Consider the following 288,358-nt stretch of genomic DNA (forward strand, 5'->3'; position numbering starts at 1 on the left):
TTTTACCTTAAGGCCAATCTCTCACTGCTGCTCCCTAGCTATCATTTCCCTTAGGGAACACTTTGCTCCAACCAGTGATCACTCTACTTATTCAATATGTCTACAGAAAAGTTCATTAGTAACTATGATACATAGTTAGTATTCATATTTCCATGGGTCCTATTCCTTTGGGTCTATGGAAAGGGTATTAATTATAAGTAAATCTTCAAAACAAAGTAGAAGACTTAGTAAAATCAGTCAATTTGTTGTAGGTGTAGGAACAATCATGTAAGATGACTCTCAAATCATTCAAAACATGTGATTTATTTTTCCAATGTCTTATTGAATCCTCTAAACAATTCAATCAAAAAAAATCTTCATGGAAAATGTAAAGAATCTTCAAGGAAATCAATGCATTTTGCTGTCACAGTCTAGATTACACTAGTCAAAATATATAGAACTGTGAGTTAAATTGAATCACAATGCATTCAACTAGTGAATGATTGCTTGTAAATTTCTTATTATTCCAACATGAAAGTAGAACCAAAATAAAAGTATTGAAACCCTTCAACAATGCATAAGAATAGTAGATTTTCAGATTTAAGCTTCTATTTTATTGATTCCCTCTCCCTAGCGTACACTTCCAGACATTATATCCATACAAAAGGAGTTGTCCACAATATAATAAATCAAAAATCAACTTCCCTAACCTCTTCCAACTAATTATAGGGATTTGTTGAAGTTTTTAAACATTAAAATACTACTTTCTCCCCCCTAAACTAGGTACTAACTGTTAACTTTGAATATTTAAACTTTTAAACTTTTAAAAATGCTTAAAACCTTGTTAGATTGGATTTTAAGAACTCCAAAGTTTTTCCATAACCTAGGAGACTTAATAGCATCACTCTTATAACTTGAACCTATCTTAAAACATCTATTGAACACTAATGGTCAAAATTACATTTATTTAATGCTTTTAAGGATATAAATTTATTACAGTTAAGAAGTTGTTGTTGTTGGGTTTGTGGGAGAAGATGGGGTCTATTTAGAAGTTCTTCCATGTGATTAGGAGGGAGAGATGATCCATTATGATAAAATATGTAATGGAACAAAAGATGGAAGTTTTATGAATAGAATTCAAATTTTCAGCATTTTATGAAGCTTATTGTCTCATGGGTATAATCCCAATAACAATTTTTTTTTTAATATATAAATGTGAACTTGGTTGAAACTTGGTGTAAATACATTTTCTTTTATTTTCCTTACATCTTTCTCACAAACCCAAAGCTTTCTAGGGTCTTCTTAGGTATTCTAGCTAATAAAATAGGGCTTATTTCACACCCTATGCCTCTAAGGGTTCTATCAAAGAGACCCCACTTCTTCAACTGGTGCACATCAATAGGTTAGTACAAGATTTCTCAAACTTCCAAAATCACACAAATAACCCCAATGCTCCTTGAACCTTTCCCTTTGGTCAAATGAATATCTAGGCATGCCTTAGGTTACTCATCAACATACTACACCCAAAACAAGTGCAAAACCCTATGCAAATTGAAATCCACAAGTCAATTTGTACTTAGTTGCTTGGAAAAAGGCTACAAGAATTAGCCCTCCAAATGCACTAAAACTGAAATATTTAGAAAAATCCCTTAACAAAGGCTAAAAAAATTCACATTTCTAGATACCCTTTTTGGAATACTTGAAGATTTTGTAACTTTTAAGCCCCCAACTTGTCTATACAACCCAAGCACAATTTTAGGCTTAATTTGAAGGTTTCAAGGATTTTGGTGTTGTTTAGGATTTAAACCTCCTTAAAATCCTTACCAAGACTCTTCCTTTAGATTGGAGCTAGAACTCACCATATAATTACTCACCACATTGTTGGATTTAAGAATCAGACCTTTCAATCCACTCCAAATGCTCTTTTTCAGATTTGTGATCCCTAACCAAACATGGTTTGCTTGCCTAGGGCATCACGCTAAAAATGCTTGATGTGCTTTCCATGGGCTCTCCTTTTCTGTACATAATTTAAAAGGAGTCTAGTTCCAAATCCCAAGAGGCCATACATTTTATACAGTGGGAAGTGGCCGTAAGACTCCATTTTTTGCTAGTTGCCCAATTTAGAACAACGACCTGCTAACTTTCAAAATATTTTATTTGAACACACCAACCTCTCTGAAACAACACAAAAACTAAAAAAATAAATGAAGGAAAAAATACACTAAAAATTCCAACTCAAAAAACCCTAAGTCTGATCTTTACAAAGCATGAAAAAAACACAAAGCAAGTGATTGTTGTAATAAACAAAATGCTGATTACAATTTGTACATTGTCATTTTTCCTTCTTCCAACCCCTTGAAAAGGTTGAGTTCAACCTTATATAGGATTAGAATGGAAATTTACAACTAATTTAAGTGGTTGAAGGGCTCCCATGAAGAAGTTTCTCTTTTTGCATAAAAGTTGCAAAAGTTGTCAATGACAACTTTGCAAGAAACGAGAAATTTTTGCAATTTTATAAATTTTTTACCCAAATTTTCTCTACTTGCTACCAAAATTTTCAAAAGGCCTAAGATGGATTCAAGACACCTAATAATTAACCTAAAACAATTGATTACCTTATTTGGCCATCAAAACTCAAAAATGCTCTATTGAGCCAAATGAGCAATTTTGAGCACTTAGAAGCAATATTGCAGTGCGGGGATCTTCTAACCTATCTAACCTTACATTAGGACCAATTTGATCCTATTATTACTCTAGTTATAGGGCTAGCATCACTACAAGCCAAAAACACCAAAGAAGCCCTAGGTCTACCCTTTAGCCTACAATGGAAGCCAACAAATAAGACAAATCTTACACAACCTTCAAATTTGCTCCAAGGGTTGAACTAATGTTATGTTCTACTATCACAAGTGTATATCCCTCCTAGGAATCATTGAGGAAATTTTCAAGTGTCACCACTCCAAGCAAGACACAAAGCTAATCTGAACCCAACTTGAGCAAATAGAGCCAACTCCCTTAAAATGGGCAAAATAGGGATCTTGTTATTCTAGGCTTTACAACTTCCAGAAAAGGCTTGGAACAACTTAGAATAAACCTAAATAAGGTAAATCCACTATTGGTTGCACTCCCAACAACCCTCAACAGGATTTGCAAGATTAGGCCTAGAAGCCTATTAGGTCTCCTAATGTTGATTTTGACCAATAACTCTAAAACTCACCAAAGGACTTGAGGAATAAATTATAGATTTAAGCACCCTTTTCCTAGTTCATACTAACTCCAAAGTTGCAAGGACGAACTCACTCCAACATATCCTAACCACAACCAAGTGCACAAACCTAATTAACTACTTTAGGCTTGGTTTTCAAGGCAAGTGGTCAAAAATGGGTGCATGGAATCTAGTATCCACTTCTAATTTGTTCTTCAGGCTAAAACAAGGGCACTTTGTTCAAACATCAGGTCCTCAAACCCTTTCCATCACTCTATCCACTCAAATTTCTCCAAAACAAAGGTCAAATACATGAGAATATTTGACCTAGGGCCCATCCCCAAAAATCACCAAAACAAATTCCTACTCCCAAACTACCAAAATATAATAGAGTACATCCCTAACTTGATCCATACCAGGGAAGAAGGAAATCCGCTAGTAGGAACTCAAGTTAGGGTCATTTTTATGACCAAACCCTGAAATTAAGGGTTTCACAGACCAACACCCTTAAAAATTTGATAACTTTTGCAAAGTAAATGATGAAAAATCCAAACCAAAACCATAATCTTCTAAAATATAGCTTCAACTTCTCAGAGTCCAAAGATCATCTTGCAGTCCTTATATTCCGTATTGTACAAAAAAAACCAATAAATTGCATAGGAAATCAACAAATTTTATTGATTTTGGGAGCAAAATACAATTGAATCTTCACACCCTCACCATCCTCAAATTATCTAAGCCTAAATAGGTCATTTCCAATAGGTTTAACCAAACCTTGACAATTTTGAACCATTGGAAGTTATATTTCAAAAAGTTGTCAACAAAAATGCAAAAGTTGCTAAGCAACTTTTTAGCAATTTTGCGCTTATGACAAGTTTTATTGCAAGAATGTTTTCAAATGGACTTTACTCACTCCTAGGAACCTTATTAATGTTCTAAACACCTAGAAATACCTAGAAAACATAAAAATGACCAAAAATCCACTTATTGGACCAATTGATGCCCAAGGCTTATAGTTGCACCATGGGGTCTTGTGTCCATTACAAGGTGGATGGGTCATAGGGAGATCCTTATTACATCATGAAAAGAAAGAGGGTTAGGTGCTCCGCACCATGGTGAAGATTTGGATCATGGTACATAGGCCTTGAAAAGGTTATCCAAGGTGTTAGGGTCAATGTGGGAAGCTTGATTGGATATTTGGTATGTTGGAGGCACTGGGTACACTAGGTGCACTAGGTAACCTAGGAGAGTATTGGAGTTTTAATAGATTGGATTGAGACAATGAGATGATGAACTCATGAGCATGGTTGAGGAAGTTGCCTTTAGTTGAGCACATTTCTTACAATAAATTTTAGATTTTGCCTTTAGTTGGGTTCATTGATCAACAAGAACACTAATCAACACTAATCAACAAGAACACTAAAATATTTGACTCAATCATAACAAAAGATAGATTATATACACTCTAACTCATGAAAAACACTAGCTAAGGAAACAATGATAATTCCAATACAAAAACTACCATAAAATTCTGTCCTCTTTCATTTTTCTCCACATTTTTCCATAACATAAAGAAAATAAATTGAATATTATGATACCCATTTCACTCCTCTATAATATATCAAAAGATTAGGTATGGTTGTTTTGGACCAAGTCTCTATTGTTACACTATGGGCCAATTTTTAGGCATAAAAATGAGCAATATAGGTTATTTTTCAAGGAAAAAAGAATTTTTATGTTTCTTAGAACTTTATAAAGGTCCTTAGGGTCATTAGGTTAAGTTTTAGGCATCTAGGAGTTAAGATGTCAAAAATTGCAAAAGTTGTCAAAGCAAAGTTGCAAAAATGCTGACAACTTTGTAGGAGTTTGGAAATTGGTGAAGGGATGAGAATTTGAAAATAATTTATTTTAGTGTTGCCGAACCTTTTCCAAGTCATAGAATTGGAATCAAGTGAAAAATGTAAAAATTGCACTTTTTGTGCAAAGTTGCATTGTTAAAAGTTGTAAAAGTTGCTCAAATTTGCAACTTAGTGGAAAAAGGGTCATGGGATCGAACTGTCTATTCCATTAGGTTTGGGTGGCCAAGTAATACCCTATCACCAACCTCATGCCATCCTATTATGTGCTAAAAAATTCTCAGGCACACCGAATCGAAATGTCCCTAAGGGTCACTAAATGCTGTAGGGAAACAATATTTGACAAGGCATATCTCAGAGCTCGTGCGAGGTATGGATGTGATTTCAATTCCTATAGGACCATGTTGTGGAGACCTACAGTAACCTCTCTCACTTTTTGGAGATCTTACTTTTTTTTGATTTTGCGATGCCATCTCAGGTGATGTTGAAACTTGTAGTGTTGGCCAGTACAAAGTTGCCAACTGCCAAATCTCTCTCACTTTTTGTCGTGGGATCAAATTGTCTAATCCATTAGGTCTAGGTGGCTAGGTAAAACCTATCCCCAACCTCATCCTATCTCATTAAGCCCTTGAACATTCTCAGGCACGCGGAACCAAAACATCCCTAAGGGTCACTAAATGCCATAGGGCAACGATCTTTGACAAGGCATATCTCGGAGCTCATGTGAGATATGGATGCAATTCTAGTTCCTATAGGACCATGTTGCAGAGACCTATAGTAACCTTTCTCACTTTTTGGAGATCTTACTCCATTTTGATTTTGTGACACCATCTCGGGTGTTGTTGAAACTTGTAGTGTTAGTAAACCTTATCCCTAATCTCGTCTTGTCCTATTGAGCGCTCAAACATTGTCGGGCATGCCAAACCAAAACATCCCTAAGGGTCACTAAATGCCATAAGACAATGATATTTGATGGGTCATATCTTGGAGCTCGTGTGAGGTATGTATGTGATTCCAGTTCTTATAGGACTATGTTGCAGAGACCTATAGTAACCTCTCTTGCTTTTTGGAGATCTTACTTCATTTTGAGTTTGTGATGCCATCTCGGGTGATGCTGAAACTTGTAGTGCTGGCCAGTACAAAGTTGCCAATTGCCAAATCTCTCTCACCTTTCATCGTGGGATTAAACTGTCTATTCTGTTAGCTCTGGGTGGCTGGGTAAACTCTATCCTTGACCTCATCCCATCTTGTTGACCACTCAAATGTTCTCGGGCATGCCAAATTGAAACATCCCTAAGGGTCACTAAATGCCATAGGGTAGCGATCTTTGACGGGGCATATCTTGGAGCTCGTGCAAGGTATGGATGTGATTCCAATTCCTATAGGATTGTGTTGTGGAGACCTATAGTAACTTTTCTTTATTTTTGGAGATCATACTCTATTTTGATTTTGCGATGCCATCTCGGGTGATGTTGAAACTTGTAGTGTTGGCTAGTACAAAGTTACCAACTACCAAATCTCTCTCACCCTTTGTCTTAGGATCAAATTGTCTATTCCATTAGCTTTGGGTGGGTGGCTAAACCCTATCCCCAACCTCATCCCATCTTGTTGAGTTCTCAGACATTCTTGGGCATGTTGAGCCGAATCTTTGGAATTTAACATGGTATCAGAGCCAAACTGCAAATGTAAACAACTATTTGAATAATGGAAGCTTGCAAACATGGTGTGAAATTAGGTCAAAATAGAGAGGAGGACAGTGACTGATTTGGAAAAATATGTAAACACATGTGCAAAACATGGAGGGAATTATATACTAAGCAAATAGAATGAGAATAATGGAAGAACAAAACGAAGTCCCAGTCATAGAAATGATGATCAACCGACATCTTTTATCAAACATTGCCCTTCCCTTCTCAGCGTATGTTGACATAATGGATTGGTGGGTAAATTATGGCAAAAATCAATAGTGATTCAGCAATAGCTATTCATCATGGGGCAGATAGATCCTTTGTTAAGGAGATGTATCATGGCCAATACTAATTGCTCACAGCTTGCAAATTTTGTTAGATAAGAGAAAAACAACTATAGTTTTTACCAATGAATATGGACTTGTGAAACTTATGTTGTTGAGTTGCTAACAAAGTCAAAGTACCATCATCTCTAATCAATCCCCCATGTTTTTGAGACAGCCCCACATGGCAATTTGGTCATTGGTAGGCACAAAGTTGATCTACTTCCTTCGGTAAAAGGATTAATATTGCCCCTTCTTCAAATGTACTACTTCAAGAAGCACACATGGAATGGAAGCCTACTTTTCATTAAGCATAAATATGGAAAAGGTCTTCCCAACTCTACAAATCACAACCCTTCCCATGTTACTCTGATTTCAACTTCTATAATTGAATGACAATGCTTATCCCATGCTACTATCCTTAGCATCAATTACTCTATCTTAAGACGAAGTTGACAAAGCCGTCAAATTCATCAAAAAAATTTAAAAAATACAACAATATATGCAAACCATTCCGTAGAACATAACTACCAAGTACAAGTAGCACCAAAAGCTTGTCCACTGCATTGTGAGCCCTATAACATCACCAAGTAAGTAGGATTAGACACCACCTTTGAGCTCAATCTTCCTGCCTAGCTTGTTATGCACCTTATTTTCAATTCAAAACTCTCATGCCATTACTAGGCACCTCTATTGAAATCTATGATGCTACAAAGGCTCTATTTTCAATTGAACTCAATCCTCTATGTGCCACCCCAATCAATAGTAACCAGATCATCAACAATCAACATCTAAGTTTTCCAACAAGAGACACCCTCTTCCTAACGATGGAAGCACAACAAGTGCCTTCCAAAGGACAAGGTAAGACAAAATTGCAAATTTCTCATAAATGTCCACATCTCATTATGAAATTGGACACAATGGGTATTAATGCTTCTCAAGGGTTTGGGGGACTCAAGGATACATAACTTTTTCTATACTAAGATAAGCCCTTTGTTGCTTTGTCTACAACACAATCATCACGTACAAAACACATCAAAGAAACACAATAAATTAAGTCTTCTAAAAACTTGCTACACACATCTAGTGGAACCTATCCTAACATATTTGTTAAATACAAACAACTGCAATGACATATCTGGCCTTGCCATTCTCTAGGAACCAACTTAGTGGTAGATTAGGGGAATATATTAGGCACCAATATGTACAACATCTCAAATTGTACCTCTTGGATAATAATATTGTGCATTGTAGTTAAAGTTTAACATCTAACTTATTCTATTATTTGTTTTCCCCTCATCTTCTCCAGCTTGGTATGGTTCTCAGCCTCTGCCATTCATAATAACGCTTCTACTAACATTTAGTCCACTCAATGTGCATGTCCTCTAGGCACTATCCTTTAATCCAAATAAAATAGGGGTATGAAAAATTTGCAGCATTTGTTCAAATGTTTGAAGAGTTTTTCCCCATACAGTAACTTTGGTGCAGTAATGTTTTCCAAATAGAATTTAATTGATGATTTTGGTTGCAAAAACTTGAAAAGTTTTTGCAGGAGGCTTGATTGTTGTGTGGAGAGATTAAGAAACCTAAACTAAGCATTTTTCCCATGCAAGAGGGTGCACAATAATTTTCACAATGGGTGGTGCTGAAAATAAAATTACTTGGATTCATTGAAGGGTCCTCATGAAACATAAAACTTCTATCTGACAACTACAATGTCCCAGATCTCGTATTCATTAAAAATTAACACACATAAAGCTTCCATTTGAGGAGGTTGGGCAAGCTCAGTGGATGTTCTAAGTAGCAAGAGATCCTATAGACCACATAGGTGTATAGAAAACACCAAGAACCACATATAATATACAAGGTTGCACGGGGATGAGGGTACTTGGGGTACTTAGGGTACAGGTCTGAGTACAACTATTTTTTATAATAGGGGAAGGGCTTACTTGGGTATGTAAAACTTTATTTTTAATTATACTTTTATATTTATAGAAAACCTAAATTTATGAGTCATGACAATGATTTTTCAAATCAAGAATGTTGATAAAGTTTGCAAATGTAATGTATTGTTTTTAGTTTCAGATTTGTTATATGTTTGTAATAATAATTTATGATAAATTTTTAGATGCATAGCACAGAAGGTAGGCTATAAACATGAACAAGAAGATCATAAATCATATGACAATGACATATTGCAAATGATAAATTTCTGGCTTTAACACTGATAAAGTTTATTGCTGATCAATATTGTATCAAAAATTCAAACTGATTGCGTATTGAATTAAGCTTGATAAACAAATAACAGAGAAGGAAAACTTTAAACATGAACAAGATCAGAAATCATATGATGATGACATGTTAGAAATGATAAACTTATGCTTAAAAAATGATAAAGTTTATTGTTAATCAATATTCTATCAAAGTTTCGAACTGATTAGGTATTGAATTAAGCTCGATAAGCAACGAGCTGATACACAAACAAAAAACCAAAAAGGAATCCAAAATCTCAATCAAGGTCCTTAGCTATGATGCTCTCCACCGAGTACCTAATACTTGGGTACATGGGTATGAGTACCAGGGGTGTGGGTATGAGTACCCATGCAACGTCATAATATATTATGATAACCAATAATGTCATACATGAACAAACATATAATATATTATGATAACCAATAATGTCATACATGAAAGAACATATAATATGTTATGTTAACCAATAATTTCATACATGAAGGAACATATAATATATTATGATAATGGTGTAAGGGCACCAAGTGGACACATGAAACTACAGGGTAAACCAGGACCTATGAAGGAGATCGTGAAGGTACCAAAGGCAATCAATGCCTAATGAAGATATGTAAAGTCATTTGATTATGAACCATGGCTATTGAAGCCATCAAAATGTAAGGGAAGCATAAAATTGTCAAATTTGTAATACATTGCCAAGAATGGACAAACTTAGGCCAAAATGGCACAAGTGAGGTTTAAGGAGTTAAAAGTCATTTAATGTTAATGTCATAGTCAAATGTAATGTATTTGGTTCATCAAAGTCATAGTATGGAGGAGTAGTAGGTCATTCAAGGTTAATATAGAAAATATGCATAAATGTTCCACAAAAAGATGCAAATTGCAAAATGGACAAAATATTGTCAATATAGCCACAAATGGCTAAAGGATGGGGATTAGGGAGTAGAAGTAATAAGTTCATAAAGGTTGTCTTTAAAAATTTTTTAGAGTCTTTAGACTAGTTTAGAAATGTGTAGTTGTCGATTTGACAACTTTGTTGTCAACTTGAAAACATTTTCATATGTTTTGTTAGTGAACAATCAGTTATGATTGTTGGGGGTAGTTAGAAGTAGTTAGTAGTTATTCTCAGTTGGGTTTGGAGTTTTATGTCTATTTTGGATGGAATCCATGGGGTGGTGTGGAGATTAATATGATTCATAATGTATGAGACTAAAAATGAAGTTTATGAGCAATAAAACTTAATTCTCTACAATTCTAGAGGTCTCTACTAGGGTATAGTCAGCATAAAAAGACTACAGACATACTTGGAAATGTGATATTGAGTAGATCTCAATGTGGACATTATTATTTTGGTTTCATATAAAAGTTATTGTAATTCTTTGAGTTTTTTTGGTTGGTGACAAGACTGAGGAATTCACTGTTAAACGTGACTGTGTCTATATTGTGATTGTAGAGAGTTATTAGTGCAAGGTTTTCATAAAATTCTTTGAATCACCCACCAATGTGTCTTTTGTGATTGGTGTGGTGAGTCAAATGTTAAATAAATCCTTTTGATACAATGAAAATGTGTAGGGATTAAAGAATAAGTGTTTGAAACACCAAAAACGGTGGAAATTACTGAGTAATGGAAACCAGTCCCACACCAGTCATAGCTGGGAATGACTTGATGGATGGAGAAGGTAAAGGATGGTTCAAATAATCTATTGGGGTGCATTTTGTGGTGATAGAACCAGTGTTGAGATGGTGTAAATTATAGGGAAGAGTGTGTTCTCTAAAACCCTCGGTTAATGACCCTAGAAACAAGGGTTTGTTAGGAAATGAGTTTGATGATTGGTGGGACCTTGGAAGTTTGATAATACTGAGTCTTAAAAAGGTCTAGAGAGACTATTTTGGTTGGGGAGTCCTAGAAGTAAAGGGATATAGGAGTTTCTTTGTTAGGTAAGGGCTAATTAGGCCTAATTGAAGAGGTAGTGGGTGATGAAAGTGTTCACGAGTCACATGGTGGGAACCTAAGGTTGTTAGCCATTCAATAACTTCAAAAAGGGTATCTAAAAGTTTCAAAACATTGATAGATTAATTGGGAATTTGGGAATTAAATACTAATTTCAGGTTGAGAAGGGCTACCAAGCAGGTCTAGAAAGGTTGTAATAGAAGAATGATGAAATATGAGAGGATGGAAGTTTATGGGGAGTTGTAACATGGAAAATATACTATGTTAAGATGGTCTAAGGTGTTAAGATCAATGTATGAGGTCTAGATTGAGTTTTGGTATGTTGGAGGTACTAGGTACACTAGGTGGCCTATAATAGTATTACTACTTGAGAGTTTGGAATAAGGAAGTGGGAAGGTGAACTTGATTGGTATGGTTGTGGGAGTGATTTACAAAGTTAGAGAACTTCGTTTGACCTTTGAGTAGGACTAATTCCTTGACTTGATTCCAAGTTTCTTGTTGAATCCTCAAGTTGAGTTAGCCTACTTATGGTGATAATGGAGGGCTCTACATCAGATAACCTATAATGTCATACATGAACAAACATATAATATAAAATGATAACCAATAATGTCATACATTAACAAACACATAATATATTATGATAACCAATAATGTCATACATGAACAAACATATCATATATTAACCAATAATGTCATAAGTCTAATAATGTCATGCATCAAATAAATGTCATACATCAAATATAAAATGTCATATATACATCAAATGTATATCGAATATGTCCACTGACATAAAATCCAACATATATGTCCATTGATGCCTATACATGTATGTCTATCAACTATATCTTCTCCTTCCCACAAGGAGAAGGAAACAAATCTCTAGAGGTCTTTGGTCATCGTGTAGAGGGAGATGATGGCGGTGACGGGGTCTTCCTCACACACTCGCTTGTCCTCTTGTTGAGGTTCTTCTCTAACTTGAGCTGATACAAACAAAATATATATTAATCAATAATTACTATACATTGAAATCAAATATATGTACACACAAAATTAATTATTTTCTTACCACCATCATATAGTCACTCTGCAAGTCCACCTCGAAGGCTCGTGGATGATTGGGTTTGACAAGACTCTACAACAATTGAATAAATCTAATCACTTATAAATAACATTAGAAATTTCAATACTAACTATTATAAACAACAACTAAAACCAATAAAATTCTTTCATACCTCAGCCAATGGCTGTGAGCTAGCCATAGTTGTAGCCACTCCACAATCGTCAGACTGTCGAAGATGAGGAGGAGTCTCATATGTCAAGAGTTGCATGTCATACAATACAAATTAAATGTAACATGAAACATGAAACAAATATAATCAAATGAATTAAATTAACATAAAACAAATGTACCTCTACGAAGCTCCTATTACGTTACAGCTTAGAGTCTGTAGTGAATGTTGACGGTCCTATAGAGAACTGATGCACATGCATAATTTTTTTTGCCAATCCTTCATATGATTACTTAATAAATATATGTATTCATATAAATGATTAAATCGATACATACCTCTGGACTCATCGACGAGACAAAAAATAGGGTCAGGGGATTGCTACTAAGGCCGCCAACACTCTAACCCTGAATTTTGAACAATGTCAATACATGCTAATTAATTAGTCATTCACTATACATATGAAATGTGATCAAATTAGTTTATTATAATTGTAATTTACCTGTGTGTCAATGCCAAATGTCTCATTCAAGAATTGATCAGTCACTAGCCCATCATCCACACCATCTACAACATGACTACCAAATGTGCATAAGGATCTACATGATGCGCACATGTGACTGTTGTACACTAAAAATTGTGTCACACTCTAAACCCTTCTATCCAAATGATTCCATGAGTTTGAAATACTTGGATTCCGGCTTAGAGCTCCCTATTCACAGAGTGCAAGAGAGTATATTTCAAGAATAAGAAGGCTCTCAGATGAGCCTTAGAGATACTCTTCTTGCTAGTAAACCATGCAATGGGAGGTTCCAAAGACAAGATGCAAGAATACAAATGTCCCAAGGAGTTTCTCAAGGATGCAATGCAAATAAAGATTAAACTAGAATGAATATAAAAAGTGCAGCTATTCTAAGCATGGATGAGAGTGTTACAATCCAAATATTAAGCTATGTGAGATAGATTATTGCAAAATAGAAGCTAAACTAACATGCAACATGAATCTAAGCTAAAATGCTATGGTATGAGAGAATGTAGACAAGAAATAGAAGTTCTCCACAAAGCTCGAAAGAAACCTGTTAGAAAACCTACAGCATAATAGTGTTCAATAGATGGATTGATTGAGGGGGAAAGCTCTCTCCCTTTTAAAGATGTACGAACGGTGGAGATCAAGATGAAGATGGTGGATGATCAATGGTGTAATTTGAAAAGAGGAGTTATCCATGTGCACACACAAATCAACCAATAGAATATAAGTTGACTTGTCATATAAGACAAAAGTCACAAAGCCTTTTCTTTTAATTGCAAAATAGAAAAAGGACTTTATGTGTGCACTTTAAGCGGGTTAGAAGAATGGGGTCTTTTATTTAATTAAAAGGGGACATGTTCTTTTAATCAAATAATGAACTTAGGATAACATAGTCAAACTATAGGTTATAATAAAATAAATTGATTATTAGCAATTTGGTCTAGATAAATGATTAAATTAATTTAGCCAAAATGTTGAAAAGGGGGCTAATAGTCTAGATGACCATTTTTAGGTGATTACATTTGCCCCTCTTTGACTAATGTGTGATCGATCTGGGAACACATTATGTCAAAGAAAATCGAAGCCAAGTAGGCGATGATAGATATAGATTTCTAATTCCGAAGAGTGAAATGCAGAAATAGATAGCAAGTCCTGAATGCACAGCCTGATAGTAGTAGTACTGAACACTAGGAAGAGATGATGTCAGAATTCAAGAAGAATACTAACACTTAGAAAAGGAGATAGAGTGAGAGCAAGTGAGAAGATCAAACAAATGCTCCTAAGCAGTGATAGAGTATTTCTGCCCCCTCGGGATCGAAATTGAAATGAGGTAAGGGGATGCAAAAACTAGCTAAAAATGAGAAAATTAGAATATAGCAATGTCCAAGATGACAGATAGATGATTAGAACCCAAGAATGACTATATAAAAAAATTGATAAAATGCCCCAGTTTGACTAGAGTTGACCTTGAAGGATATAGCATAAAAATAAGGTTGAAATGAGTAGAAAGGTGATTTTAGACATGAAATAGTGAATTTAAGTAGATATGAAGTATGAAAATGATGAAGACATGAAGAAATGAAGATGCCCCAGTGATGATTCAAAGATTAGACCTCAAAAGGTCATCTAATTTCTCAGAAGAAAGTAGAATTTTAAAAGATAATTTTGACCATCAAGATGAACTCGAATTTGGATTTCGATTTCGAAAATAAATCTAGGACGTCAAAATTATTTAAGAGGTCAAAACTTTATATAATGTGATGACAAGATAGAAAAGAGATGAAGCGAAAGATTAAGAAGGTGAAAAGACATGAACAAGAAGAAAGTAAAGAAATATATGAAAGGAGTTAGCTGATATGTCCACAAAAAGATGAAGAAAGAGAGCTCTCCCCATATGCAAGAATGCAAGACTAAGCTACAAAATGAACCTGAAATGCAAGCTAATATGCAAAGTGGTTTACCAGCAAGAAGTGCATAACATTTAGACTCTTAATTTCATCATTAAGAATTTATTAGGGACATCATGAAATCATACAACCATCACTAGTATAACTATGAGGATATGAATATGATCAATATCAGATAGGTATGTGGAAATCCAATCTAAGCATCAGAGACATGTAAGTCAAGATAACTATGTGATTAGATTCCTTAAGTTTAATTTAGCAAGATTACACTTGTATCAAGGCATAAGTGCCAGGATAAACCCTGAGTGTGATCTTGCAAAACAGTCAAGGATGATACATTTGTAAGTCAACGTGTTGAATAGGACCAGCATAAATGCTTACAACACTATAGACAAACAAAGTATACCCACAAGCAGAAATCAAGAAGACATGCCCCATGCCCCCAGTCTTCTAGTCAATGACATCCTCAAAAGACTATTAGGGAGGGAACACATGGCAAAGAAATCATCATAGATAGCACACAAAGTAGATAAATGTTAGCATAGATTAGTCCTTTAAGTGTTAAAGTGCGTGTGTGTAAGTCACTTGGCCATTTCTTCCAGACTTGATTCTGATAGTGAGAAATATCGCGACATCGGAGACCATAGGTAAACTATCTGTAAAGTGTTAAAAAACACTTGATGTCAAAGTGGGGGAAGTGTTGAGAAACATTGTTTTGTGAGTTGTCAAAGAAACCCTAATGCACAAGAATACCTCAATAGGCTAAGCAGTTGTGCCCCCAAGATGAGGACAAGAAACAATTCCAAGCTAGGAAATGTGTAGTAGAGTGTGTGATTGAGATTGATAGACATAGGTGCAAGGGTCTCAAGTAGCACATGTTTCCAGATTTTCACCACTTGACAGATTTTTTTAGGATTTTTTTTGATTTTTTGTATTTTTGTATTTTTGATTTTTTTGGTGATACATCAAAGTGCCTATTGCTAGGTTTTCACTAAGAAGATCTTTTTTTTTTCAAGACATTTTTTTCTAGTTTTTAGGATTTTTTCAGCATCATATATGATTTTTTGGATTTTTTAGAATAATTTAGAGATCACTAGTTCTCAAGCAAGATCACATGATTTTCTCCCAATGTCTAGCAAGGTATAGGACACAATGGAGAAACAAGCCAGTGGATAAGCAGAGATGGATAAGAAAGGAGTATGAAGCAAGTAAAAGTGATCCTCAAGGACTGACTCCTCAAGAGTACCCAAGCTAGGGAAAGAGGTGAAATAGTCATATGAAGCATGTTTTGGATAAGCAATGAAACCAAAAAGTGCGATAGCATATAAGATAAGAAATGGAAGCCAATGAGTAAGATAGCATGTAGGATAAGCAATGAAGCCAACAAGTGAGATAGCATGAAGTTTGTAGTCCAAAAGAGTAGCAATGTCAAGAGACCTATGAGAACCATGTTTCATTTATTATGATCAAGACCGAGGGGTCTTAGATAGGATAGCAATGGGATAGAGCAGTAAAAATAAAGCTCAAGATGGAGGCTATGAGGAAATGAGAAAGCACAAATAGAGAATCTCATGGATAAGATAGCCAATATGAAAAGATAGCTTAACACTGTGAAGATCAAAGAGAGAAGAGGGGATAGATGGATGATGAAAGAATTACGCATGATGCCTGTTTGCTAGGTTTTCATCATGGTACTTATCCAAGGTGCCACAAGAAGTAGTTTTCACCATAGGATAAATTTATTTCTCTTTACTTTTGCTACCAAGGTGCCACAAGAAGTGGTTTTCACCAAGGCACATTTTTTTCTTTTCTTTTACTTTTCCTTTTTTTGAATTTTTAGAAAGAGCTCAAGTTATTTGAATGTAGATAGTGCTCTTATAGAAAAGATAAGTCATGATATGCCAAGACCATAGAAAGGTATGCTCAAAGATGTTGATAGGGTGATGAAAGAGAAATGGTAGTAGGAAGAGTATATGGAGAATAAGAGTTCATGTATAGAAAGGAGGTGTAAGCTTTAGAGGATTTCATGAGGGTAGCTGAAATATTAGACAAGATCAACATTGACACACACCTTGAAGGGTATTGGAATGATGGAGGAATCATGGATGAAGTAGCTTGAGGTTTAGATGTATGAGGTGGTAGAAGAGATTTGGAAAAAAGTGGAGTGGAAGGCTTTGGAATATTTTTAGAAATATTTTTGGAAGAAGATGGAATGGAAGCCTTTGGAAGCTTGAATGTCAACTTTGAAGTATTTTCAATATATAAATCTTTTAAAAGAGACATGGGAATCCATATAGCTTTAAATTTTCCTTTGGATACTTCAAAACACATTTCTTCAATAATGGGTTTAGGAACCCATATTTTCTTTGATTTATCTTTTTTAATAGTGGACCTTTGCAGTCTCTTTTGTGCTTTCTCCTTCTTAGAATTCACATGTCGATTAGATGGGACATAGTGATCTTTCTTTTTCAATGGATTCTTATGTTTATTCTCACTTCCAAAGGACTTGGGATTTGTGGATGAATAAGGATGATATGACTGGTTTAGATGTATAGATGGGTGAAAATTCACCAAGGATGAGTGTCTTTGTTGATCTTGAGGTATTATAGGAGAGCTAGGGAATGAGCTAGGAGTGAATGTAGGAGATGAAGGAACATAAGGCCCCAATATGGATGGAAGGTTTGAATGCTTTAGCTTAGATGGATAAGGACCAAGGATAGATTTAGAAGATGCAAAGGGATAGTGGGAAGGGATATCAACATCTTTAGAATGAGCCACACGGTCAAAGCCATCAATAGACTCATGAGTACCTTTGATAGGAACAACATTTTTAATAGAAGCACTTGAAGCTTGAGCACAATTTTGAAGTGGATGTGGAGAAGTAGAAAATGAGGAGATTCTTTGATCTTGACAAGTAGCTTTGGATAGCATATGAAGAGAACTTTTCTCATAATTTTCAGTAAGCTCAAGGGAGATAGTGGAAGTGATATCTTCATCATACTTAGAAGGTGGAAAAGACATAGGATATAAAGGGGAAAAATCTTGAAAGAGATGAAAGGGTGCTTGATCTTGATCTTTCTTGACATTTATAGCTTTTTCTTTTTGAGAGTCCTCTTGACATGGAGCCACTTCTAAGGACAAGGGAGAATGAAGAGTGAATGGAGTAGTGTTTGGATTAGGCACAGTAGTGCATGAAGGTTGAGGATGTTTAGGATTAGTAGCATGGAAAAGGTTTGCAGCCAAGTGAAGGTTAGCTTGAGTTTCTTTTAGAGGTAGCCCTTGAGGATACACGTAGTCAATGTGGAAAGCATTAGGTTCTTTATTTGATGGAGGCCATTTGGAGAGCTTTGAAGTGTTGGGAGATGCATGAGTGTTGGAAGAAGTGGAAGATGTAATGGAGCCACTACTAGACATAGGTTCATCAACGTAATCTTGCTCAAGAGAAGTATCTTCACCACATGAGTCACTAGAGGTTCCAAGATCAACAATCTCATCATCAATGAGATCTTGGATTTTATGTTTCAGCTCTATACAATCAAAAGTAGCATGGTCATTAGATTGATGATAAGCACAATAATCATCCAAGAAAGGATTTCCATAGGAGCTAGACTTAGGAAACATGATGAGCTTAGTTTCAAGAAGTGTTTGCAAAATGTCATCATAAGAGTGTTCCAAGGGAGTAAAAGTCCTCTCAAAAATGTGTCTAGGATCTTCTTGTTGTTTCTCAGGTGAATAGCATTCATTCATGTCTTCGTCATTATCTTCGTCAAAGATAGGTCCATCATGAAATTTTAGCATAGGCTCAAAGGAGGTATCACTTGCTTGTTCTCTAAAGAGGTCTTTAGATCTAGAAGATGAAGACATTTGATGTCTTGAAGTAGAGCATGTAGACCTAGAAGAAGAGGATGACATCAAAGAAGGTGACTCACATGCATGTAAAGACCTTAAGGAAGATTCATGTAATGATGCAATCTTCTCCTCCAACCTTTTCTCAAGTTTAGACTTCATTTTTGTCATGCACTTAGAGAGATGAAGGTAAGAAAGATCATTTGTCTCTTCTAGTTCTTTGTATTGTGCATATAGATCTTGAAACTCTTTAGTGACATGGAGGATATCATGATCATCTAGATTCAGTTGAAGTTTGGTAGCACAAGGTTTAGATCCCATAGTTTTAGATGCAAAGCCAAGCATAAAAGAGCCTACAAGATAACTTGATGTTGAAACTATAGGAGGTAGACTATTCACTTGCCAAGATAGTAGATAGAGATTAAAGTGATTTTTCAAACAATACGTCCAAGAAACTTATGACATGAATGACTCAAGTCAATAGCTAGGCAAGATGCCCAAATAGCCAAATAGATAGAGCAAGCAGGGTGACAAGTGAACAACTTTCCCAAACCAAGAGTGTAGTCAAGAAATCAAGGTAACCATTTTAGCAAAAGGATAACTAGAAAGCATGCATAGACCATGAAGACAAAAAAAATCAAGAGCACTAAGACCAAAGAGCCACTTTAAGCATGTTTAAGCACTAGAGACATAACAAATCACAGCCAAATGATCAAACTCCCCTTAGCAAGCAACACAAGAAAAATGTTAAGACATGATGCTTTGACTTGGTTGACAAAGTTTGACAATAATTGATAGCATAGCAAGTTTGATGTTCAAAAGCAATTTCTTTCCAAGCAGGATAGTGACACATGAAGTAGTCTTCAAACAATCAAGCAAGGGACAAAGAAACCTTGCATGATAAGGGCATATGTAATGTCTCAAAAGAATTCCCTAGAATTATCGTCATGTATATGTTCAAAACATTTTCACTGGTATAGCACATTCGAGAACACATCAAGCAATATCTACCTAGAAGTCATGGTTCATTACTCAACAACTTGGCCCATGCTTGATGCTCCTTTGCCTCACACAAAGTGGTTTCCCACAAGAGATATTGGCTTTGTCATGGAAGTGCCATAAGCACAACCAAGGGAACACATATGGTGAGTGTAAATCTTGGGGTGATTCAGGTAGTCCACTAGGATCGATCCTTACACCAAGAAGTTGAGCGGCTAAAAGAAAAGTAGTTACTAACTTAGAGTTTTTAGATCAGGCTTCTGTTCATAGTGTTCCTCTTGCTCCCAATTACGGGACACCTCACCTTGCGATGAGTAACCGATCTCGCGATCACAAGAGTACCTTAAGCATTCTTGCCTAGTGATCTCCCTATGGTCGAAATCCCATAAGCAATCACACTAGGTGAAGACAAACATTACGTCTACCAAAGTTTTGTGTCCTTGGTAGCCTTGAGTTTATAGTGGGTTGGAAGAGCTAGGTAATCAGCTTGTCCCCACTTGGGTCGTTCCTCTCAAGTTGTCTGAGAGCAGACCCTCTAAAAGATTCTAACTACACAAAGTGGATCAAATTTTGAAAGTTAAGATTTCTGGTTCACCACAAGGGTGAAGAGCATACTCTCCTATTCCAATCATTTTCTCCCAAACATGCCAAGAAGATTCAGTTACCCCTTGCTTTTGAAACCAAATGGCAAGTCAAGATTTTTGATTCACCACAAGGGTGAAGAGCATACTCTCCTATTACCAAAAGACTTCAATCACAAGTTTTATGTGCCTATAAAAAATGAACAATTATTGAATGCCGCACATAAAAACAAAAATCAAGCAAGTTTGAGTTTTTATTCTTTGGGCAGCCCTACAAACAATGTTAGTAGCCCTTGCGCATTTGAAGCTTTGACATGCGTTCTTTTTATACAATGTTTCAAAAAAAAAAATTCATAAGGATGGCAACCTGTAATCACAACTTGTTAGCACCCAAAGTTAGTGTAAAATAACATAAAAATCTGTAATAAAAAGTGGTGCGTTGCCTATAAAAAATGAACAATTATTGAATGCCGCACATAAAAACAAAAATCAAGCAAGTTTGAGTTTTTATTCTTTGGGCAGCCCTACAAACAATGTTAGTAGCCCTTGCGCATTTGAAGCTTTGACATGCGTTCTTTTTATACAATGTTTCAAAAAAAAAAATTCATAAGGATGGCAACCTGTAATCACAACTTGTTAGCACCCAAAGTTAGTGTAAAATAACATAAAAATCTGTAATAAAAAGTGGTGCGTTGCCTCAAAAATTCAATTTATCTTCCAACCAAGTGCATCCAAAGAAAGTGCAAGTTAATCACAAATGCTCTCATTTTTACTCTTTGATTTTGACCTAGTCAACAAGATTGGACTTGTTTACTATGATTTTGTATCCAAAAATGAAAATGAAAAAAAAAACCCCTATTAAAAATCAGAGAGCTTTTCAAAAATGCAAGAAATTTTAAAAAACCTCTTCATTTGCGCTTTAGAGATCAATTTTGTCAAAACAGATGAAATTTATCAAATTGAGTTTTTGATCTTTAATACGATTTCAAAATTCAAAACACAAAGAAAGAACCCCCATTAGAATTGAAAACCCTTTCTGAAAATGTAAGTTTTTTAAAAAAATCACTGATTTGCAATCAGAAATGACTTTTTATGAAAAATAAAGAAAAAGTCATAACTCTCTAAAATTACGTCAAAATGGTCTACAAATCGGACTAAGACATTTTGAGCATATACAAAACTTGCAAAAAAAATTTCAGAACCAAACTTCAAGCGGTTTAAAAGATATGATCAAATCTTTAAACCAACTAAGTTTTTGGCCTTCAAACCAATTTACTTATGGGTTGGCCTTAAAACCAAAGTGATAATTCTACAAAAGCATTTGATTAGATCCAATATACTACTGTAAAAAACCAAAGATGAAAAATAAAAGAAAATGGAGCTAGAAACTTGATTCAAGCCCCACGGTGGGCGCCAAAAATGTACACTAAAAATTGTGTCACACTCTAAACCCTTCTATCCAAACGATTCCGTGAGTTTGGAATGCTTGGATGCCGGCTTAGAGCTCCCTATCCACGAAGTGCAAGAGAGTATATTTCAAGAATAAGAAGGCTCTCAAATGAGCCTTAGAGATACTCTTCTTGCTAGTAAACCATGCAATGGGAGGTTCCAAAGATAAGATGCAAGAATGCAAATGTCCCAAGGAGTTCCTCAAGGATGCAATGCAAATAAACATTAAACTAGAATGAATATGAAAAGTGCAGCTATTCTAAGCATTATTAAGCTATGTGAGATAGATTATTGCAAAATAGAAGCTAAACTAACATGCAACATGAATCTAAGCTAAAATGCTATGGTATGAGAGAATGTAGACAAGAAATAGAAATTCTCCACAAAGCTCCAAAGAAACCTGTTAGAAAACCTACAGCATAATAGTGTTCAAAAGATGGATTGATTGAGGGGGAAAGCTCTCTCTCTTTTAAAGATGCACGGATGGTGGAGATCAAGATGAAGATGGTGGATGATCAACGGTGTAATTTGAAAAGAGGAGTGATCCATGTGCACACACAAATCAACCAATAGAATATAAGTTGACTTGTCATATAAGACAAAAGTCACAAAGCCTTTTCTTTTAATTGCAAAATAGAAAAAGGACTTTATGTGTGCACTTTAAGTGGGTTAGAAGAATGGGGTCTTTTATTTAATTAAAAGGGGACATGTTCTTTTAATCAAATAATGAACTTAGGATAACATAGTCAAACTATAGGTTATAATAAAATAAATTGATTATTAGCAATTTGGTCTAGATAAATGATTAAATTAATTTAGCCAAAATGTTGAAAAGGGGGCTAATAGTCTAGATGACCATTTTTAGGTGATTACAACCGTGACATGTAGAAAGCTCCTCCTCAACTAATGGACTAGTGCAATGAATGAGGGTCTGTGTCAAAGCACTAATAGTCCCTAGAGCGTTGGCCTCTACATGTTCCTTCACGACTGAAGGAATAGTCACATGCTCACCCTGTGGCTCGACCACAGGTGCCCTAACTACACTAGGGTCATGACGTGCCCCCGACCTCTCAAATGATGACCCCCCATCTCTACCCTGAGAGTCTAATATATAAAAATAATTAGGGATCTCCACAAGGAAAAACTCACAATACAATTTCCTTAAGAAATATATTGGGACCTGGTGATTATTGCAAGGAAGGGCATCAAAAACCATCCACCATCTATCCCAAAAATTATTTCTAATACCATCATGTATGCACCAATGGATGGGGAACCGTTTAGTACTCTCTCTAACAATATCTTGTTCACCAGGCTTTCTAAATAATGCACAAATCCTACCTTTTGGTATATCTTTTTTTTTAACATCTTGATATGATAATTTATTTGCATAATATCTTTTTCGTTCATCCCTCTTAACCTGCCAAACATCTAACTAACCACTAATAGAAGCTATGTGGGTCTTAATGGACTCGAGGGAGGATGCCAATTGAGCTCTCATTGGGTTGGTTTGTCCATAATCTTTCAACATACCAATGAGTGCTTCTAATTCAGTTTTGCCTCTTTCTATTTCATTTAAAATGTTTTCTTGCGTGCTAGGAGGAGGTCTTGCAATTGGTTTAGGTTGCGGAATTTGTTGTTCTTGTTGTGGAGGGTTTTGGTTTTGATCTTGTTGAGAGTTTTGGTTTGGATATTGTTGAGGGTTTTGGCTTTGACCTTCTTAGGGATTTGCTGGTTCATTATTCATATTTCCTAATAAGAAATCAATTGAAATCTAAATAAATAAACAAATTTAAAGAAAAATTGAAAAAAACCTACAAAAAAAATTAAAAACATATAAAGAAAGTTAGATAACATACAACGTGCTCGTGATCTCAAACTTCGACGAGGAGGAGGCATATTGGCAAGACGGGTGGCGAAAAACTTGTATTGTTGCAATTTGCATACGTGTTGTAGCGAGGATAAGTAGTAAAAAAGAATTAAAATGAATGGGTTGCAGGTATGTAGTCCATTTATAAAAATTAGGTTTTTTTTAAAGCGCATATTGAAAATTAGAAAAAATGAAAATGGTGTCACCCTTGTGGCACCACAACTTGGTGCACTTACCTGAATAGACCACCCATCTCCACTATCCTTTTCTTAAATTAATTTACTTTTTTCTTGGCATATGTTTATATCAATTCATATTTGTATTTGCAAAATAGGGTGCACTCAAAATCTATTGAAGTGATTCAAAATTGAAAAGCGCATAGAAATGAAAAAACTATCAATATTTGGTTATATTTATATAAAAAAATTTAATTGTACTTTTTCATGGTATCTTGCATCCTTTCACGAGCCTTTAATATAAATATACCCTTCTAATTTCTAGTTTGTGATTGTAGTTTAGTATTTGCATTATGGTGTTAAACAATGTTTTGGTAGAATATGTATTAATGTACAAATGAGTGTAGAATGGTGGGTCAGCTCAACATCATTGTAAGCTAGAGCTTACCTAAAAATACTATGAGAAATATTGGACATAGCTAACCAATGCAACTCCCTATCAAAAAATTTAAAATATGTAAATCAACATGTCATAAATGGGTTGGTTTTATGAAGGTGGAAGCACAAAACTACATGGATTGAACAAACATTAACACAACAAAATCATTTATGAAGGTAATATATTTTGTTTTATCAAAATCGTAGAGTTCACACCAAAAAATTATAGAATCATAGAGTTCAAAATATATATCCCATTAAGTCACGAGCATTGGCTGCCTTTATAAACTCAATCATCTCTATCTCTATTGCATACTTCTTTCTATTGAAAATACTATCTTGAATGCTTCTTGCAAAGAGTGAAAGCTCCTAGTCAACTATGCACATGTATGTTGTCTAAGACTCCTCATATTTAAAAAACCCAAGACTAATCCATGATTTATTTATGAGGTTCCTCTTGAGTCTTTTCATACAAATCCATAATTCTCTCTTGTGAAGAGAAGGCTATAATATCCCTATGCTTGCCTAGGACCCCTAATCTTGGGCTTTCACAATCCTTTCAAACATATGAGTAAGAATGACCTTTCTTGTGTATTATTTTTCTACCATGACTAGTTGTAGGGTTTGTACAATTAGAGTGAGCCAATCCTCCACAAGAGACCTCAATTGCATATACTTATTCACCACCACCCCCTTAGTATATAGTGTGCCCTAAAATTGGTTTGGAGATTTTTAAAAAAAAGAGTTTAAATCATTGAGGTTTCCTACACGCAATTAATTATAAATGAAAAACTTATAGGTGTGATAGATTCTATGAACAAATACATTATAGTATGGTAGTTTTTAGCACTTAGGTCTCTTAAAATGTCAAAAAACTATAGTTAGTAAGATTATGCTAGCAGTTGTTGTGTGAAAAATGTGGCTACCTAGGATTCAACCATCCAACTCAATATGTTAACACATCTTGTTTGGCCATAAGATACATGAATATCCATTAAGTTAGTCATAGTAAAATGCTTAGGAAGGTAAAAGTATTAGAATTTTTTAATGTATTATATTTTCTTTATTTCAAAATAGATATTCTTAAGACTATCTTTTGGGTTATGGCATGAGTGTGGATCTTGTGTTATTTATTAATTTTCTTGTGCCTCATTATATAAATTAATGGCCACTACCACCTTGTAATGCAATGAGACAAGTACGAACTATTCTCCCTTTTCTCCACTAAATGAAAATGACAATCATAATAAATCTTCTAAAATTGAACACAACTATTATATCTGCATCATAAATATTACATAAGTGATGAGCTAAGACTACACTAGTTCCTCCTACCATTACTCTACTTAGTGCATTTTGTACCATTTTTTAATCATCCAATCCACTAGTGATCTCCTATAGAAATAATATGGTTAGACTCTTTATTATTTCACTTGTTATTGTAGTTCTTTACTTTTGTATTCTTGACAATGAAACTCCTGTATCCCCATTTTACATATTATGTTTGTCCTTAAAAATTTACTTTAAAAATATTAAAGATAACAAATTTCCACAATCCATAGATAATTGATATAATTTTTTTGAGTAGATTGTGCGATAGTTTTTTTCATCAGCATTGATGAAAAAAACTATAATTGTTATAAAGTTTCTAGGTAGATTGTGTAATATTTTTTTTCATTAGCATTGATGAAAAAAACTATTACACAATCTACCTGGAAAAGTTATATGAATTAAAAACATGTTAGTACTAAAATATATGAGTATATTAGGGTCACAAATTTAAAATATGACTTGCAAATGGGGTCGCAAGAGTAGTTGTTTAAACCATGGAGGACACTTTGTAGATAGGCAGACTTAAGAAGAAGTAGTACTAGGATGGGTGACCTTCCGAGAAGTCTCGGTGCTGATGAAGCCCTAAAATGTGACCTCCATTTGTGATAAAACATTTTTTAGAGACTTGATAAAGTTTTCATTGTTGTCAGTAAAATTCATAGTGTTTCTTATTGTGAAGAATCCTAGATTGAGTTTCAAGAATGAAGCGACACCTATTAGTATATAAGGTTGAGATAAAGTTACCAGTCATAATGAATTGGACTAATGAAATTATTTTTCACAAATTTGTGACCCCTATAGAAGGGGAGAGTGGGCAATGGAAGCTCGAGAGAGGAGAAAATTTTGTGTCTAAAAATGGTGGCCCGATTACAGACGAGGATCAGAACAACATGTCTTCCCTCGGTGTATATTTCACAGAATAGTGAAGTTAGGGGACTGTTACCAACTGCTTCCATAATCCCTCCAGCTGTTACAACCCCATCTATCAAGAAGGTACAGTCTCTTTTTTTTGAAGATGTTACATCTGAAGTGTTGGAATCCCACAGTATGCTAGGGCCTCAAACTAATGAAAGAGAAGATCCTGTAGTAGTTCCAACATCTTCTATCAATTTGTGAACATCTTGCTTTGGAGTCGATCAAATCACATGACAAATCTGTTCCTCAAACTTGGGAATCTAATGACAATGCGTCCCTCGTCCATCAAGAAAGCCCTTGCTATTTTTTGGGAAGTCATCAAAAACAGATTTGCACAAGTCAGACACTGGATCCACTCCATAGAAAGAAAGGAAATTTTACATTAATCAGCACCAACCGTTAATATATCTAATATTTCATTTCCAAATATCAACCTCAGATCCAAATATCAACCTCAGATCACTCAATAAAACCTCGACAATGAAGTTTCCATCACTTTTGCACTGCTCTTCTCAACTTTGCATTTCGCTTTTGCTGCTGCTTATCATCAAATATATAGCCATATCATTCCATAAAATGATAAAGGAAATGTCCTTCCTTTATACCGAGTCCTTAAAACAATTCCTTGAGTCGGCTGTTAGACCTTCTCAATTAATTATTATAGGACCACATTGAAAACACGTTACACTTAGTCATAACATAAATCTCCCACCTTGCAACTTGGATAACTCTTCGTACATGCAATATTATGACGAGCGAGCTTAGCCATGTCATCATTAACATGTCTTCTTCATGTCCTTGACCTTGATTCTCAGAATAACAACTCTGCTAAGAGGTATAACAAGTTTACCAGAACATGCCTCTGTAAACTCTATCTCAAAACAAACATCACCAAAACTTACATAACCTCTTCTATACTTATCCTTTCTTCTTCTAATGTCAATTGCATATACTAGATACTCATAAGTATCTCCCATAACCTCAGATAGTGTAAACACTCAACCAGCCATCTGTACCAACTTGATCTTTTCGTTGTTCTTCTATCAGATACTACAGAAAACTGCTATGTTGACATCAATGACAAATTCAGTCATGAATGTAACATATCATCATAGTAACATATCTGCAATACTCCCCCATAGGAATATCATCAGCATTCATGCTTCAAAGGTCAATCTTCTAACAACCATCACATCATTCTCCTTCTAATCAAACCTTTGTTAGATAAGTTCCTCTGTTAGATAAGTGATCTTTTCTGATATAGAAAGGGCTTCAAAATTTTTCTCACTAGTTGGCACGTTGATCTTATTAATCTTATCTTCAATAAAGCCAAAATCTTGAAATGGAGATGTCATATTAGAATCTTGAATTGAGAAAACCAAAGAATTGTGATGCCCAAAGAACTGACCTTGCAACCAAAGGATACTTAATGGCTTTTCTATAAAGAAAAGGCTGTAATGGTCTTGTGAAATCCCCAATCCTCAATGGATATTGTGTGTTTACGCAACTAAATCCTTATCTAGAACTATCAATGTTGCAAAAATGTTATTAGGACATTGTTTCTCCTACTAACAATTTACTAGGTAGTGATGTCCACTTGATCATAATCATATTAGCATATTAGATTTGTAGGTTTATGAGATCAATCAATGCATATAATAAGCTTTAAAATCAATGAATTACTATCATTAAACTTTATGAAATTCCAAACCATTTACTTTTCCCAATCTATTATGTTAATAAGAAACTTGTAGAGAGAACATGGAATATCTACTTAGTTCAGACTTGGACCTCAAAATTGGCTAATGAGAAACCCCAACTAATCTTATCAAAAGTTTATTTGTAACTAGCTCAAGTATGCACATATCTAATTTTGTTGGCACACAAATTTCTCTCTTATGATGGATAACTTATATTTAGGTAAAAGAGGTGCTATGCCTAATGCACATTTGTTCATAGATAAATTATGTTTATTTGGTATGTCTTTGCAAGTTACTTATCTTTATGACCCATTAACTACAAAATTAAAATAGCAAGACTAATAACAGTGGAGTAGGATAAACATGATCTTGTTCATCATCGAATCCCTCCAAAATCAGCAACAATTTCAACTAAAAATGAGAATGTATGCATGCCCATTGTAAAAATGTGTTGACGAAAGATGAGATTAGATACTTGTTTATAAAAAGAACAGTTTGACTTTGCTGCCTTCTGGAGCCGATTTGATTTTTTGACTGGCATTAATTTTTGCTGCTTCTTATCATTATCCTGCAACATACAAACATAAAATTTTCTTAGAAATTTCCCATGAGAAAAATCATGAAGATGATGATTTGCTACAATAGACGAAGATTACAATAGATCATTGTGCAGCAGAGATGACTATCAAGGGCATATGTTATAAAATAAATAGCCCAATGGACAAAGAAGCCATTGAATGACATAAAAAAATAGTACAATGAAAAACTAGAGTGTATATCATACCATATGCTTAGTCAATGGAGGAATAACTCTTATGAAAAATTGCTTCAAATATATTGAAATGAGCAGTAAAGATAAGAATACAAAATAAAAGAAACACTTATTAGATTCTTCTACACTCTCAAGGGAAATAGAATCACCTTTGCCACTGATGTGAGACCTATAGAAGAAGAATTTTTCATATATATTCCTCCAGTTATTATACTTTCTTGGTTTGTGGTAGAAGCTAAATTGTGCTTCCGAGCTTTCACATTGGAAATGTGAATTGCATTTCCTTTTATACTTGAATCATTCCACTTGCTATCTTTCTTTTTTCCAGAAGAGCTCACTGCCTGTGTTGGACAATACTCATTTAGAAAAAGCATGCTAGGCACAGACAAAACCTTCTTCTGCATTTTCGAAAATTGCATTAGAGGATATTGTGGCATATTATTGTTCATCCTTGCCTAAATTCCTTCAACTGATTCTAGGCAAGTCTTAGAAGAACAATATATTGCCCTTCTTTTATACCAATTAAGCACTAGTGCTACTGCACACAAAAATCCACCCATAATTCTGTAAAGAAAGGGACTTCCACAAGATTTAATTGAAGTGCTAGATAATATTGCTCCCAAACATTTGGAATCTTTTGCAGTTGCAAGAACATCCACTACTCCCAAATGCTCGGATTCTTCTTCAATTGCAATAACATCCAATAGCCATTTCTTGGCCTTCTTTACCTCTGACATACCATCTTCCATGGGATTAGGCCTCTCCATATTTACCTCTAATATTGCATATTCCATGTGATTGGGGCTCTCCAATGCTACTGTTTTGGACAGGCCAACTAAAATGCTACTAGGGACTCTAAAATTGTACATCCTCTCAAATTCAGGAGTGCCAAACTGCTAGAGTACTAAAAGACCATGTGCTCCATATCCATCAATTGACATGTCGATATGCTTTGTACTATCATTGATTTGCAGATCAAAGTCATCTGAATATTTGTTAATTAATAGGGCCAGTTCGTTAGCATATTTATTTGTTGGCAGGTCCAACTCCTTTGAACTTTCACTAATTGGCATATGGGCTCCAAATTTATATATGCTCTCAAATTCAGGTGTGCCAAACTGTTTAAATAGTGAAAGACCTTGTGTTTCATACCCATCAATTGACAAGTTTATATGCTCCATATTTTCATTGATTTGAAGGCCAGATTCTTCTGGATCTTTGTTAATTAATAGGTCCATTTCATCTGCAATTTCAATAATTAGCATGTCCATTTCCTCTAAACATTAACTGATTGGAAGACAAAAATCATCACTGCGAGCATGCAATTTGTTAATTAACTCATTTGTAGTTCCATTGGTTGGAAGGACCATTTCTTCTAAACTTTCACTAATTAAAAAGTCATATCCATCTGCATATGCTCTACCAATTAACATGTTGATATGCTCTGTAATTTCATTGATTTGTAGACCAAAGTCATCCGAATATTTGTTAATTAATATAGCCTATTCAGTAGCATATTCCTTTGTTGGCAGGTCCAACTCATTGGGTGTAAAGAAGCTTTTCTTGCCCATTCTTTCCATTGGATAATTCTCTTCATCATAGTCTTCTCTGTTGGGTTGGTACCACAAGAATTTTGGCCTCACAGATGTATACGTGGATGGAACCAATGGGTCATATGGTGGGAGCTCAAGTTGTCCTCCCAAACAGTATAGATCATGTCTGCTAGGTTTGTAGCGCAAGAATTGTGGCCTAACAGATTTATAGGTAGATACGACCATTGGGTCGTATGGTGGAAGTTCTCGGTCTCTAAAATCAGAAACATCTTACTTCTTGAACATATCATGTGGCTTCTTTATCAAAATTTATAATCTCCTCTGCAACTCGTCATCCTCTTTTAAAATGGATACACAGAATCTCTTCTTGCCCATTCTTTGCAGTTGGACAACAATGCACAATGTTACAAACAAAAAAAGAATTGTAATTGCACAAGGTTGACGATGCAAACAGGAAAACAATGCACAAAGACAGTAAACAGAGAAACACAATAACAATTCAAATTGACTTGCCTCAGAAATTATATCCTATTTATCAATTCAAATGGCAATATAGATTCCAATAGTCATATTTTCAAATAATTTGTGATTCCAACCAATTGACTGTTTCCTATGTCCTGCCTTAGTATATTCTCCCAACAGATCCTCAGATTCCAACGGTCATATTTTCAAATAATTGGTGATTCCAACCAATTAACTATTTCCTATGTCTTGCCTTAGTATATTCTCCCAATAGATCCTCTTTATTATCGTAATGTTTGTGGACAATAATATCCAAAACTTTTGGGAAATTCTTCAAGTTGGATATATTGATCTTTCAGATTAGAATGCATTGACAATAATGATTTAAATCTAAAAGATTTTAGATGTTAGCAATGTTGATGCAATGGATCTTATTTTAGGAAGTTTCCTAAATTAATCACAGAGCTGGAATTTGAAATCAATCACAAGCAAGGTAATAGAGGGAGAAAATTGAAGAACCTGCAACAGTTTATATCTACATATATAAAGATGCCAAGTGTTGAGTACATGTCTTTGGCATTGTTGTCAAAGAGGGAGAAAGTAAAAGAAATTGATCAAGTGGTTTCTAATCAAGATGAAGATGATCAAAGAAAAAAATCAAGTTAGAGGGAGAAAATACATTTGGGAGAAAGTACACTATAAAAGAATAACAATGAAGTAAAGGTACATCATCGAAAGATTAGAAGACTGGAAGCAATAAAGAGGGAGTTAGCAGAAAAATAAAAGAGGGAGATATTCTAACATTTTTCTAACCAATGAAAAAAGAGAATCAGATAAGTGAGATTTTGTAACCTAAGAAGGAGTTGTTGACAGAGGGAGAAGTATTATACACAAGCTTTCTTTTTGGTATTGCCTTATTGTTTTAACCTATATAGTTCATCATTTGTTTGACTGGTTAATCAGTTTGATCTGTCATCAATGCTAAGGAGAGAGATTGTTGATATATGATTGAAAAAATCATTTGAGTTAGAAAATTGTTGTAAGAAGTGTTTTCAATCATTGTTTTGTCACTGATGTCAAACCTACTATATGTTGGTAAGACAATTTCTTATATGTTTCAAGCACTATCACTTAGTTGATTGATGAAGAGGATTTGGTCAACAAGATGTAACAAAAGTACCTAGAGGAAAGGTTGAGTTATGATTATGTATTGAAGTGCAAGAATTAGTTAAGATAGTGACAACATAATGTATTGATGATCTACTTTGGGTTACAAAATGTTTGGCTACACTTAGAAAGTTCAGAAGAAAAAGGTTGGACAAAGTTCATTTGTCAAACTTGACCAAGTTGATAGAAGGTGCCGAGTAAAGTTAGTGCAAGTTGAGCAAAAAGTTAGTTGGAGTTGAGTGAAAGCAATTTCTAGTGCAAACCAAGCAATCCAATAGGTGCCGAGCAAGTTAGTAGATGTCGAGTGATTTCTAGTATATACCAAGCACTAGTAAAATCTAGTAGATCCCAAGTAACACAATATGTGCCGAGCATCAGTAAAATGATAATGCCGAGCTGTTGCTTTATGAATAAGATCAAATATTCACCAAATGAAAGGTGACAAGTTTTTTTTCTTGGAACTTGTGAATCAAGAGAAATATGAGATTGATGAGCTGGAGGCACAAAATCTTATGTAAATCATTTTAGAGGTGAATTAAAATGGATTCTAGGAGAAGTTTCTAGAGAAGACAAGATATGGGGTAGATCATTGTATCCTAACTAATCCATTGAAAACCCTAATTTTTGAGATGGATAATGAGCAGGAAAAAGAGTTCTAATTCCCTATATCTAGGGATGCCTAGTCATGAAGAAAAGGTTAAGAGGTTAGAGAGGTTTTGGATGTGAAAATCTGACAAGGTGAATGAAGAGGGTTTGCTTCATCAAGTGACCCAAGAAAAGAAGTCTATAATGGTGAGCTAAGCAAGAAGGCTAGAGAAGGTTGAATGCTTGAAGGGTAAACAAGCTGTTAGAATTGCAAAGATTGGAAGCCAAGTAGAGTTGAGGACTAAATCGTGATGTGTAATCTACAAGTAAGGTTGTAAGTTGTATCAAATCAAACTCTACTATTACTCTCTAACAATTGTATCAAATTAGGGTAAATCCTTTGGAGAAAGGTTGACTTAACAGTCATTGGAAAATCCTTTAATAGGGTGGCATTCCAAGTGAATAACTGAAAGTCCTCTAACAAGGCTCACTTTTAATAGGGTGATTGAAATCCCTTAATCAGGTCATGTTTAACAGTGTGTGTTGTAACATTCAATAGGGTTGGCCTTTAATAGGGCATCACTTTAGAAGAGTGAAAAAGGAGTAGCGTGTTACTGGTGGTTTTTCCCAAATTGGGTTTCCACATTAAATCATTGTGTCAATTGTGCTAATGGATATGTTATGTTTTATGTTTTACATTTCTACATATTAGTTAAGTAATAACATATCAGTTTCGGTTTACATAATGAATGCATGCATGGTTAAGAATGTTATATGGGTTCACTGAATTGTGAAATTTTTTTTTCAGACATCTTGACCTTGATTAATTGATTCACCCCACCCTCTCAGTTAATCTAAAATTATTCCAACAAGAGCTTCCATCCTTTTTTTAAAATATATTAGAAGTATTGATCCCCATTTTGGTCTAAAGCTTTTAACATCAGTTTTTGAGTGAGCTCATCTTGTTGAAATCTTACAACGTCCTCATTATTGATTTCCTCCTCACTTTCATGATGTGATTGTGACTATCTAGGTGGTGATGGACATGCTCTTGTGTTGACTCTAGGATTCCTTGGAGTTGAGTGATTACCATGATTTCCCCTTATAGGAATGTGTTCAAAAGGATTATGAAAATGGTCTCTTCTAGTTTCCTCATTGTGTCTATGGCAATTAGCTTTAACTTGTTGATCCACTCCTTCCCTAGCATGATAATTTCCAAAAGTCTTTCATTTTCATGTGCTTGTTCTTCCAACCAGCATTTGATTTCATCAAGATGCATGTTGGTTAAAGTGTTTCCACCCATGGGTGTGTCAAAGGGTGTTCCAAATGGGTTCTCAAAACTGTAAAGAAAATTGTGTCAAATGTTGGTTGTCTACCTTTGACAAGAATCAAGATCTTCCACATAGAGTTGTCTGCAAGGATGCCTAGGTGGAGTTTCTAACCATGTGAAAATGAAAGGGGAATGACTATCGTTACCAACTTGGAACTTGCTTATGATCGGTATGTAAAGATGTGACTTTTCTTTACAGGATGAGAGAAGTGTTTCAAATTTGAAGCTCTTACAATCAAGAATAATCACTTTTCAAGGTAGAATAGATGGCTTATCAAAGGTGCTCAAGAATTTACATCACTAGTGACTCAAGCCAAGCAAGTGAGCAAGAAGCTCAATAGTGAAAAGCTAGCATAGAATAGTAACTAGATTTTGAAAAGTAATCATAAATGACATTTCAAGACTTACATTTTATAGACCAAACATATCTTTTCAACTTTGGACAACACCTAACATATAGATGTGTGATCAAGACTAGGAACGACCCAAGTGACAAGAACCTAGATCAGATAAAGCTGAGCATAGACCCTGTTTTGGCAGAAAAAAGTCTCAGGTGATATTCTTTTAGAAACCAGGCGATAGTAAGACAACACAATATCTCGTACGATATAGTTTACAATACTTTAGTGAAACTTTTCTATTGGGGAATAGTTCAAACAAGGTGGGATAATATACTTTGGTATAATAGGGGACAAAATCTATAATAGTAACATGACACAATGTTTCAAAAAACTATTGCATGATATTTCTCCAAAGAAGGTGCGATAAAGTGGTAGTTTTGTGTAAAAAGAAAAGTTTTGACTCCAACTTTATTGTGTTTTAGTTTGATAGTCAGATAGCTTTAGCACTAGACATTTTTAGATTTTAGTTTGTGTTGAGTAATAGTGAGGTTTGAAAATAGTAGGGGTTTTTAACATGTCTGAAACAATTGAACAAGGGTAAAAACAACCTTTCTAGTATGCATTTGTGATATCAGAACAACCTTCCTACCAATTTTATCAAGATGTTGGATAGTAAGAATGTTAACATGGGTCAACACATTTAAAAACATTAGCCAAGCAATCTACCTTAAAGTCACAGTTCATTACTCAACAACTTGGCCCACACTTGATGCTCCTTTGCCTCACACCAAGTGGTTGCACACTAGAGATATTGGCTTTTTCATGGAAGTTCTATCAGCACAACTAAGCGAACACACATGGTGAGTGTACAATCTTGGGGTGATCTAGGTAATCCACTAGGACCGATCCTTGCATCAAGAAGTTGAGTGGCAAAATAAGATAGCTACTAACCTAGGGTATTTAGAAAGGGCTTATGTTTGTAATGTTCCTCTTTTACCCAATTAAGAGACACCCCACCTTGTGGTGCATAATAGATGTTGCAGGTAGAAGAGTACCTTAAGAATTCTTGCCTAGTGATCTCCTCATGGTCACAATCCCACAAGCAATCATAGTAAGCAAAGAAAAACAATACATCTACCAAAGTTTTGTGTCCTTGATAGCCTTGAGTTTATAGTGGGTTGGAAGAGTTGAATATTATCTTGTCCCCACTTGGTTCGTTCCTCTTAGGTTGTCCAAGAGCAGGCCCTCTAAACGATTCTAGACTAAACAAGAAGTGGATCAACTTTTGAAGTCATGATTTCTAATTCACAACAAGGGTGAAGAGCATACTCTCCTATTCCAATCATTTCATCCAAATGCACCAAGAAGTTTCAATTATCCTCTTACTTTAAAAATTCAAAGGGAAATCAAGATTTTTTATTCACCACAAGGGTGAAGAGCATACTCTTCTATCACCAAGGAATCCCAATCAAAAGTTTAATGTGCATACGAAAATGAAACAACTAGTAGATGTCACACATGAAAAAAAAAGGGAAAAAAAAAAGTGAGCGAGTTTCGGTTTTTATGCATTGGGCAGCCTTGCAAACAATTGTGAGTAGCCCTTGTGCATTTGAAGCTTTGAGATGCATTCTTTTTTATTAAGCAATTAGGAAATCTTTCCATGGTAACAATCTACAAACATAATCCTTAGTCCCACAAGATAGCTTCAAAATAGCATGTAATCTACAAATAAACCTTTGTGAAACCACTATAGATCTACAAAAAATCAACAAACAACAAGTACAACTAAGAAACTAATCTAATCACTCAATCAACAAGCAAGTTTAGACCAAGCAAAATTTTTTTCTAGAAGTATGTCATGTGATATTTCTTATTAGACACATGCAACAATTTCCTTCTATGTGATATTCCTTCTTGAGTTGAGTGACTGAACATACTATGAAAGGGCGATAGAGTTTAGTGCTGTTGTACGACACTTTTACCCAAAAAATTATTGCACTACACTTATAAAAAATGTCATACAAAACTGGAAAAATATTGTTTGAAAGATGTGGCTTGAAAAAAAAAGTGCAAACAACATGTAAAAAAGATAATAAAAATAGCGAGATGAAGGACAAAACCTAGCATTTTGCACCACAGTGGGTGCCAAAAATGTACACTAAGAAAGTGTCACACTCTAAACCATTCTATCTAAGTGATTCCATAAGTTTTGAATGTTTGGATGTTGACTTAGAGCTCCCTATCCATGGAGTGCAAGAGAGTATGATTTGAATACAAGGGCTCTCAGCTAAGCCTTAGGAATGCTCTTCTTGCTAGTAAACCATGCAATGAGAGGTTTTATTAGGGATGAGATGTAAGAATGTAAATATCTACAAAAGATGCCTCAATAATGCAATGCAAATATGAAGTAAGCTAAATGAAATAAAAAATGTAACTATGTTAACAAGAATGAGAGTGTTACAAATCCAACTATTATGCTATGTGAGTTAGATTATAGTAAAGGAAACTAAGCTATCATGAACCTATGCTAAAATGTCATGGATGAGAGAATGTAGACAAGAAAATAGAAGTTCTCCACAAAACCTCTCAAGAACTCAAATTATAAACCTAGAGCATAATAGTACTCAAGAGCATGGATCCTTTGTGAGGGAGAGCTCTCTCTCTTTTAAAGTTGTACAGAAGGTAGAGATAAAAGTCAAGACGATGGAAGATCAATAGTGGAGTTCAAAAATAAGAGTTGACCCATGTGTACACACAAGTCAACCAATAAAATAGAAGTTGACTTCCCATATAAGACAAAAGTCAAACATCCATTTCTTTTAATTTGTAAATTAAAAATAAGACTATTTGTGCACCTTAAGTGGGTTAGAAGAATGGGGTCTTTTATTTAATTAAAAGGGGACGTGTTCCTTTTAATCAAATAATGAACTTAGGATAGCATAGTCAAACTATAGGTTATAACCAAATTAATTGATTATTAGCAATTTGGTCTAGGTAAATGATTAATTAATCTATCCAAAATGCTGAGAAGGGGGCTAATGGTCTAGATGACCATTTTTAGGTGAATACAATAGCAACAACAACAACAAAATTCAATTAGGTATTTTTGGAACCTAAATTTTTTTCACCTATGTTGCCATCAATGCGAAAGGGGGAGATTATTAGCATGAATGTTGACAATACTACATTGGGGGAGTATCCTAAGCATTGGAAAATAGAGTTGTGATGATCTATCACTATCTTTCATCTAAGATGTAATGAAGAGATGTGAAGTTACATATTTATCAAGGATAGTCATACGATGATGCCATTATGTGCAGAAAATGTGGTTTCACACATGTGAAGTTTTGTATAGACTATGAGCCAACAATGCTATTGAAATTCAGAATTAATTAATTATCTTATATTAATGAATTGGGAAAACCTCAAGGCCAACTCAAGGAATTATTATGAAGATATGGTATAAAGGAAAGTTGTTTTCCTTGCTGATAATGTGAACTTGAATTAAGAGGATCAAGTGGAATGGAAAGTATTAGTGCGTAGTGCAACACAAAGCAGAATGCTTATTGAATGCATGTAAGTGATCCAAGGGATCATTGGATTTGTAGTATGAGATCTAGTTACAAGATCTGAAGGAGAAAAATTTTGGTTGATAAGACATAGATAAAGGAAGGAAGTGCATTTCAGTTCTATTATTCTACAAGGGATAATATAGAGATCATTTGGATAGTGAGTTCTTTGATCTTAACCTTGAAACTATTTGGGAAGTGGATCTAGCTATCTTCCACAACTCCTAACAGGGTTGGAATCTCCTAATAGGAATTCAAAGCCTCCTAACAGGGACTCATATGTACTAAATGTTGTAAAAAACTTCTAATACGGTCTATCCTTTAACAAGATATTAGTACATCATCTTGTGGGTGTACACTCGAAAGTGTCCCACTCTAAACCCTTCTATCCAAACAATTCCATGAGTTCAAAATGTTTGAATGTTGGCTTAGGACTCCCTATCCATAGAGTGCAATAAGGTATATTTCAAGTTTGAAGGCTCTCAGTCGAGCCTTAGAGATACACTTCTTGCTAGTAAACCATGCAATAGGAGGTTCTTTAAGACAACAACAAGAATGCAAATGTCTCAATTAGTTCCTCAAGGATGCAATGCAAATGAAGATTAAGCTAGAATGAGATGCAAAGTGTAGCTATGCTAAGCATGTATGAGAGTGTTACAATCCAATTATTAGACTATATGATTTAAGCTACATGTAAAAATGAAAGCTAAGCTAAGCTAGAATGCCATGGATGAGAGAATGTAGACAAGAAAGAGAAGTTCTCCACAAAGCTCCAAAGAAACCTGTTAGAAAACTTGCAGCATAACAATACTCAAAAGATGGATGGATCCTTTGAAGGAGAAAGCTCTCTCAATTTTAAAGTCATACAGATGGTAGAGATCAAGATGAAGATGGTCTAGATGACCATTTTTAGTTGATTACAGTGGGTACCATCCTCACTGGGGTTTTCCCTCTGATTAAGCATTTTCCTAGTTAACATATATGGTGTTCATTGTGTATGAGTATCTTGTTGTGGTTTTAGTTAACATTAATCATATCTTTAAGATAGTTTAAAGTGAATGATTGTGACAATAGTTGTATAACTTATTCACAACCCCCCCCCCCTCTTAGTTATATTAGTGGACTATATATTCTAACAAAATCTACCATTTATTTTTAAGGTGTCATCTTATCATATTTAGTTTCATAGTCATCATTGACTTGCTGGATGACTGATCGAAAATCACCATATACTTGTAAATGTTGCATGGTCCATTGGATGGCTAGCTTCAATCTTGTTACCATTGCTTCATATTCTTCTATGCTTTTTGTATAGTTAAATGCTATTTGATATGACTTAGGGATTATATCCCCTTGAAGTGTGACAAACATGATGCCATTTCCTAAACCATTTCTTGCATGTGAGCCATCAAAGTAAAGCTTTCATTCATTGGCTATATCCATGTTAAACATGTCTTCATGTGGAAAATCTATCTACATGGGGTAATCATTTGCTATGGGTACTTCTTCTAATTGGTCAACTATTACTTGTCTTTTGATATATTTTCTATCCACATATTCTATGTCAAGTTCACTAAGGATCATAACCCATTTTTCTATGCACCCTATGAGAGTGACTTTATTTAGGACATACTTTAATGGGTCAATCTTAGAGACATGCATGGTTTTTTTGATATAGCACGTAATGTTTCATCTTTTTGGTAGAAAAGATGACAACAAGGCATGCTCATTCATACCCCATAAGTATTTTGTTGATGTAATAAATGGCTCTCTCTCTCTCTCTCTCTCACTTGTTCATAATTTCATTCTAATAAAGATCCTAATTCTATTTCTGTAGCTGATATATATATATATATATATATATATATACATATATATACATATATATATATATATATATACATATACATATATATACATATATATATATATATACATATACATATATATACATATATATATATATATACATATACATATATATACATATATATATATATACATATATATATATATATACATATACATATATATACATATACATATATATATATATATACATATACATATATATATATACATATATATATATATACATATATATATATATATATGTATATGTATATATATATATATGTGTGTATATATATATATATATATATGTATATGTATATATATATATATATATATGTATATATATATATATATAAAACCCATTTTTCTATGCACCCTATGAGAGTGACTTTATTTAGGACATACTTTAATGGGTCAATCTTAGAGACACGCATGGTTTTTTGATATAGCACGTAATGTTTCATCTTTTTGGTAGCAAAGATGACAACAAGGCATGCTCATTCTATGACTGAATAATTCAACTTATACCCCATAAGTGTTTTGTTGATGTAATAAATGGCTCTCTCTCTCTCTCTCTCACACACACACACACACACACACACACACACACTTGTTCATAATTTCATTCTAATAAAGATCCTAATTCTATTTCTGTGACTGATATATATATATATATATATATATATATATATATATATATATATATAAAATAAATGGTTTTCCTAGAATAGGAAACATTTAAACTAGTGGATTCAAAAGATAATCTTTGAGCTATTGAAAAGACTCATCGCATTTGTTATTCTACTAGAAAGATACTCCCTTACATAGTAAATGTTGAAAGGATCGACATTTATTTACTAGCTATGCAATGAATCTATGGGTAGACTGTAGTTTTCCTTGTATGCTTCTTAATGTTCTTAGATTTGTTGGAGAAGGCATTTCAAGTATTGCTTTTACATTTTCAGGGTCAACCTTGACACCTTGTTGAGAAATAATATACCCTAGGAGCTTTCTAGAAACAAACCTAAATACACACTTTTTAGGATTCAAGCAGAGCTTATAGCCTTCCATTGTATTGAATATTTGGTCTAAGATACCCAAGTGATTACTTCTTCTAGGGGATTTTCAAAGCAGGTCATCTACATAGTCTTCCATTAGGATGTCCATGTAATCATAGAAGATAGTAGTCGTAGCTCTCTGATATTTTTGCCTTATAGTTTTAAGGTCAACAGAAATAACATTCCAACAATATGTTCCCCAAGGACATGTAAAATTTATTTTCTGTTGATCCTCAAGAGCTATTTTAGTGGGATTGTATCTACAGAAGCTATCCATTAGTGATAACATCTCATATCTAGCTATCATTTCTACGATGATATCTATATTAGGAAATGGAATGTTATGTTTAGGACATGCTTTGTTAATAACATGACACGCCAAAACAACTTGGGATACTAAATAAGAGTGTCATGAAGGGATCTGCCCTGTGAAGCAATAAATAATCATTTTTTATGGCAAAGAAAGTATTTGTAAGAGAGTCATAAATTGGTGAAAGCAGGGGAATGAGTATCAAAAGCCAAGTGCAAGGAGTAGTGGAAAGTTTTATAGGCATCATCAAAACATTGGTTCATGGGATAAGTATTTTTTTGAAATGATCTAGGAGTGCTGGGAATGGAGAGGTGGGGGATAGAGAGGAGAGCCAACTCCCAACTCATGGTAGCTAGTGAATGAAACATGGCAAACACCTGACTATGACCTGTAGAGCTAGTGGTGTAGAGGAATCTACTCAAATGAAAAATGAAGAGGTCTTGATCACTATCCTCAAAATAGAAATGGGTAATGGGGGCAGATTTAGGTAGGGTGACTAGAGGATATAATCAACCATGCTCACACACCCACTATGAGGCCAACACATAAAAAGCTTAGAACCTAGAAAGCAAGAGAGGCCATTTAGAATAAATCGGTTAGAGGATTCATAGAGCTGGAGAAGGTGATGACCAGAGCTACTTTGTTTTAGTCAAGAGAGATGTTTGTTTATAAACAATCTCAATTTTCATGTCCTTGAGGTTTCTAATATCTCTGAAGTCTTCAATAATGGAGCTGATATCTTTTGTGATGCTTGTTGTTTGTGTGGTAAAAGTTTCAGAGAGGTCTTCAATGCGTGAAGAATTAGCCACAACCTACTAGGTTAAGTCATTTAATGATTCAGGTAGGGAGTGAATAGTGCCCTAGAGAGGTTGGTTCATTGATTTGAACTTCTGTAACTATAGTAAGAGACCTTAGGAAACTGCCAAGAGAGAAAGAGTTGTGACTTTAAGAGCTACATTATCCTTCTCTAATAATTTCAAGTGGTTAACTATTTGTTGTAATGTTGTTGGATAGGGTGGGGGGTCCATGATTCAAAAATAAATAGTAAATGAATGAAACACTAATCTATATTTGAATATACCAAAGCAGATATGATACTAGACATTCTGTGAAATAGTTCTCATATAATCTAGTCTTGATATCAGGGTACTATGGATAATGAAGTATATTGTCAAACACTTGGTTTGGCATACTAGCACCCCCACAGTATAACAACGTCTAATCATGGTATTGGATCACAACAGAGACTCCTCTGCGACTCCATGCCTTGCTTGCATATGGTACATGCTTCTTGTCTATTTATTTAACTATGTAGTATCAACTTCAGTCATGGCACTTGTAGTGGCTTCAATCACAACACCTCCACATCCTTTAACTCAAAAAATTCTATGTGCGCCAAGCAAGAGTTGCCAAATGTCTCACAGTATCCACTTGCTCCACATAGTAGAGCACCTCTGAAACTATAAATTATAGAAGACCAAGTGCTTAGCTCATGGCAGTTCATAGCACCCAACACTCATCTATTCATAACACTAGGCACTCAGTAGTTCATGGTATCTTACAGTTCATAGCAGTACATGAAAACTCACGATAGAATGACGTATCTAGCCATCGACACACATGAGGTCATGACATCCAAGTGTTGTCACAAAACTTATATATTAACTTCAATTCTCCAATATTTTTAATTAGAATCTTGGTTGGTTTTCTTTTGGGTAATCTTTCCTTTATAAGATAGGCCATTATCAAGTCACCTACCTTGAATTTTACTTCTCTCCTTACTTAATAGTTTGGGTTTTGTATTTATCTGTACTTTTCTACAAGGTCTTCTTAAATTTCTCATGAACTTCTTCGATATTCTCTACAAATGTTTCTCCCAATGCGCTCCTCTTCTCCATTTTTATTAAGTCTCTTAACACCATAATACCCCTAGGGTAATACTCCTTCACCATCTCAAAAGGAATTTTCCCTATACATCTATTTCGTGAATCATTTTATGCATATTTAGCTTGTCAATCACTAGATCCCATGCTTGATCATGTTGTTTGGTTAGTGTTCTCAATGGATTTCTCAATGATCTATTCACTATGTATGTTTAACCATCTAAATGAAATATGGTAGGCTAAAGAAAATTCCAAATTAGTACCTAACTTCTTCTAGAGATTTCTATTAAAGTGGCCAAAAAATTGGAGTCTTTGTCATTCACTGTGCTTAAGGGAAACCCATGTATTCTCACAATTTATTTAAAGAACAATCCAATGATATAGGAAGCATCATTTGTGCTCTTACAAGGAATCAAGTGAGTCATTTTTCTGAAATTGTCCACAACTACATTTATACTATCATAGTCCCTTGCTATTTTACTCAAACCCAACACAAAGTCCATGCAAAGGCATTCCCAAGGCCTAGTAGGTATAGTTTAGGGTTGATACAATCCTTCTTTGGATAAAGTTCTTTTTTCCCTCGAATATTAGGTTTTACCTTCCCAAGGTGTATTCCCAACCAATCTAACTTGTTCTTCCTAGTTCCCATCTAGAAAATCTCTTTCCCCAAACACATTTATCTGACTGGGGTATCAACCAACAAGACCACCCTCCTAATTAGGCCTTTGGAGTCTCTTTCCATCTCTTATTCATGCTTGGAATAGTGGAGTTATGGGTTTGCATTAGTTTGGCAAGATATAACATGCTATGCAAAATAGGCCTAATTTGATCTACTATAATTAGGCCTCCATTCTTGGGTTTTCCAACCTTTTTCTAAACTTGTTCAATAAGGGCACAAAATTTTGACCATTTTAGACACCCATTTGGATGCTTTGGACAATATTAGAATTTGGCTTTTAGGTTCTTCCAATTCACCACCTTTTCAAAAAACCCTCCTTTTTAGGCTTTTATGCCTTATTGAACAAGAACAAGAACAAGAACATTGTCTTCATACAAAATATAAGGGATTAAAACCATCAAAAATATAATTTATTTGAGTCTATTAGCATCAAAGACCATCAGTCCATGAGTGGATCAACTTGTCCAATCTGTATAACCCATTTGCTTGGGGTGTTTGCACTAGCTTCTTGGGCTCACCAATAGACGATGATCAACCTAGTGATTCACATTAAAAATAGAAAATCGGCCCAAACCTTCCTAACTCTAAAAATAATTAAATATATATAACTTTTCCTAACATTCCACCAATTTAGAGATTTTCAACTATGGAATTGTTAGGTAAAATACTATTATTCAATTCGAACATTAGTTTGTGAGGGTTTCAAATCTACTTGCACAAAAACTCATGACAATTCTACCAATGAGCTCTTAGAAACCTCAAACTAGATGAAAAATAAAGATACTTAAAAAATCTAACTACTACCAAATTGCCAATAAAGCACAATATAGAAATATATAGACAAATACAAGAGAAATAGTAAATTCTTGTTGAATATTAGTTTAGATTTCTTGCCAACCAGCCAAATTCAATTTAAGGCTCTTATAATCTCTTCTGATAGTTAAAGATATCTCTAACTGATTTTTGGACCATAGGTGACAATCAATTGAAGTTGTGAAAAAGTTGGATGTATTATCAAGTTACAACTTTGCAACTTTTGAGCAACACTAACAATAAAGGTATTTTTGGAAACTTACAATTGAAATAATTGTTGTTTATCATTGATGTCAAATCTATGGATAGGACATATTGCTACCTAGTCTAAATGTCATATCTATTTGATTGATGAAGAGGATTTGGGATGAGACATATTGTTACCTAGTCTAAATGTCATATCTATTTGATTGATGAAGAGGATTTGAAAAAGTACTCATAACTATAGCACCTAGAGGAAATTTTGAAGTTATGAAAAGGAAGTTACAATGGACATTTGATTAGATAGATGTTGATAAATAAAAGTAATTGTTTATGTCAATAAAGTTAATGAAGCTAAGAAAAAGAGTAAAATACTAAAGAGTTTCGAGTAATGCTAGTGTCAACTAAGCTTCAGTTAGTGTCGAGAAAATATAGTATTGACCGAGCAAGTTAGTTGATGCCAAGCCAAAAAGATTTACAATGACCCATATTTCAGTGTTGATCAAGTATCAGATTTTAGAGATTACCTAGTGACAATAAGAGAAAAAATTCAAAAAAATTGTAAGATCAAGCCAACTCTATTGATTTATTGGGAGATGTAAAATGTGTTGGAGATAAGATTGATGAATTAGATCATTAAATTCAAGAAGGTGATTAGGTAATGACATAATAGACAAATTCTAGATAAGTTTCTAGAGGATGATCAAGAAGATGGATAGATACATTGAATCAAGTTGAATCTAATCATAAACCCCAAGATCTATGGTGGATGTAGAAAATAATAGAGTATGAATTTCCCATTTAAAGAGATACATAATTGAACATTTGGTGTTGTGTCTAGTCAAGCCCAGTTGAACCCAACTAGTTTGTATGTGAAGAGAGGCATATAGAGAAATGTTGATCAAAAACACACAAGTGAGTGAATGGAAGCTAAAGGAGAAAGCTTGCAGATATGATGTTGTTATTGATAAGTGAATTATTGAAGAAGGCTTATGTGTTGATGAAAAGAGTGGATTGATTACTTGAAGGGTGACCAAGCAGATCAAAATCAAAGATGAAAATGGAAAGTTTATCACTGAACCAATATAAGGAACAAATAGAGATTTGAACCTACAAAAGTGATTTGTAATCACATAGATCAAACCTACTATTTTCTTTCTTATCATTGTAAATAGTTTGTATTGAAATCCTTTTAACAAAGGTTGACCTAACAGTCATTTGAGGAGTTAACAGTCTGTGTAAATCCTTTAACTTCTCTCTTAGCTTAGATTTGGCTGCCTTGGCCTTTTTTGCTTCAGTGGCCCCTTCACACTCAAAGTGGTTTTCCATTCCCTTAATCCATTCCATCAAAAGTTCAGTGTCCATGTTTCCACTAAACAAAGGGATTCTTTCTAGGGCCTTAACACCCAATGCCTTGATCGCTTTTAGGAATGGTTCCTCAGTTAATGGAGGGTCTAGTTCAAGAATGACATCTTCCTCATCAACCTTTCTTGTACCTTTATTAGTAGTTTCTCCTTCTTGATCTGTCTTCTTGGTTGCTTTAACAACTTCAATTTTGTTTTCATCTCCTCTAATGCTTCCTCTAGGAGCATATTCCTCTCCTTTTTTCCTTCATCCCCTTGGAAAGTTCTTTACTGGTCACTATGTGTGCATGTCCTATTAACTCTTTCATATACAAAGACATGCCACTAGCCCCAAATCTTTGGTGGCTCTTATACCAATCTAATGTAATCAAGATTCCTTTTAGACCTTTCTTCTCTAAGGACTCACCTAGTCTTCTCTTCTAGCCTACTAGTGTATCTATTTTTCTACCCTAACCTCAAGGGGATTTGCTATCTTATTCTCCAATATTCCCTATCTAGTTACACCAATATTTGTACAACTTGCTCCCTTCTTAGAGACACATCTTCCCTTGTCCTTCAAACTCTCAATTTCATCAAACTTAGTCATTCTACCTTCAAAATGGAGTAAGAAATTAAACTTGAGGGATTTTAGACAATCCCTATCATGTTGGATTCAAAATCAATACATTTCATTATCGATTCTTTCAAACTTGGGAAAACTATCCTAATTAGGCCTAGTAGAATTAGGCCTCCAAACTTAGTTTTTTGGGCCTAAACTCCAAATTTCCCTTAACAAGGTGGAAAAATAACTACCAAGATGAATACCCTTCTAGGAAAACTTCAAGATTTTATGGGTTTCACATCCTCAACCTTTCTATATACCCCTTTGCTACTTTTATGCTTAAAAATGAGGGTTTCAAGAAATTCATATTAACACTTGCTAGAGCTTAATGAAATGCATAGAAAGTATTATCTTGAAAAATTCTCATAACATACACACATTACTCATACATCCCTCCTCCTTCTACAACTCTTATATTGAATTTTGACAAATTCAATCCATTAAAATCAACTTGCTAGCATTGTTATCATCTTGCCATGCATTAAAAGCATGCCTAGAGCATCACATGAAAAATAGAAAACTAGTTTTTCTAGACTCCTTTTCTATATACACTATATAGAGACTCCACCTCCATTTCCCTCAAGACCATGATGATTCCATGTTGAGCATTCATGGGGGAGCCATTTCCCACAAAACTGCCAAAATTAGATCAACAAACTGTCTATTCACAAAATATTTTCTAACTATGAATGAATGAACTCTTTAAAATTTGAAATCTAAAACAAAATGTACTCTAAGAAAATGAACTTCAAATATTGAATGAAAATATAAGTCCTTAAAGCCATCAAAATACTCATGCAATAAAAAAAACACACAAAACTGTCTAATTTGGAACAACAATTTGTGGATTTTAGTTTTCAAACTCCACTTATTACAATTCCAACACTTGGAATGGGTCTCCTTCTTGGTTTCATAGGGTTTTTCAAAGATTTTAGATAGTTATCCTAACCATCATTTCCATCTCCAAGATATACAACTTTCTTGTGACAATGTTATCAAGCAATTTTCCAAAATTGTTGACAACTTTTTACATCTCCTAGCATTTTTTACATTTAACCCTTGGAAACTTCCAAATAGGTCTACTATGACATATTTATGATTTGTAAGTATGATTTAGCCTTCAAACCATCAAATCACATTCTTTGGGGCCAATTTTACATAATTGACAACTTTTGCAACAAATTGACGACTTTGCAATAAATTGACATCTTTCCCCAACTTTGTACCAAATGAAAATATATGACCTCCAACGTATGAAAATAAAATGTGAAAATACCATAGAGGATAAATTGAACTCAAAACCAAAATTTCCACAAACTTCTAGGGTATAAGACCCATACCCCTAATTTTTCTTACTAACAACCTAAACACAAGGTTAGAAAAAACAACTAGAATGGATTGAGCCTAGTCAAGTCCACCTAAGAGAAAAGACACATGACCCTCTAAGGTCCAAACACAACCAAATGACTTGGCTAAGGTGAGTACAAGCCAAAAATAAAATTATGGGACCATGACTTGAGGTCAGCCTAGGTTCTCTTGCACTAGGTGCATTGTCTTGGTTTTTGGTTGTCGGTTAGACTTTGGCTCTAATTTGCATTCATGTTCTCTATGTGCATACTTTTCAAAATTGTAGAAATATCCTTCAAATCTAGGTGAAATAGATTTATTTCTAACCTTCGATCTAAATTCATGTGCTTGATGACCTTACTTCTTATAATAAAAACAAGTACTAGTAAAATTAGGTTCAGGGTATTTCTTACCATTCTTGCTTCTATAAATATTTGTTACTTTGCCAATTTTTCCACAATAAAAGCATGTAGGTTTTCCTTTTGGTTTTGCATTTCTTTTCTCTCCACTTTTGGATGACTCTCCTTCTTTAGTAGGTGAATGGTGCTTGATATTCCCTAATCTAGAGGTGTCATTAGATGACCTAGGGAGATGATGAACAAATTCATAGATCCTTGGATATCTTGCATGCAAATAACTATTACAAGGAAGAAAGAAAGACACAGAGAGAGACAGAGAGAGAAGGGTTTTCTTGATAAACAAAAAGATTGAATTTACTTATGCTATACAAAATAAATAATTTACAATCGATGAATCCTTATGAAGGAGATCAAAACCCTAAAAGAGAAACCCTAAGAGGTAAATGACATTTAATAATTACTAATTTTAATTATTAAATGGAAAAAAAAGGTGCATAAAGTGAAATATGGAAAAGGGAGTAAAGGTAATTTAAGAAATAAAATGAAATGAACCTTTTACTCTAACACCCCCCTTAAGATTAAAAAATAATGTAGATACAATGACAAAAGAAAACTTGGGTTCTAGCAATAAGGCCTGATGAGGTACCTAATCACAATCAAATCTCTATGAAACAAAGATATAGAGAAAACCTAATGGGAAAAACCCTTCTTCAAAAAGAGATAGAAAAGAATGCACAAATGAAACATCTAAAGATATTCTCTCAAGACCATAAGTATAATGAAAGCCCCCATGATAGGAGCTTGAGATTCCATAGTCCCCTAGAATGGTAGAACTCCTATGTTGATGAGCATACCAATGTGGCTCCAATATAAAATAAAAAAAGGTAGTGAACAAGTGAAACCACTAAATGTAAGGTGCAACTAGAAATCCTAGCTGATGCTCAAAGGAGAAAGCATGAGAATCTTGAAATAGAATCTCCAATAGAGGTGCAATAGCAGGTGTGCTAAATCTATTATCTGAGAGGAGATGTGTATCCTCTGATATATCCTCAACAATTGTAGTAGGTGGGTCGATGACTAGAACTACAATAGTAGGAAATTCTAAAGAATAATATTGTGTGATAGATGGAATCTGAATAAGATGTGGAGGTGTAGAAGTCATAATACTCATCTCAAGAATAATACATAAGCTCAAGCAACCTAAATTCACCTCAACAGTCTCTCATGAAGATAGAGATTGAGTCTCTGATAGTGGAGATGGTGGACCAAAATAAGAGGACTATAGGTAGGAAGAATGACCAACAATCCCTATAGAAAAAATATCTCCCATCTCACTATCTCTGATGTGTACTGAATCTTGTACAAACTCAATTATCTTCCCTATCCCACTATGTGTAATCTAATTAATAGAGAGAAGGTTAGAGGTCAAACATGGAACACAAAGTACATCATGAAATATACCATCATAAATGCCAATAGAAATTTTCCCAGCTATAATCATAATATTTTTGTTCCCCATCAAAATGTGTAGACTAGGAGAAGCCTTAAAAGAAGAGAATAAATGTTGAGAAGATTCCATATGGTGTGCAACACCTGAATCTAGTAACCATCTAGAAGAGGGTGGAGTAGAATTTTCACATAGTTCATAAACCCTTCCTATATCTTTTTCATTTGACTAAAATGATGATGATGAAGATAATTTGTGAGAAGTAGAAGGAATATGATTGTTGCTCTTCTTAAGGAGAGTTGTCAAATATGAAACTTTTTTGGCATAGACATCTGACTTCTTCTCATAGCAATGTGAACCATCATGATTAGGCTTATTATACTAAGCACACTTTGGTCTTTTTGGCTTTGGTTTAGCTACCTTAGGAGGAGGTGGCCCTAATGACTTTTGAGTACTATAATCAATCTAAGACTTTATAGAATGAGATTTTTGTGTCTTCTCCTTCATCGTTGAAGATGATTGAGCTACTAATGCATAATTATGTGAGCTTGTGACATAATTCAACTGAGAGAGCTTAGCTTTCTCTCAAGTCAAAAAATCATAAAAACCTCAAATGATGGCATGGTAAAAGTAATACCCAAAGAATATTTGGCAGAATAGAAGATAGAAGCAAAAACCTAAAAGTTTTCATGAAGCTTAGAAAGAATCAGGTAGATGCACTTAGTGTAAGTCATTATTTTCCCACAACCCTACAATAAAGATCTCTATTGATTGAACTTCATCAAGAAGCCCTTAATGGAAGGAAAAGAATATGGTATAAGAGAGGTAAGCTTTGCCTCAACCTAAAGTTCTCTTAACTCATTTAGTATACCAAACAAGCCATCAAGCTTGGTCCACATAGCTAGCAGGGCATTGCACCCATTAAGATGAAACTAAAGATTGTTAGATACCTATAAAGAAATCAATCCCATTGCCTCATCCATCTTTTTACTATGTTTTATGACTCCAAAAGTCCTCTATAAAATTGGTTGCACTGCATCTAAACAAAATCACAACTCTTTTGACTAGGGAAACTGTGTCATCAAGGTCTTTCATGTGCGATAGTTACGAGGGGTCAAAAGTTATAGACAAGAAGAGGTCTCGACCATAGTTTTACAAAGTGTTGGATTTTTTTTGAATTTCTTTTAGTTTACTAGTGTAAATAATAGAAAATATAATACAAAACACCCACCAAAATAAAAAAAATTGAACCCTAACTGCTAGAAGGAATGTGTAAACAAGAGAGAAAAAAGACTTCTGTTTGAGAATTACATGTACCTTTGAGAAATATTGATGAAAATATAAGAGAATATAGATAGAGATTGAGAAGAGATTTTTGACACTTTTTCTAGATTGAAAAACAAAGCTATAACAAACAAGTTACCCCCCTTAGAAGATTGAAGAACTCATCAGATTTAAAGCTAAAAAAAAGATATCAAACTAGAAAAAATACCAAAAAATACCTGCACCATCATCTCTTTCTCTAAATCAGCTTTCTAGTGCTTCTTTCAAATCAAAGAAAGACCTTTGGATGCTCAAGTTATAGCCCAAAAATTGATAGGGCCCTTGGAAGGGCAAAATAAAATGTTTAAACCCCAAAATATTGGCAAGGGGCTAAAATTTTGGCCCTCGGGCCTCCCATGTGACCTTGAGCTAGGCATGGAGGGGTAAAGATGGTTTGGTGGTGGTGCTTGGGTGGAGGAGAGATGGTGGCAAAAAATTCCACAAAGTAGTGGTGACAGCTTGGTGGAACCCCGACAAAGCTGGAGTGGCCAATAAGATGAAGTTCGTAGTAGTGAGGCTGATTGTCTGTGGTCATCATGGTGGTTTTTTAGGATTGCTAGTGATTTTGGTAACCACTAAATTTTTTTATATTGTTACCAATCCAAAAAACATTGATAATGATTTGTTTTTGTGATTTTGTGTCTCGATTTGCATGCTAGAGGCCGAACAACCTTGGTACACAAAAAAAATTGCGTCCCAGACCAATGTTGTCCAAAATTAACAAAATTTATATGAAAATGGGGGTTTTGATGTTTTCTAAATTCAACCATGAGGTTTTTTTGGCCTTAAGTTGCTCCAAAAATCAAAGACACTCATATTTTCATAGAAAAAGCCCAAAAATGTGAGATCTATTTTGTTAAACCCTCATTCTTATTTTTCTTCAAACAAGAATAGGTAGCCATAGGAAAGGCTTTGATACCATGTAGAATTTGATGATGAACAAATTCATAGATTCTTGGATATCCTACATGCAAATAACCTGTTACAAGGAAGAAAGAAAGGTAGACAGAGAAGGGTTTGCTCGATAAACAAGAATAATGAATCTACTTGTGCAAGATAGAATAAATAAATTTACAACTAATCAATCCTTATGAAGGAGATAAAAAACTCTAAAAGGGAAACCTTAAGAGGTAAATGATATTTAATAATTAATAATTAGTTGTTAAATAGAAATGCAAGCTGAATAAAGTGAAATATTAAGAAGGGAGTAAAGGTAATTCAATAAATTAAATTAAATTAACCTTTTACTCTAGGAATATAGAGGTATAACTAGATGACCCAAGGTAATCTCATCAATTCTTCAAAATGTTTATTGCTTCATTGGGCTTGTTCATCCTTTCCATGATTTCCTTCTTAGATCTTAACTCATTCTTCAGTTGGTTACTTTGTGATCATATATTTTCTATCTCTGTGTCTTTCCTATTTAGTTCTTGATTTGCAAGTATCAGTTGATTCATCATGTCTACCTAACTATTTGTAATATTTTGTACATCAGATAACCTTTCTTGAAGTCTAGGAAGCATTTGTCGTTTGTCTTCTTCAACTGAAACTTTATCTTCTTCATTTTTCTTCTTTTGTTTGGTCACTTCACATAGCCTTATTGACTAGATTTCATGTTCTCTATTTAGTCCTATGACTTCTTCATTCATAAAAATGTCATTTTCTAATATTTCTACAATAATTGCATCACTTTCATTATAATTTCCATTGTCAAGCAATCCTTGAGTATCAACTTCTTGATAGAGTGTGTCATTATGCTAAATAGCCATATCCTTTCTTTTCCTTAGAGATTTATTTAGTTCCTCTCTTACTATTTCAAGTTGTTGCAGTATGAGCCGAATGTCAATTATTTGATTGTTAATGATATTTTCTAATTTGCAAGCCTCCATCTCCAAGATCTTCAACTCTTAAGTGGTTAAACTCCTTATAAGAGAATAGAGCTCTGTGTAGACACTAAAAAATGGTTCATGTCTACTATTTAATCACATTTTCATACTAACATGTCCCATTTCTCATTTCACCAATTCTAATATTTTGGCCAAGTTGATTATCATTCAAAAATATTTTGACAATATCCTTCATCATTCACCCCCCATTTCAAATCAACTATAGATCAGTTTGAAATTGGTTCCCATTTTATCTAAACTTTTTGGAATTAACTCTAAACCTTTTCAACATCATCAAAATCATTTCTAATCAACCCAAAACCTATATGAATCAACATTAAATGATCCAAAACATGTCAAATATGCCTAATCAATCATTAATTATTCAATCATAGGCATTGTCGTGTCCCTTAGTGCCTTGTCAATCTATCAGACCTATCAAATCTAAACTTAGCACTGTCATGTCCCTCAATGGTAGGTTAATTTGTCATTTTTATGATTTGATCATCGACATTGTTGAATCCCTCAATGTTAGATCATGAGATATTATAATCAATTTAATAACATTGACGATGTCCATCAATACTATTATGATAAATTTTGTCAATCAATTGCAATCTTGTGGCCTTTACAATATCTGTTAAATATCACATGCCCTTAATCCATGTCATATGTCCTTGACATGCATTAATCCTAATCATTTGATCAATTTTATCATGGCTTTGATCTACTTACCATCATCCTAGTGGATCTCCATAATCATTGCATTTCATCAAAAGGTTGATCCCACATTTATTTCATCAAATTGGCCAATCATTTACTAATTTGTCCTATAGGATTAGTTAACCCATAATCTATACCTATATCATTTCTATTATTTTGAATCTGCCTTACTAATTATTTCTATTAACCAACATTCTCAATTTATTAATATTAATTAATTAATTGGTTTATCTTTACAAACTATGTGAATCCTCAATTTCTTAAAGTTATATTTTCCCATTTCTAATTCCTAATTTACGAATTTCCATTTGTGTGAAATTATGAATTTTTAATTCAAATTTTTCACCTAATCTTGACACATGGCTAATATGCATCATAGATCCTCTCTCTACACTTGGCTAATATGTGTCATATTTGGCATATATTATTCCTTATGCACGACTATAATAAGCCACATTCATCATAGATTCTTGTCTGCAAGTGGCTTTGATGTGTCATATGCATGTCATAGATTCACTTCCAATTTTAGCCATGTTGAATTTTATGTGTCATATAATCCTACATTTGGCATATTGCATCATATTTTTCATAGATATCCTAATAAATATCATTCCAAGTTGCACACTCAAATTGACAAATCTCCATCTCATCATTCATGTATCACCTCTTACGTTTTGGCTATTTATTGGGTAATCTTGCACTCATTTTCAATCCTTAGAACCTCTTATGAACTCATTATGCTCAAATAATGCTTCTAGTATTCTCAATAGCATTCATCATAACATTTTGTCACTTTCTTTAAATTGTGTGTGCAATATAGGCAATTGGAGCTACATCAATAATGAAGAAGAAATAAGGACATGGGAACTACAATTGAAGAGGGGGTTTTACTTGTTTTAATTTATTTTCTTTGATTGATTTTCATGGTAGATCAGGTTATTTTAGAATATGTTAATTGATTTTGTGGTTTCTCATAGTATGCTAGATTTTAACCTATTTTCTAGTCCTACAAATGGTGAACCCAATGTGAATCATGTTTACTAACTTGGGTTTTCTTTGTTTATGCTTGTAGGTGCAAGGAGGGAGCTCATTTGAAGGAGTCTAATTTTTTATTATTTTGATCAAACCCAATATAATTAGGAGGTCTAGTAATAATTTTTTATCTAGTGATTGTGCATTATTTTATCTCTCTATCCCAGGTGTGCACTTGGTACCATTAGGGTGCACTTGGGTGCCTTAGGTAGCAGTTTTAGGTGCTTAGGACCTAGAACTATCTCTTTCTTTTATTATAATTTGATTAAATATTTCATTTTGGGCCCCAAGTGCACCAAGGGTGCACTTGGTATGTCAAAGTACATTTGGTAGCCTTACTTTTAATCTTGCATGTTATAGGTGCCATTTTAATGTCGTATCACCCTATTTAGTTCATGGCTTCCTCACTATGCCCTTTTAGGCCCCAACCACACCATGGTCATTGTTGGCACTATATAGGAACACTTGGGAGCTTTATGAGGGTTTCTAGCCTTCTATGGCATAGTTGGTATTGTCACTACACACTTGGTTCACAAAAGGGTCAAGTTTTAGTCATAATCTGCATCTAGGGTTTCATTTTGATTCTAGAACCTAGAATAGAGATTTTTTGTGTTACTAGTAGTTTCTTTGCAACACATGACACTCATTGGGAGAAGAATAACCACTTGAAATATACTAATATGTTTGGTGTAGGACATTGAGGAAGACTTGTATGTTTGTCCAAACTATGTGTGTGGTTTTCTTTAGATTAGCTAATGCTAGTTTGGTGCTTTTAAATGAAATTTCTTTTCTAATTGGTGTCTCTACATTGTTTATAACCCAAAGAGTTGCATGGACATATCCTCTCCCCTCATCATTCATGAATCTTTGGTGTAAGATAAATTCATGGAATTTATTTGAGAGAGGCCTACCTTGGAACCAAGATTCACCACTTGGTGAGTCATAGGAGTCAACCTCAAAGAGGTAATAGACCAACGCTTGGCCTACACTCCTACAACTATAGTAGAATCAATATGGTTAATGCCTTATTGGTAGTATTAATAAGTGATTTCTCTCTTCCAATACCTTTATGGTGCATCAAACCCTGGTTCTTGTGGTTGGGAGACCTTCTGAGGAAGTTTATCATTCACTTGTTCAATGAAGTGCTTGAACTAAACACCATATCTTAGTGGCCAAAATAATTTCTATCCACTGGCTCAAGGGATCACCCATCCCCATGAATATATCCCACAATATTATAGTCCTTAGTAGAGGCAATAGTCACTTGGGAAGTGATGACTCTTGGGAGGTCATGACACTTGGGAAGTGGATCTTGGTAGCCTTGAGAAAGGAGTGCACTACAAGGGGAAACTTTTCATGCCAAGGTCCTAGGTTGTTCACTTTGGATAAGTGTAGATGAGCTTTAGTTCAAGTGGGAATTCACTAGATACAATCTTAAAACCTAGGTTGTGATGTGTCTTTTAAGTTTAGCAAAAACTATTGTTGGCTGTTGTATCTTGTGTGTGTGCATAAAATTAATCAAGATAATTGCCAATTTACAAACTCACACCAAACAAATTTGAACCTTTGACACTTCCATATAATTACATTCTAAAAACATTACAAATCTCTTGTCATAATATTGCAAAACTTTTTTCAAACCCTTGAGGAATTTGTAAACATGAAGAATTGTAGCCTTACGAGTCCTTGGCATGATTTAGACTATATATTTTCATAGCATACCCTTTCATTTTCCATCTTTTGATCCTCATACTTGCATGTTTCAATCCTTATTTTGCATCTTTTTGTCCTCATAAATAATCCTTTAGCCTTCATATTGTGTCCCTTAGTCTTCATTGTGCATCTCCTAGTCTTCACCTTTTAGCCCTTAGTCTTCATCTTGCATCCCTTAACTACATTCTTGTATGTCCTAGCTCTCATTTTGTGCACCCTAGTCTTCATTTCCAAGCTCCTATTCCTCATTTTGTATCCATATTATAATCATAATATCATCCTTAGTGAACCCACTTTTTGGCATAACAATCAAAAACTCACTCAGTACAAAATCACCAAAGTTTTATCCCTCTTTACCAACTATGCCCCTAAACTACTAACTGTGCCCTTTTGCGCCCCAACTACAACCCATTTTGAATTCCAGATTTCATTTTGAGACCCTATAATTTCCCCTAGATGCCTACATAGGACCTAATTTTGATCATGTCAAAAACATCATTTTAAACCTTAGGATCCTTGCATCTTGTATACCCAATTTGCATAGCCCTCATTTTGATCCCTCTTTAAACTTCATTTTGAACCTAAAATTGATTTGAAATTAGTAAAAAATTAGAACAAAGTATGAATCTTCAAGTATCTCCTTATGTTGATGGATGAAGGATCTCAACCTTAGTCTTTTTGTTATTTTTTTATCATATTTCTTGGGTCAAAGTCTATCTATGTCTTGACGGATTTGACCTATTCCTTATTATCAACTTGTTCTTTTAAAATTTTTGTCTCTTTTGGACAAGATCCAAAGTCCATCTTCATAAGGTTAAACTCTTAGATTGATACTTTCCAAATATTTTCTCCTAAGTTCAAAACCTTACATACACCTGTCATAGAATTACCATGTCCTTAGTCTCCCTAAATGTGATTTTTCTTAACCCTAATTACATAATAATTTCACCTTGCATAGTCCAAAACCCTAGCATTTTCTCCAAGTATCTAAATCATCCTAAGTCCCATAAAAATTTCCAATAATCAACTTGTTTAAATCATTTGTCAAACTGAACAGTTTACATGATCAAACATCCATATCTCACATATCCTAAACATCATTATCAACCCTAGTATAACCTCTTTCATAATCCAATATTAATTTCATACATAAGCCCTTACTTTCATTGTCACAATCCAAAGTCTAAAGTCCAATATATTATGCATTTTGCATTACTTGGAATCATCTTCATATCACTTAATCAAAAGTCCAAAATGCCAAACACATTTGCATTTGTGTATCATCCCCTTAGGTCATTTACATCTTGTATATCATAGCCCTAGGTCATTTTACACTTTCAATAATTGGATCACACACCTAAACTCCTAAAAATATTTTTAAAAAGTTATATCTTGCATATCCTCTTTCAAAATATCAAGTTTAAATCTATTTTACCAACTGCACCTCTATGTGCACACCTCAGGGGTACACTTGATAGTTTTAGGGCACACTTGGTAACTAGGAAGTCTACCCTAGGTTCTAGACTCCCAAACTCCATTCTCACAACTTCTATTGCATGCAAAAACCATAAAAAAAACCCTAAAAATACTTAGAGCATAAATACTATGCGCTTTGGTCCCCCAAACACCTTATTTACCAACTGCACCCTTCTGGATTCCAAGTGCACACCCTAGTGGTGCACTTGGTACTGTTTGGGCATAATTGGTAGTTTAGGTGCCCACTTGGGAGGCAAAGATTTGATTTCGAAATTCCCCACTACATCTACATAATTAGTTATCATGCTAGCTCTCACAAGAACACAATCAACTCAAAGACTAGAAGACCTATATCAACCCTTGTTTAGCAAATTGGAAACCAACCAAAGGCTCATCCAAGACCAAAGAAAACTAAGAAACCTCTAAAAACCTTTCACATATATCAAACTGAAATTTCACAACCATTACTCATGGAACCACTAAGCATGTATCTACCAAATAGTAACCCTCAAGACACAATTCAACAAACAATCAACAATATGTACACCATAAAATTACCTCTTAAGACATCCCCTACACATGGGATGGTTCAATGGAGTCTTGGTTTCAAACCTATATTCATACCAATACCACTCGGATGTGGAAGTGTACCTAAAACACTTGACGATGAACAAAACCATTTGTTTGAATTCAACCAACCTGACACAACGACCTTTAATCCTTCAAACATACAATAAGGTACTTTACACCGAAGTGATGATTCCAACATGGAATATGGGATCCTTGACAAAGAAATGGCTAGAGAATGTCAAGGAAAAACCTTTCAAAATAACTTCAAACTCTTGGAAACCCAAGCAATAATCAAGTTGAACTTTGACTTGGAAGGACCTAAGTCTAAATATCAAGACAGCCCCACATTTGAAAACATACAACCTATTATTAACTTAGACTTGGATAAGGGGAAACAACTTTTGGAATTTTTGATTACAAAGGTAACACCTAAGAGACCTCACCAATAATCAACCATTGAGATTCTCCAAGGTACCTTTGAACACATCAATGCCAACCCCTTATTCAATGAACCCCCATCAATCAATGACAACATGACTCTTTTAGAGTATCCCAAAAGGACATTAAGGATTGATATTAATCAAATGATTTAGCAACAAGAAATGCCTAAGGGTACTTGCACCATAGGGATGCAATACATACCTCCTTTAGAAGAAAATAAACAAAGGTCACCCTTACTCCTAACTCTACCAACTATTATGAAATAAAATACTATGCATCCCCCTATGAGGACATCATGTGAAGCATCACCATTTATTGCAAAAACACCTATCAAAATGCAAAGAAAGATTTTTATTGACATTTCACTAATCCCATAGAAGACTGTAACCCATTGTCAAATAAATAAGGTGTCCCAAGGTGAAACATCAAACCTTTAAATGTATCAAATCAAAGATCCAAAATTGATTCTCACATCTAAAGGACAGAATCAACAACCAAAACAACAACAATAACAACAACAACAAGTGATGCAAGGACCCAAATATTCCTAATACACAACCTAAACAAAACCCACTTAACATACTTGTGACATACCAACATCCACAATAGAAACAACAAAGACATCAAGTGGTACATGAACCCAACATTCCTAACATACAACCTAGTCTAAATCCACTCAACTTATACATAATTTATCAACAATAATTCTAACAAATATAAGCAATATTTGCAAAGAAATAAGAACAATTAAAACAACAGTTGGAATATCAACAACAATTGGTATAAAAAATTTCCTATCAACAACAATTAATGAAAAAAAACATGTCCACAACAAACTCAAAAAATACCATTCCAATGACAATCTTATATATGGCCATACAATCAAAAAATAGAGGTACCTCAATAACAACTGCAACCAATGACATAACAATCACAATTGATGACACAACAATTGCCACAAGGACCTTTCCATCTTTGAGATACCAAAATTCCTCCACCCCCTAGTGATTCATCATGCAAGTCTTTAGATACATATATGTTAGAATTGAGTAGATATAGTTCTCACCATAGAAATAGATCTAATAAAAGACATAAAAGACTCAAAGAAAGGACTGACACTCAAAATCCTAATGAGGGATTTCTATACTAGTTCAAATAATTGGCTAAACAAGTTGAGGCATTAGGAGTCCAAAAGAAACAAGTTCTATACTTAGAAAGAGATTTATGTCCTTATCCCTTTGACAAGAGTCTTTATATGCTTCCATCTCCAAGATATTTTGAAGCACCAAGATTTGAAAAATATCAAGGAAAAGGTAACCCACTAGACCATATCAAATTTTTTTTTGCCTCTTGTACTAAACTCAATGATGAGCCCACATATCTTATGAGACTATTCCCTCATTCTCTTGGTGATCCAACACTTGAATGGTACTCTAAATTATCGAGTAATATAAAATCTTGGTTAAAAATCACAAATTTTTTTATATCCTACATTTCTTTTTACATAAAAATGAGGTGACACTATCTGATTTGTGCTCAACAAATAAAAAGATAGGAGAACCATTCACAACATTCTTATTATTTTAGAGAAATCTTGTTAGTCAATGCTCACTGGATATTCCCAAAGAACAAGTCAATTTATGCATTGAAAACCTAGTCCCTGATCTAATGTATGAACTTAAGATTAAAATTTTGGAAACTATTGCAAATTAATGAAAAATGGAGCTAGAATTGAAGATGCCCTTATTCTTAAAAATGCATCCTAAAGATAAACAAAGAAAATACCAATACAAACTCGTCTAATCACAAGATGAAGTTCTTCTCCAAGAATAAGAATGTCACTAATTATGGTATTATCGATAAAAAATATTCAACACAACACAACCTTAGATGAACCTTAAATGTGAAAATCCTACAAATTCACAAACTCCTAACCAAGCACCACCTCAATAACAAAAATTTGATACCTTGACATAGGACATACCTTGAAGATGTCCCAAAATAAAGATAGAAAATTTACACCCTTGGAGATACCTCTTGAGACTGCACTTCAAGAAGTGCTTAGCAAAAACTTCTTATAATTACCCTTGGTCAAGGATGTACCAGAAACTAAACCCTCTTGGTGGGATGACAACAAGTTCTATGACTACCATCATACCACAAGACACAAGACCACTTCATGTTTCCAACTTAAACATGAAATCCAAGACCTTATCAATGACGTTGTGATTACTATAGACCCTTACTATTGTACTAAAATTTTGTTCATACTATTTTCAAGGATCCTTTCGGAAACCATGACAAAGGGAAAGCCTCTAGTTCAAATTAAAACTTGCAAGCTAATGTCAATTGCACATGCACTAGATATGAATACACCATCAATTTCTTTACTACGTCTAACTCACATGCATCCACATTCCCCTAAAAGGCTAAAGATCCTCATTGTGTTTTCACCATGCATCACACCAAGATCAGCTTACCTAGATCCCCTACTAGACCTACAACCCCTGGTAGATCTAATGCTCCCACTTCTTCTGATTACAACCTTGCTGACCAACTTGGAAAAACCCCTATACAAATATCCATCTTGGATTTGTTGCATGCATCCCCACAACATTAGAAGATCCTTGACCAAGCCCTAAAAGAGTAAGTAGTAATTGATAACATCGATGTTGCCCAATTTTAGGTCATGATTTGGAACTTATTCACATCACAACATATCACATTTTTTCCTTTGGATTTCCCTAAAGATATACCTACTCACAATGATTCCATTCATCTTGAGGTTTTTATCCATAATGCTAAAGTCAAACATGTCTTCATAGATGGTAGAGCAGGACTGAAAATCTATACCTTAAAAGTCATCAAGGTTCTTGGTTACTCTAAAGAAGATGTGGATCCCTCCTATTGAATCAGAATAAAAGCCTATGATGATAGTGAACATTTCTCCAAGGGTGATATCATATTACTAGTTAGAGTTAGTCCAACCATAGAGAACACATTGTTCTAGGTCCTAGATATTGAAATAAACTGCAACATGATACTGTGACATCCTTAGATACATGTCATGAAAGTAATGCCTTCTATATATCACCAATTTTTGAATTTTTTCTATAACAATATAGAGGTTACCATTCCTTGTAATCTAGATCCCTTCTAGTTTTGTGCTAGCTAAAGAGGAACCACTACATACCAAGTCTTGGTAAAAAGTGAAGCAAAACCACATGATTCCTCTAAATATGTCAATCCTACCAAGCTCACAATTGAGTTTAAAGGAATGATCAAAATTGAAGACCAATGTTTTGGTGAGTATTCCATACCACAAGCCTTTCACATTGGGAAATTACCACTTTCCCCCAAGTCATATGAAAACCACAACTTATGCATGTCAGACCCAAATTCACATTATTAAAGAAACCTTACATGACTTTCACTAGTGAGGGTGGCTTGCATGAAGAACATGTTTATGAGAACACATCTACATGGATTGAAAAGGCTAAGGCTAGACAAGAACCTACTCCTATATCACAAAAAAAGTATGGGCCTTGATTTAGTATCATGCAAAAAAAGTGATATGATGGATGCAGTGGCAACCAAGGATTGGAAGATTGGACATACACCCACTGAAAGAAAGATCAACCTTTCTTGTTGAAATGATAGAGGAAATAAATATGGACCTTAAGATCATACATTTTGTAGCCTCATTATCAAAAGAAGAAAAGGATGAGTTTCTTAGATTCTTTCTAGAATTAGATCTTAAACTATCCCTTCATCACTTGCCATTAAAACTAGGAGCAAAACTAGTTAAGAAAAAGTTGAGAAAGATGCATCCCCAAGTAGCTCTCCTTGTCAAAGTAAAATTTAAGGAACTTTTAGATGTAGGATTCATAAGACCCATTGATTATGTAGAGTGGATATCCAATTTGGTACTCATAATAAAATAGTCTAGGTGTATCCAAATATGCACAAACTTCTGTGATATCAACAAAGCATGTCCTAAAGATGACATTCCATTTCCTAATATAGACATCATCATAGACACGATAGCTAGATATGAGATGTTATCACTAATGGATGGCTTTTGTAGATACAATCCCACTAAAATAGCTCCTGAGGATCAATAGAAAATAAATTTTACATGTATTTGGGGAACATATTGCTGGAATGTTATGCCTATCAACCTTAAAAATGCAAGGGCAAAATATCAGATAACAATGAATACTATCTTCCATGATTACATGGACATCCTAATGGAAGACTATGTAGGTGGCCTACTTTGAAAATCCATTAGAAGCGATCACTTGGGTATCTTAAATTAAATATTCAATAGAATGGAAGGTTATAAGCTCTGGTTGAATCCTAAAAAGTGTGTATTTAGAGTTGTTTCTAGAAAACTCCTAGGGTATATTATTTCTCAATGAGGCATCAAGGTTGACCCTGAAAATGTAAAAGCAATACTTGAAATGTCTTCTCCAACAAATCTAAGAACATTAAGAAGCATACAAGGAAAACTACAGTCTATCCATAGATTCATTGCATAGCTAGTAGATAAATGTCAATCCTTTCAACATATACTTTGTAAGTGAGTATCCTTCTAGTAGAATAACCAATGTGATTAATCTTTTGAACAACTCAAATATTATCTTTTTAATCCACTAGTTTAAATGGTTCCTATTCAAGGAAAACCATTTATTTTATATATATCAGCTATAGAAATAGAATTAGGATCTTTATTAGAATGAAGTTATGAACAAGGGAGAGAGAGAGCCATTTATTACATCAACAAAACACTTATGGGGTATGAGCTGAATTATTCACTCATAGAATGAGCATGCCTTGATGTCATCTTTGTTGCCAAAAAGATGAGACATTACATGCTATATCAAAAAACCATGCATGTTTCTATGATTGACCTATTCAAGTATGTCCTAAATAAAGTCACTCTCATAGGGTGCATAGAAAAATGGGTGATGATCCTTAGTGAACTCAAAATAGAATATGTGGATAGAAAATAAATCAAAAGGCAAGTAATAGTTGACTAGTTAGAAGAAGTACCCATAGAAGATGATTACCCCATGTAGATAGATTTTACACATGAAGAGATCTTTAACATGGATATAGCTAATGAATGAAAGCTTTACTTTGATGGTCACATAAAAGAAATGGTTTAGGAAATGGCATCATGTTTGTTACACTTCAAGGGGATATAATCCCTAAGTCATATCAGATGGCATTTAACTATACACATAGCATAGAAGAATATGAGGAAATGATAATAAGATTGAAGCTAGCCATCCAATGGAACATGCAACATTTACAAGTATATGGTGATTCTCGATCAATTATGAAACAAGTCAATGCTGACTATGAAACTAAATATGATAAGATGACACCTTAAAAATAAATGGTAGATTTTTTTAAAATATATAGTCCACTGATATAACTGAGAGGGGGGTTGGTGTGAATAAGTTATACAACTATTGTCACAATCATTCACTTTAAACAATCTTAACCATATGATTAATGTTAACTGAAACCACAACAAGATACTCATACACAATTTAACACTAGATATGTTAACTAGGGAAACCCTTGATCACAAGAAAAATCCTGGTGGGGATGGTACACACAAGATGATGTACTAATATCATGTTAGAGGATAGACCTTGTTAGGATTTTGTTACAACATTTAGTACATATGAGTCCCTATTAGGAAGCTTTGAATTCCTATTAAGAGATTCCAACCCTGTTAGGAATTGTGCTAACCTTGTTAGGAGTTATGGAAGATAGCTAGATCCACTTCCCAAACAACTTCAAGGTTAAGATCAAAGAACTCATTGTCCAAATGATATCTATATTATCCTTTCTAGAATAATAGAACTAAAATGCACTTCCTTCTTTTATCTATGTCCTATTAACTAGAATTTTGCTCCTTCAGATCTTGTAACTAGATCTCATACTACAAATCCAATGATCTCTTGGATCACTTACATGCATTCAATAATCATTCTGCTTCTTGTTGCACTATGCACTAATACTTTCCATTCCACTTGATCCTCTTAATTCAAGTTCACATCACAAGCAAGGAAAAAAACTTTCCTTTATACTGTATCTTCATAATAATTACTTGAGTTGGCCTTGAGGCTTTCCCAATTCATTAAAATAAGATAATTAATTAGTTCTGAATTACAATAGCACTATCAACTCACAGTCTATACAAAACTTAACATGTGTGAAACCACATCTTGCGCACATAATGGCATCATGATATGACTATCCTTGATGACTATGTAACTGCACATATCTTCATTAGATCTCAAATGAAAGATAGTGATAGATCATCACAACTCTATTTTCCAATGCTTTGTTTCTATACTGCTTCCAGTAAATCAAGTGTAACTTCCATATACCATTGACTCAGATGTAGTCCTCTTAACCACATCATCAAGACAATCTCAGGAATATGTCCTGCACTACACATAATCTAAAACATCCTCAACTTTTGTGGATGATAAGATTATTGACTGCTATTCTTCCAACCTTAACAAAATTACTGCTATGTTGACATCAATGACAAATATAGTCATGATATCAATACTCTCCCATGCTTAGAATACTCCCCCAATGTAGTGTTATCAACATTCATGCTAACAATCTCCCCTTTTGGCATTGATGGAAAAATAGGTGAAAAATATTTAGGTTCCAAAAATACCAAATTATATTTCATTGTTGTTGTTGTTGTTGCTGTAATCACCTAAAAATTGTCATCTAGACCATTAGCCCCCTTCTCAGCATTTCCGATAAATTAATTAATCATTTACCTAGACCAAATTGTTAATATTCAATTAATTTGATTATAACGTATAGTTTGACTATGCTATCCTGAGTTCATTATTTGATTAAAAGGAACATGTCCCCTTTTAATTAAATAAAAGACTCCATTCTTCTAACCCACTTCAAGTGCTCACATAAAGTCCTATTTTTAATTTACACATTAAAAGAAATGACTTTTGATTTTTGTCTTATATGGGAAGTCAACTTCTATTTTATTGGTTGACATGTGTGTACAGATGGATCAACTGTTATTTTTGAACTCCACGGTTGATCTTCCATTGTCTTGACTTTGATCTCTACCTTTTGTACAACTTTAGAAGAGAAAGAGCTCTCCCTCTCAAAGGATCCACACTCTTTACTATTATGCTATAGGTTTATAATTCAAGTTCTTGAGAGGTTTTGTGGAGAACTTCTATTTTCTTGTCTACATTCTCTCATCCATGACATTTTAGCATAGTTGCATGATAGCTTAGTTTCCTTTAGTATAATCTAGCTCACAAAGCATATTAGTTGGATTTGTAACACTCTCATTCTTGTTAACATACCTGCATTTTTCATTTCATTTAGCTTACTTCATATTTGCATTGTGTTATTGAGGAATCTTTTGTAGACATTTACATTCTTGCATCTCAGCTCTAATAGAACCTCCCATTGCATGGTTTACTAGCAAGAAGAGCATTCTTAAGGCTTAGTTGAGAACCCTTGTATTCAAATCATACTCTCTTGCACTCCATGGATAGGGAGCTCTAAGTCAACATCCAAACATTCCAAACTCATGGAATCACTTGGATAGAATGCTTTAGAGTGTGATACTTTCTTAGTGTACATTTTTGGCACCCACTGTGTGGTAGAATGCTAGGTTTTGTCCTTCATCTCATTGTTTTTATTATCTTTTTTACATGCTCTTTGTACTTTTTTTTAAAAAATCACATCTTTCAAATGATATTTTTCCAATTTTGAATGACATTTCTTATAACTGTAGTGCAATAATTTTTGGGTAAAAGTGGCATACAACAACATAGAACTCTATCACCCTTTCATAGTATGTTCTATTGCTCGGCTTAGGAAGGAATATCACACATAAGGAAATTGTTGCACATGTATAATAAGAAATATCACATGACATACTTCCAACAAAATTTTTTTCTTGGTTTAAACTTGCTTGCTGATTGAGTGATTAGATTAGTTTCTCAGTTGTACTTGTTGTTTTTTGGATTTTTGTAGATCTGTAGTGGTTTCGTAGAGGTTTATTTGTAGATTACAAAGCATAATAATTGGATTTGTAACACTCTCATTCTTGTTACATTTTTTATTTCATTTAGCTTACTTCATATTTGCATTGCATAATTGAGGCATCTTTTGTAGACATTTACATTCTTGCATCTCGTCTCTAATAGAACCTCCCATTGCATAGTTTACTAGCAAGAAGAGCATTCCTAAGGCTTAGCTAAGAGCCCTTGTATTCAAATCATACTCTCTTGCACTACATGGATAAGGAGCTCTAAGTCAGCATCCAAGCATTCCAAACTCATGGAATCACTTGGATAGAATAGTTTAGAGTGTGACACTTTCTTAGTGTACATTTTTGGTGCCCACTGTGGGGAAAAATGCTAGTTTTTTTCCTCCATCTCGTTCTTTTTATTATCTTTTTTTTTAATGCTGCTTGCACTTTTTTTTTTTAAGCCACATCTTTCAGACAATATATTTTCAATTTTGTACGAAATTTCTTATAACTGTAGTGCAATAATTTTTGGGTAAAAGTGTCATATAACTACACTGAACTCTATCACCCTTCTATAATATGTTCTATTGCTCGACATAGGAAGGAATATCACACATAAGGAAATTGATGCACATGTATAATAAGAAATATTGCATGACATACTTCCAGCAGAAATTGTTGCTTGGTCTAAACTTACTTGCTGATTGAGTGATTAGATTAGTTTCTCAGCTATATTTATTGTTTGTTGGAATTTTGTAGATCTATAGTGGTTTCATAGAGGTTTATTTGTAGATTACATTTTGTTTTGAATCTAACTCATGGGACTAACAATTATGTTTGTAGGTTGTTACCTAAAATGATTTCCTAATCGCCTAATAAAAAACAATGCATGTCAAAGCTTCAAATGCACAAGGGCTTCTAACGATTGTTTGCAAGGCTACCCAATGCATAAAAACCCAAACTTTCTTGCTTTTTTTTTTCTTTTATTTAATGTGCAACATCTACTAGTTGTTTCATTTTTGTAGGCACATTAAACTTGCAATTAGGGTTCCTTGGTGATAGGAGAGTATGCTCTTCACCCTTGTGGTGAATCAAAAATCTTGAGTTGCCTTTGAATTTCAAAAGTAAGGGGATAATTGAAACTTCTTGGTGTGTTTGGGTGAAATGATTGGAATAGGAAAGTATGTTCTTCACCCTTGTGGTGAATCAGAAAAATGTTCTTCACCCTTGTGGTGAAACATAAATCTTGACTTTCAAAAGTTGATCCACTTCTTGTTTAGTCTAGAATCCTTTAGAGGGCCTGCTCTTGGATAACCTAAGAGGAATAAACCAAGTGGGGACAAGATAATACTCGACTCTGCCAACCCACTATAAACTTAAGGCTATCAAGGATACAAAACCTTGGTAGACATATTGTTTGTCTTCACTTACTATGATTTTTTGTAGGATTACGACCATGAGGAGATCACTAGACAAGAATGCTTAAGGTGCTCTTGTACCTGCAAGGTCTTTTACCCACTGCATGGTGGGGTGTCTCTTAATTGGGTACAAGAGGAACATTACAATTGTAATCCCTTTCTAAATACCCTAGGTTAGTAGCTACCTTATTTTTCCTCTCAACTTCCTGGTGCAAGGATCAGTCCTAGTGGATTACCCAAATTACCCCAAGATTTTACACTCACCATGTGTGTTCCCTTAGTTGTGCTTATGGAACTTCCATGAAAAAGCCAATATCTCTTGTGGGAAACCACTTGGTGTGAGGTAAAGGAACATCAAGCATGGGCCAAGTTGTTGAGTAATAAACTATGACTCTAAGGTAGATTGCTTGGCTAATGTTTTTAAATGTGTTGACCCATTTTAACATTCTTACAATCCAACATCTTTATAAAAATTGGTAGGAAGGTTGTTCTGATATCACAAATGCATACTAGAAAGGTTGTTTTTACCCTTGTCCAATTGTTTGGGACATACTAAAAACCCCTACTATTATCAAACCTTGCTATGACTTGACACAAACTACAATTTGAAAATGTCTGGTGCAAAAACTATCTGACTATCAAACTAAAACATAATAAAGTTGGAGTCAAAACTTCTCTTTTTACAAAAAACTAGCACTTTATCACACCTTCTTTGGAAAAATATTTCGCGATAGTTTTTTTCTAACATTGTTTCACCTTACTGTTATAGATTTTGTCCCCTACTATACTAAAGTATATCGTCCTGCCTTGTGTTAATTTTTTGCCAATAGAAAAGTGTCACTGAAGTATTGTAAATTGTATTGTACAACATATTGTGTTTTCTTACTATTGCCTAGGTTCTGAAAGAATATCACCTGAGACTTTTTGGTTCCAAAAAAGGGTCTATGCTTAGCTTTATCTGATCTAGGTTCTTGTCGCTTAGGTCCTTCCTAGTCTTGGTCACACATCTATATGTTAGGTGTTTTCCAAAGTTGAAAAGATAAGTTTAGTCTGACAAATTTAAGTTTTGAAATGTCATTGATGATCACTTGTCAAAATTTGGTTACTATTCTATGTTAGCTATTCACTATTGAGCTTCTTGCTTACTTTCTTGGCTCGAGTCACTAGTGCTATAAATTCTTGAGCACCCTTGACAAGCCATCTATTCTACCTTGACAAGTGATTATTCTTGATTTTAAGAGCTTCAAATTTGAAACACTTCTCTCACTGTGTAAAGAAAAGTCGCGTCTTTACATTTTGGTCACAACTAGGTTACAAGCTGGTAATGCTAGTCATTCCCTTTCATTTGCAAATAGTTAGAAAATCCACCTAGGCATCCTTACAGGCAACGCTATGTGGAAGACCTTGATTCTAGTCAAAGGGAGACAATGAACATTTGACACAATCTTCTTTACAATTTTGAGAACCCATTTGGAACACCCTTTAACACACCCATGGGTGAAAACACTTTAACCAACATGCATCTTGATGAAATCAAATGCACATGAAAATGAAAAACTTTTGGAAATTATCATGCTAGGGAAGGAGTGGATCAACAAGTTAAAGCAAATTGCCATACACACAATGAGGAAACTAGAAGAGACCATTTTCATTATCCTTTTGAACACATTCTTATCAGGGGAAATCATGGCAATCACTCACCTCCAAGGACTTCTAGAGTCAACACAAGAGCATGTCCATCACCACCTAGATAGTCACAATCACATCATGAAAGTAAGGAGGAAATAACTAGTGAGGACGCTGTAAGATTTCAACAAGATGAGCTTGCTCAAAAACTTATTTTAAAATCTTTAGCGCAAAATGGGGGTCAATACTTCTAATAAATGACAAAAAAAGGATGGAAGCTCCTATTGTAATACTTTTAGATTAATTGAGAGAGGGGGTAAATCAGTTGATCAAGGTCTAGATTCTTGAAAAAAAAACCTTTTCACAATTTAGTGAACCCATATAACGTTCTTAACCATGCATGCATTCATTGTGTAAACCAAAACTGATATTTTACTATTTAACTAATATGAAAAAATGTAAAACATAAAACATAACACATCCATCAACACATTTGACATAATGATTTAATGTGGAAACCCGATTTGGGAAAAACCACCAGTAACATTCTACTCCTTTCTCTCTCTTTTGAAGTGATGTCTTGTTAAAGGCCAACCTTGTTAAAGGTTACAACACACACTATTAAATGTGACCTAGTTAAGGAATTTCAATCACCCTATTAAAAGTGAGCCTTGTTAGAGGACTTTAGGTCATTCACTTGGAATGCTACCCTATTAAAGGATTTTCCAATGACTGTTAAGTCAACCTTTTTCCAAAAGATTTACCCTAATATGATACGATTGTTAGAGAGTAATAGTAGAGTTTGATCTGATACAACTTACAACCTTACTTATAGATTACAGATCACTATTTAGTCCTCAACTCTACTTGGCTTCCAATCTTTGCAGTTCTGACAACTTGTTCACCCTTCAAGCATTCAACCTTCTCTAGGCTTCTTACTTAGCATGCCATTGTAGACTTCTCTTCTTGGGTCATTAGATGAAGCAAACCCTCTTCCTTCACCTTGCCAAATTTTTGCATCCAAAAACTCTCTAACCTCTCAACCTTTGCTTAATGACCAAGCCTCCCTAGAAATAGGGAATTAGAACTCTTTTTCCTACTCATTATCCATCTCAAAAATTAGGGTTTTCTATGGATTAGGTAGGATACAATGTATTTACCCCATATCTTGTCTTCTCTAGAAAATTCTTCTAAAATACATTTTAATTCACCTCCAAAATGGTTTACATAAGATTCTGTGCCTCCAGCTCATCAATGTCATCTTTCTCCTGATTCACAACTTCCAAGAAAACAAAATTGTCGACTTTCATTTTGTCAATCTTTGATCTTATTCATAATGCAGTAGCTGAACATTATCAAGTTACTGATGCTCAACACATACTATGTTACTTGAAATCTACTAGATTTTACTCATGCTTGACACATACTAAAAATTACTTGGCATCTACTAACTTGCTCGACACCTATTGTTTTTCTCGACTTGCACTAGAAATTGCTTTCACTTGGCTCCTACTAACTTTTTTCTCAGCTTGCAATAACTTTACTTGGCACCTTCTATCAACTTGGTCAAGCTTGACAAATGAACTTTGTCCAACCTTTTTCTTCTGAACTTACTAAGTGTAGCCAAACATTTTGTAAGCCTAAGTAGATAATCAATACATTATGTTATCACTGTCTTAACTAATTCTTACACTCAATACATAATCATAACTCAACCTTTCCTCTAGGTACTTTTGTTACATCTTGTTGATCAAATCCTCTTCATCAATGAATTAAATGATAGTGCTTGAAACATATAAGCAATTATCTTACCAACATATAGTAGGTTTGACATTAGTGACAAAAGATTGATTGGAAACACTTTTTACAACAATTTTATGAATCAAATGACCTTTTCAATCATATATCAACAATCTCCCTCTTTGGCATTGATGACAAACCAAACTAATGAACTAGTCAAACAAATGATGAACTAACTAAGTTAAAACAATAAGGCAATACCAAAAAGAAATCTTGGGAATAATACTTCTCCCTCTATCAACAACTCCTTCTTAGGTTACAAAATCTCACTTATCTGATTTTCTTTTGTTATTGATCAACAAAATATAAGAATATCTCCCTCTTTTATTTTTTTGCTTTCTCCATCTTTATTGCTTCCAGTCTTCTGATCTTCTGATGATGTACCTTTGATTCATTTTTCTTCTTTTACACTATACTTTCTTCCAAATGTATTTTCTCCCTCTAACTTGATATTCTACTTTGATCATCTTCATCTTGATTAGAAAGCACTTGATCTATTTCTTGTACTTTCTCCCTCTTTGACAACAATGCCAAAGACATGTACTCAACACTTGATATCTTTATATATAAAAATATAAACTTTTGTAGGCTCTTCAATTTTCTCCCTCTGTCATCTTGCTTGTGACTGATTTGAAATTCTAGCTCTGTTATTACTTTAGGCAACTTCTTAAAGTAAGATCCACTGTATCAATTTGTATGAAATGAATGTTAGCTTGTTTGATGTAGGGTACTCCCTCTGTCTTTTACATAGCCTTTGATAGGGGTATCACCCCTAATTTACCTCTTAGATATTCATAAGCATCCTTAGGTAATGTTTTGGTGAAGATATTAGAAATTTGCTCCTTTGTGTTGATATATTCCATCTTCACCTCTTTGTCTTGAACCAACCCCCTTACATAATGATACTTTATTGCAATGTGCTTTGTCTTTGTATGCATTATAGGATTCTTTGATATATTTATAGCACTTGTATTATCACAATAAAGTGTCACTGGTTTAGTGATTTCTTTCTTCATTCCTTTTAGCAACTATTTGATCCATACAATGTTTGTGCAATTGATAGCAGCAACAACATACTCTACTTTAGTAGTGGATTGGGAAGTACAGCTCTGCTTCTTGCTTGTCCATGTAACAAGTCTTCTGCCTAAGAAAAATACTCCTCCATTGGCGCTCTTTCTATCATCAATATTTCCAGCTCAATCAACATCAGTGTAGGCTTTCAGCTCAAACTTTTCATTCTTCTTATAGTATAAACCATACTCTTCTATTCCTTTCAAGTATCTCATTATCCTTTTCACACTATCAGGTGATTCTCTCTAGGTTTAGTAGAGAATCTAACAACCATTCCCATAGCTAATGTAATATCAGGTCTGCTACGTACTATGTATTGCAATTTTCCAATCATGGATATGTACAATGTTTTATTGACCTCAGTTGATTCATCATTCTTTGATAGCTTGAGTGTTGTTATCATAGGTGTACTTACTAGTTTTGAGTCCTCAAGTCCAAAAGTATTCAATATCTCCTTGATATATTTTGACTGAGTGATATATACACCATACTTCATTTGATATACTTATAGTCCCAAAAAGAACTTGATCTCATCAAACATTGACATCTCAAACTCTTGCTTCATCTGATTTGCAAAATCTTTACATAGAGCATCTTGTCCTCAAAATATTATGTCATCAAAAAAAAATTCAAATAATAGTATCCCTTTTTCTTCATCTGTCTTCATATGCAAATTGTTGTTATTATTTGTTCTTTCAAATCCAATCTTAACAAGATAAGCATGAAGACTTTCATACCATGCTCTTGGTGCTTTGTTTCAATGCATATAGGGCTTTGTGCAATCTACATACCATGTTCTTATTGTTTTTATCTACAAATCCTTTTATTTGTTCTATGTAGACCTCCTCTTCCAATATTAAATTTGGAAATGCATACTTGACATCCATTTGGTAAACTTTGAAACCTTTATATGGAGGATAAGCAAGCAGAATTCTTAATCCTTCCATTCTTGAAATAGGGGCAAATGTTTCACCATAGTCAATTCCTTCTTCTTGTGCATACCTTTTGCAAACTAGTCTTGCTTTATTTCTTGTTACTTCACCATTCTCATCTAGTTTTTTCCTAAATACTCATTTTGTGTCAATTACATTCTTGTCCTCTGGTATGGGAAATACGCTCCAATTCTTGTTCTTTTCTATTTGCTACATTTCTTCTTCCATAGCCTTGTACCAATCATCATCTTCCAATGAATCTTTTACTATCTTAGGTTCGTTCATACTTAGTAAATATGATTCACCTCTCAACCTATTTCTTGTCATTGGCCTTGCATCCTTGTATCCAATGATTTGATCTACCGAATGGTGTCTTTTAACATATTTGGAAAATCTAGGCTTAGTTCTTGTGGCTACATTCTGTCTTTCAGCTTCAGTATCACTATGTGCATCACTGTTGGGTATTTTAGCATCTCTTTCATGTGTGCCAATCTCAGAGTTAGATTGTGCATTTTCTTCATTTTGCAACACGGCATCTAAATGTAACTTGGCATTCAAAGGATATGAATCGACAGTTGTTGAAACTTGTTGTTGATTTGCTGCATGATTTGTAGCATCTTCTTTAGTAGGCATTCCTTCATAGTAGTATGAAAATGTCTTGTAGTCTTTTGATTCTTTCATAGGTTCAGCTTCATGTGCTTCTGTAAACTCATCAATATTCACATTTGCACTTTCCACAATTTTGTAAGTGTTAGTAATTAAACACTTGTAAGCTTTACTTCTTATGGAGTAACCAAGGAATATACCTCCTTCGCTCTTTGCATCAAAATTTCCAATCCTAACATCTTTGAGAATATAGAATTTTCTTTCAAATACCTTAAAATATTTCACATTAGGTGGATGACCATACCATATTTCAAAAGGTGTTGAGTGAGTGCCTTTCTTTACTTGCACATGGGTCAAAGTGTATATTGTAGTACTTACAACTTTTTTCCAGTATTTTAGGGCAACATTTTTCTCCATCATGAGTGTTTAGGCATAGTCCATTATTGACCTATTTCTTCTTTAAATAATTCCATTTTGTGATGGGGTGTCCTTGGTACTAATGTCTATCTTTTAATTCCTTTGTCATTCTAGAACACTTCAAATTCATGTGAAGTGAACTCACCTCCTTTGTCTGATCTCAAACATTTCAAGCTCTTACCTATTTCTTTCTCAATGCTTGCCAAGTACCATTTAAATATTTGAAAAGCATCTGATTTCTATTTTAGAAACATGAGAGCCATCATCCTAGAGTAATAACCAATAAGAAAAATTATATACCTATCTCCTTTGTAGCTTTACACCTCAATAGGTCCACACAAATTAGTATGAACAATTTCAAGTATTTCCTTGGAGGTATGAGCTTTACTTTTAAAGCTTGACTTTGTCATCTTACCTAGCTGACATTGTTTGCACATTATGTTTTTTGGTTTCTTCAACTTAGGAAAACCTCTAACTCTTTTCATGTTACTTATACTAATCAGATTATCAAAGTTAACATGACATAATCTCTTGTTCCAAAGCCATACATCATCAAATTTTGCAATAAGACAAGTAGCATCTTTTATATCCAAATAAAACAAATTACTCCTAGTTTAATCACCTTTTCAAATCAAATTTCTATTTGTATCATGTATCTTGGTTGACTTATTTTCAAACTCAACTTTGCACCCCAAATTGTTCAATTGTGACACACTTAACAAGTTATAATTCAATCCTTCAACATAATAAGCATTGTCACATGAAATATTGTCTATAAGCTTGATAGACTCTTTTCCTTTTATTGAACATGGTGCATCATTAACAAGTCTTACACTATTTCCATCATAATAGGATAAGGTAATGAACTTACTTTTGTCTCTAGTCATGTGATGTGAGCATCCACTATCAATGATCCACTTGTCATTCTTGTTCACACAAGTCATAAGTGCAGTAGCCTCATCCTCATCTAATTCATCTTTCATTGCAACATATACGACTTTATCATCATTTTCATCAGAGTTATTATCATCAGCAATGTAGCATAACTTCTTGCATTTATCTCTGTAGTCTTTTCCAACATCTTCTCTTCTATTTTTGTACTTGTTTCCTTCTTTGAAATTATTATTTTGTGTACATCTTGCTGCAATATGGCCAACTTCATTGCAATTAAAATAAATGATAGGTATCTTACCTTTTAATTTACCTTTTCCTTTGTGGAATCTTTTGGCTAGTAGTGCTTGCAATTGTTCAATGTCTTCCTCATCTATACTGCTATGACTGGATGCATACTTTATCTTTTTTTTCTTCTTCTCTAGCTTTACCTCCTCAAAATCCTTTAGTAACAATTTTTCTTTGAAGGCTGATTCAATGCTTTTCGGATGGTAGTTGTCAAAATTAAATAATTCAAATGTAGTGAGTCTTCCCACAAGACCTTCAAGGGTAAGATCATTTCCTAGTATATAATGGCATACACAGGCAATAGTGTTCTCAAGACTTTACTTAGCACAGTATCATCATCTATTTTACCAGTTGCAACTTTTATAGCACTAACTTCTTTTATTCTAGCAACATATTGAGCAATGTTTTCACATTCTTCCATTCTCATTTCATCAAACTTACCTCTAAGGCTCTCTGACTTGGCTCTTCGAACATTTTTGTCTCAACTATAGATAGTTTTTAGGGCATCCCACATCTGTTTTGCATTTTTGAGGTCTTTGATATCATCAAACTCAACATAGCTTAGGGTAGAGGCAATCTCCAACATCGCCTGATTATGCTCTTTCTTTTTCTTCAAATCTTCAATAGTTAGGGCTCCTACTAGATCAACATGTTCTGTTGTAATGAAAGTTTGTGCATAATCTCCAAGTCCTCCAAGGTGTAGTTTCATCAAACTTTTCCATGTAGGAAATTTATCTCTATTTAGCTTGGGTACCTCTCTCTTTGACATCTTGATCTTTATGCATTTAGTACCTTGAAACTAATCCTCTTAAGAAACTAAACTAATCCTCTTAAGAAACTAAACTCTGATACCAATTATTGGAATACTTTTAGATTGATTGAGAAGGGGGTGAATTAGTTAATAAAGGTCTAGATGTCTAAATAAAACTTTTTCACAATTTAGTGAACCCATACAACATTCTTAACCATGCATGCATTCACTTTGTGTAAACCAAAATTGATATGTTACTATTTAAATAATATGTAGAAATGTAAAACATAAAACATAACACATCCATTAGAACATTTGACACAATGATTTAACATAGAAATCCAATTTGGGAAAAACCATTAGTACCATGCTACTCCTTTCTCACTCTTCTAAAGTGATGCCTTGTTAAAGGCCAACCCTATTAAAAGTTACAACACACACTATTAAATGTGAGCCAGTTAAGGGATTTTAATCACCCTATTAAAAGTGAGCCTTGTTAGAGGACTTTAGGTCATTCACTTGGAATGCCACCCTATTAAAGGATTTTCCAATGACTGTTAAGTCAACCTTTCTCCAAAGAATTTACCCTTATCTGATACAATTGTTAAAGAGTAATAGTAGAGTTTGATCTGATACAACTTACAACCTTACTTGCAGATTACAGATCACTATTCATTCCTTAACTCTGCTTGGCTTCCAATCTTTGTAGTTCTAACAGCTTGTTCACCCTTTAAGCATTCAACCTTCTCTAGCCTTCTTGCTTAGGTCACCATTGCATACTTCTTTTCTTGGGTCACTAGATGAGGCAAACCCTCTTCCTTCATCTTGTCATATTTTTGCATCCAAAAACTCTCTGACCTCTCAACATTTGCTTTATGATCAGGCATCCCTAGATATAGGGAATTAGAACTCTTTTTCTAACTCATTATCCATCTCAAAAATTAGGTTTTTTGATGGATTAGGTAGGATACAATGTATCTACCCCATATCTTGTCTTCTCTAGAAACTTCTCTTAGAATCCATTTGAATTCACCTCCAAAATGGTTTACATAAGATTCTGTGCCTCTAGGTCATCAATCTTTTCTTCCTCCTAAATCAAAAGTCTTAAGAAAATAAACTTGTTGACTTTCATTTGGTGAATCTTTGATCTTATTCGTAATGCAATAGCTCAACATTATCAATTTATTGATGCTTGGAACATACTGTGTTACTCAAAATCTACTGGATTTTACTGGTGCTTAACACATACTAAAAATCACTCAGCATCTACTAACTTGCTTGGCACCTATTTGTTTGTTTGGCTTGCACTAGAAATTACTTTCACTTAGCTCCAATTGACTTTTTCTTTGGCTTACACTAACTTTACTTGGCACCTTCTATCAACTTGGTCAAGCTTGGTAAATGAACTTTGTCCAACTTTTTTCTTTTGAACTTTCTAAGTGTAGCCAAATGTTTTGTAACCCCAAGTAGATCATCAATACATTATGTTATCAATATCTTAATTGATTCTTGCACTTCAATACATAGTCATAACTCAACCTTTCCTCTAGGTACTTTTGTCACATCTTTTTGATCAAATCCTCTTCATCAATCAACTAAGTGATATAGCTTGAAACATAATCTTACCAACATATAGTAGGTTTGACATTAGTGACAAAACAATGATTGAAAATACTTCTTACAAAAATTTTCTAACTCAAATGATCTTTTCAATCATATATCAATAGCTCCCCCAAAATTTCAATGTGCAATAAATAATTCAAAAATGAGAACCTACCAAGGCTGAAATATTAAGAGGACAAATTGAAGAACTAAGAAAACAACTTGCACAATTGCAAACTACCAAAGATCCACCTAAAATGTCATTTCTTAAATCAATCTGTGCTCTTCCATTTGATACGCGTTTATACATGTCTCCATTTCCTAAGGATATAGAGGTTCCTAATTATAACAAAGTATGATGGAAATGGTGACTCTCATGATCATGTGAGACATTTCTATGCTATTAGTATGGATTTTACGCATGAAGACTTATATCTTATGTGTTTGTTTCCTAGAAGTCTAAGAGGGCAAGCAATGGTGTGGTTCACAAAATTGACTACCCCTCTCAAAAAATTTGATGAGCTTGCAAAATACTTTATGCAAAAATACTCTTACAACATTCAACATCCTATAACTATGTTGGACTTATGCCAAAGTAAGAAAAAGTAGGGGTAACTCTTTGCAACATACCTTCAACGATGGATATCCCTATACTATAGGTACCATCGACAAGTTCCTAAAGCTAAGAAAATCAACCTTTTTGTCAACACACTTGTACCTGAGCTATGCTTTGACCTAAGAAAGTAGTTGTTCACATCTTTTAATGGGATGGTTGAGAGTTCATATCACATTGAGGATCTTGCTATCAAGAAAGGTGACATTGTTGTGAACAAAGACAAAAATAACAATGGAAATAGCAAAGACAAAGGCAAACCTTGGAATAAAAAAAAATATGTTGTCAATGACGAAGTAGTGGACACTCCTAAGACCAAGGAACCTATATTTAACCTTTCTAATGCTATCTATGCTACAAAACAACAAGAAGTTTCAAAACCACAAAAATTTGACAAGATCTCTAAGTTTACCAAAAAATGATGTGTTTATACACCAATGGTTGAGCCTTACGAAGTGGTCTAAAAAACCTTAATTGCAAACAAGATGGTTACTCTACCAGATAATTCCCATCCCTATGACCAACCCGTCAGACCATCATGGTGGAGAGAAGATCACATTTGTAGCTTACTGAAGCAAGGGTCACAATACTAAAAAAAATTTCAAGTTCAAAGATGTAATTCAAGATCTCATTGAGGCTAGTAAGGTTGTCACTAATGGCCTCATTAAAAAATCTGACCACAAAGCTTTTAAACAACCCTTTGTAGAAAATGAGAAAGGTGAAACCTCCAAAGCTGGTAAGAAGAATCAGCTATGCCTATGCTGATGTAGACAACCTTATAGGCATGCTTGAGCCTATTGAGTATTTATGTATGGCAAGTTCTAATGAAAAAAATTGACCTAAAGATGAAAGACCCAAAGTTGTCCTAAAAATGTGAAATTATCCTCAACACCATAATGACACTAGACCTAAGGTGGTACTCCAAGTGGCTGAATCTTCCTCTTCATAGTGTGCACCACTCAACACCGTCACTAGGGGGAAATCAAAGGTTGTCCTAAAATTTTCTCATGATCCTAAGAATGCTCCATCTTCTAAACAACCAAGTACTTCTAGGATCTCCAACTATGACCTTGTCAACCAACTAAAATATACACTAGCTCGAATTTCCATTTTTGAGTTATTAGAGTTATCCCATTTGCACAAGGATATCCTTGAAAAAACTCTACATTCTACAAACATTCCCACAAATATTGATGTGAAATGATTCCAAGCTATGGTGAACCATATCTCTTCACCTCAATACCTTACCTTTTTCAAAGAAGATGATCGAGCTCTTAGTCATCCCCACAACCTTGCCCTCTATGTCAAAGTCCAGATATTTAGTACACGTCTTTGCCGAGTCTTGATAGAAAATGGTGTAGGGTTGAACATAATTTCCTTCAATGTGATCCAATAGTTAGGCATGTCTAAATTTTCCATTGATCCTAGGTGCAAGATCACTATAAAAGCCTATGATGAGGTCAAAAGACCTTCCAAAGGTGTAACTGTGCTTCCAATTAGAGTTGGTCCAATTCCAAAGGATGTCATTTTCCAAGTCCTAGACATACCACTTGTATACAATTTGTTGTTGGTATGACTATGGATTCATGATATGCAAGAAATACCTTCTACATACCATTAGTGCATCAAGTTCCCTTTTAACAATATTGATATAGTTATCCCTGATGACAACTCAATGTCCATCAATACACTATCTACTATAGAAACACTGGTTGCACATAATCGCTCTTCTCATGAGCCAATGCCGTACTTTATAGAGTGTGAACAACAATTGAAAATGATGAGCCTTGGTATGGGCAAATACACTCTAGACTCTATTGCTGCTCTAGTTGTTTCCCCTCAGTCTTATGGGAAAACTTCTACCAAAAAGAAGCCTTCTTCTTTTGCCATGACTTTTTTTTTGGCACTTACATGCAATCCTCAGTTGCCTTAGAAGCAAGAAAAGAAGAACAAGTAGTCAAAGATTGGATCTATAAGGAAGAGTAAGATGAGGAGGTAGGCACAGTCACCACTTCCATTTCTCCTAAATGCTATGTCAAAGGATATAAATTTCTCACAAATATGGGCTATCAAGTCCATGGGTCTTTAAATAGTAACACAAAATCTCTAGTTGAACCTTTAAGTCATACTCAAGGTCATGACACTTGAGATACCACTGGCCTAGGTTTTGGGCTAGAAAATGATATACCAACATTTGATCGAAGAGCACCCATGTCTAGTGAATTAGAGGATGATGATCCTCCCTTTGTTGTTGCCACTTCACAATATGAGGACTTTATGCCTCTAACTTCCCTCCTTTGGGGAGAAGAAACACCAACTACCAATAATGATGTTGAATATTCTACTTCTTGATAGCTGGAACAAGATGAGTTTGACCATGAAATGAATAGAGGATGAATTAGACAAAACATTGCTTGTCTAATTGCTAGAGATCAGAGTATAGACTCTCACAAGTATGAATGAGAAAGCCTTTTGGATGCATATTGTGAGCTATGAATGGATTTCATTCACACCTATGACACCCCACTGAATGTACTTGAAGAGTCTAATATAGGGTTAGATAAGGTTGGCTCACAAAATGTTTTAGTGTATCACAATTGTCCCTGTAGGTCTATTCCTGATCTAGACTCCTTTGTAATGTTCACTATAGGCTCAACTTTGCATGTCACCAGATATGACTCTTTTTGTATTAACAACCTTGAAGCTTCCACATCACTCTTGTTGATTCACCTTGATCTCATAGATTGGTCGATTCAAAATTAAAGACCTGAAATACCATCCTTTCAAAATGACTATAAGATTGCTTGTTACATATATGTCATTGAACACATCACTTCTTCCACCAGCAAAATTAATTTAACATGATGAAATTAGATATCAAGTACCTTAGTCATAAAAAAAAAAAAAAAAAAAAAAAACAAGTGGTCAAATGGGAAAAACCACATTGTGGTGGTATCTTAAGCTAAAAATAGTAAAAAAAAGATGTATCTAATAGTGAAAACCTACTTGAGGCACCTACGGATGAGGTACTTTGTAGTCTACCAAGCTATTTTCAAGAGATATATTTGGTTCTAATTGAACCTACATAGTCTATCAACTTGGGGATAAAGAAATATCCTAAAATTATCTATGTGGCTTAATCACTATCAACTGAGGAAAAGGAGAATTTTGCCAAATTATTTCAAAACAAGAAGATCAATTTTGCATGGATGTACTTAGATATGTTAGGACTTGATACAAATCTTATCATGTATCATTTATCTATCTCTCCTATTGTAAAACCTGATAAACAAAAACTAACAAAGATGCATCCACATGTAGCCCTATTAGTTAGGGTAGAGTTGGAAAAACTCCTGAGTGCAAACTTTATCAAAGTTATTGACTATGTGGAGTGGATTTCCAACATTGTACCTATGGCTAAACATGATAAATCCATTCAAGTTTGTACTGATTTTAGAGATCTAAACAAAGCATTCCCCAAGGATGATTTTCCACTACCAAACATAGACATGATAGTGGACATGACGATAGGTTATTAAATGTACTCCCTCATGGATGACTTTTTCGAGTGTAAAAAAATTAAGATTTCTCTAGCCAATGAAGAGAAGACAAATTTTACATGTGCTTTGGATACTTCCTATTGGAATGTCACACCCTTCAAGCTCAAAAATGCTAGTCCTAGCTATCAAAGAGTAATGACCACTATCTTCCACGATATGGTGCATAAAAATATGGAAGACTATGTTGATGACACATTGGTTAAATCTAGAAAATGAGACAGACATCTTGAAGACCTTAGTTTGATATTGGACTGTATGGAACAATTTCAACTTAGGTTGAACCCAAAAAAGTGTGTCTTTGGTGTCACTTTTTGAAAATTTCTAGGCTACATTATCTCAGCAAAAGGTATTGAGGTTGATCCCAAAAAAGTCCAAGCTATCATAGAAATGCCTCCCCAAAGAAATATCAGTCAACTTAGAAGTTTGCAAGGACATTTGCAATCCATAAGAAGATTCATTTCTTGGTTGATAAAGCCCAATCTTCCAACAAGAATTTGCATAAAGGCTCTACTCATATTTGGAATGATGAATGTCAAAAAAGCCTAGACCAAGTCAAAGGGTACTTTGCTAAACCTCCAATTTTGATGCCACCCATTATGAGAAAAACTTTGATCTTGTATATATTAGTTACAACTCATTCTCTAGGAGCATTATTAGCCCAAAGTGATGAGCCTAGTAAAGAATAGGCTATTTATTACATCAGTCAAACTTTAGTGGCTTATGAAATGAACTACACCAGAATTGAGAAAGCCTATCTTGCCGTGGTCTTTGCTTCTCAAAAAAATTGACATTACATGTTGGCACATATAGTTCACTTGATCGCTAAAATTGATCCTTTAAAATATTTATTGAGCAAAGCTGCACTTACCAATCATCTAGCTAAATGGATGATGATTCTTTTAGAATTTGACATTCAGTATGTTGAATGTAAAGCCATCAAGGGGTAGGCCATAGTTGATCAATTGGCTGCTTTTCCACTAGCAGATACAACACCAATGCAAATTGAAATTCTAGATGCCTCATTTATGTACATCACTGAGAGAACTTGGAAAATTTTCTTTGACAATTCTCATACATAGAATGGACTGGAGAAATTGTCTTGTTTATTTCCCCTCATGGATATATGATCCCAAAATCCTATAAACTCTTATTCCCTCACATAAACAAAATTGCAGAATATGAGACATTAAAAAATGGGATCAAAATGCCCTTGAATGGAGAATCACTAAATTGCACATCAATGGAGATTCTCAACTCGTTATTGCTAGAGTAAATAATTGTTTATTAATTATTTATTCTTTTACTTAAGTTTACTTAGGTTAATGCATTTATTTATTAGTTGTAGTCTAGGAGTTGTTGACAACATGGGATTGTGTTCCTATCTAAGTCATACTTACCCTCTCACCTTGATCAAGGATATCCCACCTTTTTTGGATGTATGCTTACTTTTCATTCTTATCTCCTAGCACTTTCTAGGACTTTCTAAGCTTATTCTACAAGCTTCCTAGAGGCCTTTATAAATAGGCTGTCCCTTTGCATTTTTGTAGAACAATTTACTTTTTATCTGAGAATACAATTTTCTTATTTTTAGACTAAACCCTTGCTTCTTCTTATCTTTTTCTTCTCTGTGACATGTTTTCTACATGCAAGTGATTCGAGGGCTTGTGGATTTGATTTGCGTATTTGCTCAAATCCAACTCATTAGGTTCTTCTCACCATATGATGTCTTCTCAAGGTGTCTTCTCCACTATTGAGGCTTCTCCCATTCCTCATATTCTCATGGGGAATTACACTGCCCTACCATTCTATGGGAAAGGTTTAGTTTGCATCTAGGATGGTATCTTCAATGGTGTATTGTTTGTTCCATCTCTGTTTGCGAACCTTCTCTTGGTTTCTCAAATTACATGTAGTGGATCAGGGAAGACAGTTGAGTTCACTATTGATTTAGTCTTCATTCGAGATCATGCAATAGGAGGTCTTATTGCTATAGGGGTAGTTGATCCTTCCACTTGTCTCTAAACCTTCTTGCACTTTGGTCCACCATCTACATTGTCAAAGAACACTACTTCTCTTTCGCAAGAGCATCATGTGGTGCAGTTAGGATACTTGAACCTTTGTATTGTTCCTAAGATCCTTATTTTGACTACTCTTCTTCTGCTCTGCCTGATCCTCTAGCTCCATTCATAAAGCCTCTAGGTGGACCTATTGCAGATTCTACAATGGACATTCATGACAATATCATCACACTTGCCTTGGGAATTCCCTTTCAGGATCCTCATATTTTCTCCTTTGAGCATCAACTAGGCCTTCTAGTTTTCCCTCTCATTCAGGGTTCCCTTGTTTTGTTCTCTTGTTTACTCTGCATTGGAGTTTCATTGGTTCGATTATTTCTCCAGGGGCTCCATTATTCTAGGGGGCTTTGGCATCTTTTCTATCTCTTATGGAGGGGCTGGTTGTACTTATGGTTTTGAGAGAGTCTCTTGAAACATTTTTGGTGGAAGTTGTCCTTTGGGGGTCTTATTGAGGCCTTCCTTCCTTCCTTCATTTCTTCAGCATGTTTGTACTTACCTCTTTTTGGGGGAGGGTTTTTCCCATGAGGTTTTCCCTCTTTCCCCATTTTAAGAGGTTACATTTCTTTGCATTGTATATGGGTACCTAACTTGGCCTCATTACCAAGACCCATTCTCTATTTCATCTTAGTTTTTGTGAGCTTAAGGCATTCCCCTAAGTTGCACTTAAGGGGGGGTGTTAGAGTAAATAATTATTTATTCTTTTACTTAAGTTTACTTAGGTTAATGAATTTATTTATTAGTTGTAGTCTAGGAGTTGTTGACAATTCGGGAGTTTGTTCCTATCTAAGTCATACTTATCCTCTCACCTTGATCGAGGATATCCCACCTTTTCTGGATGTATGCTTAGTTGTCATTCGTATCTCCTAGCACTTTCAAGGAATTTCTAAGCCTGTTCTACAAGCTTCCTAGAGACCTTTATAAATAGGCTCTCCCTTTGTATTTTTGTACAACAATTTACTTTTTATCTAAGAATACAATCTTCTTATTTTCAGACTGAACCCTTGCCTCTTCTTGCCTTTTTCTTCTCTGTGACATGTTTTCTACATGCAAGTGATTTGAGGGCTTGTGCATTTGATTTGTGTATTTGCTCAAATCCAATAGTTATAAACCAAGTGAACAAAAAATATCAAAAAAAGATGACAAGTTGATCCCTTATAAGAAATTGATAGACACCCTAAGGAACTATTTCACTTTTGTGACATTTCAGCAAATTCCTAGAGTACAAAACAAGGCTACCAATGCTATGGCCAATTTAGCATCTATTCTCCAACTATATGAACATGAATCACGATTTGAGTTCCTAGTGGAAGAATTATGTCATCCTGCCTATGATTCCCTAGATAACTAGGTGATCTGCACTATTGTAGGACATGATTCCTCCTATTATGTAGCTATCTTCTCTTACCAATGTGATCAAGTTATTCCTGAAACACTCATGGAAAACCAAAAACACCAACTCCTCTGCAATGCTTCACATTACACTTTGATCTTTGGTGACTTGTATAGGAAGAGTCTAGATGGAACATTGCTTAGGTGTTTAGAGCTAGAAGAGTTTGAAAAGGCAACATCAAGAGATGAATTATTGAGAATGTTAGCTATTGGTTGTTTCTAGAGCAACAAGTTGAAACAATTATTGTAGTTCCTACAAAATATTTATTTAATGTATGGAAACTTTCTGGTGATGGAGATCATTATAACTCATGATTGGATGAATAAAACATCAAAGCTTGAGTTGGACCTTTACCTTTCCTAAAAAATTAAGAGATAGTTTTCATGCATTTTTGGTTTAAATGGGCATTAAGATTTGATAACATCAGTAGAATCAAATCAAGATCATGCTTAAAGTTCATCTCATCTTGATTGTTTTATGATAAAAGAGTGATGTACAACAAGGTATGAGTCATCAAAGTAATGGATAAATTACTTAGACGGTAACTCTTGTAACAACAATTGTGACAACAAAGTAGATGTAGCAAGTTGGATTAAAATGTGAGACTAGTTTTCGCATAGATTAATTTTATAATTAATTTTGATGATCGAGTTTTTTGTTGATAGTTTCATGTTCATATTTCATCATTCAAGATGATAGAAGATCAAATAATATTCAGAAAGTGATTAGATCAATCAAATGACCAAACTAGATGAAAATTTCTCTTTATTTTGGAATTTTTTTGTAGGTTCATATGGAAAAATGCTTTCCCAAATTATAGTTTGTTTCTCTCATACAACAATATGCATGGGCCATAAATTAGTTTGTAATTTATAGTCAAGTTTCAGCAATAAAAAAGGATATGTTGATATGATAGTGTATAGGTTACTAGAGAATGGAGTATAGGTCACCAAATGACAATTTCTAAGTAGTAGGCCCTTAAATTCTAATTTGTACAAGATTATTCATCAGTCCAGATGACAATTTACTAGTTTTTTCAATTTCATGTAGTTTTAACTACATATCAACTATTACACTATAATATTGCCTAAATTAATCAATTTCCTAAATGACTTCATCTATCTTGATCATTGTGGACACACTAGTCGTATAAAAATCTCCTTATTAATCAATCAACATATTATCAATCAATCAATATAATATCCAAAAAATGATGAAACTTATCTTATTTAAAACAAATATATTTGGCAAGGCATTCTAGATGGTCATTAACTTCTTTGGTCAATGATCCTTTCATTTTGTGTGATTGTCTTATGCTATCTACCTATGCTACTTGATGACACCTAAATTTCATTAGATGACGAAGGATGAGAAATGGAATTATTTTGTATCTTGTATTTGTACGATGTTTTCATGGGGTTATGGGGTAATTGGGCTCTTATTATTCTACCAACATATTCTATTAGCATCATATTATATCCTAGGCTAATAAAAGGTTTTCCAATGTCTTTTCCATAAAGATAATCACCTTTTGTGATTGCTGCACATAGCTTGATTGACAACACTCCTAAATAAAATGGATAAGATTATCCCTTGTTTGTAGTGTTATTATTCATGCAAAGTGACATCAATTTCATCTTTATCTTTCCATCCCTTGGCGTACACGTGTGTGTGAAATAATTAAAAATTCACTATGATGCTAAAAAAGGCACTTTTATCATTAAATCTCAAATTTTTGCATCTATTTCATATACTTCATATCTATCCATATTCTCTTTTATTATTCCAATTTTTCTCATCCCATTGATCCATTTTTTTCTTTGATAAATATAACTTTATTCTCTTCTCTCTAACCATTCATCTAGCTTTCTTAATTATATCATGATACACCCAAAAAAGAACATCATGAATTTTTCAATCCTACATTCACAATCATATTAAGACATGATACACATGCATATAAGCATCATAGGCATAATATTTATTGCACATTCTATAAATACATCATTAAATCATAATCAAAACATGGATCATAATCCATGCATTACACCACATTCCATAGCATTAGAATCATATGAGCATCATAAATTCATATAAGCATTATGTTATCATTATATTCATATCACCACAATTGGCATATATAAAAATATTAATAGATTCTTACACCCCATAAATACATTCATAAATAGATTATTTATGAATTCCTACATATTAGCACTACATCATAACATAATCATTCATCAACAAATACTCCCGATGTAGTAGATATTTTCATTTACAAACACCATAATGAGATTGATGCATTGTGCATAAGGAGTGCCAAAATTGATTCTTGTATACATATTTAGAATAATGTGTCATTGTCCATAACAAATTAAATATCTAAAAAATCCAAAAATCATAATGAGCTACAAAGATCAAGCACTCTTTGACTATATTTTCTCCTAAATTGTGGAGGAACCCACATCTCCTTGTCTCTAATTGCATGTGTGTGGTGGTCATTGGGGGCACATTGACCCCTTACTTCCCTTTCCCATTGTCTTGTGTAACCTTTCCTTGATATATTTATATGAAGATTGGTTTCCTTGAGTTGTTATGTGGTGTCATACTCTCATACAAATTTATGTAGTACCGTCTCTCTTGGGTATACCTGAAAAATCTCCATGTCTATCACCTTTGATTGGCCCTATACTATACATTCACTTTGATTAGTGGATTGTTTTCTCTATATTTCTTGCTCACAAAGGTATCACTTAGCTTTCAAATCAGCCATTGTGTCTTATAAACTAGTGGCCTATTCTAGTCTTGTATCTCTCTCATGTTTACTCTCATCGCTCCTGATAATTTGTACATATCTTTTACGAGTATATTTGTTATCTAATCATATATTTCATCATTAGCATCTCATCCCACTTATAGTCCACTACACCCATAAACTAATCCTCAAGTTTGTATCATCTTTATACCTATGTTGACACCCTCTATCATCTAAGGTTTTGCACTATACAACCTATGATGCACTCCTTAAACTCCCTCTCCTCATCTTGGGTCTCAAAAAAGACATGGTCCTCATAAAAACATGTCCTCATCTCTAGCCTCATCTATCTATCACACCACTTCCTTTACACCAATCATCTCCACATGCACCCACTAGTAGTATTGTATCCTCGACAACTAATAGTCATTGCAACTGTTAAAATCTGCAATCACTAAATATGTATCATTGGTAGGCCCCTTAGAATCATCTATGATTGTAAGAAAATATAGTGTATCCCCACAACAATCCATACTCTCTACCCAATTGCCTCTACACATGACTTAATAAAAATCACTCAATAATGTATATAGTGTGGCCAATAAATATTGTTGTGATCAACAATAAGGGAGATGTCCTTTATACTCCTCACAATCTAAACATGGCCTCTAGAGATGTATCAAAGTCATTGACATTCTTCTCTAGCACAACATATTCCCCATGCTATGCTAGGAAACAATACTACTATACATGTACATCTAGGATTGTCTTGTGGAACTCCCCTTATGTAATATCATTTGAGTCATTACAAAAAGCTCTTGTGCCTATATGTGGAACAACATCACCACAGACACCATGGTAGTAAACCTATGATATGTTACAACATATATGTATATGTACTACAAGGGATAGTGTATACTCTCCTAAATAATTCTCTCTACCACCTAACCACATTTAATTGAAAAGAAACATATTCCTCATAGAAACCAATGGATAAATTAAACCATAAATTGGTACCAACCACCTTGAGCTCGTCATCCTTCATTACTCCCTCCATGGGTGGCAATCTTGTTCCTAGGTCTTACACAACCCTCTCACCAAGAATTTGTATGGAGAAAATTTGGTACAAATTCTTGAGTATGATGGTCATCTCTCCATTGGAAGGCATATGTTATAATCATACTAAAATTAGCTTAGATGTAAGGAATTTGTGCCATGCACCATAAACTAATTGCATTGAAAGTGATGTACTTAGATCCTCTAGCATCTGTCATATCAAGACCTATGTCGGAAGATTCTACTTCCTCAACATCAATGTATCAAAATCCTTCTACATACTAGAGGCCAAAATAATCAAACTTCTAATCTTGAACAAGATCAACATTTTAACTATTGTAAATATGCGATTATACTTAATAAAATCGGAAGACACATTTAATTATGCAATAACAATATTCAATTATATGCTTCTCAAATAATTGCACACATACAAGGAACAATTATGTATAAAAATCATAAATTGAATCCAACTGATAATTTTCAACATCATCAACGCATGAGTTTAATGCAAATGGACAACATTGTAATAGACAATTAAAAAGTAATCTAGCCTAAAGTGATTCATTTAACCAAACACTTGCAAAAATCTGCAAAGTTTGACTAGACATCACCCAAATTTGACAAAAAGGAATTGAATCTCACTAGTAGACCATGATCCTCTAGTTGCTCATGTAGCTTGATCCTCTCTACATGACCACATCTCAAGTTCTCTCCTCCATTACAACTAAAATTTGTCCTTTTATTTTGTATTAACTTCCTCTCAAAAAATTACCAAATCCTCTTACGCAAGATAATATTCACCTCTTTCTCTTACATATTCTTAGATATTTTTAGTGACACTATGTTCTCTAATATTAACCTTATTTGAATCTTATAATTATTATTTTTTAATGTAAACTTTATGAAATCCTATTCATTCTATTTTCTTGAGATAATAGTGATTCCATAAGTTGGTCTGGCTTTAGTGTCATTATACAACAATTGAGTTCCTATTTATTTATAAGAATTTAGGATGTTTTCCCAAATTACTTATCATTTGAAAATATTATCCTCTTTAAATTTAATATTCCCAAATTTTCTTCATACATTTTACAAAATTTTCTTGATTTTTTTGGGTCTATTATTCAATTTTAAAAACATTGCTGACATCTAATATCTTTTAGATTTAAATCGTTGTTGTCAATGCATTCTAATCTGAAAGATCAATATATCTAACTTGAAGAATTTCCAAAAAGTTCTGTATATTATTGTCCACAAACATTACGATCGGCTCTAGAAGGCAGCAAAGTCAAACTGTTCTTTCTATAAACAAGTACGTAATCTCATCTTTCGTCAGCATGTTTTTACAATGGGCATGCATACATTCTCATTTTTAGTTGAAATTTTTACTGATTTTGGAGGGATTCCATGATGAACAAGATCATGTTTATCCTACTCCACTATTATTAGTCTTGCTATTTTTATTTTGTAGCTGATTTCCTTCTAGGAGCATATCTTAAGAATAGTTTGTATATGTATAATGCAGGAAGTAGATAAAAATAGTAGAAAGGAATACCTTTGATAAGATTAGAACGGATAAAAAATTCAACAAAAATCTGATTGTGGTCATGAACAACATATTTTAATTGTTTATGCATGAAGGGCCCTACTAATACTAGTACGGCTCTACATGGTTCCTCTTTACTACTCCATAAGTTGTCATAATGGACAAGTGGCTATTTTTAGTTAATTAAAATTCAAATGGAAGTTGTAACCACTGGAGATAATAGATAGTTATGTAAATACCTTGTGTTAGAACAAGGAAGGACTGGATGTGATTTGGATGGCAAAAGCAATAAAACTACCTCTGATTTCCTACATTTTTCTAATTTTCTCACTAAGGTAGAGCTCTGTATGGTCATGTATGACCCCTAACTAGTGTAAAACCTATTTTTTTGGATGATCCTCATAATCCAATATCACTTTCAACTAGTTAGTTCATTTTTCATTTATATTTGTGGAAGTTAGAGTGATTTTACTAAATTTAGTCCTGAAACCCTGGGTGTGGCAATTTGAATCACAAAATAATGCTTTGAGACCCATTTCACCATTGATAAATTATATGAACTGGTGGAATGGAATGAATCAGTGGAAGAAGGATTTTTTGGATTTCTTTTATGCTACATAAGTTTCCAAAAACAGGGTAGTGTGCTAGATGCCATTTCGATGATGCCCTAGCCTAATATCTTCATGCATTAGGCTTGTTTTGCATAGGTAGACTAAGGGTTTGATAAAAGGGTGAGTTGATGAGAGTTCCAAGTGTTGAAAATTGTGGATTTATACCATATGTAACATTTCCAAGGCCCAAAAATTGAGTGTAGAAGTCTAGAGTGGAGGAATACAATAGGTAATTTGTAAAAGTGGCCTAAATAGGCCAAGTTTCATACTACCAATCAATTATTGAGTCATTTTATCCTAAAACACCCTACCTCTATTTTGGATATGTAGACGAAGGCTGCAAATAGGTATCCTAATATGCTTTTACATTTGAATCATGACCTAGGAATGGAAATTTATGCTCAAAATATCTTATTGGAGGTCTACTAGCAGGCAAGCCTAATTGTACATAAAGTATGACTTGATAAGGTCCTTGGTGTAAGTTGGCAGGTTTATTTTTGTAGAACCCATTTTTATGAAATATGGTATCAATTTTATTCTCATATTTTAACAACCTCTTATAGTGATTTTCCTTCACTACTGAGGCCTCTTAGTCCTCCTAGATTTCCTGCCATTCTAAATTTAAGAATAATGGACACACATTCGGGTGTATGTAATGGTCTTGTGATCTTTTAACCATTCATTTATTGTTGGTAATGGACTAAAGACACGATCAAAACCTTAGAAATGTTTTCGTTGGAGATTTATTGTGGCTATTTTCGTGGTTTTGCTTCAATTTATTGTAATTCTTTTCCATTTTACATGTTTAGTTATTATTTATTCTTGAGGTAATAGGTCATAAAGATAAGTAACTTGCAAAGACATACCAAATTAACATAATTTATCTATGAACAAATATGCATTAGGCATAGCACTACTTTTACCTAAATATAAGTTATCCATCATAAGAGAGAAATTTGTGTGCCAATGAAATTAGATAGGTGCATACCTGAGCTAGTTACAAATAAACTTTTGATAAGATTAGTTGGGGTTTCTCATTAGCCAATTCTGAGGTCCAAGGTCTGAACTAAGTAGATATTCCATGTTCTCTCTATAGGTTTCTTATTAACATAATAGATTGGGAAAAGTAAATGGTTTGGCATTTCATAAATTTTAATGATAGCAATTCATTGATTTTAAAGCTTGTTATATGCATTGATTGATCTCATAAACCTGCAAATCTAATATGCTAATATGATTATGATCAAGTGGACATAACTACCCAATAAATTGTTACTAGGAGAAATAATGTACTAATAACATTTTTGCAACATTGATAGTTCTAGATATAAATTTAGTTGTGTAAAAGCACAATATCCATTGAGGACTGGGGATTTTGCAAAGCCATTACAAGCTTTTGTTTACAGAGAAGTCATTAAGTATCCTTTGGTTGCAGGGCTAGTTCTTTGGGCATCACAATTCCTTGGTTTTCTCAATTCAAGATTCTAATATGACATATCCATTTCAAGATTTTGGCTTCATTGAAGATAGGATTAATAAGGTCAATGTGCCAACTAGTGAGAGAAATTTTGAAGCCCTTTCTATATCAGAAAAGATCACTTATCTAACAAAGGTTTGATTAGAAGGAGAATGATGTGAAGGTTGTTGGAAGATTGACCTTTGAAGCATGAATTCTGATGATATTCCTATGGGGGAGTATTGTAGATATGTTACTATGATGATATGTTACATTTACGACTGAGTTTGTCATTGATGTCAACATAGCAGTTTCCTATGGTATCTGATAGAAGAACGGAAAGATCAAGTTGGTACGAATGGCTAGTTGAGTGTTTACACTATCCGAGGTTATAGAAGATACTTATGAGTATCTAGTATATGCAATTAATTGTTGGAAGAAGAAAGGATAAGTATAGAAGAAGTTATGTAAGTTTTGGTGATGTTTGTTATGAGATAGAGTTTACAGAGGCATGCTCTTATAAACTTGTTATACCTCTTAGTGGAATTGTTATTCTGAGAATCAAGATTGAGGACATGAAGAAGACATGTTGATGATGATGTTGCTAAGCTCTCTCATCATAATATTGCGTGTACAAAGAGTTATTCAAGTTGCAAGGTGGGAGATTTATGTTATCACTAAGTGTAACGTGTTCTTAATGTGGTCCTATAATAATTAATTGAGAAGGTCTAACAGTCGACTCAAGGAATTGTTTTGAGAACTCGATATAAAGGAAGGACATTTTCCTTTATCATGGTATGGAATGATATGGCTATATATTTGATGATAAACAACAGCAAGAGTGAAATGCAAAGTTCAGTAGAGCAGTGCGAAAGTGAAGGAAACTTCATTGTCAAGGTTTTATTGAGTGATTTGAGGTTTGTGACCTAGTCTACAAGGTCTAACAGTGATTGGCTCAGTTGATAGAACAAAGGAAAGAAGAATATAATAGTAAATTACATGTTTGTGCAGTGGGCTCTTCTTGTAGTTGAAACTGCATGTTTGGGAAGTGGGCTCATCTTTCCTACATTGTACCACAACTCCTACCAGGGTTGGAATCTCCTAACAAGGACTCTATGTACTAAATGTTGTAATAGACTCCTAATAGGGTCTAGGGTCCATTCTCTAACAATGAATATTTATATTAGTACATCATCTTGTGGGTATCATTCCCACCAGGGTTTTCCCTCTGATCAAGGGTTTCCCTAGTCAACATATCTAGTGTAATTGTCTATGCACATTTTATTATGGTTGTTGTTTACTTTGGTTGAATGGTTAAGTTTGTTTAAAGAAGATAAATGTTTTAATTGTTGGATAACTGATTCACCCCCCCTCTCAGTAATCTTGGTGGACTATTGTTTCTAACAAAGGTCTTGTGCATTTTCCTATTTTGTTTTGTCAGTTTTTGTTTTACTATTACAAGAGAGATAGGAGAATATATGCTTGGACAGAGTAGTTAGACCTTGAAAGCATATAGCAAAGTACCTTAAAGAGCATTGTCAACAAAGGGAATAAGTGACGGAGAAAATTTTTTATCATGAAAGGGCAGTCATAACTTGAGTGTAAGAGGGATCCTACACTATCAACCATGAAAGCATCCTAAAGAAGGAACAAGAAGAGACAATGCTAGATCACGTACTTTCAAGAGGACAATCATGCTTGAACATGAAATCAATGCAATGATAGTCAAAAAGGACTTTCAATGCATAGTATATTAGCTCGTGTGACACTTTAAGGAGGAGGTATCTATGGGAGCAAAGACAAGGAAGAAAAATTATCTTCCAATAGTTTTTAAGAGTGTCCATGCAAACAATAATTCTTGAAAAGGAATGTGAAATATTGTTGAAGGAATGAATAAAAGGACAATGATGGAATTTCATCACGATTGGTTACATTAAGTTTCAAGAGAAGTGATAATAGGTAGAGCCTCATAGAAAATGGGACAATCATGAATATATAGTCCCTAAGAGAACTATGATGACAAGTGAAAAATGACTAGCGTTAAAACCTTACCAACACTTTCAATAGTCCAAGACAACAATATAAGGTATTTTTGATGATTGAACAACAAATAGGCTGTGTTATGGATATACTATCATGACTGAAGCATGGAATGCAAACACATACCTAATAGCCATCTTTCCATTAGAGCCAATTACAAAATTGGCAAGGTTAATGGAAGAACTAGTGTTTCTATAGCAAGATCTAAGGATTCTATCATGACGCCTGCATTTCAAAATTTTCACATAATAGATTGGGAAAGGAAATGGTTTGGCATTTAATAAATTTAAATGGTTGCAAATCCTATTACCTAAATTGGATGATGTAATAAACTCCCAAATCTAAGATGCTAATATGATTATGGTCAAATGGACCTCAGTACCTACTATGGGGGATAATTTGTTGATAACATTATTTATACAACATTATTAGCTATGGATACACACTTAGTTTTGCACATGCACAATAACACTTTAAAGATTGGGGATTTCAAAGTGTTGTTGTTGGCATTTAATCCTTAAGTTTTGAAGAGTAGTATTACTCATTTATTCATCATTCATTTCAATGGAAGTGGAGTTTCATTATTTTTCTTGGCCTTTGTGACTTGACCACCAATAGTTTCTAGTTTCTGAACCCTTTAAATCCTTATTTTGCTCACCTTCCTTTCATAGAGGATGAAAAGCCAAGGATTCCACTCCATATCCAGATGTTTTATTCATATAAATGCATAATGTAAAATGCAGCATCATTCTTACTTGTTTGTTGTCTATCCAAACACTTGCAGCTGCTTATGAAGGTGAATTGAGGATTTCTTGTAGCTTCTTATGAAGGTGAATTGAGGATTATGAAGGTGAATTGAGGATTTCTTCTTTTCTCTACATCCGTAATTCTTTTATCCTAATATACATGGAATGAACGGTCTACGTCAATCTAGGAGAATCATGTATTTGCAAAGAAAATAATATGTGCCACGAATTTCACAAATTCAACAATCAAACCTATTCCAATTCATAATTATAATGGAAAGAAAATAGATTGAATCTGAGGCATAATTTATTAATATTATCGGCAATATTGGAACAATACCATCTTTCTTAATAGAAAATGTTCATTACTAGTTATCTGTCTCTCTATGATATCAACAAAGAAAATTGTTAGTCATTTTTCAAATATATAAAATAAAATTGCCATTACCAATTAAATAAAATTTTATATAATCCATCTCATTAAAGTCCCTGTCTTGGTAGAGGCTATCATATGCACCACTTCTGAATAACTTTTATAAAAACCATGCAAAGCTATAAATGACTATTCATCTTTTTGTTGTTCTGGAAGTTCAAAAAAGTGTATTGATTTCTAATTTATTTCCAGGTACATTTCAAGAAAAATGAGGAAAATTAATTTCTCTCCCTTGTAATTTTTAGTAATTGCGGTAAACTGATTGATTAGAAGGGCTTACTATTTTTATATTATTGAGCTTTTGCTCATTATGATTCAAATTTTTTAATCCTAATCAATTCCCAACCCGTTTGATATTCTTATCTCTGACACTTGAGGAAAAATATTAATATTGAAATAATTATGCTGTCTATTCGTAATATATATTCATTTTCCAATTTGAATATTCTATTATCCAATCATGTTCAATGATATTTCCTATTGCCTCTCTAGTGATGTCTAGGTTTAAGAGATGTCTTGGTTTAATGCTTATCTCTAGTTATGTCTAGGTTTAATGTATAAGCATGTGAGCCTTTAAAACAAGGTTTGCAAGGTAGCATAGTTTCTGCCAAAAGATAGTAGGATAGTTTTAGGTAATATGATAGTTGTTACTGATCAATTTCTAAGGAGATCAAAGGAGATCAAATTAGTACGAAAATAGACAGTTGAATTGTGATAAACTAGTTGATAATCTAGAATCTATTCGTAAAACCAATTTAAATATTCACAATTAGAATCTACCTACTAATTGTACTCAACTATGTACAATTTCTGGATCCTCAATAGTATTAGGCATTGACAAATGAAAAACATGAGCACAACCATTAATGGCCACTTTGATCTGAAACAACTTTAGCCTTTTCTTTCGCCCCTTCAATTGGGTTCTTGATCATAAAATAGAGGATAAGAGAGCTAAAGGATGGTAAAGGTGAGCTGGAATTTTTTTGGTTAGTTGATCTTTGAACAAACATTGTGAACATGCTCAGATCTTTGATATTTGATAGCTTTCATTTAGAGTCGATATTCCTTCATTCCAAGAGAGGCTGATTAATATCTACTGAAAAATTATCACTAATGCCTTTGGATCCACTTCTACCATGATATTAAACAACATTTTTGTATCCCTAAGTCTTGGAAACATCCCCTACCGGGGACACGCCTACATGGAACATTGTAGAAAAATCCAAACTTTGGTTTGAGATACCAATTGAATATACAATGTTGGGAAGCTCCATATCCCACTTTGGCTTCCATGCAGACGCATCAATCTCAAAAAGCAAGAAAAGCATAGGTACTCTGGATAGCCTCTAAGAGCGGCATCATTACTGTCAATGATTTTTTAGTTGGATACTTCTTCAAAACTGGTGATAGCCTCTAAGAGCGGCATCATTACACATTTCATACTTCTGACATCAAATTGTTCCAATCTTAAAATAACTTCAATTCAGATTAATTTAAACCCATTTTATATTTCTGATGTCAACCTTTTTAATAAAAAAAAGAGCAGTTTAGAATCATTTTTTTAATGTAAAAAGCAATTGTAATAGAAGTTAAAGAAACTAGCATTGGCAAATAATGGAGCGCCACATCAATCTGAAATCCTCTCCAGACATCCACAAGTCTATGAAATCTAATTTAAAAGGTGTTTGCATTTTAACTTACTAATTTACATAAATGTTTGCACAAAACTCTTCTATTGATTGCTGTAATCACCTAAAAATGGTCATCTAGACTATTAGCCCCCTTTTCAACATTTTGGCTAAATTAATTTAATCACTTACCTAAGCCAAATTGCTTATAATCAATTTATTTGATTATAACCTATAGTTTGACTATGCTATCCTAAGTTCATTATTTGATTAAAAGAACATGTCCCCTTTTAATTAAATAAAAGACCCCATTCTTCTAACCCACTTAAAGTACACACATAAAGTCCTTTTTCTATTTTGCAATTAAAAGAAAAGGCTTTGTGACTTTTGTCTTATATGACAAGTCAACTTATATTCTATTGGTTGACTTGTGTGTGCACATGGATCACTCCTCTTTTTGAATTCCACCGTTGATCATCCACCATCTTCATCTTGATCTCTACCATCCATACATCTTTAAAAGGGAGAGAGATTTCCCCCTCAATCCATTGTCATTTGAATATTGTTATGATGAAGGTTTTCTAACAGGTTTCTTTGGAGCTTTGTGGAGAACTTCTCATTTCTTGTCTCATTCTCTCATTCCATCACATTAGCATAAGATCATATGGCATTCTTAGCATAGTTGCATTTTTTAGTTTAACTTTGATTTCTTGCAATAATCTCACATAGTTTAAATATTTGATTTTGTAACAATCTCATACATGCTTAGTATAGCTCCACTTTGCATCTCATTCTAGCTTAATTTTCATTTGCATTGCATTCTTGAGGAACTCCTTGGAACATTTGCATTCTTGCATCTTGTCTTTGGAACCTCCCATTGCATGGTTTACTAGCAAGAAGAGTATCTCTAAGGCTCATCTGAGAGCCCTTGAATTTGAAATATACTCTCTTGGACTCCATGGATAGGGAGCTCTAAGTCGGCATCCAAGCATTCCAAACTCATGAAATCGTTTGGATAGAAGAGTTTAGAGTGGGACACTTTTGAGTGTACATTTTTGGTGCCCACCGTGGGGCTTGAATCAAATTTCTAGCTCCATTTGCTTTTATTTTTCATCTCTGATTTTTTACAGCAGCATATTGGATCTAATCAAATACTTTTGTAAAATTATCACTTTGGTTTTAAGGCCAACCCATAAGTAGATTGGTTTGAAGGCCAAAAACTTAGTTGGTTTAAAGATTTGATCATATCTTTTAAACCGCTTGGAATTTGGTTTTGAATTTTTTTTTTCAAGTTGGTTATGTTTTCAAAATGTTTTAGTCCAATTTTTAGAGCATTTTGACATGATTTGCGAAAGTTATGATATTTTCTTTTTTTTTCATAAAAAGTCATTTTTGATCGCACATCAGCGTGTTTTTTTAGAAAAACTTACATTTTCACAAAGAGTTTTCAATTCTAATGGGGGTTCTTTTTTTGTGTTTTGAATTTTGAGGTCGTATTAAGGATTAAAAACTCGATTTAAGAAATTTCTTGTCTCATTCTCTCATTCCATCACATTAGCATAAGATCATATGGCATTCTTAGCATAGTTGCATTTTTTACTTTAACTTTGATTTCTTGCAATAATCTCACATAGTTTAAATATTTGATTTTGTAACAATCTCATACATGCTTATTATAGCTCCACTTTGCATCTCATTCTAGCTTAATTTTCATTTGCATTGCATTCTTGAGGAACTCCTTGGAACATTTGCATTCTTGCATCTTGTCTTTGGAACCTCCCATTGCATGGTTTACTAGCAAGAAGAGTATCTCTAAGGCTCATATGAGAGCTCTTGAATTTTAAATATACTCTCTTGCACTCCATGGATAGGGAGCTCTAAGCCGGCATCCAAGCATTGCAAACTCATGAAATCGTTTGGATAGAAGAGTTTAGAGTGGGACACTTTTGAGTGTACATTTTTGGTGCCCACCGTGGGGCTTGAATCAAATTTCTAGCTCCATTTTCTTTTATTTTTCATCTCTGATTTTTTACAGCAGCATATTGGATCTAATCAAATACTTTTGTAAAATTATCACTTTGGTTTTAAGGCCAACCCATAAGTAGATTGGTTTGAAGGCCAAAAACTTAGTTGGTTTAAAGATTTGATCATATCTTTTAAACCTCTTGGAATTTGGTTTTGAATTTTATTTTGCAAGTTGGTTATGTTTTCAAAATGTTTTAGTCCAATTTTTAGAGCATTTTGACATGATTGGCGAAAGTTATGATATTTTCTTGTTTTTTCATAAAAAGTCATTTTTTATCGCACATTAGTGTGTTTTTTAGAAAAACTTACATTTTCAAAAATAGTTTTCAATTCTAATGGGGGTTCTTTTTTTTTGTTTTGAATTTTGAGGTCATATTAAGGATTAAAAACTCAATTTAAGAAATTTGGCCTGTTTTGACAAAATAAATCTCTACAACACAAATGAAGAGATTTTTTTAAATTTCTTGCATTTTTGGAAAGCTCTCTGAATTTTAATAGGGGTATTTTCTTTTAATTTTCATTTTTGGATACAAAATCATAGTAAAAAAGTACAATCTTGTTGACTAGGTCAAAACCAAAGAGTAAAAATGAGAGCATTTGTGATTAACTTGCACTTTCTTTGCATGTACTTGGTTGGAAGATAGATTGGATTTTTGAGGCAACTCACCACTTTTTATTGTAGATATTTATGTTATTTCACACTAAACTTTGGTGCTAACAAGTTGTGATTACAGATTTCCATTGTTATGAAAAAAATTGAAACATTGCATAAAAAGAACACATGTCAAAGCTTCAAATGCGCAAGGGCTACTAACATTGTTTGCAGGGCTTCCCAAAGTATAAAAACCAAAAATTTTTTGCTTTTTTTTTTTTTCATGTGTGGCATTGATTAATTCTTCATTTTTCATAAGCACATAAAACTTGTGATTGGAGTCTTTTGGTAATAGAAGAGTATGCTCTTCACCCTTGTGGTGAATCAGAAATCTTGACTTGCCATTTGGTTTCAAAAGCAAGGGGTAACTGAATCTTCTTGGTGTGTTTGGGAGAAAATTATTAGAATAGGAGAGTATGCTCTTCACCCTTGTGGTGAATCAGAAATCTTGACTTCCAAAATTTGATCCACTCTTTGTGTAGTTTAGAATCCTTTAGAGGGCCTGCTCTCAGACAACTTGAGAGGAATGACCCAAGTGGGGACAAGCTGATTACCTAGCTCTTCCAACCCACTATAAACTCAAGGCTATCAAGGACACAAAACTTTGGTAGACATAGTGTTTATCTTCGCCTAGTGTGATCGCTTATGGGATTTCGACCATAGGGAGATCACTAGGCAAGAATGCTTAAGGTACTCTTGTGATCGCGAGATCAATTACTCATCGCAAGGTGAGGTGTCCCGTAATTGGGAGCAAGAGGAACACTATGAACGGAAGCCCGATCTAAAAACTCTAAGTTAGTAACTACTTTTTTTTAGCTGCTCAACTTCTTAGTGCAAGGACCGATCCTAGTGGATTACCCGGATCACCCCGAGATTTACACTCACCATATGTGTTCCCTTGGTTGTGCTTATGGCACTTCCATGACAAAGTCAATATCTCTTGTGGGCAACCACTTGGTGTGAGGAAAAGGAGCATCAAGCGTGGGCCAAGTTGTTGAGTAATGAACCATGTCCATTAGGTAGATATTGCTTGATGTGTTCTCGAATGTGGTATACCTATGAAAATATTTCGAACATACACATGATGATAATTCTAGGGATTTATTTTGAGACCTCACATATGCTTGTATCATGCAAGTTTTCTTTGTCCCTTGCTTGATTTTTTGAAGACTACTCCATGTGTCACTATCTTGCTTGGAAAGAAATTGCTTTTGAACATCAAATTTTCTATGCTATCAATTATTGTCAAAATTTGTCAACCAAGTCAAAATATCAAGTCTTAACATTTTTCTTGTGTTGCTTGTTAAGAGGAGTCTCATCATTTGACTTTTCTTTTATATGTCTCTAGTGCTTGAACATGCTTAAAGTGGCTCTTTGGTCTTAGTGCTCTTGGTCTTTTTGTCTTCATGGTCTATGCATGCTTGCTAGTTATCCTTTTGCTAAAATGGTTACCTTGATTTCTTGACTACACTCTTGGGTTGGGAAAGTTGTTCACTTGTCACCCCACTTGCTCTATCTATTTGGCTATTTGGGCATCTTGCCTAGCTATTAACTTGAGTCATTCATGTCGTAAGTTTCTTGGACATATTGTTTGACAAGTCACTTTAATCTCTCTCTACTATCTTGGCAAGTGAACACTCTACCTCCTATAGTTTCAACATCAAGTTATCTTCTAGGATCTTTTATGCTTGGCTTTGCATCTAAAACTATGGGATCTAAACCTTGTGCTACCAAACTTCAACCGAATCTAGATGATCATGATATCCTCCATGTCACTAAAGAGTTTCAAGATCTATATGCACAATACAAAGAACTAGAAGAGACAAATGATCTTTCTTACCTTCATCTCTCTAAGCACATGACAAAAATGAAGTCTAAACTTGAGAAAAGGTTGGAGGAGAAGATTGCATCATTACATGAATCTTCCTTAATGTCTTTACATGCATTTGAGTCACCTTCTTTGAGGTCATCCTCTTCTTCTAGGTCTACATGCTTTACTTCAAGACATCAAATGTCTTCATCTTCTAGATCTAAAGACCTCTTTAGAGGACAATAAAGTGATACCTACTTTGAGCCTATTCCAAAATATCATGATAAACCTATCTTTGACCAAGAAAATGATGAAGAAATGAATGCATTATATTCACTTGAGAAACAAAAAGAAGATCCTAGACATGTTTCTAATAGAACTTTTTCTCCCTTGGAAGATTCTTATGATGACACTTTGCAAAAACTTCTTGGCAATAAGATCATCATGTTACCTAAGTCTAGCTCATATGGAAACCCATTCTTGGATATCTATTGTGCTTATCATCAACATAATGAGCATAGTACTTCAGATTGCATTGAGCTAAAACATAAAATCCAAGATCTTATTGATAATGGAATTATTGGAACCTCTAATGATTCATGTGATGAGGATACTTTTCTTGAGCAAGATTACATTAATGAACCTATGTCTAGTAGTGGCTCCATTACATCTTCCACTTCTTCCAACACTCATGCATCTCCCAACACTTCAAAGCTTTCCAACATGCCTCCATCAAATAAAGAACCTATTGCTTTCCACATTGACTACGTGTATCCTTAAAGGCTACCTCTAAAAGAAACTCAAGCTAACCTTCACTTGGCTGCAAACTTTTTCCATGCTACTAATCCTAAACATCCTCAACCTTCATGCACTACTATGCCTAATCCAAACACTACTCCATTCACTCTTCGTTCTCCCTTGTCCTTAGAAGTGGCTCCATGTCAAGAGGACTCTCAAAAAGAAAAAGCTATAAATGTCAAGAAAGATCAAGATCAAGCACCCTTTCATCTCTTTCAAGATTTTTCCCCTCCATATCCTATAACTTGTCCACCTCCTAAGTATGATGAAGATACCACTTCCATTATCTCCCTTGAGCTTAATGAAAATTATGAGAAAAGTTCTCTTCATATGCTATCCAAGGCTACTTGTCAAGATCAAAGCATCCCCTCATGTTCTACTTCTTCATATCCACTTCAAAATTGTGCTCAAGCTTCAAGTGCTACTATTAAAAATGTTGTTCCTATCAAAGATACTCATGAGTCTATTGATTACTTTGACCATGTTTCTCATTCTAAAGATGTTGATATCCCTTCCCACTATCCCTTTGCATCTTCTAAATCTATCCTTGGTCCTTATCCATCTAAGCTAAAGCATTCAAACTTGCCATCCATATTGGGGCCTTATGTTCCTCCATCTCCTACATCCACTCCTAGCTCATTCCCTAGCTCTCCCATCATACCTCAAGATCAACAAAGACACTCATCCTTGATGAACTTTCACCCATCTATCCATCTAAACTAGTCATATCATCCTTATTCATCCACAAATCCCAAGTCCTTTGGAAATGAGAATAAACATAAGAATCCATTGAAAAATGAAGATCACTATGTCCCATCTAATCAACATGTGAATGCTAAGAAGGAAAATGCACAAAAGAGACCGCAAAGGTCCAGTATTAAAAAAGCTAAATCAAAGAAAATATGGGTTCCTAAACCCATTATTGAAGAAATGTGTTTTGAAGTATCCAAAGGAAAATCTAAAGCTATATGGATTCCCAAATCTCTTTTAAAAGACTTGAATATTGAAAATACTTCAAAGTTGACATTCAAGCTTCCAAAGGCTTCCATTCCATCTTCTTCCAAAAATCTTTCTAAAAATATTCCAAAGCCTTCCACTCCACTTTTTTCCAAATCTATTCTACCACCTCATACATCTAAATCTCAAGCTATTTCATCCATGATTCCTCCATTGTTCCAATACCCTTCAAGCTGTGTGTCATTGTTGATCTTGTCCAATATTTTAGCTACCCACATGAAATCCTCTAAAGCTTACACCTTCTTTCTATACATGAACTCTTATCCTCCATATATTCTTCCTACTACCATTTCCCTTTCATCACCCTATCAACATCTTTGAGCATACCTTTCTATGGTCTTGGCTTATCATGACTTATCTTTCCTATAGGAGCACTATCTACATTCAAAAAGCTTGAGCTCTTTTCTAAAAATTCAAAAAAACATGAAAAAAAAATGAAAATGTGCCTTGGTGAAAACCACTTCTTGTGGCACCTTGGTAGCAAAAGTAAAGAGAAATAAATTTATCCTATGGTGAAAACTACTTCTTGTGGCACCTTGGATAAGTACCATGATGAAAACATGGCAAACAGGCATCATGCGTAATTCTTCCATCATCCATCTATTCCTTTCTTCTCTCTTTGATCTTGACAATACTGAGCTATCTTTGCATATTGGCTATCTTATCCACGAGATTTTCTATTGTGCTCTCCCATTCACTCATAGCCTCTATCTTGAGCTTTATTCTTATTTCTCTATCCCATTGCTATACTATCTCGTTGACCCCTTGGTCTTGATCATAATAAATGAAACATGGTTCTCATAGGTCTCTTGACATGGCTACTCTTTTGGACTACACACTTCATGCTATCTCACTTGTTGGCTTCATTTCTTATCCTACATGCTATCTTTCTCATTACTTCCATTGCTTATCCAAAATATGCTTCATATGACTATTTCACCTCTTTCCCTAGCTTGGGTACTCTTGAGGAGTCAGTCCTTGAGGATCACTTTTACTTGCTTCATACTTTTTTTCTTATCCATCTTTGCTTATCCACTGGCTTGTTTCTCCATCATGTCCTAAACCTTGCTAGACATTAGGATAAAATTATGTGATCTTGCTTGAGAACTAGTGATCTCTAAAACCTTCTTAAAAATCCAAAAAAACATAAATGATGCTGAAAAAAATCCTAAAAAAATTTTGAAGTCCTGAAAAAATCTGTCAAGTGGTGAAAATCTGGAAATAGGTGCTACTTGAGACCCTTTCACCTCTGTCTATCAGTCTCAATCACCTATTTTGCTACACATTTCCTAGCTTGGAATTGTTTCTTGTCTTCGTCTTGGGGGCACAACTGCTTAGCCTATTGAGGTATTCTTGTGCATTAGGGTTTCTTTGAAAACTCACAAAATAGTGTTTCTCAACACTTCCCCCACCTTCAAGTGTTTTGTCAACACTTTTCAAATAGTTTACCTATGGTCTTCAATGTCACAATATTTCTCACTATCAGAATCAAGTCTTGAAGAAATGGCCAAGTAACTTACACACACACACACTTTAAACACTTAAATGATTGAGTTATGCTGACCTTTATCTACTTTGTGTGCTGTCTATGATGATTTCTTTGCCATATGTTCCCTCCCTAATAGTCTTTCAAGGATGTCATTGACTAGAAGACTGGGGGCATGGGACATATTTTCTTGATTTCTGCTTGTGGGTATACTTTTGTTTTTTTATAGTGTTTTAAGCATTTATGTTGGTCCTATTCAACACGTTGACTTACAAATGTATCATCCTTGACTGTTTTGCAAGACCGCAGTCAGGGTTTATCCTGGCGCTTATGCCTTGATACAGGTGTAATCTTGCTAAATTAAACTTAGGGAATCTAATCGTGTAGTTATCTTGACTTACATGTCTCTGATTCTTAGATTAGATTTCCACATACCTATCTAATATCGATCATATTCATATCCTCATAGTTATACTAGTGATGGTTGTATGATCTCATGATGTCCCTAATAAATACCCAATGATGAAATTAAGAGTCTAAATGTTATGCGCTTCTTGCTGGTAAACCACTTTGCATATTAGCTTGCATTTTAGGTTCATTTTCTAACTTAGTCTTGCATTCTTGCATATGGGGAGAGCTCTCTCTTCATCTTTTTGTGGACATATCGGCTAACTCCTTTCATATATTTCTTTAATTTCTTCTTGTTCATGTCTTTTCACCTTCTTAATCTTTCACTTCATCTCATTTCTATCTTATCATCACATTATATAAAGTTTTGACATCTTAAATAATTTCAACGTCCTAGATTCATTTTCGGGATTGAAATCCAAATTCAAGTTCATCTTGATGGTCAAAATTGTCTTTTAAAATTTTACTTTCTTCTGAGCAGTTAGCTGACTTTTTGAGGTCTAATCTTTGAATCATCACTGGGGCATCTTCATTTCTTCATGTCTTCATCATTTCCATACTTCATATCTACTTCAATTCACTGTTTCATGTCTAAAATCGTCTTTCTACTAGATTTGACCTAATTTTTATCCTATATCCTTCAAGGTCAACTCTAAGTCAAACTCGGGCATTTCATCACTTTCTTATAGTCATTCTTGGGTTCTAATCATCTATCTGTCATCTTGGACATTGCTATATTCTAATTTTCTCATGTCTAGCTAGTTTTTGCATCCCCTTACCTCATTTCAATTTTGATCTCGAGGGGGCAGAAATACTCTATTGCTGATTGTTACAGCTATCTATTTCTTAGGAGCATTTGTTTAACTTTATCACTTTCTCTCGATCTATTCACTTTGCTAGGTGTTAGAATTCTTTTCGGATCCTAACATCATCTTCCTAGTGTTCAGTACTACTGCTATCAGGCTGTGCATTCAGGACTTGCTATCTATTTCTGCATTTCATTCTTTGGAATCAAATATCTATATCTATCACTGCCTACTTGGCTTTCTATTTTTCTTTGACATAATGTGTTCCCAGATCAATCACGCATTAGTCAAAGAGGGGCAAATGTAATCACCTAAAAATGGTCATCTAGACTATTAGCCCCCTTTTCAACATTTTGGATAAATTAATTTAATCACTTACCTAAGCCAAATTGCTAATAATCAATTTATTTGATTATAACCTATAGTTTGACTATGCTATCCTAAGTTCATTATTTGATTAAAAGAACATGTCCCCTTTTAATTAAATAAAAGACCCCATTCTTCTAACCCACTTAAAGTGCACACATAAAGTCATTTTTCTATTTTGCAATTAAAAGAAAAGGCTTTGTGACTTTTTTCTTATATGACAAGTCAACTTATATTCTATTGGTTGACTTGTGTGTGCACATGGATCACTCCTCTTTTTGAATTCCACCGTTGATCATCCACCATCTTCATCTTGATCTCTACCATCCATACATCTTTAAAAGGGAGAGAGCTTTCCCCCTCAATCCATCCTCATTTGAATATTATTATGCTGCAGGTTTTCTAACAGGTTTCTTTGGAGCTTTGTGGAGAACTTCTCATTTCTTGTCTCATTCTCTCATTCCATCACATTAGCATAAGATCATATGGCATTCTTAGCATAGTTGCATTTTTTAGTTTAACTTTGATTTCTTGCAATAATCTCACATAGTTTAAATATTTGGTTTTGTAACAATCTCATACATGCTTAGTATAGCTCCACTTTGCATCTCATTCTAGCTTAATTTTCATTTGCATTGCATTCTTGAAGAACTCCTTGGGACATTTGCATTCTTGCATCTTGTCTTTGGAACCTCCCATTGCATGGTTTACTAGCAAGAAGAGTATCTCTAAGGCTCATCTGAGAGCCCTTGAATTTGAAATATACTCTCTTGCACTCCATGGATAGGGAGCTCTAAGCCGACATCCAAGCATTCCAAACTCATGAAATCATTTGGATAGAAGGGTTTAGAGTGGGACACTATTGAGTGTACAATTGTCACCTACAAACCCTAATTACCAAGTCTTCTTGTTTTACTATCATGTGCATAGTGGGATAGGTGGATGGCCATTGTAGTGTAAAAGACTGGAGGAACTAAAATCCTAGAGTTTCTGGAGGAACTAAAATCGGAGGCAGAAAAAATATGCAACTTCTAAGTTGCATATAATAGAAATGACATTTATAAGAAAACTTCTTACAAGTTGATTGGTCAAATTTAAAAAGCCAATGCACCACACACTCATCTCGCCAGAACTAATTTCCACCATGTACTATGGCTTTGGAAAGATATTTAAGTTAATTTTGCATTGTTATTGTGTCCATTGAGAAGATGTTTCAATTACTGTTCGTGTCTCTATTCCATACTCAATACATTTCCTGTGGGTAATGTTCTGTGATCTTTTAAAAAAATGAGATAATCAAAACTATGTTCTAAAATGATTGTAATGGATCAATAAATATGGGGCTGTCGGATTGCTGCATATGCAATTGTCTTTGAAAAGCTTGTACGGGTAGAGAAAATGGCTTAAATGAGGTTGGATTGCAACCCAAATGGAGATATGGTAGAGGTAGAAAATGAGTGTTGGGAAGATAAATACCATTGGGAGCCGTGAATACAGGTTCACTTGAATTGCGGAGCCTTCTTCACACCAGAATGTTTAGTTAGAATGATTGTTAATATAATAATAACTGCCAAGTCTCCACCTTTTTTACTATCCTAGACCATAGATCTATGCCCTGGACGGATGCATATAGAATGCATGCAACATTTGGGACTTTTGATAATCTGTAGGTTTGATTGTATTTGTGACATGTCAGTTAGCATGCAACATTTGGGCCTTCTCTTGCATCAAAATGTGTGTTAGATCCTCTAAAAAACCTAAACATCTACAATGCCTCTAATGTGGCCAAGGAGAACCTGCCAGCACTCCACAACTGATAAAATTCAATAAGTCTCTATTGTAAATGTTGATAAAATCTGATAAGCAATGTTGAATTATAGTATAGCAAAAGAGAAATTAAATGAGGCTATTGGTTGTTTGAGATTTTTCAATCACCATTTAATAGTTTATCCTTTAGCAATACATTGAATTGAGTAATAGGTTGATGTATCTTAAGAAAAGGATGAAGTGAGCATAGAACTAGGGAGGAAGAGAAAGTGTGTAGTGTGCACTTTTTCCTATTATGCATTGAAATCTATATTGATCACTGATGATAAAGTAAATGAAGTAATATAAATATTTATAAAATGACCATTTAAAAGATGATTCTTTATTTTAAATTTTGTCCCAATATATATACATATATATATACCTAACTTATTTCAAGAATAATTATGAACATCCTCAAGGAATTAGCGGAGGATTAATAGTAAGGTGATTCCTAATCCATCTAAATAGTGACTATTGGATGATGACCCATCAATTATTTGTAGTCAATCATTCAAAATAACAAACAACTTACTTGTAACTTATAACTATCAAATATTGAACACACTATAAATTATTGTACTCAAAGATTGTGATGTTGCTACTAGGATTCAGCTGTGTAGCCTTTTTAGCAGAACACATTGACCTATGTTTCATGATTAGTGGTTCGCATGAACTCATCTCTCATGAAAATGAATAGAACACTTAGCACTCATTGAATATAGGTGATGCTCACATAGGCGGAGCACTTGTTGGTTCACAAAACCGCAGATTGGAATCCTACGAGCCTTGTCTGCTCGATGTTGGGATATACAAAAGGTTAAGGCCAACTTGACGGGATTGATCGATGTGATCTTAATCCTCTATGCTTCTAGCTCTGCAAAATTGAAGTGGTTGTACCTAATCCTGGACTACAACCTTAAGTCCAAGATGCTTATAGTAGATAAATTAGAATGTGAATGCAACAAAAGCTTTTCAAAATGGCAAGAATTATAAAAAGCTTTAATCTTGCAAATTATGAACTGAGAATAAAAGTAAATGATTGTAGAAATGTGATAATGTTTTAAATAAAGAATAATTATAGATTACTACAACAAATGAATATATTAACTCTTCAAAGTAAAGAAATGAAACAGTTGCTAGCATATGGATTATGAATTAAGAATAAAAGACCAATGCTTGATTAAATTGGCAATTAGAGTCAATATTATTAGTTGAAATGTACAACTTTATAAAATTCAATGTATTTAAACTATAAAGAATTTTAACAATTCAGATGTGACAGATCAATTATATAACACGATTTTAAGCTAGTCTAAGATGTACTTTAACTCCTGTGGAGACAAATTAGACATAAATACAAAAACAATAAAATATTTCACAATATCTATGTTCATCAAATTTAAAATGCAATAATGACCCAGTTCATTTGTCACAATTTTAAAATATTTATAGAAAATAAATAAAATATTTATAAATGACACAACTTAATAATAATTTAAAACTCTAATGCAAATAAATTAAAATAAATATTTCTTACTGATTCAAAAATAAAATTATACTAGAGATACTCCTTACGAATGATCCATCCAATATAGTTTGACTCCAGAATCGCACAAGAATTCATTTATTCCTATGAATGTTTCTCTATGTAATCTTCTATCCACTAAACAACTTCTTTCTCCAAATCATAATCTATAATTTTTCACTTTCTTTTCCACACAATATTCAAATCATATAGGGCTCGTTTGGCAACGGGAATACCCTTGGAATAGGGATTTGTGAATCCCGATTCTTTGTTTGGGTGCAAAACTTTGGAATGGGAACAGGAATACGATTGGAATAAGTATTCCAATTTTACCTAAAAAATGGGCTTATACAAATCCACCAAAATAGATGGAACATGAATACTTATTCCTATTCCATACATTACTATGTTACAAAATATAAAATTTCTGGTCCGTGTCCTCAACTTTTTGTTTCATGCATTTTCCACTTGCCGCTCATTTTTCCAACTTGTTGATGTCGATGTTGTTAATGCTCCACAAGCAGTGTTCCATTTTTTGTCTTCATTCTTTTGTCGATGCTCCAATTGTCAAGCAGTGTTTTTTTTTCTATGTTTTGGTTTTTGTTTTTATTATTCCATGCTGAATATATGTGTTCGAATGGTTGTGTAGGGTTTTAGGGCAAGAAGCTTCTACAGAGGGTTTGGTCTCACAGCATTGGTGGATTTGGTCTCACGCATCGACGATTGTTCACAAGTATTTATTTTATGCCCTAAAAAGGAAGAAACTAGATGCTTCACATGATTTAAAATTCCAATCACGGACATGAAAGTTAATTTAATAACAGTTTTTAGCACTTGATCATTGACCTCTAGTTTAGCTATATCCCCATTGGCTTATTCATTTGAAATTATCCATCAGTCAAAACTATGTTCACAAGAATGTTGTCATGGACCTCTAGGCACATTTCTTCTACATTTACTTTGTTCCTCTTTGTCAATTTGATTTTCGGTTCTTATATCTGAGAAGGGTGATTTTGCTAATGTATGTGATACTTGTGTCTTTAGCTGGATGATTGGATTGAAGATAACTAATTGAATGTTGAACAATACACCAGACTTTAGAGTTTTTGAAAAACCAATTGAATGTTTAACAACGCACTTGAATTCATAATTTTGAAATAAAATAGTACCATGATCGTATCTAATTTTTAATGTGAATACATTTTCTATGTTGTTTTACAATGCTATTTTTCCACTGTTTTGTTGTGCTTTTGCTTACATTAGCTAAATATTTCTACAAATGTAAGCGTTACATTTAATCTTAAAATAAAAATGAATTATCCGAACTAGACAAATATGAAAAGTTACAAAGGTAGTGATTTCAAACCTCGAGATCCATTGGAAATTTCGCTGCCAAATGCAACGCTATATTGTTAGAATTGTCACGATCCCCGCTAACCATTTTTTAAAAGAAATCATTATTTGTCTTTCAGAAGATTCTTTACTACTTCAAGTTGATTATACTAGACAAAAAAGTGCAAAACAGATTTATGGTCTGAACTGCGAATTTCAACAGAGTCTGGTCTTTTGGAAATAAACTTTGTGATTATGTCCCAACGGCCATGCATAGCTGCTACATGAATTGCACACCTTTCGGACTTATCTTTCTTTGCCATTAAATCATCATGCCAGGTGCCATGATCTAGTATCTTCCCTACAATGTCAACAGATCCTCCCTGAACAGCTGCATACAAAAGGGAGGTCTCACCTGTAATATTCAATTCAACCCACCTTATTCCATGCAAGGCAAAATCTTATCAAATAATTCAATTTTAATTTAATAAATAAAATGAGTAAATTTGTTTACCTCCCCTGTTACTTGTTTGGCTTTTAGACTGGTAGATGTGGGAATTAGAGGTTGAAAATGTAATCAATTCAGTCCAAAATTATTCGATCCAATGTGAAAAGCTACTAAATTGTTTTAACTTATAAAAAATGAGCACAATTTCTTACCTCTCTCATAAGATTCCTGGGTTTCTGTCATATGCTAAGGCAACTAATTATATTCTAGTCTGTACTTATACTCAATAATTTGATAATGTATATAATACTTTGAGTTTGTTAAGGCCAACCATGATCATGTTTAATCGGCAGCATTTTCATGTCCTATCTATGACGAGAAATAGCCTATTCATTCTATTCAACTCTATTTTTAGGATTTCCTTGGCTTCTTTCGAACCCTTCAAAATCATGGGTTCAGTACAATTTGTTTTTAACTACTAGTCAACCAGAATAAAAATTATAATAAAAATTAAGCCAAGTTAAAACTTGTCCATTCTTGATGGTGTACGTCTTCGAAAGCTACAGTTGTGTAAGTCCTCCTCACAAGATGAGAAGGTGAATACGTGTTACTACTACCATGACTTTGTGAACGCAACATATTTGAATCTAGAGCACCTAATTGAATTGCAAGAACATTGTTTTCTTGAGGTATGGGCTGAATTCTCCTCGCCTTTTTTCTACCTTTACAAAACTTATTAGCCAAATAGACAGATAGTAATGTGAAATATGTAGCTATCGAGATAACGAATAAACCCCAAAAGTTCTTTGGGCTCAATTTCCCACTGTCATTGCCACCTTGCCCTTAAGAAGCATTAATCTTATCATAGTTACAAGATTCTGAACCAAACCACCTCTTTCGAATTGAATTTAGCTCTATTTTGTTCTAAGTAATATTTAGGATTGCAGATTTCATTTTCGGAATGATTGGAGACCCTTTTGCAAATACCTACAAGACATCATACTTGGGGTTAGTGTGCATTTCAATCCAAGAGAAATAAAAATGCACAATCTCTTGGAATACATACTTACAAATCCAAATCCTCCCCTATAGAATGGTCATCTTACAATCTCAAACTCATCACAATTTTTTGACATGAGCATGTTAATGTATGGAATTTCATCAACAACAACACCAATAGAACCATTCTTGAGAGAATCAACATAGTATTTTTCCTTGGAAAAAGCTCTTAATCTCCTCTCATCGATTTTTAGTTCATCCATTAGGTAATTTTTAACAAACGAGCTATCCATATGGCCTATGAAGATATTGCTTACTCTAAATCAGAATGACTAGCAATTGGGCTATGATTAATTGTTGTTAAGCAATGAAACTAGATCTTATTAATCTTATCTTCAATGAAGCCAAAAACTTGAAATGGAGATGTCATATTAGAATCTTGAATTGAGAAAACCAAAGAATTGTGATGCCCAAAGAACTGGCCCTACAACCAAAGGATACTTAATGGCTTCTTTGTAATGAAAAGGCTATAATGGTCTTGTGAAATCCCCAATCCTCAATGGATATTGTACATTTACACAACTAAATATATATCTAGAACTATCAATGTTGCAAAAATGTTATTAGGACATTGTTTCTCCTACTAACAATTTACTAGGTAGTGATGTCCACTTGATCATAATCATATTAGCATATTAGATTTGTAGGTTTATGAGATCAATCAATGCGTATAACAAGCTTTAAAATCAATGAATTGCTATCATTAAACTTTATGAAATGCCAAACCATTTACTTTTCCCAATCTATTATGTTAATAAGAAACCTGTAGAGAGAACATGGAATATCTACTTAGTTCAGACCTTGGACCTCAGAATTGGCTAATGAGAAACCCCAACTAATCTTATCAAAATTTTATTTGTAACTAGCTCAAGTATACACATATCTAATTTCGTTGGCACAAAAATTTCTCTCTTATGATGGATAACTTATATTTAGGTAAAAGCGGTGCTACACCTAATGCACATTTCTTCATAGATAAATTATGTTTATTTGGTATGTCTTTGCAAGTTAGTTATCTTTATGACCCATTAACTTATGAATAAATAATAACCAAACATGTAAAATGGAAAAGAATTACAATACATTGAAGCAAAACCACAAAAATACCCACAATAAATCTCCAATGAAAACATTTCTAAGGTTCTGATCGTGCCTTTAGTCCATTACCAACAATAAATGAATGGTTAAAAGATCACAAGACCATTACATACACCCAAATATGTGTCCATTATTCTTAAATTTAGAATGGAAGGAAATCTAGGAGGACTAAGAGGCCTCAGTAGTGAAAGAAAATCAGTATAAGAGGTTGTTAAAATATGAGAATAAAATTGATGCAGATGGAAGGTAGCTATTAGACTATTGATACCATATTTCACAAAAATGGGTTCTACGAAAATAAAACTTCCAACTTACACCAAGGACCTTATCAAGTCATACTTTATGTACGATTAGGCTTTCCTGCTAGTAGACCTCCAACAAGATATTTTGAGCATAAATTTCCATTCCTAGGTCATGAGTCAAATGTAAAAGCATATTGGGATACCTATTTGTAGCCTTCCTCTACATATCCAAAATAGAGGTAGGGTGTTTCAGGATAAAATGACTCAATAATTGATTGGTAGTCTAAAACTTGGCCTATTTAGGCCACTTTTACAAATTACCTATTGGATTCCTCCACTCTAGACTTCTAAACTCAATTTTTGAGCCTTGGACATGTTACATATCGTATAAATCCATAATTTTCAACACTTGGAACCCTCATCAACTCACCCTTTTATCAAACCCTTAGTCTACCTATGTAAAACAAGCCTAATGAATGAAGATATTAGGCTAGGGCATCATCGAAATGGCATCTAGCACACTACCCTATTCTTGGAAACTTATGTAGCATAAAAGAAATCCAAAAAATCCTTCTTCTACTAATTCATTCCATTCCACCAATTCATATAATTTTTCAATGGTGAAATGGGTCTCAAAGCATTATTTTGTGATTCAAATTGCCACAGCCAGGGTTTCAGGACTAAATTTAGTAAAATCACTCTAACTTCCACAAATATAAATGAAAAATGAACTAAATAGTTGAAAGTGATATTGGATTAAGAGGATCATCCAAAAAAATAGGTTTTACACAAGTTAGGGGTCATACATGACCATATAGAGCTCCGCCTTAGCGAGAAAATCAGAAAAATGTAGGAAATCAGAGGTAGTTTTATTGCTTTTTCCATCAATCACATCCAATCCTTCCTTGTTCTAACACAAGGTATTTACATAACTATCTATTATCTCTAGTGGTTACAACTTCCATTTGAATTTTAATTAACTAAAAACAGCCAGTTGTCCATTATGACAACTTAATATGGAGTAGTAAAGAGGAACCATGTAGAGCCCTACTGGTGTTAGTAGGGTCCTTCATGCATAAAAAATTAAAATATGTTGTTCATGACCATAATCAATTTTTTTTTGAATTTTGTATCTGTTCTGATCTTCTCAAAGGTATTCCTTTCTGCTGTTTTTTAGCTACTTCCTGCATTATACATATACAAACTATTCTTAAGATATGCTCCTAGAAGGAAATTAGCTACAAAATTAAAATAGCAAGACTAATAACAATGGAGTAGGATAAACATGATCTTGTTCATCATGCAATCCCTCCAAAATTAGTAACAATTTCAACTAAAAATGAGAATGTATGCATGCCCATTGTAAAAACGTGTTGACGAAAGATGAGATTACATACTTGTTTATAAAAAGAATAGTTCAACTTTGCTGCCTTCTGGAGCTGATCTGATTTTCTGACTGGCATTAATTTTTGCTGCTTCTTATCATTATCCTGCACCATACAAACATAAACCTTTCTTAGAAGTTTCCCATGAGAAAAATCATGAAGATGATGATTTGCTGCAACAGATGAAGATTACAACAGATTATTGTGCAGCAGAGATGACTATCAAGGGCATATGTTATAAAATAAATAGCCCAATGGACAAAGAAGCCATTGAATGACATAAAAATATAGTACAATGAAAAACTAGAGTGTATATCATACCATATGCTTAGTCAATGGAGGAATAACTCTTATGAAAAATTGCTTCAAATATATTGAAATGAGCAGTAAAGATAAGAATACAAAATAAAAGAAACACTTATTAGATTCTTCTACACTCTCAAGGGAAATAGAATCACCTTTGCCACTGATGTGAGACCTATAGAAGAAGAATTTTTCATATATATTCTTCCAGTTATTATACTTTCTTGGTTTGTGGTAGAAGCTGAATTGTGCTTCTGAGCTTTCACATTGGAAATGTGAATTGCATTTCCTTTTATACTTGAATCATTCCACTTGCTATCTTTCTTTTTTCCAGAAGATCTGACTGCCTGTGTTGGACAATACTCATTTAGAAAAATCATGCTAGGCATAGATGAAACTTTCTTCTGCATTTTTGAAAATTGCATTAGAGGATATTGTGGCATAGTATTGTTCATCCTTGCCTGAATTCCTTCAACTGATTCTAGGCAAGTCTTAGAAGAATAATATATTGCCCTTCTTTTATACCAATTAAGCACTAGTGCTACTGCACACAAAAATCCACCCATAATTCTGTAAAGAAAGGGACTTCCACAAGATTTAATTGAAGTGCTAGATAATATTGCTCCCAAACATTTGGAATCTTTTGCAATTGCAAGAACATCCAATACTCCCAAATGCTCAGATTCTTCTTCAATTGCAATAACATCCAATAGCCATTCCTTGGCCTTCTTTACCTCTGACATACCATCTTCCATGGGATTAGGCCTCTCCATATTTACCTCTGATATTGCATATTCCATGTGATTAGGGCTCTCCAATGCTACTATTTTGGACAGGCCAACTAAAATGCTACTAGGGACTCTAAAATTGTACATCCTCTCAAATTCAGAAGTACCAAACTGCTCAAGTACTGAAAGACCATGTGGTTCATATCCATCAATTGACATGTCGATATGCTCTATAGTATCATTGATTTGCAAACCAAAGTCATCTGAATATTTTTTAATTAATAGGGCTAGTTCATTAGCATATTTATTTGTTGGCAGGTCCAACTCCTTTGAACTTTCACTAATTGGCATATGGGCTCCAAATTTATATATGTTCTCAAATTCAAGTGTGCCAAACTATTTAAATAGTGAAAGACCCTGTGTTTCATACCCATCAATTGACAAGTTTATATGCTCCATATTTTCATTGATTTGAAGGCCAGATTCTTCTAGATCTTTGTTAATTAACAGGGCCATTTCATCTACAATTTCAATAATTAGCATGTCCATTTCCTCTAAACATTCACTGATTGGAAGACCAAAATCATCACTGAGAGCTTGCAATTTGTTAATTAACTCATTTGTAGTTCCATTGGTTGGAAGGACCATTTCTTCTGAACTTTAACTAATTAAAAAGTCATATCCATCTGCATATGTTCTACCAATTGACATGTTGATATGCTCTGTAATTTCATTGATTTGCAGACCAAATTCATCAAAATATTTTTTAATTAATACAGCCAATTTAGTAGCATATTTATTTGTTGGTAGGTCCAACTCCTTTGAAATTTCCCTAATTGGCATATGGGCTCCAAATTTATATGTGCTCTCAAATTTTGGTGTGCCCGAATGCTTAGATGGTGCAAGATTCTGGGACTCATACCCATCAATTGACATGCTGATGTGCTCTTTATTTTCATTGATTTGCAGGCCAGATTCTTCTAGATCTTTGTTAATTAACTGGCCCATTTCTCTGCAATTTCACTATTTAGTAGGTCCATTTCCTCTAAACATTCACTGATTGGCAAACCAAAATCATCACTGAAAGCTTACAATTTGGTAATTAACTCATCTTTAGTCCCATTGATTGGAAGGTCCATTTCTTCTGGACTTTCACTAATTGAAAACTCAAATCCATCTACATATTGATGACAAGCTTGCAGATTAGAATCAATGGACAACTTGGTGGAATGCCCTGCATACCTACAAACAATTGAAACTGAAAGCACCGCCAGTAATATGAGAATAATAATTTGGAAATAAGGTGATATACCACTTGGCGCCATTCTTTGAAATTTCTCCTGGTACAACATCTTTCTCATTTTTTCAAATCTCGTCCTCTGCAACTCGTTGGGAGTAAAGAAGCTTTTCTTGCCCATACTTTCCATTGGATGATTCTCTTCATCGTAGTCTTCTTTGTTGGGCCAGTACCACAAGAATTTTAGCCTGGCAGATGTATACGTGGATGGCATCAATGGGTCATACAGTGGGAGCTCAGGTTGTCCTCCCAAACAGTAGAGATCATGTCTGCTAGGTTTTTAGTGCAAGAATTGTGGCCTAATAGATGTATAGGTAGATACGACCATTGGGTCGTACGATGGAAGTTCTCGATCTCTGAAATCAGCAAAATGTTCCTTCTTGAACATATCATGTGGCTTCTTTATCAAAATTTCTAATCTCCTCTGCAACTCTTCATCCTCTTTTAAAATGGATGCACAGAATCTCTTCTTGCCCATTCTTTGCAGTTGGATCCAACTTTGGGATACTAAAAATCCTATCAAAACATGTCAAAATGACTTGAAATATGAAACATAGGTTCTTTAGTATGCATACTAAACATTACCAAAGTGGTAGGTCCTAAAATTTCACTGGGTACAAGATATTCAAATGCAAACCTATTCGCTAAACATTGTTTAACTCTTAAGAAAAAATGTAGATTTCTCAAATGCTCCAAATGACATCTCATGAAATGATTCATAATTTTAACTTAAGGACTTGAGATGAATGCATATACTAAATAAAAGGTAATGAGGACTTGAAACATATTATAGCCCTCAAAAAAATAGTTGGGTACATATGCATGAAATGCATTTATAGGGGCTCATTTTCACAAAGTTTCCAAATATGTTACTCAAAATCCTTGTGGATTTTTGAGTCCCAACACACTCTAACTATATTGGTTTGGGCATAGGGATTTCTGCTTCCAAATCTACATCTTGTTGTAACCATGTATGATTTGCATTTGGAGTGGGTCCTCTATATGGATATAGATCATTGACACTAAATTTAGGGGATATTCCTAAATCTGGAGGTAATTCAACCTCATAAGATAAGATAATTTTATTAATGTCCAACAGAAGACCACAACGTGGGTCTATGGGACTGGAAGCTTACACCAAGAAGAAAGAAGACAAATAGAGCACCAAACAATGTCCAAAAAATAACAAGTACAACAAAAGAAGAATAAAGCAAGAGACATCATGAAAAAGAATAGGTATTTTTCCTAATAGGGAAAAAAATCCAACAATGACTGATCTGTGCAGCTACCAGAGGTCCTGTGATGAAGCTGAGTGCTACAAGAGGAGTGTTTCTAGTGAAGAGATCCCCTATGGGGTCTCACAGATCTAGAATGGCCCATGTTAGGAAAACCATACATTATTTCACTCCTCAAGTTAGAGCTAAGGGTGAGAAGAAGGTTGTAATAAGTTGTGCCTGGGTCTAACTCCTAAGAAATGATAGTTGTAAAGTATGGTCACAAAGTTTTAAGAACTCACAGAGATAGAGGGCAATGCAATGTTGATCTATGTGCCTAAAAAAATCCAAGAGGGATCTACAATCTCTAAATAGACAATAAAATCTCCCTCTGATCTCATAGTATATGGGGCATCTAAAAAGGAAATGGATCTTAGATTCTACCTTTGCTAAGGTAAAAAGTCTACAAAACTTATTCTCTAGCAATATGGTGATCGACCTAGATTCAGAGTCTGTGTGAGCCCACTCTAAAGGAGCCAAGGGAGATACACAGGGCATGTGTCTAGTATCTATATAAGTACCCAGGGTGTAGAATAATCCCATCCCTAATATCTAAGAAGTGCTCATCATAGAAAGCCATCCTCAGATGTAGTTCCCTTGGAGAATCCACCCAAGTCCATATGATATACTACCTGTAAATGTCAAGTTTAACATGTCCATTCAACTCCTGTCGAGAGGGGAGTAGATGACCAGGAGCATCCAATAAGAACTAGTAGGGAGGGAGATGGTCAATATCAATCCCAACTTAACTCAACAAGATAAGAGCCTAAGCATACCAACAATGGGCTCTAGTGGCTTGATCAAAGTCAACAATAGCAACTAAGGAGTAGTAGGCTAAGTAAGGGTATCTATGTTGGCCTTCAGTCAAGTCTAAAAAGCCATGAAGATAGTGGAGAAACTAGATTAGGTAAAAAATGGCTACAAGCCTAAATGGATGAGCTCCAAACTTAGCAAAAATAATACTGTGGGGGGTAGATCTATTGTTGGAAATATAGGAGGAGTAACTGAGAGGGGAGGAGTGAATCAGTTACTCCAAAAATAAATCTCAGATCCCTTAAATGTCAATACAAAATGCAAACAGATAATTGAATATTGCTAAAGTTTGGTAAACACATAGAATTCTATAACTTAGTAATAACTGGATTAGCTCCGTAAATTATTAATATATAAACCTTTAGATGTTGTTTGTAAGTACCATTACTTTAACTTAGTTGCAAACACATAAAAGAAAATAGCATGAACACATTTGACACCAAGATTTAACATGGAAACCCAATTTGGAAAAACCACCAATAGTAACTAGTTACTAATTTTCACTCTTCTAAAGTTAGCCCTATTAGGAGCCAACCCTATTAAAGGTTACAAAACACACTGTTAGGTGTGACCCTATTAAATGATTTAATCACCCTATTAGGAGTGGCCTTGTAGAGGTCTTGAGAACACTTCAATGGAATTGCCACCTTGTTAGAGGATTTGCAAATAGTTGTTAAACCAACTCTATTAGGAGATTTAGATCACTGCTAGAATGGTTAGAGAGTAACAATGAGAAGACTTTATTTGAATGCAACTGAATTGCTGATTAAAAATCTCTGTTTTGGCTTGTACTTTATCCTTCTTGATCAAATATGACTTTGCTACTCCACAAGGATATTTTTCTTATCCTTCAAATTCACTTCCTTTTCTCATCATTAAATCTTCAATCACATCATCATCTCTTACACTCGAACACTTTGAAATCACAACTTGACCTTATACATATATCTTCCATTTTGTCAAGTCAGCTTAAATACAACTTAGAATAATCAATATTCATCACCTTAGTTTACTTGAATGAATAGATAAATCAATTAAGCTTAGCTCAACAAAATAAGAAAATCCTTTTTTAGTCGACCCAACTTAGTAGAAACTAACCCAAAAATGATTTCTTTTGTTAACCAACAGAAGCTCGGTTAACACTACAAACTTACAAAAATCCTTTTGCAATCGAGTGAGCTCGATTAGCATTGGTTCCATCCAAATTTTTATCTTTACCTAAGTGTTCTCGATTAACACATGCCTTCTGCAACTTTTCCTTCAATGCCAGAGTGAATTCGGTAGACATTGCCTTCTAAACTAGACAAACACAGAAATGCTTGGTAGACATTGAGAACTGTCTTCACTACCCGAGTGATCTTAACCTATATTGACTAATAGTAATATGACATTTGTGTAACATCAAAGACAACACACAATTAACCAGTTGTATCCAACAATCTCCCTCTTTGGCAATTGATGGCAACACAACATATCATAGCATGATGAAATTTTAGATTAGTATTAGTAAATACTTTCAAGTCCAAATTGCCTCCAAGTTTGTACCATAAACCATTGTCTTCAGTATCTTTCAGATATCTCATGATTCTCTTGATTGCCATCATGTAATTTTATTTAGGATTTGCTAAGAATCTTGCCACTATTCTAAATGCTAAAGCAATATTAGGCCTTGTGTGTACTACATACTACAATTTTCCAATCATTGATCTGTAAGTGGTCTTATCTACTTCTTTGGAATCATCATTTTTGGAAAGCTTAGGTCTAGTAGACATAGGTGTTCCAACTGGTCTTGAATCTTCCATTCCAAATTTCTTCAATATCTCCTTGATATACTTAGATTGAGTGATGTAGATACCATTCTTATTCTGCTATATTTGCAATCCAACAAAGAATTTTATTTCACCAAACATGAACATCTCAAATTCTTTACTCATTTCTTCTGAGAATGCTTTGCAGAAGTCATCATTTCTTGTAAATAGAGTATCATCATTGATATATTTCTGCTAACACAATCTTCTTATATGGTCCTTCCTTGATATACAGACTCCTATTATCATTAGCCCTTTGAAAACCAATATGTACTAGATAATTATGGAGTCTTTCATACCAAGCTATGGAAGCTTGCTTGAGACCATATAATGCTTTGTTTAGTTTGCAAACCATGTCTCTTTTGCTAGGATCTACAAAATCTTTTGGTTGTTTAATGTAGACTTCCTCATCAAAAATTCAATTCAAGAATGCAGATTTAACATGCATTTGATATACTTTAAATCTTCTATGTGCTGCATATGCTAGTAAAGTTCTAACACCTTCTAGTCTAGCTATAGGAGAAAAATTCTCACCATAGTCAATACCTTCTTGAGAATAACCTTTGCATGCCAATCTTTCTTTGTTTCTTGATACTTTTCCATCTTCATTCAACTTATTTCTAAGTACCCATTTTGTTCCTATTACATTTTTATTCTTGGGTCTAGGAACAAGAGTCCAAGTTTTGTTCTTTTCTATCTGTTCTATCTCTTCATTCATTTCTTCAATCCAACTTTCATTTTCTAGAACTTCTTTAACACTTCTAGGTTCAAATTCAACAAGTAAACATGTACCTTTTAATTTACCTCTTGTCATTGTTCCATCAGATTTGTCTTCGATAATCTGATCAGGTGCATGATGCCTTCTAACATATCTTGCTAACACAAGCTCTTTGGTCTTTGAATGAGTTCCACCATCTTCTTCTTGAATTTTAGTTTCAAGCTCGGGTCCTTCTATCTATGACTCAGGTCCATCAGGCTCAATTTGAACTAGCTTGGTAGCCTCTAATTGTCACTCGGGTCCTTGCAGCTCGAGTTGCACTATTTGCAACTCGGTAACTATTGAAGTTTCTAGGCATTCTGGAGATGAAGCTTCTTTTCTCTCAGATAGATTTGGTAGAGTATCAAGTTCATAGTAAATAAATCTTTTGTAGCCTTTAGTTTCCTTGTTTCTTTCTTCTTCACTCTTTTCTACCAATTCATCAATTCTGACATGTACACTTTCTACAATTTTGTGAGTAGACAAATTCAAACATCTGTGTGGTTTACTTCTCTAGGAGTATCCTAGAAATATGCCTTCATCACCTTTTACATCAATTTTTCCTTTCTTAGATTCTTTCAATGTATAACATTTTCTGCCAAATACTTTCAAATAACTTACATTACGTTTGTAGTCATACCATAGTTGATAAGGTTTCTTGTTTGAATTTTTCTTTAACTGAACTTTGTTCAAGGTATGAATTGTAGTGCTAATAGCTTCCTTCCACTATTTGAGAGTTGAACTATAGTGTTGATAGCTTCCTTCCAGTATTTGAGAACAACATTCCTTTCAATCATTAGTGTTCTTACATAGTCCTTGATAAATCTATTTTTTCTTTTTGCTATACCATTCTACTCTGGTGTACTAGGGGTTGATACTTGTCTTTTGATTCCTCTTTCAGTGCAAAAATTATTGAATTCATGGGAGATGAATTCACCACCTCTATCTGATTTTAAGCATTTCAACTTCTTTCTAGGTTCCTTTTCTACTCTTGCCAGATACCACTTGAATTTTTGAAAGGCTTCTAATTTTTCTTTTAGGTACATTACTGTCATCATTCTAAAGTAGCCATCAACAAAAAAGAATGAAAAAATTTTCTCCACTATAACTCTCTATTCCAATTAGTCCACATAAGTCTGTATGAACAATTTCAAAGACTTTTTCTGACTAATAGGCTTTGCTCTTGAAGCTAGTCTTACCCATCTTACCAATTTGGCAATTCTTGCATAGACCCATATCAGGTTTCTTCAAACTAGGAATATCTCTTACTCTTTTATGTTTTCTTATTTTGACCATATTATCAAAATTCACATGACATAGCATTTTATTCCATAACCAACTTTCCTCTACTTGAGCAATAAAACATGAACAATCACTAAGATTAAGATAAAATAGATTACTTTTTGTTTGCTTGCTAGATCCAACCTAATTTCCTTTCCCATCCAACAGTTTGACCTGTCCATTCATAAATTCTACCTTGAACCCAATGTTATTCAGCTGTGCCACACTCAGTAGATTATGCTTTAGTCCTTCAACCCAATAAGAATTTTCATATACTTAGTCAACAAGATACATCCTTTTCCTTTTATATTACAATGTTCATTGTTTCCAAATCTTACACTACCTCCATCATAATATTCCATATGCTCAAATTTTTTTTTGTCACCAGTCATATGATGTGAGCAACCACTATCAATAATCCATATATCATTTTTGCTAACATTAGAGATAAGTGCTATCTTATCTCCTTCATCATCAAATTCATCTTTCACAACAATATATACCAATTCATCTTCACTATTGTTAGAATATGTGGGATTAACCTCACAACACCACCAAGATCCATAACTATCACTAGCGATTGCAACTCACCACCAATGACCTAAGTCTTCCTCTGCTAGTACGGTGACAAAATTCCCCACTAGGTTTTTTAAAATGTTAGCCAACAATTCACAATCTAGCCATTGTGCATTTTCTGACATCCGTTGACACACACCCATGAAAAATATAGCAAGATTTTAGATAGGGAAACATCATTAAATGGCTAGCTCAACCCCCATGTCAACAAAGAGATGTGGCACTACCATGTTATTCCTGCCATACGCCACATGTAAAATCCATATGTTGACATCATTTGCCACATCATCAGGATGATTTTTTTACTAATGTCATCTAGTCACTATGTTAAATTTTATAGTCATTTGATTATCATCAGTAGGCCAGATTGTACTGTTGTGACAACCATTTGGATGTCAAATTTAACCTTGCATTTGCTAATCAAACTCCTCTCTAGATTTAATTTTGATTTGATAGTTTGACTTTGGGAGGCCACATCTCAATTAATAGGACTCCAAATCAAGTGCAATTTTTTAAATTTTGGTTAGAATTTCCTAAACTTTATATTGGTGCTATTATTTTTTGGTTTTGGTGCATGAATTTTTTAGAATTTGCAATTTTCGGTGACTATACCTGTCTAATCCTATATTTTGCAACTTCAATTGATCTGTACGAGCTCGTCTAGACACATAATTAGGTTTTTTTTTTTTTTTTTTTAGTGAATAATTTTTCATCTACTTTCTAGATCTGCAATTAGATTATAGGCTTGTGTGGAAAAAAATACCACTTTCAAAAATAGGTCCTTTCTTTGCATTGTCTAGCTTCAAAATTGTTGTATTTTTGAGCTACATTTAAAGTTCTAGATTTGAACTATAAAAGGAGGTTGTAAACAGAAAAATCAGAATTCCACTAAGGCCTAAATTGGCAAAATGCCTATTGTAATCACACTACATATAAAGTGCCAAATCATGCATTATGGGTGTTGATTAATTATTTTTTGCATTTTAGAGGGTGCATACAATTATTTCTCTCATGGAGTTATTACCAATTTCCTCAAATATCATATCTTCTGAGAATTCTTCCTACCAGTTGGGGAGCATTCTCTACTACACCTATGGCACCATTTCTTCCTATAAGGAGGAATATTATTCAACTTTCATGGTGCAGCTTCTTCAATCATCAAGGAGTCTCTTTCATGGGTGTACATACATCATTGAGGGGAGGCGACATTGCTTCTCTTCTTGCATCTTCCTATCAGGATGCTTCATCATCTTTGGAGGTTGTTTCAATTCCCTAAATGGATATGTTACCTTGTTTGTCACTCATCATCACAAGATCCTTCACTAAGGGGTGGATTTCATGGAGGGATTCTCTATTATATATGCATGATGTATGTCTTAATGGGGGGTTCTTGATTACTCCATCCATACATGCACCTTCCTTATTGTACTTATCTCTCTTTTTGGGGGAGGGTTTTTCCCATGAGATTTTCCTTCTTTCTCCATTTTTTAGAGAAATTGCATTGCATTTCATTCATTGCATTACATTGCATTTTTACTTGGGTACCTAACATGGCCTAGTAGCCAAGCCCCATTATGCATTTCATCATAGATTTTGTGAGCTTAAATGCATTCTCCTAAGTTGCATTTAAGGGGGGTGTTAGTGTAAATTATTATTATTTATGCTTTACTTAAGTTTACTTAAGGTAAATGTATTATTTTATTATTTATTAGGTTAGACACCTAGGAGTTTGCATACCCATATGAGTTGTCATGTAGACAACATAGTTGTTCATACTCTTAATTAAGCACACAGTGTCTACAACATAATTTTACATGACACAACTTTGTAGGCTTATCCTCTTGTCATCACAGTAACTCCTGTGCTTAATGGAGGATAATCCACTCTTGATGGACATGTGCTTAATTGTGAGGCTTATCATATTGCTAACTCATAGACATTCTAGAAGCATTCTAGAGGCCTTTATATACAAGCTCTCCTAGTGTACTTGTACATCAATACAACATCAATTGAATATCATATTGTTATTCTAATCATACTATATTGGTCTATTTTTGTGCTAGTTGTTGAGCTTCTTGGTCTTGGGTGATTTTTCCCTAAGAAAAATTCTTACATGGCAAATTTTTTCAAGACTTTAAAAAAAAAAAAATTAACTTTTTTTTTTTTGTATTTTGTATTTTTGTATTTTTAAATTTTTTTGGTGATACATCAAAGTGCTCATTGCTAGGTTTTCACTAGGATGGTCTTTTTTAAGGATATTTTTTAATTTTTAGGATTTTTTCAAGATCAATAAGTATGTACAAGATAGCTAAGTTGCAAGCCTCTAAGAATAGAACTTCAAATGTAGAACATTGATAGGCTCTGCAAGTTCTTTCCCTTTAGGAGTAGATGGTTGATAACTCTAATAACTCAAAAATGGAAATTTGAGCTAGCATATATTGTAGTTGGTTGAAAAGGTCATAGTTGGAGATCCTAGAAGTACTTGGTTGTTTAGAAGATGAAGCATTCTTAGGATCGTGAGAAACTTTTAGGACAACCTTTGATTGTTCCCTAGTGACGGCGTTGAGTGGTGCACACTGTGAAGAGGAAGATTCAACCACTTAGAGTACCACCCTAGGTCTAGTGTCATTATGGTGTTGAGGAGCATTTCACATTTTTAGGACAACTTTGGGTCTTTTATCTTTATGTCATTTTTTGTCATTAGAACTTGCCATACATAAATACTCAATAGGCTCAAGCATGCCTATATGGTTGTCTATGTTAGCATAGGAATAGCTAATTTTGGCATAATTATTCTTCTTAGTAGCTTTAGAGGTTTCACCTTACTCATATTCTACAAAGGGTTTTTTAAAAGCTTTGTAGTCATATTTTTTAACGAGGCCATTGATGACAAACTTACTAGCCTCAATGAGATCTTGAATTACATCTTTGAGCTTGAAACAATTTTCAGTATTGTGACCCTTGATTCGGTGATAGATGCAAATGTGATCTTCTCTCCACCATGATGATCTACCAGTGGGTCATAGGGATGGGAATTATTTGGTAGAGTAACCATCTTGTTTGCAATTACGCTTTTTAAGACCACTTTGTAAGTCTCAACCATTGGTGTATAAACAGGTCATTTTCTAGTAAACTTAGAGATCTTGTTAGATGTTTGTGGTTTTGAACCTTCTTATTATTTTGTAGCATTAGAAAGGTTAAACATAGGATCCTTGGTGTTAGGAGTGTCCACTACTTTGTCATTGACAACATATTTTTTTTTATTCCAAGGTTTGCCTTTATCTTTGCCATTTCCATTGTTATTTTTGTCTTTGTTCACAACAATGTCACCTTTCTTGATAGCAACATCCTCAATGTGATATGCACTCTCAACCATTCCATTAAAGGATGTGAACAACTACTTTCTTAGGTCAAACTATAGCTTAGGTACAAGCGTGTTGACAAAAATATCGATTTTCTCAGCTTCAAGAACTTGTCAATGGCACCTATAGTATAGGGATCTCTATCATTAAAGGTATGTTCCAAAGAGTTACCCCTATTTTTGCTTAGTTTGGCATAAGTCCAAAATAGTTATAGGATGTTGAATGTTCTGAGAGTATTGTTGGATAAAGTATTTTGCAAGCTCATCAAATGGTTTGAGAGTCGTAGACAATTTTGTTAACCACTCCATAGCTTTCCCTCTTAGACTTCTAGGAAAAAAACACATAAGATAAGAGTCTTCATGCATAAAATCCATACTAATAGCATAGAAATGTGTCACATGATCATGAGGGTCACCATTTCCATCGTATTTGTTATACTTAGGAACCTCTATATCGTTAGGAAATGGAGTCATGTATAAACTCCTATCAAATGGAAGAGCATAGATTGATTATGTATTGAAGTGCAAGAATCAATTAAGACAGTGATAACGTAATGTATTGATAATCTACTTGGGGTTAAAAAATGTTTGGCTACACTTAGAAAGTTTAGAAGAAAAAGGATGGAAGTTCATTTATCAAGCTTGACCAAGTTGATAGAAGGTGTCGAGTAAAGTTAGTACAGGCTGAGCAAAAAGTTAGTTGGAGCTGACTCAAAGCACTTTCTAGTGCAAGTCGAGCAAACCAATAGGTGTCAAGCAAGTTAGTAGATACTGAGTGATTTTTAGTATGTGTTGATCACCAGTATAATCTAGTAGATGTCAAGTAACATAGTATGTGCAAAGCATCAATAAATTGATAATGTCGAGCTGTTGCATTATGAATAATATCAAAGATTCACCAAATGAAAGTCAACAAGTTTGTTTTCTTGGAACTTATGAATTAGGAGGAAGATAAGATTGATGAACTGGAGGCACAGAATCTTATGTAAACCATTTTGGAGGCAAATTCAAATGGATTCTAGGAGAAGTTTCTAGAGAAGACAAGATATGGGGTAGATACATTGTATCCTATCTAATCCATCGAAAACCCTAATTTTTGAGATGGATAATGAGTGAGAAAAAGAGTTCTAATTCCCTATATCTAGGGATGCCTAGTCATGAAGCAAAGCTTGAGAGGTCAGAGAGTTTTTGGATGTAAAATTATAACAAGGTGAAGGAAGAGGGTTTGCTTCATCCAGTGGCCCAAGAAGAGAAGTCTGCAATGGTGAGCTAAGAAAGAAGGCTAGAGAAGGTTGAATGCTAAAAGGGTGAACAAGTTGTTAGAACTGCAAAGATTGGAAGCCAAGTAGAGTTGAGGAGTGAATAGTGATCTATAATCTACAAGTAAGGTTGTAAGTTGTATTAGATCAAACTCTACTATTACTCTCTAAAAATTATATTAGATTAGGGTAAATCCTTTGGAGAAGGGTTGACTTAATAGTCATTAGAAAATCCTTTAACAAGGTGGTATTCCAAGTGAATGACCTAAAGTCCTCTAACAAGGCTCACTTTTAATAGGGTAATTGAAATCCCTTAACTGGGTCGCATTTAATAGTGTGTGTTGTAACCTTTAATAGGGCATCACTTCAGAAGAGTGAGAAAGGAGTAGCATGTTACTGGTGGTAGTGAAAAGGATAATGAGATACTTGAAAGGAACAAAAGATTATGGTTTATACTATAAGAAGAATGAAAAGTCTGAGCTAAAAGCCTACATTGATGCTGATTGGGCAAGAAATATTGATGATATAAAGAGCATCAGTGGAGGAGGATTTTTCTTAGGTAGAAGACTTGTTACATGGACAAGCAAGAAGCAGAGCTATACTTCCTAATCCACTGCTGAAGCAGAGTATGGTGTCGTTGCTATCAATTGCACAAACATTGTATAGATCAAATAGTTACTAAAGGGAATGAAGGAAGAAATCACTAAACTAGTAACACTTTATTGTGATAATACAAGTGCTATAAATATATCAAAGAATCCTATAATGCATACAAAAACAAAGCACATTGCAATAAAGTATCATTATGTAAAGGAGTTGGTTCAAAACAAAGAAGTGAAGATGGAATATATCAACACAAAGGAGAAAATTCCTAATATCTTCACCAAAAAATTACCTAAGGATGCTTATGAATATTTGAGAGGTAAATTAGGGGTGATACCCCTATCAAAGGCTATGTAAAAGACAGAGGGAGTACCTTGCATCAAACAAGCTAACATTCATTTCATAAAAATTGATGCAATGGATCTTGCTTTAGGAAGTTGCCTAAATTAATCACAGAGCTGGAATTTGAAATCAGTCACAAGCAAGGTAATAGAGGGAGAAAATTGAAGAACCTGCAAAAGTTTATATCTACATATATAAAGATGCCAAGTGTTGAGTACATGTCTTTGGCATTGTTGTCAAAGAGGGAGAAAGTACAAGAAATTGATCAAGTGGTTTCTAATCAAGATGAAGATGATCAAAGCAGAAAAACAAGTCAGAGGGAGAAAATACATTTGGGAGAAAGTAAACTATAAAAGAATAACAATGAAGTAAAGGTACATCATCAAAAGATTAGAAGACTGGAAGTAATAAAGAGGGAGTTAGCAAAAAAATAAAAGAGGGAGATATTCTAATATTTTTCTAACCAATGACAAAAGAGAATCAGATAAGTGAGATTTTGTAACCTAAGAAGGAGTTGTTGATAGAGGGAGAAGTATTATACACAAGCTTTCTTTTTGGTATTGCCTTATTGTTTTAACCTATATAGTTCATCATTTGTTTGACTGGTTAATTAGTTTGATTTGTCATCAATGCTAAGGAGAGAGATTGTTTATATATGATTGAGAAAATCATTTGAGTTAGAAAATTGTTGTAAGAAGTGTTTTCAATCATTGTTTTGTCATTGATGTCAAACTTGCTATATGTTGGTAAGAAAATTTCTTATATGTTTCAAGCACTATCACTTAGTTGATTGATGAAGAGGATTTGATCAACAAGATGTAACAAAAGTACCTAGAGGAAAGGTTGAGTTATGATTATGTACTGAAGTGCAAGAATCAGTTAAGACAGTGATAACATAATGTATTGATGATCTACTTGGGGTTACAAAATGTTTGGCTACACTTAGAAAGTTCAGAAGAAAAAGGTTGGACAAATTTCATTTGTTAAACTTGACCAAGTTGATAAAAGGTACCGAGTAAAGTTAGTGTAAGTTAAGCAAAAAGTTAGTTGGAGTTGAGTGAAAGCAATTTCTAGTGCAAACCAAGCAATCCAATAGGTGCCAAGAAAGTTAGTAGATGTTGAGTGATTTTTAGTATGTACCAAGCACCAATAAAATCTAGTAGATCCCAAGTAACACAATATGTGCCGAGCATCAGTAAAATGATAATGCCGAGCTATTGCTTTATTAATAAGATCAAATATTCACCAAATGAAAGCCGACAAGTTTTTTTTCTTGGAACTTGTGAATTAGGAGAAATATGAGATTGATGAGCTGGAGGCATAGAATCTTATGTAAATCATTTTAGAGGTGAATTAAAATGGATTCTAGGAGAAGTTTCTAGAGAAGACAAGATATAGGGTAGATACATTGTATCGTACCTAATCCATTGAAAACCCTAATTTTTGAGATGGATAATGAGCAAGAAAAAGAGTTCTAATTCCCTATATCTAGGGATGCCTAGTCATGAAGAAAAGGTTGAGAGGTTAGAGAGGTTTTGGATGTGAAAATCTGACAAGGTGAATGAAGAGAGTTTGCTTCATCAAGTGACCCAAGAAAAGAAGTCTACAATGGTGAGCTAAGAAAGAAGGCTAGAGAAGGTTGAATGCTTGAAGGGTGAACAAGCTGTTAGAATTGCAAAGATTGGAAGCCAAGTAGAGTTGAGGACTAAATAGTGATGTGTAATCTACAAGTGAGGTTGTAAGTTGTATCAAATCAAACTCTACTATTACTCTCTAACAATTGTATCAAATTAGGGTAAATCCTTTAGAGAAAGGTTGACTTAACAGTCATTGGAAAATCCTTTAATAGGGTGGCATTCCAAGTGAATAACTGAAAGTCCTCTAACAAGGCTCACTTTTAATAGGGTGATTGAAATCCCTTAATCAAGTCATTTTTAACAGTGTGTGTTGTAATGTTTAATAGGGTTGGCCTTTAATAGGGCATCACTTCAGAAGAGCGAGAAAGGAGTAGCATGTTACTGGTGGTTTTTCCCAAATTGGGTTTCCACATTAAATCATTGTGTCAATTATGCTGATGGATATGTTATGTTTTATGTTTTACATTTCTACATATTAGTTAAACAATAACATATCATTTTTGGTTTACACAATGAATGTATGCATGGTTAAGAATGTTATATGGGTTCACTGAATTGGGAAAAGTTTTTTTCAGACATCCTTACCTTGATTAACTGATTCACCCCACCCTCTTAGTTAATCTAAAATTATTCCAACAGGAGCTTCCATCCTTTTTTTGCCATATATTAGAAGTATTGATCTCCATTTTGGTCTAAAGCTTTTAACATCAATTTTTGAGTGAGCTCATCTTGTTGAAATCTTACAACGTCCTCATTATTGATTTCCTCCTCACTTTCATGATGTGATTGTGACTATCTAGGTGGTGATGGACATGCTCTTGTGTTGACTCTAGGAGTCCTTGGAGGTGAGTGATTACCATGATTTCCCCTGATAGGAATGTGTTCAAAAGGATTATGAAAATGGTCTCTTCTAGTTTCCTCATTGTGTCTATGGCAATTAGCTTTAACTTGTTGATCCACTCCTTCCCTAGCATGATAATTTCCAAAAGTTTTTCATTTTCATGTGCTTGTTCTTCCAAGCGGCATTTGATTTCATCAAGATGCATGTTGATTAAAGTGTTTTCACCCATGGGTGTGTCAAAGGGTGTCCCAAATGGGTTCTCAAAACTGTAAAGCAAATTGTGTCAAATGTTGGTTGTCTACCTTTGACAAGAATCAAGGTCTTCCACATAGGGTTGTTTGCAAGGATGCCTAGGTGGAGTTTCTAACCATGTGAAAATAAAATGGGAATGACTATCATTACCAACTTGGAACTTTCTTGTGATCGGCATGTAAAGATGTGACTTTTCTTTACAGGATGAGAGAAGTGTTTCAAATTTGAAGCTCTTACAATCAAGAATAATCACTTGTCAAGGTAGAATAGATGGCTTGTCAAAGGTGCTCAAGAATTTACAACACTAGTAACTCAAGCCAAGCAAGTGAGCAAGAAGCTCAATAGTGAAAAGCTAGCGTAGAATAGTAAGCAGATTTTGAAAAGTAATCATAAATGACATTTCAAGACTTACATTTGATAGACCAAACCTATCTTTTCAACTTTGGACAACACCTAACATATAGATGTGTGATCAAGACTAGGAACGACCCAAGTGACAAGAACCTAGATCAGATAAAGCTGAGCATAGACCCTATTTTGGCAGAAAAAAGTCTCAGGTGATATTCTTTCAGAACCTAGGCGATAGTAAGACAACACAATATTTTGTACAATATAGTTTACAATACTTCAGTGAAACTTTTCTATTGGGGAATAGTTTGAACAAGGTGGGATGATAGACTTTGGTATAACAGGGGACAAAATCTATAATAGTAACGTGACACAATGTTTCAAAAAACTATTGCATGATATTTCTCCAAAGAAGGTGCGATAAAGTGCTAGTTTTGTGTAAAAAGAAAAGTTTTGGCTCCAACTTTATTGTGTTTTAGTTTGACAGTCAGATAGCTTTAGCACCAGACATTTTTAGATTTTAGTTTGCGTCGAGTAATAAGAAGGTTTGAAAATAGTAGGGGTTTTTAACATGTCTGAAACAATTAAACAAGGGTAAAAAAAACCTTTCTAGTATGCATTTGTGATATCAGAACAACTTTCCTACCAATTTTATCAAGATGTTGGATAGTAAGAATGTTAGCATGGGTCAACACATTTAAAAACATTAGCCAAGAAATCTACCTTAGAGTCACAGTTCATTACTCAACAACTTGGCCCACACTTGATGCTCCTTTGCCTCACACCAAGTGCTTGCGCACCAGAGATATTGGCTTTGTCATGGAAGTTCTATCAGCACAACTAAGGGAACACACATGGTGAGTGTACAATCTTGGGGTGATCTAGGTAATCCACTAGGACTGATCCTTGCACCAAGAAGTTGAGTGGCAAAATAAGGTAGCTACTAACCTAGGGTATTTAGAAAGGGCTTATGTTTGTAATGTTCCTCTTTTACCCAATTAAGAGACACCCCACCTTGTGATGGGTAATAGACGTTGTAGGTAGAAGAGCACCTTAAGAATTCTTGCCTAGTGATCTCCTCATGGTCGCAATCCCAAGAGCAATCATAGTAAGCAAAGAAAAACAATACATCTACCAGGGTTTTGTGTCCTTGATAGCCTTGAGTTTATAGTGGGTTGGATGAGCTGAATATTATCTTGTCCCCACTTGGTTCATTCCTCTTAGGTTGTCCAAGAGCAGGCCCTCTTAATGATTCTAGACTAAACAAGAAGTGGATCAACTTTTGAAGTCATGATTTTTGATTCACCACAAGGGTAAAGAGCATACTCTCCTATTCCAATAATTTCATCCAAACACACCAAGAAGTTTCAATTATCCTCTTACTTTCAAAATTCAAAGGGAAGTAAAGATTTTTTATTCACCACAAGGGTGAAGAGCATACTCTTCTATCACCAAGGAATCCCAATCAAAATTTTAATGTGCATACGAAAATGAAACAACTAGTAGATGTCACACATGAAAAAAAGGAAAAAAAAAATGAGCAAATTTGGGTTTTTATGCATTGGGTAGCCTTGCAAACAATTGTGAGTAGCCCTTGTGCATTTGAAGCTTTGACATGCATTCTTTTTTATTAAGCAATTAGGAAATCTTTTCATGGTAACAACCTACAAAAACAATCCTTAGTCCCACAAGATAGCTTCAAAATAGCATGTAATCTACAAATAAACCTTTGTGAAACCACTACAGGTCTACAAAAAATCAACAAACAACAAGTACAACTAAGAAACTAATCTAATCACTCAATCAACAAGCAAGTTTAGACCAAGCAACATTTTTTGCTAGAAGTATGTCATGTTGTACTGTTGTACTGTTAGATAGAGTTTAGTGATGTTGTACGACACTTTTACCCAAAAAATTATTGCACTATAGTTATAAAAAAGGTCATACAAAACTGGAAAAATATCGTTTGAAAGATGTGGCTTGAAAAAAAAAAGTGCAAACAACATGTAAAAAAGATAATAAAATAGCAAGATGAAGGACAAAACCTAGCATTCTGCCCCACAGTTGGTGCCAAAATGTACACTAAGAAAGTGTCACACTCTAAACCATTCTATCCAAGTGATTACATGAGTTTGGAATGTTTGGATGTTGACTTAGAGCTCCCTATCCATGGAGTGCAAGAGAGTATGATTTGAATACAAGGGCTCTCACCTAAGCCTTAGGAATGCTCTTCTTGCTAGTAAACCATGCAATGAGAGGTTTTATTAGGGCTGAGATGTAAGAATGAAAATATCTACAAAAGATGCCTCAATAATGCAATGCAAATATGAAGTAAGCTAAATGAAATAAAAAATGTAACTATGTTAACAAGAATGAGAGTGTTACAAATCCAACTATTATGCTATGTGAGTTAGATTATAGTAAAGGAAACTAAGCTATCATGAAACTATGCTAAAATGTCATGGATGAGAGAATGTAGAAAAGAAAATAGAAGTTCTCCACAAAACCTCTCAAGAACTCAAATTATAAACCTAGAGCATAATAGTACTCAAGAGCATGGATCCTTTGAGAGGGAGAGCTCTCTCTCTTTTAAAGTTGTACAGAAGGTAGAGATCAAAGTCAAGATGATGGAAGATCAATCGTGGAGTTCAAAAATAAGAGTTGACCCATGTGTAGACACAAGTCAACCAATAAAATAGAAGTTGACTTCCCATATAAGAAAAAAGTCAAACATCCATTTCTTTTAATTTGTAAATTAAAAATAAGACTATGTGTGCACCTTAAGTGGGTTAGAAGAATGGGGTCTTTTATTTAATTAAAAGGGGACATGTTCCTTTTAATCAAATAATGAACTTAGGATAGCATAGTCAAACTATAGGTTATAACCAAATTAATTGATTATTAGCAATTTGTTCTAGGTAAATGATTAATTAATTTATCCAAAATGCTGAGAAGGGGGCTAATGGTCTAGATGACCATTTTTAGGTGAATACAATAGTAACAACAACAAAAAAAATTCAATTAGGTATTTTTGGAACCTAAATTTTTTTCACCTATGTTGCCATCAATGCGAAAGGGGGAGATTATTAGCATGAATGTTGACAATACTACATTGGGGGAGTATCCTAAGCATTGGAAAATAGAGTTGTGATGATCTATCACTATCTTTCATCTAAGATGTAATGAAGAGATGTGTAGTTACATATTTATCAAGGATAGTCATATGATGATGCCATTATGTGCACAAAATGTGGTTTCACACATGTGAAGTTTTGTATAGACTATGAGCTAACAATGCTATTGAAATTCAGAATTAATTAATTATCTTATTTTAATGAATTGGGAAAACCTCAAGGCCAACTCAATGAATTATTATGAAGATATGGTATAAAGGAAAGTTGTTTTCCTTGCTTATAATGTGAACTTGAATTAAGAGGATCAAGTGGAATGGAAAGTATTAGTGCATAGTGCGACAAGAAGCAGAATGCTTATTGAATGCATGTAAGCGATCCAAGGGATCATTGGATTTGTACTATGAGATCTTGTTAGAAGATCTGAAGGAGCATAATACTTGTTGATAAGACATAGATAAAGGAAGGAAGTGCATTTGAGTTCTATTATTCTACAAGGGATAATATAGAGATAATTTGGATAGTGAGTTCTTTGATCTTAACGTTGAAACTATTTGGGAACTAGATCTAGCTATCTTCCACAACTCCTAATAGGGTTGGAATCTCCTAATAGGAATTCAAAGCCTCCTAATATGGACTCATATGTACTAAATGTTGTAACAAACTTCTAATACAGTCTATCCATTAACAAGATATTAGTACATCATCTTGTGGGTGTACACTTGAAAGTGTCCCACTCTAAACCCTTCTATCCAAACAATTCCATGAGTTCAAAATGTTTGAATGCTGGCTTAGCGCTCCCTATCCATAGAGTGAAAGAAGGTATATTTCAAGTTTGATGGCTCTCAGCCGAGCCTTAGAGATATGCTTCTTGCTAGTAAACCATACAATGGGAGGTTCTTTGAGACAACAACAAGAATAAAAATGTCTCAAGGAGTTCCTCAAGGATGCAATGCAAATGAAGATTAAGCTAGAATGAGATGCAAAGTGTAGCTAAACTATATGATTTAAGCTACATGTAAAAATTAAAGCTAAGCTAAGCTAGAATTCCATGGATGAGAGAATGTAGACAAGAAAGAGAAGTTCTCCACAAAGCTCCAAAGAAACCTGTTAGAAAACCTACAGGATAACAATACTCAAAATATGGATGGATCCTTTGAAGGGGAAAGCTCTCTCCCTTTTAACGTCATACAGATGGTAGAGATCAAGATGAAGATGGTATAGATGACCATTTTTAGGTGATTACAGTGGGTACCATCCCCACTGGGGTATTCCCTTTGATCAAGCATTTTCCTAGTTAACATATATGGTGTTCATTTTGTATGAGTATCTTGTTGTGGTTTTAGTTAACATTACTCATATCTTTAAGATAGTTTAAAGTGAATGATTGTGAAAATAGTTGTATAACTTATTCACACCCCCCCTCTTAGTTATATTAGTGGACTATATATTCTAACAAAATCTACCATTTATTTTTAAGGTGTCATCTTATCATATTTAGTTTCATAGTCATCATTGACTTGTTGGATGACTGATCAAGAATCACCATATACTTTTAAATTTTGCATGGTCCATTGGATGACTAGCTTCAATCTTGTTACCATTGCCTCATATTCTTCTATGCTTTTTGTATAGTTAAATGCTATCTGATATGACTTAGGGATTATATCCCCTTGAAGTGTGACAAACATGATGCCATTTCCTAAACCATTTCTTGTATGTGAGCCATCGAAGTAAAGCTTTCATTCATTGGCTATATCCATGTTAAAGATGTCTTCATGTGGAAAATCTATCTACATGGGGTAATCATCTACTATGGGTACTTCTTCTAATTGGTCAACTATTACTTGTCTTTTGATTTATCTTCTATCCACATATTCTATGTCAAGTTCACTAAGGATCATAACCCATTTTTCTATGCACCCTATGAGAGTAAATTTATTTAGGACATACTTTAATGGGTCAATCTTAGAGACATGTATGGTTTTTTGATATAGCACATAATGTTTCATCTTTTTGGCAGCAAACATGACAACAAGGCATGCTCATTCTATTAGTGAATAATTCAACTTATACCCCATAAGTGTTTTGTTGATGTAATAAATGGCTCTCTCTCTCTCTCTCTCTTGTTCATAATTTCATCCTAATAAAGATCCTAATTCTATTTCTGTAGCTGATATATATATATATATATATATATATATATATATGTATATATATATATGTATATATATATATGTATATATATATATATATATATATATATATATATATATATATATATATATATATATATATATATATATATATATATATATATATATATATATAATAAATGGTTTTCGTAGAATAGGAAACATTTAAACTAGTGGATTCAAAAGATAATCTTTGAGCTATTGAAAAGACTAATCACATTCATTATTCTACTCGAAGGATACTCCCTTACATAGTAAATGTTGAAAGGCTCGACATTTATTTACTAGCTATGCAATGAATCTATGGGTAGACTGTAGTTTTCCTTGTATGCTTCTTAATGTTCTTAGATTTGTTGGAGAAGGCATTTCAAGTATTGCTTTTACATTTCAGGGTCAACCTTGATGCCTTGTTGAGAAATAATATACCCTAGGAGCTTTCTAGAAACAAACCTAAATACACACTTTTTAGTATTCAAGCAGAGCTTATAGCCTTCCATTGTATTGAATATTTGGTCTAAGATACCCAAGTGATCACTTCTTCTAGGGGATTTTCAAAGTAGCTCATCTACATAGTCCTCCATTAGGATGTCCATGTAATCATGGAAGATAGTAGTCGTAGTTCTCTGATATTTTTCCCTTGCATTTTTAAGGTCAACAGAAATAACATTCCAACAATATGTACCCCAAGGACATGTAAAATTTATTTTCTATTGATCCTCAGGAGCTATTTTAGTGGGATTGTATCTACAGAAGCTATCCATTAGTGATAACATCTCATATCTAGCTATCATTTCTACGATGATGTCTATATTAGGAAATGGAATGTCATGTTTAGGACATGCTTTGTTAATAACATGACACACCAAAATAACTTGGGATACTAAATAAGAGTGTCATGAAGTGATCTGCCTTGTGAAGAAATAAATAATCATTTTTTATGGCAAAGAAAGTGTTTGTACGAGAGTCATAAATTGGTGAAAGCAGGGGAATGAGTATCAAAAGCCAAGTGCAAGGAGCAGTGGAAAGTTTTATAGGTAGCATCAAAACACTGGTTCATGGGATAAGTATTTTTTTGAAAAGATCTAGGAGTGCTGGGAATGGAGAGGTGGGGGATAGAGAGGAGAGCCAACTCCCAAGTCATGGTAGCTAGTGAATGAAACATGGTAGACACCTGACTATGACCTGTAAAGCTAGTGGGGTAGAGGAATATATTGAAATGAAAAATGAAGAGGTCTTGATCACTATCTTCAAAATAGAAATGGGTATGGGGGTAGATTTAGGTAGGGTGACTAGAGGTGGGTTTTAGAGAGTGGGAAGAAACACGAACCGAGAGGCTGAGGGCATGATTAGCTAAGGGAAGACATGAGATAGTAAAGTTTTGGATGGAGGGGAGGAAAGAAGCAATAATGAGGATATAATCAACCATGCTCACACACCCACTATGAGGCCAACACATAAAAAGCTCAGAACCTAGAAAGCAAGAGAGGCCATTTAGAATCACCTAGTTAGAGGATGCATAGAGCTAGAGAAGGTGATGACCATAGCAAGTTAGAGGTCCACTATGATCCTCAAACAAACGTTGAAGCCCCATACTAGTAGGATCCCTCTTAATAGTACAAATCAAGTTAAACCCATAGTGACACTAGGAGGTTTGGAGATCTTTAGTCCATGCATTAAAATCTCCTAAGATGATGATGTCACCCATAGCCCCAAACTTGGAGATGCTCTCAAATAAGTCTATAAAATGGTTCCTTTCCTCAATACTATGAATGGCATAAGGTGAGGAAGTTCGTGGAAAGTAACATATGATAATGAAGAGATCTTTGTAATGGCTACTAGTACCTCCAAGCTGGATCCACATAAATCTGGCATGAATGTCAGAAAGAACCAAAGTGGTAGTACCGAACAAGTAATCTCTAATCAAACAAGCAACCCCACCAGAACCATGCACACCACCTCAAGCGTGGACCTCCTTCCTACAAACTAAAAGCCACTGATACCCTATGTAACCTAGAAGGGGTTGAGCATGACTCTCATGAGTCTCAGTAAAAACCAACAAATTAGCATACCCAACTGCATCATGAAGTAACCTTGGCAAAGACCATAGGGAGCCATTGCCATTCCAATAGTTGACAAACAAAGAGCCAATGGAGGGCTTAGAATTTCCCAACTATTGGTGCTCAAACTATCATTTGGCTTGGGTATGTCTTGTATCCCAACCCTTCAGAGGTGAGTCACGAATAAATGCTTTTAGATTCCTTATTACTACCCATTTTTTGTTACTTCTTGCTTCTACCACGAGACTCCTAGAGTGCTTTAGTTTAGTTACTTGTGATTTTGTGAGGTCCTCATCAAAAAATATCTTTGTGGGAAGAAGGAAGAGCTTTTTCTTTGCCCTAAGAGCTTGTAGTTGATTAGCCAGTGAGAGGAACCTATGAAAAAGGGTGCCATCATTTCCAAACCATGCTCTATCTAATGTAATATCAAAAATACCTAATTCTCTCTAAGAAATGAGTAGCTTGTGGGGAGAAGATCAATGGAGGATGAAGGTCGAGTTCCTTGAAGTGCCTAATCTAGTCTTTTGCCAACGTCTCTTGGACAAATTTTTTGACCTCAAGAAGAGGCATAGTGCTAGAGTTTTTGAAAGTAGACCCAAGATTTAATTTGCTACTTTGTTTTAGTCAAGAGAGATGTTTGTTTATAAACAAGCTCAATTTTCATGTCCTTGAGGTTTCTAATATCTTTGAAGTCTTCAATAATGGAGCTGATATCTTTTGTGATGCTTGTTGTTTGTGTGGTAAAATTTTCAAAGAGGTCTTTGATGCATGAAGAATTAGCCACAACCAACTAGGTTAAGTCATTTAATGATTCAGGTAGGGAGTGAATAGTACCCTAGAGAGTTTGGTTCATTGATTTGAACTTCTGTAACTATAGTAAGAGAACTTAGGAAACTACCAAGAGAGAAAGAGTTGTGACTTTAAGAGCTACATTATCCTTCTCTAATAATTTCAAGTGGTTAACTATCTTTCTTGTTTATGGTACATGATTCTTGTCTATTTATTTAACTATGTAGTAGCAACTTCAGTCATGGCACGTGCAGTGGCTTCAGTCACAACACCTCCACATCCTTTAACTCAAAAAATTCTATGTGCACCAAGCAAGAGTTGCCAAATGTCTCATAGTATCCACTTGCTCCACATAGTAGAGCACCTCTGAAACTATAAATTATAGAAGACCAAGTGCTTAGCTCATGGTAGTTCATAGCACCCAACACTCATCTATTCATAACACTAGGCATTTAGTAGTTCATGGTATCTTACAGTTCATGGCAATACATGAAAACTCATGATAGAATGATGTATCTAGCCATCGGCACACATGAGGTCATGACATCCAAGTGTTGTCACAAAACTTATATATTAACTTCAATTCTCCAATATTTTTAATTAGAATCTTGGTTGGTTTTCTTTTGGGTAATCTTTCCTTTATAAGATAGGCCATTATCAAGTCACCTACCTTGAATTTGACTTCTCTCCTTACTTAATAGTTTGGGTTTTGTATTTATCTGTACTTTTCTATAAGGTCTTCTTAAATTTCTCATGAACTTCTTTGATATTATCTACAAAGGTTTCTCCCAATGCACTCTTCTCCATTTTATTAAGTCTCTTAACACCATAATACCCCTAGGGTAATACTCGTTCACCATATCAAAAGGAATTTTCCCTATACATCTATTTTGTGAATCATTTTATGCATATTTAGCTTGTCAATCACTAGATCCCATGCTTGATCATGTTGTTTGGTTAGTGTTCTCAAAAGATTTCTCAATGATCTATTCACTATGTATGTTTAACCATCTAAATGAAACATGGTAGGCTAAATAAAATTCCAAATTAGTACCTAACTTCTTCTAGCGATTTCTATTAAAGTGGCCAAAAAATTGGAGTCTTTGTCATTGACTATGCTTCAGGGAAACCCATGGATTCTCACAATTTATTTAAAGAACAATCCAACGATATAAGAAGCATCATTTGTGCTCTTACAAGGAATCAAGTGAGTCATTTTTTTGAATTTGTCCACAACTACATTTATACTATCATAGTCCCTTGCTATTTTACTCAAACCCAACAAAAATTCCATGCAAAGGCATTCCCAAGGCCTAGTAGGTATAGTTTAGGGTTGATACAATCCTTCTTTGGATAAAGTTCTTTTTTCCCTTGAATATTAGGTTTTACCTTCCCAAGGTGTATTCCCAACCAATCTAACTTGTTCTTCCTAGTTCCCATCTAGAAAATCTATTTCCCCAAACAGATTTATCTGACTGGGGTATCAACCAACAAGACCACCCTCCTAATTAGGCCTTTGGAGTCTCTTTCAATCTCTTATTCATGCTTGGAATAGTGGAGTTATGGGTTTGCATTAGTTTGGCAAGATATAACATGCTATGCAAAATAGGCCTAATTTGATCTACTATAATTAGGCCTCCATTCTTTGGTTTTCCAACCTTTTTCTAAACTTGTTCAATAAGGGCACAAAATTTTGACCATTTTAGACACCCATTTGGATGCTTTGGACAATATTAGAATTTGGCTTTTAGGTTCTTCCAATTCACCACCTTTTCACAAAACCCTCCTTTTTAGGCTTTTATGCCTTATTGAACAAGAACAAGAACAAGAACATTGTCTTCATACAAAATATAACGGATTAAAACCATCAAAAATATAATTTATATGAGTCTATTAGCATCAAAGACCATCAGTCCATGAGTGGATCTACTTGTCCAATTTGTATAACCCATTTGCTTGGGTGTTTGCACTAGCTTCTTGGGCTCACCAATAGATAATGATCAACCTAGTGATTCACATTAAAAATATAAAACCGGCCCAAACCTTCCTAACTCTAAAAATAATTAAATATATACAACTTATCCTAACATTCCACCAATTTAGAGATTTTCAACTATGGAATTGTTAGGTAAAATACTATTATTCAATTTGAACATTGGTTTGTGAGGGTTTCAAATCTACTTGCACAAAAACTCATGACAATTCTACCAATGATCTCTTAGAAACCTCAAAATAGTTGAAAAATAAAGATACTTAAAAAATCTAACTACTACCAAATTGCCAATAAAGCACAATATAGAAATATATAGACAAATACAAGAGAAATAGTAAATTCTTGTTGAATATTAGTTTAGATTTCTTGCCAACCAGCCAAATTCAATTTAAGGCTCTTATAATCTCTTGTGATAGTTAAAGATATCTCTAACTGATTTTTGGATCATAGGTGACAATCAATTGATGTTGTGAAAAAGTTGGATGTATTATCAAGTTACAACTTTGCAACTTTTGAGAAAAACTAACAATAAAGGTATTTTTGGAAACTTACAATTGAAATAATTTTTGTTTTATCATTGATGTCAAATCTATGGATGGGACATATTGCTACCTAGTCTAAATGTCATATCTATTTGATTGATGAAGAGGATTTGAGATGAGACATATTGTTACCTAGTCTAAATGTCATATCTATTTGATTGGTGAAGAGGATTTGAGAAAGTACTCATAACTATAGAACCTAGAGGAAATGTTGAAGTTATGAAAAGGAAGTTACAATGAAAATTTGATTACATAGATGTTGATAAATAAAAGTAATTGTTTATGTCAATAAAGTTAATGAAGCTAAGAAAAAGAGTAAAATACTAAAGAGTTTCGAGTAATGCTAGTGTCAACTAAGCTACAGTTAGTGTCGAGAAAATATAGTATTGACCGAGAAAGTTAGTTGATGCCAAGCCAAAAAGATTTACAATGACCCATATTTTAGTGTTGATCAAGTATCAGATTTTACAGATTACCTAGTGACAATAAGAGAAAAAATTCAAAAAAATTGTACGATCAAGCCAACTCTATTGATTTATTGGGAGATTTAAAATGTGTTGGAGATAAGATTGATGAATTAGATCATTAAATTCAAGAAGGTGATTAGGTAAAGACATAATAGAAAAATTCTAGATAAGTTTTTACAGGATGATCAAGAAGATGGACAGATACGTTGATTCAAGTTGAATCTAATCATAAACCCCAAGATCTATGGTGGATGTAGAAAACAATAGAGTATGAATTTCCCATTTAAAGAGATAAATAATTGAACATTTGGTGTTGTGTCTAGTCAAGCCCAGTTGAACCCAACTAGTTTGTATGTGAAGAGAGGCATATAGAGAAATGTTGATCAGAAACACAAAAGTGAGTGAATGGAAGCTAAAGGAGAAAGCTTGCAAATATGATGTTGTTATTGATAAGTGAATTAGTGAAGAAGGCTTAAGTGTTGATGAAAATCGTGGATTGATTACTTGAAGGGTGACCAAGTAGATCAAAATCAAAGATGAAAATGGAAAGTTTATCACTGAACCAATAAGGGGAACAAATAGAGATTTGAACCTACAAAAGTGATTTGTAATCACATAGATCAAACCTACTATTTTCTTTCTTATCATTGTAAATATTTTGTATTGAAATCCTTTTAACAAAGGTTTACCTAACAGTCATTTGAGGAGTTAACAGTTTGTGTCAATCCTTTAACTACGTGACATTGTAAATGGAATAATCAAAGTCCTCTTACAAGGTCACTTCTATTAGAGTGATTAAATCATCTAACCAAGTCATATTTAATAGTTTGTATTGTACCCTTTAACAAGGTTGGCTCCTAGTAGAGCCCACTTTGAAGGAGTGATATGTTGCTAGTGGTTTTTCCCAAATTGGGTTTCCATGTAAAATCCTAGTGTCAAACTATGATGAATGTTTTATGAATTTTTACACTTGATAATATTTTCATTATGCAATGCAAGTTATAGTTTATGAAAATTTTATAGTAGAGACAAAGGAAAAACATGATAACAAGAACAATGAAGTGTTTAATATTTAATTGTTCAAGTAGTACATAAAGAACTTGAGTAACTAATTCACCCCCCCTCAGTTATTCTAAACATTTCTAAAAATTGGTATCAGAACATAGTGCTTAAAGAAAACTTTTTGAAGGTACTTAAAGCTAAAGATCATGAGAAATAAGAGAGATGGACCCAAGATAAAAAAAGGATAACTTTCCTTTATAGTAGACCCTGATGAAGCTGGACATATCTAGTATGAGTGATGTTGTTGTCAAATTTTTGAGCAATGAATATGTAGAAGTTGTCAGAAATATAAGAGGAATAACTAAGAGGGGAGGGGTGATTCAATTGTCACTAAAGAAATTCCAAAACCCTTAGATGTAAAATAGGATCCTCTACCTTGGTTGTTGCTTCTTCCTCTTCCACTAATCTTAGAGCTTCTTCCCCTACTAAAACTCCCTCTATTTGAGTTCCCTTCTTGTTGTTTAGTCATCTTAATTTATCCCTGGCTCCTTGAATTTGAACCTCTAGCACCATAACCTCTTTGGTTCCTACCATCTCTGCCTCTACCTCTACCTCTAAAGTTGGTGTATGATTTCTTCCTATCCTTCCCCTCCACTTTCAATGCCAATTGGAAAAAATTATGGACTATTATAGGTGTCTATAGACTGATCTCTTCTTGTATGTTCCACTTCAACCCACAAAGATACCTAGCCACCTTAAGAGGTTCTTCTTATTGAATCCCTAATCTCAAACATAATTTTTGAAATTCTTTAGTATATTTTGCCACATCAATATCCTTTTTTTCTTTCAAAATTTGCATTTTCTTGTGTATTTGAATTTCATAATCTCTAGATAGGTATTGTTCCTTTACCTTAGTCACCATGGATTTTGAATTTGGAATGGGTTTCTTTCACATCTTCTCCCTCTTTTCTTGGACATACTTAGACCAAGTTATTGTTGATCTTCATAGCCTAGATTTGGCTACCTTGACCTTTTATGCTTGAGTGACCCCTTCACACTAAAACTAGTTTTCTATTCCCTCAATCCATTCCATCATAAGTTCAATGTCCATATTTCAACTAAACAAAGGGATTCCTTCTAGGACCTTTCCACCCAATGTCTTGATAGCTTTCAAGAATGGCTCCTTAGTCAATAGAGGGTCCAATTTAGGAATGCCATCTTCTTCATCAACCTTTCCCTTAACTTTATCATTAGTATCTTCTTCTTGACCTATCTTCTTGGTTGCCTCGATAACTTCCTCCAACTTTGTTTTCACCTCCTCTAATGCTTCCTATAGGAGCCTATTCCCCTACTTTTGTTTCTTCATCTTCTTGGAAAGTTTTGCATTGGTCACCATGTTTGCCTACCCTTCTAAATCTTTAAATACAAAGACATACCACAAGCCCCAAATCTTTGGTGGCTCTGATACCAATTTGATGTAAACTGATTGCTTTAAGCCCTTTCTTCTCTAAGGACTCACCTGGGATTCTCTTCTAGCCTACCAGGGTTTCCCTTTTGCCACCCTAACCTCAAGAGGATTGCTATCTTATCCTCCAATCTTCCCTATCCAGTTACACCAATGTTTTTACAACTTTCTCCCTTCCTAGAGATATCTTTCCTTGTTCTTAAAATTCTCAATTGCATAAAACTTAGTCATTTTGCCTTCAACATTGAGTGAGGGATTCAACTTGAGGGTTTTTAGACTATCCCTATCCTTGGGTAGCTCTATTTTCTTTCTTTCTTTGTTAGCAACTTCTTGTTTAGGTTTCAACACTAAAGAAAACCCTACTCCTTCTCCTTCTTCTAGGGTCTTTAAGAACTCCTTTTCACCCACCACAAGGATATTAGGACTTGGACATTTCACTTTTCCCTCTTCTATTAAAGATTCAATCTTGAATGTCACATCATCTTTCTTGAATGAGTATGCATATCTGATTCCATCATGCATTGCTTGTCTATGAAACTGTAATGGCCTTCCTAGTAGAAGGTGACATGCATCCATAGGTATAATGTCACATAACAACCTTTCCTTATACCTTCCTATTGAAAATTGAACCCATGTTTTTTCACTTACAAGAACATGTTGCCCCTTATTGAGACATGTAACCTTATAGGGATTGCTATGTAGAATTCTCTTCATATTCAATTTTCTAGCTACCTCTTTTAATACAATATTATTTGTAGAACCTAAGTCTATGATGAACTTACCCACCTTTCCCATCATCTTGCACTTCACCCTAAATAGTTCTCTTCTTTGCCTTGGTTTTTCTTTTATGGGTTCTTTAATCAATGTCCTCCTTATCATCAAGTTCTCCCCTTCTTCTAATTCTAAAGGCACTTTAGATGGTTTTTCTTTGTTACTAGACTCTTCTTGCACATAATTAGCTCTTTTTACACTCCATTGGGATGTAGAACCTTTCTCAAGGAACCTAGATGTAGCTAGGGTGTGCCAACTAGTTACAATTGTAGCATTTCATACTTGCAAAGTAGGATCCTCTACCTTGGTTGCAATTTCTTCCCCTTCCACTACTATTAGAGGTTCTTCCCCTAGTGAAACTCCCTTTATTTGAGTTCCCTTCTTGTTGTTCAGTTATCTTAGTTTCCCATTGGGTCCTTGAATCTAAACCTCTACCACCATAAGCTCTTTGGTTCATACCATCTCTATCTCTACCTTTACCTCTAAAGTTGGTGTCTAATTTCTTCCTAGTCCTCTCTTATACTTTCAATGACAATTGAAAATACTTATGGACTTTTGTAGGTGTCCATAGACTAATCTCTTCTTATATATTTCTCTTCAACCCATCTAGATACATATCCACCTTAAGAGATTATTCTTCTTGAGCCTTTGAACTCAAACATTACTTCTAAAAAAATTTAGTATATGTTGCCACATACATGTCCTTTTGTTTCAAACTTTTCATTTTCTTGTGTATTTGAATTTCATAATCTTTAGGTAGTTATTGGTCCTTTACCTTAGTCACCATGGATTTCGAATTTGGAATGGGTTTCTTTTCCATCTTCTTCCTCTCTTCTTGGAGATACTTCCACTAGGTTAGTGGTGATTCTCTTAGGCTAGATTGGCTGCCTTGGCCTTTTTTGCTTCAGTGGCCCCTTCACACTCAAAGTGGTTTTCCATTCCCTTAATCCATTCCATCACAAGTTCAATGTCCATGTTTCCACTAAACAAAGGGATTCTTTCTAGGGCCTTTCCACCCAATGCCTTGATCGCTTTTAGGAATGGTTCCTCAGTTAATGGAGGGTCTAGTTCAAGAATGACATCTTCCTCATCAACCTTTCTCGTACCTTTATTAGTAGTTTCTCCTTCTTGATCTGTCTTCTTGGTTGCTTTAACAACTTCCTCCAATTTTGTTTTCATCTCCTCTAATGCTTCCTCTAGGAGCATATTCCTCTCCTTTTTTCCTTCTTCCCCTTGGAAAGTTCTTTACTGGTCACTATGTGTGCATGTCCTACTAACTCTTTGGTATACAAAGACATGCCACTAGCCCCAAATCTTTGGTGGCTCTTATACCAATCTAATGTAATCAAGATTCCTTTTAGCCCTTTCTTCTCTAAGGACTCACCTAGTCTTCTCTTCTATCCTACTAGTGTATCTATTTTTCTACCCTAACCTCAAGGAAATTTTCTATCTTATCCTCCAATCTTTCTTATCTAGTTACACCAATATTTTTACAACTTGCTCCCTTCTTAGAGACACATCTTCCCTTGTCCTTCAAACTCTCAATTTCATCAAACTTAGTCATTCTACCTTCAAAATGGAGTAAGAAATTAAACTTGAGGTTTTTTAGACAATCCCTATCATGTTGGATTCAAAATCAATACGTTTCATTATCGATTCTTTCAAACTTGGGAAAACTATCCTAATTAGGCCTAGTAGAATTAGGCCTCCAAACTTAGTTTTTGGGCCTTAACTCCAAATTTCCCTTAACAAGGTGGAAAAATAACTACCAATATGAATACCCTTCTAGGAAAACTTCAAGATTTTATGGGTTTCACATCCTCAACCTTTCTATATAACCCTTTGCTACTTTTATGCTTAAAAATGAGGGTTTCAAGAAATTCATATTAACACTTGCTAGAGCTTAATGAAATGTATAGAAATTATTATCTTAAGAAATTCTCCTCACATACACACATTACTCATACATCCCTCCTCCTTCTACAACTCTTATATTGAATTTTGACACATTCAATCCATTAAAATCAACTTGCTAGCATTGTTATCATCTTGCCATGCATTAAAAGCGTGCCTAGAGCATCACATGAAAAATAGAAAACTAGTTTTTCTAGACTCCTTTTCTATATACACTATATAGATACTCCACCTCCATTTCACTCAAGACCATGATGATTCCATGTTGAGCATTCATGGGGGAGCCATTTCCCACAAAACTGCCAAAATTAGATCAACAAATTGTCTATTCACAAAATATTTTCTAACTATGAATAAATGAACTCTTTAAAATTTGAAATCTAAAAAAAAATGTACTCTAAGAAAATGAACTTCAAATATTGAATGAAAATATAAGTCCTTCAAGCCATCAAAATACTCATGCAATAAAAAAAACACACAAAACTGTCTAATTTGGAACAACAATTTGTGGATTTTAGTTTTCAAACTCAACTTATTACAATTCCAACACTTGGAATGGGTCTCCTTCTTGGTTTCATATGGTTTTTCAAAGATTTCAGATAGTTATCCTAACCATCATTTCCATCTCCAAGATATGCAACTTTCTTGTGACAATGTTATCAAGCAATTTTCCAAAATTGTTGACAACTTTTTACATCTCCTAGCATTTTTTACATTTAGCCCTTGGAAACTTCCAAATAGGTCTACTATGACATCTTTATGATTTATAAGTATGATTTAGCCTTCAAACCATAAAATCACATTCTTTGGGGCCAGTTTTACATAATTGACAACTTTTGCAACAAATTGATGACTTTGCAATAAATTGACATCTTTCCCCAACCTTGTACCAAATGACAATATATGACCTCCAAAATATGAAAATAAAATGAGAGAATACCATAGAGGATAATTTGAACTCAAAACCAAACTTTCCACAGACTTCTAGGGTATAAGACCCATGCCCCTAATTTTTCTTACTAACAACCTAAACACAAGGTTAGAAAAAACAACTAGAATGGATTGAGCCTAGTCAAGTCCACCTAAGAGAAAAGACACATGACCTTCTAAGGTCCAAACACAACCAAATGACTTGGCTAAGGTGAGTACAAGCCAAAAACCAAAGTATGGAACCATGACTTGAGGTTAGCCTAGGTTCTCTTGCACTAGGTGCATTGTCTTGGTTTTTGGTTGCTGGTTAGACTTTGGCTCTAATTTGCATTCATGTTCTCTATGTGCATACTTTTCAAAATTGTAGAAATATCCTTCAAATCTAGGTGAAATAGATTTATTTCTAACCTTTGATCTACATTCATGTGCTTGATGACCTTACTTCTTATAATAAAAACAAGTACTAGTAAAATTAGGTTCAGGGTATTTCTTACCATTCTTGCTTCTACAAATATTTTTTACTTTGCCAATTTTGCCACAATAAAAGCATGTAGGTTTTCCTTTTGGTTTTGAATTTCTTTTCTCTCCACTTTTGGATGACTCTCCTTCTTTAGTAGGTGAATGGTGCTTGATATTCCCTAATCTAGAGGTGTCATTAGATGACCTAGGGAGATGATGAACAAATTCATAGATCCTTGCATATCTTGCATGCAAATAACTATTACAAGGAAGAAAGACACAAAGAGAGAGAGAGAAGGGTTTTCTTGATAAACAAGAAGATTGAATTTACTTATGCTAGACAAAATAAATAATTTACAATCGATGAATCCTTATAAAGGAGATCAAAACCCTAAAACAAAAACCCTAAGAGGTAAATGCCATTTAATAATTACTAATTTTAATTATTAAATGGAAACAAAAGGTGCATAAAGTGAAATATGAAAAATGGAGTAAAGGTAATTTAAGAAATGAAATGAAATGAACCGTTTACTCTAACACCCCTCTTAAGATAAAAAATAATGTAGATACAATGGCAAAAGAAAACTTGGTTCTAGCAACAAGGCCTGATGAGGTACCTAATCACAATCAAATCTCTACGAAATAAAGATATAGAGAAAACCTAATGGGAAAAACCCTTCTTCAAAAAGAGATAGAAAAGAATGCACAAATGAAACATCTAAAGAGATTCTCTCAAGCCCACAAGTATAATGAAAGCCCCCATGATAGGAGCTTGAGATTCCATAGTCCCCTAGAATGGTAGAACTCCTATGTTGATGAGCATACCAATGTGGCTCCAATCTAAAATAAAAAAATGTAGTGAACAAGGAGGGTGAAACCACTAAATGTAAGGTGCAACTAGAAATCCTAGCTAATGCTCAAAGGAGAAAGCATGAGAATCTTGAAACTGAATCTCCAATAGAGGTGCAATAGCAAGTGTGCTAAATCTATTATCTGAGAGGAGATGTGTATCCTCTGATATATCCTCAAAAATTGTAGTAGGTGGGTCGATGACTAGAACTACAATAGTAGGAAATGCTAAAGAATAATATTGTGTGATAGATGGAATCTGAATAAGAGGTGGAGGTGTAGAAGTCATAATACTGGTCTCAGGAATAATACATAAGCTCAAGCAACCTAAATTCACCTCAACAGTCTCTCATAAAGATAGAGATTGAGTCTCTGATAGTGAAGATGGTGGACCAAAATAAGAGGAGTACAGGTAGGAAGAATGACCAACAATCCCTATAGAAAAAATATCTCCCATCTCACTATCTCTGATGTGTACTAAATCTTGTACAAACTCAATTATCTTCCCTATCCCACTATGTGTAATCTAATTAATAGAGAGAAGGTTAGAGGTCAAAAATGGAACACAAAGTATATCATGAAATATACCATCATAAATGCCAATAGAAATTTTCCCAGCTACAATCATAATATTGTTGTTCCCCATCAAAATGTGTGGACTAGGAGAAGCCTTAAAAGAAGAGAATAAATCTTGAGAAGATTCCATATGGTGTGCAACACCTAAATCTAGTAATCATCTAGAAGAGGGTGGAGAAGAATTTTCACATAGTTCATAAACCCTTCCTATATCTTTTCCATTTGACTAAAATGATGACAATGAAGATAATTTGTGATAAGTAGAAGGAATATGATTGTTGCTCTTCTTAAGGAGAGTTTTCAAATATGAAACTTGTTTGGCATAGACATATGACTTCTTCTCATAGCAATGCGACTCATCATGATTAGGCTTATTATACTAAGCACACTTTGGTCTTTTTGGCTTTGGTTTAGCTGCCTTAGGAGGAGGTGGCCTTGATGACTTGTGAGTACTAGAATCAATCTAAGACTTTATAGAATGAGATTTTTGTGTCTTCTCCTTCATCGTTGAAGATGATTGAGCTACTAATGCATAATTATGTGAGCTTGTGACATAATCCAACTGAGAGAGCTTAGCTTTCTCTCAAGTCAAAAAATCACAAAAACCTCAAATGATGGAATGGTAAAAGTAATACCCAAAGAATATTTGGCAGAATAGAAGATAGAAGCAAAAACCTAAAAGTTTTCATGAAGCTTAGAAAGAATCAAGTAGATGCACTTAGTGTAAGTCATTGTTTTCCCACAACCCTACAATAAAGATCTCTATTGATTGAACTTCATCAAGAAGTCCTCAATGGAAGGAAAAGAATATGGTATAAGAGAGGTAAGCTTTTCCTCAACTTGAAGTGCTCTTAACTCATTTAGTATACCAAACAAGCCATCGAGCTTGGTCCACATAGCTAGCAGGGCATTGCACCCATTAAGATGAAACTGAAGATTGTTAGATACCTATAAAGAAATCAATCCCATTGCCTCATCCATCTTTTTCCTATGTTGTATGACCTCAAAAGTCCTCTATAAAATTGGTTGCACTATATCTAAACAAGATCACAACTCTTTTGACTAGGGAAGCTGTGTCATCAAGGTCTTTCATGTGTGATAGTTATGAGGGGTCAAAAGTTATAGACAAGAAGAGGTCTCGACCATAGTTTTACAAAGTGTTGGATTTTTTTTGAATTTCTTTTAGTTTACTAGTGTAAATAATAGAAAATATAATACAAAATACCCACCAAAATACAAAAAATTGAACCCTAACTGCTAGAAGGAATGTGTAAACAAGAAGAGAGAAAAAAGACTTCAGTTTGAGAATTACATGTACCTTTGATAAATATTGATGAAAATATAAGAGAATCTAGATAGAGATTGAGAAGAGATTTTTGACACTTTTTCAAGATCGAAAAACAAAGCTATAACAAACAAGTTACCCCCCCTAGTAGATTGAAGACATCATCATATTTAAAGCTCAAAAAAAGATATCAAACTAGAAAAAATACCAAAAAATACTTGCACCATCATCTCTTTCTCTAAATCAGCTTTCTAGTGCTTCTTTCAAATCAAAGAAAGACCTTTGGATGCTCAAGTTATAGCCCAAAAACTGATAGGGCCCTTGGAAGGTCAAAATAAAATGTTTAAACCCCAAAAAATTGGCAAGGGGCTAAAATTTTGGCCCTCAGGCCTCCCACGTGACCTTGAGCTAGGCATAGAGAGGTAAAGATGGTTTGGTGGTGGTGCTTGGGTGGAGGAGAGATGGTGGCAGCACATTCCGCAAAGCAATGGTGGCAGCTTGGTGGAGCCCCAACAAAGCTAGAGTGGCCAATAAGATGAAGGCCGTAGCAGTGAGGCTGATTGTCTGTGGTCATCATGGTGGTTTGTTAGGATTGCTAGTGATTTTGGTAACCACTACAAATTTTTAGATTGTTACCAATCCAAAAAACATTGATAATGATTTGTTTTTGTGATTTTGTGTCTCGATTTGCATGCTAGAGGCCGAACAACCTTGGTATGCAAAAAAAATTTTGTCCCAGATCAATGTTGTCCAAAATTAACAAAATTTATATGAAAATGGGGGTTTTGATGTTTTCTAAATTCAACTGTGAGGTTTTTTTGGCCTTAAGTTGCTCCAAAAATCAAAGACACTCATATTTTCATAAAAAAAGCCCAAAAATGCGAGATCTATTCTGTTAAACCCTCATTCTTATTTTTCTTCAAACAAGAATAGGTAGCCATAGGAAAGGCTTTGACACCATGTAGAATTTGATGATGAATAAATTCATAGATCCTTGGATATCCTACATGCAAATAACCTGTTACAAGGAAGAAAGAAAGGTAGAGAGAGAAGGCTTTGCTCGATAAACAAGAATAATGAATCTACTTGTGCAAGATAGAATAAATGAATTTACAACTAATCAATCCTTATGAAGGAGATAAAAAAATCTAAAAGGGAAACCTTAAGAAGTAAATGATATTCAATAATTAATAATTAGTTGTTAAATAGAAATACAAGTTGAATAAAGTTCCTTTCTTTTCCTTAGAGATTTATTTAGTTCCTCTCTTACTATTTCAAGTTGTTGTCGTATGAGCCGAATGTCAATTATTTGATTGTTAATGATATTTTCTAATTTGCAAGCCTCCATATCCAAGATCTTCAACTCTTAAGTGGTTAAACTCCTTATAAGAGAATAGAGCTCTGTGTAGACACTAAAAAATGGTTCATGTCTACTATTTAATCACATTTTCATACTAACATGTCCCATTTCTCATTTCACCAATTCTAATATTTTGGCCAAGTTGATTATCATTCAAACATATTTTGATAATATCCTTCATCATTCACCCCCCATTTCAAATCAACTATAGATCAGTTTGAAATTGTTTCCCATTTTATCTAAACTTTTTGGAATTAACTCTAAACCTTTTCAACATCATCAAAATCATTTCTAATCAACCCAAAACCTGTATGAACCAACATTAAATGATCCAAAACATGTCAAATATGCCTAATCAATCATTAATTCTTCAATCATAGGCATTGTCGTGTCCCTTAGTGCCTTGTCAATCTATCAGACCTATCAAATCTAAACTTAGCACTGTCATGTCCCTCAATGGTAGGTTAATTTGTCATTTTTATGATTTGATCATTGACATTGTTGAATCCCTAAATGTTAGATCATGAGATATTATAATCAATTTAATAACATTGACGATGTCCATCAATACTATTATGATAAATTTTGTCAATCAATTGCAATCTTGTGGCCTTTACAATATCTGTTAAATATCACATGCCCTTAATCCATGTCATATGTCCTTGACATGCATTAATCCTAATCATTTGATCAATTTGATCATGGCTTTGATCTACTTACCATCATCCTAGTGGATCTCCATAATCATTGCATTTCATCAAAAGGTTGATCCCACATTTATTTCATCAAATTGGCCAATCATTTACTAATTTTTCCTATAGGATTAGTTAACCCATAATCTATACCTATATCATTTCTATCATTTTGAATCTGCCTTACTAATTATTTCTATTAACCAACATTCTCAATTTATTAATATTAATTAATTAATTGGTTTATCTTTACAAACTATGTGAATCCTCAATTTCTTAAAGTTATATTTTCCAATTTCTAATTCCTAATTTATGAATTTCCATTTGTGTGAAATTATGAATTTTTAATTCAAATATTTCAGCTAATCTTGACACATGGCTAATATGCATCATAATTCCTCTCTCTATACTTGGATAATATGTGTCATATTTGGCATATATTATTCCTTATGCATGGCTATAATAAGCCACATTCATCATAGATTCTTGTCTGCAAGTGGCTTTGATGTGTCATATGCATGTCATAGATTCACTTCCAATTTTAGCCATGTTGAATTTTATGTGTCATATAATCCTACATTTGGCATATTGCATCATATTTTTCATAGATATCCTAATAAATATCATTCCAAGTTGCACACTCAAATTGACAAATCTCCATCTCATCATTCATGTATCACCTCTTACGTTTTGGCTATTTATTGGGTAATCTTGCACTCATTTTCAATCCTTAGAACCTCTTATGAACTCATTATGCTCAAATCATGCTTCTAGTATTCTCAATAGCATTCATCATAAAATTTTGTCACTTTATTTAAATTGTGTGTGCAATATAGCCAATTGGAGCTACATCAATAATGAAGAAGAAATAAGGACATGGGAACTACAATTGAAGAGGGGGTTTTACTTGTTTTAATTTATTTTCTTTGATTGATTTTCATGGTAGATTAGGTTGGTTTAGAATATATTAATTGATTTTGTGGTTTCTCATAGTATGCTAGATTTTAACCTATTTTCTAGTCCTACAAATGGTGAACCCAATGTGAATCATGTTTACTAACTTGGGTTTTCTTTGTTTATGCTTGTAGGTGCAAGGAGGGAGCTCATTTGAAGGAGTCTAATGTTTGGTTATTTTGGTCAAACCCAATATAATTAGGAGGTCTAGTAATAATTTTTTATCTAGTGATTGTGCATTATTTTATCTCTCTGTCCCAGGTGTGCACTTGGTACCATTAGGGTGCACTTGGGTGCCTTACGTAGCAGTTTTAGGTGCTTAGGACCTATAACTATCTCTTTCTTCTATTATAATTTGATTAAATATTTCATTTTGGTCCCCAAGTGTACCAAGGGTGCACTTGGTATGTCAAAGTACATTTGGTAGCCTTACTTTTAATCTTGCATGTTATAGGTGCCATTTTAATGTCGTATCACCCTATTTAGTTCATGGCTTCCTCACTATGCCCTTTTAGGCCCCAACCACACCATGGAAATTGTTGGCACTATCTAGGAACACTTGGGAGCTTTATGAGGGTTTCTAGCCTTCTATGGCATAGTTGGTATTGTCACTACACACTTGGTTCACAAAAAGGTCAAGTTTTAGTCATAATCTGCATCTAGGGTTTCATTTTGATTCTAGAACCTAGAATAGAGGTTTTTTGTGTTACTAGTAGTTTCTTTGCAACACATGGCACTCATTGGGAGAATAATAACCACTTGAAAGATACTAATATGTTTGGTGTAGGACATTGAGGAAGACTTGTATGTTTGTTCAAACTATGTGTGTGGTTTTCTTTAGATTAACTAACGCTAGTTTGGTGCTTTAAAATAAAATTTCTTTTCTAATTGGTGTCTCTACATTGTTTAGAACCCAAAGAGTTGCATGGACGTATCCTCTCCCCTCACCATTCATTAATCTTGGGTGTAAGATAAATTCGTTGAATTTATTTTAGAGAGGCCTACCTTGGAACAAAGATTCACCACTTGGTGAGTCATAGGGGTCAACCTCAAAGAGTTAATAGACCAACGCTTGGCCTACACTCCTACCACTATAGTAGAATTGATATGGTTAATGCCTTATTGGTAGTATTAATAAGTGATTGATATCTTCCAATACCTTTATGGTGCATCAAACCTTGGTTCTTGGGGTTGGGAGACCTTATGAGGAAGTTTATCATTCACTTGTTCAATGAAGTGCTTGAACTAAACACCATATCTTAGTGGCCAAAATAATTTCTATCCACTAGCTCAAGGGATCACCCATCCCCATGAATATATCCCACAATCTTATAGTCCTTAGTAGAGGCAATAGTCACTTGGGAAGTGATGAATCTTGGGAGGTCACGACCCTTGAGAAGTGGATCTTGGTAGCCTTTGTGCATTTGAAGCTTTGACATGCGTTCTTTTTATGCAATGTTTCAATTTTTTCATAACGATGGCAACCTGTAATCACAACTTGTTAGCACCAAAAGTTAGTGTGAAATAACATAAAAATCTAAAATAAAAAGTGGTGAGTTGCCTCAAAAATTCAATTTATCTTCCAAGCAAGTGCATGCAAAGAAAGTGCAAGTTAATCACAAATGCTCTCATTTTACTCTTTGATTTTAACCTAGTCAACAAGATTGGACTTGTTTGCTATGATTTTGGATCCAAAAATAGAAATGAAAAGAAGAGGCCCCTACTAAAAATCAGATAGCTTTCCAAAAGTGTAAGAAATTCAAAAAAATTTCTTCATTTGCTCCCTACAGATCGATTTTATCAAAACAGGCCAAATTTATCAAATCAAATTTTTGATCCTTAATACGACCTCAAAATTCAAAACACAAAGAAAGAAACCACATTAGAATTGAAAACCCTTTCTGAAAATGTAATTTGTTTAAAAAAATTCCCTTATTTGCGATCAAAAATAGATTTTTATGAAAAATAAAGAAAAACTCATAACTCTCGAAAATCATGTCAAAATGCTCTGCAGATCAGATTGAAACATTTTGAGCATATACCCAACTTGTAAAAAAAAATTCAGAACCAAAATTCAAGCGGTTTAAAAGATATGATCAAATCTTTAAACCAACTAAGTTTTTGGCCTTCAAACCAATTTACTTATGGGTTGGCCTTAAAACCAAAGTGATAATTCTACAAAAGCATTTGATTGGATCCAATATGCTATTGTAAAAAATTAGAGATGAAAAATAAAAGCAAATGGAGCTAGAAACTTGATTCAAGCCCGCCCCACGGTGGGCGCCAAAAATGTACACTAGAAATGTGTCACACTCTAAACCCTTCTATCCAAACAATTCCATGAGTTTGGAATGCTTGGATGCCAGCTTAGAGCTCCCTATCCATGGAGTGCAAGAGAGTGTATTTCAAGTTCAAGGGCTCTCAGATGAGCCTTAGAGATACTCTTCTTTCTAGTAAACCATGCAATGGAAGGTTCCAAAGACAAGATGCAAGAATGCAAATGTCTCAAGGAGTTCCTCAAGAATGCAATGCAAATAAAGATTAAGCTAGAATGAATATGAAAAATGAAGCTATGCTAAGCATGAATGAGAGTACTACAAAACCAAATATTAAGCTATGTGAGATAGATTATTGCAAAATAGAAACTAAACTAACATGCAACATGAATCTAAGCTAAAATGCTATGGTATGAGAGAATGTAGACAAGAAATAGAAGTTCTCCACAAAGCTCCAAAGAAATCTGTTAGAAAACCTGTAGCATAACAATATTCAAAAGATGGATTGATTGAGGGGGAAAGCTCTCTCCCTTTTAAAGATGTATGGACAAGTCAACCAATAGAATATAAGTTGACTTGTCATATAAGACAAAAGTCACAAAGCCTTTTCTTTTAATTGCAAAATAGAAAAAAGACTTTATGTGTGCACTTTAAGTGGGTTAGAAGAATGGGGTCTTTTATTTAATTAAAAGGGGACATGTTCTTTTAATCAAATAATGAACTTAGGATAGCATAGTCAAACTATAGGTTATAATCAAATAAATTGATTATTAGCAATTTGGCTTAGGTAAGTGATTAAATTAATTTAGCCAAAATGCTGAGAAGGGGGTTAATAGTCTAGATGACTATTTTTAGGTGATTACACATACTTAGTAAATATGATTCATCTCTCAACCTATTTCTTGTCATTGCCCTTGCATCCTTGTCTCCAATGATTTGATCTACCAAATGGTGTCTTTTGACATATTTGGAAAATCTAGGCTTAGTTCTTATGGCTACATTCTGTCTCTCAGCTTCTGTATCACTATGTGCATCACTGTTGGGTATTTTAGCATCTCTTTCATGTGTGCCAATCTCAGAGTCAGATTGTGCATTTTCTTCATTTTGCAACTCGGCATCTAAATGCAACTTGGCATTCAAAGGATATGAATCGACAATTGTTGAAACTTGTTGTTGATTTGCTGCATGATTTGTAGCATCTTCTTTAGTAGGCATTCCTTCATAGTAGTATGCAAATGTCTTTTAGTCTTTTGATTCTTTCATAGGTTCAGCTTCATGTGCTTCTGTAAACTCATCAAAATTCACATTTGCACTTTCCACAATTTTGTAAGTGTTGGTAATTAAACACTTGTAAGATTTACTTCTTATGGAGTAACCAAGGAATATACCTTCTTCGCTCTTTGCATCAAACTTTCCAATCCTAACATCTTTGAGAATATAGAATTTTCTTTCAAATACCTTAAAATTTTTCACATTAGGTGGATGACCATACCATACCATTCCATTTTGTGGGGGAGTCCTTGGTACTAATGTCTATCTTTTAATTCCTTTGTCATTCTAGAACACTTCAAATTCATGTGAAGTGAACTCACCTCCTTTGTCTGATCTCAAGCATTTCAAGCTCTTACCTATTTCTTTCTCAACTCTTGCCAGGTACCATTTAAATATTTGAAAAGCATCTAATTTCTATTTTAGAAACATGAGAGCCATCATCCTAGAGTAATAACCAATAAGAAACATTATATACCTATCTCCTTTGTAGCTTTACACCTCAATAGGTCCACACAAATTAGTATGAACAATTTCAAGTATTTCCTTGGAGGTATGAGCTTTACTTTTAAAGCTTGACTTTGTCATCTTACCTAGCTGACATTGTTTGCACATTATGTTTTTTGGTTTCTTCAACTTAGGAAAACCTCTAACTCTTTTCATGTTACTTATACTAATCAGATTATCAAAGTTAACATGACATAATCTCTTGTGCCAAAGCCATACATCATCAAATTTTGCAATAAGATAAGTAGCATCTTTTATATCCAAATAAAACAAATTACTCCTAGTTTAATCACCTTTTCCAATAAAATTTCTATTTGTATCATATATCTTGGCTGACTTATTTTCAAACTCAACTTTGCACCCCATATTGTTCAATTGTGACACACTTAACAAGTTATAATTCAATCCTTCAACATAATAAGCATTGTCACATGAAATCTTGTCTATAAGCTTGATAGACTCTTTTCCTTTTATTGAACATGGTGCATCATTAACAAGTCTTACACTATTTCCATCATAATAGGACAAGGTAATGAACTTACTTTTGTCTCTAGTCATGTGATGTGAGCATCCACTTGTCATTCTTGTTCACACAAGTCATAAGTGCAATAGCCTCATCCTCATCTAATTCATCTTTCATTGCAACATATACCACTTTATCATCATTTTCATCAGAGTTATTATCATCAGCAATGTAGCATGACTTCTTGCATTTATCTCTGTAGTCTTTTCCATCATCTTGTCTTCTATTTTTGTACTTGTTTCCTTCTTTGAAATTATTATTTTGTGTACATCTTGCTGCAATATGGCCAACTTCATTGCAATTAAAATAAATGATAGGTAGCTTACCTTTTAATTTACCTTTTCCTTTGTGGAATCTTTTGGCCAGTAGTGCTTGCAATTGTTCAATGTCTTCCTCATCTGTATTGCTATGACTAGATTCATACTTTATCTTTTTTCCTTCTTCTCTAGCTTTACCTCCTCAAAATACTTTAGTAACAATTTTTCTTTGAAGGCTGATTCAATGCTTTTTTGATGGTAGTTGTAAAAATTAGATAATTCAAATGTAGTGAGTCTTCCCACAAGACCTTCAAGGGTAAGATCATTTCCTAGTATATAATGGCATACACAGGCAATAGTGTTCTTAAGACTTTACTAAGCACAGTATCATCATCTATTTTACCAGTTGCAACTTTTATAACACTAACTTCTTTTATTCTAGCAACATATTGAGCAATGTTTTCACATTCTTCCATTCTCATTTCATCAAACTTACCTCTAAGGCTCTCTGACTTCGCTCTTTGAACATTTTTGTCTCATCCATACATGGTTTTTAGGGCATCCCACATTTGTTTTGCATTTTTGAGGTCTTTGATATCATCAAACTCAACATAGCTTAGGGTAGAGGCAATCTCCAACATCGCTTGATTATGCTCTTTTTTTTTCCTTCAAATCTTCAATATTTAGGGCTCCTACTAGATCAACATGTTCTTTTGTAATGAAAGTTTGTGCATAATCTCCAAGTCCTCCAAGGTGTAGTTTCATCAAACTTTTCCATGTAGGAAATTTATCTCTATTTAGCTTGGGTACCTCTCTCTTTGACATCTTGATCTTTATGCATTTAGTACCTTGAAACTAATCCTCTTAAGAAACTAAACTTTGATACCAATTATTGGAATACTTTTAGATTGATTGAGAAGGGGGGTGAATTAGTTAATCAAGGTCTAGATGTCTAAATAAAACTTTTTCACAATTTAGTGAACCCATATAACATTCTTAACCATGCATGCTTTCACTTTTTTTAAACCAAAATTTATATGTTACTGTTTAACTAATATGTAGAAATGTAAAACATAAAATATAACACATCCATTAGAACATTTGACACAATGATTTAACATAGAAACCCAATTTGGGAAAAACCATTAGTACCATGCTACTCCTTTCTCACTCTTCTAAAGTGATGCCTTGTTAAAGGCCAACCCTATTAAAAGTTACAACACACGCTGTTAAATGTGATCCAGTTAAGGGATTTTAATCACCCTATTAAAAATGAGCCTTGTTAGAGGACTTTAGGTCATTCACTTGGAATGCCACCCTATTAAAGGATTTTCCAATGATTTTTAAGTCAACCTTTCTCCAAAGGATTTACCCTTATCTAATACAATTGTTAAAGAGTAATAGTAGAGTTTGATATGATACAACTTACAACCTTACTTGCAGATTATAGATCACTATTCATTCCTTAACTCTACTTGGCTTCCAAACCCTTTAAGTATTCAACCTTCTCTAGCCTTCTTGCTTAGGTCGCCATTGTAGACTTCTTTTCTTGGGTCACTGGATGAGGCAAACCCTCTTCCTTCACCTTGTCATATTTTTGCATCCAAAAACTCTTTGACCTCTCAACCTTTTCTTCATGATCAGGCATCCCTAGATATAGGGAATTAGAACTCTTTTTCTTACTCATTATCCATCTCAAAAATTAGGTTTTTTGATGGATTAGGTAGGATACAATGTATCTACCCCATATCTTGTCTTCTCTAGAAAATTCTTGTAGAATCCATTTGAATTCACCTCCAAAATGGTTTACATAAGATTCTATGCCTCTAGGTCATCAATCTTTTCTTCCTCCTAAATCAAAAGTCCCAAGAAAAAAAACTTGTTGACTTTCATTTGGTGAATCTTTGATCTTATTCATAATGCAATAGCTCAACATTATCAATTTATTGATGCTCGACACATACTGTGTTACTCGACATCTACTAGATTTTACTGGTGCTCAACACATACTAAAAATCACTCGGCATCTACTAACTTGCTTGGCACCTATTTGTTTGTTTGGCTTGCACTAGAAATTGCTTTCACTCGGCTCCAATTGACTTTTTCTTTGGCTTGCACTAACTTTACTTGGCACCTTCTATCAACTTGGTCAAGCTTGATAAATGAACTTTGTCCAACTTTTTTCTTTTGAACTTTCTAAGTGTAGCCAAATGTTTTGTAACCCCAAGTAGATCATCAATACATTATGTTATCAATATCTTAATTGATTCTTGCACTTCAATACATAGTCATAACTCAACCTTTCCTCTAGGTACTTTTGTCACATCTTTTTGATCAAATCCTCTTCATCAATCAACTAAGTGATATAGCTTGAAACATAATCTTACCAACATATAGTAGGTTTGACATTAGTGACAAAACAATGATTGAAAATACTTCTTACAACAATTTTCTAACTCAAATGATCTTTTCAATCATATATCAATAGCTCCCCCAAAATTTCAATGTGCAATAATTAATTCAAAAATGAGAGCCTACCAAGGCTGAAATATTAAGAGGACAAATGGAAGAACTAAGAAAACAACTTGCACAATTGCAAACTACCAAAGATCCACCTAAAATGTCATTTCTTAAATCAATCTGTGCTCTTCCATTTGATAGGAGTTTATACATGCCTCCATTTCCTAAGGATATAGAGGTTCCTAAGTATAACAAAGTATAATGGAAATGGTGACTCTCATGATCATGTGAGACATTTCTATGCTATTAGTATGGATTTTATGCATGAAGACTTATATCTTATGTGTTTGTTTCCTAGAAGTCTAAGAGGGCAAGCAATGGAGTGGTTCACACAATTGACTACCCCTCTCAAAAAAATTGATGAGCTTGCAAAATACTTTATGAAAAATACTCTTACAACATTCAACATCCTATAACTATGTTGGACTTATGCCAAAGTAAGCAAAAGTAGGGGTAACTCTTTGCAACATACCATCAACGATGGAGATTCCTATACTATAGGTACCATCGACAAGTTCCTGAAGCTAAGAAAATCAACATTTTTGTCAACACACTTGTACCTGAGCTATGCTTTGACCTAAGAAAGTAGTTGTTCACATCTTTTAATGGGATAGTTGAGAGTGCATATCACATTGAGGATGTTGCTATCAAGAAAGGTGACATTGTTGTGAACAAAGACAAAAATAACAATGGAAATGGCAAAGACAAAGGCAAACCTTGGAATAAAAACAAATATGTTGTCAATGACGAAGTAGTGGAAACTCCTAAGACCAAGGAAACTATGTTTAACCTTTCTAATGCTATCTATGCTACAAAACAACAAGAAGGTTCAAAACCACCAAAATCTGACAAGATCTCTAAGTTTACAAAAAAATGATGTGTTTATACACCAATGGTTGAGCCTTACGAAGTGGTCTAAAAAACCTTAATTGCAAACAAGATGGTTACTCTACCAGATAATTCCCATCCCTATGACCGACCCGTCAGACCATCATGGTGGAGAGAAGATCACATTTGCATCTTACTGAAGCAAGGGTCACAATACTAAAAGTTATTTCAAGTTCAAAGATGTAATTCAAGATCTCATTGAGGCTAGTAAGGTTGTCACTAATGGCCTCATTAAAAAATTTGACCACAAAGCTTTTAAACAACCCTTTGTAGAAAATGAGAAAGGTGAAACCTCCAAAACTGCTAAGAAGAATCAGCTATGCCTATGCTAATGTAGACAACCTTATAGGCATACTTGAGCCTATTGAGTATTTAGGTATGGCAAGTTCTAATGAAAAAAATTGACCTAAAGATGAAAGACCCAAAGTTGTCCTAAAAATGTGAAATGCTCCTCAACACCATAATGACACTAGACCTAAGGTGGTACTTCAAGTGGCTAAATCTTCCACTTCATAGTGTGCACCACTCAACATCGTCACTAGGGGGAAATCAAAGGTTGTCCTAAAATTTTATCATGATCCTACGAATGATTCATCTTCTAAACAACCAAGTACTTCTAGGATCTCCAACTATGACCTTGTCAACCAACTACAATGTACACTAGCTCAAATTTCCATTTTTGAGTTATTAGAGTTATCCCCTTTGCACAAGGATATCCTTGAAAAAACTCTACATTCTACCAACATTCCCACAAATATTGATGTGAAATGATTCCAAGCTATGGTGAACCATATCTCTTCACCTCAATACCTTACCTTTTTTGAAGAAGATGATCGAGCTCTTAGTCATCCCCACAACCTTGCCCTCTATGTCAAAGTCCAGATATTTTGTACATGTCTTCGCCGAGTCTTGATAGATAATGATGTAGGGTTGAACATCATTTCCTTCAATGTGATCCAATAGTTAGGCATGTCTAAATTTTCATTGACCCTAGGTGCAAAATCACAATAAAAGCCTATGATGAGGTCGAAAGACCTTCCAAAGGTGTAACTGTGCTTCCAATTAGAGTTTCTCCAATTCCAAAGGATGTCATTTTCCAAGTCCTAGATATACCACTTGTATACAATTTGTTGTTGGTATGACCATGGATTCATGATATGCAAGCAATACCTTCTACATACCATTAGTGCATCAAGTTCCCTTTTAACAATTTTGATATAGTTATCCCCGGTGACAACTCAATGTCAATCAATACACTATCTACTATAGAAACATTGGTTGCACATAATCGCTCTTCTCATGAGCCAATGCTGTCCTTTATAGAGTGTGAACAAAAATTGAAAAAGATGAGCCTTGGTATGGGAAAATACACTCTAGACTCTATTTTTGCTCTATTTGTTTCCCCTCGGTCTTATGGGAAAAATTCTACCAAAAAGAAGCCTTCTACTTTTGCCATGACTTTTTTTGGCACTTACGTGCAATCCTCAGTTGCCTTAAAAGCAAAAGAAGAAGAACAAGTAGTCAAAGATTGGATCTATAGGGAAGAGTAAGATGAGGAGGTAGGCACAGTCACCACTTCCATTTCTCCTAAATGCTATGTCAAAGGATATAAATTTCTCACAAATATGGGCTATCAAGGCCATGGGTCTTTAAATAGTAACACAAAAGCTCTAGTTGAACCTTTAAGTCATACTCAAGGTCATGACACTTGAGATACCACTGGCCTAGGTTTTGGGCTAGAAAATGATATACCAACATTTGATCGAAGAGCACCCATGTCTAGTGAATTAGAGGATGATGATCCTCCCTTTGTTGCTGCCACTTCACAATATGAGGAGTTTATGCCTCTAACTTCCCTCCTTTGGGGAGAAGAAACACCAACTACCAATAATGATGTTGAAGATTCCACTTCTCGATAGCTGGAACAAGATGAGTTTGACCATGAAATGAATAGAGGATGAATTAGACAAAACATTGCCTGTCTAGTTGCTAGAGATCAGAGTATAGACTCTCACAAGTATGAATGGGAAAGCCTTTTGGATGCATATTGTGAGCTATGAATGGATGTCATTCACACCTATGAAACCCCACCAAATGTAGTTGAAGAGTCTAGTATAGGGTTAGAAAAGTTTGGCTCACAAAATGTTTTAGTGTATCACAATTGTCCCTGTAGGTCTATTCCTGATCTAGAATCCTTTGCAATGTTCACTATAGGCTCAACTTTGCATGTCACCATATATGACTCTTTTTGTATTAACGACCTTGAAGCTTCCACATCACTCTTATTGATTCACCCTAATCTCATAGATTGGTCGATTCAAAATTAAAGACTTGAAATACCATCCTTTGAAAGTGACTATAAGATTGCTTGTTACATATATGTCATTGAACACATCACTTCTTCCACCAAAAAAATTACATTTAACATGATGAAATTAGATATCAAGTACCTTAGTCATAAAATTAAAAGATAAAACAAGTGGTCAAATGGGAAAAACCACATTGTGGTGGTATCTGAAGCTAAAAATAGTAAAAAGAAGATGTATCTAATAGTGAAAACCTACTTGAGGCACCTGCGGATGAGGTACTTTGTAGTCTACCAAGCTATTTTCAGGAGAAATATTTGGTTCTCATTGAACCTACATAGTCTATCAACTTGGGGATAAAGAAATATCCTAAAATTATCTATGTGGATTAATCACTATCAACTGAGGAAAAGGAGAATTTTGCAAAATTATTTCAAAACAAGAAGATCAATTTTGCATGGATGTACTTAGATATGTTAGGACTTGATACAACTCTTATCATGTATCATTTATCTATCTCTCTTGTTGTAAAACCTGATAAACAAAAACTAACAAAGATGCATCCACATGTAGCCCTATTAGTCAGGGTAGAGTTGGAAAAACTCCTGAGTGCAAACTTTATAAAAGTTATTCACTATGTGGAGTGGATTTCCAACATTGTACCTACGTCTAAACATGATAAATCCATTCAAGTTTGTACTAATTTTAGAGATCTAAACAAAGAATTCCCCAAGGATGATTTTCCACTACCAAACATAGGCATGATAGTGGACATGATGATAGGTTATGAAATGTACTCCCTCATGGATGACTTTTTCGAGTGTAACCAGATTAAGATTTCTCTAGCCAATGAAGAGAAGACAACTTTTACATGTTCTTGGGATACTTCCTATTGGAATGTCATGCCCTTCAAGCTCAAAAATGCTAGTCCTACCTATCAAAGAGTAATGACCACTATCTTCCACGATATGGTGCATAAAAATATGGAAGACTATGTTGATGACACATTGGTTAAATCTAGAAAATAAGACAAACATCTTGAAGACCTTAGTTTGATATTGGACTGTATGGAACAATTTCAACTTAGGTTGAACCCAAAAAAGTGTTCCTTTGGTGTCACTTTTTGAAAAGTTCTAGACTACATTATCTCAGCAAAAGGTATTGAGGTTGATCCCAAAAAAGTCCAAGCTATCATAGAAATGCCTCCCCAAAGAAATATTAGTAAACTTAGAAGTTTGCAAGGACATTTGCAATCCATAAGAAGATTCATTTCTTGGTTGATAAAGCTCAATCTTCCAACAAGAATTTGCATAAAGGCTCTACTCATATTTGGAATGATGAATGTCAAAAAAGTCTAGACCAAGTCAAAGGGTACTTTGCTAAACCTCCAATTTTGATGCCACCCATTATGAGAAAAACTTTGATCGTGTATATATTAGCCACAACTCATTCTCTAGGAGCATTATTAGCCCAAAGTGATGAGACTAGTAAAGAATAGGCTATTTATTACATCAGTCAAACTTTAGTGGCTTATGAAATGAACTACACCAGCATTGAGAAAGCCTATCTTGCAGTGGTCTTTGCTTCTCAAAAATATTGACATTACATGTTGGCACATATAGTTCACTTGATTGCTAAAATTGATCCTTTAAAATATTTATTTAGCAAAGCTGCACTTACCAGTCATCTAGCTAAATGGATGATGATTCTTTTAGAATTTGACATTCAGTATGTCAAATGTAAAGCCATCAAGGGGTAGGCCATAGCTGATCAATTGGCTGATTTTCCACTAGCAGATACAACACCCATTCAAATTGAAATTCTAGATGCCTCATTTATGTACATCACTGAGAGAACTTGGAAAATTTTCTTTGACAATTCTCATACATAGAATGGACTGGAGAAAGTGTCTTGTTTATTTCCCCTCATGGATATATGATCCCAAAATCCTATAAACTCTTATTCCCTCACATAAACAAAATTGCAAAATATGAGACATTAACAAATGGGATCAAAATTCTCTTGAATGGAGAATCACTAAATTGCACATCGATGGAGATTCTCAACTCATTATTGTTAGAGTAAATAATTGTTAGAGTAAATAATTGTTAGAGTAAATAACTAGGTGATCTGCACTATTGTAGGACATGATTCCTCCTATTATGTAGCTATCTTCTCTTACCAATGTGATCAAGTTATTCCTGAAACCCTCATGGAAAACCAAAAACACCAACTCCTCTGCAATGCTTCACATTACACTTTGATCTTTGGTGACTTGTATAGGAAGAGTCTAGATGGAACATTGCTTAGGTGTTTAGAGCTAGAAGAGTCTGAAAAGACAACATCAAGAGATGAATTATTGAGAATGTTAGCTATTGGTTGTTTGTAGAGCAACAAGTTGAAATAATTATTGTAGTTCCTACAAAATATTTATTTAATGAATGGAAACTTTCTGGTGATGGAGATCATGATAACTCATGATTGGATGAATAAAACATCAAAGCTTGAGTTGGACCTTTACCTTTCCTAAAAAATTAAGAGATAGTTTTCATGCATTTTCTGTTTAAATGGGCATTAAGATTTGATAACATCGATAGAATCAGATCAAGATCATGCTTAAAGTTCATCTCATCTTGATGGTTGTATGATAAAAGGGTAATGTAAAACAAGGTATGAGTCATCAAAGTAATGGATAAATTACCTAGATGGTAACTCTTGTAACAAAAATTGTGACAACAAAGTAGATGTAGCAAGTTGGATGAAAATGTGAGACTAGTTTTCGCATAGATTTATTTTATAATTAATTTTGATGATCGAGTTTTTTGTTGATAGTTTCATGTTCATATTTCATCATTCAAGATTATAGAAGATACAAATAATATTCAGAAAGTGATTAGATGAATCAAAGGACCAAACTAGATGAAAATTTCTCTTTATTTTGGAATTTTTTTGTAGGTTCATATGGAAAAATGCTTTCCCAGATTATAGTTTGTTTCTCTCATACAACAATATGCATGGGCCATAAATTAGTTTGTAATTTATAGTCAAGTTTCAGCAATAAAAAAGGATATGTTGATATGATAGTGTATAGGTTACTAGACAATGGAGTATAGGTCACCAGTTGACGATTTCTAAGTAGTAGGCCCTTAAATTCTAACTTGTACAAGATTCTTCATCAGTCCAGATGACAATTTACTAGATTTTTTTCAATTTCATGTAGTTTTAACTACATATCAACTATTACACTATAATATTGTCTAAATTAATCAATTTCCTAAATGACTTCATCTATCTTGATCATTGTGGACACACTAGTCATATAAAAATCTCCTTATTAATCGATCAACATCTTATCAATCAATCAATATAATATCTAAACATTGATGAAACTTATCTTATTTAAAAAAAATATATTTGGCAAGACATTCTAGATGGTCATTAATTTCTATGGTCAATGATCCTTTCATTTTGTGTGATTGTCTTATGCTATCTACCTATGCTACTTGATGACACCTAAATTTCATTAGATGATGAAGGATGAGAAATGAAATTATTTTGTATCTGGTATTTGTATGATGTTTTCATGGGGTTATGGGGTAATTGGGCTCTTAGTATTCTACCAACATATTCTATTAGCATCATATTATATCCTAGGCTAATAAAAGGTTTTCCAATGCCTTTTGCATAAAGATAATCACCTTTTGTGATTGTTGCACATAGCTTGATTGAAAACACTCCTAAATAAAATGGATAAGATTATCCCTTGTTTGTAGTGTTATTATTCATGCAAAGTGACATCAATTTCATCTTTATCTTTCCATCCCTTGGTGTGCACGTGTGTTTGAAATAATTAAAAATTCTCTATGATGCTAAAAAAGGCACTTTTATCATTAAATCTCAAATTTTTGCATCTATTTCATATACTTCATATCTATCCATATTCTCTTTTCTTCTTCAAATTTTTCTCATCCCATTGATCCATTTTTTTCTTTGATAAATATAACTTTATTCTCTTCTCTCTAACCATTCATCTAGCTTTCTTAATTATGTCATGATACACCCAAAAAAGAACATCATGAATTTTTCAATCCTACATTCACAATCATATTAAGACATGATACACATGCATATAAGCATCATAGGCATAATATTTATTGCACATCCTATAAATACATCATTAAATCATAATCAAAACATGGATCATAATCCATGCATTACACCACATTCCATAGAATTAGAATCATATGAGCATCATAAATTCATATAAGCATTAGGTTATCATTATATTCATATCACCACAATTGGCATATATAAAAATATTAATAGATTCTTACACCCCATAAATACATTCATAAATGGATTATTTATGAATTCCTACATATTAGCACTACATCATAACATAATCATTCATCAACAAATACTCCCGATGTAGTAGATATTTTCATTTACAAACACCATAATGAGATTGATGCATTGTGCATAAGGAGTGCCAAAATTGATTCTTGTATACATATTTAGAATAATGTGTCATTGTCCATAACAAATTAAATATCTACAATATCCAAAAATCATAATGAGCTACAAAGATGAAGCACTCTTTGACTATATTTTCTCCTAAATTGGGGAGGAACCCACATCTCCTTGTCTCTAATTGCATGTGTGTGGTGGTCATTGGGGGCACATTGACCCCTTACTTCCCTTTCTCATTGTCTTGTGTAACCTTTCCTTGCTTGATATATTTATATGAAGTCTAGTTTCCTTGAGTTTTTATGTGGTGTCATACTCTCATACAAATTTATGTTGTACCGTCTCTCTTGGGTATACCTGAAAAATCTCCATGTCTATCACCTATGATTGGCCTTATACTATACATTCACTTTGATTAGTGGATTATTATCTCTATATTTCTTTCTCACAAAGGTATCACTTAGCTTTCAAATCAGCCATTGTATCTTATAAACTAGTGGCCTATGCTAGTCTTGTATCTCTCTCATATTTACTCTCATTGCTCCCCATAATTTGTACATATCTTTTAAGAGTATATTTGTTGTTTAATCGTATATTTAATCATTAGCATCCCATCCCACTTACCCTCCACTACACCCATAAACTAATCCTCAATTTTGTATCATCTCTATACCTATGTTGACACCCTCTATCATCTAAGGTTTTGCACTATACAACCTATGATGCACTCCTTAAACTCCCTCTCCTCATATTGGGTCTCAAAAAAGACATGGTCCTCATAAAAACATGTCCTCATCTCTAGCCTCATCTATCTATCACACCACTTCCTTTACACCAATCATCTCCACATGCACCCACTAGTAGTATTGTATCCTCGAAAACTAATAGTCATTGCAATTGTTAAAATCTGCAATCACTAAATATGTATCATTGGTAGGCCCCTTAGAATCATCTGTGATTGTAAGAAAATATAGTGTATCCCCACAACAATCCATACTCTCTACCCAATTGCCTCTACACATGACTTAATAAAAATCACTCCATAATGTATATAGTGTGGCCAATAAAAATTGTTGTGACCAACAATAAGGGAGATGTCCCTTATACTCCTCATAATCTAAACATGGCCTCTAGAGATGTATCAAAGTCATTGATATTCTTCTCTAGCACAACATATTCCCCATGCTATGCTAGGAAACAATACTACTATACATGTACATCTAGGATTGTCTTGTGGAACTCCCCTTATGTAATATCATCTGAGTCATTACAAAAAGCTCTTGTGCCTATATGTGGAACAACATCACCACAGACACCATGGTAGTAAACCTATGATACGTTACAACATATATGTATATGTACTACAAGGGATAGTGTATACTCTCCTAAATAATTCTCTCTACCACCTAACCACATTTAATCAAAAAGAAACATATGCCTCATAAAAACCAATAGATAAATTAAACTATAAATTGGTACCAACCACCTTGAGCTCATCATCCTTCATTACTCCCTCCATGGGTGGCAATCTTGTTCCTAGGTCTTACACAACCCTGTCACCAAGAATTTGTATGGAGAAAATTTGGTACACATTCTTGAGTATGATGATCATCTCTCCATTGGAAGGCATATGTTATAATCATACTAAAATCAGCTTAGATGTTAGGAATTTGTGCCATGCACCATAAACTAATTGCATTGAAAGTGATGTACTTAGATCCTCTATCATCTGTCATATCAAGACCTGTGTCAGAAGATTCTACTTCCTCAACATCAATGTATCAAAATCCTTCTACATACTAGAGGCCAAAATAATCAAACTTCTAATCTTGAACAAGATCAACACTTTAACTATTGTAAATATGGGACTATACTTAATAAAATTGGAAGACACATTTAATTATGCAATCACAATATTCAATTATACGCTTCTCACATAATCGCACACATACAAAGAAAAATTATGTATAGAAATCATAAATTGAACCCAATTGATAATTTTCAACATCATCAATGGATGAGTTTAATGCAAATGGACAACATTGTAATAGATAATTAAAAAGTAATCTAGCCTAAAGTGATTCATTTAACCAAACATTTGCAAAAATCTGCAAAGTTTGACTAGACATCACCCAAATTTTACAAAAAGGAATTGAATCTCACTAGTAGACCATGATCCTCTAGTTGCTCACGTAGCTTGATCCTCTCTACATGACCACATCTCAAGTTCTCTCCTCCATTACAACTAAAATTTGTCCTTTTATTTTGTATTAACTTCCTCTCAAAAAATTACCAAATCCTCTTACGCAAGATAATATTCACCTCTTTCTCTTACATATTCTTAGATATTTTTAGTGACACTATGTTCTCTAATATTAACCTTATTTGAATCTTATAATTATTATTTTTTAATGTAAACTTTATGAAATCCTATTCATTCTATTTTCTTGAGATAATAGTGATTCCATAAGTTGGTCTGGCTTTAGTGTCATTATACAACAATTGAGTTCCTATTTATTTATAAGAATTTAGGATTTTTCCCAAATTACTTATCATTTGAAAATATTATCCTCTTTCAATTTAATATTCTCAAATTTTCTTCTTACATTTTAAAAAACTTTATTGATTTTTTTGGGTCTATTATTCAATTTTAAAAACATTGCTGACATCTAAAAGCTTTTAGATTTAAATCATTGTTGTCAATGCATTCTAATATGAAAGATCAATATATCCAACTTGAAGAATTTCCCAAAAGTTTTGCATATTATTGTCCACAAACATTATGATAATAAAGAGGATCTATTGGGAGAATATACTAAGGCAGGACGTAGGAAACAGTCAATTGGTTGGAATCACCAATTATTTGAATATATTACCATTGGAATCTGTATTGCCATTTGAATTGATAAATAGGATATAATTTCTGAGGCAAGTCAATTTGAATTGTTATTGTGTTTCTCTGTTTACTGTCTCTGTGCATTGTTTTCTTGTTTGCATCGTCAACCCTGTGCAATTGCAATTCTTTTTTTGTTTGTAACACTGTGCATTGTTGTCCAACTGCAAAGAATGGGCAAGAAGAGATTCTGTGCATCCATTTTAAAAGAGGATGAAGAGTTGTAGAGGAGATTGGAAATTTTGATAAAGATGCCAGATGATATGTTCAAGAAGGAAGATGTTGCTGATTTCAGAGACTGAGAACTTCCACCATACGACCCAATGGTCATATCTACCTATACATCTGTTAGGCCACAATTCTTGTGCTACAAACCTAGCAGACATGATCTCTACTATTTGGGAGGACAACCTGAGCTCCCACTGTATGACCCATTGGTGCCATCCATGTATACATCTGCCAGGCCAAAATTCTTGCGGTACCGGCCCAACAAAGAAGACTACGATGAAGAGAATCATCCAATGGAAAGAATGGGAAAGAAAAGCTTCTTTACACCCAACGAGTTGTAGAGGACGAGATTTTCAAAAATGAGAAAGTTGTCGTACCAGGAGAAATTTCAAAGAATGGCGCCAAGTGGTATATCGCCTTATTTCCAAATTATTATTCTCATATTACTAGCGGTGCTTTCAGTTTCAATTGTTTGTAGGTATGCAAGGCATTCCACCAAGTTGTCCACTGATTCTAATCTGCAAGTTCGCCATCAATATGCAGATGGATTTGAGTTTTCAATTAGTGAAAGTCCAAAAGAAATGGACCTTCCAATCAATGGGACTACAGATGAGATAATTAACAAATTGCAAGCTTTCAGTGATGATTTTGGTCTGCCAATCGGTGAATGCTTAGAGGAAATGGACCTACTAAATAGGGAAATTGCAGATGAAATGGGCCAGTTAATTAACAAAGATCCAGAAGAATTTGGCCTACAAATCAATGAAAATAAAGAGCACATCAGCATGTCAATTGATGGGTATGAATCCCAGAATCTTGCACTATCTGAGCAGTCGGGCACATCAAAATTTGAAATCACATATAAATTTGGAGCCCATATGCCAATTAGGGAAATTTCAAAGGAGTTGGACCTACCAACAAATAAATATGCTACTGAGTTGGCTGTATTAATTAATAAATATTCGGATGACTTTGGTCTGCAAATCAATGAAATTATAGAGCATATCAACATGTCAATTGGTAGAGCATATGCAGATGGATATGACTTTTTAATTAGTGAAAGTTCAGAAGAAATGGTCCTTCCAACCAATGGAACTACAAATGAGTTAATTAACAAATTGCAAGCTCTCAGTGATGATTTTGGTCTTCCAATCAGTGAATGTTTAGAGGAAATGGGCATGCTAATTATTGAAATTGCAGATGAAATGGGCCTGTTAATTAACAAAGATCCAAAAGAATCTGGCCTTCAAATCAATGAAAATATGGAGCATATAAACTTGTCAACTGATGGGTATGAAACACAGGTTCTTTCACTATTTAAACAGTTTGGCACACCTGAATTTGAGAGCATATATAAATTTGGAGCCCATATGCCAATTAGTGAAAGTTCAAAGGAGTTGGACCTGCCAACAAATAAATATGCTAATGAACTGGCCCTATTAATTAACAAATATTTAGATGACTTTGGTATGCAAATCAATGATAGTACAGAGCATATCGACATGTCAATTGATGGATATGAACCACATGGTCTTTCAGTACTTGAACAGTTTAGCACGCCTGAATTTGAGAGGATGTACAATTTTAGAGTCCCTAGTAGTATTTTAGTTGGCCTATCCAAAATAGTAGCATTGGAGAGCCCCAATCACATGGAATATGCAATATCAGAGGTAAATATGGAGAGGTCTAATCCCATGGAAGATGGTATGTCAGAGGTAAAGAAGGCCAAGGAATGGCTATTGGATGTTATTGCAATTGAAGAAGAATTAGAGCATTTGGGAGTACTGGATGTTCTTGCAACTGCAAAAGATTCCAAACATTTTGGAGTAATATTATCTAGCACTTCAATTAAATCTTGTGGAAGTCCCTTTCTTTACGAAATTATGGGTGGATTTTTGTGTGCAGTAGCACTAGTGCTTAATTGGTATAAAAGAAGGGCAATATATTGTTCTTCTAAGACTTGCCTAGAATCAGTTGAAGGAATTAAGGCAAGGATGAACAATACTATGCCACAATATCCTCTAATGCAATTTTCAAAAATGCAGAAGAAGGTTTCATCTGTGCCTAGCATGCTTTTTCCAAATGAGTATTGTCTAGCATAGGCAGTCAGCTCTTCTAGAAAAAAGAAAGATAGCAAGTGGAATGATTCAAGTATAAAAGGAAATGCAATTCACATTTCCAATGTGAAAGCTCAAAAGCACAATTCAGCTTCTACCACAAACCAAGAAAGTATAATAACTGGAGGAATATATATGAAAAATTCTTCTTCTATAGGTCTCACATCAGTGGAAAAGGTGATTCTATTTCCCTTAAGAGTGTAGAAGAATCTAATAAGTGTTTCTTTTATTTTGTATTCTTATCTTTACTGCTCATTTCAATATATTTGAAGCAATTTTTCATAAGAGTTATTCCTCCATTGACTAAGCATATGGTATGATATACACTCTAGTTTTTCATTGTACTATTTTTTAATGTCATTCAATGGCTTCTTTGACCATTGGGCTATTTATTTTATAACATTTGCCCTTGATAGTCATCTTTGCTACACAATAATCTGTTGTAAGCTTTGTTTGTTGCAGCAAATCATCATCTTCATGATTTTTCTCAAGGGAAATTTTTAAGAAAAGTTTATGTCTATATGGTGCAGGAAAATGATAAGAAGCAGCAAAAATTAATGCCAGTCAGAAAATCAGATCGGCTCCAGAAGGTAGCAAAGTCAAACTGTTCTTTCTATAAACAAGTACGTAATCTCATCTTTTGTCAGCATGTTTTTACAATGGGCATGCATACATTCTCATATTTAGTTGAAATTGTTACTGATTTTGGAGGTATTCCATGATGAACAAGATCATGTTTATCCTACTCCACTATTATTAGTCTTGCTATTTTTATTTTGTAGCTGATTTCCTTCTAGGAGCATATCTTAAGAATAGTTTGTATATGTATAATGCAGGAAGTAGATAAAAAACAGAAAAAAGGAATACCTTTGAGAAGATCAGAATGGATACAAAATTCAACAAAAATCTGATTGTGGTCGCGAACAACATGTTTTAATTGTTTATGCATGAAGGGCCCTATTAGCACCAGTACGACTCTACATGGTTCTTCTTTACTACTCCATAAGTTGTCATAATGGACAAGTGGCAATTTTTAGTTAATTAAAATTCAAATGGAAGTTGTAACCACTAGAGATAATAGATAGTTATGTAAATACCTTGTGTTAGAACAAGGAAGGATTGGATGTGATTTGGATGGCAAAAGCAATAAAACTACCTTTGATTTCATGCATTTTTCTGATTTTCTTGCTGAGGTAGAGCTCTGTATGGTCATGTATGACCCCTAACTTGTGTAAAACCTATTTTTTTGGATGATCCTCATAATCCAATATCAATTTCAATTGGTTAGTTCATTTTTCATTTATATTTGTGGAAGTTAGAGTGATTTTACTAAATTTAGTCCTGAAACCTTGGGTGTGGCAATTTGAATCACAAAATAATGCTTTGAAACCCATTTCACCATTGAAAAATTATATGAATTGGTGGAATGGAATGAATCAGTGCAAGACGGATTTTTTGGATTTCTTTTATGCTACATAAGTTTCCAAGAATAGGGTAGTGTGCTAGATGCAATTTCGATGATGCCCTAGCCTAATATCTTCATGCATTAGGCTTGTTTTGCATAGGTAGACTAAGGGTTTGATAAAAGGGTGAGTTGATGAGAGTTCCAAGTGTTGAAAATTGTGGATTTATACCATATGTAACATTTCCAAGGCTCAAAAATTGAGTGTAGAAGTCTAGAGTGGAGGAATCCAAAAGGTAATTTGTAAAAGTGGCCTAAATAGGCCAAGTTTCAGACTACCAATCAATTATTGAGTCATTTTATCCTGAAACACCCTACCTCTATTTTGCATACGTAGATGGAGGCTGAAAATATGTATCCTAATATACTTTTACATTTGACTCATGACCTAGGAATGGAAATTTATGCTCAAAATATCTTGTTGGAGGTCTACTAGCAGGCAAGCCTAATTGTACACAAAGTATGACTTGATAAGGTCCTTGGTGTAAGGTTGCAGGTTTATTTTTGTAGAACCCATTTTTATGAAATATGGTATCAATAGTCTAATAGCTACCTTCTATCTACATCAATTTTATTCTCATATCTTAACAACCTCTTATAGTGATTTTCCTTCACTACTGAGGCCTCTTAGTCCTCCTAGATTTCCTGCCATTCTAAATTTAAGAATAATGGACACATATTTAGGTGTATGTAATGGTCTTGTGATCTTTTAGCCATTCATTTATTGCTGGTAATGGACTAAAGGCATGATCACAACCTTAGAAATGTTTTCGTTGGAGATTTTTTGTGGCTATTTTTGTGGTTTTGCTTCAATGTATTGTAATTCTTTTCCATTTTACATGTTTAGTTATTATTTATTCTTGAGCTAATGGGTCATAAAGATAAGTAACTTGCAAAGACATACCAAATTAACATAATTTATCTATGAACAAATTTGCATTAGGCATAGCACTGCTTTTACCTAAATATAAGTTATCCATCATAAGAGAGAAATTTGTGTGCCAATGAAATTAGATAGGTGCATACCTGAGCTAGTTACAAATAAAATTTTGATAAGATTAGTTGGGGTTTCTCATTAGCCAATTCTGAGGTCCAAGGTCTGAACTAACTTTATATTCCATGTTCTCTCTACAGGTTTCTTATTAACATAATAGATTGGGAAAAGTAAATGGTTTGGCATTTCATAAAGTTTAATGATAGAAATTCATTGATTTTAAAGCTTGTTATATGCATTGATTGATCTCATAAACCTACAAATCTAATATGCTAATATGATTATGATCAAGTGAACATAACTACCTAGTAAATTGTTACTAGGAGAAACAATGTACTAATAACATTTTTGCAACATTGATAGTTCTAGATATAAATTTAGTTGTGTAAAAGCACAATATCCATTGAGGATTGGGGATTTTGCAAGGCCATTACATGCTTTTCTTTATAGAGAAGTCATTAAGTATCCTTTGGTTGCAGGGCCAGTTCTTTGGGCATCACAATTCCTTGGTTTTCTAAATTCAAGATTCTAATATGACATATCCATTTCAAAATTTTGGCTTCATTGAAGATAGGATTAATAAGGTCAATGTGCCAACTAGTGAGAGAACTTTTGAAGCCCTTTCTATATAAGAAAAGATCACTTATCTAACAAAGGTTTGATTAGAAGGAGAATGATGTGAAGGTTGTTGGAAGATTGACCTTTGAAGCATGAATGTTGATGATATTCCTATGGGGGAGTATTGTAGATATGTTACTATGATGATATGTTACATTTACGACTGAGTTTGTCATTGATGTCAACATAGCAATTTTCTGTGGTATCTGATAGAAGAACGGAAAGATCAAGTTGGTACGAATGGCTAGTTGAGTGTTTACACTATCTATGGTTATGAGGGATACTTATGAGTATCTAGTATATGCAATTAATTGTCAAAAGAAGAAAGGATAAGTATAGAAGAAGTTATGTAAGTTTTGGTGATGTTTGTTTTGAGATAGAGTTTATAGAGGCATGTTCTCATAAACTTGTTATACCTCTTAGTAGAGTTGTTATTCTAAGAATCAAGCTCAAGGACATGAAGAAGACATGTTGATGATGATTTCGCTAAGCTCGCTCATGATAATATTGCGTGTACGAAGAGTTATTCAAGTTGCAAGGTGGGAGATTTATGTTATCGCTAAGTGTAACGTGTTCTTAATGTGGTCCTATAATAATTAATTGAGAAGGTCTAACAGTTGACTCAAGGAATTGTTTTGAGGACTCAGTATTAAGGAAGGACATTTTCATTTATCATGGTATGGAATGATATGGCTATATATTTGATGATAAACAGCAGCAAGAGCAAAATGCAAAGTTGAGTAGAGTAGTGCGGAAGTGAAGGAAATTTCATTGTCAAGGTTTTATTGAGTGATTTGAGGTTCGTGACCTAGTCTACAAGGTCTAACAATGATTGGTTCAGTTGATAGAACAAAGGAAAGAAGAAGATAATAGTAAATTACATGTTTGAGCAGTGGGCTCTTCTTGTAGTTGAAACTGCATGTTTGGGAAGTGGGCTCATCTTTCCTACATTGTACCACAACTCCTAATAGGGTTGGAATCTCCTAACAGGGACTCTATGTACTAAATGTTGTAATAGACTCCTAACAGGGTCCAAGGTCCATTCTCTAACAAGGAATATTTATATTAATACATCATCTTGCGGGTATCATTCCCACCGGGGTTTTCCCTCTGATCAAGGGTTTCCCTAGTCAACATATCTAGTGTAATTGTCTATGTGCATTTTATTATGGTTGATGTTTACTTTGGTTGAATGGTTAAGTTTGTTTAAAGAAGATAAATGTTTTAATTGTTGGATAACTGATTCACCCCCCCTCTTAGTAATCTTGGTGGACTATTGTTTCTAACAAAGGTCTTGTGCATTTTCCTATTTTGTTTTGTCAGTTTTTGTTTTACTATTGCAAGAGAGATAAGAGAATATATGCTTGGACATAGTAGTTAGACCTTGAAAGCATATAACAAAGTACCTTAAAGAGCATTTTTAACAAAGGGAGTAAGTGACGGAGACAAAATTTTATCATGAAAGGGTAGTCATAACTTGAGTGTAAGAGGGATCCTACACTATCTACCATGAAAGCATCCTAAAGAAGGAACAAAAAGAGACAATGCTAGAGCACGTGCTTTCAAGAGGACAGTCATGCTTGAACATGAAATCAATGCAATGATAGTCAAAAAGGACTTTCAATGCATAGTATATTAGCTCATGTGACACTTTAAGGAGGAGGTATCTATGGGAGCAAAGACAAGGAATACAAATTATCTTCCAATGGTCTTTAAGAGTGTCCATGCAAACAATAATTCTTGAAAAGGAATGTGAAATATTGTTGAAGGAATGAATAAAAGGACAATGATGGAATTTCATCATGATTGGTTACATTAAGTTTCAAGAGAAGTGATAAGAGAGAAGTGATAAGAGGTAGAGCCTCATAGAAAATGGGACAGCCATGAATATATAGTCCCTAAGAGAACTATGATGACAAGTGAAAAATGACTAGCGTTAAAACCTTACCACCACTTTCAATAGTCTAAGATAATAATATAAGGTATTTTTGATGATTGAACAAAAAATAGGCTATGTTATGGATATACTACCATGACTGAAGCATGGAATGCAAACACAAACCTAATAGCCATCTTTCCATTAGAGATAGTTACAAAATTGGCAAGGTTAATGGAAGAACTGGTGTTTCTATAGCAAGATCTGAGGGTTCTATCATGACGCTTGCATTTCAAAATTTTCACATAATAGATTGGGAAAGGAAATGGTTTGGCATTTAATAAAGTTAAATGATTGCAAATCCTGTTACCTAAATTGGATGATGTAATAAACTCCCAAATCTAAGATGCTAATATGATTATGGTCAAATGGACCTCACTACTTACTATGGGGGATAATTTGTTGATAACACTATTTATACAACATTATTAGCTATGGATACACACTTAGTTTTGTACATGCACAATAGCACTTTGAAGATTGGGGATTTCAAAGTGCTATTGTTGGCATTTAATCCTTAAGTTTTGAAGAGCAACATTACTTGTTTATTCATCATTCATTTCAATGGAAGTGGAGTTTCATTATTTTTCTTGGCCTTTGTGACTTGACCAACAATAGTTTCTAGTTTCTGAACCCTTTAAATCCTTATTCTGCTCACCTTCCTTTCATAGAGGATGAAAAGCCAAGGATTCCACTCCATATCCAGATGTTTTATTCATATAAATGCATAATGTAAAATGCAGCATCATTCTTACTTGTTTGTTGTCTATCCAAACACTTACAGCTACTTATGAAGGTGAATTGAGGATTTCTTGCAGCTGCTTATGAAGGTGAATTGAGGATTATGAAGGTGAATTGAGGATTTCTTCTTTTCTCTACATCTATAATTCTTTTATCCTAATATACATGGAATGAACGGTCTACGTCAATCTAGGAGAATCATGTATTTGCAAAGCAAATAATATGTGCCACGAATTTCACAAATTCAACAATCAAACCTATTCCAATTCATAATTATAATGGAAAGAAAATAGATTGCATCTGAGGCATAATTCATTAATATTATCAGCAATATTGGAACAGTATCATCTTTCTTAATAGAAAATGTTCATTACTAGTTATCTGTCAATCTATGATATCAACAAAGAAAATTGTTAGTCATTTTTCAAATATATAAAATAAAATCGCCATTACCAATTAAATAAAATTTTATATAATCCATCTCATTAAAGTCCCTGTCTTGGCAGAGGCTATCATATGCACCACTTCTGAATAACTTTTATAAAAACCATGCAAAGCTATAAATGACTATTCATCTTTTTGTTGTTCTGGAAGTTCAAAAAAGTGTATTGATTTTTAATTTATTTCCAGGTACATTTCAAGAAAAACGAGGACAAGTTAATTTCTCTCCCCTTTAATTTTTAGTAATTGCAATAAACTGACTGATTAGAAGGGCTTACTGTTTTTATATTATTGAGCTTATTGCTCATTATGATTCAAATTTTTTAATCCTAATCAATTCCCAACCCGTTTGATATTCTTATCTCTGACACTTGAGGAAAAATATTAATATTGAAATAATTATGTTTTCTATTCATAAAATATATTCATTTTTCAATTTGAATATTCTATTATCCAATCATGTTCAATGATATTGCCTATTGCCTCTGTAGTGATGTCTAGGTTTAAGAGATGTCTTGGTTTAATTCTTATCTCTAGTTATGTCTAGGTTTAATGTATAAGCATGTGAGCCTTTAAAACAAGGGCTGTAGGGAAACATAGTTTCTGCCAAAAGATGGTAGGACAGTTTTAGGTAATATGATAGTTGTTACTGATCAATTTCTAAGGAGATCAAAGGAGATCAAATTAGTATGAAAATAGACAGTTGAATTGCGATAAACTAGTTGATAATCCAGAATCTGTTCATTAAACCAGTCTAAATATTCACAATTAGAATCTACCTACTAATTGTACTCAATTGTGTCCAATTTTTGGATCCTCAATAGTATTAGGCATTGACAAATGAAAAACACCAGCACAACCATTAATGGCCGCTTTGATCTGGAACAATTTTAGCCTTTTCTTTCGCCCCTTCCATTGGGTTCTTGATCATAAAATAGAGGATAAGAGAGCTAAAGGATGATAAAGGTGAGCTGGAATTTTTTTGGTTAGTTGATCTTTGAACAAACATTGTCAGAGATGCTTATAGTAGATAAATTAGAATGTGAATGCAACAAAAGCTTTTCAAAATGGCAAGAATTATAAAAAGCTTTAATCTTGCAAATTATGAACTGAGAATAAAAGTAAATGATTGTAGAAATGTGATAATGTTTTAAATAAAGAATAATTATAGATTACTACAACAAATGAATATATTAACTCTTCAAAGGAAAGAAATGAAACAGTTGCTAGCATATGGATTATGAATTAAGAATAAAAGACCAATGCTTGATTGAATGGGCAATTAGAGTCAATATTGTTAGTTGAAATGTACAACTTTATAAAATTCAATGTATTTAAACTATAAAGAATTTTAACAATTCAGATGCGACAGACCAATTATATAACACGATTTTAAGCTAGTCTAAGATGTACTTTAACTCCTATTGTGACAAATTAGACATAAATACAGAAACAATAAAATATTTCACAATATCTATGTTCATCAAATTTAAAATGCAATAATGACCTAGTTCATTTGTCACAATTTTAAAATATTTATAGAAAATAAATAAAATATTTATAAATGACACAGCTTAATAATAATTTAAAACTCTAATGCAAATAAATTAAAATAAATATTTCTTATTGATTCGAAAATATAATTATACTAGAGATACTCCTTACAAATGATCCATCCAATATAGTTCGACTCCAGAATCACACAAGAATTCATTCGATAATCCACCATCCACACGCTTAGTTCAAAAAATCATTTCTTTGTCAATAAAAGAATAAAAATATATCATTGAACATAAGATAGGTAAAATTTTAAAATATAGATAATGAATTGTCCCTCAATTGTGTCTTTTACATCTTATATTTATAAGAGGGCAAGAGACGTCAGTTGCTTTCCTGAACTTTGCACCTCTCCATAAAAAACTAACCAGTATTTAATATTTAATATGATTTTAATTATATTGGAGTATAACCAATGGTTTAATCTTTTTCCTAGCTTATAACATTGGATGCCATCTCATTTATTCCTGTGAATTTTTCTCTATGTAATCTTCTATCCACTGAACAACTTCTTTCTCCAAATTGTAATCTGTAATATTCCACTTTCTTTTCCACACAATATTCAAATCATATAGGGCCCGTTTGGCAATGAGAATACCCTTGGAATAGGGATTTGTGAATCCTGATTCTTTGTTTGGGTGCAAAACTTTGGAATGGGAATAGGAATACGATTGGAATAAGTATTCCAATTTTACCCAAAAAATGGGCTTATACAAATCCACCAAAATAGATGGAACAGGAATACTTATTCCTATTCCATACATTACGATGTTACAAAATATAAAATTTCTGGTCCGTGCCCTCAACTTTTCATTTCATGTGTTTGCCACTTGCCGCTCATTTTTCCAACTTGTTGATGTCGATGCTGTCAATGCTCCACAAGCAGTGTTCTTTTTTTTGTCTTCATTCTTTCGTCAATGCTCCAGTTGTCAAGCAGTGTTTTTTTTCTATGTTTTGGTTTTTGTTTTTATTATTCCATGCTGAATATATGTGTTCAAATTTTTGTGTAGGGTTTTAGGGCAAGAAGCTTCTACAAAGGGTTTGGTCTCACAGCATTGGTGGATTTGGTCTCACACATTGACGATTGTTCACAGGTATTTATTTTATGCCCTGAAAAGGCAAAAACTAGATGCTTCACATGATTTAAAATTCCAATCGCGGACATGAAAGTTAATTTAATAACAGTTTTCAACACTTGATCATTGACCTCTAGTTTAGCTATATCCCCATTGGCTTATTCATTTGAAATTATCCATCAGTCAAAACTATGTTCACAAGAATGTTGTCATGGACCTCTAGGCACATTTTTTCTACATTGACTTTGTTCCTCTCTGTCAATCTAATTTTTGGTTCTTATATCTGAGAAGGGTGATTTTGCTAATGTATGTGATACTTGTGTCTTTAGCTGGATGATTTGATTGAAGATAACTAATTGAATGTTGAACAATACACTAGACTTTAGAGTTTTTGAAAAACCAATTGAATGTTTAACAATGCACTTGAATTCATAATTTTGAAATAAAATAGTACCATGATCGTCTCTAATTTTTAATGTTAATACATTTTCTACGTTGTTTTACAATGCTATTTTTCCACTGTTTTATTGTGCTTTTACTTACATTAGCTAAATATTGCTACAAATGTAAGCGTTATGTTTAATCTTAAAATAAAAATGAATTATCCAAACTAGACAAATACAGAAAGTTACAAAGGTAGTGATTTCAAACCTTGAGATCCATTGGACATTTCACTGCAAAAATGCAACACTGTATTGTGAGAATTGTCATGATCCCCGCTAACCATTTTTTAAAAAAACTCATTTTTTGTCTTTCAGAAGATTCTTTACTACTTCAAGTTGATTATACTAGACAATAAAGTGCAAAACAGATTTATGGTCTAAATTGCGAATTTCAACAGAGTCTGGTCTTTTGGAAATAAATTTTGTGATTATGTCCCAATGGCCATGCATAGCTGCTACATGAATTGCACACCTTCCGAACTTATCTTGCTTTGCCATTAAATCATCATGCCAGGTGCCATGATCTAGTATCTGCCCTACAATCTCAACAGATCCTCCCTGAACGGCTGTATACAAAAGGGAGGTCTCACCTGTAATATTCAATTTAACCCACCTTATTCCATGCAAGGGGAAATCTTACCAAATACTTCAATTTTAATTTAATAAATAAAATGAGTAAATTTGTTTACCTCCCCTGTTACTTGTTTGGCTTTCAGACTGGTAGATGTGGGAATTAGAGGTTGAAACTGTAATCAATTCAGTCCAAAATTATTTGGTCCAATGTGAAAAGCTACTAAATTGTTTTAACTTATAAAAAATGAGCGCAATTTCTTACCTCTCTCATAAGATTCTTGGGTTTCTGTCATATGTAAGGCAACTAATTATATTCTAGTCTATACTTATACTCGATAATTTGATAATGTATATAATACTTTGAGTTTGTTAAGGCCAACCATGATCATGTTTAATTGGCAGCATTTTCATGTCCAATCTGTGATGAACAATAGCCTATTCATTCTATTCAACTCTATTTTTAGGATTTCCTTGGCTTCCTACTAGTCAACTACTCTTCGAACCCTTCAAAATCATGGGTTCGGTACAATTTTTTTTTAACTACTAGTCAACCAGAATAAAAATTATAATAAAAATTAAGCCGAGTTAAAACTTGTCCATTCTTGATGGTGTACGTCTTGGGAAGCTACAGTTGTGTAAGTCCTCCTCACATAATGAGAAGGTGAATACGTGTTACTACTGCCATGACTTTGTGAACGCAACATATTTGAATCTAGAGCACCTAATTGAATTGTAGGCACATGGTTTTCCTAAGGTATGGGCTGAATTCTCCTCACCTTTTGTCTACCTTTACAAAACTTATTAGCCAAATAGATGGATAGTAATGTGAAATATGCAGCTTTCGAGATAACGAATAAACCCCAAAAGATCTTTGGGCTCAATTTCCCACTATCATTTCCACCTTGCCCTTGAGAAGCATTAATCTTATCATATTTGCAAGATTCTGAACCAAACCACCTGTTTCAAATTGAATTTAGCTCTATTTTGTTCTGAGTAATATTTAGGACTGCAGATGTCATTTTCGGAATGACTGGAGACCCTTTCGCAAATACCTACAAGACATCATACTTGGGGTTAGAGTGCATTTCAATCCAAGAGAAATAAAAATGCACAATCTCTTGGAATACATACATAAAAATCCAAATCCTCCCCGGTAGAATGGCTGACTTACAATCTCAAACTCACCATAATTTTTTGACATGAGTATGTTAATGTATGGAATCTCATCAACAATAGCACCAATAGAACCATTCTTGAGAGAATCAACATAGTCTTTTGCCTTGGAAAAAGCTCTTAATTTTCTCGCATCAATTTTCAGTTCACCCATTAGGTAATTTTTAACAAAGGAGCCGTCCATATGGCCTATGAAGATATTGCTTTTTCTCAATCAGAATGACTGGCAATTGGGCTATGATTAGTTGTTGTTAAGCAATGCAACTAGATCTATCTGCCCTTCAACTATTGGAAAATGAGAGGACTCTAGATGAGCCTTCTTATGGGCTTATCATCTTTAATATCTTTACGCAGGACATCATTATTGAGAGAACTTGATTTTTCTTGTAAGAAGTTTGCAATGGCGAGATATCCTCTCTATGATATTTTATCATTGGGCTCAAGGTTTTGGGTTTTGTATAATGAGTCATGTGACTTCCTTAACTTTGTAATTAGCTTGTTTAATATTCCTAGATCTATCAATGAGTTTGTGGGTATCTAATCCTACCTAACAATTTGGTTAAACCACAACAATGCCTAAACATAGATGCATATAACAAGCATGGTGTAAAATTCCATGACCCTTTCAAACTATGTTCCAAAGTCATACCAATGTGGACATTCTAAACAATATATTAAAAATAGAGTATTTCTAGATTCAATATGTTTATTCAATATTTTGCAAAACAAAGAAAAGGTTAATTATCTTCCACTGCGTTGGTACTTAAGAAATATATATATATATATAGCAATGGCTCTTGGCAAATAAACATTCTAACAAACAACTCAAATAGCTGTGTATAGTATGCACAAAATTGGCTGAATGTATCTTCCAATAAATTACAGAACATAATTATTTGACAAAATGCCTAAACATAGACGGCATTTGATAAATGTGATTTTTCTGGAATTCATGAATCAAATTATTTTTTGGACATTAGAAACTCTCAAACATGTATTTGGAATAAGTTTGAAATGCTCTCATAGACATGCAAACTATGGAATTATGGTTACAACCATTACAGATAAGGATCTAATGGAACATGGGATGTTGGAAGTTTCTTGATGGGATAATCATTCTTTAGCTTTTAGCCCTTTGGAGTATTTATGACCAGAGCTCAATTTCACACCCATAAATAACTAGATATCTTGGGCTTGTCTTGTTATTGTGGGCACTTGAATTTCTACATTGTGTTGGAGATTGTAGTTGGTTTAGGGATCACTAGATTGAACTTCATATGAACTTTTTGTTGTGAATGGTTACATTCAATGTGGTGTGGTGGAATGTATTTTAAGTTGGATACAAATAAAAGGATGCAGCTATCCTAATTTTCAACATGTGTTCTTCATCTGTATGTAATTGACTTTTTGTAGATTGTGTCTTTAGCATAGCCAGCATCCAAACTAAATAAATTCACTTTAATAAAGTCATACCTATTTTAAATAAATGAATTGGCAAGTTTGAAGCCAAATCTAGTAACATTTCTAAATACTCTCCTCTCGTATGCCAAACTAAGAGCTCTGGAAAACATTATAGACATTTGTCAAAGCATTTTGTCGAAGAATTTTTAACAAATATAATAGTTTGAAGTATCCCATATGCATTAATGTGGCTTATTCTTTGTCAAAATGCCTTGAAGATACTTGAAGAATGGAAGGATTGTGCTATAGTTAATTATGTACGTTTCCAATTCTTAGCTGCCCCTGCATCATATTCAGTCCTGTAACTTATTTTAGGTAAAATTGTAACGATAAATAGGTTACATATGGGGAAAATGTGTTTTCATGTTTTTGTGCTTTTATGTTTTTATGTTTTTTATGTTTTATGTCAAATGATAACACCTTTATGTGATTATAGGTCATTCAATGGATCCTACTAATGATTTAAAAGTTCAAGTAAGCATCATTAGGAAGATCACAGTATGGCGTGTACTTGCTATTTTTCTTGCCACCCAAGGAGTATTCATAATAGCATCTTACGAAGATGCTAGAATACATAGGCGTAAGTGAAGAAGAGCTACTTGTCCTTTCTATAAACGTATTATATACCAATGACATGGATTGTCATGACCAAATACGAATGAGTAGAGGAGCTTTCTTCAAGCTTTCAAAAATTCTAAGGGAGAAATGGATCATTCAAGATATGGTAAACATGAAATTGGAAGAACAATTGGTCATGTTCCTTCATACCCTTGGCCACAATCTAAGGAATCATAAGATTGGTCATAACTTTGGCCACTTAGGAGAGACTATAAGTTGCTACTTTCATAAGGTCTTGAAGGCTATCACATAACTCCATAGCATTTACTTTTTGCCCCCTTTTCCAACTACTGCTGTAGAAATTGTGAGCAAAGAGCATTTTGATGTGTACTTCAAGGTACATCTCCTACTAACATGTATTTTGTTGCTTGAGTCCTAAGTATATTTGTATATATTTGACAATAATATTTTATACACTAGGATTGTATTGGAGCAATTGATGGAACCCATATACCAGTTACAGTTGATGTGGACAAGCAGACAAAATATCATGATAGAAAGGGAAACTTGTCACTGAATGTACTAGGTGTATGTTCATTTGACTACATGTTTCAATATGTTCTTGTTGGTTGGGAAGGGTTAGCTGTAGATGGTCGTGTTCTTGCTTTAGCTCTATCAAGAGAAGATGCACTACTAGTTCCCCTAGGTGTCTTAAATCCTATAATTAAGGACTATATTGTCATTATTGTAATACATAGTTTTAATGTGATTTCTAATCTATAACTTTAATACATAGTTTTTATGTGATTTCTATTCTACAACTTTTCTATTCCTTTGTATAGGAAAGTTATATTTAGTTGATGCTGGCTATCCAAATGTTCCTGGATTTCTCACCCCTTATCGATGTACGTGGTATCACCTAAAGGAGTTTTCTAGGGCAAACCCAATTGACAATGCACATGAGTTGTTTAACCACCAGAAATCCTCTCTTAGGAATGTGATTGAGTGCACATTTAGTATTTTGAAGCAATTATTCCCTATCCTAAGGCATGCAACATCCTATAATATCGCGACTCAAACAAAGATCATGTTAGCATGTTGCATACTTCACAATTTTATTATAATAGAGGATGGGGTTCCACACGATTTGGAAATTGAAGATGAAGATGATCGTGATGGGATAAATGTGCCAATCCTTGACACTTATGGGATGACTCCATGACTTTTGAGATGAAATAGCATGAAGGATGTGGGAGGACTATAGATCTAGACATTAGTTTTCTTTTTCTCTATTGATAATTTTAACTTCATTTCTGAAGAACTAGAATACTTGCATCGACACTTTATATAGACTGTTGATTCATTAACACTAATATATGATTAAATTATTTTGGATTGACGTGAAATTGTCTCGCCATTGATTCATCATTTACATTACTCTCATATGCATTACTGTTTGACTCTATTTTATTTATAAAATGACTCTGATATGCATTATTGTTTTACTCTATTTTATTTATAAAATGACTCTGATATGTATTATAACATGATGTATAAGGCTGACTTGTAGCATTCTAGGTAGATATATGCTTGATATGCTTGATATCTTCAACATTAGCTTCTCTATATGTTTGAAGCAATTTCTTAGCTTGTCCTCTTGATTTCTTCAGGAGAAACAACAACTGTACACAATAACATCTACAAATGAAGAACCAGTTGATCGATCATATGTCCAAAGTATATTTGGGTATTTAACATGTTGTGTAATATACAACATGCTGGGTATTTAACATGCTGTGTAACATATCTACTTCCTAATTTCTACTGTTGTATGTGTTGGATGTGTAGATCTTCTTTTGACAACGCTGATGCAGATTTAATTAATTCAAGATATATATACTATTCTAATTTTTAGATAGAGATCTATATGCCACTGTTATTGATATGATCTTTGTAGTTTGAATTTCATATATATATATATATTGAAACATGATCATGTAGGGGCATGACCATGACCCTATGTGGTCATGCCTCAATACACATCTGTAGTGCTTTGGAGAAGCACCACTTCATAACAAATACCATCAGTAATACAACTTACATGATTAACAACTCACCCGATACTTTCCCAAGGTGATCGCTTGTAATGTCACATAATACATATCTATAGTCAACGATAATTTGCATTCGATACAAAGGTTGTTTAACAGATTTCCATTGATATAATAATATGGTAGATGTAGCAAATGGATTCTTTTCATTTTAATAAAGTTAATGCAAAGAAGAACCTGTATCTTCTCTTGAATAGTTGGCACAAACTTATGTAATTTGTCAAATTAGGATTAAATATGTTTTACAAAAATAAATGTGTTTTAGGATTAATTTAATGGAGTAACAAATTGCATTCCAAGTGCTTTCTTTTGTCTTAGGAAATTGGAAGACTCTTGTGAAAGTGTGATTCCATTTGCCTATGGTTGAGCAAGATTGTAGACATTCCCTTGCAAGTTGAGCTGTTGATGTCAAGATGTGGCCTCTCTATGGATTGTGATACCATTGCTGGAAGTTTATGGTATTTTGATTATGAATGAGTACTGGTAATTTGTATTGCTAGTACTGACGATTATCCTTGCTAATGGACTGGTTTATATTTGTTTTGTTGTAGCAATACAACAGCTGCTATCTTTGAGGGAAAAATGTCTTATACTAATCTATTGACAAGCATGCATGAGGAGGTTCATATGCCCCCTGTTGCCACCTCCACTTCTACTCCCATAGGTACCCCTGTTGTTGGTTCATCTAGAAGTTCAAAAGTGGTGTGGAGTAAAGAGATGGAGAGAAAACTATTAGACTTGCTCCTTGAACAAGTTACTCTAGGAAGGAAAGTTGAAGGTAGTTTTCGTAAAGAAGTATGGACTACCATAGAAAGGAGATTCAATGAAGAGCTGAAGTTAAATCTTGGAAGAGATAACTTCAAAAATAAGTTGAAAATGTGGAAGTTGGTGTATAGAATAATGAAAGAGTTGTAGAATACAAGTGGGTTTTCTTGGAATGAAACAACCCAATGCATAGATGATGAGGATAGTGTATGGGATGACCTTTTGAAGGTGATGTTCTCTTCAAAGTGTTTTTCAATTCTAATATCAAACATTTATCTAATTATTCAATTTTTTCAATGTGTAGAGAAATGAATTCAAGATTGCAAAATTTTATAGGAGGCAACCATTCACCTATTTTAATGATCTAGTAGTCATTGTTGGGAATGACGTTGTAGAAGGAAATGAAGCGGCAACACCACAAGATCATGACGATGGTAACCTTCTTGATGAGGCTGCTGCTGATTTGGATGATGATGAGGGTTTTAATACACTTATGAACATTGCTTCTGATCTAGATGAAGATTTCATTTAGTCAAATCAATCCACTGCATCCACTAGAAACAATCGTTCCACATCTACGAGTAGAGGGACAAAGAGGAGGAAGGCAAGCATGGCTACTTCCTTGGATGTGATTTCTAGAAGTATCCAAAGGATAGAGGAGGGAATTAAAATGCCTCACACTATAAGAGTTGATAAAGATGATATTAAGACAAATGCTTCCAATTTGTTTGCTTCCTTGAAAGCAATCCGCAGACTTAGTCGGGATACTATGACTAAGGCATCTGACACTTTTATGCATGAACCAACAATGGCTATTTGGTTCTTAGAGATGGACGCAAAGGTGAGAGAAGATTATATCAAATATAAGTTTGGAGGATTATAATATTTTTGTTGAAACCAACATTTATGCTAATGTCACTCTTTAACATTTATGCTTATATTTGATGGTTCTCCATAAAAACAACATTGTGGAATATTTACCAACTCATTTGCTGTTGTTCTTATGTTTGTATATCCAATCCAATCAATGCTTCCCATGAGTTGTCATCTTTACATTTTCTAGTATACTATGATGAACATCAATGCACACAATATTTTACCGGTCACTGGAAATGTTTTGCATTAGCAACATTTCTTAATAGTGTTGTTCTTAATTCTTAATAGTGTTGTGCATTAGCAACATTTCAATATAATTTAGAAAACAATGAATGGATAAATGTTTTTTTTTTAAAAACCTCAAGGATCAAATTCAGCTTAATGGCTTTTGATTTAATAATTTGCACTAGTATTGGATTCTATTGTGTTATATCAATACTTGTGACTGGTTTCAGCTAAAGATGAAAGGATTAAAATTTTTAGATGGTTAATGGTTTGAAATATGGAGTAACATTGATGTCTACTAGTTTTGGTGTTTTAATGTATGTGTAAAATTATATCATCTTCGCAATCGAACATAATTTTTAATGTTTTATATCTTCATTATTTCTATAGGGTTGATGGATTTGAATTTACCAATATGTGACTATGGTGTTGGCCCTATAGTACTCAAGACTTCACACACAACAAATAATCCACAACGTAAATTCTTGTGTTGTCCAAATGCCAAAAAGGTGGTTACTAATTTTTTTCTAGGTTTACATTTTATGTAACAACTAATTATTGTGGCAACCACTAATTTATATTTGGCATTGTAGGGGGAAAGTGGTTGTAACTACTTTCAGTGGGTCGATGATGTCCTGTCGACATCAACAGTAGCAAAATCTATAACACATGAAAGTAATGATTGCAAGCTATGCAAATTATGAGAGGGTGAAAACATGTTTCTTTGAAGCATGTTGTGTATTATAATTGTTTCAATCTTACTAGCATTTTGGGACCATGTGCATAAATGAAATTAAAAGATAGAGCAACTATGTAGACTATAACTTTTTTTATGATTTTTTGTAGAAACGATGGACATATTTAACAACAATTTATCTATTTTTTTGTTTACAACTTATTTATGATCATGGTAACTAATTTATGATTGTGGCTTATAAAAGTATATGGTCGGTATAGTCTCGTACCATTGGCTCTAAATTGTTCTAGTTTCCATTTTTAACAAATGTTGAAAATAGTCTCATTGATCTCATTTTTTGTTTTGCATGAGTCTTTTGAGAAGAAGGGTTCTTTGTGCATTGTTATTGAAAAAATATGCTCAAAATCTCTCCTATGATCCACTATAAGGATTTAGATAGGAAGTTGTTAATTTTGGTTGTTTTGTTCCTTTTAACATAAAAATCTATGTGATCATAAATTCTTCATTGTCTTATCAAATTTCCAATATGATCACAATGAAAAATATATGTATGCCAACCCAATGAGATCCTAAATTGCTCGAATCTGATCCGTATCCTTTTATAGCTTCTTGGGTACTATCTTCTTCTTTGAATACTATCAATGAGTTTATGAAGCAGAATACTATCAATCTATGGTTAATAAAATTAGTTTGTCCCTGAAAATCCCCCTGACAATCTAGTTAGATGGAAATTTAGTTGTCCAAACCACATCTTTTAGATTTTATAGACATTGGGCCGAGTAATTAGTTGTCATCCTCCTATCAGCTCTATTGCTCTATTGTAGCATCTTTGGTAATATGTTTTAGAAGATAGACACTAGCTTTGTATTTCTAACTCTGTTAGACTTCATGCACATTGGTAAACAATTGGACTAATCACACTGCACATTAAACTCTATTAGAAGTCTAATTTAACTAGCCCCATTTGTAGGGTCACACAAAGTTAAGTCCCACTTTGTTGAAGATTCTTTGAAACTGGTTGTGAAAGATGACCCAAATTTGGACCTCTTTCTCGTGAAGAATTCTTCTAACATCTCAGACAACTAAGTTTTCTCTAATTTCTATGTATTTCTGTGGGTACAATTCACTACTTTTTAGCTGCACCCCATTTATGGTTTCATCCATACATTGCACATGCCCCTTAATTACAGCTCGCATTACTCTGTTTTCCTTATTGACTCATTTTTGCACCTTCTCTCGATTCCTTCTAAAGCATTTGCAAGATACTCAATAATCAACTCACCTTTTACTATAATTTGTCTAATTTTTTTAATAAATAAATTTCAAAAAAATTAGCTTCACTCCATAAAATTAAAAAAAATTAAAAAAACCAAAAAAAAAACTCAATAAAATGTAAGGGAAAGAATATTACATTTTAAATTTTTTTTAAAAATAAACATATTCCAATTCCTATTGTGCACAACCAAACATGGAATAAACCTCAATCAAATTCTTGATGACCCAAACATAGAATAGGAATATGTATTCCCATTTTCTATTCTTGGAATAACAAATCTGGAATATGTATTCCTATTCTCATATTCCTATTCTTGCCACCAAATGGGCCCAATACAGTTTAGAGCCACCATGGTTATGAATTGGAATGGGTAGTATAACTAATGTCTGAAAACAAATATCATGCCCTCTTCTTAGAATTTAAGTCTCCTCCGTCAACATATGATGTGCTCCTTGTTGGAAGTTTCACTCGCACAATTTATCCTTTCCATTGCACTCCATCATCAATCCTAAAAAAAATGCAATGAGATATTAGATATTTTAACGGTTAGTGTTGATTAATGTAAAATTTCCTTACTTTTTGTGGAAGTGGATCTAATGTCTAACTTGTGCAAATTTTTTGATAACGACTTCCCAAAAATAGCAAGGGCTTTCTTGATGGACAAGGGATGCATTGCCATTAGATTCCCAGAAGAAGTTTGAATCATGATTACATATCACCAATTTCTCTAAATACACTTGATAATGCAAAGTTTACCACATATTGATACCATATACAAAGCAAAGTATAAATTCTGGAAATGAATCAGGTGAACATGAAATCTTTTGTCAAGACTACGTAAATCCTACATATTGAACATGATTATAACATTAGCTCATTGTATGATATAAAACATATTTAACATAATCATATAAAAATTAACATGCCATTGAACCTTAGTTTTCATTTGCATGTAATCTCATCTCTAATCCATCAAAACAATGTCCATCCACTATCATAAGATAGAGGAGTGGTCCAAGTGCTTTTACTGCCTAGCCATGGAGTGGTTAGCTCTCTGAGGTTCTCTGGTTAAGAAGAACTACCTGACCTTGGCACGAGAAGGTTAGCAACTTGGCACAATTAGATCGGAAGGTTCTAGTGCAGCCTTTGTGCCTAATCTACTTACACATATGCCTAGTAGAAACATACACAAAGATGTAGTAGAGAGAAAACAATGTAAAATAACCAATGCATTTCAATCATATAAATAAATGTTTTACTAAGCTTGGCCAAGAATCATGAACCAATTAAGTGTAAAAGACTGGTAAGTAATTCCTAAGGAACAACAATTCAAATTCTCTATTTAATTACCCTCCTCTTTGATTCCGCATTCAATACCCTTCCCAAAGAATAAAAACTTTAACCCCAATAAATCTTTATATAACCTATCTCAAGAATGAAACTTAAGAAATATAAATAAAATAAAATAAATAAATCACATCATACCCAATAGTCACTCATTAATTTCTAAAAAAAATTCATTTTCCAAATCTACTATAGACGCCTCTTAAAATCTATAATAAATATTACACAAAAGAGAACTTCAATGAATACATAAGACATCTCATACATAATGTTAAATTTCCATAAATAATTGAAGTAAGACATATTTTATACAAGATTATTAACATATATTTTAAAATTATTCTCATGTCTTTTCCTTTTAACAATGTTAGATCAGCTTTTACTGGAAACAAATTCTCCAAAAGAGAATCCAAGAAAAGATACCCAAACATAAAGAGGATAATGTTGAAATTCAGAAAATTTATGGAAATCAGCTCACAGTAGTAAAGAAGGACAAATTTATTAAATTTATACCATTTCTAAAACCTATAACTCATGGTGTTCTTTATTTTCTTTTATGTGGATTGCAACAATAAACCACTATACTCCTATATAATAATTTGACTTATGGATTGTTTACATATTATATGCTTGGCTGGTTTTTTTTGGATTAAATTAAGAAGATATACAAATGACTTATTTAAAATGCTGATTTTCTCAAATTAATATAAATTACTATTGGAATATTGGCATTCAGATTTCTAGGAAAGTGTTAAGTCTAGATTTCCCCTCCACAAAATGACACAAATTACACCTGTACAACTTGATCTATCTATAGTATTTGTGCGTTCAAGTAAGTAATGGTAGTAGTTTTTAACACTCAAAAGAATCTATGTTTCCTTCCAGTAATCTAGACAAAGTAAAATAAAATTATTTTAAAAGGATTGTATACTTGTTACAAAATTTGCACGGGCATAACAAAATAAGATGATTTCCCAAATCTAATTATGCAAATCCGTGAAAGCTGATAGTCTATTATAATGAACAATCATGCCTACAAAACATTTCCCCCTCCTTTTCAATACAACAAACTAAAACTTATGTTGCTTCTCCTTATTATCGATTCATAGCTCTAAGTTTATTGCCACCTAGCTAACAAAATTTTGTCCAAATGTTTGTTTATCTAGACTAAATAAAGGGACACAATTTGCAATGAAAAACCATACTATTTGATTAGCACACTCATCAATTATTAAAAAATTAAAGAACTTCGATGTCTTGGAAATCACTAAGTCCTTTAAGCTTCTCTTTCTAGATTGATTTCCACCCTCCAGTCACAGCTTTCCTACCGCCTTTCTCTTGCTGGAAAATTCAGTGAGTTCCCCCCACCAAGGAAGACATCCCCTCTTTTCAAAAAAAACTGTCCTTCTTCTTTTTTGAAAATCCTATTTTCTCCCTCCTTCTCCAGATCCAGTTCTCTCCTCTATTCAATGCCCCCTCTCTCTTAACAGGAACAAAAAACATCCCCCTTGCATGCCTGCAAATTTTTCCTAATTATAGCCTTACCCTACCTTTTTTCCAACACATTTTTCTCCCCTCCTTTCCAAAAAAATGTCTCCCTTTGTTTTTTTTCATAAATGTCTGCTCTTTCCAACAACAAAAAATGGCAAGTTCTATTTTTTTAATTATATTTTTAATGCCCTCAGCGAACATTATGGAAGAATAAAAAATTTAGAATTATTTAATTAATCTCCCCCCATTTGGAGTGCTAACTTCAGTCCATTTAAAAAAATGAAGGGATTATGCATTTTGTTTCTATTTAATCAATTTTTTTTTCTCAACCAACCATTTCCATTCAATTTCATGATTGTGACTACTAAGGAAAATTAATTAAGAGCATAATACTTATTTTAAATCTAAATTACAATATTTCAAAAGTATTTAAAAATTTATGAATTCATTACCACTCTATATGCATGTCCAAATTGTATAATTAAACTAGATGTAAAAGCCAAGCATATAACTTATTCAAAATAAAATACTTTAAGTGTATGTGTGTGACTGCACCATAAAATTTTTGGACCAACCCTGCCAAGGAGCTAAACTTCTCTACCTCAACCACCCTTTCACCTTCAGTATCTGCACACTCACAAACTCAACATCACCTAAATGTATTAGTAATGTCATCATCATAATAAATAATAATATCTTAAATTTAAATTTTAAAACATTCAGCATACATTATTAGATATAAACATATAAATAAATTCACAATTTTAACCATCATGTCAAAATCTCATAAGCTCAACATATTGTGACCATTTTAATGATTATTAAATTAAATTAGCCATCCAATAATATCGACAATAAATTTTTTACGGTATTCGACATGAGTCCTACATAGTTAATCATAGTCTTAGTCAAAAGGTCAAATAACATACTAAGTCCTAATAAAAACATTTCGAGAATAATGAGTCATGAAAAAAGTTTAGAGATCACAATTAATCACGCATAATAGATTGTAATAAATAAATATTACACATAATAATTATTAATAAAGATCTCCTAAAATATGAACAACAACCAAACACTAAGGTAATTAATATCACAAGATTAACTCACATCACACTATACATAAAAGTATGCCTAATAATGTGAGCAAAGGGGGCTCTTCCTCTCCCAGTTACTAGGTGTTTAAAATCTTCTAATTACTTCTTGAAAGCATGCACTCGAATTGGAAAAAGGATCATATGAATAGTAGCAATTTCATTTTATATATCAGATTAAGTGTTTCAGTGTTTTCTTTCATATTTATATGTTGATCCTTACTAATTTAATCTTTAACATATTACAGAGTATAAACCATACATCTTTCAGTATACAAAACAAAAAAAAACCTTCTTCGCTAGCCTAAACCATGGCTATTAAAATACAACAAAAATATAACAATTTGAATGATGTTTAAAGATCTGAAAACTACTAGCCAAAAATAGATGATTATTTTATCATATTCTCGTTCACATGATTGATGCACTGACTGGTCATTTCATCCACTCATTTGTCTCCCTTTGAATCCCCTTTCATTAAAAGTTATGCAATCCAGTCAACATTTAGTCCAAAGTTTTCTTTTCTAGCCTAAGTTTAATTTTCCTCTTACAATTATTAAATTTTCTACCTCTTCCTTACCAAAAGGTGTTTGCATTGTAACAAGAAATGGAAAAATAAGGATAAAATGAGGGAAATATAAGTGCATACCCTAGTCTCATCAGAACAAGTGATACAACCCATTCAAGAAAGGAAGAATAGAAGGGAAAATAAAATATATTGAAATAGGTGCCTATAGACCTACTAGTTCTAATACAACTCTAGTGTGGCTATCACAAATTTTCCACAAGATAAAAATAGATCTACAAGGGCATTCAAATACAATTTATTGTGATTGTAAATAATACATTTAAGGCTAAAAAACTGAGGAGAATGACACAAGAAATAATTCACATACCTACAAATTCAAGAGGGTCTCATAAATAAAAAATAATAGTCCATCTATTAGATAAATTAGAAGAAGATATGTTAGAGGATGATTATCAAATGTGAGAGATAGACTTGGGTGTGCTAGCTCTAGAATGATAAATTAACCTTTTGCATAAGCTATCAAAAGTGACAGTTCTCATAAGTTGTGCTACCAAAAGTCAAGTTCTAATAAAAATTTGACTTGGGTGGAAAATTGAGGTGGTATAAATCAAAGTGACAAAATGACAAAATTTACAACTTCTAAACCATTTCAAGGTAGTTGTCAGCTAATAAATAGGTGAACCAAGATTTACAAGGTAAGCTCAATTAGTTGAATTTGTAGCTCTAGATTGTAGGGTTTTCCATGAGAGTTGATTTTCTTTCTAGTGACTTGAATCCATGTGGTTGTAGCACATAATTTTTTTAATGTTTTTATTGTCATTTATTTGGGACACTGGAAAGAAAACAATCCTTTTCTTACACTCTTTTAGTTTATTTCTCTATTGTGTTGTGTATTTCTATTTGTGGGGGGTGTTTCCTTCATCAAATATATAGGAACACAACTTTAATTGAAGTTATAATTAATTGGCATTACATGTAAAAGGGAAAGGTAACCAAGTTTTAATGGTTTATCATTATGTAGATGATTTAATTTATAAAATTTATAATTCTAGCATACAACACGGATTGAAGAAAATAACATTTTTTTAATGAATAAGCCTTCTCTATTAAATTATAATATTACAATACATACTCACAAATAAATGTTGGAGGACATAGGATCACCCCATGAGAGTTCACATGACCTTAGGTCGAAATCATAAAACTATCAACTATTCATCAAGCACAACCCAAAGAAAGCCACCTCAAGCGGCCAAAGCAGTGTCATCCAAGGGGGAGGATCTTGGTGATTTCCTTTCCCCCATACATTAGTAGGTCCAAGGGTGGAGTCTTGAATGGGTAAGTGCACCAAGTTGTGATGCCAAAAGGGGGGTATAAGTGGACACCTTTTTTTTGAAATCAGCAATTTTTGAACTTCAACAAGAATTTGAAGATAGTTACACTCAAAATTTTAAGATATGACAAAAACAAAAGTAGTCATCCTTTGAATCTAGTTTCTAAACTACTATTTTTTTTCAAAATGGTTTAGTTTTAGGTCTTCAAAAAAGGGGGCCATAGAAAGTGGTACTATTTATTCCAAAAAAAAATAACATAGTACAAAGTGTTGCCCTGCTAAAATTTTAACTTTTTTTTTGAAATTCTTTAATTGCTCTAGTCAAAAGTTACCTAACACTATTTAGTTTATCCCAGATTTTTTGGGTCATTTTATAATGTGTTTTTTTTTTTTTTACAATTTTTTTAACTAGACACATCCTAAAAACATGAAATATTTGTGTACTCCCCCTAGGAATGATTGAAAACTAATCTAAAATTAAAACTTCTTTTTTTCAAAGTGTGTAGAATGGAGTTTAGTTTCTAAAAAACTAAGTTGTTGCAAAATTTGATGAACGAGCTAAAATCTACAACCCAATTAGTACATGGTGGTTTTTGACAAAAAATGGACATGCATTCAAAAGAAATTATAGATGAAAGGCTTGAAATAGTTCAAATTAAAAATAAATTATATGGTTATATAGCTAATACAAAGACCAACAATGTCATGTAACCTAATCTTATCGATGCCCAAACACGAGGAATCTTGAAGGAGAGCACACAAGAAAAATCAATTATTTTTGTATATTTGCAGAAAAATACATCTTAGACCTGTTTATAGACTCCAAACTTTGGGTTGGATCTCCAAGGCAAAACCAAGCCTTAGGCTTGGTTTAATGTAAAGCTTTGAATAGAGCATAGACCCTATAGCACGTGCACATGCTATTTAAAGAATTTTTAATTTGGGTCTCAATAGCACGTGTGCACTATAGTGTGCATGCACTATTGAGACCTAAATAGTGCATAGAGAAGGAAGAAGAGACACAAAGCTAGAGAAAGAGAGAAGGGGGGGATGGCTATGTGTGTGTGTGAGAGAGAGAGAGATAAAGAGAAATTAGGGGATGGGAGAGGGGAGAGAGAGAGTAGGGATGGGGGAGAGAGGAAGTGAGAGAGAGTAGGGGTGGCAAAGAGAGTACGGGATGGGAGAGAGAGGAAGTATTAGAGAGAGTAGGGGTGGCAAAGAGAGAGTACAGGATGGGGGAGAGATATTGAGAGTAGGGGATGGGAGAGAGAGGAAGTGTGAGAGAGTGAGTAGGGGTGGCAGAGAGAGTACAGGATGGAAGAGAGAGTAGGTAGTGGGAGAGGGAGTGAGAGATGGAACGAGAGAGGAGGATGAGAGTGTGTGTGAGAGAGTAGGGCATGGGAGAGAGTGTGAGAGCATGAGAGAGAGTAGAGGTGGCAGAGAGAAAGTAGGGGATGGGAGAAGGGAGAAAGAGAGAGTAGGGGATGGGGAGAGAAAGTAGAGAGGGAGAGAGTGAGAGAGAGAGAGAGAGTAGGTGGTGGAAGAGGGAGTGGGAGAGGGAGAGAGAGGTGGGGATGGGAGTGTGTGTGAGAGATCTAGAGAGTAGGGGATGAGAGAGGAGAGAGAGGGGGGATGGGAGTGTGTGGCGTGTGTGAAAGAGAGAGTAGGAGATGAGAGAGGGGAGAGAGAGAGAGTAGGGGATGGGAGAGAGAGAGTAGGTGGTGGGAGAGGGAGTGGGAGAGGGAGAGAGGGGGGGTGAATGAGAATGTGTGTAAGAGTGAGATTAGGGTATGGGAGAGAGAGAAAGTGTGAGAGAGAGTAGGGGTTGAAGAGAGTGTATAGGATGGGAGAGAGAGATTGATAGTAGGGGATGGGGAGAGAAAGAAAGTACAGGATGGGAGAGAGAGATTGAGAGTAGGAGATGGGGGAGAGAGAGATTAGGAGGTGGGAGATGGAGTGGGAGAGGGAGAGTGAGAGAGAGGAGGATGGGAGTGTATGTGTGTGAAAGAGAGAGAGTAGAGAATGGGAGAGGGGGGGAGAGAGAGTAGCTCGAGAGAGAGTAGGTAGTGGGAGAGGGAGTGGGGGAGGGAGAGAGAGGGGGGATGGAAATGTGTGTAAGAGAGAGAGAGTAGGGGATGGGAGAGAGTGTGAAAATGTAAGAGTAGGGGGTGGAAGAGAGAGAGAGTAGAGAGGGAGAGAGTGAGAGTGACAGAGAGAGTACGTGGTGGGAGAGGGAGTGGGAGAGGGAGAGCGAGTGAGAGATAGAGTAGGGGATGGGAGAGGAGAGAGAGGGGGGATGGGTGTGTGTGTGTGTGTGAAAGAGAGAAAGTAGGGAATGGGAGAGGGGAGAGAGAGATAGAGAGAGTAGGGGATGAGAGAGAAAGAGAGTAGGTATGGGAGAGGGAGAGAAAGGGGGCATAAGAGTGTGTGTAAGAGAGAGAGTAGGGGATGGGAGAGAGTGTGAGAGTGTGAGAGAGAGTAGGGGTGGTAGAGAGAGAGTGAGAGTAGGGGATGGGAGAGAGAGAGTAGAGAGGGAGAGAGTGAGAGAGCAAGATAGTAGGCGGTGGGAGAAAGAGTGGGAGGGAGAGAGAGGGGGAATGGGAGTGTGTGTGAGAGATCTAGAGAGTAGGATATGGGAGAGGAGAGAGAGGGGGGATGGGAGTGTGTATCTATGAAAGAGAGAGTTTAGGGGATGGGAGAGGGGAGAGAGAGAGTATGAGATGGGGAGAGAGAGTAGGCGGTGGGAGAGGGAGTGGAAGAAGGAGAGAGAGAGATGGGGAATGGGAATGTGTGTAAGAGAGATAGAGTAGGGGATGAAAGAGAGTGTGAGAGTGTGAGAGAGTATGGGGGTGTCAGAGAGAGCTCGTACGAGATGGGAGAGAGAGAGTGAGAGTAGGGGATGGGAGAGAGTGTGAGAGAGAGTAGAGGATGGGAGAGAGAGTGAGAGTAGGGGATGGGAGAGAGAAAGTAGAGAGGGAGAGAGAGTACTTGAGAGAGAGATAGTAGGCAGTGCAAGAGGGAGTGGGAGAGGGAGAGAGAGGGGGATGGGATAGTGTGTGAAAAATCTAGAGTAGGGGATGGGAGAGGAGAGAGAGGGGGAATGGGAGTGTGTGTGTCTATGAAAGAGAGAGAGTAGGGGATGGGAGAGGGGAGAGAGAGAGTAGGGGATGAGGGAGAGAGTAGGTAGTGGGAGAGGGAGAGAGAGGGGGAATGAGAATGTGTGTAAGAGAGAGAGAGTAGGGGATGGGAGAGAGTGTGAGAGTGTGAGAGAGAGTAGGCAGTGGTAGAGAGAGCTCGTATGGGATAGGAGAGAGAGAGTGAGAGTAGGGGATGGTAGACAGTGTGAGAGAGAGTAGGGGATGGGGGAGAGAGAGTGAGAGTAAGGGATGGGAGAGAGAGAGAGTAGAGAGGGAGAGAGAGAGAGATAGTAAGTGGTGGGAGAGGGAGTGGGAGAGGGAGAGAGATAGGGGGATGGGAGTGTCTATGATATATCTAGAGAGTAGGGGATGGGGGAGAAGAGAGAGAGGGGGGATAAGAGTGTGTGTATTTTTGAATGATCGAGAGTAGGGGATGGGGGATAGAGAGTAGGCAGTGGGAGAGGGATAGAGTGAGAGTAAAGGATGGGAAGAGTGTGAGAGAGAGTAGGGGATGGGAGAGTGTGAGAGAGAGTAGGGAGAGGGAGAGAGAGAGGGGGATGGGAGTGTGTGTGACAAATCTAGAGAGTAGGGGATGGGAGAGAAGATAGAGAGAGGGGGTGGAAGTGTGTGTATGTGTTTGTGAAAGAGAGAGAGTAGGGAATGGGAGAGAGTGTGAGAGAGAGTAGGGGGTGGCAGAGAGAGTATGGGATGGGAGAGATAGAGTGAGAGGATGGGAGAGAGAGTGAGATTAGGGGATGGGCGAGAGAGTAGAGAGGGAGAGAGTGTGAGAGAGAGAGATAGTAGGTGGTGGGAGAGGGAGTGGGAGAGGGAGAGAGAGGGGGGATGAGAGTGTGTGTGAGAGATCTAGAGTAGGGGATGGGAGAGGAGAGGTGAGAGAGAGTAGGAAGTGGGAGGGAGAGAGAGAGAGAGAGAGAGAGAGTAGTTAGTGGGAGAGGGAGAGTGAGAGAGAGAGAGTAGGGGATGAGAGAGGGGAGAGAGAGTAGGGGGAGAGAGAGAGAAAGAGAGAGTAGGGGATTAGAGAGAGAGTAGCTCAAGAGAGAGGGGGGATGGGAGTGTGTGAGATAGAGAGAGTAGGGGATGGGAGAGGAGAGAGAGTAGGGGATGGGAGAGGATAGAGAGTGAGAGAGTAGGGGACAAGAGAGAGAGTGTGAGAGATAGTAGGCGATGGGAGAGGGAGTAGGAGAGGGAGAGTGAGAGAGAGTAGGTGATGGGAGAGGGAGTAGGAGAGGGAGAGTGAGAGAGAGAGTAGGGAGAGAGAGAGTAGGGGATGGGGGAGGGTGGGATAGGGAGAGATGTGATTTGACATAGTGCATATGCACTATAGTGCGTATGCACTATGTCAAATCACCCAAAACTGGTCACAAAGCAAGTTTGGGTCCCATTTCATCCATTCTTTGCTTTTGGTCTATTGTGCATTCTGTTGTTCTGATAGAAAACACAGGTTTCAACATATCAAACACTATTTGAAGACTTTTGAAGCTAGCAAACACCAACTTCAACCATTGGATATGGTATTTGAAGGCTTTTTGAATATTCTTGGTATAAAAAAGGTTAGTGCAATCCTTTTTAAATATTGTTTTTTGATATATAGATACAAATTTGATTATAATTTTGTTACCCAGACATTTTACAGAAAGTTTTAATGTTTTAATTAAATTAATTAATCGGAGAGAGAGAGAGATTAGTCATAAAGAAAAATTAAACTTTTTCTCCCCGTACTTTTCTCTCTCCACATACTAAAACCTTTAGAGAGAAGTACAAGTTAAGGTTTTGGTTTGGGTTTTCACTCTCTCTCTCTTCCAAATTTTCTCTCTCCACATACTTTTCTCTCCACGTACTAGAAACTTTTAGAGAGAAGTACATGGTTTGAGTTTTCACACTCAATTTTTCTCTCTCCACGTACTAGTCATACTCTCTCCCCGTACTCCAACTTTTTGACCTAATCCTAACCCGAACAATTCTAACCCAAACTCCAACCTTAAAATAACTCCTGGCTAGAAATAAACTTCACAGGTCAACTAGAATGAATTTAAAGGCGACAGTGAGAAAAGAAAGATCGAGTTAGAGCAACATGAACTGTGGTTTCTGGGTGCCATATTATTTTGAATATATGTTACTCAGCCATCCATGTGAGTCAAGATCTGCAGTTAGATAAATATACCAGAAAATGGGTTGTTTGAAGAGGTGATAGCACGAGAAATGTGTTAGAAAACTTAAATGGTAATGGTGTGAACAGAGGCACGTGCATTGTTTTCTTTGTAATGTGTGGCCTGGTTAGATCTCAGACAAATCTTCCCACTCTTGTTGGCAGCCATGGGCATACAAAGAATAAAAACCATTTAACTGAATGCCTTAACAAAGTGTGTGAGATGCTTGATTGAATACATCTAAATCACAACTCATATAGTCTGCATGGCATTTAAAAATGGGGCACTCAACATGGACCTGCGTCTTCATTAACGTGGACCTGCGGCTTGGAGATAGTTGATTCAATTTATATCCTCAACCATACATGTAAGCGCAGACCAGGGAGTTGACAAGTAAAACCAACACACCAAACATTGAAGGTGATACCATAAAAATGTATTTGCTATCAACTAAGCGCATATGTTTTGGTTTCACATCTTCAAGAAAAGTAGATCAAGAACTAGAACTACTGAGCGATATGCAGAGCTTGTGGAGAATGTAAAAAGCTTATAATGAACATTCCCATGGATTAAGAGTTATCTTTGGTAACTTGGAAGGATGAGTGCATCCATCAGAAATATTTGCTAAAGCCTTAAGCTATGGTGCAACTTCTAACAAAAGGTGCTTCTTGCCAATAATTTGAAAGAATCACCTGCAAACTTGGAGATAGCTTGACCTGCGAAGGAGCCTTCGATCACATTGCACCTTTGCCTAAGATGAGAGAAGAGATTTATTTAAAACATGCTTCAATTTAATGTGTGATGACAATAGAAGTCAGTAATCTTCCCATTCTTCATCACTGTCACTCTGAGCTAATACAACCAATTCAATCTTTTGCTCTCCCAGATAGAATTACAGCTGCACATATGAATGATTTGATTCATAATTTGTAAGAGGGAAATGTGTAGATAGTTGTTCGACCATTGATCATATTCTTATATTATTTAGAAAAGCTGGTTGGAGAGTCAATCTCAATACATCTCAAATGTGAAGCTCCGAGATGTGTCTAACCGTTTGACGAAATGCCAAGTCTAGGGACATCTACATTCATAAAACAGAGCTACTGAATTGTTTGACAAAATACCTCTATCGCATATAAGACGGGTGCATTGTATAGAAAAAGTGAAACAAATGGCATTGATAATGGATTGAAAAACATCTCATGAACACTCAAGGCAATGATGAAGGCATATTTTTGGCAATACAAGCATCTATCTGAGTATAAGAGATGGAGAGGTCAGATGGAAATGCATAGTGGGAAAATCTGAAATAGTCTATAGCCGGCAAAAGTCCAATGGAAATATAAATGCATGTAAACTATTCGACAAAATGCCAAGTCAAAGGTGTGCTCATATTGTTTGACGAAATTCCTTTTGTGCATCTAAACGTTGGATTCTCAAAGTGAAGTAAAGATTTTGGTGAAGTTTTATAATTGAAAAAGATTTAACATCAAGTTTGATATAAAGAAAAGTGGCTATTGACTCCGCACTATTGCCAGGACAGCTCATGATAGGTGACAATATGAGGTATCAATTTCAAGGTAAAGAACCTCTTGCAATACTGAAAAGCATGCTTCCCAAAATATCAGACATAAAGATGGGGCATTTAGAAGTTGCAAACTTTTAGAAAATGATGAGAAAAGAAGATAAATCACCCCTAGCACATCGAATGCTAGAAAATTTTCTAGCCCATGCAGGAGTACATCCGCTCGTAGTTCAATGTGTGGAATTGGAAGGCAGACTTGACTCAGTTTCTAGCAGCACCTATAGATCATGGAACGAGTTCAGGGAATTAAAAGTTAGAAGTATTTTTGTCTAAAGTTGTCTTAGAATTTTATTTATGTATTTTGTAAAAGGATCAACTTTAGAATTAACTCTGGTTGGGTTTTTCTAACTGTAGTTAAGTTTTAAGGGTTAGAGTTGGTTATGAACCATCTTCAAGTAGTCCAAACTCTAACTTTTTGGGTAGTTATGAACCCGAAAAGTTGGTGGTTCTAGATTGGCTATAAATTCTCAGAAATCAATGTAATAAGGGACTTTTTAGGGCTTGGATATAGGGGAATACTGATGCTCTGATCACAAAGCAATTTTTGGAAAGTGTGTACAATTGTTGTTTTTGTGTAATCAGTTATTTCTTTCTTTCTTGGTGCAAGAAATAAAAGGAAGTACATTTGGCATTCTCTCTCCAAGGAATCTGAATTGTTAAAGTGTTGATTCATCTATGATTACTTTCATGGTATGATGTAAGTATTTGTGGATGGTTGAATTAGCATTGTGTTGGTGAAAGTTCTCAAGCGTAGTCCTTGATAGCTCTCATTAATGGTTTACATCATTTTTATGAAAACGTTGAAGGCATATGGTGCATTCGCTATCAATCATTTTCCTTTTAATTTTGATTTCATGTTTATTTGAAAAATCCAAAATTTCATCTTACAAGGGAGCTGCCCCGCTAAATGCAGAGGAAGGACAGATATCAAGGGCCTATCCAACTATTGTGAACAATTTGCCACATACACTCCATTGAAAAATTTCTACAGTGACAAATCTATTTACCAACAAATTTTTGGCAACTCTACTGGGGATACTGAACAAGAAAGATTGGCAGTCGCCTATAATGAAGCATAATGGTGCTTCTGCATGAGAACATTTTTCTTGTTCTCCAACCAAACCTTGGCTTTCAGGACACCAAGGAGGATATCATCTCAGACTTGAGCACTCTAGCCTAGAGGTTTAGATGAAGTGCATAGCAATATATTCAAGTAAATCAAGTTCTTGAAGAAGAAGAAGAGTTCGAAGAAATCTTGCAAAGAGCCCCTATTGGTTAGAACATTGTGGTTGTTGAAAGGATAGTGATCATTCCAAGAAGGAACAGGAAAAATCTTGGTCACATCCAAGGTCAAGTAAATAACAATCAGTAACTCGGCTAATGAAGGTACCTTCCCTTGAATGAAGGTTGGCGACCCTATTTAGTAGATTGAATATTGGTGACTCTATCTGAGGTTTGAATTTAAAGCATGGTTTGGTACAAAGGGAAAGTGGAAAGTGATAGTGATAGTGACTCTGATGAGGAATATTTTTCCTATCCAAAGAATCCAATTCCTAATGAGCCTTTATAGGTAGATTTCTTGAAGAACTTTTATGGTGGTAGAAAGCTAGATCCAAGAATGGTTCATCCTTACTTGCTGCAATTTTTTCAAAAGATCGAAGAAGATGATAGAAAAGAATATGGGTTTCTTTCTCATTATCAAGAATCCTTCTTGGAAAGAGATTCAGCATATAAAGATAAAGAAGGCCTTGTTGAAAAATGTGCTTCATCTAAATTGGCAATGAAAAATAATGGGAATGTCTCTATTCACCTGTCTCCAACAAAATCAGATTTTCATTGATCCTAAGTAGGCTAGCTTCTTGAAGAGTTTCTATGGTGGGCAAAAATTAGATCCAGAAAAGATCCATTGATCTTTGTTCCAAACTTTGCAAAAGATAGAAGAAAAAGATGGTAAAGATTCAAATTTTCTCTCACAATACAAATTCATCTTTAGAAAGAAGTTCCATATGTGAGCATAACGAAGAACTTGATCAGAAAAATAATTTAGGTGAATCAAGAATGGATAATGGTTGTCGGAAGAGTAGCCCAAAGCCTACCCCTATTGCTCATCAAAATCATGCTTCCATTGATCCTAATCAAGTTGAGTTTTTAAAGAGCTTCTACAACAATGCATGCTTAGATCCTGGAAAAGTACATCCTTCTTTACTTCAAAAACTGCAAGAACTTGAGAAAGAAGACCCATGCAAGAATTATTTTCTTTATGAGAGAACATCACTTGATCCAAATGTCTTAGCTAAATCTTCATGCACAAAAGAAGATGAGGATTCTATGTCTAATCAAGGAAATGGTCAAGAAATGGTGTCTATGGGAGAAGGGTCTAGTAATGTAAAACAAGAGAACATATTAAATCATCTCAATCCTAATGAGAAGGGAAAAGAAATGTCAAATATTTCTCAAGGAATTATAGAAGATATGATTAAAGATGGGGGAAATGCAGATCAAGGTGAATTTCATACTACTTTTATTCCTACTTGGCACCTAAATGCTTCAGATGATGACTTTCTCTATGGAGAAGACCTTCCTATTAATTCACCCCTAATCATTAATGATGAGGACTCTTTTGATGAAGTCAACTCTTTAGAATATTTTTCACAATCTTCTACCACCACTAGTGAATAAATAACCTCAAGTGAAATCTTGCAGACATCTCCATTAACTCCTGAGATTGAAGTCTTTACTTTTGCAGATGTTGAGGAGTTTTTAGAAAGTGGAATGATCATCAAAAGAGTAGAAGATCATTTTCAAGAGAAAGATGATGAGCTGTCAAGAGATCCCCTTCCAAGTTACATGCAAGTGGAATATGAAGTTTTCCCATTTTGTGAAGACGGTCATCAAGAAAAATTAATGCACCAAGCTTTTGTAAACATTGATGAATATTTAATGACAAGTACAATAGAATATTTAATGAAAAGTACAATAGACATGGAAACAAAAGATAAGTTTCAAGTAAGAGGAGATGACACATAAAAATCTCACTCTTCATCATGCATGAAACTTGAATTTGAAGCATTCAAGTTCACAAGTGGAGACTATATTGAAGGAACATTGTGATGGTATCTTGCACCAGGGGAGTACTTAGCCTTGAAGAAATGTGTTGTGATCTAATGATTCAAACATGTGAAGATGAGGGCATATATGATGATGTTCTTTTAAAATAATTTCCCTTGCATCGATATCAACTGATGATCAGTTCTCTTGATCTGATAGATTCATTAGAGCATGTGTGCACCAAAATGGAAAAGATGATTGTTTCTCCTTTCAGCGATCTAATGGGAGAAAAGGAAGAAATACATCATGGGAAGATTCAATATAACAAGGATGTGCATTCATATTGGAGTAATTTCATATAGAATACAAACAAAATCATTCCCATGGAAAAGAAAGAGTGTCTAGTGCCTGAAATAAGTTCAGGAATTCATGATGACCAATCACTAGAATTTCAAGTACAAGGCTTGTCAAATAGAGAAAAAGATCATAAATGCATTCAAGAACTAGAGAGCCTTATCCTTCAATTCTTTCAAAATGAAGTCATCAATGACATGCAATATGAAGCTAAGTTGATTCCGAAGTTAGAGATTTTTGATGAGACGTGGTTATTTGGATACATTCCTTTATCAAGTGATGTGAAGCATGCTAAGAGTCTCAGAATTGGAATTCACAGAGAAAACTTATACTTGATTCTACAGGAACTTGAAAGTTTCCACATATTAGCATGCCATGGTATCTATTTCCCCCAGCCAGTGAATGGATTTGCATGATTATACTTTGAGTCACTAGAGGTAGGGAAACCTGCCTTGTACATATCTTAACTAAGAGTTTTTGTTGTGCCTTCTTTTCTTTTCAATTCGGTTGTGTTCCCATTTTTATTGTGCTTAGTCCCTTTTTCCTAGATTTACCTCCTTTTAGTGTGACTCTATGCCCTTGTGATAAAGCACTGTCATTTCTTAACTCTAGGTTCATTCAACGTCCTGCATAGTCCTTGTCCCCAGATAGAGCCAGCTGTTACCCAGGCATTTTACAGAAAGTTTTAATGCTTTAATTAAATTAATTAATCGAAGAGAGAGAGAGAGATTAGTCATAAAGAAAAATTAAACTTTCTCTCCCCATACTTTTCTCTCTCCATGTACTAAAACCTTTAGAGAGAAGTATGGGTTAAGGTTTTGGTTTGGGTTTTCACTCTCTCTCTTCCAACTTTTCTCTCCACGTACTAGAACCTTTTAGAGAGAAGTACATGGTTTGAGTTAGGGTTTGATTTTTCACACTCAATTTTTCTCTCTCCATGTACTAGTCATACTCTCTCTCTGTACTCCAACTTTTTGACCTAATCTTAACCCGAACAATTCTAACCCAAACTCCAACCTTAAAATAACTCCTGGCTGGAAATAAACTTCACATGTCAACTAGAATGAATTTAAAGGCAACAGTGAGAAAAGAAAGCTCAAGTTAGAGCAACATGAACTATGGTTTTAGGGTGCCATATTATTTTGAATATATGTTACTCAGCCATCCATGCGAGTCAAGATCTGCAGTTAGATAAATATACCAGCAAATGGGTTGTTTGAAGAGGTGATAGCACAAGAAATGTGTCAGAAAACTTAAATGGTAATGGTGTGAATAGAGGCACGTGCATTTTTTTCTTTGTAATGTGTGGCCTAGTTAGATCTCAGACAAAGCTTCCCACTCTTGTTAGTAGCTGTGGGCATACAAAGAATAAAAACCATTTAACTGAACGCCTTAACAAAGTGTGTGAGATGCTTGACTGAATGCATCTAAATCGCAACTCATATAGTCTGCACGTCATTTAAAAAGGGGGTTCTCAACATGGACCTTCATCTTCATTAACATGGACCTACGGCTTGGAGATAGTTGACTCAATTTATATCCTCAGCCACACATGTAAGTGTAGACCTATTGTACACTCAAAAGTGTACCACTCTAAACCCTTCTATCCAAACGATTCCATGAGTTTGGAATGCTTAGATGTCAGCTTAGAGTTCCCTATCCATGGAGTGCAAGAGAGTATATTTCAAGAATAAGAAAGCTCTTAGATGAGCCTTAGAGATACTCTTCTTGCTAGTAAACCATGCAATGGGAGGTTCCAAAGATAAGATGCAAGAATGCAAATGTCCTAAGGAGTTCCTCAAGAATGCAATGCAACTAAATATTAAATTAGAATGAATATGAAAAGTGCAGCTATTCTAAGCATGGATGAGAGTGTTACAATACCATTATTAAGCTATGTGAGATTAAGCTACATGTAAAAATGAAAGCTAAGCTAAGCTAGAATGCCATGATGCCATGGATGAGAGGATGTAGAAAATAAATAGAAGTTCTCCACAAAGCTCCAAAGAAACCTGTTAGAAAACTTTTAGCATAACAATATTCAAAAAAAGGGTTGATCCTTTGAGGGGGAAAGCTCTCTCCCTTTTAAAGTCGTACTTAAGGTAGAGATCAAGATGAAGATGATGGATGATCAATGGTCGAATTCGAAAAGAGGAGTGATCCATGTGCACACACAAGTCAACCAATAGAATATAAGTTGAGTTGTCACATAAGACAAAAGTTTCACAAGCCTTTTCTTTTAATTGTAAAATAGAAAAAGGACTTTATGTGTGCACTTTAAGTGGGTTAGAAGAATGGGTTGTTTTATTTAATTAAAAGGGGACATGTTCTTTTAATGAAATAATGAACTTAGGATAGCATAGTCAAACTATAGGTTATAATCAAATAAATTGATTATTAGCAATTTGGTCTAGGCAAATGATTAAATTAATTTAGCCAAAATGTTGAAAAAGGGGCTAATAGTCTAGATGACCATTTTTAGGTGATTACATTTGCCCCTCTTTGACTAATGCGTGATCGATCTGGGAACACAATATGTCAAAGAAAATAAAAAGCCAAGTAGGTGGTGATAGATATAGATATCTGATTTTGAAGAATGAAATGTAGAAAAAGATAGCAAGTCCTAAATGCACAGCCTAATAGCGGTAGTACTAAACACTAGGAAAAGATGATGTCAGAATTCAAGAAGAATGCTAACACTTAGAAAAGAAGATAGAGTGAGAGCAAGTGAGAAGATCAAACAAATGCTCCTAAGCAGTGATAGAGTATTTCTGCCCCCTCGGGATCGAAATTGAAATGAGGTAAGGGGATGCAAAAATTGGCTAGAAATGAGAAAATTAGAATATAGCAATGTCCAAGATGACAGATAGATGATTAGAACCCAAGAACGACTATATAAAAAAATTGATAAAATGCCCCAGTTTGACTAGAGTTGACCTTGAAGGATATAGCATAAAAATTAGGTTAAAACGAGTAGAAAGGTGATTTTAGACATGAAATGGTGAATTGAAGTAGATATGAAGTATGGAAATGATGAAGACATGAAGAAATGAAGATGCCCCAATGATGATTCAAAGATTAGACCTCAAAAGGTCAACTAACTGCGTAGAAGAAAGTAGAATTTTAAAAGACAATTTTGACCATCAAGACGAACTTGAATTTGGCTTTTGATCCCGAAAATGAATCTAGGACATTGAAATTATTTAAGAGGTCAAAACTTTATATAATGTGATGATAAGATAGAAAAGAGATGAAGCAAAAGATTAAGAAGGTGAAAAGACATGAACAAGAAGAAAGTAAAGAAATATATGAAAGGAGTTAGTTGATACGTCCACAAAAAAGATGAAGAGAGAGCTCTCCCCATATGCAAGAATGCAAAACTAATCTAGAAAATGAACCTAAAATGCAAGCTAATATGCAAAGTGGTTTACCAAAAAGAAGAACATAACATTTAGACTCTTAATTTCATTAGTGAGCATTTATTAGGGACATCATGAGATCATACAACCATCACTAGTATAACTATGGGGATATGAATATGATCGATATTAGATAGGTATGTGGAAATCCAATCTAAGCATCAGAGACATGTAAGTCAAGATAACTACGTGATTAGATTCCCTAAGTTTAATTTAGCAAGATTACACCTGTATCAAGGCATAAGTGCCAGGATAAACCCTAAGTGCGGTCTTGCGAAACAGTCAAGAATGATACATCTGTAAGTCAAAATGTTGAATAGGTCAAGCATAAATGCTTACAACACTATAGACAAACAAAGTATACCCACAAGTAGAAATCAAGAAAACATGCCCCATGCCCCCAGTCTTCTAGTCAACGACATCCTTGAAAGACTATTAGGGATGGAACATATAGTAAAGAAATCATCATAGACATCACACAAAGTAGATAAATATCAGCATAGCTTAGTCGTTTAAGTGTTAAAGTGCGTGTGTGTAAGTCACTTGGCCATTTCTTCAAGACTTGATTCTGATAGTGAGAAATATCGTGACATCGGAGACCATAGGTAACTATCTGAAAAGTGTTGAAAAACACTTGATGTCAAGGTGGGGGAAGTGTTGAGAAAAACTATTTTGTGAGTTGTCCAAGAAACCCTAATGCACAAGAATACCTTAATAGGCTAAGCAGTTGTGCCCCCAAGATGAGGACAAGAAACAATTCCAAGCTAGAAAATGTGTAGCGAAGTGGATGATTGAGATTGATAGACATAGGTGCAAGGGTTTCAAGTAGCACCTGTTTCCAAGTTTTCACCACTTGACAAATTTTTTCAGGACTTTTTTTTAAATTTTTGGTGATACATCAAAGCACCTATTACTAGGTTTTCACTAAGATGATCATTTTTTTAGGACATTTTCTGATTTTTTAAGATTTTTTCAGGATCATAGCTATATACAAGATAGTTGAGCAACAAGCCTCTAAGTATAGAGCTTCTTCAAGTGTAGGATGTTGATAGGCTCTGCAAGTTCTTCACCCTCTAAAGTAGACAACTGGTAAGCACTAGATCCAAATACTGCTGTGATAATGTAAGGACCCAACCAGTTAGGTTCAAATTTCCCTTTCTATTCTCGATTTTGCTGATTTTTGGGATTCTCTCTAAGCACGAGTTCACCAACTTGGAACTCATGGGGGTGAACCTTTTTGTTATATTGTGTAGGCATGCACTTTTGATTAGCTCTCATGTGATCAAAAGCAGCCTTGCGCTGTTCATCCAGAGTCTCTAATTCCTGTACTCTCATAGCTCTATGATCTTCATCGGTTATTAACCCATGTAAGGAGACGTGCAAAGAAGGTATCTCAACTTCTAATGGGAGAAAAACCTCAGAGCCATAGACTAAATAAAATGGCGTAGCCTTGTAGGAGTAAGAATAGAGGTTCTATAGGCCCAAAGTGCCAAATTTATTTGCAAGTGCCAATCTTTCCCAGACTTGTGAACTGTGCGGTGTAGGATTTTCAGCAGTGTTTTATTAGAGGCCTCAGCTTCCCACTCTAAACCCTTCTATCCAAATGATTCCATGAGTTTGGAATGCTTAGATGCCAGCTTAGAGCTTCCTATCCATGGAGTGAAAGAGAGTATATTTCAAGAATAAGAAAGCTCTCAGATGAGCCTTAGAGATACTCTTCTTGCTAGTAAACCATGCAATGGGAGGTTCCAAAGACAAGATGCAAGAATGCAAATGTCCCAAGGAGTTCCTCAAGAATGCAATGCAACTAAATATTAAATTAGAATGAATATAAAAAGTGCAGCTATTCTAAGCATGGATGAGAGTGTTACAATACCATTATTAAGCTATGTGAGATTAAGCTACATGTAAAAATGAAAGCTAAGAGACGCGCAAAGAAGGTATCTCGACTTCTAATGGGAGAACAACCTCAGAGCCATAGACTAAATAAAATGGCGTAGCCTTGTAGGAGTATGAATAGAGGTTCTATAGGCCCAAAGTGCCAAATTTATTTGCAAGTGCCAATCTTTCCCAAACTTGTGAACTGTGCGGTGTAGGATTTTCAGCAGTGTTTTATTAGAGGCCTCAGCTTCCCACTCTAAACCCTTCTATCCAAATGATTCCATGAGTTTGGAATGCTTAGATGCCAGCTTAGAGCTTCCTATCCATGGAGTGAAAGAGAGTATATTTCAAGAATAAGAAAGCTCTCAGATGAGCCTTAGAGATACTCTTCTTGCTAGTAAACCATGCAATGGGAGGTTCCAAAGACAAGATGCAAGAATGCAAATGTCCTAAGGAGTTCCTCAAGAATGCAATGCAACTAAATATTAAATTAGAATGAATATGAAAAGTGCAGCTATTCTAAGCATGGATGAGAGTGTTACAATACCATTATTAAGCTATGTGAGATTAAGCTACATGTAAAAATGAAAGCTAAGCTAAGCTAGAATGCCATGATGCCATGGATGAGAGAATGTAGACAAGAAATAGAAGTTCTCCACAAAGCTCCAAAGAAACCTGTTAGAAAACCTGCAGCATAACAATATTCAAAAAAAGGATTGATCCTTTCAGGGGGAAAGCTCTCTCCCTTTTAAAGTCATACGGACGGTAGAGATAAAGATGAAGATGATGGATGATCAATGGTGGAATTTGAAAAGAGGAGTGATCCATGTGCACACATAAGTCAACCAATAGAATATAAGTTGACTTGTCACATAAGACAAAAGTCTCACAAGCCTTTTCTTTTAATTGTAAAATAGAAAAAGGACTTTATGTGTGCACTTTAAGTGGGTTAGAAGAATGGGGTGTTTTATTTAATTAAAAGGGGACATGTTCTTTTAATCAAATAATGAACTTAGGATAGCATAGTCAAACTATAGGTTATAATCAAATAAATTGATTATTAGCAATTTGGTCTAGGTAAATGATTAAATTAATTTAGCCAAAATGTTGAAAAGGGGGCTAATAGTCTAGATGACCATTTTTAGGTGATTACACCTACAAGTTGACAAGTAAAACCAACACACCAAACATTGAAGGTGATACCATAAAAATGTATTTTCTGTCAACTGAGCACATTTGTTTTGGTTTCACGTCTTCAAGAAAAGTAGATCAAGAACTAGAACTATTGAGTGATATGCAGAGCCTGTGGAGAATGTAAAAAGCCTATAATGAACATTCCCATGGATTAAGAGTTATCTCTGGTAACTTGGAAGGACGAGTGCATCCATCAAAAATATTTGATAAAGCCTTAAGCTATGGTGCAGCTTCTAACAAAAGGTGCTTCCTACCAATAATTTGAAAGAATCACCTACAAACTTGGAGATAGCTTGACCCACAAAGGAGCCTTTGATCACATTGCACCTTTACCTAAGATGAGAGAAGAGCTGTATTTAAAAAATGCTTCAATTTAATGTGTGGTGATAGCAAAAGTTAGTAATCTTTCCATTCTTCATCACTGTCACTCCGAGCTAATACAACCAATTCAATCTTTTGCTCTCCTAGATAGAATTACAGCCACACATATCAATGATTTGATTCATAATTTTTAAGAGGGAAATGCATAGATAGTTGTTTGACCATTGATCATATTCTTATATTATTTAGAAAAGCCGATTGGAGAGTCAATCTCAATACATCTCAAATGTAAAGCTCTGAGATGTGTCTAACCATTTGACGAAATGCCAAGTCTAGGGACATCTACATTCATAAAATAGAGCTATTGAATTGTTTGACAAAATACCTCTATCGCATATAAGACAGGTGCATTGTATAGAAAAAGTGAGACAAATGGCATTGATAATGGATTGAAAAACATCTCGTGAACACTCGAGGAAATGATGAAGGCATATTTTTGGCAATACAAGCGTCTATCTGAGTATAAGAGATGGAGAGGTCAGATGGAAATGCATAGTGGGAAAATCTAAAATAGTCTATAGCCAGTAAAAGTCCAATGGAAATATAAATGCATGTAAACTATTCGACAAAATGCCAAGTCAAAGGTGTGCTCATATTGTTTGATGAAATGCCTTTTGTGCATCTAAAAGTTGGATTCTCAAAGTGAAGTAAAGATTTTGGTGAAGTTTTATAATTGAAGAAGATTTAACATCAAGTTTGATATAAAGAAAAGTGGCTATTAACTCTGCACTATTGCCAGGATAGCTCATGACAGGTGACAATATGAGGTATCAATTTCAAGGTAAAGAACCTCTTGCAATACTGAAAAGCATGCTTCCCAAAATATTGGACACAAAGATGGGGCATTTAGAAGTTGCAAACTTTTAGAGAATGATGAGAAAAATAGATAAGTCACCCCTGGCACATCGAATGCTAGAAAATTTTCTAGCCCATGCAGGAGTACATCCGCTCGTAGTTCAATGTGTGGAATTGGAAGGCAGACTTGACTTAGTTGCTAGCAGCACCTATAGATCATGGAACGAGTTTAGGGAATTAAAAGTTAGAAGTATTTTTGTCTAAAGTTGTCTTAGAATTTTATTGATGTATTTTGTAAAAAGATCAATTTTAGAATCAACTCTAGTTGGGTTTTTCTAACTGTAGTTAAGTTTTAAGGGTTAGAGTTGGTTATGAACCATCTTCAAGTAGTCCAAACTCTAACTTTTTGGGTAGTTACGAACCCAAAAAGTTGGTGGTTCTAGATTGGCTATAAATTCTTGGAAATCAATGTAATAAGGGACTTTTTGGGGCTTGGATATAGGGGAACACTGATGCTTTGATCACAAAGCAATTTTTGGAAAGTGTGTACAATTGTTGTTTTTGTGTAATCAGTTATTTCTTTCTTTATTGGTGGAAGAAATAAAAAGAAGTACATTTGGCATTCTCTCTCCAAGGAATCTGAATTGTTAAAGTGTTGATTCATCTATGATTACTTTCATGGTATGATGTAAGTATTTGTGGATGGTTGAATTAGCATTGTGTTGGTGAAAGTTCTCAAGCGTAGTCCTTGATAGCTCTCATTAATGGTTTACATCATTTTTATGAAAACGTTCAAGGCGTATGGTGCATTCGCTATCAATCATTTTCCTTTTAATTTTGATTTCATGTTTATTTGAAAAATCCAAAATTTCATCTTACGAGGGAGCTGCCCCTCTAAATGCAGAGGAAGGCCGGATATCAAGGGCCTATCCAACTGTTGTGAATGGTTTGCCACATACACTCAGTTGAACAATTTTTACAATGACAAATCTATTTACCAACAAATTTGATATGTTGTTTAATATATAGTGAATTTGTTGAAATTTGCATGTTTAAATGAAATGTTATTTCAAAATGGTTAGAAATTTGACAAGTTGTTTGATATATATTGTGTATTCATTGAAATAATTGTAATTTTTATATGTGTTTGAATGATTTGTAATTTACACATTGTAAGTAATTTAGATGTTTGAATAAATTGACATGAAGAAATCATCATCATGCCAAGGAAGAAACCAAAAACTCAAACAAATGAAGATAGGGAGAGAGATTTGGCAATTAAAAGAGATAAAATGAAACTGCTACATGAACAAAGAAAATTGCAAAGCAATAATGAAGAATTGACTTTCAAAGAGAATCAAGAATCACTGATACAAAGAAACAAAGAGGAAGAATTGGAAAGAGAAAGAGAATGAATGAGACTGTTACTGTAATCACCTAAAAATGGTCATCTAGACTATTAGCCCCCTTCTCAACATTTTGGCTAAATTAATTTAATCATTTACCTAGACCAAATTGCTAATAATCAATTTATTTGATTATAACCTATAGTTTGACTATGCTATCCTAAGTTCATTATTTGATTAAAAGAACATGTCCCCTTTTAATTAAATAAAAGACCCCATTCTTCTAACCCACTTAAAGTGCACACATAAAGTCCTTTTTCTATTTTACAATTAAATGAAAAGGCTTGTGAGACTTTTTCTTATGTGACAAGTCAACTTATATTCTATTGGTTGACTTGTGTGTGCACATTGATCACTCCTCTTTTCAAATTCCACTTTGTCAACCAAGTCAAAGCATCAAGTCTTACCATTTTTCTTGTGTTGCTTCCTAAGGGGAGTCTCATCATTTAACTTTGATTTGCTATGTCTCTAGTTCTTGAACATGCTTAAAGTGAATGCTTGGTCTTAGTGCTCTTGGTCTTTTTGTCTTCATGGTCTATGTTCAATTGCTAGTTATCTTTTTGCTGAAATGGTTTCCTTGATTTCTTGACTACATTCTTGGGTTAGAGAGTTGTTCACTTGTCACCCTACTTGCTCTATCTATTTGGCTATTTGGGCATCTTGCCTAGCTATTGACTTGAGTCATTCATGTCATAAGTTTCTTGGACATATTGTTTGACAAGCCACTTTAATCTCTCTCTACTATCTTGGAAAGTGAACACTCTACCTCCTATAGTTTCAACATCAAGTTATCTTCTAGGCTCTTTTATGCTTGGCTTTGCATCTAAAACTATGGGATCTAAACCTTGTGCTACCAAACTTCAATTGAATCTAGATGATCATGATATCCTCCATCTCACTAAAGAGTTTCAAGATCTATATGTACAATACAAAGAACTAGAAGAGACAAATGATCTTTCTTACTTTCATCTCTCTAAGCGCATGATGGAAATGAAGTCTAAACTTGAGAAAAGGTTGGAGGAGAAGATTAAATTGTTACATGAATCTTCCTTAAGGTCTTTATATGCATGTGAGTCACCTTCTTTGAGGTCATCCTCTTCTTCTAGGTCTACATTCTCTACTTCAAGACATCAAATGTCTTCATCTTCTAGATCTAAAGACCTCTTTAGAGAACAAGCAAGTGATACCTTCTTTAAGCCTATGCCAAAATTTCATGATGGACCTATCTTTGACAAAGATAATGATGAAGAAATGAATGCATTTTATTCACTTGAGGAACAACCAAAGGAGTCTAGACATACTTTTGAGAGAAATTTTACTCCCTTGGGGAATTCTTATGATGACATTTTGATAACACTTCTTGGCACCAAGCTCATCATGTTTCCTAAGTCTAGCTCCTATGGAAATCCATTCTTGGATACCTATTGTGCCTATCATCGATCTAATGAACATGCTACTTCAGATTGCATTGAGCTAAAACATAAAATCCAAGATCTTATTGATAATGGAATTATTGATACCTCTAATGATTCATGCGATGAGCATACTTTTCATGAGCAAGATTACATTAATGAACCTATGTCTAGTAGCAACTCTATTACACCTTCCACTTCTTCCAACACTCGTGCATCTCCCAATACTTCAAATCTTTCCAACATGCCTCTATCAAATAAAGAACCTAATTCTTTCCACATAAACTACATGTATCCTCAAGGGCTACCTCTAAAAGAAACTCAAGCTAACCTTCACTTGGCTACAAACCTTTTCCATGCTACTAATCCTAAACATCTTCAACCTTCATGCACTACTATGCCTAATCAAAGCACTACTCCATTCACTCTTCATTCTCCCTTGTCCTTAGAAGTGGCTCCATGTCAAGAGGACTCTCAAAAAGAAAAAGCTATAAATGTCAAGAAAGATCAAGATCAAGCACCCTTTCATCTCTTTCAAGATTTTTCCCCTCCATATCCTATATCTTGTCCACCTCCTAAGTATGATGAAGATACCGCTTCCATTATCTCCCTTGAGCTTAGTGAAAATTATGAGAAAAGTTCTCTTCATATGCTACCCAAAGCTACTTGTCAAGATCAAAGCATCCCATCATGTTCTACTTCTCCACATCCACTTCAAAAATGTGCTCAAGCTTCAAGTGCTTCTATTAAAAATGTTGTTCCTATCACAAGTACTCATGAGTCTATTGATGGCTTTGACCATGTTGCTCACTCTAAAGATGTTGATATCCCTTCCCACTGTCCCTTTGCATCTTCTAAATCTATCCTTGGTCCTTATCCATCTAAGCTAAAGCATTCAAACCTTCCATCCATATTGGGGCCTTATGTTCCTCCATCTCCTACATTCACTCATAGCTCATTCCCTAGCTCTCCTATATTACCTCAAGATCAACAAAGACACTCATCCTTGATGACTTTTCACCCATCTATAGATCTAAACCTGTCATATCATCCTTATTCATCCACAAATCCCAAGTCCTTTGAAAGTGAGAATAAACATAAGTATCCATTGAAAAAGAAAGATCACTATGTCCCATCTAATCGACAAGTGAATGCTAAGAAGGAGAATGCACAAAATATACCACAAAGGTCCACTACTCAAAGAGCTAAACCAAAGAAAATATGAGTTCCTAAATCCATCATTATACAAAGGCACTCTCAAGCACCCAAAGAATGAGGAAAATCTAAAGCTATGTGGATTCCCAAGTCTGTTTTAAAGGACTTGAATATTGCAAATATTTCAAAGTTGACATTCAAGCTTCCAAAGGCTGCCATTCCATCTTCTTCCAAAAATCTTCCTAAAATTATTCCAAAGCCTTCCACTCCACTTTTTTCCAAATCTCTTCTACCACCTCATACATCTAAACCTCAAGCTACTTCATCCATGATTCCTCCATCATTCCAATACCCTTCAAGGTGTGTGTTAATGTTGATCTTGTACAATATTTCAACTACCCTCATGAAACCCTCTAAAGCTTACACTAACTTTCTATACATGAACTATTATCCTCCATATACTCTTCCTACTACCATTTCTCTTTCATCACCCTATCAACATCTTTGAGCATACCTTTATATGGTCTTGGCTTATCATGACTTATCTTTTCTGTAGGAGCATTATCTACATTCAAACAGCTTCAGCTCTTTCTAAAAATTCAAAAATAAAAAAGAAGAAAAAATAGAAAAAATGAAAAAAATGAAAATGTGCCTTAGTGAAAACCACATCTTGTGGCACCTTGGTAGCAAAAGTAAAGAGAAATAAATTTATCCTATGGTGAAAACTAATTCTTGTGGCACCTTAGATAAGTACCATGATGAAAACTTGGCAAACAGGCATCATGCATAACTTTTTCATCATCCATCTATCCCTTCTTCTCTCTTTGATCTTGACAATGTTGAGCTATCTTTGCATATTGGCTATCTTATCCACTAGATTTTCTATTGTGCTCTCCCATTCACTCATAGCCTCTATCTTGAGCTTTATTCTTATTGCTCTATCCCATTGCTATACTATCTAGTTGACCCCTTGGTCTTGATCATAATAAATGAAACATGGTTCTCATAGGTCTCTTGACATGGCTACTCTTTTGGACTACACACTTTATGCTATCACACTTGTTGGTTTCATTGCTTATCCTACACACTATCTTGCTCATTTCTTCCATTGCTTATCCAAAACCTACTTTATATGGCTATCTTTCCCTAGCTTGGGTACTCTTGAGGAGTGTGTCCTTAAGGATCACTTTCACTTGCTTCATACTCCTTTCTTATCCATCTTTGTCTATCCATCAACTTTCCACTCCATCATGTCCTACACCTTGCTAGACATTGGGAGAAAATGATGTGATCTTGCTTGAGAACTAGTAATCTCTAAAACCTTCTAATTTTTTTTTTAAAAAATCATATATGATGCTGAAAAAATCCTAAAAATCAAAAAATGTCCTGAAAAAAGATCTTCTTAATGAAAACCTAGCAATAGGCACTTTGATGTATCACCAAAAAAATAAAAAATATAAAAATACAAAAAATTGATAAAAGTTCTGAAAAAATCTCTCAAGTGGTGAAAATCGAGAAACATGCACTACTTGAAACCCTTGCACCTATGTCTATCAGTCTCAATCACTCATTTCACTACACATTTCTTGGCTTGGAATTGTGACTTGTCCTTGTCTCGGGGGCATAGCTACTTAACCTATTGAGGTATTTTTGTGCATTAGGGTTTCTTTGACAACTCACAAAATAGTGTTTCTCAACACTTCCCCCACCTTGACATCAAGTCTTTTTCAACACTTTTTAGATAGTTTACCTATAGTCTTCGATGTCGCGATATTTCTCACTGTCAGAATCAAGTCTTGAAGAAATGGCCAAGTGACTTACACACACACACTTTAACACTTAAATGACTGAGCTATGCTAATCTTTATCTACTTTGTGTGATGTCTATGATGATTTCTTTACTACATGTTCCATCCCTAATAGTCTTTCAAGGATGTCATTGACTAGAAGACTGGGGGCATGGGGCATGTTTTGTTGATTTTTTCTTGTGGGTATACTTTGTTTGTCTATAGTGTTGTAGCATTTATGCTTTTCCTATTCAACATTTTGACTTACAAACGTACCATCCTTGACTATTTTGCAAGACCACACTCGGGGTTTATCCTGGCACTTATGCCTTGATATAGTTGTAATCTTGATAAATTAAAATTAGGGAATCTAATCACGTAGTTATCTTGACTTACATGTCTCTAATGCTTAGATTGGATTTCCACATACCTATTTGATATCGATCATATTCATATCCTCATAGTTATACTAGTGATGGTTGTATGATCTCATGATATCCCTAATAAATGCTCAATGATGAAATTAAGAGTCTAAATGTTATGCATTGCTTGCTGGTAAACCACTTTGCATATTAGCTTGCATTTTAGGTTCATTTTCTAGCTTAGTCTTGCATTCTTCCATATGGGGAGAGCTCTCTCTTCATCTTTTTGTGGACATATCAGCTAACTCCTTTCATATATTTCTTTACTTTCTTCTTGTTCATGTCTTTTCACCTTCTTAATCTTTCACTTCATCTCTTTTCTATCTTATCATCACATTATATAAATTTTTGACCTATTAAATAATTTCAACACCCTAGATTCATTTTTGGGATCGAAAGCCAAATTCAAGTTCATCTTGATGGTCAAAATTGTCTTTTAAAATTCTACTTTCTTTTGAGCAGTTAGCTGACCGTCTGAGGTCTAATCTTTAAGTCATCGTTGGAGCATCTTCATTTCTTCATGTCTTCATCATTTCCATACTTCATATCTACTTCAATTCATTTTTTCATTTCTAAAATCACCTTTCTAGTCATTTCTACCTAATTTTTATGCTATATCCTTCAAGGTCAACTCTAGTCAAACAGGGGCATTTTATCAATTTTTTTATAGTCATTCTTGGGTTCTAATAATCTATCTGTCATCTTGGACATTGCTATATTCTAATTTTCTCATGTCTAGCCAATTTTTGCATCCCCTTACCTCATTTTAATTTCGATCTCGAGGGGGCAGAAATACTAATTGCTACAACTATCTATTTCTTAAGAGCAATTGTTTGATCTTCTCACTTGTTCTCGATCTATCTACTTTGCTAAGTGTTAGCATTCTTCTTAAATTCTGACATCATCTTTTCCTAGTGTTCAGTACTACCACTTAGGTTGTACATTTAGGACTTGCTATCTTTTTCTACATTTTTTTCTTCAAAATCAAATATCTATATCTATCATCGCCTACTTGGCTTTCTATTTTCTTTTACATAATGTGTTCCTAGATCGATCAGGCATTAGTCAAAGAGGGGCAAATGTAATCACCTAAAAATGCTCATCTAGACTATTAGCCCCCTTCTCAGCATTTTGGCTAAATTAATTTAATCATTTACCTAGACTAAATTGCTAATAATCAATTTATTTGATTATAACCTATAGTTTGACTATGCTATCCTAAGTTCATTATTTGATTAATAGAACATGTCCCCTTTTAATTAAATAAAGACCCCATTATTCTAACCCACTTAAAGTGCACACATAAAGTCCTTTTTCTATTTTACAATTAAAAGAAAAGGCTTGTGAGATTTTTGTCTTATGTGACAAGTCAACTTATATTCTATTGGTTGACTTGTGTGTGCACATGGATCACTCATCTTTTCAAATTCTACTGTTGATCATCCACCATCTTCATTTTGATCTCCACCATCCATACATCTTTAAAAGGGAGAGAGCTTTCCCCCTCAAATCCATCCTCATTTTGAATATTGTTATGCTGCAGGTTTTCTAACAGGTTTCTTTGGAGTTTTGTGGAGAACTTCTATTTCTTGTCTACATTCTCTCATACCATAGCATTTTAGCTTAGATTCATGTTGCATGTTAGTTTAGCTTTTATTTTGAAATAATCTATCTCACATTAGCTTAAAATTTGGATTGTAACACTCTCATCCATGCTTAGAATAGCTTCACTTTTCATATTCATTCTAGTTTAATCTTTAGTTGCATTGCATTCTTGAGGAACTCCTTGAGATATTTGCATTCTTGCATCTTTTCTTTGGAACCTCCAATTGCATGGTTTACTAGCAAGAAGAGTATCTCTAAGGCTCATCTGAGAGCCTTCTTATTTTTGAAATATACTCTTTTGCACTCCGTGGATAGAGAGCTCTAAGTCGGCATCCAAGCATTCCAAAGTCACAAAATCATTTTGATAGAAGGGTTTAGAGTGTAACACAAATCAAGTGTACAGTTACACTCAAAAAGAAATTTGAATTATGAAGGTACACCATCTTCCAATTTTGGAGTCATATCATCCTCTCATGTTGAAGAGACACTAATTTTTAGATCCGACGATGTACACACTCCATAATGTCATGTTGAAGGCACACCATCAACATATCAAGCAGGTGATATTCCATCTTTTGCATCTTATTGCCAAGGCACATCATCTTCGGTTCAAGGTACGTAATACACTGAACCTAATGTTGATGTTGAAAATGTCGAGGGAATGGAAGAGATTATAACACCTTCTAGAATTTGTTTTAGAAGACCAATATATTTGATTGATATTGATACTAACATTTTGAAATCAATGTCTGACAAGATTAGCAAGCATACTTGTCAAAGAAAAATTAATCATATGTGGAGATTATTTTTTGAAGAATTAAATATTACAGGTCAATGCCAATTATTTGTTGAAATGATAAAGAATTTGAAATTTAGACCTATCATGAAGATTCTTGGGCTAAGAACGATGGAAAATTCAATTGAAAAAAATATTGCAAAGAATCTAATGAGTGCTCATAAAAAAATGGGTTCTAAATCATGCACCAAAGATAGTAACATCACAAGATAAGTATTTACATTGACAATAGTAAGTACCCAAATGAAAAAAGCTTGATTCATGAGAAAGAAAAGAAAAATATTAAAAATTGGTAGAGGTACTCTAAGGAGAGCCATGCTAAGGTGTGAGAGATTGGAAGATCCAACAAAGAATGAGTTATGGACATTTAGCAGTAGACTACTGCAAAAGGATAAATAAATTAGTGAAGCTTTGAAATCATTGATCAAAGATTTTTGAAAAAATAACATACGTGTTTTCCCTAATCAAAGAGATGTTGTAAGAAGGAGGATTGGTAGCCAAAATCATGACCCACATGCAAAACATTTTTTGGACTCAACTCAGATACAATATTTTAAAAAATTTATTGGCATGTATCCTCAAATTTGAATAAGTCAAAGATTTTTTGAGATGGGTAAACCATTTTATGTCAAGATAAATCACACACACACAACTTGTTGTTGTAGAACACATATTTAATTTTCTAACCATTTTGATGTTTTTAGGCATATATGTGTATTTTTGCAGTTTGATTTTGTTTTGCAGGATTATGACATGAATGATCCACAAAGTTCTTTGAGGTCATTCATATCCAACATTTTATGTAAAATAGGGGATGACCAATAATTTTACAAGACATCATGCTTGGATGGTACATGCTTATTTTGTGGTTCTTTGCAACTTTTATCAACTTGTGAACATATGGACAATACACATGCAATTGGAAATGAAATAGTAGATTACAAAAAATTTAAGATACTGACATATGCTCTAAAAGATGGGAAATAGGGTAAAAGATGTGATTTAGTCATTGAAAATATTCTAGTGTATGAGTTTATGAAGGTTTTTTGTGAAAAGATAATTTATGAGTATGCAAGGCATCCACATAGAGCACGATGGCTGGATTTGCAATTCAAGTTGTGCAAGGATATGCTTTCATTGGATACCATTGTTTCAGTTGTAGACTTTGTAGAGAACTACACACTACAAACACAAAATTAGATGCAAGAAAAGTATTATACTTCTCAATAGGTTTCCATATTTATTCACATAACATTCATGCATTCACCTACAAGTACAGAGGATGATAGGAAGATTTTGAGGGAGTACCATTTTTATATCAGTGATGATTGATCACATTCTAGGAAGTTTGTACATGGTTTTTTTCAACTAATTTATGGAGATTTGGCTAACAGGGGCATAACATATTGTCAGCACATTATTTGGTCAGACAATTGTGCATCTCAATTCAAGAATGCATGTTCTATTGGTTGAGTAGGATGCATAGGTTGTGTAGAATTCAAAATATGTGAAATTTTACAGAGGTTGGTCATGGAAAGGGAGAGCACAATGGTGTAGGTTCATGCATCAAAAGAGCCTTAGCTCATGAAGAACTAAAGTACAAAGATGGAGCAATATTGACAGATGCAAAATCCATCATCCAGTGGTGTAATGCTACAATGGGTCCAAGTAAGGAAGGTGAGTCTATGGTTCATAGATTTTTTTGGTTGATAAATAATACTAACATTGCACCATATGAGGATTGTTGCACACTAACATGATTTAGTGAGTTGCACTCTTTTAGAAGCTCTGATGTAGGTTCATGGAGTATCTACACACAAAAAATGACATGCTATTGTCCATCATGTGTAGAGGAAAATTGGGATGAGTGTGAGTTGACTAAATGGGTGGACAAATGGGATATACATGTTTTGGACCCAATTGACACCTATCATCCCCCCACAAGCACTGAAAATGGTAGAGTTGGATTTGTCTATTGACTTTGACTACTTTTCTGATCTAGTGAAACCCAGTAATATATATTTATATATCTTTGTAATTTAAATATGTAACTTTATAACTTTTACCTAAGTATTTTCTGAATTAATGACCACATTTTGTACATTTGTCACTATAGGCCATGTTTTTGCTATTATTGCACCTGAAGACAATGAAGAAGGGACAATTTTTTATTTATTTTTTGTTGTGTCGAAGACAAAAAAAAATTGTATCACTTGATTATAGATGGTGAAGGTTTAGAGTACCATGTCGGTGTGATGGTTGTAACTGGCACATGGCTTAGATGATATTCTATGAAGAACCCTAACTTTTGGTTATTCAAGGATTGGGAAACAAAGAGGAAGATTCTTCATTATTCAAACCTTGTTGTTGCATCAAATGTCCACTTGATAAAATATGGTGGAAAACCACATAATAAGATTCTTTGGAAAGTTCGTGAGTCAGACCATGAGGCAATACTTGAGACATTAAAATGTAGAGCAGATCCAATTGGCTCATTAGATTGAATAGGGAGAGAGGGAGAGAGAGAAAGAGTGATCAATTGGATCCACATACAATGTTGCAACTCTCCCTCAAGATTGTCCACATGACAAGGTGGGTATTGCTATTATGTGTAAGTGATGAGATGAGTTTAAATCATAGATTTTATGTTTTGATTTTTAGAGAATCTAGAAGCTCAAACAAACAATTCTTTGCATTTGGAACATTGTTACCAATAATTATATTATGACTAACATGCTTTTATCTTTTATTTGTTTTGTCATCTATAATTATTTTAGATAAACTCCAAAACAAATTTATATCCAAATCATAAACTTATAAAACCCTTCTTATAATTTTTTTAGATGTTGTCTATTTGGAAGCATTAAGACCAAAGTGTATGATATTTGGTTCACTCCTAGTCACAAGAACTAGTAACTAAGTGTTCTTACACACATCATGCATAAGAATTATTAATAGCGATCACAGGGTCTTTTCTTACAACAACAATTTCATCATTCATTTTTCTGTTTGATTATTCCTATAAACTATTACTAAGGTGATACATCCAACATTTAAACACAATGCAATGGACTTTAAATGAGTGTCAACACAACACAATGTCAGCCATAGAGTATTTGCCAAGCTTATCTCAATTAGCAACCCCAAGGATGTGGAGTAGAAGAATTTGTAGCTACCATCACTTGGGAGTTGGAGTGGACGATGTCAACATGTAATCTATAGTCTACACTTTATAGCCCCTCTATCCATGTCTTGGCTTATCCAAACCTCCACCTGCATCCATAGGGTAATTCAACAACACTGGTACTCTTCTTAACGTATACCATTACATAAACATTCAAGTCAATTAAATATGACTTGCATGTGTAATCAGTACACACCACGAAATAAATCTATTCTTCATCAATGGAAACAAACAAAGACATATCAACTTGTTTTCATTATCCCTTGAGATAACATTTAGAATCAGTGCATTTCCTATGGAATTCCTATGTTCATCATAGCACAACTTAAATAACAATACTAGAAGATCTATTGATTCTTGAATGAGTAGATACAGTAATTTTATGAAATAAATAATTTCTTCTCATGGTAACCCACTGAGTTTGTAGCCACCATATGAGCAGTTATTGCTCACTCAAATTTTAAAAATTTAGCTCAATTTGAAATGCAGGAGTTTTTGTTTTTTTGTAATTCTAGGTATTGGAGGTCTAATAGTGCACCCTTCATCAATCAACAAAAATGATCCATGTATGGACGGATGCCACAATTTTTGTTATGGATGGGGTATTTTGGATTGTTTTCCAGCATCCATGGAAGCTTGTGGTGCACTCCTATTTATTTTTGTAATTATTTTTGTAATCCTTGGAATTGCCTATGGGTTGCTAGCAACAACAATGGAAATTCAAAGGATATGGAAAAAACACTAGATCACATATTGACCAAGGCAATGTGGCAGTATTAGTTTTGATATTGAGTCTTCACGACTACATTGCTAATATTGGCAACCAAAGCAAGTGCTTCTAATCTATTTGCTTTTGTAGCTATTTATTCCATCTATTGATTGCCATTGTAGCTAATGAGAGTATATGGAGCATTGATGTGGTTAGTTGAAAAATTTCTAAATACATCGGAAGTGATGCAGGTATATATTGGGTAGGTTTAGCTTATGCTTTGAATAGTAAAGAACAAGTTCTAGAATCACCCTATAAGTTGATTGGTCATATTGTAGCCTAATAGAGTCTAGTATAGAGGGTTGTGCCCTCATGAGATTAAATTTATTTGGTTCTATTCCTTCCTACAATTTTTATTGTCTTATGTGTTTTGGGTTCAAATTTGAATTCAAGACACTCTCATGTGTCCTTAAATTATTGATGCAGTGTCATAGAAAATAATTCTTTTCAAATCAGTTTCTTTCTAGAGTTGATCAATATGAAATACAGTTAGTCTATTCTAAAACAAGTAAGAGAACCTAGAAATGATTTATCCATGATCATCATGAGATGACCATCTCAAAACTGTTTATTGAGCTCATTTTCTTGGCTACAAGACTAATACTCTTAATTTGCTTCCAAACCATGGTTACCTGTAACAGATAGCCAAGAATACTTGTAGTCATTGCATTACAATTTGTTAGACTTTGACTAGTAAATTATTATCATAAAGTTGGAATGTTGGAAAGGGTTAATTAGCTGATAGGCTTTCCCTTTGGGATTGCCTACAATCGGGAATTGTCTCATGCCACCAAACAACTTTCTAAAAACTAGTTTTAGATCATAGTTTAGGGTGACTGATCCGTATATCAAATCTTTGCTCAAAATATTATCTGCAAGGATTGTATCTTATGAAAATGTTATCTACAAGATCATATCTAATCATAAAATTTCTAGGATCATATCTAATCATGAAATTGCTGCTTGACTTTTGAAACCCTAGCTCTTGAACTAAAGAGAAGATTATGTTGGATCTGGACTTTTTTGTGCAAAACAAAGATTTTTACCGTAGGATAGGGTGGGCTTGGAAAAGATGATATCTTTTATATGTGCCTCCTAGTAGGGGAAAATCAAGCCTAATTTCTACTATTTCTAATTACATGACTTAACTATAGAAGAGAAGAATTGGAGTAGGTAAGCAAGGAGCTTGTTGAATTAACTAACAGAGATTCTGAAGCAGAAGTGATAGTAGAATCTTTAAATGCAGAGCTTGATAAAAATAGGTCATGACTAGCAGCTACTATATCAATAGAAGAAAGTGCAAAAGGTGCTACATCATGTCTATCACTAGCTTTACAAAACTAGCCTTTGAGGGTGAAGAGGCTAAGAAAGATGCAGAAACAATGAGAGAAGAAGCTCAAAAGGCAACTATTGCAACCATGGAGAGTAGATTGTAGGATGCTTTAAATGAGGCTAACACAATAGCTCTTGAGGTTTCTAAAGTTGATAAAATGGAAGTGACATAGTGTATGGGTCTTCAAGAGAACAAATAACAATATGCCATATGTTGATTAAGAGTATGAGGACTATCAAACTCAGTGATAGTCATAATATCTTACCACAAAATGTAGTCCAAAGAGAAGGGTGATATAAAGAATTGTTTGAAAGTCATTCAAGACAATAAAGAATCACTTTTAGATATAGATGAAAGTACATACATGGATTGAAAAGGCTAGTGTAGTTGGCAGTGCTATAGGAAATGACATTGTGTATACTGATTGGAAATGTCATTCAAATGCCCAAAAATATTCAAGGCCAGCACCAAGTGCGTGGGATATATAATCCCATGGATGTATGTTTAATGAAAAATATTTTGAAGGGAGTGCTAGGTAAAGATAGAGGACCACATCGCATGATGACAGTGAGGAAGAAATTGGAAAGATAGTCATATTACCAAATTTGTGTAGTGAATTAGGTTAGGCACTAATGACAATGCCACAATTATGATCAAGAAACAGTCTTCTATGATTGTAAATGGTCATAAAAAAGGCATAGCCATGCACCTTCAAGAAATCATGACTACATTAAGATGATAAGATGCTTCCAAATAAAGAAATAGCTAACATAATTAGATCTTCTACATATTGCTTTTCCTAGATGACATATTCTTCTTTGCTTTCTTTGTTGAAGCTTATTTAGGAGACAACTCTATGAGCTTCTTTAATTCCTTGGTAAAATTTTATGAAGTAGATGAAACCTTTGATGAGGGAGGCATCATGTTTGAAGGCAAGTAATGCCAAAAGGAAAGTTTTCGTGAGAAAAGCTAGTCCAAGATGCTCTATCATGAATAAAGTTACTAAAAGAATATCACAGGGCCAATATAAGTATGGCAACGTCATGAATATAAGAGGATAGAAAAGTAAAGAAAACAATCTAATTGAGACATCTATCACAAGAACTTTGGTAAGTCAAGAGTGAGAGAAATTTTAGAAGTACGTTGGTCAAGAGACAAGGGATGTGGCAAAATGACAAAAGATGCATGAGAGTCCCAAGCATGGTTGTCAAACAGAAACATGAAGAGCAAAAAGGATAGGAAAGTAGTGTAGCTGTGGGTTTTTGATAAAAAAAGTAACAAAAATTTAAAATAAAATCGATATATAATAACATAGAATAAATTTATAATTTTGAATATTTTCTTTGTAATATTTAATAAATAAAAATGTGAAAATTATTTTAATAGAAAAATTTGTATGTAAGGGAACACATCTTGCTTCAAGAAACCCTATACCTAATTATAGAAATATTTTAAAAACCTAAACATGTTTCTTCTCATATCTTTAATGTGGAACTATGGGTGACGAAGGAAACAATAAAACAATACTTATAGTAAACTACATTATCATTCCATATTATTATTGTTCACATGTTTTTGGAGATTTTTAGTTTTTAGTTTCACTTGCTTTGAAGAAAATGTATAGCTTTTTAAAATATTGATCTCATAGGTATTTATTGGGAAGTGTAATATAACATTTAATTATATAATTTAAGGAAGCATATAAAATTGCCATTATATGAATACAAAGAATAAATGAAGGTTTAAATAATAAAGGGTAAGTACTTATAAAAGTTATGGGACACATGTAGAAGAGAAAATTCTATAATTGATAAGAAGCTAAAAAAAGTATCAAAGAAAAGGAATTTTTTTTTGATAATTAGAAAGTGGGTGTATAAGTAACTTCACACGCTTCAATTTTTTGTGAGATAATTTTCATGTGATTTTATCTCTTTCTTTCTAATAATGTTGTATCTAGATTCTTTTCATTTTGCAATATCAATCCTAAGAAAATGAAGATTCTATTGAAAATTTTTATTAGGATTTGACTCTAAAGATTACTATAAATGTGAGGCCTTGTAATTTAGCTAGGCCATGTAATTATTAGAAATTTATTCATGGACACCTATCAATTGTATTAGAATATTTCTTTTTAAGTTTTGTTCATACCAAGGGAGTCCCTCATAGTTACATAATTCAATTCATTGTATTTTTTCTAAGGATGACAATAATAACATAGAGTGAATTTATAATTTGAATATTTTAATTTCTAATATTTAATAAATAAAAATGTAATTATTATTTTAATAGAAAAATCTATATAACAAAAGACATTTTGCTTCAAGATACCTTGTACCTAATTTTAGAAATATTTTAAAAACCTAGACATGTTTGTTCTCATACCTTTAATGTGAAACTATGGGTGGAAAAGGAAACAATAAAATAATATTATTAGTAAACTACATTATCATTCTATATTATTATTATTCACATGTTTTTGGAGATTTTTTAGTTTTTATTTTGATTTTCTTTGAAGAAAATGTATAGCTTTTTAAAATATTGATCTCATTGATCCACATTTCAGTTAGCATAGCCACATCATTTTCCAAAACTTTAATAGTTAACTAAGAAAAGTTGAATGAGATTAATTAGTGAAAAGACCTTATATATTCAAACTAAACTTAATAATTATTTCTTAAACATCATGTTTTTCTCTTTCATCCGACTCATTAGTACTTGTAGAGACTCAAGCTATCCACATAACCAAAAAATATTAACATCCACGTAGCTAACAATATTATTCTAGCAAGAGTGGAATTGAGATTGAAACAAATATTATTCTAGCCAAAGTGAAATAGAGATTGAAAGAAATATAAAGGATCGATCATTCATATTCATTTCCTTTTGGATTTGCAAGCCAACATGTATTTGAGTTTCAATGTCTTAGGTTGTAACCTATTATTGTTTTTGATAAGATAAACAGGTTTTAAGGGATCTTGAAACCCATAAGTTTTACAAAAACAAGGCTGATAATAAGCAAAAGAAGCCCAGCCAAAACAGAGGTCCAACAACTGAAAAAAAAGCCCGAAGGCCCAGCCCAAAACAAAGGGCCACAGAAAGGCCAAAAAACAAACAAAAAAAAATAGACTGCAGAAAGCCTGTCCAAAAGCCAAAAGCCAGGAAGACGAAAAGACAAAAGACAAGAAAACTAGTCTTCAGCTATCTTCTCCATTTTCTGCATAGTCTGAGCTGCCTCGACTATCTTTTGTTGCTCCTTTTCCATTTGATCTTGACCTTCTCCATGACCTGATCCATATTGGTGAACATACTGATTGTGGCCTTATCATCATCTGGCCTAGCCTTATCCCTATTCTATCCTCCCTCCTCCACCAATAAGCCCTTGTCCTTAAGTTTCCTAGCAAGGGATTGGATGTTGTCATTCATCGAACTCAGGAGAGAAATCATCTAACTTTCTAGGTTGTGGTTGTAGCTTTCAAGATTTCTAAATCTCCTTTCATTTAAGCTTTCTCTGTTATCCTGGTCCTCCTGGCTATCATTACCTATCTTATTCTTAGTACTTTCCATCTGGGATACCCTTTCTCTAACTTCCTTTAGCTCATGGAAGAGCCATTTGATTGAAGTTGTCAATCATACTACTGTGGGCATTATTTAGAAGGTTCATTCCAGTCTCCCTTGCGTTTTCCAAAATGGGCAGGATAACTAGGTCTATGAGCTCATTGAGCCTAGGCTGCTCCAGGTTGTCTACCAGGATCTGAGGGTTCATAACTTCCCTAAAAATTCCCATAGTAGCAATCCTCACATTGAAATTTTTCTAGGCCTTTCTTCTATTTTTGACCTACACTTCCCCCTCGTTCTCTCCAGTGTTGACATTCACTTTTTCCTTTGAAGGAGGCTAAGATCGGATAGGGGAGAGGGAAAGACGAATAACATCCGTCCTCTGATTTCTAGTCTCCTCAACTCTCACTACCTCCCTCTTCCAACTCCTCCTCTGACACTTTGTCAGAATCTTTTGTATCCATTTCCTCCTCCTCCTCAGCATAACCCTCTTTTGCTTGAGCTTGGCCATGATCCCTAGGGCTTTTCCTGTTGGGAGTTGTAGCTGTGGACTATTTCCTGTCTAGACCTTTTTTCTTCTTTCCTAAGGAAACATTCTCCTCCTCCGAGCTAATGCTCTCAATGTCATTAGAGTCTAAAGAAAAGATGGAGCTACCTTTGTCAACATCCTCAACTTGAGGAGGGTTATTGCATATAGACTGAGCTTTGAAATGCTCATGGATGAGGAGCAATAATCCCTCATGCATAGCAGGGTTAATAGTGGCTTTCTTCTTGAAACTAGAGATTGCCTTGTTCATAGAAGTGAGAAGGTAAAATGGAATGGAAATTCTACTCTTATGGTGAAAATGATTTAAAATCACAAAATGGTGAGTTCTGACTCGATCAAACCTAGGGTCCAAGGTAACATATAATCAATGAGGGCATATAAAACATACCTCCAGAACTCCTTTATAGTCTCTGTCACATAGAAAGACTCTTTCTTTACTAGCTTGTTCATCTCTCCATAATTTTTCATGAACTCCTTGACTGCATTGGACGAAAGTTTCTTGTCCCTGTAGAATTTGAAACCCTCCATAGGGATACCAATGACCTCCGCAACCACCTCCTCTATGATTTGGAAAGGAACCCTGTTCACCTTGACCTTCCCATTATTCCATGAGTTCACCATGCTATTGGTGACCTCAAGGTCAAAACCATGGAGTTTCTCAAAAAAATTCACAACCCTGCCCTTTTCCAAATTTTTCCAGACTTTTCCCATATTCTTCCACTTCTCTACTTCACCCGCTAGCTCCTTTCTGCTCCGTTCTCCAGTCATGACATCCATTTTTTGTTCAACTATTCTCATGAGCCCCAATCTCTGCAAATTTTTTCTAGCCAGGATTTTGGCTTTGTTTCTATTATTGGATTTGTGATCATTCGCCTCTCTGATACAATAGCAAGTGAAAATGATAACGATCCTCCAAACGTGTCAAAATGATAGAAAAAATCCCATGAGATTACGAAAACCAAGAAACTTATTATGGCTTGTGCCAACATCCAATATTTCTTTATTAAACATGATAACGGTTAGATTGACCCATACTTTTGTGGATTTTCTCCAGCTCAATTAGTGACTTAGCCTCCATTGAAAAATCTTTTTCAAAATGCCAGATCATCTCTTTGTCTACTCCCACCCCTTTGTTAGTGAACCAGTCAGCAACTGGGTTTGCCTCTCTAAATGCATGAGTGACATGGACCTTCTCAAATTTTGTGAGGGTGGCATCGGTCTCATCAATTATATTTTCAATCGACCATGAGGGGGGGAGATTACATTAATATTGTTAATTATGTTTTTGGAGTCCCCTTCAAGCCAAAGTTTGGAAATGCCAGCTTCAAAAGCCAGCTTTACCACACTACACGTGGCTCTGGCTTTGGCCAAATGGTTGGTTTGGTTTCCAAGCGGGAGAGCAAAGGCCGCAATCCCCTCCCAAAAACTATTTCTTATAATTCCACCACTTCTAGAGGGGCCAGGGTTGCCCTTAGAAGTGCCATCAAAGTTGGCTTTTGACCATCCTTCCGAGGGTAGAATCCATCTGGCATCCTGTCTTTTGGGATTCATGTCTTTTTCTTTAACCATCTTCCTATCCCCTATATCAACTTCCCCCTCCTTCATCACTTGAAGGTTTTCTTTTATGTTTTTCAAAATCTTCCTTCCCAAAATTATTGCTGGCTCCTTCTCTATCCTTGAAAATTCTACTGTTCCTTTCCTTCCAAATGCTCCAGCAGAAGTGAGGCAAAAACTAGGCATAATTATCTTGCTAGCCTGCAATTTTACAAAGGCTTTTCCAATAACTAAAAAAATTGATAAGGTTATCCGGCCAGCACTAGAGAATCTCCATTTCTTGATTAAGAGAACTCCACACCTCCTTAGCAAAGTCACATTGAATGAAGATATGATTTCTCGACTCAGACTGGTTTTTACAGAGTGGGCATTTACTAGGCATAACATGGCCTCTCTTCATGAGATTATCTTGCATTAGGATTTTGATCTGAGGGGCCATCCAATATAATATATTGATCTTTGGAGTGAGGCTTGTGAGCCAGGCATCTGCCCAAGGGGGTTTCTCCTTTAAACCCCAGAGAGAGTTGTAGCCAGAAGCAACATAATAACTTCCATTGGGATTATCCCTCCAAACCAGCTTATCCTTATTATTACTAGGGATCAAAGAGTTAAGCATAGTCATTATTGGTTTCAAATCCTTAGAAATGAGGGAAATGTCTCTCCATTCCTGACCAAACCTATAATTGCTTACTTTAAACCCATATAGCTCCATGCATTCTTGCACCCATCTCTCAAATATTGGGTTGTTAGAAAGTGGGCCTTGACATAACCACCTGTCAGACCAAAACTGAATATCCTCCCCATTGCCTAGTTTCCAAGAGACCCTCACCTTAACCAGGTCCCTATCCTTCAAGATACCATTCCAAATAGTCAACCCTTTAGGGATGTCCTCATTGAATAAAGTAAAATGTAGAGAGGGTCTTCTGAGGTATTTATTTACCAAAATGTCTCTCCATTCACCAGTGTTATTGAAGATTTGCCAGATTTGTTTTGCAAGAAGTGCCTTATTGAGATGGGTAAGCTTTCTAATGCCCAGACCACCATACCTCTTGGGGAGGCAGACCTTCTCCTAGGAAACAAGAGGGTACCTTTTCTTTCCTTCAAGTCTAGTCCATAGAAAGTCTCTTTGGATTTTCTCCATTTTCTCTGCAAATTTCATAGGAATTCCAAAAAGGCTCAGAGCATAAATGGGAAGGTTATGAAGAGTGGATTTGACCAGTAAACATTTCCCAGCCTAGCTGAGAGAGGTACCTTTCCATCCAACCATCTTCTTGTTGAATCTATCCAAAATACCATTTGAGAAAGAGTCAAGGGGAGAGGAGCCCAAGGGGAGCCCTAGATAGGATGACGGGAGAGAGCCCACCCCACAACCAAGGATTCTAGCAATTTTCCTTTGTTTGACTTTAGGGGTGTTAACAAAGAAGGTTGAGATTTTGTTCCAGTTAATTAGTTGTCCAGTCCCTCTGGAGTAAGTATCAAGAACCTCTTTCAAAGTCTTAGCTTCTTTCACAAAAGCTTCCCCCCCCATTATAGTGTCATCCACAAATTGTTGGTGAGTGAAGGGGACATTTCTCGAAGAAGGCTTAATCCCTTTAAGACTTCCTTTAGAGTTTTTACATTCAATAAGCCTCCCAATGCATTCAGCTAAAATAATGAAGAGGATAGGAGAGAGGGGGTCTCCCTGCCTGAGACCTCTAGAAGGTTTAAAGAAATCAAAGGGGGCTCCATTAATTAGAACAACAAGAGAGGAGGTAGACACCAATTGAGAAATGAGTTTACACACTTTATTGTCAAAACCAAAGGCCTGAAGGACTTTCCCAAGAAAGGACCAATCCACCTAATCATAGGCTTTTGAAAGATCCAGTTTGAGCAACATACCTTCCTGCTTGAAAGCTTCTAAAGAATGAATAACCTCATGAACCATCAACACCGAGTCCAAGATTTGTCTCCTAGGAACAAAGCCAGATTATTGCTGCGATATGATCAGATGTAGGATTTTAAGCATTTTGGAAGTGAGAACTTTAGAGATTATCTTGTAGAAAGAGTTGCACAAACTGATAGGCCTAAACTTGTCAAAAGAGTTAGCCCTTGGGGATTTAGGGATGAGAACCAAGAAGGTAGAATTTATCTCCTTAAGAATACTTCTAGCTTCGAAGAACTCCTGAACTACCTTAACCACATCCCCCATGACCACTGACCAGTACATTTGGAAGAAAAAGGTGGGAAACCCGTTCGAACTAGGTGATTTGTCACCAGGTAGGGAGAAAAGGGCCTCCCTAACTTCCAAAGCATTAGGAATAACATAGAGAAGTTTATTTTGGTGGGGTTGAATAATCTGAGGAATACAAGAGATGATATCCTCTTGGTCCACCTTGGAAAGCAGGGGGTCCTTAGAGAGAAGAGAAGAGAAGAAGGAGACTACTTCAGCCAAGATATCTGGATCTTCGGAAAACAACACCTGCCCCTTCCTAATTCCAGAGATCCTGTTGTTAGCCCTATGTTTTAGGGTGGAGAGATGAAAGAACTTCATGTTCTGATCTCCATCCTTAAGCCATGTGATTTGATATTTTTGCCTCTATAACTTTTCCTCCCTATTGATGATGTTATGAAGATCTGTTAGGATCAACAACTCAGCCTCTCTGTTACTCTCATTATATCCTTCCTTTTGTATACTATCTTGGATAATAGATAGATTGTCTGACAACTCCTCCTTGTCATGGAAAATATGGCCAAAATCAGACTTGTTCCAAATTTTTACCATCCTCTTCACATTGTTGAGCTTTCTAGTGACTCTGAACATGGTTGAACCATCAAAACCAATCCCCCACCATCTTTTGACATTATCCAATAGGTCGGGGTGAGTAGTCCACATTTTCTCGAACCTAAAAGGGTAATTTCTCTTGGGCTCAAGAGGGGACACCGAAAGAGAAATGGGGGAGTGGTCAGAACCAATTCTAGGAAGCAGAGATAATCTACAGTTAAAAGAGTGCAACCAATCCGAGGAGATTAAAGCTCTGTCCAATTTGACCTGAATGCAGTCCTAACTAGCTCTCTTGTTAGACCAAGTAAAGGTACCCCCCAAGAGCTCCAAATCCATTAGGGCCAGGTCATTGATGAAATTGGAAAGATCCTACTTACTTTCCCAATCCGGGGGAAATCCTCCCATCTTCTCCTTGTCCTCCAGCAGAGAGTTGAAGTCTCCTAGGATTATGCCTTTCTTAATGTCACTGGCTTGCACCAACTTTCCAACTTTGACCCAGTAATTTTTTCTATCTCTCTTGTTGTTGGGAGCATAAATGTTTACTAAAAACCAGCAATCATTAGTTTGCAAATGTTGAACTCTACAAAAGAGGATGTTATCCTCATCATACTCGGGCACAATATTGAAATGTCTGTTATTGAATAATAGTAGTAGCCCTCCAAATGCTCCTTCTGAGTTTGAGGCAATTCCATTCATGTTGCTATTGAATCTAATATTTTCTAGATTTTCTTTCTTCGTTTTCGTGTCCTGAATAAGAAATATATCAGGCCTTTGATCCCTTATCATTTTCCTTACAACTTCTTGCTTGTGGATTCCATTGATTCCACAAATATTGTATGAGAGGATCTTCATGCTTTAATTGATGAATAGGCTTCCTAGATGGTGCGCTGCATTCCATCCATGATGTTTCTTCTTGCTTCCTCCTTCCTAATTTCATTCTTCTTTTTCCTTCCCACCGGGTTGGTTTTATGACCAAGATTTTCCTTGGCCTTGCTTCTAGTTGAAGCAGGAGAGGCAGGAGAGGGGTCCCGACTGTTCTTCTTTCTTCTTCTGACTTCTATCTAGGGTGGCTCTTCTTCTTCTTTACATAAATAAAAAAAAGCATCTAGCCTGGCTAGTTGTTTTGATGTTGAAGCAGACAATCGTTCTAAGATTCTATTCACTATTATAGGGGGTTCCCTACTAACTAGGTTTGTGGAGTTTTGAGACATTGGTTCCCCTTCCTTTTGATCCTCCATAGAGTCTAGGACAGAGGAAAGGTTTGGATCAAGCTCCTCAGAACTCTCAAGGATTTGAGACTCCATAATACTTGCCTCTTCGAGATTATCATTGGTTTCCTTCATTTGGGAAGGGTTGGTTTTGTCCTTAGTTGTCTCTTTCCCTTCTCCTTCCAGTGCTTCCACTACAACTAAGATATCCCGAGGTTCAGCTTGGAGATTAGGAATAGAATCATTAGCTTTTTCTTTAGCCTCTCCATTTTTTTTGACTTGCATTTCTTTCTTCTTCCAAATCTTTTTGGGAACATGAGCAGCTTTCTTCCCACCTTGAGGGCAGGCCTTTCCCCCCATTCCCTTTCCTTTGAATAGTGGGTAGAATCCAACCTTGTGGTCTGCCTTCTTACAATGGAAGCATACAAAAGGTACACTTTCATAGTCAATCTTTTAGATTTTGCTTCCCAATCGAGATTGAAATTCTATAACTTGAGGCATATCCTATCCTTCAATCATGCCTACACATATCCTTGCATGAGTAAGTCTCTTCTTAGCTGCCATTACAGGATCAATGGAAAGAAGCTCTCCAAAATACCTAGCAATACCATCAAAGACGTCCTCATGCCAGTATTCCATGGGAAATTTTGAGAGTCTAATCCAAATTGGAGCTTGGGATAGGAAATCATTATTCAAGTCCAGATTGGAAGACCATTTTTGCAAGATTAAAGTAGATCTCCCCAAAGACCAGTTCCTTGCACACAGGATTTTGGAAAAGTCTTTCAAGCAAGAAAACTCAAAAGTCATGAAACCTTTAGCCATTGCTGTCACCTCTACATGCCCCTTTAAATCCCATTTGTTTATGCTAAAAACCCTCACAACATCAATGTTGGGCCTTGGCCCTATATATTTTCCCACCAGAGTATTCACCATACTAAGGATATTGTGGTCTATAATTTCCTGAGGAACTTCTAGAGCAAAGATATCCTTCTCCTTGTCTGATTTATCAATGACTTTTGGGAATGTCGACTTACCTGATGGTTTGACTCCAAATAGGTTCGACCAGTGCCCCCAGGCCTTAGGTAGCCCACCACCCAAGTGAAGGGGAGGAATCTTATCACCTAGGTGAGGCAGCAACTTTCTTGGGTCCCCATCCTTTGAGGTGTCTACATCGTTCACCTCCGATTCTTGCCCTACAGCTACAGATTGCCCCCCAATGCCTGTGTTCTCCTGATTCCTGCCTAGCTGTTGATTCAAAATCCCATTCCTGCTCGCTCTGCATGCTCCACTCCCCATTCCCCTTGTTATGTAACCTATTATTGTTGAATGTTATTATTAAATTGAATTATTTAAATGAACATGGCATGGATATTACAAAAACTCTCAACCAAGATGAACCAAGTGCTAGTATTCTATTCAAGTTGAAATGAATAAAAAAAGAATAATATTCCTATACTATCCTTCCATAAATTGATGCCAATAGGTATTAATATCTTTTAATGGGTCCTATATTAATGGGAGAAGATTATTAAAAAAAAATTTAAATACCATTTTTTTCCAACAAAATCTTAATCATATAATTTAGTGGAATATATGCTATCTCAGTATCATACAACTAACATGTTTCAATGTGTATGTAAATCTTATCTAACTTTTATCTACAACATTTTCATGGTCATGGTTACATGTTAACTACTCAAATTTATGTAATATTGAATGTTTGACATCATGAGAAGTTTTGGCTTTGTTAGCATTACCTAGACATGCAATAATTGCTTAAGTGTTCCATTCATTTTGATGATATATGGGTTCTTATGAGCCACTACTCATGAAACATGGGTCAATGAACTTGACTCAAAATATATGCAGTTAAATCATGATAAAAATGTTAGAATTTGACATCTCTTGAATTCTTCTTTTCTAATAAAACCTATCGACATACCTCTTGCACCTCTTTTTAGTGCAAGTGCTAGTACTTGATTATGTATATTCATCCCATGTGTGTTCCATGAGGTTTGTACTATTGTAACATTTTAAGATTTAATTTTGTGGATTTATCCCTCATGTTGTACATGATAGGTTTGTTCAAGTGACATATGATGAGGTTGTTTGTACAATGTAATGATTGAGTTGAAGTGATTTATGCAGTAAAGGGCTATTTAATGTAGCTATTTAAATCATGCATATTTGATGGTCATTTCCCTCTATTTTTCAGTCTTTTTGCACAACACTATTTCTAACATGATGTTAGTTGTTCAAGTTCATGAATGATCACAATATCCATGACTATACAACAAGTGTGTGTGTTGGCCAACAATTGAAACATTTGTGTTACGATTGAGCTACTAGATCTTGTCATTTTTATTTTTTGCCTTGAGAAAATTCTTACACTTAGCATAGCTACTATCTTTCAAAAGTTCTTCCTTATCCTTATAAATATTGGATTCTAGTTTCAATATTTGGTAGCTCTTTACCAAGAGTAGTCATCTCATATTTGGTAGCTCAATATTTGGTAGTCATTACCTAAGTTATGTTTACAAGAAGTTTAGAATGAGTAGGGGATAGGTCTAGGTATTAGAATAAGGGTTGAATATCAAATTAAAGCTATTTTGTTATCTAAAAAATTCAAATAATAAAAAACAAATGGATATGATTACTTTTTTGATTAAAATTCAAATATTAAAATTCAATATTTCATCATTTTGATTACTTCTTGGGGGGTCTTTTGGAATCTTCTAAGTTGAGAAGCTTTTCAAATGGATTGAGTAAGACCTAGTAGCAAATTCCAATTCCTTTTAAATGTTTTAAAACTTAATCAAATTCACAGTTTTTGCACATCTACATAACAGTCACAGTTTTCAATACTTTTACCTAACAATTATACTGATCTCGTTAATGTAGAGGATCCATTTCATGGGATCAAGGGCCTTGAGACCATGAAATGGCAATGATTAACTATTATATAAATCTAATATTTTATATGCAAAGAAATGGATGGGAATGTGATCACAGTATGAAATAGTGAAGAAATTAGCATGAAAATGGTGGTTAGGTACAACAACAGGAGTTCTAGCCATGTGAAAGGAGTATTTTGTGATTTGGATAATCTTATATGACCAATGTAAAGGTGTATGATCAACCAATTTGATCTAGAAATTTGGGGAAGGGTGGTATTGGTATTATCCTATCAAGTATAAAGTTTAAGTTATTTAGACTTTTGTGCTGTTGGAGCTACTAATTTTTCAATTAGGTCTCTTAAGACACCTTGGAAGAATTAGGCATTAGGAGTTGGGTCTAGCCAAGTGTATGGTTAAATCTAATTGAATACACATTATATAACTCATACAAGTCTTATTTAACCCTTGGTTAAGGCCTTTGCATATTTGGAGTTATTTTGAGTCATATGGAGTTTTTAGGTGTTTTTGGCAACTTGGATAACTTGCTTGCTTGAAGAAGTTTGGAAGTGGAGTTAGTCTTGTGGATCCAAAGGTGTGGAGTTTAGTGGGTTAAGCCTTTTGAATTATTATCCTCTGATAAAAGATTGAGTGGATTGGGTCACTGTTTTAGTTACACTTGAGGAACATATAAGGGCATTGTTTCAAAGCAAAGGGATAATTAGTTGTTTCTACATCAAATCATTGGTTGACCATTGACCTCTACATCACTTAAGGTGCCATCTCTACTTATAATTGAACAAACTATATAATTCATTATCTACATAAATGGTGAAATAGTTCACTTTCACTCACCCTTATATCTTCATACTTCCCTTAAAGACCCTACAACTCAGATTGCTTAACATACCCGTCACCTTTACAAATAGTTTCTAGCTTTTTCCATGACTCATGGGTTATCATTGATCCATAGATGTGAAAATAATCTATATCAGACAAGGAACTAATCAAATATTAACTTTCTATCATGTTTTTTCTTGAGTTGCTTTATTTGATTTGTAATAGCATATGATAGATAATTTGGTATATCATAAGGCTTCTCACTAATATCCCAATATTCATCTTCCATACATATCATATAAGTAGTCATACCATTCTTCCAAAATAGTTTGTTGGTTACATCAAACTTAGGATGATCATTTTGTAAACTTTCCATGTCAAATATCATGTTAAGTGATCAAACACCTTTAAAAGGACTTGGCTATAATACCAATTTTTAGGTCCAGAAAGAGACAAGCACATCTTAGGGAGGGGGTGATTCAATTGTATGCCAAATATAATAATTAAAACCAGATTAATAAATCAAATATATAAAATATAAATAATAATACAAGATTTGTAACACATAATACATAATACATAACACATAACATCATATATTGGTGCAGGGGCACCAAGTGGACACACGAAACTACAATGTACACCAGGACCTATGAAGGAGACCATGAAAGTACCAAGGGAAATCTGATGTAGAGTATATGGTGGATCCAAGGCCGAAATAACAAAATGAGATCAAGTCAACAAGCTTCTTCAATGCCCAATCTTAATGATCCTAAGATAGCTTCAATAGGTGAAATATCAAAGAACACTCTAACAAGAGTCAAAGTGTGGTCCAATGGCCTCAACACATGTAATTCAAAATTTTATAAAGGTTTACAAACTTTTTTCCAAGGTTTCATACTCATATCTCCAAAAATCACCAACTAGGCCTAATAGCCTGCCTTGTAGCCTTGCAACAACACTCAAAAATCTTTTTCTTCAACTTTTCCCAAAACACGAGGAAAATAAATCATATATTTGAGTACCCTTTATGGAGTAACTTAATGTACCAAAAGGAAAGGGTAGGTTTTTTTGGAAAGTATATGACTATTCTCACTATGTGACCCCAAAAAGCATAAAAAATGGGTGATTTTACCAAGCAACTACATCATAGAAATATCACCAAGTTTCCAAACCTTGTAAAGTGTCATTAAATGGTTCAAAACCTCTAAATCCAAGAGAAAATAAACCCAAAACACTTATAGCATCAAAAACCCCAAAATACCTCTCTTAAACCCTTAATTTGAGGGTTTCTACAATCTTCCTTCTCCAAACACTTCCAGACCTATTTGGTGGTTGATTCAAGATGATTTTGAAAATATATAGTCAACCAAAACATAAAAATTCTTTTTCCTTAAGGCCAATCTCTCACTGCTGCTCCCTAGCTATCATTTCCCTTAGGGAACACTTTGCTCCAACAAGTGATCACTCTACTTATTCAATATGTCTATATAAAAGTTCATTAGTAACTATGATACATAGTTAGTATTCATATTTTCATGGGTCCTAGGCCTTTGGGTCCATGGAAAGGCTATTAATTATAAGTAAATCTTCAAAACAAAGTAGAAGACTTAGTAAAATCAGTCAATTTGTTGTAGGTGTAGGAACAATCATGTAAGATGACTCTCAAATCATTCAAAACATGTGATTTATTTTTCCAATGACTTATTGAATCCTCTAAACACTTCAATCAAAAAAAATCTTCATGGAAAATGTAAAGAATCTTCAAGGAAATCAATGCAATTTGTTGTCACAGTCAAGATTACACTAGTCAAAATGTAAAGAACTGTGAGTTAAATTGAATCACAATGCATTCAACTAGTGAATGATTTCTTGTAGATTTATTAGTATTCAAACATGAAAGTAGAACCAAAATAAAAGTATTGAAACCCTTCAACAATGCATAAGAATAATAGATTTGCAGATTTAAGCTTCTATTTTATTGATTCCCTCTCCCTAGCGTACACTTCCAGACATTATATCCATACAAAAGGAGTTGTCCAAAATATAATAAATCAAAAATAAACTTCTCTAACCTCTTCCAACTAATTATATGGATTAGTCAAAGTTTTTAAACATTAAAATACTACTTTCTCCCCCCTAAACTAGCTACTAACCGTTAACTTTGAATATTTAAACTTTTAAACTTTTAAAAATGCTTAAAACCTTGTTAGATTGGATTTTAAGATCTCCAAAGTTTTTCCATAACCTAGGAGACTTAATAGCATCACTCTTATAACTTGAACCTATCTTAAAACATCTATTGAACACTAATGGTCAAAATTACATTTATTTAATTCTTTTAAGAATATAAATTTATTACAGTTAAGAAGTTGTTGTTGGGTTTGTGGGAGAAGATGGGGTCTATTTAGAAGTTCTTCCATGTGATTAGGAGGGAGAGATGATCCATAATGATAAAATATGTAATGGAACCAAAGATGGAAGTTGTATGAATAGAATTCAAATTTTCAGCATTTAATGAAGTTTACTATCTCATGGGTATAATCCCAAAAACAATTTTTTTTTTTTGAATGTATAAATGTGAACTTGGTTGAAACTTGGTGTAAATACATTTTCTTTTATTTCCCTTACATCTTGCTCACAAACCTGAAGCTTTCTAGGGTCTTCTTAGGTATTCCAGCTAATAAAATAGGGCTTATTTCACACCCTATGCCTCTAAGGGTTCTATCAAAGAGATATCACTTCTTCAACTGGTGCACATCAATAGGTTAGTACAAGATTGCTCAAACTTCCACAATCACACAAATAACCCCAATGCTCCTTGGACCTTTCCATTTGGTCAAATTAATATCTAGGCATGCCTTAGGTTACTCATCAACATACTACACCCAAAACAAGTGCAAAACCCTATGCAAATTGAAATCCACAAGTCAATTTGTACTTAGTTGCTTGGAAAAAGGCTACAAGAATTAGCCCTCAAAATGCACTAAAACTGAAATATTTTGAAAAATCCCTTAACAATGGCTAAAAAAATTCAAATTTCTAGATACCCTTTTCGGAATACTTGAAGATTTTGTAACTTTTAAGCCCCCAACTTGTATGTACAACCCAGGCACAATTTTAGGCTTAATTTGAGGGTTTCAAGGATTTTGGTGCTATTTGGGGTTTAAACCTCCTTAAACTCCTTACCAAGACTCTTCCTTTAGATTGGAGCTAGCCCTCACCATATACTTACTCACCACATTCTTGGATTGAAGAATTAGACATTTCAATCCACTCCAAATGCTCTTTTTCAGATTTGTGATCCCTAACCAAACATGGTTTGCTTGCCTAGGGCATCATGCTAAAAATGCTTGATTTGCTTCCCATGGGATCTTCTTTGCTGTAAATAATGTAAAAGGAGTCTAGTTCCAAATTCCAAGAGGCCATACATTTTATATAGTGGGAAGTGGCCCTAAGACTCCATTTTTTGCTAGTTGCCCAATTTAGAACAACAACCTGCTAACTTTCAAAATATTTCATTTGAACACACCAAAGTCTTTTCAACAACAGAAAAACTAAAAAAAAAAATGAAGGAAAAAATACACTAAAATTTCCAACTCAAAAAACCCTAAGTCTGACCTTTACAAAGCATGAAAAAAACACTCAAAGCAAGTGATTGTTGTAATAAACAAAATGCTGATTACAATTTGTACATTGTCATTTTTCATTCTTCCAACCCCTTGAAAAGGTTGAGTTCAACCTTATATAGGATTATAATGGACATTTAAAACTACTTTAAGTGGTTGAAGGGCTCCCATGAAGAAGTTTCTCTTTTTGCATAAAAGTTGCAAAAGTTGTCAATGACAACTTTGCAAGAAATGAGAAATTTTTGCAATTTTATAAATTTTTTACCCAAACTTTCTCTACTTGCTACAAAAATTTCCAAAAGGCCTACGATGGATTCAAGACACCTAATAATGAACCTAAAACAATTGACTACCTTATTTGGCCCTCAAAACTCAAAAATGCTCTATTGAGCCAAATGAGCAATTTTGAGCACTTAGAAGCAATATTGCAGTGTGGGGCTCGTCTAACCTATCTAACCTTACATTAGGACCAAGTTGATCCTATTATTACTCTAGTTATAGGGCTAGCATCACTACAAGCCAAAAACACCAAAGAAGCCCTAGGTCTACCCTTTAGCCTACAATGGAAGCCAACAAATAAGACAAATCTTACACAACCTTCAAATTTGCTCCAAGGGTTGAACTAATGTTATGTTCTACTATCACAAGTGTATATACCTCCTAGGAACCATTGAGGAAATTTTCAAGTGTCACCACTCCAAGCAAGACACAAAGCTAATCTGAACCCAACTTGAGCAAATAGAGCCAATTCCCTCAAAATGGGCAAAATAGGGATTTTGTTATTCTAGGCTTTACAACTTCCAGAAAAGTCTTGGGACAACTTAGACTCAACCTAAATAAGGTAAATCCACTATTGGTTGCACTCCCAACAACCCTCAACCAGATTTGCAAGATTAGGCCTAGAAGCCTATTAGGTCTCCTAATGTTGATTTTGACCAATAACTCTAAAACTCACCAAAGGACTTGAGAAATAAATTATAGATTTAAGCACCCTTTTCCTAGTTCATACTAACTCCAAAGTTGCAAGGACCAACTCACTCCAACATATCCTAACCACAACCAAGTGCACAAACCTACTTAGCTACTTTAGGCTTGGTTTTCAAGGCAAGTGGTCAAAAATGGGTGCATGGAATCTAGTCTCCACTTCTAGGTTGTTCTTCAAGCTAAAACAAGGGCACTTTATTCAAACATCAGGTCCTCAAACCCTTTCCTTCACTCTATCCACTCAAATTTCTCCAAAACAAAGGTCAAATACATGAGAATATTTGACCTAGGGCCCGTCCCCAAAAATCACCAACACAACTTCCTACTCCCAAACTACCAAAATATAATAGAGTACATCCCTAACTTGATCCATACTAGGGAAGAAGGAAATTCGCTAGTAGGAACTCAAGTTAGGGTCATTTTTATGACCAAACCCTGAAATTAAGGGTTTCACAGACCAACACCCTTAAAAATTTGATAACTTTTGCAAAGTAAATGATGAAAACTCCAAACCAACACCATAATATTCTAAAATATAGCTTCAACTTCTCGGATTCCAAAGATCATCTTGCAGACCTTATATTCCATATTGTACAAAAAAAACCAATAAATTGCACAGGAAATCAACAAATTTTATTGATTTTGGGAGCAAAATACAATTGAATCTTCACACCCTCACCATCCTCAAATTATCTAAGCCTAAATAGGTCATTTCCAATAGGTTTAACCAACCCTTGAGAATTTTGAACCATTGGAAGTTATATTTCAAAAAGTTGTCAACAAAAATGCAAAAGTTGCTAAGCAACTTTTTAGCAATTTTGCGCTTATGACAAGTTTTATTGCAAGAATGTTTGCAAATGGACTTTACTCACTCCTAGGAACCTTATTAATGTTCTAAACACCTAGAAATACCTAGAAAACATAAAAATGACCAAAAATCTACTTATTGGACCAATTGATGCCCAAGGCTTATAGTTGCACCATGGGGTCTTGTGTCCATTACAAGGTGGATGGGTCATAGGGAGATCCTTATTACATCATGAAAAGAAAGAGGGTTAGGTGCTCCGCACCATGGTGAAGATTTGGATCATGGTACATAGGCATTGAAAAGGTTATCCAAGGTGTTAGGGTCAATGTGGGAAGCTTGATTGGATATTTGGTATGTTGGAGGCACTGGGTACACTAGGTGCACTAGGTAACCCAAGAGAGTATTGGAGTTTTAATAGATTGGATTGAGACAATGAGATGATGAACTCATGAGCATGGTTGAGGAAGTTGCCTTTAGTTGAGCACATTTCTTACAATAAATTTTAGATTTTTCCTTTAGTTGGGTTCACTGATCAACAAGAACACTAATCAACACTAATCAACAAGAACACTAAAATATTTGACTCAATCATAACAAAAGATAGATTATTATACTCTAACTCATGAAAAACACTAGCTAAGGAAAAATGATAATTCCAATACAAACACTACCATAAAATGCTGTCCTCTTTCATTTTTCTCCACATTTTTCCATAACATAAAGAAAATAAATTGAAGATTATGATACCCATTTGACTCCTCTATAATATATCAAAAGATTAGGTATGGTTGTTTTGGACCAAGTCTCTGTTGTTACACTATGGGCCACTTTTTAGGCATAAATATGAGAAATATAGGTGATTTTTCAAGGAATTTTTTTTATTTTATGTTTCTTAGAACTTTATAAAGGTCCTTAGGGTCATTAGGTTAAGTTTTAGGCATCTAGGAGTTGAGATGTCAAAAATTGCAAAAGTTGTCAAAGCAAAGTTGCAAAAATGCTGACAACTTTGTAGGAGTTTGGAAATTGGTGAAGGGTTGATCATTTGAAAATAATTTATTTTAGTGTTTTCAAACTTTTTCCAAGTCATAGAATTGGAATCAAGTGAAAAATGTAAAAATTGCACTTTTTGTGCAAAGTTGCATTGTTGAAAGTTGTAAAAGTTGCTCAAATTTGCAACTTAGTGGAAAAAGGGTCATGGGATCGAACTGTCTGTTCCGTTAGGTTTAGGTGGCTAGGTAATAACCTATCCCCAACCTCATCCCATCCTATTATGTGCTCAAACATTCTCAGGCACACCGAACCAAAATGTCCCTAAGGGTCACTAAATGCCGTAGGGAAATAATCTTTGACAAGGCATATCTTGAAGCTCGTGCGAGGTATGGATGTGATTTCAATTCCTATAGGACCATGTTGTGGAGACCTACAGTAACCTCTCTCACTTTTTGGAGATCTTACTTTGTTTTGATTTTGTGATGCCATCTCAGGTGATGTTGAAACTTGTAGTGTTGGCCAGTACAAAGTTGCCAACTGCCAAATCTCTCTCACTTTTTGTCGTGGGATCAAATTGTCTACTCCATTAGGTCCAGATGGCTAGGTAAACCCTATCCCCAACCTCATCCTATCTCATTGAGCCCTTGAACATTCTTGGGCACATGGAACCAACATATCCCTAAGGGTCACTAAATGCCATAGGGCAATGATCTTTGACAAGGCATATATCGGAGCTCATGCGAGGTATGGATGCAATTCTAGTTCCTATAGGACCATGTTGCAGAGACCTATAGTAACCTTTCTCACTTTTTGGAGATCTTACTCCATTCTCCATTTTGATTTTGTGACACCATCTCGAGTGCTGCTGAAACTTGTAGTGTTAGTAAACCTTATCCCTAATCTCGTCTTGCCCTGTTGAGTGCTCAAACATTCTCAGGCATGCCAAACCAAAACATCCCTAAGGGTCACTAAATGCCATAGGACAATGATATTTGGTGGGGCATATCTTGGAGCTCGTGTGAGGTATGTATGTGATTCTAGTTCTTATAGGACTATGTTGCAGAGACCTATAGTAACCTCTCTTGCTTTTTGGAGATCTTACTTCATTTTGAGTTTGTGATGCCATCTCGGGTGATGCTGAAACTTGTAGTGCTGGCTAGTACAAAGTTGCCAATTGCCAAATCTCTCTCACCTTTCATCGTGGGATCAAACTGTCTATTCTGTTAGCTCTGGGTGGCTAGGTAAACCCTATCCTTGACCTCAACCCATCTTTTTGACCACTCAAATGTTCTTGGGCATGCCGAATTGAAACATCCCTAAGGGTCACTAAATGCCATAGGGTAGCGATCTTTGACGGGGCATATCTTGGAGCTCGTGCAAGGTATGGATGTGATTCCAATTCCTATAGGACCATGTTGTGGAGACCTATAGTAAATTCTCTTTATTTTTGGAGATCATACTCTATTTTGATTTTGCGATGCCATCTCGAGTGATGTTGAAACTTGTAGTGTTGGCTAGTACAAAGTTATTAACTACCAAATCTCTCTCACCTTTTGTCTTAGGATCAAACTGTATGTTCCATTAGCTTTGGATGGGTGGGTAAACCCTATCCCCAACCTCATCCCATCTCATTGAGTTCTTGGACGTTCTTGGGCATGTTGAGCCAAATCTTTGGAATTTAACATGGTATCAGAGCCAAACTACAAATGTAAACAACTATTTGAATAATTGAAGCTTGCAAACATGGTGTGAAATTAGGTCAAAATAGAGAGGAGGACAGTGACAGATTTGGAACAATATGTAAACACATGTGCAAAACATGGAGTGAATTATATACTAAGTAGATAGAATGAGAATAATGGAAGAACAAAATGAAGTCCTTGTCATAGAAATGATGATCAACCAACATCTTTTATCAATCATTGCCCTTCCCTTCTCAGCGTATGTTGACATAATGGATTGGTGGGTAAATTATGGCAAAAATAAATAGTGATTCAGCAATAGCTATTCATCATGGGGTAGACAGATCCTTTGCTAAGGAGATGTATCATGGTCAATACTAATTGCTCATAGCTTGCAAATTTTGTTAGATAAGAGAACACCAACTATAGTTTTTACCAATGAATATGGACTTGTGAAATTTATGTTGTTGAGTTGCTAAAAAAGTCAAAGTACCATCATCTCTAATCAATCCCCCATGTTTTTGAGACACCCCCACATGGAAATTTGGTCATTGGTAGGCACAAAGTTGATCTACTTCCTTCGGTTAAAGGATTAATATTGCCCCTTCTTCAAATGTACTACTTCAAGAAGCACACATGGAATGGAAGCCTACTTTTCATTAAGCATAACTATGGAAAAGGTCTTCCCAACTCTACAAATCACAACCCTTCCCATGTTACTCCAATTTCAACTTCTATAATTGAATGACAACGCTTATCCCGTGCTACTATCCTTAGCATCAATTGCTCTATCTTTAGATGAAGTTGACAAAGCCATCAAATTCATCAAAAAAATTTAAAAAATAGAACAATATATGCAAACCATTTCGTAGAACATAACTACCAAGTACGGGCAGCACCACAAGCTTGTCCACTACATTATGAGCCCTTTAACATCACCAAGTAAGTAGGATTAGACACCATCTTTAAGCTCAATCTTCCTGACTAGCTTGTTATGCACCTTATTTTCAATTCAAAATTCTCATGCCATTACTAGCCACCTCTATTGAAATCTATGATGCTACAAAGGCTCTATTTTCAATTGAACTCAATCCTCTATGTGCCACTCCAATCAATAGTAACCAAATCATCAAAAATCAACATCTAAGTTTTCCAACAAGAGACACCCTCTTCCCAATGATGGAAGCACAACAAGTTCCTTCCAAAGGACAAGGTAAGACAAAAGTGAAAATTGCTCATAAATCTTCACATCTCATTCTACAATTGGACACAATGGGTATTAATGCTTCTCAAGGGTTTGGGGGACTCAAGGATACATAACTTTTTCTGTACTAAGATAAGCCCTTTGTTGCTTTGTCTAAAACACAATCATCATGTACAAAACACATCAAAGAAAAACGAAAAATTAAGTCTTCTAAAAACTTGCTACACACATCCAGTGGAAGCTATCCTAAAATATTTGTTAAATACAAACAACTGCAATGACATATCTGGCCCTGCCATTCTCTAGGAACCAACTTAGTGGTAGATTAGGGGAATATATTAGGCACCAATATGTACAACATCTCAGATTTACCTCTTGGATAATAATATTGTGCATTGTAGTTAAAGTTTAACATCTAACTTATTCTTTTATTTGTTTTCCCCTCATCTTCTCTAGCTTGGTATGGTTCTCAGCCTCTATCATTCATAATTACACTTCTACTAACATTTAGTCCACTCAATTTGCATGTCCTCTAGGCACTATCCTTGAATCCAAATAAAATAGGGGTATGAAAAATTTGCAGCATTTTCTCAAATGTTTGAAGAGTTTTTCCCCATACATAAACTTTGGTGCAGAAATGTTTTCCAAATAGAATTTAATTGATGATTTTGGTTGCAAAAACTTGAAAATTTTTTGCAGGAGGCTTGATTGTTGTGTGGAGTGATTAAGAAACCTAAACTAAGCATTGTTCCCATGCAAGTGGGTGCACAATAATTTTCACAATGGGTGGTGCTGAAAATAAAATTACCTGGATGCATTAAAGGGTCCTCATGAAACATAAAACTTCTATCTGACAACTACAATGTCCCAGATCTCGTATTCATTAAAAATTACCACACATAAAGCTTCCACTTGAGGAGGTTGGGCAAGCTCAATGGATGTTATAAGTAGCAAGAGATCCTATAGACCACATAGGTGTATAGAAAACACCAAGATCCACATATAATATACAAGGTTGCATGGGGATGAGGGTACTTGGGGTACTTAGGGTACAAGTATGGGTACAACTATTTTTTATAATAGGGGAAGGGCTTACTTGGGTATGTCAAACTTTATTTTTAATTATACTTTTATTTTTATAGAAAACCTAAATTTATGAGTCATGACAATGATTTTTCAAATCAAGAATATTGATAAAGTTTGCAAATGTAATGTATTGTTTTTTGTTTCAGATTTGTTATATGTTTGTAATAATAATTTATGATAAATTTTTAGATGCATAGCATAGAAGGTAGGCTGTAAACATGAACAAGAAGATCACAAATCATATGACAATGACATTGCAAATGATAAATTTCTAGATTTAACACTGATAAAGTTTATTGCTGATCAATATTTTATCAAAAATTCAAACTGATTGCGTATTGAATTAAGCTTGATAAACAAATAACAGAGAAGGAAAACTTTAAACATGAACAAGATCAAAAATCATATGATGATGACATGTTATAAATGATAAAATTATGCTTAAAAAATGATAAAGTTTATTGTTAATCAATATTCTATCAAAGTTTCGAACTGATTAGGTATTGAATTAAGCTTGATAAGCAACGAGCTGATACACAAATAAAAAACCAAAAAAGAATCCAAAATCTCAGTCAAGGTCCTTAACTATGATGCTCTCCACCGAGTACCCAATACTTGGGTACGTGGGTATGAGTACCAGGGGTGTGGGTACGAGTACCCATGCAACCTCATAATATATTATGATAACCAATAATGTCATACATGAACGAACATATAATATATTATGATAACCAATAATATCATACATGAAAGAACATATAATATATTATGTTAATCAATAATGTCATACATGAAGGAACATATAATATATTATGATAATGGTGCAAGGGCACCAAGTGGACACATGAAACTAAAGGGTAAACCAAGACCTATGAAGGAGATCATGAAGGTACCAAAGGCAATCAATGCCTAATGAAGATATGTAAATTCATTTGATGATGAACCATGGCTATTGAAGCCATCAAAATGTAAGGGAAGCATAAAATTGTCAAATTTGTAATACGTTGCCAAGAATGGCACAAGTGAGGTTTAAGGAGTTAAAAGTCATTTAATGTTAATGTCATAGTCAAATGTAATGTATTTGGTTCATCAAAGTCATAGTATGGAGGAGTAGTAGGTCATTCAAGGTTAATATAGAAAATATGCATAAATGTTCCACAAAAAGATGCAAATTGCAAAATGGACAAAATATTGTTAATATAGCAAAAAATGGCTAAAGGATGGGGATTAGGGAGTAGAAGTAAGAAGTTCATAAAGGTTGTCTTTAAAACATTTTTAGAGTCTTTAGACTAGTTTAGAAATGTTGAGTTGTCGATTTGACAACTTTGTTGTCAACTTGAAAACATTTTCATATCTTTTGTTAGTGAACAATCAGTTATGATTGTTGGGGGTAGTTAGAAGTAGTTAGTAGTTATTCTTAGTTGGGTTTGGAGTTTTATATCTATTTTGGATGAAATCCATGGGGTGGTGTGGAGAGTAATATGAGTCATAATGTATGAGATTAAAAATGAAGTTTATGAGCAATAAAACTTAATTCTCTGCAATTCTAGAGGTCTCTACTAAGGTACAGTCAGCATAAAAAGACTACAGATGTACTTGGAAATGTGATATTGAGTAGATCTAAATGTGGACATTATTATTTTGGTTTCATATAAAAGTTATTGTAATTCTTTGAGTTTTTTTGGTTGGTGACAAGATTGAGGAATTCACTGTTAAACGTGACTGTGTCTATATTGTGACTGTAGAGAGTCATTAGTGCAAGGTTTTCATAAAATGCTTTGAATCACCTACCAATGTATCTTTTGTGATTGGTGTGGTGAGTCAAATGTGAAATAAATCCTTTTGATACAATGAACATGTGCAGGGATTAAAGAATAAGTGTTTGAAACACCAAAAATGGTGGGAAATTACTCAGTAATGGAAACCAGTCCCACACCAGTCATAGCTAGGAATGAATTGATGGATGGAGAAGGTAAAGGATGGTTCAAATAATCTATTCAGGTGCATTTTGTGGTGATAGAACCAGTGTTGAGGTGGTGTATTATAGGGAAGAGTGTGTTATCTAAAACCCTCGGTTAATGACCCTAAAAACAAGGGTTTGTTAGGAAATGAGTTTGATGACTGGTGGGACCTTGGAAGTTTGATAATACTGAGTCTTAAAAAGGTCTAGAGAGACTATTTTGGTTGGGGAGTCCTAGAAGTAAAGGGATATAGGAGTTTCTTTGTTAGGTAAGGGCTAATTATGCCTAATTGAAGAGGTAGTGGGTGATGAAAGTGTTCATGAGTCACATGGTGGGAACCTAAGGTTGTTAGCCATTCGATAAATTCAAAAAGGGTATCTAAAACTGGCAAAATATTGATAGGTTATTTGGGAATTTTGGGAATTAAATATTAATTTTAGGTTGAGAAGGGCTACCAGGCAGGTCTAGAAAGGTTGTAATAGAAGAATGATGAAATATGAGAGGATGGAAGTTTATGGGGAGTTGTAACATGGAAAATATACTATGTTAAGATGGTCTAAGGTGTTAAGATCAGTGTATGAGGTCTAGATTGAGTTTTTCTATGTTGGAGGGACTAGGTACACTAGGTGGCCTAGAATAGTATTACTACTTGAGAGTTTGGAATAAGGAAGTGGGAAGGTGAACTTGGTTGATATGGTTGTGGGAGTGATTTACAAAGTTAGAGAACTTCATTTGACCTTTGAGTAGGACTAATTCCTTGAGTTGATTCCAATTTTCTTGTTGAATCCTTGAGTTGAGTTAGCCTACTTAAGGTGATAATGGAAGGCTCTACATCAGATAACCAATAATGTCATACATGAACAAACATATCATATATTAACCAATAATTTCATAAGTCTAATAATGTTATGCATCAAATAAATGTCATACATCAAATATAAAATGTCATATATACATCAAATGTATATCGAATATGTCCACTGACATAAAATCCAACATATATGTCCATTGATGCCTATACATGTATGTCTATCAACTATATCTTCTCCTTCCCACAAGGAGAAGGAAACAAATCTCTAGAGGTCTTCGGTCATCGTGTAGAGGGAGATGGTGGTGATGACGAGGTCTTCCTCACACACTCGCTTGTCCTCTTGTTGAGGTTCTTCTCTAACTTGAGCTGATACAAACAAAATATATATTAATCAATAATTGCTATACATTGAAATCAAATATATGTACACAAAAAATTAATTATTTTCTTACCACCATCATATAGTCGCTCTGCAAGTCTACCTCGAAGGCTCGTGGACGATCGGGTTTGACAAGACTCTACAAAAATTGAATAAATCTAATCAATTATAAATAACATTAGAAATTTCAATACTAACTATTATAAACAACAACTAAAACCAATAAAATTCTTTCATTCCTTAGTTAATGGCTGTGAACTAGCCATAGCTACAGCCAGTCCACAATCGACAGATTATCAAAGATGAGGAGGAGTCTCATATGTCAAGAGTTGCATGTCATACAATACAAATTTAAATGTAACATGAAACAAGAAACAAATATAATCAAATGAATTAAATTAACATGAAACAAATGTGCCTCTACGAAGCTCCTATCGTGTCTCGACTCAAAGTCTGTAGTGAAGGTCGATGGTCCTGTAGAGAATGATGCACATGCATAATTTTTTTTGTCAATCCTTCATATGATTACTTAATAAATATATGTATTCATTTAAATGATTAAATCGATACATACCTCTGGACTCATCGATGAGACAAAAAATAGGGTCGGGGGATTGCTACTAAGGCTGCCAACACTCTAACCCTAAATTTTGAACAATGTCAATACATGCTAATTAATTAGTCATTCACTATACATATGAAATGTGATCAAATTAGTTTATTATAATTGTAATTTACCTGTGTGTCAATGCCAAATGTCTCATTCAAGAATTGATCATTCACTAGCCCATCATCCACACCATCTACAACATGACTGCCAAATGTGCATAAGGATCTACATGATGTGCATATGTGACCGTGACATGCAGAAGGCTCCTCCTCAACTAATGGACTAGTGCAATGAATGAGGGTCTGTGTCAAAACACTAATAGTCCCTAGAGTGTTGGCCTCTACATGTTCCTTCACGACTGAAGGAATAGTCACATGCTCACCCTGTGGCTTGACCACAGGTGCCCTAACTACACTAGGGTCACAACGTGCCCTCAACCTCTCAAATGATGACCCCCCATCTCTACCCTGAGAGTCTAATATATAAAAAGAATTAGGGATCTCCCCAAGGACAAACTCACAATACAATTTCCTTAAGAAATACATTGTGACCTCATGATTATTGCAAGGAGGGGCATAAAAACCATCCACTATCTATCCCAAAAATTATTTCTAATACCATCATGTATGCACCAATGGATGGGGAACTGTTTAGTACTCTCTCTAACAATATCTTGTTCACCAAGCTTTCTAAATAATGCACAAATCCTACTTTTTGGTATATCTTTTTTTTTAACATCTTGATATGATAATTTATTTGCATAATATCTTTTTTGTTTATCCCTCTTAACCTGCCAAACATCTAACTGACCACTAATAGAAGCTATGTGGGTCTTAATGGACTCGAGGGAGGATGCCAATTGAGCTCTCATTGGATTGGTTTGTCCATAATCTTTCAACCTACCAATGAGTGCTTCTAATTCAATTTTTCCTATTTCTATTTCATTTAAATGTTTTCTTGTGTGCTAGGAGGAGGTCTTGCAATTGGTTTAGGTCGCAAAATTTGTTGTTCTTGTTGTGGAGGGTTTTGGTTTTGATCTTGTTGAGGGTTTTGGTTTGGATATTATTGAGGTTTTTGGTTTTGACCTTCTTAGGGATTTTTTGGTTCATTATTCACATTTCCTGATAAGAAATCAATTGAAATCTAAATAAATAAACAAATTTAAAGAAAAATTGAAAAAAACCTACAAAACAATATAAAAACATATAAAATGATGAAAAAATAAAGTTAGATAACATACAATGTGCTTGTGATCTCGAACTTCGACGAGGAGGAAGCATATTGGCAAGACGGGTGGCGAAAAACTTGTATTGTTGCAATTTGCATATGCGCTGTAGTGAGGATAAGTAGCAAAAAATAGTTAAAATGAATGGGTTGTGGGTATGTAGTCCATTTATAAAAATTAGGTTTTTTTTAAAGCGCGTATTGAAAATTAGAAAAAATGAAAATGGTGTCACCTTTGTGGCACCACAACTTGGTGCACTTACCCGAATAGACCACCCATCTCCACTATCCTTTTCTTAAATTAATTTACTTTTTTCTTGGCATATGTTTATATCAATTCATATTTGTATTTACAAAATAGGGTGCACTCAAAATCTATTGGAGTGATTCAAAATTGAAAAGCGCATAGAAATGAAAAAACTATCAATATTTGGTTATATTTATATAAAAAAAATTAATTCTACTTTTTCATGATATCTTGCATCCTTTCACGAGCCTTTAATATAAATATACCCTTCTACTTTCTAGTTTGTGATTGTAGTTTAGTACTTGCATTATGGTGTTAAACAATGTTTTGGTAGAATATGTATTAATGTACAAATGAGTGTAGAATGTTGGGTGAGCTCGACATCATTGTAAGCTAGAGCTTACCTAAAAATACTATGAGAAATATTGGACATAGCTAACCAATGCAACTCCCTATCAAAAAATTTAAAATATGTAAACCAACATGTCATAAATGGGTTGGTTTTATGAAGGTAGAAGCACAAAACTATATGGATTGAAAAAACATTAACACAACAAAATAATTTATGAAGGTAATATATTTTGTTTTATCAAAATCATAGAGTTCATACCAAAAAATTACAGAATCATAGTGTTCAAAATATATATCTCATTAAGTCACGAGCATTGGCTACCTTTATAAACTCAATCATCTCTATCTCTATTGCATACTTCTTTCTATTGAAAATACTATCTTGAATGCTTCTTGCAAAGAGTGAAAGCTCCTAGCCAACTATGCACATGTATGTTGTCTAAGACTCCTCATATTTAAAAAACCCAAGACTAATCCATGATTTCTTTATGAGGTTCCTCTTGAGTCTTTTCATACAAATCCATAATTCTCTCTTGTGAAGAGAAGGCTATAATATCCCTATTCTTGCCTAGGACCCCTAATCTTGGGCTTTCACAATCCTTTCAAACATATGAGTAAGAATGACCTTTCTTGTGTATTATTTTTCTACCATGACTAGTTGTAGGGTTTGTACAATTAGAGTGAGCCAATCCTCCACAAGAGACCTCAATTGTATATACTTATTCACCACCACCCCCTTAATATATAGTGTGCCCTAAAATTGGTTTGGAGATTTAAAAAAAAGAGAGTTTAAATCATTGAGGTTTCCTACACGCAATTAATTATAAATGAAAAACTTATAGGTGTGATAGATTCTATGAAAAAATACATTATAGTATGGTAGTTTTTAGCACTTAGGTCTCTTAAAATGTCTAAAAACTATAGTTAGTAAGATTATGCTAGCAGTTGTGGTGTGAAAAATGGAGCTACCTAGGATTCAACCATCCAAATCAATATGTTAACACATCTTGTTTGGCCATAAGATACATGAATATCCATTAAGTTAGTCATAGTAAAATGCTTAGGAAGGTAAAAGTATTAGAATTTTTTAATGTATTATATTTTCTTTATTTCAAAATAGATATTCTTAAGACTATCTTTTGGGTTATGGCATGAGTGTGGATCTTGTGTTATTTATTAATTTTCTTGTGCCTCATTATATAAATTAATGGCCACTACCGCCTTGTAATGCAATGAGACAAGTACGAACTATTCTCCCTTTTCTCCACTAAATGAAAATGACAATCATAATAAATCTTCTAAAATTGAACACAACTATTATATCTACATCATAAATATTACATAAGTGATGAGCTATGACTACACTAGTTCCTCCTACCATTACTCTACTTAGTGCATTTTGTACCATTTTTTAATCATCCAATCCACTAGTGATCTCCTATAGAAATAATATGGTTAGACTCTTTATTATTTCACTTGTTATTGTAGTTCTTTACTTTTGTATTCTTGACAATGAAACTCCTCTATCCCCATTTTACATATTATGTTTGTCCTTAAAAATTTACTTTAAAAATATTAAAGATAAAAAATTTCCACAATCCATAGATAATTGATATAATTTTTTTGAGTAGATTGTGCGATAGTTTTTTTCATCAGCATTGATGAAAAAAACTATAATTGTTATAAAGTTTCTAGGTAGATTGTGTAATAATTTTTTTCATTAGCATTGATGAAAAAAACTATTACACAATCTACCTGGAAAAGTTATATCAATTAAAAACATGTTAGCACTAAAATATATGAGTATATTAGGGTCGCAAATTTAAAATATGACTTGCAAATGGGGTTGCAAGAGTAGTGGTTTAAACCATGGAGGACACTTTGTAGATAGGCAGACTTAAGAAGAAGTAGTACTAGGATGGGTGACCTTCCGAGAAGTCTCGGTGCTGATGAAGCCCTAAAATGTGACCTCCATTTGTGATAAAACATTTTTTAGAGACTTGATAAAGTTTTCATTGTTGTCAGTAAAATTCATAGTGTTTCTTATTGTGAAGAATCCTAGATTGAGTTTCAAGAATGAAGTGACACCTATTAGTATATAAGGTTGAGATAAAGTTACCAGTCATAATGAATTGGACTGATGAAATTCTTTTTCACAAATTTGTGACCACTATAGAAGGGGAGAGTGGGCAATGGAAGCTCGAGAGAGGAGAAAATTTTGTGTCTAAAAATGGTGGCCCGATTACAAACGAGGATCAGAACAACATGTCTTCCCTCGGTGTATTAATTGCTAAAGGAAACCAGATGTGACTTATCAGATTTTATTAACCTTTACAATGGAGACTTATCAGATTGTATTAGTTGTGTGTACAATGTAAGCGCTGGCAGATTGTATCAGTTGTGTGTACAATGTAAGCGCTAGCAGGTTCTCCTTGGCCACATTAGCATGATTTCTCTTCCTCCATAGTTCTATACTCACTTCATCCTTTTCTTAAGATACATCAACCTAGTACTCAAATCAATGTACAGCTGAGGGTTAAACTATTAAATGGTGATTGAACAATCTCAAACAACCAATAGCCTCATTTAATTTCTCTTTTGCTATACTATAATTCAACATTGCTTATTAGATTTTATCAACATTTACAATAGAGAATTATTGAATTTTATCAGTTGTAGAGTGCTGGCAGGCTCTCCTTGGCCACATTAGAGGCGTTGTAGATGTTTAGGTTTTTAAGAGGATCTAACACACATTCTGACGCAAGAGAAGGCCCAAATGTTGCATGCTATTTGACTATTATTTGCATGCTAACTCACATGTCACAAATACAATCAAACCTACAGATTATCAAAATCCCCAAATGTTGCATGCATTCTATCTGCATCCATCCAGGGCATAGATCTGTGGTCTAGGACAGTAAAAAAGGTAGAGACTTGGTAGTTACTATTTTATTAACAGTCATTCTAACTAAACTTTCTAATGTGAAGAAGGTTCCACAATTCAAGTGAACCTGTATTCACAGCTCCCAATGGTATTTATCTTCTTCCAAACACTCATTTTTTGCCTCTACCATATCTCCATTTCAGTCACAATCCAACCTCATTTAAGCCATTTTGTCTATCCGTACAAGATTTTCAAAGACAATTGCATATGCAGTAATCAGACAGCCCCATATTTATCGATCCATTATAATCATTTTAGAACATAGTTTTGATTATCTAATTTTTTAAAATGATCACAGAACATTGCTCACAGGAAATGTATTGAGTATGGAATAGAGACGTGAACAGTAATTGAAACATCTTCTCAATGGACACAATAACAATGCAAAATTAACTAAAATATCTTTCCAAATCTACAGCACATGGTGGAAATTAGTTCTGGCGAGATAAGTGTGTGGTGGGTTGGCTTTTTAAATCTGACCAATCAATTTGTAAGATGTTTTCTTATAAATGTCATTTCTATTATACGCAACTTAGAAGTTGCATATTTTTTTCTGCCTCCGATTGGTATTGCAGAAACTCTAGGATTTTAGTTCCTCCAGTCTTTTACAATACCATGGCCATCCACCTATCCCACTAGTGCATGCACATGGCAGTAAAACAAGAAGACTTTGTAATTAGGGTTCACAGGTGGCAATCAATAGAAGAGTTTTGTGCAAACATTTAAGTAAATTAGTAAGTTAAAATGCAAACACCTTTTAAATTAGATTTCACAGACTTGTGGATGTCTGAAGAGGATTTCAGATTGCTGTGGTGCTCCATTATTTGCCAATGCTAGTTTCTTTAACTTTTGTTACAATTGATTTTTACATTAAAAAAATGATTCTAAGCTGCTCTTTTTTTTATTAAAAAGGTTGACATCAGAAATATAAAATGGGTTTAAATTAATCTGAACTGGAGTTATTTTAATATTGGAACAATTTGATGTCAGAAGTATGAAATGTGTAATGATGTTGCTCTTAGAGGCTATTCCCAGTTTTGAAGAAGTATCCAGCTGAAAAATCATTGAGAGTAATGATGCCACTCTTAGAGGCTATCCAGAGTACCTATAATTGTCTTGATTTTTGAACTGATGCCTCTGCATGGAAACCAAAGTGGGATATGGAGCTTCCCAACATTGTATATTCAGTCAGTATCTCAAACCAAAGTTTGGATTTTTCTGCAATGTTCCATGTAGGCGTGTCCATGGTAGAGGATGTTTCCAAGACTTAAGGATACAAAAATGTTGTTTAATATCATGGTAGAAGTGGATCCAAAGGCATTAGTGATAAATTTTTAGTTGATATTAATCAGCCTCTCTTGGAATGAAGGAATATCGAATTTAAATGAAAGCTATCAAATATCAAAGATCTGAGCATGTTCAACAATGTTTGTTCAAAGATCAACTAACCCAAAAAATTCCAACTCACCTTTATCATCCTTTAGCTCTCTTATCCTCTATCTTATGATCAAGAACCTAATTGAAGGGGCGAAAGAAAAGGCTAAAATTGTTTCAGATCAAAGCGGCCATTAATGGTTGTGCTAGTGTTTTTCATTTGTCAATGCCTAATACTATTGAGGATCCAAAAATTGTACACAGTTGAGTACAATTAGTAGGTAGATTCTAATTGTGAATGTTTAGACTGGTTTTACCAAGAGATTCTGGATTATCAACTAGTTTATGACAATTCAACTATCTATTTTCGTACTAATTTGATCTCCTTTGATCTCCTTAGAAATTGATCAGTAACAAATTTCATATTTCCTAAAACTGTCCTACCATCTTTTGGCATAAAGTATGCTGCCCTGTAGCCCTTGTTTTAAAGGCTCACATGCTTATAAATTAAACCTAGACATAACTAGAGATAAGCATTAAACCTAGACATCTCTTAAACCTAGACATCACTAGAGAGGCAATAGGCAATATCATTGAACATGATTGGATAATAGAACATTCAAATTGGAAAATGAATATATATTACGAATAGATAGCATAATTATTTCAATATTAATATTTTTCCTCAAGTGTCAGAGATAAGAATATCAAATGGGTTGGGGATTGATTAGGATTAAAAAATTTGAATCATAATGAGCAATATGCTCAATAATAGAAAACTAGTAAGCCCTTCTAATGATTTAGATTACTGCAATTACTAAAAATAATACAACATCGAGCCTTCTTACAAGGGAGAGAAATTAACTTGTCCTCGTTTTTCTTGAAATTTACCTGGAAATAAATTAAAATCAATACACTTTTTTGAACTTCTAGAACAATAGAAACATGAATAGTTATTTATAGCTTTGCATAGTTTTTATAAAAGTTATTCAGAAGTGGTGCATATGATAGCCTCTGCCAAGGCAGGGACTTTAATGGGATGGATTATATAAAATTTTATTTAATTGGTAATGGCAATTTTATTTTATATATTTGAAAAATGACTAACAATTTTCTTTGTTGATATCATAGAGAGACGGATAACTAGTAATGAGCATTTTCTATTAAGAAAGATGGTACTGTTTCAATATTGCTGATAATATTAATGAATTATGCCTTAGATGCAACCTATTTTCTTTCCATTATAATTATGAATTGGAATAAGTTTGATTGTTGAATTTGTGAAATTTGTGGCACATATTATTTGCTTTGCAAATACATGATTCTCCTAGATTGATGTAGATCATTCATTCCATGTATATTAGGATAAAAGAATTGCAAATGCAGAGAAAAGAAGAAATCCTCAATTCACATTCATAAGATGCTGTAAGTGTTTAGATAGACAACAAACAAGTAAGAATGATGCTGCATTTTACATTATGCATTTATATGAATAAAACATCTTGACATGGAGTGGAATCCTTGGCTTTTCATCCTCTGTAAAAGGAAGGTGTGTAGAATAAGGATTTAAAGGGTTTCATCAAAAACTAGAAACTATTGGTGGTCAAGTCACTAAGGCCAAGAAAAATAATGAAACTCTACTTCCATTGAAATGAGTGATGAATAAACGAGTAATGCCCTCTTCAAAACTTAAGGATTAAATGCCAACAACAGCACTTTGAAATCCCCAATCTTCAAAGTGCTATTGTGCATGTACAAAACTAAGTGTATATCCATAGCTAATAATGTTGTATAAATAATGTTATCAAAAAATTATCCCCTATATTAGGTAGTGAGGTCCATTTGACCATAATCATATTAGCATCTTAGATTTGGGAGTTTATTACATCATCTAATTTAGGTAATAGGATTTGCAATCATTTAACTTTATTAAATGCCAAACCATTTCCTTTCCCAATCTATTATGTGAAAATTTTGAAATGCAACCGACATGATAGAACCCTCAAATCTTGCTATAGAAACACCACTTCTTCCATTAACCTTGCCAATTTTGTAACTGTTACCATTAAGAACATCCAAATTTGTAGTCTTGAATGGAAAGATGGCTATTAGGTCTGTGTTTGCATTCCATGCTTCAGCCATGGTAGTATATCCATAACACAGCCTATTTGTTGTTCAATCATCAAAAATACCTTATATTGTTGCCTTAGACTATTGAAAGTGGTGTTAACCTTTTAATGCTAGTTCAGTCTCATTTTTCACTTGTCATCATAGTTCTCTTAGGGACTATATATTCATGACTGCCTCATTTTCTATGGGGCTCTACCTCTTATCACTTCCCTTGAAACTTAATGTAACCAATTGTGATGAAATTCCATCATTTTCCTTTTATTCATTCCTTCAACAATATTTCACATGCCTTTTCAAGAATTATTGTTTGCATGGACACTCTTAAAGACCATTGGAAGATAATTTGTCTTCCTTGTCTTTGCTCCCATAGATACCTCCTCCTTAAAGTGTCACACGAACTAATATACTATGCATTGAAAGTCCTTTTTGACTATCATTGCATTGATTTCATGTTCAAGCATGCCTGTCCTCTTGAAAGCACGCACTCTAGCATTGTCTCTTCTTGTTCCTTCTTTAGGATGTTTTCATGGTTGATAGTGTAGGATCCCTCTTACACTCAAGTTATGACTGCCCTTTCATGATAAAATCTTGTCTCCGTCACTTACTCCCTTTGTTAACAATGCTCTTTAAGGTACTTTGCTATATGCTTTCAAGGTCTAACTACTGTGTCCAATCATATATTCTCCTATCTCTTTCGCAATAGTAAAACAAAAACTGATAAAACAAAATAGGAAAATGCACAAGACCTTTGTTAGAAACAATAGTCCACCAAGATAACTAAGAGGGGGGATGAATCAGTTATCCAAAAATTAAAACATTTATCTTCTTTAGACAAACTTAATCATTCAACCAAAGTAAACAACAACCATAATAAAATGCACATAGACAATTACACTAGATATGTTGACTAGGGAAACCCTTGATTAGAGGGAAAACCCTGGTGGGAATGATGCCCACAAGATGATGTACTAATATAAATATTCCTTGTTAGAGAATGGACCCTGTTAGGAGTTTATTACAACATTTAGTACATAGAGCCCAAGTTAGAAGACTTTGAATCCATGTTAGGAGATTCCAACCCTGTTAGGAGTTGTGGTACAATGTACGTAAGATGAGCCCACTGCCCAAACATGCAGTTTCAACTACAAGAAGAGCCCACTGCTCAAAAATGTAATTTACTATTATCTTCTTCTTTCCTTTTTTCTATCAACCGAACCAATCACTGTTAGACCTTGTAGACTAGGTCACAAACCTCAGATCAAAATATCAACCTCAGATCACTCAATAAAACCTCGACAATGAAGTTTCCTTCACTTTCGCACTGCTCTGCTCAACTTTGCATTTCTCTTTTACTGTTGCTTATCATCAAATATATAGCCATATCATTCCATACCATGATAAAGGAAATGTCCTTCCTTTATACTGAGTCTTGAAAACAATTCCTTGAGTCGGTTGTTAGACCTTCTCAATTAATTATTATAGGACCACATTAAAAACACGTTACACTTAGTCATAACATAAATCTCCAACCTGCAACTTGGATAACTCTTCGTACATAAAATATTATGATGAGCGAGCTTAGCCATGTCACCATTGACATGTCTTCTTCATGTCCTCAACCTTGATTCTCAGAATAACAACTCTACTAAGAGGTATAACAAGCTTACCAAAACATGCCTCTGTAAACTCTATCTCAGAAAAAACATCACCAAAACTTACATAACCTCTTCTATACTTATCCTTTCTTCTTCTGAAATTAATTGCATATACTAGATACTCATAAGTATCTCCCATAACCTCAAATAGTGTAAACACTCAACTAGCCATCTGTACTAACTTGATCTTTCCGTTGTTCTTCTATCAGATACCATAGAAAACTATTATGTTGACATCAATGACAAATTCAGTCATGAATGTAACATATAATCATAGTAACACATCTATAATACTCCCCCATAGGAATATCATCAGCATTCATGCTTCAAAGGTCAATCTTCTAACAACTGTCATATCATTCTCCTTCTAATCAAACCTTTGTTAGATAAGTTCCTTTGTTAGATAAGTGATCTTTTCTGATATAGAAAGGGCTTCAAAAATTTTCTCACTAGTTGGCACGTTGACCTTATTAATCTTATCTTCAATGAAGCCAAAATCTTGAAATGGAGATGTCATATTAGAATCTTGAATTGAGAAAACCAAAGAATTGTGATGCCCAAAGAACTGGCCCTACAACCAAAGGATACTTAATGGCTTCTTTGTAAAGAAAAGGTTGTAATGGTCTTGTGAAATCCCCAATCCTCAATGGATATTGTGCATTTACACAACTAAATCTATATCTAGAACTATCAATGTTGCAAACATGTTATTAGGACATTGTTTCTCCTACTAACAATTTACTAGGTAGTGATGTAGGTTTATGAGATCAATCAATGCATATAACAAGCTTTAAAATCAATGAATTGCTATCATTAAACTTTATGAAATGCCAAACCATTTACTTTTCCCAATCTATTATGTTAATAAGAAACCTGTAGAGAGAACATGGAATATCTACTTAGTTCAGATCTTGGACCTCAGAATTGGCTAATGAGAAACCCCAACTAATCTTATCAAAAGTTTATTTGTAACTAGCTCAAGTATGCACATATCTAATTTCATTGGCACACAAATTTCTCTCTTATGATGGATAACTTATATTTAGGTAAAAGCAGTGCTACATCTAATGCACATTTTTTCATAGATAAATTATGTTTATTTGGTATGTCTTTCCAAGTTACTTATCTTTATGACCCATTAACTCATGAATAAATAATAACTAAACATGTTAAATGGAAATGAATTGCAATACATTGAAGCAAAACCACAAAAATACCCACAATAAATCTCCAATGAAAACATTTCTAAGGTTCTGATCGTGCCTTTAGTCCATTACCAACAATAAATGAATGGTTAAAAGATCACAAGACCATTACATACACCCAAATATGTGTCCATTATTCTTAAATTCAGAATGGCAGGAAATCTAGGAGGACTAAGAGGCCTTAGTAGTGAAGGAAAATCAGTATAAGAGGTTGTTAAAATATGAGAATAAAATTGATGTAGATGGAAGGTAGCTATTAGACTATTGATACCATATTTCACAAAAATGGGTTCTACGAAAATAAAACTTCCAACTTACACCAAGGACCTTATCAAGTCATACTTTATGTACGATTAGGCTTGCTTGCTAGTAGACCTCCAACAAGATATTTTGAGCATAAATTTCCATTCCTAGGTCATGATTCAAATGTAAAAGCATATTGGGATACCTATTTGTTTCCTTCGTCTACATATCCAAAATAGAGGTAGGGTGTTTCAGGATAAAATGCCTCAATAATTGATTGGTAGTTTGAAACTTGGCCTATTTAGGCCACTTTTACAAATTACCTATTGGATTCCTCCACTCTAGACTTCTACACTTGATTTCTGAGCTTTGAACATGTTACATATGGTATAAATCCACAATTTTCAACACTTGGAACCCTCATCAACTCACCCTTTTATCAAACCCTTAGTCTACCTATGTAAAATAAGCCTAATGCATGAAGATATTAGGCTAAGGCATCATCGAAATGGCATCTAGCACACTACCCTGTTCTTGGAAACTTATGTAGCATAAAAGAAATCCAAAAAATCCTTCTTCCACTAATTCATTCCATTCCACCAATTCATATAATTTTTCAATGGTGAAATGGGTCTCAAAGCATTATTTTGTGATTCAAATTGCCACAGCCAGGGTTTCAGGACTAAATTTAGTAAAATCACTCTAACTTCCACAAATATAAATGAAAAATGAACTAACCAATTGAAAGTGATATTGGATTAAGAGGATTGTCCAAAAAAATAGCTTTTACACAATTTAGGGGTCATACATGAACATATAGAGCTTTGCCTCAGTGAGAAAATCAGAAAAATGCAAGAAATCAGAGGTAGTTTTATTGCTTTTGCCATCAATCACATCCAATGCTTCCTTGTTCTGACACAAGGTATTTACATAACTATCTATTATCTCCAGTGGTTACAACTTCCATTTGAATTTTAATTAACTAAAAATAGCCACTTGTCCATTATGACAACTTAATATGGAGTAGTAAAGATGAACCATGTAGAGCCCTACTGGTGTTAGTAGGTCCCTTCATGCATAAACAATTAAAACCTGTTGTTCATGACCACAATTAGATTTTTTTTGAATTTTGTATCCATTATGATCTTCTCAAAGGTATTCCTTTCTTTTGTTTTTTATCTACTTTCTGCATTATACATATACGAACTATTCTTAAGATATGCTCCTAAAAGGAAATCAGCTACAAAACTAAAATAGCAAGACTAATAACAGTGGAGTAGGATAAACATGATCTTTTTCATCATGGAATCCCTCCAAAATCAGTAAAAAATTCAACTAAAACTGAGAATGTATGCATGCCCATTGTAAAAATGTGTTGACGAAAGATGAGATTACATACTTGTTTATAAAAAGAATAGTTCGACTTTGCTACCTTCTAGAGCCGATCTAATTTTTAGACTGGCATTAATTTTTGCTGCTTCTTATCATTATCTTGCACCATACAAACATAAACTTTCTTAGAAATTTACCATGAGGAAAATCACGAAGATGATGATTTGCTGCAACAGACGAAGATTACAACAGATCATTGTGCAACAAAGATGACTATCAAGGGCATATGTTATAAAATAAATATCCCAATGGAAAAAGAAGCCATTGAATGACATAAAAAAATAGTACAATGAAAAACTAGAGTGTATATCATACCATATGCTTAGTCAATGGAGGAATAACTCTTATGAAAAATTGCTTCAAATATATTGAAATGAGCAGTATAGATAAGAATACAAAATAAAAGAAACACTTATTAGATTCTTCTACACTCTCAAGGGAAATAGAATCACCTTTGCCACTAATGTGAGACCTATAGAAGAAGAATTTTTCGTATATATTCCTCCAGTTATTATACTTTCTTGGTTTGTGGTAGAAGCTGAATTGTGCTTCCGAGCTTTCACATTGGAAAGGTGAATTGCATTTCCTTTTATACTTGAATCATTCCACTTGCTATCTTTCTTTTTTCCAGAAGAGATGACTGCCTGTGCTGGACAATACTCATTTAGAAAAAGCATGCTAGGCACAAACGAAACCTTCTTCCGCATTTTCAAAAATTGCATTAGAGGATATTGTGGCATAGTATTGTTCATCCTTGACTAAATTCCTTCAACTGATTCTAGGAAAGTCTTAGAAGAACAATATATTGACCTTCTTTTATACCAATTAATCACTAGTGCTACTGCACACAAAAATCCACCCATAATTCTATAAAGAAAGGGACTTCCATAAGATTTAATTGAAGTGCTAGATAATATTGCTCCCAAACGTTTGGAATCTTTTGCAGTTGCAAGAACATCCAGTACTCCCAAATGCTCAGATTCTTCTTCAATTGCAACAACATCCAATAGACATTCCTTGGCCTTCTTTACCTTTGACATACCATCTTCCATGGGATTAGGCCTCTCCATATTTACCTTTGATATTGCATATTCTTGTGATTGGGGCTCTCTAATGCTACTATTTTGGACAGGCCAACTAAAATGCTACTAGGGACTCTAAAATTGTACATCCTCTCAAATTCAGGCGTGCCAAACTGATCAAGTACTGAAAGACCATGTGGTTCATATCCATCAATTGACATGTTGATATGCTCTATACTATCATTGATTTGCAGACCAAAGTCATCTGAATATTTGTCAATTAATAGGGCCAGTTCATTAGCATATTTATTTGTTGGCAGGTCCAACTCCTTTGAACTTTCACTAATTGGCATATGGGCTCCAAATTTATATATGCTCTCAAATTTAGTTGTGCCAAACTGTTTAAATAGTGAAAGATTCTGTGTTTCATACCCATCAATTGACAAGTTTACATGCTCAATATTTTCATTGATTTGAAGGCCAGATTCTTCTAGATATTTGTTAATTAAAAGGCCCATTTCATATGCAATTTCAATAATTAGCATGTCCATTTCCTCTAAACATTCACTGATTGGAAGACCAAAATCATCACTGAGAGCTTGCAATTTGTTAATTAACTCATTTGTAGTTCCATTGGTTGGAAGGACCATTTCTTCTGAACTTTCACTAATTAAAAAGTCATATCCATGTGCATATGCTCTACCAATTGACATGTTGATATGCTCTGTAATTTCATTGATTTGCAGACCAAAGTCATCCAAATATTTGTTAATTAGTATAGCCAATTCAGTAGCATATTTATTTGTTGGCAGGTCCAACTCCTTTGAAATTTCCCTAATTGGCATATGGGCTCCAAATTTATATGTGCTCTCAAATTTTGGTGTGCCCAACTGCTCAGATAGTGCAAGATTCTGTGATTCATACCCATCAATTGACATGCTGATGTGTTATTTATTTTCAATGATTTGCAGGCCAGATTCTTATAGATCTTTGTTAATTAACTGGCCCATTTCATCTGCAATTTCACTATTTAGCAGGTCCATTTCCTCTAAGCATTCACTGATTGGCAGACCAAAATCATCACTGAAAGCTTGCAATTTGTTAATTAACTCATCTGTAGTCCCATTGATTGGAAGGTCCATTTCTTCTAGACTTTCACTAATTGAAAACTCAAATCCATCTGCATATTGATGTTGAGCTTGCAGATTAGAATCAGTGGACAACTTGGTGGAATGCCCTGCATACCTACAAACAATTGAAACTAAAAGCACCACCAGTAATATGAGAATAATAATTTGGAAATAAGGCGATATACCACTTGGCACCATTCTTTGAAATTTCTCCTGGTATGACATCTTTCTCATTTTGCAAATCTCATCCTCTACAACTCGTTGGGTGTAAAGAATTTTTTCTTGCCCATTCTTTCCATTGGATAATTATCTTCATTGTAGTCTTCTCTATTGGGTCTCTGAAATCAGCAACATCTCCCTTCTTGAACATATCATGTGGCTTCTTTATCAAAATTTCTAATCTCCTCTACAACTCTTCATCCTCTTTTAAAATGGATGCACAGAATCTCTTCTTGCCCATTCTTTGTAGTTGGATAGCAATGCACAGTGTTACAAACAAAAAAAGAATTGCAATTGCATAGGGTTGACGATGCAAATAGGAAAACAATGCACAGAGATAGTAAACAGAGAAACACAATAACAATTCAAATTGACTTGCTTCAAAAATTATATCCTATTTATCAATTCAAATGGAAATACAGATTCCAACGGTCATATTTTCAAATAAATGGCAATACAGATTCCAATGGTCACATTTTCAAATAATTGGTGATTCCAACCAATTCACTATTTCCTACGTCCTGTCGTAGTATATTCTCCCAATAGATCCTCAGATTCCAATGGTCATATTTTCAAATAATTGGTGATTCCAACCAATTGACTATTTCCTACGTCCTACCTTAGTATATTCTCCCAATAGATCTTCTTTATTATCATAATGTTTGTGGACAATAATATGCAAAAATTTTGGGAAATTCTTCAAGTCGGATATATTGATCTTTCAGATTAGAATGCATTGACAACAATGATTTAAATCTAAAAGATTTTAGATGTTAGCAATGTTTTTAAAATTGAATAATAGACCCAAAAAAATCAAGAAAGTTTTGTAAAATGTATGAAGAAAATTTGGGAATATTAAATTGAAAGAGGATAATATTTTCAAATGATAAGTAATTTGGGAAAACATCTTAGATTCTTATAAATAAATAGGAACTCAATTGTTGTATGAGGAAGTAGAAATCTAATGAAACTAAAGCCAGACCAACTTATGGAATCTATATTATCTCAAGAAAATAGAATGAATAGGATTTCATAAAGTTTACATTAAAAAAAAATTAATAATATTCAAATAAGGTTAACATTAGAGAACGTAGTGTCACTAAAAATATCTAAGAATATGTAAGAGAAAAAGGTGAATATTATCTTACATCAGAGGATTTGGTAATTTTTTGAGAGGAAGTTAATACAAAATAAAAGGACAAATTTTAGTTTTAATGGAGGAGAGAACTTGAGATGTGGTCATGTAGAGAGGGTCAAGCTACGTGAGCAACTAGAGGGTCATGGTTTGGAGGGTCAAATTTGGGTAATGTCTAGTCAAACTTTGGAGATTTTTGCAAGTGTTTGGTTAAATGAGTCACTTCAAGCTAGATTACTTTTTAATTTTCTATTACAATTTCGTCCATTTGCATTAAACTCATGCATTGATGATGTTGAAAATTATCAATTGGGTTCAATTTATGATTTCTATACATAATTGTTCTTTGTATGTGTGCAATTATGTGAGAAGCATATAATTGAATATTGTGGTTGCATAATTAAATGTGTGTTTTGATTCTATTAAGTATAGTGACATATTTACAATAGTTAAGTGTTGATCTTGTTCAAGATTAGAAGTTTGATTATTTTGGCCTCTAGTATGTAGAAGGATTTTGATACATTGATGTGGAGGAAGTAGATTCTTCCGACATAGGTCTTGATATGAAAAATGATAGAGGATCTAAGTGCATCACTTTCAATGCAATTAGTTTATGGTGCATGGCACAAATTCCTAACATCTAAGCCGATTTTAGTATGATTATTGCATATGCGTTCCAATGGAGAGATGATCATCATACTCAAGAATGTGTACCAAATTTTCTCCATAAAAATTCATGGTGAGAGGGTTGTGTAAGACCTAGGAACAAGATTGCCACCCATGGAGGGATTAATGAAGGATGACGAGCTCAAGGTGGTTGGTACCAAGTTATAGTTTTATTTATCCATTGGTTTCTATGAGGCATATGTTTCTTTTTTGTTAAATGTGGTTAGGTGGTAGAGAGAATTATTTAGGAGAGTATACACTATCCCTTGTACATATACATATATGTTGTAATGTATCATAGGTTTACTACCATGGTGTTTGTGGTGACGTTGTTCCACATATAGGCACAAGAGCTTTTTGTAATGACTCAGATGATATTACATAAGTGGAGCTCCACAAGACAATCCTAGATGTACATGTATAGTAGTATTGTTTCCTAGCATAGCATGGGGAATATGTTGTGCTAGAGAAGAATGTTGATGACCTTGATACATCTCTAGAGGCCATGTTTAGATTGTGAGGAGTATAGGGGACATCTCCCTTATTGTTGGTCACAACAATTTTTATTGGCCACACTATATACATTATTGAGTGATTTTTATTAAGTCATGTGTAGAAGAAATTGGGTAGAGAGTAGGGACTTTTGTGGGGATACACTATATTTTCTCACAATCACAAAGCATTCTAAGGGGCCTACCAATGATACATATTTAGTGATTGCAGATTTTAACAGTTGCAATGACTATTAGTTGTCGAGGATACAATACTACTAGTGGATGCATGTCGAGATGATTGGTGTAAAGGAAGTGGTGTGATAGATAGATGAGGCTAGAGATGAGGACATGTTTTTATGAGGACCGTGTCTTTTTTGAGACCGAAGATGAGGAGAGAGAGTTTAAGGAGTGCATCATAGGTTGTATAGTGCAAAACCTTAGATGATAGAGGGCGTCAACATAGGTATAGAGATGATACAAACTTGAGGATTAGTCTATGGGTGCAGTGGAGGGTAAGTAAGATGATATGCTAATGATGAATTATATGATTAGACAAAAAATATTCTCTTAAAAGATATGTACAAATTATGGGGATGGTGAGAGTAAACATGAGAGAGATACAAGACTAGCCAAATTAAATTTCATCATTTGGCACAAAAAACTAGCAAAAATCTTCAAATGATGAGAAGAAACTAGTAATGCAAAGGACCTCCAAATTTGTGCTAAATCCTCTACTAGAAAACCCACTAAATGAATGGAAAAGGAAAATAACACTATGAGGAGCATCTCTGCCAAGTTTAGAGTATACCCAGATCATCATTTGCTAAAAAACTAAATCTGAACTACCATGGGAAAGCCAATAGAAAATAGTTTGAGAACTCCCTTGTTTCACAAAAATGGAAATATCTTTCACCCATTAAGACTTGCACTTATTCTGATTTCAAAATCAAAATTTATACTATGAGAACTTTCCAATGTATATAATAGTTGCATATTTGGACAAAAATCATACCCTGGGTGCTCATTTGAAGTTACAGACCATCAGAATGAACATACCTCTAAAAACATTTAAAATATTTCATTTCATGTAGTCAAAATATATAAAAATGTAGAGGCCAATTTAAAAAGGGTACAAACAGGTCTGGAAAAAGTAATTTGTTTGATTGGTTGATATAAACCTTCTCATTTTTTATTGGTCAATTTCCTCATGTGGGCCCCACATCTGAATAATTTCCAATATCTCATTTAATCTTTCTTCATGCATATGAGAAGATATTAATTAATTTATATTTATATTTATTTAGTTTCCTTCGAAGCTCATGGTCATTCACTCTACTTGCGATATATGTCAGCTTGGTATTGGCTCACTCCATCCTCTTTAGCACATAGTCACTGCTCCATCGTCATCCACCCAAGAAGCCCACCATGTCATCTCCAAGAACTACAATCTAATTCACTCAGACCAACCAACTCACCATTCTACACCTATTAAGCCCCGCAAATATGTTTTACACCATTGCAAGGTTATGATCATTAATTATTGAGCATCTTTTCATTGTGACATAGAGACCATCGTCAAATCTATGTGAGGTATCAACATCATATCAGATTGTCTCTAGGCTCACTCTACCAGGTGATGGCTTGTTGCAATTTTTCTATGGAATTCCAAATTGGCGACATCATTTGCAATATCGCGACATCATGTAAAAGTGCACAAATGGATTGATGGAAACTTGAAAATTGGTATAATGAGAGTATTTTCAGTTTAGAACATAGTTGTGTGATTTATTTATGTTTATCTATCATGGATTGAAAGTTATAACATCCCAAATGGGGCTACCAATAAATTTGTGAAATTGATCATCAATGAGACCTTAGAAATGCATTTGGAATCCCATTTGAAAACTAATCAAATAGATTCATTGTAAGATCAATATATGGAACTTAGGAAGTATTTGACCTCTAGATTACAATGGAGAAGGAATCATCATGTTTTGATCAGCTGGGTCAAAATTCTACTTCGTCAAACCTAACTTCCCATTTTTTGGGTAAAATGCTTGAGTATGACATATATTTAATATCCAACTTTGGGATACTAAAAACCCTATCAAAACATGTCAAAATGACTTGAAATATGAAACATAGGTTCTTTAATATGCATACTAAACATTAAAAAAGTGGTAGGTCCTAAAATTTCACTGGGTGCAAGATATTCAAATGCAAACCTATTTGCTAAACATTATTTAACTCTTAAGAAAAAATGTAGATTTCTCAAATGCTCCAAATGACATCTCATGAAATGATTCATAATTTTAACTTAAGGACCTAAGATGAATGCATATAATAAATAAAAGGTAATGAGGACTTGAAACATATTATAGCCCTCAAAAAAATATCTAGGTACATATGCATGAAAAGCATTTATAGGGGCTCATTTTCACAAAGTTTTCAAATATGGTACTCAAAATCCTTGTGGATTTTTGAGTCCCAACACACTCTATCTATATTGGTTTGGGCGTAGTGATTTTTGCTTCCAAATCTACATCTTGTTGTAACCATGTATGATTTGCATTTGGAGTGGGTCCTCTATATGGATATAGATCATTGACACTAAATTTAGGGGATATTCCTAAATCTGGAGGTAATTCAACCTCATAAGATAAGATAATTTTATCAATTTCCAACAAAAGACCACAACGTGGGTCTATGGGACTGGAAGCTTACACCAAGAAGAAAGAAGACAAGTAGAGCACCAAACAGTGTCCAAAAAATAACAAGTACAACAAAAGAAGAAGAAATCAAGAGACATCATGAAAAAGAATAGGTATTTGTCCTCATAGGGAAAAAAATCCAACAATGATTGATCTGTGCAGCTACTAGAGGTCCTGTGATGAAGCTGAGTGCTACAAGAGGAGTGTTTCTAGTGAAGAGATTCCCTATGGGGTCTCACAGATCTAGAATGGCCTATGTTAGGAAAACCATACATTGTTTCACTCCTCAAGTTAGAGCTAAGGGTGAGAAGAAGGTTGTAATAAGTGGTGCTTGGGTCTAACTCCTGAGAAATGATAGCTGTAAAGTATGGTCACAAAGTTTTAAGAACTCATAGAGATAGAGGGCAATGCAATGTTGATCTGTGTGCCTAAAAAGATCCAAGATGGATTTGCAATCTCTAAATAGACAATAAAATCTCCCTCTAATCTCATAGTATATGGGGCATCTAAAAAGGAAACGGATCTTAGATTCTACCTTTGCTAAGGTAGAAAGTCTACAAAACTTATTCTCTAGCAATATGGTGATCGACCTAGATTTAGAGTCTGTGTGAGCCCACTCTAAAGGAGCCCAGGGAGATACACAGGGCATGTGTCTAGTATCTATGTAAGTACTCAGGGTGTAGAATAATCCCATCCCTAATATCTAAGAAGTGTTCATCGTAGAAAGACATCCTCAAATGTAGTTCCCTTGGAGAATCCACCCAAGTCCATATGATATACTACCTATAAATGTCAAGTTTAACATGTCCATTCAACTCCTACCGAGAGGGGGGTAGATGAGCAGGAGCATCCAATAAGAACTAGTAGGGAGGGAGATGGTCAATATCAATCCCAACTTAACTCAACAAGGTAAGAGCCTAAGCATAACAACAATGGGCTCTAGTGGCTTTATCAGCATCAACAATAGCAACTAAGGAGTAGTAGGCTAAGTAAGGGTATCAATGTTGGCCTTCAGTCAAGTCTACAAAGCCACGAAGATAGTGGAGAAACTAGATTAGGTCAAAAATGGCTACAAGCCTGAATGAATGAGCTCCAAACTTAGCCAAAATAATATTGTGGGGGGTAAATCTATTGTTGGAAATATAGGAGGAGTAATTGAGAGGGGAGGAGTGAATTAGTTACTACAAAAATAAATCCTAGATCCCTTAAATGTCAATACAAAATGCAAACAGACAATTGAATATTGCTGAAGTTTGGTAAACACATAGAATGCTATAACTTGGTAATAACTGGATTAGCTCAGTAAATGATTAATATATAAACCTTTAGATGTTGTCTGTAAGTACCATTACTTAACTTAGTTGCAAACACATAAAAGAAAATAGCATGAACATATTTGACACCAGGATTTAACGTGGAAACCTAATTTGGAAAAAACCACCAACAGTAACTAGTTACTAATTTTCACTCTTCTGAAGTTAGCCCTATTAGGAGCCAACCCTATTAAAAGTTACAAAACACACTGTTAGGTGTGACCCTATTAAATGATTTAATCACCCCATTAGGAGTGGCCTTGTAGAGGTCTTGAGAACACTTCAATGGAATTTCCACCTTGTTAAAGGATTTGCAAATAGTTTTTAAACCAACTGTATTAGGAGATTTAGATCATTGCTACAATGGTCAGAGAGTAACAATGAGAAGACTTGATTTGAATGCAACTGAATTGCTGATTACAAATCTTTGTTCTAGCTTGTACTTTATCCTTCCTGATCAAATATGGCTTTGCTACTCCACAAGGATATTTTGCTTATCCTTCAAATTCACTTCCTTTGCTCATCATTAAATCTTCAATCACATCATCATCTCTTACACTCGAACACTTTGAAATCACAACTTGACCTTACAAATATATCTTCCATTTTGTCAAGTCAGCTTAAATACAACTTAGAATAATCAATATTCATCACCTTAGTTGACTGGAATGAATAGATAAATCAATTAAGCTTAGTTCAAAAAAATAAGAAAATCCTTTTTTAGTCGACCCAACTTAGTAGAGACTAACCCAGAAACGATTTCCTTTGTTAACCAGCAGAAGCTTGGTTAGCACTAAAAACCTACAAAATCCCTTTTGCAATCGAGTGAGCTGAGTTAGCATTGGTTCCATCCAAATTTTTATCGTTACCTAAGTGTGCTCGATTAACACACACTTTTTGCAAATTTTCCTTCGATGCTCGAGTGAACTCGGTAGACACTACCTTCTAAACTAGACAAACATAGAAATGCTTGGTAGACACTGAGAACTGTCTTCACTGCCCGAGTGATCTCAACAGGTATTGACTAATAGTAATATGACATATGTGTAACATCAAAGACAACACACAATTAACCAATTGTATCCAACAATCTCCCTCTTTGGCAATTGATGGCAACACAACATATCATAGCATGATGAAATTTTAGATTTTAGACTTGAGAACTCCCTCTATCAGTATGAGCTCTTCCTTTCACTGAATTCTATCTACAACAACTATTACCAAGTTCATTCAAAACATTCTCCCTCTTTCAAAAAACTTCTTCTTCGAAAAATTCTCCCTCTTTGACAACACATGCCAAAGATAATAACTCTGTAAATACCAATGTACCTTAAGTATTGATTCATCTACAATATGCCCTTGCAAATTTTGCACCAACTTATTGATCTTCAATAGGTTTTGGTCGATGCATTCACTAAACATCATTTAGGGAATTTCAGATAGGGGAATAACCCCTAGCTTACCTCTTAGATATAGAAATGTATCCTTAAGTAATGGTTTGGTGAATATGTTTACAATCTATTCCTTTATATTCACATATTCCAATCTGACTTCTTTATCTTGCACTAACTCTCTTAAGAAGTGATATTTTATAGCAATATGCTTTGTTTTGGAGTGTATTACTGGATTTGTTGATATATTGATTACATTGGTGTTATCACAATATATGACAACTGAATCTTTGATCTCTACCCTCATTTCTTCCAAGAGTTGTTTGTATCAAACAATGTTAGAACAGTTGACTACTGTTGCTACATATTTTGCCTCTGCTGTGGATTGAGATGTACAAATTTTCTTATTGCTTGTCCAAGATACTAGTCTTTTATCAAGAAAGAATGCTCCACCACTAGTGTTTTTTCTATCATCAAGACTTCCTGCCCAATTATCATTAGTAAATACTTTCAAGTCCAAATTGCCTCCAAGTTTGTACCATAAACCATTTTCTTCAGTATCTTTTAGATATCTCATGATTCTCTTGATTGCCATCATGTGATTTTCTTTAGGATTTGCTGAGAATCTTGCCACTATTCTAAATGCTAAAGCAATATCAGGCCTTGTGTGTACTACATACTACAATTTTCCAATCATTGATTTGTAAGTGGTCTTATCTACTTCTTTGGAATCATCATTTTTGGAAAGCTTATGTCTAGTAGACATAGGTGTTCCAACTGATCTTGAATCTTCCATTCCAAATTTCTTCAATATCTCCTTGATATACTTAGATTGAGTGATGTAGATAACATTCTTGTTCTTCTATATTTGCAATCCAACTAAAAATTTTATTTCACCAAACATGAACATCTTAAATTCTTTACTCATTTCTTCTGAGAATGCTTTGCAGAAGTCATCATTTCTTGTAAATAGAGTATCATCGTTGATATATTTCTGCTAACACAATCTTCTTATATGGTCCTTCCTTGATATACAGACTCCTATTATCATTAGTCCTTTGAAAACCAATATGTACTAGATAATTATGGAGTCTTTCATACCAAGCTATGGAAGCTTGCTTGAGACCATATAATGCTTTGTTTAGTTTGCAAACCATGTCTCTTTTGCTAGGATTTACAAAATCTTTTGGTTGTTTAATGTAGACTTCCTCATCAAAAATTCCATTCAAGAATGCAGATTTAACATGCATTTGATATACTTTAAATCTTCTATGTGCTGCATATGCTAGTAAAGTTCTAACACCTTCTAGTCTAGCTATAGGAGAAAAAGTCTCACCATAGTCATTACCTTCTTCTTGAGAATAACCTTTGCATGCCAATATTTCTTTGTTTCTTGATATTTTTCCATCTTCATTCAACTTATTTCTAAATACCCATTTTGTTCCTATTACATTTGTATTCTTGGGTCTAGGAACCAGAGTCCAAGTTTTGTTCTTTTCTATCTGTTCTATCTCTTCATTCATTTCTTCAATCCAACTTTCATTTTCTAGAACTTTTTAACACTTCTAGGTTCAAATTCAACAAGTAAACATGTACCTTTTAATTTACCTCTTGTCATTGTTCCATCAAATTTGTCTTCAATAATCTGATCAGGTGCATGATGCCTTCTGACATATCTTGCTAACACAAGCTCTTTGGTCTTTGAATGAGTTCCACCATCTTCTTCTTGAATTTTAGTTTCAAGCTCGGGTCCTTCTGTCTATGACTCAGGTCCATCAGGCTTAGTTTGAACTAGCTTTGTAGCCTCTAATTGTGACTCGGGTCCTTGCAGCTCGGGTTCTACTATTTGCAACTCAGTAAGTATTGAAGTTTCTAGGGACTCTGGAGATGAAGCTTCTTTTCTCTTAGATAGATTTGGTAGAGTATCAAGTTCATAGTAAACAACTCTTCTGCAGCCTTTAGTTTCCTTGTTTCTTTCTTCTTCACTCTTTTCTACCAATTCATCAATTCTAACATGTAGACTTTCTACAATTTTGTGAGTAGACAAATTCAAACATCTGTGTGGTTTACTTCTGTAGGAGTATGCTAGAAATATGCCTTCATCACCTTTTACATCAAATTTTCCTTTCCTAGATTCTTTCAATATATAACATTTGCTGCCAAATACTTTCAAATAACTTATATTACGTTTGTAGTCATACCATAGTTGATAAGGTTTCTTGTTTGAATTTTTCTTTAACTGAACTTTGTTCAAGGTATGAATTGTAGTGCTAATAGCCTCCTTCCACTATTTGAGAGTTGAATTGTAGTGCTAATAGCTTCCTTCCAATATTTGAGAGCAACATTCCTTTCAATCATTAGTGTTCTTACATAGTCCTTGATAGATCTATTTTTTCTTTCTGCTATACCATTCTACTGTGGTGTACCAAGGGTTGATACTTGTCTTTTGATTCCTCTTTCAGTGCAAAAATTATTGAATTCATGGGAGATGAATTCACCACCTCTATCTGATCTTAAGCATTTCAACTTCTTTCCAGTTTCCTTTTCTACTCTTGCCAGATACCACTTGAATTTTTGAAAGGCTTCTAATTTTTCTTTTAGATACATTACTGTCATCATTCTAAAGTAGCCATCAAAAAAAAAGAATGAAAATTTTTTCTCCACTATAACTCTCTATTCCAATTAGTCCACATAAATCTATATGAACAATTTCAAAGACTTTTTCTAATTGATAGACTTTGCTCTTGAAGCTAGTCTTACCCATCTTACCAATTTGGCAATTCTTGCATAGACCCATATCAAGTTTCTTCAAACTAGGAATACCTCTTACTCTTTTATGTTTTCTTATTTTGACCATATTATCAAAATTCACATGACATATCCTTTTATTCCATAACCAACTTTCCTCTACTTGAGCAATAAAACATGAACAATCACTAAGATTAAGATAAAATAGATTACTTTTTTTTTGCTTGCTAGATCCAACCTAATTTCCTTTCCCATCCAGCAGTTTGACCTATCCATTCATGAATTCTACCTTGAATCCAATGTTATTTAGCTATGCCACACTCAGAAGATTATGCTTTAGTCCTTCAACCCAATACTAATTGTCATATACTTAGTCAACAAGATACATCCTTTTCCTTTTATATTACAATGTTCATTGCTTCCAAATCTTACACTACCTCCACCATAATATTTCATATGATCAAATTTTGTTTTGTCACCAGTCATATGATGTGAGCAACCACTATCAATAATCCATATATCATTTTTGCTAACATGAGAGATAAGTGCTATCTTATCTTCTTCAGCATCAAATTCATCTTTCACAAGAATATATACCAATTCATCTTCACTATTGTTAGAATATGTGGGATTAACCTCACAAAACCACCGAGAGCCATAACTATCACTAATGATTGAAACTCACCACCAATGATCTAAGTCTTCCTCTACTAGCATGGTGACAAAATTCCCCACTAGGTTTTTTAAAATGTCAGCCAACAATTCACAATCTA

Source organism: Cupressus sempervirens, chromosome 7 (genome assembly GCF_028749045.1).
Source record: "Cupressus sempervirens isolate cs-2001-9-10 chromosome 7, ASM2874904v1, whole genome shotgun sequence".
NCBI lineage: Eukaryota > Viridiplantae > Streptophyta > Pinopsida > Cupressales > Cupressaceae > Cupressus > Cupressus sempervirens.